At 44.0% G+C, this 230,960-nt stretch overlaps 1 protein-coding gene across 2 annotated transcripts; it reads right to left on the bottom strand.

The window, feature by feature from the left end:
* Positions 1 to 47,705: 47,705 nt before the first annotated feature.
* LOC311525979 (vascular endothelial growth factor receptor kdr-like) lies at positions 47,706 to 229,993 on the bottom strand. Of its 2 annotated transcripts, none has more exons than XM_084638534.1 (30): positions 229,080 to 229,993; positions 172,172 to 172,268; positions 167,695 to 167,918; positions 151,819 to 151,946; positions 146,133 to 146,295; positions 144,273 to 144,409; positions 142,325 to 142,505; positions 141,417 to 141,534; positions 138,463 to 138,638; positions 124,619 to 124,769; positions 118,812 to 118,929; positions 106,983 to 107,091; positions 98,862 to 99,155; positions 95,370 to 95,516; positions 93,183 to 93,308; positions 92,291 to 92,397; positions 90,842 to 90,977; positions 89,207 to 89,311; positions 86,679 to 86,795; positions 82,650 to 82,738; positions 80,496 to 80,661; positions 79,736 to 79,833; positions 78,613 to 78,735; positions 78,392 to 78,503; positions 70,946 to 71,045; positions 70,235 to 70,340; positions 67,992 to 68,116; positions 65,613 to 65,691; positions 62,292 to 62,392; positions 47,706 to 53,309 (listed from the first exon to the last, which is right to left on the bottom strand). In XM_084638534.1, the coding sequence occupies exons 1-30, from the start codon at positions 229,141 to 229,143 to the stop codon at positions 53,105 to 53,107; spliced, it is 4,002 nt and encodes a 1,333-aa protein (XP_084494660.1). In that variant the 5' UTR covers positions 229,144 to 229,993; the 3' UTR covers positions 47,706 to 53,104. The 2 variants fall into 2 exon arrangements, with proteins under 2 accessions (XP_084494660.1, XP_084494661.1); XM_084638535.1 differs by having other exon boundaries at positions 86,679 to 86,792.
* Between the last annotated feature and the right edge of the window lie 967 nt (positions 229,994 to 230,960).

The following is a 230,960-nucleotide window of genomic DNA, read 5'->3' as shown; positions in this document are numbered from 1 at the left end:
ATTTGGTCATCTGGTTTAGCAAGTGTTAGTATAATATCTCCTACTGTCATTACCAGTTTGATCAAGTGAAGATCCAACCACACTTTGAGACCAACTGCTGGTGGTGCCTCTGTGTTTACAATGTAGGATTTTAGACATGTTGCATCCTCGTGCTCGGACATTACAGTGTATCTGTTTCTACATCCAGTGGCTCACTTCTATAACAAAACCTGGGTAGTTGTTGTAAGGGCTTATGTGAGCTTTAACTCTTTATACAATTTAGTGGATACTACATTGACTCGTATGTTTTAGAATGTGCTTACGTCCTGGATTAAGTGTAGTAAACAAATCTGAATAAATAAATATCTTGCAGCAGAGAGTTCTACGGGTTAATTGTAAATTACAGAAAAACAACTGATGGCTTGGTGGCATCATGCAATGGAAAAGCTGTATCCCTTTTGCACTTCCCCTCTGTACACCAACTCCAGCTGAGCTAAGGGACGGACCAATGGTACTTCACTTCTAGTCAAGATGAGGTTCAAACAATGAAAAAGGTTGCTGGTCTGGGTTTTTGAACAGATTCAGCCCTTATACCTAGGTTTTGTAATACAAATAGAAATGGTATCATGAAATTAATAATAATCAGTACAAAGGAGGGTATTTTTTTAAATGCAAACATCCTCCTGCATGCAAAGTTTGCAACCCAAACTCAACAGCATTGTACAAGTACACAGCAACAGACTAGGAACAAAAATGAAACTAGACCAATAAAGTGCTGTACAAAGGAAACAACAGCTGGCTAACAGTAACCAGATTTTTAAAAAATATTTCTTTTTCACTATTCTGAAATAGTACAACCTGTGCAAAGAATATTTTTAAACCATTTTTTCACTTGACAAGTTTCCTTAAAAAAATTAAATATAAATAAGTATGAGCTGCTTTAGGCTGCATGTTTCTTTCTTTCTTCTTTTTTTTTAGGGGTTACAGATGGTGTTTGGGATGTGAGAAGGAGAAAATAAAACCTCATCATGTGACCAGACTATTTTTAACTGTAATACTTTTACCTTGTCTGTTTTTGTTTAGTAAGCACATGTGATGATCAGCAAGGAAGAAGGATTCTCAGTATTCCCTGATGTCTCTGTGGTGAGAGGATTTTAATGGTGGGAATGGGATAGGGTAGAATTTATTTTCTTGCACACTCAATGTATCATGGAAGATATGGGTATTATTTTTACTCCCCTCTGGTGATTGTGGGCACAGCATGAGTAACCTGACTTTCTGGACATAAGAGGGTATTCTCTTGTAGATCACCTGTAGCACCTGTAACATACAGAAAAATTGGCTTCTAGCTGGAGACTAGCTTGGCATAGAGCCCCTACAGATGTTAGTACATAGCAACATACACTATGTAAGTAGGACCATAGAGTGGGATTTCTGCTAAGTTCACTCTTAATGTCTGGACACAACTTGGCAGGCTGAGATAGTCCTTTGTTGGCTTTGTAGGTCATAGAAAGGTTGGTATTTAGGATCAGAGGGATGAAACCAGGGTCCCTGTTGTTGGTTTTGTTTTCCCCAAAGGTTTGGAATGGAACCATTTTCATTTTGTGTAGGGGGTAGGGACAATAAATAGTGTCCAGATCTCCTGATCATTAGGGTGAGATTGGAAGTATTTTCCAGTTGGGATCCAGTGGATGGATCAGCAGAGTGGGTAAGTAGTTAGAGCACAAGTTTGGGAGCCAGGAGACCTCTCTTCTAGTCCTGACTCTGGCACTGGCTCATTCTGCAACCTTACACAAGTCACTTAACCTCTCTGTGCCTTAATTTTTCCATCTATAAAACAGGGATAATCATATTACATTCCTCCAAAAAGTTCTTTGAGCTCTTTGGATGACAAGGGTTATGTAAATGTGAACAATCAGCATTACTGATGTATATAATAAGGAGTAATACAAACTAGAGGAGGCATGGATACTATTACTGTGACATGAAATTTCTGGCGAAGACAGAGGAGTTGCAAAAGAAATCCAGGTTCTTGAAGGTACTGGACAACAAGCGTATCCCTTATAAGCTTCCAAAACAGGATTGCAAGCTCATCTATGTGGTCATGAGCTAGGTACAAAATAATTTCCCTGCCTCAGGCACAACCACTAATAAATAAACCAACATGTCTAAAAGGGCAAAGACAGACTCTGTTTTGCAAACACTTTTCAGCTTGAATGTTTCCAAGGCAGCAGTTTTATAGGTTGTGATTTAAACCTCAGGTCTGCCCTTTTAAAATCATTTAAAAAAACCCAAACTTTGTCTCCCCCAAGCTCACCATGTTGGCTGCTTCAGCCTGAGCCGCTCACTCTCCCTGTCAGCTTTGAGTCACCTCCACATCCACCCCCTCCTATCTCCACAACTAGGTGGCAGATGGTTGTTGCTGGAATTAGCGAGTCACTGGCAGTACCACCTGCTGCAAAGTTTCCTGGCTCTCATTAGCTTTGCAGTCATCCTTTCACAAAGGAGGAGCAGGAGGATGGACTTACAATGTTTCATGGGACTTCCTTTGTGCTCCCTTTCTACTGTGTGACACATATGAGGAATAGTTCCCTTTGCCATGCTCATTGGGCACTGTGGTTCACCCAAAGCAACAATGCTGTCAAGTTTCAGCTACAAGGCAGATCAATTAATGGCAGGGACAATGCATTTGTTCAGAGCAGAAAAGAGAATACAGAGGTGTGTACACGGGTGCCGGAATAATTTGTATAGTGGGGATGTTGAGAGCCACTGAACCAAACTGTACACCCTGTTTATGATGGAAACTACTTCAAGCCAGGAGGTGTGGCAGCATCCCCAGCACCTCTAGTTCCAGCACCTATGTGCTTCTTTAGTCCCACTGGAGTATGCAACCTCCTCTATAGGATGCAATAGTAGCGTTTGGACAGGGCAGATAAAGGCAATCAATGGCTGTAGTCATATTGCAACACAGGGCTTCCTTGCAGTCTCACCCTATGCCCACTTGGGGGGCAGCGGCATGGGACCCCCTTCTTCCCCCAGGAGCATTAGAATCTCCCCTTCTGAACAGCAACAGGGATTCCCTCTGCTCCCCAGAGAGGCAGGTGACCCCCAATAGTTACCCTAGCAGCCGGGTATATTGGCTTGGGTAAGTGGATGGAGTTTTTCTCCTGCTGCCACACACACAATTCTCTGCTGGAGAGGTACAGACAGGGCTCTCCAGAGCAGTGGGTCATGGCATTACCATTCCAGTGGGATGCCAGGGGCAGTTCTCCTCTGTCAGAGTTACTGTTTCAGGCTGTCTGCTGACGTGGGCAGACATCACTCTATCATCATGCTTTGTTCATGTTTTCAAGGTTATTTTTGAAACCACAAGGGGTTAGAAACTTTTCTTTATTAATGAAAAGGGAGATTCTGATGGGCTTATCTGACCTGAAGAGGCGGGCACTAGGCACACACCTCTGTCTTAATCCGGCAAGATATTATAGTAATTTACTACGTTAAACAATTTGCACCCTCCCATGCGAGCTAAGTATTAATCCCATTTCACAGCTAGAGGAAACTGGAGCCCAGAGAGGGTTTGGGCATGTAACCACATAGTGATACAGTTTCAGAACCAGGATCAGAACTTAGGAGTAGAACTATGTGCAGTATTTTTGGTGAACAGTTTGTTTGCCAGAAAACGCAATTCTGGTTGACCGGCAAACATTCACAGATTGGCATCGACTTCAGCAAATATTTTTGACCAAACTGAAAAATCAAAACATTTAAAAAAATGCCTAAAGAAAATGTTGTTCAACTCTTCGATTTGCTGAAAAATTTTGTTTTCAATTTGACCAAAAATGAAACTTTTTTATTTTTTGGAATTGCCAGCAAATCAAAAATCCGTTATTGCCCAGGAATTCCTGACTCCCAGCCCTTTACTGAGATTACAAGATCACCAAATCCCCATTATACAGCTAGGTTGCAATAGTGTTCATGCTCGTTCATCTTTCTTTGAACAGACCCATTTAACATTGCAGTGAGAGTGTGATAGTCTCTTCTCCTGTTTGCACAGTGTTTGTCTTAACTGTAGAAGGTTGCGCTTTGTAACCAGGATGTAGACATATTTCTGAGCAGCTATTATCATTATTCTAAACACGTATTTGCCTTTTTTCAATTGCATTTCATCAAGGAATAATCCATGCACCGTGTGGACAGAGCTCAGAAGAATAAGACAGTTAAAAATCTCTATTATGACCGTCTTTATTCTGTTACAATAACTGGTTAGTTTGAGACACATCCAAAAATATGAAAGTGGTTGCCAGTCATCTGAATCTGTGCAGCATTTTGTTGTTGTCCTGCCTCAGCACAGTGGGCTGGACTTGATCTGTTAAGGTCCCTTCCAGCCCTATATTCCTATGATTCTAAAGTGAAATGTCTTATTCTGGGTTAGGGGTGTTCAGAAAATACCTAGTAACTCCATGACACTGACAGTCTCTGCAGCATGGAGAGTGTCTGCTATAGGTCACAGCTTTCAATATCTTTAACCAATCCTCTTGTGTGCAAGTTGTTTTGTGTGTCTTCTCCTCCCTGGTTTTACCAGACATGACCTACCTTCACTCAGAGCGCTCCGCACTTGTACGTACCCTGCCTTTATATCAATCAACCCTCCCCCAGGAGGTATTTATTATTTGTATTATAGCAGTGCCTAGGGTCAGGGCCCCAGTGTGCTAGGTGCTGTGCACACACAGGAAGGGCCATTGCTCCACAGAGTTTACAGTCTAAGCAGACAAGGCAGGAAAAGGGAGGGAGAGAAAAAAGAATCAGTGGCCAAGCTGGGAATAGGTTATCATCATTGTTGTAGGTAATTATTAATATTCTCATCCCCTTTTTAGAGTCTGTGCTAGGCCTCTTGGAGACAAAGCACACAACTCTCCACTTAGCTGGAGAGAAGCCTTTAGACCACCTTTGTGCCCTCCTGCTTCTGGGCTGCTCTGGGGGTCATGGTGACCCTTGGCGTGACTTTGACAGCCTCGGAGGTGGAGGTGAGGGCAAAAGATCTATCTGGCTTTAAGATTAAACTCGATAAGTTTATGGAGGAGATGGTATGATGGGATAACATGATTTTGGTAATTAATTGATCTTTAAATATTCATGGTAAATAGGCCTAATGGCCTGTGATGGGATGTTAGATAGGGTGGGATCTGAGTTACTACAGAAAATTCTTTCCTGGGTATCTGGCTGGTGAATCTTGCCCATATGCTCAGGGTTTAGCTGATCGCTATATTTGGGGTTGGGAAGGAATTTTCCTCCAGGGCAGGTTGGAAGAGACCCTGGAGGAGGTTTTTCGCCTTCCTCTGTAGCATGGGTCACGGGTCACTTGCTGGAGGATTCTCTGCTCATTGAAGTCTTTAAACCACGATTTGAGGACTTCAATAGCTCAGACATAGGTTTTTCGCAGGAGTGGGTGGGTGAGATTCTGTGGCCTGCGTTGTGCTGGAGGTCGGACTAGATGATCATAATGGTCCCTTCTGACCTTAGTATCTATGAATCTAAGTCTAAGACAGGCTTTGGCATGATGAGATGAATGTTAATCTAAGTGGGGAGCAGTGAGTAATATGCTTTATTCCCACTTGGCAGCTGATCTGGAAGCTTTGTTGAAGTTGCAGTCACCCTCTCCATAGGGGGATGGATGTAGAGATCTCTGGTGCAGATCATGTGAAACCTTCAGGTAAGAGGGCCCATAGGAGAGGAAAACTCAGAGAGGCTCCCCTCACAGAGTTGCTTCTAAATTCTTATATCAGGGGTGGGGTGAAGGGATGGGTCTTGCCTCATACCTAGCTCCCTTGTAGAAGCAACAGGTCCAGCTCCCAGGCTCTACAGATCCCCCAAGTTCAGCATTGATTTCAAGGGATCTGGCAGAGGACCCAGGCATCTGAGTGGTTGCAGGCAAGAAGACAGGCTGTGAGAAATGGGCCTGGGGCTTGATACCTTTTGAGTGGCATTACTGCGGATGCCAAGGGGATGATGCAAGTCACTTACACTGTCCCTCCCCACTCATCCACATGCCTACATGCAGATCTACTCCATCACACAGAGCTCTCCACGAGGACCAGGCTGGGGGAGGGCGGAACAGGGCAATGTAGGCACCTGAGACACACACCTCACCCCCAGCTCCATCCTGCATATGAAAGGATGTATCCATGCAGAGGGCGGGGCATATCTTTGTGTGCAGACCTAGGGGAAATGGTCTGCTCCACAGTGACAGAAGGAAAAGGGTGGGTAGGGATATGGTCAGGGAAAGGATGAGGATCGTGTCACTCTCCCACTATCTTTGCTGCTTTGGGGAAAGGTTTAGCATTGTCACATGCCTGCGGGGCCCCCTCTCTGCACAGAACACTCCAGACCTGTGACCCCTGGACAGAGGGGTGGGGTGGAGGACTTGTCTTTTGTTGAAAGCATGGAATATAAAAGCCTCATGGAAATGCTTGTAAAAATAAAGTCATGGAAGCACCCCGATTGTGTAATGGGTGTTTGGGTGTCAGGGGCTGTAAAGGCCCATGTCACTTGGAGCTCTGCTGGTTAGAGATCAGCTGTGTAATAGCAGTATAACAGCACTCAGGAAAAAACAGTTCCAAGGGTGCTGTGTCTGGAGGGGCTGGGGTTTATATTTTTATAGTTTGACAAGCCCCATGCCTTCTTTTGGAATTCCCCCAGTGAGGAGCCTTCCCTCCCTCTTCCATGGCATCCAAGCCCTGGAAGTGATCTTCCACAGCTATTTGCCACGTTCACAAGAAATTTCATCACAACCCCAAGAAATGGTTTTTAAAGGCGAAAGAGGGGAATTCTTGGCTGCGCCGTGGGAGATGTCATATCTGGGTGGGAAAGCATCTGTAAGGCTCGCACGAGGAATGCTCATGGAGTGGGGGGCACCTGCTACGCACAGCCAGCTCTGTGTCTTCCTACTGCAGGAGGCATGCCAGGGGCACCTCAGGTGCAGAAGAGGGCAAACTTGAGGAGTTCTTACACCTTACTTATTCCCGAGTAGCGCACTGGTCCGCAGGGGTCAGTGCAGTCAGGGAACAAATTAAGGCAGCTCTCAGGGTTGCTCTAACCTGCATTAGGGAATGAAGCAGCCCCAGGCTAGGGAAAGAGGTACCAGCCACCTTCTTGAGGTGCCTGCATTGCTGTCAGCACCACTACAGGGATGATTTTGCTCAGGTCATGAGTTGTTTGTTCTATCTTTCTGTGGATTTTTTCTTCAATTCCATTGCGCCAGAAGTGCACCGGAAGTAGACAGGCTGCCAGCATTTTAACCCCTGTAACATAGATTAACTACGAGCACGGCTAGACAATATGGTGGTTAAAAGGCCAGTTTACAGATTGTATCAGCGCTCCTGATGTTGCTACCCCAGTGGAGCTGCACCAAAGCTAATGCAATGACGTGAAATTTGAAGGAAAATGCTAGCATAGACAGTCTGGTGTGGGTGGGTGTGTTATGCAGAGATGCATCTTCTTTCCCTTCTTAAGATTAACTTTAGCTTCCCCCTCCATATCTCATTTTGACCACTCTTCTCTTTAATTTCACTAATATTAAATGGATCCACCTCAGCTTTTACACGACACATTGTAGCCATGGGTAGATATTTGGGGGTGGGGGAGGGAATTTGGTATAGATAGCACAAGCCAATTTAGAAATATGAGTTGTTCAAATGTTTTTATACATGTGCATGTATATATGAAAAGCATGGTGTACATATATGGAAATACACACACATGCATACAGTATGACCTTCCACCCAGTGCTGCCCAGGGGTAATGCTTGCTACTTCATCTGTCCCAGCATAGTGCATAATGGAAAAAACTTGATTCAGATAGCGAGATATAACTAATTTTGATACCTGTGGAAGGAAAGGAGAATGGATGGTGGATGCCTAGAGGATTGGTCCTCGCTGAGAAGATATACATACACACACACACACACACACAGAGTTTTTGTCAATTCTGCAGAAATTTAGGTCTTGCCCTCAGGAACACTCAGTATGACAGTGCCCTATAGCATTTCTAGTGCAGGTATAGGATGCTGCCTGATCCTTCCAAAGCAGAAGGCAAATGCTAGAGCCTCTGCCAAAGGAATAATTGACTCCCAGTTCCTCCTCCACCTATCTTCCAAGTCCTGGGTTTAGGGTGAAGCAAGAGCAGATGAAATCACCTAGGCCTAAGCCAGAACTTTTTCAGGTACTGCTCATAGAAGGCTGGGTTGTCATTCACTCTGGCTAGGGAAGGAGCCTGAATTCAATGATTACCAAATCCCTCTTCAAGAGAGTTTCTTTTATTGAGCTCTTGATTAATGCGCCCTTTGAATGCTCCACATTCAAAGTCCACATGACACAGTATGTTACTGATCTTGAATGCCGAATGAGCTCTGTGACAGAGAGTCCCTATGGTTGTAAGGAAACTCCAGGCCTGCATGTAACAGTCAGACAGCCAGATTTATCTCGGAGTTTCCTTGTTTTTATTAGTGGGTGGGACAACATTGAAGTTCATTCAAGATGTATTTTGGTTCTTGAACTTCCTCTGTTTTAGCTCATACTTCAGCAGGAAGAAAAAAGTAAATTGTAGATTTCAGAATTACATAATCTTTGTTTTTTCAAATTTTTATGGTTTATCAAATGATTCAACATTTTGGGCACATGACTGCACAGACAGGCAGCATAACACACATCAGACATCCTGGCGGATGAAAATTGTAATCATAGCACACTCACCTTTGGCTGGTTCTCTCCTCCAAAGTACCTTGGCTATTTTACAGATTGAAACAAGTGAGTGGGAAGTCTAATTGTCTAGCCCCTGTTTTGATTTGCTCCTTTATTAATAAATACTGCAGAAATGGTCTGCAGTACTGCAACAACATTATGATGGTTGTAGTATTTTTACAACTGCACTATTAAAAAATTTATTTTGGTACCTTCAATGCCCAATGTAGCTCAGATTTAGGTTCTTATGATGTTCCCCTTCCCACCAGTTATTCCATCAACCATTTAGCACATTTCTATCTCCTACTCCTGCCTTCTTTCATGCTGCTCTTCTACATGAGCTTTCCACGCACATTCCTCCTAAAGACTCACTTTTTCCACATAGTCAATAAACACCTATCTGAGCCAATAAAAACTATGTTCAGCTAGTGTATGGCTAGTAACTGATGGCTCTGTGGGTTGTGGACTGCATCGTTACATGTCTAAAGATGCTTTTTTCAAAGTGTCAAGCAGCAAGATTTTGAAAGACAAGTGAAAATTTCATCTCTACCCCCTGCTGTGTGAGCACAGCCAGGCTTATGCCACATATACTGCCCCCCCCAGGTATGCTTTTGTTGAGAGGACTACAATGGACAAATGTTTCTCAAAAAATGTTTCTTTGGGTAACTGGCAGGTTTTTTTTTTGTTTTTGTTTTGTTTTTTTAAGTCAGGCACTTATCAGTACACCTCTCTCCAGTCTGACTGCACTTGAGGTGTTAGCATTGATCATACTGTGGGTATGGGGGGAGGGATAGCTCAGTGGTTTGAGCCTTGGCCTGCTAAATCCAGGGTTGTGAGTTCAATCCTTGAGGGGGCTATTTAGGGATCTGGGGAAAAAATTGGGGATTGGTCCTGCTTTGAGCAGGGGGTTGGACTAGATGACCTCCTAAGGTCCCTTCCAACCCTGATATTCTATGGTTCTATGGGTAATGGCAGGTCTACCATAGCTGGCTACAGGGACAATGAATCAGCACATTTCAAATTGCTAGCTATAGCAATGGCCAAAAACCAGGACTGACTTGCTCTCCAAGGGGAGATTGGATTACCAGTAAATTGAAATGTATCTCCAGCAGGTAGTTCCAGTCAAACCCCAGTGCCAAGTATTTTTAAAAAGCACCTATTTCCCTTCCAGGAGCTTCCACACATTGGGCCAGCTGCTTGCCTTAATAACACCAGTGCACATGTAGTCCTTTATATTTATCTATGTATCTACCACGGAAGTCTTATATAGATACCTGTATGCATGCATGTTTAAAAATTGTTAAGTTGCCTCGCTTCCCTTTAAATGAGCAGCCTCGGTGGCAGATTGGTGGCTTAAAGCACTGACATTACTCACGTTACAGCTGAATGCGTCCCGTGGAATTGTACTCAGCTTCACAATGGAACGCAAACAGCAAGCACGAAATGTGACAAGGGCAATGCAAAAAGAGTCCAGCCCCCTCTTCTAAAATGGCGACCTAGGCCTAACAGAAAATGGAGTCTGTTGGTTAAATCATTGCGGGCTAGAGGCAAATGCTGCAGCTCACCAATCCCATACTGTGGTTTACCAGCCTCACCCTTTGGACTCTATACTGCAGCTGATAGTGACGGACATAAGTACCATTTACACTGAACTGTTGCCATTTCTTCTGGAACAAAATATCTTCAAGTCCTCTGGAAGCTGGAAATCCCAGGTAGCAGAGGGTGACCTCCGCCCAACACCTGCCTTTGAAGAAACAGTCATTCAGTCTGGCTTACACTTTATTTGGTAATAGACAGACATTTCACAGATAAGTCTCATTTGGCATCCATCTGCCTTCCTGGCTAACGCAGAGCCGTTTGCATGAGGTACTTCTGCTGATTAAATGTTTCACTAAAGCTCCACATACAAATGACCCTGTAACAAAGCCCTGGCTATCTAGCAACGACTCACAGTTGCCACATTGCTGCACAGAGTGGTCACCTGAAACACCACAGAAAGAGCAGGTATGGAATGCAGACCCTTCTGCTCCGAAAGCACAGGCTCCGGACATTGAATTGCAGGAGAATCTTCACGAGCTGTTAGCAGTGTAGGGTTTACAACACTTTGGAGTAGTTCTGACTGTCATGTGGAAGTCCATGGCAACCATACACACTAGTCAGTACTTTACAATAGCAGAAGCAGTCTTAGAGGTGGGCAAACTGGATAAGAAGTTTTGGGGACATTTTTCTCTACAAAATTCAGGCCTTCCCCTCCATTCCTACTGTTAAATATTTAGTCCATAACCACATGTCTCACTTCAATTGCTGCAACCTCCCCCTCTTTCCTATCTCTGATTTGTACATTACAGCCTTCAACACATTGCACTAAAATTTCTCTCATATTAGTGCTCAGACCACATTTCCTCCTCCCCCACACTCCCTGCACTGACTTCCAATCTCCTTCCATATGCAATACAAATTCATCCTCCCCTCGGCCAACATGCCTGCCCCCCCAAAGTTGATTTCAGGCCTGGTCCTGGCTACATCTCATCTCCCACTACTTACTGGTTCATGCCATCTCCCCACCCTGTTTTTTTTTCCCCTTGACTGAATCTGCCAAGAAGTGTGGCTTCTGTGATGTGGAGACAGACTTAGACTCACCAGCTCATTTCACGTAGGACAAACAGCCCTCAGCTGTTAATGACTTTATGTCGCTGCTAACTTGCGATTGAACGTTTATAGTTAAATTGACAGAGCAACGTAGATGCCTGCGCAAGCAAGGACATATACCTTAGAGAGCAAAAAACATTACATGCATTTTTTAGACCTGTTTTTAGTTGTTCAACTTCAAATACAATTGTTCTTGGGCTATTAAATAAAGAACAAAGCTGAAACAAAATCAGTTGTTCTAAAATATAAAGTAAAAGGGGAGGAAGAAGGGTTTTGTGGGCAAAATCCTTATGACTGACCTTCTCAAAACATACACTTTGCATGTAAGTACATCCACATGTGCGACCAAGAGATGTAAACATGCACTAATTATAGGTCTTGAGAAATGCCACGCTGTACTAGTGATGCTGCATGAACACAGGAAGGGACTACAGTGCCTCCCAGGGATAGATCTAAATTGTTATGTCTAATTTTGGCCTTGCTTGGTTTCCTGAGGTTACTGTTAGCAAGAGGCAGCAGAGCTGCGGGTGGAGCAATTCATGGGAGCAGCACTTGCTTCCCTTCTTGGCAGGTCAGCCAGAGAACCCTGCTGGACTGCACGTCATCTAGCCTCTCTCGGGCTGCCGTACAGGTGATCAGGTGTGCCAGCTGGATACTGTTCAAAAGAAAACCCAGTGAAATTTACCAGTGAATCTTTAAATAACTTTCCCTTATCCTGTTTTCTTTCAGTGTTTAGATGATGCAGGGGCAAGCCATGCTTTTCCTGCTAAGTTGTCTTTTGCCTTTCAGAAATGTCACAAAATCTCAGCCCTAAATGACCTTTATCCTGTTCTGTAATGTGTAGCTGAGGGGACTGGAAAAAGGGATATGAAGCTTTACACTCCTAGGTCGCTATTTCAAACCTGGCCCAGGTAGCTAGTAGCCTAAGTGGTTACCACCTACTAGCTGTAGTATGAGTTGGATCTCAATCTACTTGCTAGCGGTTTTGAGCCCACCTAACAAGTTATTTAGCACCCATTTGTTGGTAGATGTCTTAAGAACTGGATGGGGTAGAGAATTATCTCCCTCCTCCGAAGTAGGTAGGTCCCAAAAGGTCAGGTGGAGGTTCTTGGGGCAGCATTGTGTGGGGGAAGCTTGCATTGCTATCAAGCCAGTTAAGCCGATACAAAGAGAACGTCAATTTCACCTTATAAGAAAGCTACATTCACTCTTTAAAATACAAAATCCTGGGTAAGGAGGGCTCTGGCTGTCTGGATGAGCGAGTTACCTCCTTTTTCTGTAGGGGTACCAGGAAATTTTTTTTCTGATCATCAGTTCTAACATTTGTTTTTTAATAAAAGAAAAAAGGACATTTAAAGGACATTCTCTAGTAGTTTTGGCCCAAAATGTAGGATCTTAAAATTCCATGAAATAATTGATTTTTTTTTTTAAATTCTAACCAAAAAAAAATTGTGTTTCAATGCAAACAATGCTAAACATTGAAACACTGGGCTAGGGCAGGACCGCCAGGAAATGAAACAGACTGGAAACTGAGTTGAAACAAGAATGAAGACAAGTTGTCTGCTTTCTTTTTTTTAACCTTTTGAATTATTCTTATCTTGCTCCAGCTGCATACATTGGAAAGACTCAATCAGATTTTTAAAATAGTTTGTTTTAGTAATCTTACCTGTTAGTAACACAGGTAAACACATTTTTTTTGGTTTAACTGACAATGTACTTCACACTGTGAGGTTAAATATACTTAAAAACACAGTTGCCATTACCTGCGTGACTAATAGCACCTGAGATTAGTGAAATAATTGTCTCTTTAAGGTGTTTTAGTTAATTGCATTGCAGTTTGTAAGTGAACACAGTTGTAGTCACCTGTAGCCATTTGTACTGTATGTGTATGTGTAACTACCTCTCCTGTGATAATCACCCAGAGCACCAGCACAGTTACAGCCTGAGAGAGTCCTTACATTCCGAAAAATGCTTGCGTAAAAATGACACCTTTGCAGTCAACAGATCTTCTCCCTGCATATACTCAGATTGGTATAGGTATCTGCTTACTTAACAGAGAGAATGTGCTTTAAATTACTTTTTACTCCAGCTAGCCCTGCAATGTCAGCACTGCTAGGGCAGGGGGAAGGGGATTCATAGTCTGGCTCACACATCAGCAGAATTGTTAATTACATTCCAATTGCAGGGCCAAATGCTGCCCTGAGACCTGTTTCTCCCCCTTGAAAACAATGGGGCTGCCCAATTGTACATGATGACTGAATTTGGCCAGCAGACTCTCTATTACTTGTCGCAGTGTATAAGAATCTCTATTATTGGTCATGAGAATTGACTCAGATCCCAGGCTGAGTTTGAAAGGCTAGTAGTTAAGAACATTAGTTTACTTGTACATGGAGTGAGTGTGATCTTCAGATAGTGAGACTAAATAAACATGAAATCCCACTATGCAGTTTTCAGACTAGAACTGCACTTTACATATGTTTTAAAAATAGTCTTATTTATGAATATAGATTATCAGACAACCTATGTCAGATGAGAGCTACCACCTCTTTACCTAGCTGGAGAGATTGTGCAGGTAAACGAAACGTACAAATTACCCACAAAAGTACACTCTGGAGAACACTTACTGATTGCTTGCAAAATGAAAGAAGTCAGTAGTTCACTGAAAGCTGATATGAAGAAGTAATATGCTTTTACAGTTCCTATGTTTAAAGATTATACTTCTATGAACAGGTTTAAAGTCCCCGCTTCATCATTTTCCTGATTTAATGGTTTGAGTAATCTGTTTCTGCCAATGTTCATATAAACACTGACAAAATTACATTCCTGTTTATTAAGCTATAGAGCGATCATGGAGCTGTCTACATAGATGCTACAAGGTACCTATTTCAGAGACATGGGATGCACCAAATACCATTCAGCTTTAAGGGGATGCAGACATCAAGCCACATTCTGAATTCAGTTACACTAATGTAAAAGCACTCAGTTGACTTCAGTGAGGTAACTCCATATTTACATCTACGTAACTGAAAGCAGAATATGTCCAATTAACCTGTGAGAAGATCTCCATTGGCCTCAGTTGGTTGAGGTAATTATCTGGCAGCTTATAGTTGGGACTCCTGCATATTTCCCAGGTTTTCTGATACAGAACTGTCTTCTTGGATTGTTACAGATTTTTTTATTCTATTAATAATATTTATGTTACAGTAGTGTCCTCAGCCAGGTCAGCTCAAGACCCAGGAAGCTGAACATCTCTGTTTTGCAGCTAAAGGCTGCCCAGGCCTTCTCTGTTCTGACTTCTGCCAATTCCCACCTGGGACTGTGCACTGAAAAAGACTTTTATCCTTCCATCCTACTTCCCTTTGCACTGTCTTGGGTGATTTTTAGGGAAAAGAGTCCCCAAAGTAGAGGGAGAGTAAAGGACTATTTCCAGCTCAAGAACAGCAGGCACCACCAAAGTGCTCAAGGATAATCAAACCCTGATGTGAGATAGTGGGCACATTTGTCATGTTCTTTGCTAGATCAGCTTTGGTAGCATTTGCTGCCATGTAGGAAATCTGAGTATACCCCTGGACCTGGGCTCATTTTGCAATCTGGCAGGGCCTGAAAGCATCCCAGAATTGGCCCAGGCGTGTGGGAATCCATTACTTTGAGAGACCTGGCTACCAGCAGGTAGAGGGAAATTCAGTGACAGAAAAAGCTTGTAACTATAACTATATATATGTAACTATATATCTGGCTATCAGGAGGAGAGGGAGATCACCCCAGGAAAATGTTTCATGGGTAGATAAATGGTTAATATAAAAGATATATAAGAAAAACACATAACCCAGACACAGTGCACTTGCTCATGACAGTCTTGAAATAGCAAGTGACAAGGCAATAGAGCCACTCAGCCACAAGTGGTGAGATCCCTCTTTGCATAAGAGCAAATGTCTTCCTCTTCTCACTGAGTAAGCCTGACCATCAATGTAGTAACACTTCTTGTGCCTGCAATCTCAAACCCAAGCCCAATTAAATTCTGAAGGCTGAAAGTCTCTTCCCCGCACCATTGGAGTTTGCAAAGCACAGAGGAAAGAACTCATCCTACTCACAGCATGGCTCCAACCTTTCAGTGTGTTGCTACAGTGACAGCACTAGAACGTGGGATTGAACTGGGAGGAAGGGGAGAGTAGTGTTTCACTCTTGCAAACTCCACCCACAAAACCAAATTCCATCCCAAAGGATGCTAAAATGAGACGCCGCTCATTGTAGATTATTCAGATGTTCGAAGTTTGATCATGCTCTACTGGGCTCCTTTGGCTTGCCTCCCCTCCTGGCATCGGCTACCCCTTTGGACACTGCTAAGCTCCTCAGTGTTCACTACCCTTTAGCAGGGCTTAGGTGCACCACTGGTTCTTCTGGGTTCTTTGAGTGTGCCCCAGGTGCAGATGCCTGTCTGGGCTCATCAAGCTTGATTGCTCATTAGTGGGGGTTGGAGGCCATTCAAAGTAGACTGCAAAGATCTTCATAACCTGATCAGATTCCTTTCTTGCATGCTTTGATTTGCAGTGAATAGTTATAATTCAAACAGCAAAACCATTAGTTGTTTGATTCCTATATTAACATCACTTTGGGATCAACAGAAGAAGCTCACACTTCTCTGAGCTATTGCTTTGGGCAGTCGGCTGACTGAATTCTCCACAAGTTATTTAAGATTTTCTCGACTGTATTCATTATTTAAAACCATTTCCCAAACAATTTATGCAAATTCTGGTCTATAGACCAGTCATGAACAGTTTGTTGTATTTATTATTCGCCATTTGACAAAGTTACAGGTCTGCATTAGACCATTTCATTTTCAAAGTCTTTTCATACAGTTCCATCAAAATGTTGTCTTCACCCTCTAACAATCAATACCTCTTGTGATCCAAGCCTTTCCCTGTCTATAACACATGGTACCTGATGTCTGCAGTGTCTAGTGGTATTAGGTAAGCACCAGGGACAAGAGAACACATATGTCCCTTTCTCATTACGCTGAGGCTGGAGTGTATTTTGGAGAGTTCAGTATATAGGGTCAAATCCAGCCATTGTGTAAACAGGTGAAACTCTACTGAACTCAGTGGCCCACTTATGTCAGGAAGGGGTTTGTCCTATGATCTCAACACACACTCTTCTCAAGGAGGCTTCAAACAAACCCAGGGGAAATAAGAGAAATTTTTTGTTTTCATCTTGCTTAGCTGTTACCTTTTGTTTTTTTGGTATTATTATGGTAGCAGGTAGAGATCACAACCAAGATCAGGACCCCATTGTGATAGGCACTGTATAGACACATAGGACAGTCCCTGCTCTAAGCTTACAATTGAAAAAGACAGATGAAGGATAAGAGAAAAGAAGTATTATCTCCATTTTACAAAGAGGGAAGTTGAGGCACAGATAGATTAATTGACTTGCGCAAAGACACACAGGAAGACTGTGGCAGAGCTAAGAATTGATTTCCTGCATCCCAGCCTTGTGCCTCAACTACAAGACCATCCTTCCACTCTGGACTCAGCAAAAGGACTGTTCAGTGTCTTATACAGACCAGGCAGCAGCTGGTTTTGCTGAATCCTCGTTGGAAATGAACCAATGAAGGGAGAACCAGTAGCATATTGCTTCTGCTGCTGGGTTTAAAGTATGCACCTTTTCACATTCGTGAATATTTCCTCTTTTAGAAAAGGTTGCCTGGGTGAAAGGCTAGAGTCATTTTCTGTACAAAAGGGGAACAATGGTGGAAGAAACCCTGGGCTAGAGTGAGCACCTTTTCTTCTAAATGCTTTTATCTTCAGAGGCAAATTGCAGGCTTTGGGCTGTTGTGTGGGAACAATACTTAGGAAGATCTTGTTGAACCTTATCTCTTCACCTGAGAGCATTCAGCAGCCACATGGGTGACCTATTTTGATCTCACTGGGGTAGAAAACAACTGAATAATTAGGGCAAGTTTACCTTTAAATAGTAGTTTTCTGGATTAACAACAACATACGCAGCAGTGGATAGAATCAGGAATATATTACACTCATTGTGCCCACCACCAACTGAGGTTTGCTTTCTCTTTGGCAGGGTTTAATTTAACCTCCCTGTGTTCTCAATTTTAAAGTGTAGTTCAGTAGTTTGAAATATAGAAACAATATACATCAGGGGAGTTTAGAGCAATGGCCCATGGAGTTCTATAGCCAGGCCCATGGTTATTCGTCTTTAATAGAGGGACTTCCCATGGGGGCACATGTCCCTGTACACAATCTGTCATCTTGTAATATGAAATACAGTCCTGAATCCTTCCAATTCCACCTGGCCTACAAAGAAAATGTACAGGAACTCAGTACAGTACAACTCAATGACAACAGACATTTCCTTCTGGCAAGACAGGCAGAATGTGAAGGTGCCAGGACCTGCCTTCCCCTGAGGCCAATTCCTACTGGGAAAGCATTACCGCCACAATACACCACCACAGTCGGCATTCATTGGCAGGAGCAGCAGAGGCCCAAAGGACAAAAGAAGCATGGACACCCAGCCTCCCTCTCATCCCTAGACTCGCCCACTGGATGCCCAGCACCACGGCCTATTGGCAGGACAACATGGGGTAGTGGGCACTGCCTATTTTGCACCTATTCTGTGGCAAAAAGAGAATTGACACTCCGGGACTGTTGGTCTGACACCGTCCACCATCTGCAAATAAAAGAAACTGCCTGTGTTTAAAGAGAAAAGTCCCTCAGCCTGGCAGACATACTGAGTGACCCAGTCTTTTCTATCTGATGTACCAGTAAAAAAGATTTGAGAAATATTTTATGTGTTAATGTTCACAGGCTAGTTAGAGTTTTTCAGGACATCAATCCTCAAAATAAGGAAGAAAAAAATACTGCAATGATGCACACCACACTGCCCTCTATTGAATAGAATCCGCATTGCTCAACTCTGTGTCATAGGCCCTATGGCTAGCAGACAAAGTAGATTCTCCTTCATCTTAATTGCTAGGTATCAAGAGCATGTGAAATTCTGGGAGGCCACAGGATGCAGCACAGTGACGAACAATTTCCTGAGTGGGTCTTCCAGAGACAACTGCTTGAGCTAAAAAGCCAAGTTCTCTAGCTGAGAGCTTTAAGAAACTCATCCTTTGTGGATTGGGCACGGAGAATGGCACATAACACACTGACTGGAAGGTTACAGACTTCCCTCTGGAGAGAGGGAAGCTCATTCTGTGCAGCTGAGGCACACAACAGTTTTCCATTGAATGCATCCGATGAAGTGAGCTGTAGCTCACGAAAGCTGATGCTCAAATAAATTTGTTAGTCTCTAAGGTGCCAGAAGTACTCCTTTTGGTGAATACAGACTAATATGGCTGCTACTCTGAAACAACAGTTCAAAGTCCCTCCCGAACTACATGTCAGGGAACTTAATTTCCCAGGAAAAAGGAGGGAAGGAATCTGTTTAAAGTAGTTCTTCCCTTAAGGAAGAGTCCTATCAAATTTTACAGGGATGAAACCAATAAAACTATATTATTGAAATATTTCTTAATATCTGTAGAGCTTCAAAGAAAGATCATTGCTATAGATTTTGTTTAAACCATCCTAAAGATAACAGATGTAGCTTTTCTTTGTCTTACACTTTACAAATTCAGGTGTTGTCTAGGCTGGAAAACTGAGGACTGGAAACACTAGTGAAACAGGTTTCAGAGTAACAGCCGTGTTAGTCTGTATTCGCAAAAAGAAAAGGAGTACTTGTGGCACCTTAGAGACTAACCAATTTATTAGAGCATAAGCTTTCGTGAGCTACAGCTCACTTCCTCAGATGCATATCGTGGAAACTGCAGCAGGCTTTATATATACACAGAGAATATGAAACAATACCTACTCCCACCCCACTGTCCTGCTGGTGATAGCTTATCTAAAGTGATCATCAGGTGGGCCATTTCCAGCACAAATCCAGGTTTTCTCACCCTCCACCCCCCCACACAAATTCACTCTCCTGCTGGTGATAGCCCATCCTGGTGATAGCCCATCCCATCACTTTGGATGGGCTATCACCAGCACGAGAGTGAATTTGTGTGGGGGGGTGGAGGGTGAGAAAACCTGGATTTGTGCTGGAAATGGCCCACCTGATGATCACTTTAGATAAGCTATCACCAGCAGGACAGTGGGGTGGGAGTAGGTATTGTTTCATATTCTCTGTGTATATATAAAGCCTGCTGCAGTTTCCACGATATGCATCTGAGGAAGTGAGCTGTAGCTCACGAAAGCTTATGCTCTAATAAATTGGTTAGTCTCTAAGGTGCCACAAGTACTCCTTTTCTTTTTACTAGTGAAACAGTGACTTCACAAGACACAAAGTAAATGTTGAGCAATAAAGAGGGGAAATGAGTCTTAGTCACAGTGTTTAAAGTTCTTTAATTCTTTGTGTTTAACACCTGTTTAACATTAATGATGAATTAACATTGTAGATAAAGGAGGTGAGTTAAAATTCATCCCTTCAGTTAAGGGATTAGATCTCCTCATGTCTTTGAAGGGGTGTAGATTGTGTTAGCTAGCTCACTAACCAACACCTGCTATAGAGCTGTACTCAAGTCAAAGCAAGTTAGATTTTGCCATGTGTGAAACTTAGATTTTAGCTCTGCCACCTTAGCAGGAGATAAAGAATGACTAGACTTAACTTCCCTAGAGTTTTAGAAGGCTTTAGTTAGATCAAGCAACAGGCTAACATGAGACCTTTAAATCCTAGTTTAGACAAGGCTACAGAGCTCAAAGGCAAAGGAATTGAAGTATCTGATATTTCTAAGGTTAAAAAAATAAAGATGCAGAAAAATAATTTTAAAACTTTCCAGGCCTTCTTCATAAATAAGAAAATATGGTGGACACTCAGTATTTCAAAAATCATCCCTTCAAACAACTTTTCAGAACCCACCCCCTTGGACAAAGCAAGTATGCAGGTATTGCAGACTCCCGTTAAACAAATGAAGCCACAGGACCCAACTTGCAAAATTATTTTTCCTTTGGGAGCTCCAAGAGTTATTTTACTCTATGCCAAGATTTTCAAAAGTGATTATGGAGGGCAGATGTCTCAGTTCTTGGATGCCCAAATTGAGACAACTTAAAAGGGTCTAATTTTTAGAAAGGAACGAGCACTCGCCCTCTGAAAATCAGGACCCTTTGAGATACCTTAATTTTAACTCCCCAAAACACAGGCTCCCTCAATCACTGGTCACTGCTGAAGATCTTGGCTTAAGTCCCTGGGGAACCAGGTACCAGTAAAGAAGAAGCGCTAATGTTTTAAGAACATAGGTGGGGATAAAACTGCATAGCTCCCTCCAGTCTTTTACAGGAAACTATTTCCCTTCCACAGTAAGTAGCACAAGGAGCCCCAAATGCCAACAGGGGTTTTGTGATTTAACTTCTGAGATCTCCTATAAGTTTATGTAGTAAATAGCTGCTCAAAACTAGAAGAAGAGGCTCTAATCTTAGACAGGAAGAGATTGTCTGAATTACCTACATGCTCAGTAAAGCACTTAGCTTTCTTGTGGACTGATGAATAGAGTCAGAGACTCTATTTGCAGGTTCTGTTCTGAGGTAGCCCTAGGCAGCTTCCTCAGCTGATATGCCTTTTAAGGGCAGCCAGATAAAGCACACTCCCTCAGGGCAGTGCCCTGTTGTTGAGTCAGCAGAATATGGGAAAGGGGAGTTTCCTCACATACCCCTTCGTTTGTATTTATTTGCCTGAGAGTTTGGAGGAGAACAGTCAAAATGAGGAACTTTTGAAAGGAGTAAATCCCCATTTTGGAATAGAATGATGTATTTAATCAGTTTGCTTGCCTGTGCTGCAAAGCATTGTGGGAGGGGGAGGTTATAAATCTTCTGCCCCAGGAAGGGGTGGTAACATTATGAGCTGCGGTGTAGGGGAAGAAAGTGCTTAGAAGTTGGGTTGCTGAAAACAGAGACAAGAAAGTCTTATGTTTCCTTTGTGTTTGGTTTTGATTTGGAAATAACCCTGCCAATGATAGTGTAGGGCAAATTAGTACTAGCTGGGGGATGAGGAACCTTCTAGGTCTTTTCTATGATGCCTCTGACATCTTTATTTTTTAGCTAAGGTCTCCATTTTATCAGCAAAGGCCTTCAGTTCCTAGCTCTTGCCTTTGAACTGTTAAACACTCAGCCCTGTTCCAGAACACACTGACCCATGAAGAAAGATTTGACAGTCACCTTTATATAGTTTGGCTAGCTAGTGACCAAGTGAGATAAAGGAGCACTATTAAAGGGGCGTTGAAGCATCATGAAAGGACAATTATTATGTGGGGTAGTCCAAAGGGACTGATATAACTGAAATTAAGCAAAGCAAATATAGACCTAGTATCAGGGAAATGTTGGTGCTGGTGAGGTAGGCTCAGGAAGCTGTGGAAAACTCAAGGGAAATGTTGAATTGTTTTGGACCAGACACAGCATTTGAAAATCTGCCATAAGGAATGCTTCTGCAATGGCTGGGTGGTGGAGTTGTGATCTAATAGGGTTTGTTTCATCTCTAATATCTGTTATTTATATATTCCCTGTTGCCCCTCTCACAGTCTTCAAGGGTCTGTAAAACTCCACATGTTGTCTATGAACAGGGTGGTGAATCCTACAAGAGGGGATCTCCTGTGGTTTGAACTGCAGTCCTCTTTGGCTTTAAGCCATATCCTACCAGGTAAACTGCAGAAGCCCTTGCACCTCACAAGCTTCACCATTAGATGTCTCTGTGACACACTGTTGCTCATCACTTCACTCAGCCCTGCATTTTACATTGCAAGCAGGGCTGGGACAGTTATTGCACTGGTTTGCATTCCTTTTTTAGCAGCATACATGCATACAACCCTGTGCTGACAACCACTTTAGAAATGCTGAGAGGTTAGAAGGAGGCTTTTAGAGTGGATCTTTGAAGTATTCTGCTTCTACATTGCGTGATTCAGGAGACTCTTTTCCAGTCCCAAATGTTCCTGAAATATGATCTTTGGAGATCAAATGCAATTTACCTACATTAATGAGTGAATCTCTTGGTGTAGTGCTTTGAATGCATTAAGTGCTGAGAATGAAGATGACTGTAGCCATTGTCCATCCACCTCTCAAATCTATTTGAGCTAGATTTATTGCATTTAGTGACTGCCTTGAGTATAGGATGATGCTGTCTCCCTGTCCTAAAGGGAGTACAGTGAGGAATTAGTCTCAAAGATACAGTCCATCCCTGGTGGGAAGGAGAGGTGCCGGGTCTGCTATATGGCAGTGGCAGTATGGGAAGTAGGTATAGGGCTTTCCCCATAATCATCTTGAGGAAATTTGCAGCTTCTGTGTGTAAGGGAGCAGTCTCTGTATTCTCATGAGTGCAGGGCCCCTAGGAAAATGCATAGAGTACATGAGTTGGGGAAGTCTAACTTGTGGTGGACCTAGATGGCTGTCAAGTTTACAAGAAACTGTTAACTTACTAAAAATGCAGAAAGTCTTTTAGAAAATGTTTAGTATAATATCTGCTTTAGCCATGACATTGCATAAGGATCCATCTTCCTCACCCGAGATTGCTGCACTTCTATGACTGGTGATTAATCATTATAGTAATATTTATATACATACATCTTCTCTCTAACAATCTCAAAGCAATATTGATGTATGCATTATTTAAGCTCCTTGACAGCCCTATGAGGTAGATTTTTATAATACCCATGTCAGAGTTGGGAACAGAACTCCAAATTTCTGAGTCTCAGTTCCTTACTCTAATCATGTATAACTACTAGATAACAACACAACATGATTCTTGTGGGTGTATTTATATATCTATATATCTATATCTATATATATATCTCAAACTAGTCTGTGAGTGCTGTAGATGAATCCTTCTAGATGAAAAACACTCTACAATATATTATTAATTTACAGTAGTGCCATAGGGTGTACATAGAAGTGAAAGGTGTAATTATTATGTGGTCAATGAAACAAATGTGGTCCCGTAGCTAACACACAAATTATGGATCTATGTTTGTTTCAATAGTGATTTATTAGCTGCAGAACTACATTCACTTCAATGACAACACATTAGATATGGATTTGCATTCATTTGCATGGTGAGACATTAGCTGTAGACTTTGTTCCGTTGCCGTGGGCTAGCTAAAATATAAGTCAGCATGGCTTTTTACAGCAGCTTTTTATTCTATGAAAAATATAGAAACAAATTCCTATTAAGCATTACATATAAATAAAAGAAAATTTAGAGAAATAGTTACAAAAGTCAGCAACATTATAGTTAACATAAGTAGCCTGAATAGATTTTGACCGTACTCTAACCCTACTGTGCACCTCAGTAACTAGGAATATATTTTCTTAACTCTGCAGTTCCTTGCTTTCATGTATTTTTATTAGAGCACTGCTATTTAAATAAGAGGATGTAAGTATGAGTGTATATATAGTCACATGCATATCCAACTCATAAAATATTTGTGAATAAGATTTTCTGGGCATAAGATAAGAGCTCTGTTATTATTTATCTGCTGCAGTAACATGATAGCATGATAATTCAAAGAGAGGCAAATGCATTTTATTCCATATGCCTTTGTGCCATTCACCTTGGAGAAAATAAGATAGAAGACTTTGGTGGTATAAAAATAGCACACGGCTAAGGAGTAGGTGGTTGGAATTTAAACTTGGGACACTGTATTTGATCCTGTTCTTTTTTCTTTTTCTTTTTCTTTTTCCCCCAGTCTTGCTCTGTAAATTGCAGTCCAAGTAGGATCAGAATAGTTGAAATGGTTTGTCAGTGAAGTCACTGCCAGAATGGGCACTCCAAGGAATTTGTTCCTAATGAGATTATTAAGCCTGTGTTTACTCTGTGGACTCTGAATCACCGACGTAAACTAACACATTATTATTTTGCTGCCAAGATTGCATCAGTTCATTTTCTTTTCTGAGAGTTTAAATCCGATGCAGGAGGGTCCCCCCAGGAATGTACAGCCATGGTGTATGGTACAGAATGGTTATAGCTGCAAGAGGCTGTCTTCTTGAGGGGTCTTCGTCTTGCCCTGGGAAAATGGCCTTTACCAAATTGCCAGCCAAGTGAGTGCTTCATAATCATCAGAGGTTGGCTCTAACCAAAACCTTGGACTTTGAAATAACTAAATTTGGAATAACAGCAAACTTAGCAGGTTAGGCCTATGTCTGATAATTAAAATAGTAAATATGTTGCTATTCTTATCCCACAGAAATCTCACATAAGACCACACTGGCTTTGCTGTGTCAGTGCCGTCGGATGCTGCATGACCCAAATATCAAGTAGAAAACCCAGCTGTGGTTTAATACATTTAATTTTTAAATAAAGCTTAAGGAGTTTTAGCTTCACAGCTTCTACCTGAGGGAATAATTTCATCCACCACTGAAGTGGAGGCATCTATAGATGAAACAGCTATGTAGGAGTTGTGTATTATTATTATGGGAAACCACACGATGACACTATGCAGCAATTTAGACTCGGAAGTGAAGAAAGATGCTCTCTCCAATTAAAACCCCAGGGGAAATTTGAGGAAGGAAAATCTAATTACTCAAGCGGGAATTTGGCCAGGACACTGAGTTTAACATCCCTATTCTTCCCAAAATGGCCATGGGATTTTAAATGACAATTGATCACTGCTGGTTTTATGTCTTATCCAAAAGATGGCACAGTACAGTGCTCCTTAACACTATACTGGGACTTTGCTTTAGCATGAAGAGCATAAGAATTGCCATACCAGATCAGACCTATGGTCCACTGCTCCAGTATCCTATCTCTGACAGTGACTGGAAAAAGATTCTTCAGAAAAGCATGCAAGAAACCCCCTGATGAACCAGTATGTAGTCAACTAGAAGAAATTGTTTCATTAATCCCAGGCAGTTAGTACAGGGGTGGGCAAACTACAGCTTGGGCGGCTGCATCCAGCCCTTCAGACATTTTAATCTGGCCCTCGAACTCCCGCCGGGGAGTGGGATTGGGTGCTTGTCTCACTCCAGTGCTCCAGCTGGGAAGTGGGGTCGGTGCCTTGCCCCGCTCCAGCTGAGCAGTAGGGTCGGGGGCGTGCCCTGCTCTGGCACTCAAGCCGGGGAGTGGGATTGGGCTCCACGTGTGCCATGGCTCCGCAGGCTCCTGGATGCAAAAGCATGTCCCCCTTCCGGCTCCTACATGTAGGGGCAGCCAGGGGGTTCTGCATGCTGCCCCTGCCCCAAGCGTGGCCCCCGCAGCTCCCATTGGCTAGGAATCATGGCCAATGGGAGCTGCAGGGGCGGCGCCTGCGGACAGGGCAGCACACAGGAGGAGACATGCCGCTGCTTCCGGGAGCTGCTTGAGATAAGCGCTGCCCGAAGCCTGCACCTCTGACTCCCTCCCGTGCTCCATCCCTCTGCCCCAGCCCTGATCCCCCTCCTGCCCTCCAAACTCCTTGGTCCCAGCCTGGAGCATCCTCCTGCACTCCCAACCCCTCATCCGCAGCCCCACTCCAGAGCCCGCACCCCCAGCCAAAGCCTCCTCCCATGCCCTGAACTCCTCATTTCTGGCCCCAGCCGAGAGCCCGCACCCCTAGCTGGAGCCCTCACCCCCTCCCACAACCCAAACCCCACTTTCGTGAGCATTCATGGCCCGACATACAATTTCCATACCCTGATGTGGCCCTCGAGCCAAAAAGTTTACCCACCCCTGAGTTAGTGGCTGGTTTATGCCCCAAGAGGTTGAGAGGGTTTATATTCCATATACTTTTTGCTTTAATTTTTACTAGTATTACTGTAGATAGTCTCATTATTCATATAAATGTCCCTTTTTTGATCCTGCTAATGTTTGGGCCTCAAGAATATGATGGGACACTGAGTTCTGCAGGTTATTTATGCATTGTGTGAAAACCTATTTCCTTTTACCAGTGTTAAATTTGTTGTGTGCAGTTTCATTGCATTATGAGAAGAGGGAATAGGACTGATGATGTTGGGAATAGTTAAGAAAGGGATAGATAGTAGGACAGAAAATATCATATTGCCTTCATATAAATCCATGGTACGCGTACATCTTGAATACTGCGTGCAGATGTGGTTGCCCCGTCTCAAAAAAGATATATTGGAATTGGAAAAGGTTCAGAAAAGGACAACAAAAATGATTAGGGGTATGGAACAGCTTCCATATGAGGAGCGATTAATAAGACTGGGACTTTTCAGCTTGGAAAAAAGATGACTAAGAGGGGATATGATAGAGGTCTATAAATCATGACTGGTGTGGAGAAAGTAAATAAGGAAGTGTTATTTACTCCTTCTCATAACACAAGAACTAGGGGCCACCAAATGAAATTAATAGGTAGCAGGTTTAAAACAAACAAAAGGAAGTATTTTTTTCACGCAATGCACAGTCAACCTGTGGAACTCCTTGGCAGAGGATGTTGTGAAGGTGAAGACTATAACAAGGTTCAAAAAAGAACTAGATAAATTCATGGAGTATAGGTCCATCAATGGCTATTAACCAGGATGGGCAGGGATGGTGTCCCTAGCCTCTGTTTGCCAGAAGCTAGGAATGGGCGACAGGGGATGGATCACTTGATGATTACCTGTTCTGTTCATTCCTTCTGGGGCACCTGGCGTTGGCCACTGTTGGAAGACAGGATACTGAGCTAGATGGACCTTTGGTCTGACCCAGTGTGGCCATTCTTATTGTCTTATGGGTGCCAATTTTTGCACTATTCATTCTTTTTTATCTCTCTGCCATGTACCCATCTTATTCATCTCCTCTCTAAGCTACATAGTCCTGCCCTAATCATTTTAATAAAGAGTGCTGTTTCTGAGGGAACAGAACTTCTTTCTGAATCACCCATACTACTTTTTGTAGGTTGGTGTTTTCCATGAGAGGTTAGCTTTTATATATATATAATCTCCATAATCCAAAGAATTAAAGAGCAATGTTAGTGTCTGTACAACATATCAGCATTGTTATGTTCTGGGTCATTGCAGATTTATTCAGTCATCCATACAACTGGTTTATGCTTTAACCAGGTTTGATTTGGTCTATTAGGTATTAATTTGTTTTGCATCCTTGGAGGAAGTTTCACTGTCAGTGCAGGATGAATAGAGATTTTGTCTACTAGGAATTCACTCTTTAGGTCAGTTTATTCTTAACTCAATAAATGTTATCTCACAGGAGCTCAAAAATTCCTGTAGCTTTATTAGAGAATCAAATTTACATTAAAACACAGCCACAGGTGATTTCTCTTACTTAATATTTTGTTTACAGACCTGGTTACATGGACATAGCAAAATAAAGGCCCTTGGTATGATGTAGTTGTCAAGTAATAACTCAAGATGAAATCAGCATCTCATCACAGGTAGCAGGCCCATCAATGCTAGTATAACTCCAGGGATTTTAGTATTTAACACCAGGGCTAAGTTTGGCAAATTGCGTTGTAAGGCAGATAGTTTTCTCCACTTGTTATGTGACTGAAAATAATCTCTGTATCATCGGTGTAATTGTCTTCTCTAAGACTGAAGTAGGAAACAATTATTGCGTTTTTGTACCATGGTCCCTAGTGGACATAATGTTTGTTTTTTATGTGCATACAGTTTAATTGTGGTGAGACTAATAGGCAGGAGAAGGAGATATAATAATGGATAACATGTTTTTATAAACTCTTCAGGGAAGCATGATTGAATCTATTAACCACATGGAAGCCATATGAAATGACTGCTCTCAAAATTAGAGGGAAAACAGAACATAGAAACAAAGAAATGTAGGGCTGGATGAGACCATCTACTCCAGCCCCCTGTGCTGAGGCAGGCCCGAGTATACCTAGATCATCCCTAACAGGTGTTTGTCCAACCTGTCTTTAAAAATCTACACAGCCTTACCTGGAAGCCTTTAACTGTCCTTATAGTTAGAAAGGTTTCCTAATGTTTAGGAAAGAAATTAAACCATCTCTTCTTGCCCTTTCTTCAGTGGACATGGAGAACAATTGATCACTGTCCTCTTTATAACAGGCCTTAACATATTTGAAGACAGTTATCAGGTGCCCCCTCAATCTTCTTTTCTCAGACAGGCCCAGTTTTTTTAACCTTTCCTCATAGGTCAGGTTTTCTAAACCTTTTATCATTTTTGTTCCTCTCCACGTTCTGTGGGTCAAGAACAGTTTATGTGTGAGTATAAAAAATTTCAATGGTGTGGCCTCTTAGAATGACTGTAAACAGGTGTCCCATCATTGCGGTGCTGTGCACTGAATTGATGGACAGGAGAACTGGGTTCCATGTATGATTCCTACTTTGCCTGAAGAGACAGTGTGTTCAACCTCCTGTTTCTTGGCAGTGATCACTTCCGCTGATCAAGGACTTTGATGGACTCCAAACAGAGTTCTATTTCATCCTCCTTTGCCAGAAGGAATGGGGTCTACATTGCAAAGACATCTAGGATGGAGAAAGGGTTAAAGTTGGAAGGACAAGAATGCTTGGAATTCTATCAGGAAGCAATCTCTCAGAAATAAACCACCAAAACGTTACAGCATTACACCAAACATCCTTCATCATCATCTGATGCTACTGGCACAGCTCTTCTAGTTGTTAGGAAGAGTGTGGCTGAAGATGTAGTAGTTACAGGGAGCAGGTGGCCCAGTCTGTAGTGTTGCTGGAAGCTCTGTTGCTTCAGAAGGTTCTTGTTTGAGCCAACATCATGTATGTAAAGTCAGCAGGTGTTCTTCAAAAAAAGTATTATTTATTTCCAAGTTCTCTGCTCATGTTTAATCCCTGTTTTTTTGACCTGCCTAGAGTTACATAGGATTGTGTCATTGGATAACATTTTATATTTACAATAGATTTGGTACATCTGACTGGTATTAGAACCCTTTAGGACCTATCCATCTATTTTCTTTTCCCATCCAAACATACACATTGCTATGCTAAAATATGTGATGAAAGCCAGGACACTCTGAATTAAGTCTTGCACATCTAAGTTCCTTCACACAACGTGTGCTTGTATGATTTTTCAGAAAGCAACATCCCGCTCAGAAACACCCCCACCCTGAGGAACACGTAATAAAAATATGTGAGCACAGTGGGTGAGTTAAAAACTGAAGGCCATATTGCCTTCTCACTTACACCAGTAATTAATTTCCTCAGGTAAAATTGACTTAAGGAACTGGCTAAGCAAATAAAAACACAGGATGTGAGTCTCCTCTCATTTACACTGTTACTCCATTGACTTTAGATGAGCTACTCCTGATCCACACTGGTGTAAGTCAGAGGAGAATTGGGTCTTGACCTTTTATTGGTTTAAGCCAAATTCTTAACTCTGTTTTATCTGAATAAATTTCTTCTCTTAAATGGTACTTTAAAGTTAGTTTTTAAAAGAAGAAGAAATAGACCAGGGAAGCAATCTTTGCTGGAGGGGAGATGAGAATTTATGAAAGTTGAATTATTTATCTTACTCTGTATGATATACTAACAGAGCTCCATCTGAAAAGCAGCCACCTTCCCAAATGGAATGGTAAATAAAAATCCTTTTACAAGTCTAGTTTCAGAGTAACAGCCATGTTAGTCTGTATTCATAAAAGAAAAGGAGTACTTGTGGCAACTTAGAGACTAACCGATTTATTTGAGCATAAGCTTTCGTGAACTACAGCTCACTTCATCGGATTCCGATGAAGTGAGCTGTAGCTCACGAAAGCTTATGCTCAAATAAATCGGTTAGTCTCTAAGTTGCCACAAGTACTCCTTTTCTTTTTACAAGTCTAGTGCTTTCCAAACACTAACGTACTGAATCGCAATACATGCCAGTGAGGCGAGGAAGTAGTAATATCCATTTATTAAAAATTGCAGTTATATCCCTATTTTTAAGGTGTGATAAACACAGTAATTAAACCTCACATCAATCCTTTCACATAGATAAGAATTATTACCTTATTTAAATATTTTTATTTTATTTATTTTAAGAATATATTTGAGGCTGAAAAAGGTTAAGGTCAAAAATTTTATATCATCTGCAAATCTTGTCACCTCACTGTTCACACCTTTTTTCCATTTAATATTTGAATACATTGAATAACATAGGTGCCAGCATAGATACATGAGATCTGACCATTTATTCCAACTCTTTGTTTCCTATCTTTTAGCCAGTTACTGATCCATGAGAGGACCTTCCTTCTATCCCATGACTGCTTAGTTTGCTCAGGAGCCTTTTGTGTGGGATCTTGTCAAAGGCTTTCTGAAATCCAAGTACACTGTATCTGCTGTGGTGGGTTTCTTTGGCACTTTTCCCTCTACAAAGATGTTGAATTTAATTGCATTAGGGTTTCTATTACCAAGTATTTCAGCCATATTCACCTCCTGGACCAGATCCTGTGCTTTACTTAGGACCACTTATAAAGAGTACCATATGATCTTTACTTACCATGAGGTCCTTAGTTTTATAATTCTTTCAAATGAGTTGGAACGGTAAAGAAGATTAAAAAAAATATCTGGGGATAGTGGAGATCTTTCTTGCATTACTCACTGTAAATGGAAAAATGCAACATAGTACCTTCTTATGTGGAAGAAAATCCTGTTTATGAGGTGCATTAGAATCAATTGCTGGAATATATCTTTTCCTTGTGAAAATATGTCCCTTACATAATTCCATCAAGCTGTTTGTGTTGTAGTTGTTATATAAATACCATCAAAGTCATTGCTGCTATTGAGTGTTTTGCTGCATGAAGGCCAACCAGAGGGGGAAAAATTCATTTTCATCTGGGACCCCCTAGTTTTTTCCAAATTGATCTTATTTGTAACAACGTTAGAATGGAAATATCATATAATTTGCAGTGTGGTGTCTGGGCCAGCGATGCTTACGGGATTCAGAACTGGAAGGAGATAGGGATAATAAACAGGACATAAGTAGCCTGGCCATTTCCCTAATTGTTCCTTGCCCACTGCAGGGGATTTTGATTTCAACACACCAAGATGATGAGGTTTAGAGCATTTCTGATGATTATCAAATAATTGATGAAGTCATGGCACAAACAGGCGCAGAAGTTTCTGCAGGCAGTGCTCCTGGAACACTGCCAAAGTTTACATGACATTTCAGCAGAGGTAGCAAAATGGCCGCTACCCACTTTGTCCAATAGACTTGCCCCATGATCTACCTCTCATTGCCTTCTTCATTGCCATCTTTGGACTGAACACTCATCTGGCAAGTCTCTCACAAAAAAGCCCATACTCATGTTGAATGTACAAGACAGGCAGTCATGTTAGGCTACATATATATTTTGAAAGCAAATCTGAGCTATACAGCATGGAAAGAAGCTCAGCTAAGAATGAAACGTTATAAATGCACAGTGAAGAAGATGGTGGTTAAATGAGTTGGTGGCCCTGAGTCCTTTCCACAGTGGAGAGATGACCTCATCAATGTTTGTCACTAACTGTCCTTTCTCCTCTTTGTGGTCAGTGTCGGCTGTGATTGCAGAGCCATTGGCCATTATCTTTGAAAACTCGTGGCGAACGGGGGAAGTCCCGGATGACTGGAAAAAGGCTAATGTAGTGCCAATCTTTAAAAAAGGGAAGAAGGAGGATCCTGGGAACTACAGGCCAGTCAGCCTCACCTCAGTCCCCGGAAAAATCATGGAGCAGGTCCTCAAGGAATCAATCCTGAAGCACTTACATGGGAGGAAAGTGATCAGGAACAGCCAGCATGGATTCACCAAGGGAAGGTCATGCCTGACTAATCTAATCGCCTTCTATGATGAGATTACTGGTTCTGTGGATGAAGGGAAAGCAGTGGATGTATTGTTTCTTGACTTTAGCAAAGCTTTTGACACGGTCTCCCACAGTATTCTTGTCAGCAAGTTAAAGAAGTATGGGCTGGATGAATGCACAATAAGGTGGGTAGAAAGTTGGCTAGATTGTCGGGCTCAACAGGTAGTGATCAATGTCTCCATGTCTAGATGGCAGCCGGTGTCAAGTGGAGTGCCCCAGGGGTCGGTCCTGGGGCCGGTTTTGTTCAATATCTTCATAAATGATCTGGAGGATGGTATGGATTGCACTCTCAGCAAATTTGCGGATGATACTAAACTAGGAGGAGTGGTAGATACGCTGGAAGGCAGGGATAGGATACAGAGGGACCTAGACAAATTGGAGGATTGGGCCAAAAGAAATCTGATGAGGTTCAATAAGGATAAGTGCAGGGTCCTGCACTTAGGATGGAAGAACCCAATGCACCGCTACAGACTAGGGACCGAATGGCTAGGCAGCAGTTCTGTGGAAAAGGACCTAGGGGTGACAGTGGACGAGAAGCTGGATATGAGTCAACAGTGTGCCTTGTTGCCAAGAAGGCCAATGGCATTTTGGGATGTATAAGTAGGGGCATAGCGAGCAGATCGAGGGACGTGATCGTCCCCCTCTATTCGACATTGGTGAGGCCTCATTTGGAGTGCTGTGTCCAGTTTTGGGCCCCACACTACAAGAAGGATGTGGAAAAATTGGAGAGAGTCCAGCGAAGGGCAACAAAAATGATTAGGGGTCTGGAACACATGACTTATGAGGAGAGGCTGAGGGAACTGGGATTGTTTAGTCTGCAGAAGAGAAGAATGAGGGGGGATTTGATAGCTGCTTTCAACTACCTGAGAGGTGGTTCCAGAGAGGATGGTTCTAGACTATTCTCAGTGGTAGAAGAGGACAGGACAAGGAGTAATGGTCTCAAGTTGCAGTGGGGGAGGTTTAGGTTGGATATTAGGAAAAATTTTTTCACTAGGAGGGTGGTGAAACACTGGAATGCGTAACCTAGGGAGGTGGTAGAATCTCCTTCCTTAGAAGTTTTTAAGGTCAGGCTTGACAAAGCCCTGGCTGGGATGATTTAATTGGGGATTGGTCCTGCTTTAAGCAGGGGGTTGGACTAGATGACCTCCTGAGGTCCCTTGCAACCCTCATATTCTATGATTCTATGAGTTGCAACAGAAAGTCCTGGCTGGAATGGGCCATAGAGACTCTGCTTTCCCTAGAGTTGGCCCCTCCAGGACAGATTGGATGCATGTTGCCAGAGAGGCATAGCACTTACGATGTTGCTGCCAGTGCTATATTTTTTTCTCTGGGTAGAAAGATGGCTTCAGTTTCAAGGACTGTCAATCAGAGAACTTCAAAGCAGCACTGAATTCACTTGGAAAACAGGAATGCATGTATGTCTGTGTTCTTCCATAGGGAAGGAGAAAAAGACTATGCATGACTGTGATGCAGTTTCCCCCAAGAGAAGAGAAAAAAACTGTAATTAGAGACATGCTCCACCTATGGGGTGATTGACTGATTGCTTCCCTGCTACAGGGGGCAGATCTAGATAATCCTCCATGAGATCCCCAGGCCTTGTGAGGTGCTTGAGGGAGCTCAGTTGGAGCTGGCTATGTGGAGGAGAATGGTTGTGTTGCATTGTGGCTAGAAAGCTGAGGCACAAGAGTGGAGCAAACTCCTGTGGTGGGCTGCTGGCACAAGGGCCCAGGCACCAGGGAGGCAGTCCAGGCTCACTGTTAGATACCAGGGAGCCCCTTGCCTTCTGACATAGGGATGCCCTTAGGGTCACAGCCCAGTTTACCAAGCTATCTAGATCACGCTGTTCTTGTCATTTTTTACCACTCCCCCAATTTTTGTGTCATCTACAAAGTTTATCAGGGATGATGTTGTTTTCTTCCAGGTCATTGATAAAGATATTGAATAGCCTTGGACCAAGAACCGATCAATGGCAGACACTTCTGTCAGTTACCTGTGAGACCATTTGTGAAGATACCAGGAGACAATTCAAAATTTTAGGACCTATGCTGCAAGCAGTCTACCCACCAACCCTTGTCAACACTATCCACCACTAATGTGCCTCATATCTGACCTGAACAGGACTTCATTGGGATAAGAAGACTGTTCAGTCTCCATAGCTCTGTCAGTCCTTGGCTTGTCTACTGAGACTGTCCAGAAGGCTGCCAATTGGACTCCTCTCACATGGCCACTTGTCAACCTTCTTTAAAGTGTCTTCACCTTTGTGAAAGGGTCCTCATTTAATTAAGGGTTAATTCCAGCTCCACTTCCCACTCCGTTTAAACAGAAGCTCAAAGGAACAACTATAAAAGTAGAGCTGGTTGGACAATAGCCTACATTCCGGGGGGGAAAATCTCAAAAATGTGAAGTTGGTTTCTTTTTAAAGTGGTTGAAATGGACTAATTTTTCCCCAAAAAATGTGTATAGATTTTTTTTTCTGTATTGTTTCTGTATGTCTATAGAAAATGTTACTGAAATGGTTATCCAAGTTTTTTGTTACCCAAGTTTTTTTCAACAACTGTACATTTCTCTAGAGGTTTTCATCCTACAGGACCCTACTTTATGAAATTATGTGTGCCAGGATCACTTGCTCAACCTTGGAATGCAGCTACTTCTGGGTTGGAATGTGGCTGCTAGCATCACATGGCAGATATTTAAGGAGACGAGGTGAAGAGAAATGTTTTAATTGAAAGTACAGAGGGAGTTTTGAACAGAATGTAACCCCTCATGCTTCCATCGTGCAATGGGCTCTATGAAGACCTTTGAAGTCAATGGGCTTCCATGCCAGGGTCTGCCCATGTAGAGATAATTGTAGAACTGGGGCCTGAAACTGGAGTTGATCAGGACCCAACTGGATAGCTGTGATCCATAGGCAAAGAAATGTGTAAGGCAACCATCGCCTGGAGAACCTGTCAAAGAAGAGCCACGAGGATGATTAAAGGATTAGAAAACATGCCTTATAGTGATAGACTCAAAGAGCTCAATCTATTTAGCATAACAACGAGAAGCTTAAGGGGTGACTTGATTATAATCTATAGGTGTCTACATGGAGAACAAATATTTAATAATGGGCTCTTCAATGTAGCAGAGAAAGGTATAACACAATCCAGTGGGTAAAGATGAAGCTAGACAAATTCAGACTGGAAATAAGGTGTACATTTTTGACATTAACCATTGGAACAATTTACCAATGTCAATGATTCTCCTTCACTGACAATTTTTAAATCAAGCTTGGATGTTTTTCTACAAGATCTGCTCTAGGAATAATTTTGGGCAAGTTCTTTGGCCTGTGTTATACAGGAGGTCAGACTAGATGATCACAATGGTCTCTTCTGGCTTTGGAATGTATGAATGTCACTCCTGACTTGTGAAGAGGAGTGGGGTGGCAATTGGAGGACAAGCTGTAAATCCTTCCTTCCACCCAGGACCCAGCCAGTGCTAAGTTCACAGCGGCCATACTATCGTCCTGAAAACAGTGCAGATTTTGGTGGGAGCAAATGTCATCCAGCTTGTAGTTTCCTGTTGTGGCTCTGATGGGGGTATAGCTGGGAGGGTTGTTTAGGATTCAATACAGAACTCATTTTCCTTGGCATTTTATGAGCTAATAACCTCAGCACATCTGTAGGAGCTATTTACTGCCAGAGGGAGATAAAATTATAATTTGTAGATTTAATATTTTTTTAAATGCTCTTTTTGTCCCCTCTGCTTTGCTGCCTTTTCATAGCATGTTAGGAATGATTTGGGTTCCCTTCCTTTTTCCATGGTAGTTTATGAACCTGCAGCTAATAAAATTGCAGGAAAATCAAATTCTATTTCAATTCATTCCTTCATTTTTTTTTAAATGGGAATTTTCTTTGCACATCCTTGGTGTAACTTAGTTGACAGTGATGTGAGCTGCTTGTAAGGCTTGCTGCAGAATACATTTCATTTCTCATTCAAAGGACGTGCTGGATTTTAATAATTTCCAAGGGCAGGAGTTGGTACTAAAATAACAGGCTGCTGCTGCTGTTCCTGTCGCCTTCCCAAAGGTTTCCAGGCACCTGGAAACATGATACTAGAAACATGACTGCAAACAAGGGCAGCATGCTTTAGAACCTCCCGAGAGAGGAACGGGAGAAAAACCGAGAAGTCCGCTACCCATCCTTGCTAAATATATAACAGCCTCCTTCAAGTTTATGAATAATGGGGGCATTCCTCCATTGCATGGGGATCCATTATGGAAAAGGGGCAGAAGTGGCTCTCGGGGAGTACCCCCAGAATAAGGAGTTTCTAAGTTGCGTAGGGCTGCAGCATCAGCTCTTCCCAAAGCTGCCACCATAGAGGGTGTGCTGGGGAGGGAGACAGTGTGCATATGGCATACTTTGGTCCAGCTAGTCTGGGCAGCTGGATGGTGCCTAAATGGCCACGGGAGTCAGAGTGTAAGTTAGAGCTCTAATGCTGCTCTAGCTTACCTGGGGGAGAAGGGGAGCAGACAGATCACTAAGTAGCCTGAGAATATGGAGAGTACAAAGTTGGCTCAGTTACTTTTGTCCCCGCTTCATTTCATGGCCTGGTCTGAATTGTTCAGGAACTGACGATGAGTCTGGCGAATGTGTCCCACAGAGGTGAATGTTCTTTGTTCAAGCTTTTCAGAGAATTCTGAGCCTGATAGTTGTTTGGGAAAGCGATGCTTCTGCTATTCAGTATTTGACATAAATGCTGTGTGGCTGGTTCCCTAAGACACACAAATGGATGACTGCATGTTTTAAGGCAGGGTAATAACAAACGATAAGTAATGAACTTTTGCTATGTATTTTCATTCTCACCCTCCCCACCTAAGCACTGTTGTGAGATTAAATTAATGTTTGAAAAGTGCTTTGAGATCCTTGGCTATAAGATGCTATAAAAATGTGAAGTGTTCCGTTTGGGGTTGTTTTTCACCCATTGTTACATTTAAGAGATGCATCTAGCCACTTGTCAGTTTCCTCTTTGCACCCATCTCAGCTCTCCAGATTAGTCTCAATAGCTGGCCAGGCTGATTGCTTATTGCCCTTGTAGCTGAGTCTGAACTTTGAATAAAACATTTCTTTGTTATTGTAGCTGATTGATGGCAGAACTTGGCTGAGGCTGGTGACTGAGAATGTTGATTTTTCCAACAAAAACTGTGTGCTGACATCATCAGTGATTTCTGCAGGGTTGAGCTGGAAAGTTCAGAGAGAATTTTCTTCTTCTGTAACATTGGTGAACTGGGACATGCTGATTCCTTCATTGGAATAGGATGAGTCATTGCTGGTTTTGTCTCTGCCCTTGGAATGAGAAATCAGATCAAGGGCCCTTTCACAAATATCTGTGTAGGTCGGAGTTAAAAGCCTAATGACATTAAAATAAACCATATAAAATATCCCAGTTGTGACCAGGGTCCGAGGGGAGCCACACTGAGGTTACTTAATTAGGGCAAACTGCAAAGAATGTGGCAGACAATCCCCAAAGCTTTTGGTCATTCCAGTAATTAGATCCACCAAGCTAGCTTCAAAACAGCTTCTATAATTTGGATTAAAACATAAAATAAGTTTATTAACTACAAAAGTCTAGATTTTAAGTGATTATAAGTGATAGCAAACAGATCAAAGCAGATTACCTAGTAAATAAACAAAACCGCAAACTGAGTTTAACATACTAGATAGGTAGGATATGAATTAGAAAATTATCACCCTGAGCGATAAAGAGGCTGGCGGATTCTTAAGGCACAAGCTGCCTAGGCTTTTCAGCTTGGGTTTCTCAGGTTTTCATACACAGGCTAGAAATCTCTCTAGCCTGGGACCATCATTTCCCTGCTGTTTGGTCTTTATTTCTCAGGGGTTTCCAGGTGTATTGTTGTAGGGAGTGTGAGGTCCATGTGTTAAACTTGTACACTCGCCAGATTTGACCAGGGCAGGACGGTACCGCTCTGGGATCCTAGGCTGGGAGGCTGGTGGTTAGAGAGCCTGTGTGTAACTGCAACTGGGTGTGTCCTTACCTGTGTGAATGCTGGTGGAAGTGCAAGCTTGGAGGGCTTTGCAACTTGTCACAGCAGCACGTGTGAGAGGGAGCCCAGGCTGGTGGGTCAGAGGGCTCAGTGGTAACCCAGTTCCAGGTGGCATCCTGTGCGGGGAACCCATCACACCAGTAACCTGTTTCACTAAAATCAGTTTTCATGTCCACTCTTGTATGTGAGCTGTGAGTGAGCTGGTAATGGCTGCTGTGCTCGTCTACGTGGCTGCTATATTATTATTTATTGTTTGTGTTGTCCCATTGGTGGACATGATGGTTTACAGATTTGTAAAGGTCTAGTGTCATTCATTGCTTCATAAAGTGCTGTGAGGTACCTGGAGCAGGACTGGAATTCTCTTCTGTGTCTCTTCTCTGCATTCTGATCAGCCGTCTTTCCACTCTCTAGATCACAGACACCCAGAGCAGTCATCTGGTGTATTGATTTTTGGCATGGTGTCAGTGAGTTCCCGCACTGGTTGTACAGTTTTCTCATTGCCTCATCCTTGGCTGTTGTGCTTGATGAACAGATATCCATTCTCTGTAGTTCCTCTGAAAGAGGGATTGAAATGGGACTTAGCGTTTACGAGATCATATGCCAGTGGGGATATTGTAGCATCCTAATGCAGAATCCTTTTCTCAGCTGTCTTTCTCTCTCTGCCTCCTCCCACAACCTGAAGTGGTGAAGTTAGCACCACTGAATGTCAGAAGGCCTTAGCTGCCAGGATCTTTGCACAGTGCAATTTCATTGTTTGAGGCTGTGCGCAGACATTCCAGGGGCCAGTGTCCATTGTTGTCCTGCAGCCTCAAATTGCCCTTTTCTTGTTAGTGTGTCTTCTGGAGGATTTGGTTCAGCTTGTTCTTTCTGGTCTGTTGCACTCTGGGTTGTTACTCACTCTTCCTTGTTGGCTTGGAGATCACAACTCATGGCCTGAGGGTTCCTTTCCTGCAGCTGGTTGAGAGCTCCTTAAAGCCCTAATCAATGAGGCTTATTAGGGTACATCTACACAGGGATAAAAGACTCACGGCATGGCCGTGGCTGGCCCAGGTCAGCTGACTTGGGCTCACGATGCTTGGGCTCTGGGCTGAAAAATTGCTGTGTAGACGGTCGGGCTTGGGCTGGAGCCAGAGCTCTGGGGTCCCTCTACCCTCGCAGGGTCCTAGAACTCATGCTCCAACTGGAGCCCAAGTGTCTATACTTCAGTTTTTCAGCCTGGAGCCCAAGCCTCATGAACCCTAGTCAGCTGACCTGGGCCAGCCATAGGTTTTTTATCCCTGTGTAGATGTACTCTCAGTTATGCCTATATTGCAAAGGTATGCACACAGCACTGACCAAATGTCCAGCATCTTGTCCAAGCATGCACTGGACCAATGTGAAATCTGGGAAGAATTCTCTGTGGAGGGAGTCTCTTCTTTGGCTTTTCTAAAGTCCTGGACAGGACATTACAATTGGCAGGTATATTTTCATGCCTTAGGCAGTGAGAGCGGGGACAGCAGCTATTGCAATGACCTCCAAGTTCCTTTTATTTACTATGTAATGTGGGTTGTTTTGTTTGTTTTTTTAAAATATGTTGAGACCCAGCCTGGGCCAGTATTATCTATGCCTTCCCATTAATATGATGGCCCAGGGATGTGCCTGCATGGTGCATGACAGTGTAGGAGATCTGAGTTTAGCCCTTCACTCCCTGTTGACTGAAGAGTAAACAACATGGAGCCAGCTATGTGTAAGCACATAGTGTGATGATGAAAGTTCTGTGCTTATAATATATTCATCCCATGGTGCACTTGGGCTTATGCATTTGAGGAGTTGTGATGGGTGGTTTTATTTCTTTTGGTAAGAGTTACTTATGCATTGAACAATCTTTATCCACAAGACTGACTGTAAAAGTTAAGGAGTGTTGACTGGCAGGCCAGATTTGTACTGAGGCCTTCTGGTGAACCAAAATCCAAGATGCTATGAGAATGCTATTAAATTGTTGTAGGATATAGAAAATGCCAGATACTTAAAACTTTTACTGGTACTTGTTGTTTGATTTACTAAGCAATTTTTGCAAGGAATGTACTAATCACAAACATAGAAACAGAAATATATCAGTAATGTACTAACAAAATAAGCTTATGAATAACCTTCTACTCTACTCCATGCAGTGAGGGTGAAGTTGCACTAATTCGTTTCTTTCTCTGCTGTCATTGAGAACTGAGGGGTGCTCGTTTCCTGCATTCTGGCAGCAGTGTGGTACTAGCCTGTATGTTTGCATAAATTCTTCTATACCATCCTTTAAGTACATTTCAATACCATGCATACTAAAGCAAAAAACCCTAGGAGGAGGTATCTCAGGATGCTTGCCTTTTGCCTTCACTTGACGTCAAAGGGCTTGTTATAGCAAATTGGGGAAGGAGGGCCCAAACTGGGAAGGAAATATCCAACTAAGCAAATGTGCCCTTGAGACACTTCTGCTTGTTTATTTCAGGTCATACAGCTTCCTTTGATCTGTGTCACTGCTGTTCCATCAGCTTTGGTTGGAGACACACTTGGAGTGTGTGAATTCACCTGAGGTCCAGTTTTGAAACATGCCTTAGAGAAATGCAAGTGGGCTAGTCGCACAATAATGCCAGGCAGCAGTGCCATGAGGAAGAGTGGGTTGTAATCTGTCTGAAGGCAGCAGGATTTAACAGGATACTTGACACAAGCCAACCAACAAAATGTAACAGCTCCACCATCTCTTTTCTCCCAGAACCCCTTCCTATGCTGCCCCATGTGTTCTAAACTACATCTTTCATTTTAGCCCTGCTGTTCTGTTCAGTCAGCATTAGGTAAAACACAGTGTGGTGATTTGAGGCACAGGAGAGAATGTCTCTGGATTAAAGCTGTGCCATACCCTCACTCTCCTTTTGGTCTTTCCCAGATGGTCCTTTGCCCCAGATATCTTCAGTGGGCTTCAGGGGAATTCCCATGGTTACAGATGCTAATACAAAAAGGTGAACAGGGTTTCCCTGCCTCATTGTGTCAGGATGCTTTTCCCTCTGGTAATCACGTGGCAGTAGTTTTTTTAAAAGTTGTGAGGGCTGCTCCTTTGGTATGTCTCATCCATCATTGTCACACTCCACTGCTGAGCACAAAAGGCTTTCTACTCCAAATTGCACTGGCTCTGCCCGCCCCAGTCACTTTGGGGTCTCTGTATCCAAATTTAGTTTCACGGTATCTCTAATGGGACTTACCGTCACCAATTATACGTCACCACTTCACAGTGAATATTCAATAAGACCCAAGTATGTTGCTTGTTTCGCTTCAGCCTGTTTTAGCTTTAGTTACAAAATCAGAAGCCTTGCATCCTATTCTGCTAACTCCCCTAAGACCTCTACCAAGTAACCTCTCCCTTTTTCACTGCCAGCCCTCTGCCCTCTTCTTTGCCCTCTGGCTCTTCTAGGCATTCCCAGCCTTTCTCAACAGTTACCTAGCAATCTGTAATGCTCCCATAACCCAGCAGTTTGCCTCCTGTCTCCTTCCATGTTGACCATCCCTTTGATGTTTACCCAGACCTCTTCCATTCTTTCCCTGCTGATCTCATTTTGCTTCTTGGCTGCTGCTTCTCCATCTACAACTCTCTTTAATCTGCTGCTGGCCCTTTTCTGTGCTACAGAAGATCTGATGCCTCTTCACCACTGTTCTATGCTACTTTAGATCTTTGTTGCCCTCACAGCCTTCATATTCTCCACTGACTCTCAAGGCCCTTCCTAGATCTCTTTGGTGGTCCTTCTGGCATGTATCCACAACCTTATTTTGCTAACCTAAGCCCACTGTTGTCACATTCTTTGCACTCACATTTGGTGGGTGAAGTTCATTTGAAGGTACCTAAAGGTATGTGACATTTCAGGATTAGACTGTGTCCTCTGGGCAGGGGCGTGAGGGGAAACCATGGAAGGCATCAGGAATGCCCCAGTTCCCCAGTGTTGCACGCCCTACTCTGCAGTCTCAGGCAATCAGTTGTGTGAGGTACAGTCACCTAATCTATAATAGATGATCCTCCCTCCATCCTCCTGAGGAAGTCACTAATTAATCCACCCTGTGGCAAATCCCATGCCTGCCTCTGAAGCTGGCGATCAATTTATGCCTATGCACGTGGGCAAGAATCACTAGTGTTAAACAATCAAGCCTGTTCTTATTGCAAGGTACCATGGGAATCTATGTAACTATCCACATTTTTCTTGAATCCTGCTGGGAGGATGGGGTTATAATTTTCAGCCCCTGCAGGTGATGGCAAATGATGACTGCCCTATAGGCCAAAGTGTAATTCTTCTAGCTTGTCTGGCCCCTTCTTTGAGTCCTTACCACTTTGTATGAGGAATATGCAACTCCTGCTACATTAAGCACCATCAGAAATCACCCGGTATTATTCATACTTTGCATCACCAGATGAAGTGATCTTGAAACAGGAGACAGATACAGATAAATGCTCTTAACTCCCTACCAAAATCATTGGTCTCTTGTAATTCCCCAAAGCAATTCTGCTATGCATTCTGTTAGTGGCAAATATGTAAACCTAATGCAAAAAAATCACCCTGCAGGGAGGGTGCAGGACTCTTGAAAAAAGGGCTGGATTAGCCTTGATTGAAATAAAACTTCATGAACTTCAGAGAAAACTGGAGAATTTATGAAAAGGATTACTGTCCAACTGTGCCACCCTTGAAATCAGTGGGATGACGTGAGGAGAAAGGGACTGTTCAACATAAGGGTGGCACAATATGGCCCTTAGTGAACAAAGAGTTTGACATACTTGGGCAGCTATATCTTGCATGAGTCCAGGGGAAACTACTGAGTGTTCTTTACGTAGGGATGATCTGTTCTTGAATGTCTTCTACACCAACAGGCTTTCACGGTAACATCAACCATGGATGTTCTTGTGCCTCCTGGTCATGGTTTCAGAGAAAAAACAGGTATATTGAGGTGGACAACACAAAGTCCACTCCTCTCCCGGTTTGTACTGGTGTTCCCCTGCAAGCTCCTGTTACTGTTATAGGGATCTGATACAGCAGTGTAGGTGCAGGTATCAGAAAGCAGTAACTGCCTTACCCACAGTACAGCAAGCACTAATAATAATGGTTAATAATTGCACTGGACTGAAATCAGTCAGAGCCAGTCATAGTGGCACATGGGAAAAACCCAGAGTTGTCCTCAGGCCCTAGCTGCCCCTGTCTGGGCTGGCAGGAACTAGGTGTCCTGCACAGGCAATGTGTTCTGTTGAGGAAGGGGGCAGTGCGTGTCAGATTGCCATTGTTCCTTGAAATCTTCAGGCCTGTCCTATTCATTACAGACCAAATAAATAATCCCGAATGCACCAAATCGTGGCTCAGCATCATGGCACAACAGCGTCACAACTTCACTTACAACATTATAACTCAGTGACATGCTGTTAGCCCAGGGTGATGCTGTGTCAATAGGTGTCATGACAATCAGAATCAGAGCCAAACAATCCCAGTGTTTGGGCAAGTGGTGGTTTGGGTTTAGCCCACTTTCCTCTCAGCCTGATGTGAGCATAGGTGCTTGAACTAGAGGTGCGGGGGGTGTGCCACACCCCTTGGCTTGAAGCGGTTTCCATTATATCCAGGGTTTACAGTTTGGTTCCATGGCTCTCAGCGCCCCCACTATAAAAATGGTTCCAGCACCGCAGGATGTGAGGCTGCTAAGTCACATTACACTTTATCTCAACCTCACAACATACTGGTGGTTTACTGCTTGCCTCAGTAGCTCTAGGAGAGGTAATTGCAGATGTTCTGTTAGGGACAGGCAGAAAGACTGTTACCTCAGTGCAGCACATCCATGTTTCCCACTCCACACCTGCTCTCTTTGCCTTACCCCTGCTTGTCTTTGTTGGCTTCGCTCGCTGCTATGACAACTTGTGACATTCTTGCTTGGGGCATAAACAGTGGAGGACAGGATTTGAAAAATATACATGAATAAAAGGTCAAATCTCTCCCAGGAAAGAATAAAGTTTTCATTTCTTTCAATGCATAGTTATGAAAAGCAAATTAACCTTTGGATGCTTGAGGAATTCATTTTGACAACAGCACAGCTTAAAAATAAACAGGCGCTACTCCAAGCAGTGTGTCCAAAGATGCCCCAGTTTATTCTTCTACTGATCCAGTCCTTGCCTCTGCAGATCAGAATATATAGTTCTGGCTTATAAAGGTCATGCTGGCATTGCTCATCCAGTACAGCCTAGAGGGGCAGAGGGCACAGCACTGGGTATGGGACCTGCTGGGGCAAAATTCTCCATTTATTTCAATGGGAAAATGGGGGCTGCTTTGTGCTATTAATTTTGTTCATCTTAAATCCGCTGCCAGGTTTGAAAGTCTTCTCCTGCAATATTCCGGGGTGGGGTGGGAACAAAAAAAGAGAAGAAAATCTGTGTGGCAACGCAAAAAGGCAGGTGGTGTACCCATTCCTGGCCTAGCTCAGAGACTGTGCCTAGTTAACAGCTGGGTTGTCCCCACTCTCCATCACTACTGACATGATGAAGTAAGGATCCCAGAGTCTCCTGCAGGGACTGCTTCCATGTTTGACTTTAGACTTAGCACAAAGATTATGGAGGCTGACAACAAAGACTTGGCCTTTGAGGATATTGCAACAGGAAAAGCCATTATGACCAGGTGACCCAGTTAGCAAATGCTGTATCATGTAGGTGATGTAAATGGTGTAAAAAGTGAACACAAAATGATATAATTTATGTGCCAGGAAGGAAGAATGGGTAGTAGCAAGAAAAAAACAGCCAACAGAAGATACTAGCTAAAGCAGTCTCCAAGTCCGCTTAGGGATGAATTTGACTCCTTGAGACCATGACCATGATGGGAGCAGGATCAGCCTAGTGTGCCTGCACGCCCTTCCTCTGCGAAAATGATTGATTCCTGCTTTCTAAAATATCCTCTCCTGCTGTAGGTCCAGTGCTTCCTACTGCCATGTAGGGTGACCAGATGTCCTGATTTTATAGGGACAGTCCTGATTTTTGGGTCTTTTTCTTACAAAGGTGCCTATTACTCCCTACCCCCGTCCCGATTTTTCACACTTGCTATCTGGTCTCCCTGCTGCCATGGCTCCTCTAATCAGACTCCGCCAGCAGATTTTATTCTTGTCCTAGCAGAGCTTCAGCATCTCTCCCTATCCTTCCAGTCACCTTCCTTTGGTTTTGTTTCTCTCTGTTTTGAAACAGCTGTATTTTTCTTTGGACTTTCAACTAAAATCAATCTGGTGAAATCAATAATGGGGGGGGGCAGGGCGGGGGGGGGAAAGGGGGAAGAATAAATAGGGCAGAGTTCCAGCCTAAATTCCAGTGAACTCCTTGAAGAATTGGCTGCCCTGGTTCAAATTCCTCTTGGTTAATAAAGCCAGATACTTCAAATGTGAGGGGTATTTTCTTTCAGTAACCCTCTGAATGACATATTTATTAGGAAGACAAGGTGGCTGGGTAATATCTTTTATATTTATTTATTCATGTTTATTATTATCTAAATTGACCCTACTGGGGCCTTGAACCGCAGACCTCTTTTTCTAAAACCATGAGATGCTAACACTTGAACTAAAGAAGTAAGTCTGCTAGCTGGAAGGAGTAGCAGGCTGATTTTCTCTTGTGGGCCAGCCATTGGAGGAGGCCAAAGAGTCAGGTTCTCCTAGTATGGATGTCGTTTTTTTTTTTTTTTTTTGCAGTGTGCTAGGTGCCTCTCACAACGGATGATCTGATATGATTCTACCCTGAGGCACTTACAAGCTAGTTAGGAACCAACAAAAATAAATGCATCCTTTTGAGTCTATGCGGGCGCTGCCTCCTCTGTGTCATCTTGTGAAGAAAATTCTATGTACCGGGGAGATGTACAGCCTAGTCTGTGGACTAAGGACTTCTCTTTCATTGTATTCTACTACACGGAGGCAGAAGACAGTTTACTGGGAGAACAGTTCAGATCCCTTAACTCCTTGTCTTGTGCTTTACCCACAAGACTATTCTTCCCGAAGGCAAGGCAAAATCAGGCACCTTGCAAAAGTTTAGCTGTAGCCGTGCATAATACCAGGCAATCAATAAATTATGTTATGAGCTAAAAATGAATCAAACCAAGTTAATTTTCTATATTTTCTTTCTGCCGTTTGATACATTAGCTTCATACAGGAGGAGGTGGTTCTATACTGCCTAGCAAAATTATACGAGTGATGCATTATATAAGCCACTAAGACATTTCATAGTTTACAGTGGAAGAGTGTTCCTGCTCATTATGTGAATGAGAGGAGACTGCTGCACTTCGCATGACATGTATCATTTAGACACATTTAGTTCCAGGACTATTTGGAATAAGGGATGGAGAGAAACTTTAAACGGTTCCAAGTGACCGAGTGCTCTGGAGTTTTCCAAACCCAATTGTCTAGTGCAAGACCATGCCAGCTTTTAAAGTGCACAAAGAGAGAAATATCTCTGGAACACTACTGATTTCTAATTAAATCCTTTGTGTGGAAAAAGAAACAGAAATGGATCTTGGCCAGTCTGTCTGAAACTGGCAGATGTTCCTTAGCTGAAAAGCTATCAAATATAGTTCAGCCAATAATAGTTAACCATACCACTGAAAACGGACAGGAGACATTGGAAGCTGTGGTTAGAGGAATTTTACCAAATGTCAAGGCAAAGTACCTCATGTCATTTGAAGCTTTTCATTGAATTAATTTTATATATATAATTTCACATCTTATTTTTCTACATTTTAGAACCTGTCTGTAAGCTAGGTGTTCCAGATTCAGGAAAGAGCTCAGCATTTCAGTGGTCCAACTTTGGTTCAGGGGAGCCAATTTTTGAGGGTCTTTCCTGTTTATTAGAAAATATTTATTTGAATTAGATCTCTTTTGCAAAGCAGCTGTTTAAATGAAAGGGAAAACATCTTTGTGAAATGCTAAGCCAAATCTCAAGAAACCCCAAATGCCACCATGTTCTGCAGTTGACTTGAGCTCTTTGTCACACAGCCCAAGGTAACACATTTGAGTCTTGAAGAGCAGATAGCCATGCAGCCATGTTCAGCAAAACTCGTAAGCCTGTGCTTAACTTTCAGTCCCATTCAAGTCAGTGAGGTTTAAACATGTGCTTAAGTGCTTTGGTGAATTAGGGGTCTTATTGAGGGGCATATCTTCAATCCCACAAAGACTTAACTTTAAGCATTTGAATAGTCCTATTGGTTAGTTTGTAGGACCTTACAAAAAATGGTTTGTAGCCTTCATGTCTAATGAGTTGTAGTTATCAGCTGCCAGTGTCTATACCACACTGTGCTGTGATCATGTCAGATCTGTGGATTTACACCAGTGTAACTAAGATCAGAATCTGGCCAACCATTTTCCCAGCATCATGAGCCTTTTAAGCAAATATGGCCATTAGACATCTTTGAGCTGTTACAATGTGGCAGGTTTATGTCCTAACCTTTGAAAACCATGAAGCAATTAATGCAAATTCCATTCTCTGTAAACCCTCTGAAAACACTGTTTCTTTATTTATTTATATTATGCTTCAAGGACAACTTCACATGAGACAACAGATGACACAAAGGAGTCCTGGGCTGTATAAATATAGAATCATTTTATTTTATTTTATTTTGGTTAATAGATACAATACAATTTTCGACTACGTAAGAAAGCGGAGTTTTCAGTGCATACATTCTTCAGCCAGACAGGGACAGGGCACCCAGACATTCCATAGTGATTTGAATAATACCATGGCACTTGCTTAGTTTATTTCCCTTAACTCCATAGTTATTGGGCTTTCCCAGCTTTCATTAACAGCTTTGACAGCTCAAGGTCTAAGGAAAAATTAATTGAATAATAAGGCTGGGCTGGCTCTTGTGAAACAGGATTATCAGGCAGGCAAAGACACTATTTGGTTCCTGCATTCCATGCTAGTCTTCGTGAGTAACCATATCTTTTAAGGAATCATATTTGGTTGGCATGCCAGTGAGCTCTTGCAGTTCAGCCAGGAACTGGGACTTTTTGTCCTTCTACACAATATGGAAACAACACTTGATACAAACAAACCAGAGCTGAGGTCGAACAAGGGAATTCATACCTCTCCTCCTGTTTTCTCCCTCCAATTAATTTTAAGAAGAAGGCCCTATGTTTGAGCTCAGAATTGCATCATCTCCTACAGATCCAGTGCTTTGTAGCATCGTATCTTGTTATGGACATTTTGCTGATGATATTTCATCAGAAACGTTTTATTCCATGGGATTGCCCAGGTGGGACTTGGGAGCTAGAAACCATTAATCAAGACCACACCCTTGTAATTGTATTAAAAGCAGATAACACTTCCCAGGCGAGATGGGACGTGACAAGACAGTGCCACTGCTGAAGATGAAATGTTATTGAGAAGATTTATGTTTTAAGCTTTTGACTAGCTGGTTACAGAGTAAAGTGCCAGTGAACATTCTCCACAATAAATAGGAGGCAGAGAAGAAGTGATAAAGTGCCATGGCCTTTTGAAGGACTCCAGACAACTGCCCAACAAAGTTGCAAGAAAGAGCAGTGCTCACATTAGAGAGAGATCCAAACTGTGGAGTTTGGAGACATTTAGATTTGGATCTCAATACAGATCCAAATTTAACAGGATTTAATGTCCTTATTTGAGCCTACTACAGAGTAAGGCTTGAGACATGAGATTTTCATTTTGATTGGAGGTACCCTAGCACTCAGGGCAGGGGGAGATGGATCCAGTGTCTGAGTTTGGGCCCCCCATCTAGTTAAGATAAAGTGAAAGAGGCAAAGAGTGATCAAACTGTCTGAAAGAGACAGGGGAAACAGATAGACTTCAGCTATAAATTCACCAAATTTTAGCTTGCTGGAGAAGCTCAGTATTTAAATACCCAGAAGAGAAGAAACATATTTTGTTCAGGGAGATGTTACATGGACAGTTTCTGATAGAGATAAAAAAGTCACAGTCCCTAACTCTAGCCAATGTAGGAAGTCTTAGGATGGGAAAAGGTTAAAGTTAAAGGTGAAAAAAAAAAAGTCCTGTTTAGATGATCTAGTCAATCCCCAGCAAGTACAGGATACCTGGGCAATATCAGACTGAAACCAGTTGCACATTTGATCTTAGCCAAAAGGCAGAGAAGAAGCTACTGGGAGAAGCCAGGAGGGAGGCTAAACATGATCTGAACTTTCCATGGAATTAAGTGTTAAGATAAATGGAGAGTAAGGAAAAAGGGGAACCAGGGAATATAGATGTCAAGAAACACCAAAATAATTAGTTGGGTCTGGACCACAATCAGGTACCTTATCTTTGGCCTCTTATCTGGCCCCAGGGTTCATCGGGGAGATTCTTTCCCCTGAATGCTCAGAGTCCCTTTGCCTGATACTTTGTGGTTGCTAGGGAAAAACAGAAGGGGAAAGCACCATAAAAAGCCCAGCAGGTTTGCACAGGTTAATAACAGTTGTCGTTAAACTGAATCAGATTAGAAAGGCAGGCGGCCAACTGCCCTCTGGAGTCAAACAGGAATCCCTGAGAAGTCTGAAAAATCAAACATTACAGCACTTAGCAATTTGTCCTCCTCTCTTCCTCCTATCAGTAGATCAGCCTCGGAGTTAGACTAGAAGCTGTGAAAATCCCTCCCCTTTACCTTGAGCTGCACAGCTGATACCTGCAGGAGTGTTACAAGCCCACCAGATTCCTCCCAATCCCTGTTTTCTAACTGAAGCTACGTAACAAAGGGAATAAAGGAGAGCCAAAGATGCTAACAGCCAGAAGGAGAGTCACTATAAACTGGAAATGGGAGGGTACTGTTAACCGAGCCTGGCCCGCAAGCATTAGTGAAATGTTTAGTAAAGATACTTAACTCTGTTACATCAGGGGATCTCCGTCTTTCTCTTGATTAAAATGTTACAGACATATCATATGGAGGAATTGCTATATTTGCCTCTACTGGGTAAACTATATACACCAATGTAAGGAAAGAACAATAATTAAATTAAGGGAGGAGAGGAAAGGACAAACAAAATATTAGTAAATAAAATACAAGACACATACGTGAATAATACTTGTCAGGTAATAGTTCAGCTGGTTGCATTTACTGTGAAAAAGAAAAAGAAACTTCCACTCAAATAAAAGTTGGAAACACATTTGTCCAAATCTTGGTCATTTGCAGTTTTGTTCAGGACACTTCTTAAGTGCATTGAGGCTGACATAAAGGAACCAAACCCTCCCACCCACAGACAGGGATTGTTGTCCTGTTTCCGATGAACTGGGCATCAGGCATGGCTAGCTCTAGATGCCTTCTGATCCTTGAATCACAAAGAGGTCCTCAGTTTTTAGAGGCCCATCCATGGAACCAGCGATTAAAATGGGTATAATTTTGCAGATCTCATGGAGAGTGCACAGGCCTGCATTTCTGTGTTCTCATGTGACATAAAAACAACTGTGATGGATGTTGGCTAAAAGCCATAATAAGACTCTAGATGCAGTACCCCCGTAAATAAAAGCACTCCCTTGGTTCCACTTAGAACACAACCCCTGCATCACTTTGGTTTCATAAAAGCCTCTGCAAATTGTGTTCTGAAGAAAGGTGATGTGAAAAGATGCTGAGTTTTCTTGGAAGCAGTTAATTAGCACAGCAGTGTTTCCAATTTTATTTTAGAAATGGAGAGCACATTTATATACTTGCAACTGTTATTTTTTTCCCTAGGCCTCCTTATATTTAGATTTTGCAAGCAAAAGTTTTTTACACACTGTAATTTTCACACGTTTAAGAGCAAGGTACAACAGCAAAAACTGTCTCACATTGACACTGTTAATGCTAGACCCAGCAGAGTTATATACTGGAGACATTTTTTTCCATTTGTCTTGTGAATAAATTATCTGCAAACCAAGTGCTTTATTATTTGACCAGCTCTATAGATGGTCAATTTAATGTTCACTGAACAACTGATCAAAAGAGCTTTTTGTCACTTTTTAGATAAATTATTCCCCCAATCAGTTTCTCTCATTATTTGACCAGCTCTAGTTAACACATAGTTACTACAATACAAAGAAGTGCAAAAATGACAATAAAGCAATTACAGACCACAACTTCCCAGCAGGTCAAATAGGAACAAGGGGCTTACTAGAGACTCATCTTTGTGAATTACTGCAGATCCCTTTTTTCAAATGGGAACCTGCATGCTTTTTTCAGACTAATTCAGGAACTAAAGAGAACTGGGATTACAATCTGAGGATCCCCCCATTTCAAATGTTTTACCATTCACAGTTAAGAGGGTGCTGGGCTTGGGATTTTTTATTTGTTTTCCCCTGTGATAATACCTGAGTCTTCTTTCATGCTTATTTCAATGTCATCAAGTCTACCTAGTAATTTGAAAATGATTCTAATGTTCTGAGAGTGTTTGGTCTGTTTTCATTATGCTGGAGGAGTTAGGGAAAGATGATCACATTGTTTGCCAGGTGCCTTTTCTTCTTTCGGTTTGTGATCATTTAAAAAGATCTGTCCTCTGAAGGAAAGAGGTAATTGCTAGTTCCAGACCTAGGAAGGGACTGGAGGGCTTTCCTAGGCCTTGGAAAAATCCCCAGGGAGAAAATTAATGTAAAGCTCCTTTTCCCAGGTTATAATTTCAGAGGTTACAGGCTTGACTGTCAATGAGCATCTTTCTCAGCCTTGCTTTAGACTTGAGATCCTAGTTGCTTTACTCCTGCCTAAATTTGTAATGTCAGCTGAGATTACTTCACAGTGCATTAAATTACAAGGATTACTTGCTTACTTGTGAGGTTGCTGAAAGGAGGACATGGGTGTGCATGCTGGCAAATCTACAACCCCCCTGCTGCACACAGCATGTGGGGGGTGAGGGGCAGGTCACTTTGAATTTCTCGGCTATGTAGATCCGGGATCCAGCCAGGCCTGGATAAGCAGACTGCGAAAAGTTTTCATTTACCCGCTTAGGGCATTACACACCACACTAGCAAGGTGGTTAGGCTGCATGGGCCCCAGCAGTATGAACCTAAATGTCAGATTGCTCCTGGTGTGGTACAGGTTGGTATTCCAAAAATCAAACTGTGTTTGGCATCAGCAGTGGAATCTAGGGGAAGTGCTTTCTTTAAAGATGTGTCCAGAAGCTAAACAGAAAAATTGTGTTAAAGTGTTTGTGTCCTAGTGGTATATGGCCTGCATTGAGTGCACACAAACATAGGACAATTTATTTATCTAAATTTATAAAGTCCCTATCCAAAGACCTAGGGTGCCGAACAATCATTATAAAATAGTGCACTAAAATAAATTGTTGTTCCCACAAAGGAAAAACCTGGGGAAATAGATGAGCTCTGTAGTGTGCCCAGAATGCAACCAAATCCAGGTTTTCTACGGGTACTCAGAGTGCCCATGCTCTGTGTATGTTGTATGGTTTCAAGGACGGATCCCAGAAGATGTACAAACACCATTAGAATACCAACCATAAGCAAAACAATTTGGATATTTCAAATACATTTTGGGAGGGACAAGGAGATCCCCATGTTTTTAAAATAATGTATGGTTTCAAAATCCACATATCAGTGTTTGGGGCTGCAGTTCTTAACTGCTCCCCTGACAGCATCTGAGCGTATAATCCTTGCAGGGTCTACGTGTGGCCAGCAGAATCAATACTGTTTCCACACCTGACCTGATTTGACCCTCAGTGACTTGTATGGAATGAGCAAAAAGGGATTGACATACCTTGCACGTCTGCAATTGCCACTGAACAGTCCCCGTGTGGGGAGTAAGGAGTGGGGGCACTTTTGGGCTGCAGCTCCTATTTTTGATTCTGGTCTGTTAACTAGATAAGCTGAAATATACCTTTAAGGTAGCTGCTCTTTAAGGGTTTCCATTCATATCAAGGACATTGTCAGTTTCCTTCTCTTTTTACCCTAGTCCTTTTAAAGAGCCTGTACAAATGATGGAGGCATGTGAGAATCCAGCATTGTTGAAAGAGGTGCAAAGATGGAACTGGGCTGATTACACTGGAGGGGCAGAATAGTGGATGACGGAGTTGTAGTCGGGCGGTGGGCTGTGGCATTCCAGGTTTGGATCCATGGGCAGGAGGACTGAGTCTTCCAGTGTGAAGTCTATGGTGTCCTCATCAGTCTGTACTGCTGGCTGGTATTTCACAATCTCATGCTCTGATAACATGGATTCTTTGCTCTTGCTGACAGCTCTCTGCCTGTTTAAAACAAAGACAAACAATTCAGACCCTTTTCTTATAAAGCTTTGCTCTTATCTGTCATTGGCCTAATACCTGTCGTTCCAGGATCTCAAAATGCATTACTGAACTGACCCTCACAGCACCCCTGTCAGACACGTAACTGTTATCCCCATTTTACAGATGGGGGGACTGAGTTTGTGTCTTGCTCAAGGTTGCTCAGAGATTCAATAGCAGAGTCGGGAATAATATCTAGGAGTCCTTATACCCTGTGTCTTTCACTAACCACGAGCCACCCTGCAAGGTACTGTATGTATCTTGGTTATAAATGCTCCTGTCATTGTTCTGACATCAGGTCAGGGAACGTGACATTTTGAAAGCAGAATCATGAGCTATGGTTTTTCTTTAAGTACAGTAAAAACTGGGATTAATGAATAATCTATGACATGCTTTGATTTATAATAATGTGGAGAGCACAAGGGCACTTTACATACTTTGTAACCCTTTAAAACTACAGAACAGTCTTTCAGCTAAGTTGCATGATGCCCAAACTGGTATCCTGCAGTTGGTGCTATTCAAGAGACCCTGTTTTGATTCCCAGCTGCCTTCTTTTACTCTAGAGCAGTGGTTCTCAACCTATTTACCATTGTGGGCCGCATATGGGCTCAAAATGTGTTATGTGGGCGGTATCCAATACTACCTGTATGGCCCTGACGATGTCACCTGGGGTCTGTGCTGATTGGGCTGCAAGTGGCACCCAGGCCACAGGTTGAGAACCACTGCTCTAGGTGATGGTGTGGAGAAATAAACAATTTATGCCGCTAAATAGCAACCCCTATTGGTAGAACTAGAACTCCAAAGGGAGTGTGGACCAGTCTTCATTAGATGCCATCACATGGTGGCTTTGAAGAGAGGTTCACTTGAACCCAAAAAAGGTAATATATGCAACCTCAGAAATAATATTTTGCTCATCTATAGCACCTTCCACCCGAGGAATTCAACGCATGTTTGTGGAGGAGATTTGGATAATTCAGAGATGGTGGTAATAAAGATCCAGATCTGGAAGTGGTTCTCTGAACTTGTCCACTGTTGTTAGGACTCTGTAACTAACTGATCTGAATCTTTTTGCAATAATCCATAATTGCAAACTGACTCTGATCATGGCATTCCTCGTGTCTCACTTCAAAATGACTCCTGAACATGCTAGGGAGAGTTTAAAATGAACCAATTATATAATGCTCAGACAGTAGGAGAACACATATCATGTGTACAGGTAAATAGCCTAATAGTTTCTAATGGCCTTGAAACAGAAACAGTCTTCAGGAGAAATTTGACTATTTATTATTATTTTATATATATTGCAGTAGTGCAGAGTGAGCCCAGTCATATTCCCAGATCCTGTAAGTGCTAGATACTGTACAAACACAAAACAAGAGGAAAGTCCCTGGCCCAAGGATCTTACAATCCAAATATAAGAGATGGGCCAACAGATACATACAACAAACAGAGGGAGCGCAAAGAAACTATGAGATAAAACTGGTCAGTATGAAAAGCTCTAGTCACTGCACACCAGCTGTTTAATCACTGGTGCATGTTTTTGTAGGCATCGTGATAGAGGAAAATACTGACCGCAGCATCATGAGTCAGCCTACCTCACACCCAGCACTCCTTCCCATTTGTAAACAGACTATGGCTGATTGAGGATGGAGGTGTGACCCTGCTTTATAGAATCATAGAAATGTAGGGCTGGAAGGGACGTGAAGAGGTTGAGGCAGGATTAAGTCAACATGGACCATCCCTGACAGGTGTTTGTCCAACCTGTTCTTAAAAACCTCCAATGATGGGGCTTCTACAACCTCCCTTGCAAGCCTAGTTCAGAATTTAACTATTCTAGTTAGAAAGATTTTCCTAATATCTAACCTAAATCTCCCTTGCTGCAGATTAAGCCCATTACTTCTTGACCTACCTTCAGTGAACATGGAGAATAATTGATGACCATCCCCTTTATAACAACCCTTAACATATTTGGAGACTGTTATCAGGTCCCCCTCTGTCTTCTTTTCTTAAGACTAAACATGCCAACTTTTTTAACCTTTCCTCACAGGTCAGGTTTCCTAAGCCTTTTATAATTTTTGTTGCTCTCCTCTGGACGCGTTCCAATTTGTCCACATCTTTCTTAAAGTGTGGCACCCAGAACTGGACAATGTACTCCAGTTGAGGCCTCACCAGTGCCAGGTAGAGTAGAACAATTACTGCCTGTCTCACATGATTTTCCTGTTAGTACACCCCAGAATTATATTAGCCTTTTTCACAATTGCATCACCTTGTTGGCTCACATTCAACCTTTTCTGCAGTTGAGCAGATTTTCCCACTGTTTTCCCTCTTAAGTGTTTATGTTCTGGAACACTTGGTTGAAAAACAAACCAGCAGGAGACTCAGTTGGTCCAATGATTAGGTCACTAGTGAAGGACTTAGGAGACCTGGGTTCAAGTCCCTGTTGTGCCCAACACTTTCGGTGTGACCTCGAGATGGAGATAATTGTACTTCCATGCGTCACAGGCTAAATTCATTAAAACTTGTAAGGTCTGTTCATGTACTATGGTAATGGGGACTATTTAAATATCTAAGATAGCTAGACCCAGCCCAGACTTAACAAGGAGGTTGCTGCTGGGGACAACACACTCATAATATTCCTATTTTTCATTTTCTGTTGTCCTCATTCTTCCTGTCGCCTTCTGTCTCTGGTTTCAGTACAGAGGGGAAAATGTCTTTTTCTCCAGAAAGGGAGCTAATATCTCTCAATAAATTATGATACGATAACCTTAGAAGATCTGGTCTCTTGCCTTGAAATCCTGAGCCTGTCCAGGAACTGAAGTTCGCTGTGAGCTACAAGTGTCACCAGCCTGGCTAGTAGAATCAGTATTGGTGTTTTCATTGTCAATGCTAATTGTTCTGGAGAGGTGCAGGCAGGCACGTCTTGTATATTGTATTGGCTCAGGTAATGTATCGGCTTGTGTGTATGTGCACCAGTCAGTTTATAATGGTCACTTTTGAGTCATTCAGTCCTGTAATTCTCCGTTGTTTGGTGAGTTTGTGTGTGTGTTGGATGATACTTTGAATATGCCAATCTATGAAGGGATTCATTCTAAGCCAGTAGCACTTGAGATGTTGAGTCAAATTCAGCCATCATATGAACAGGTGCAACTTCCTTCGACTTCAATGGGAGATGCGTCATTTTACAGCAGGGTCTATTTTGGTCTGATGTGGTTGTCCTCCCCAAAATGTCAGTACATCCTGCTCAAACTCAAGACAGGAAAATGAACCCACGATTCCTGCATGGTGATGCAGAGATCTAACCACTAGGATGCTTCTTGCATCTCTTCAATAAACTCCAATCCTGAGACTTCCAGGGTACAGAGAAGTAAACTGTGCAGACAAACTCTGCTGTGCTGGCCTCTTAGATCTGGACTAGGAGTTGAACTCAAATTCCTTGCATGGCAATGCAGATCATTACTCACTAGGTTGCCGCTCATGACTGAAATAAGCTATAACCCTGAGAGTTCCAGCAATGTGACAGTCTTTTATTATCAAAATCTAAATTCTCTTCTTTCTCATTGTCCAGAGGAAAACACCAGCGGGAATTTCTTCAAAATGCCATACATTTGCCAGCTTTTCCATCTCCTCTCTTTAGATAGATTCTCCCTCTGGAATAAGCGGCAGAACTGTCTCTCTGCTCTACTGTTTATTTATGTACTTTTCTTTTATTACGTAGCCCTGTTGACTCTTGTCAGCTGACTCCACAGACATTCTGGCTTTTAATTTCCAGGTATTAAAGTTGTCAATGGAGACAAGGAGAAGCACGAAAGTATCTGTTTAACTTGGCCCCCGGCCTGTGTGCCTTGGAGTGCCAGATAAAAGAAATTTTATTAGGGTTTAGTTTGGCCACACAATGAGAAACTTTCAGACCCTTGCTGGCTTCCACCAAGTGTTCTCCTTGTGTTTCTGTCCCATCTACAGCAGGGGACTGCATCTGGGAATAGCTCTGTCTGTCACCTAAATCACACTGATGTCTGAAGAGAGACTTAAACAGTGACATTTAATATTCGCTCCCAAGCCAGAGAAATGATGAGTTTGATCTGAAGTGAGTTCTGTGATTAACCATCTATGGCAAATTGAAATGCAATTAACTTTCAGAAATGTTCCTTTCATGCAAAATGCATGTCCTAAATTAAAACAATCCAGAGGTCTTTACATTTTACCTTTTAATGCTCTAGAATGAAATGTCAGTAAATATAGTCTTTTCTTGCTCAGCAGGAGGGAAATGTACATATGCTTGGAATATATATTGTAGTGGTAGGCTGCAGCTTCCTTGTTCTGACTGTCCTTGAAATCTCATTTGCTACATAGAAACTGCCACATTGGATCAGACAGTTGGTCCATCTAGTCTGGCATCCTGCCTCCAGTAGTGGCCAGTACCCATTGCTTCAGAGGAAAGCAAAACCCCTCTTATAATTATGCTCCGAGTCAATTGTGCAATGTTGCATGGGAGGGAAAAATCCTTCCTGAGCCACACAGGTGAATAGTTTAAGGCCCAAAGCATGATGAGATTTAACTACTCATAGTATTACGTAGCTACAAATGTTAATAATGGTTCATACAATGACCTAATCCTGTTAAAATTCAGCCACAGTATTTACCTCAGTGAATTCCACAGGTTGACCTTTAGGTTGGCTGCCTAAAGAAGTATTTTCCTTTATTGATTCTGCCTTCACTAACCTTTACTTTTAAATGACCTCTTCTCCTATGAAAGGAGAGAGTAGAAAGAAGGGACTGGTTAGTTTTCACTATGCCCTTCATAATGCTGAATATCTCAATCAAGTCCAGTGGGGAGGACTGTGTGGGGAGGGTGAGTTCCACCTAAAATACATTTTGAAATTGGCCCAAGACCGTAACATCTTATACAGGGACCAATACAAAAATTCTTGAATTTGTGCCTGTAGGAATTTGTTACATTTTGAGAAGGGTGGTGGTGGAATCTGAACACTGCCATTTCCACACTCAAAACACGAAAAGTGCCACTTTTCTCAGGTGCAAGTTTGTATTCAGTGCTAGTTGGGGAAACACTTGTTTCACACCCACATGATACACTTGTGAGACTGTGCCTAGCACACATTATACACTCAGTTCTGGGCTCCTCTGCACCAGGAAGATGGCTACAAACTGGAGAGGTTTAAGTGTAGAGCAACAAAAATGATTAAGGCACTGGAGGAACTAACTTATGAAGGAAGATTAGAAGAAAGCAAATATATAGCTTGGCTAACCAGTGACTCATGGGGACATGCTAATCATGCCTTCAGGCTTTCTTTCTACAGTGCCCATACCCTGGTGCCTAAACCCTCTTTGTAAATTGTAAATACCCACAGAGGGAGTTGATAGGTTTATAATTAAGGGCCTGTCTACTCTATTAGTAGAAACTTGTCAAAGGACCATACTACAAAACACTTGTGTCCTGTAATTGTAATGTAAAGGCACAGCCCTCAGTGACAGGAGCTGGATGCTGCATCTCGGAGCCTGCAGCACATCAGCTGAGACCCAGTCAGGTGGGGTCAGGGTGCTCAGCCAAGATTAGCCCGACTAATTTTTTAAGAGCAACCGAGCGTCATTAGATCAGACAATAAAACCCCCAAACAAACCCCATACCCAAGCAAAAGCCAAGCCTGCTATAGATCTTAATAATAACTTGATTAAAGAGTCTCCAGGAGGATTTTAAAGCAGTGCTTGGTGCTGGCATATTAATGTTACAAGATGAAACCTGACACTCTATCCTCATCCTTATGTCCCACACTTCCTCGAATGCTGATTTAGATGTAGTCCCTTTTTTGCTCTCATAAAGCCAACGTAAAATGCTTCTGACTTCAGAAATAGTTATTACTTGTCTAACAGGATTCCCAGGCCCAAGGTATCAGATTCAGCCTCAGTAAACTCTTGACACCAGCAAGTAGTGTTGCCAACTTTTCAACTTGACAGAGCAAGCAAATGCAAGACAAATAAACAGTGAGATTTCGGCAAAAAATAATAAACGCAGCCACCCTGGTTTAGAAAACATGCTAAGCCTTTGAAAGATTTTGGGTAAGAAGAGGATGACTGTTTGAAATGGGTCCAGGGTAAATGTTTTTGATAGAGAGAGATACACAATTAACAAGGGTGACATTATCTCCCCCACTAAACTAACACTCTTCTCTGACCTCTCCAAGCCATTTGGAGAATATTACAAGTGCTTCTCAGGGATGTTTTTCATGTTACGGGCGTGTAGGATCAAGGGATGACTTGTCCTGAAATGAAAGGATGCCAAGACCTTCCATAATTAATATCTAAATGAACATACCACTTGGGCCACAGAGATTCTGCAAGATAGTTTAAAAAAAGAGTCTGGCAAAAGGATCTTCTCAGCTGGGGTGAACTTCGAATGTTGAATGGAAAAACAGGCCAAGGACAAACACTCCTCTGTCCGCCATGAGATTGCCGGAGTCCTGAGAATGAGGTGGGTATGGATGCTGCTTGCTGCAGGCCTTGGCTCTAGATTAGATTAGATTTCTATCCAAATGCCCATGTGTGGACTGGTTGACACAGGAAGTACCTGGTCTACAGTTACAAATGGAATACCAAAAAAGATCTGGATTTAGAAGACCAGATATCCAGCTGGGGATATTTAATTGGAGCATATATTAAATGAAGTCAGTGGAATTAAACCAATTGACACTAACTCAGGATCTGGTCCAGTGTCCAGTTCAGAAGTTTTATTTGAGGCTTGAACCTTTACAGAGCTGGGCTGGAAATCTCACGAGAATAAATTCACTTCTGGGGTTTCTAATGTGTTTGCTTCTGAATGGCAATGCCATTAGAGAGCAGCCTGGCATGTGGGAATTTGGTGCTTCCGATGTCTGCTGAAAACCTGAAGGGGCAGGAAAGAAAAATCCACCAGCTACTCATCTGAACACTTCTGAATCTCAGAAACAAAAAAGTTTCATTCAAACATGATTCTAAAAAAATGGGCAAATATCATCAGGGGAGGGCAGGTTTTATTTGAATCAATGCATCCACCCCTTGTGTGCATGTAGACACAGAACTTTGTGAGGATGCCTGCTGTCCCTTTTTAGGTACAATATTGGGTCCTTAATTCTCCCGCTGTCCTGCAGAATGAATTCTGCTGAACACACTGAGTTCCTTTCCTGCAGGACAAGCGGAATTTGAAAGCTTACATCAGTTCTGCAAGGATAACATGAGCCTGCTCTGTAACTTTTATCACATATCACAGACTGAGTCTACTCCTCCGAACGATAACTGGGACTTCATGGAGCTGAAGTGTGAAAAGCCAAGGCAAGCTTCCGTCATCCCTCCTCTCTGTCTGTCTGTCAGGAGCAAGTCAGTAGTCCCTCTCAAGTACTGACTGTTGCGCTCCGACTGTGCACTCTCTGAAATGAGCCTGCTAACACTATACAGAAGCAGTGCAAGCTTCTCCCGATATACCACACCTCACAAAGAAGGTCAACTGTGTTCTGTGGGGAATTGTAGAAAATACCATTGTAGACAAGCTGTGTTGAATTTAATAGGGAGAAGCCAAGTCAATAGGGTTCTATCTGTCTTAGATACTACAGTATAGGTCTTACAGAAAACTCCAAGCAGTTTGTTTGAAATTCATTGTCAATTCCTAACTAACTGAACAGAGAATGAGATCCTTGCCACAGATTCTTTTGAAGAACTCTGTAGCAGAGATACTATTCTCTATTAGATTCTGTAGGCTGACTCCAAAAACCTATATAAGGGTTAATATTTTCTATAGGACTTTTTTTATAAGAGTGGAGATGGAAAAGACCTGTTCAGTCCCCCAGGCGTGCTCCCCCCCAACAATGCCTGATTGTTCTTTGCAGGGAGATGCAGAGCAAGAAGCCAAAGGCTGTTTGCTTTCTGAAAAATACAATTCTAGTGTGATCGGTTTTAATGGCCTTTGCTATGAGTGGACAAACACCCCTGTTCCACGTTGGCCCAATCCCTATGTGGAACCCAAATCTGCAAAGACTGATCGATAGGCTCCTGATAGTAGCAGACGGGAGAGTGAGAGGGTGTTGGGGACTTAAGTGGGCGACCGTGGGAAGAGGGAAGGACAGGACGAGGGGATTGTCATGGAGAAGGAAGTCTGGAGATCTTGGTTCTGAAACACATACAAGCCTTTTAGTGCTTATCCCAATTTTCTCATTTTTTCATCACTAGTGTTCTGGAAAGATCCATCTCATCCTTTACGTCCACAGTAGGCTGACATAGGTCTGGTAGGCACTGACATATTTATAAGGGCTTTTCCTCTGCTTGTCTCTGGTACTATAAAGTTTGGCTAGTTCTCGAAATTGTCCCACCCGTAAATAGGAACATTAGAAAGAGGCAGGGAAACGTTAACATACTCCTAATATATTCACTATCCTTATACTCCCATATTATGTTTGCCACTTGCACCACATTTGTGGCTCTTAGGGGTTAGACCCTGAAATAAACCAACTTTATTTGAAAGCCTGACCCCTCTTTGAATATGATGATTCAGAAGCATGAGGCAGCTTCTCCTTTGGAAAAAGAGTTAATTTGATTAGTGGCGCATCCTGTGCTGAGGTTGATGAAATTGGTTTTCGAGCTTCATCAGACTAATTAATGTTCACACTGTGAGCAGGGAAACACATGTATGAAAGCCCCGCTAGAGGAACAGCTTTCTTTTCAGAAGTCTGGGACTGTGTTTTATATGCAAACTGGTACCTCTTTTCTCTATGCTGTGACCAAAACTGAACTGCGCCTCTTCAGTTTGAACTGTATTAACCATCCTCTTTCTGTTGTAATCCTGAAGCCCCGAGCTGCTGGCGCTGCAGACTAAGTGTTCCATTTGGAATCAGAAGCTTTTTTTTTTTTTAACAACATTTTCTGGACAGGACACTGACTCCAAAGAAATGTTCCCAAAGTACTCACGCTAGAGCCATAATCCCATAAGGCCAGGAGCGGATTTCCAGCCTCTTCAGGCTTTTCATCTCATCCGATGTCAGCACCATCCCGCTATCCGACTCGCTCTCCTGTAGAGTGAAAGGAACGGGACATCAGTAACATGGTAACTGCAAAGGACAGCACTGCAGCTCTGCCGCATTCACAGCAAGTGATGGAGAGTTTGTACTGGGCAGCAATGAAAGCCACCGGAGAAGGAAGAGCAAAGGGGCCAGTTCAAACACCAAGGTCCAGCTGGAGTCTATCCTTCTCTCACTTACTCTTCTGAAGCATTTTTTTGTGCTGTGATAGGGGCCAGACTCTCAGTCCTGCAGGCTGAATTCCCTCATTTGTCCACAAAGCAGGTGAAGCCCAGGCAGGAGCAGTGCCAGGTTTCCTCATCCCTGGAGAGGCCACCCCTACGTGGGGTTGAGGCTCCAAGGCCAGTTCAGTTACCGGTCCCTCAGGCACTGACTGCCAACAAGGAAGTCATTTGTAGAGGTGATTCTTTTTTTTTCCCTTTAGGTACACATTAGTGTACTAGGAGCTGGAGTGAGACCTACCAACACATTCCACACACAGCACCAAAGAGTCTTCACATGGGCATTTGCCAAGCTGGGTTGGACTCAAATCAACAACCTACAGCACTAACGCTCTGTATTATGGCCCCCAGTCAGCAAAAGCACCGGCACCCGTACTTTAAAAACTCACCTCTATACAGCAAAGCACTTAACAACACACACAACTTTCAGCTCTTCCATAATGCCCATTGATTCTGAAGTTAAGTTCATGTTTGTGTGCTTTGCTAAATTGGGGCCTACATTACCATTCCGCTTAGCCATCTGGGCCCCTTGGTACTTTTTGTTTGGCCTTTGAAAATTTGCCTTGTTTTTATGGAGTTAAAAATGTTATTGATCAGTTTTAAAACGGCCATAAAATGCAATGATATGCCCAGGGCTGAAATAATGTATACAGACGGAAAGACATTAATAGTGAGGGAAGATTGTGTCAAATAAAAAAAGCAAACATAACTGACGATTCTTCTTTCCTATTTTGGCTTTCTGGTATTTTAAAGAGAAATTCTACGTACACATATCACAAGAAGAAGCTTTTTGCCATTTTAAACTTGAAATCTGTTATTAAACATGATGTAGGGGTACCTTCTAGATTGTGGAGCTGAAATCTGAATGAAGGTTTATAAAGTGCACATCCATTTATAGGTCTCCTGAGATAAATGCTATCTTAAATACCTTCTAGAATTGCTCTCCCTATTAGAAACACTTCTTACTGAACTAAAGAAACTGTAAGCGTGGTACCAGATTAGACCACACAAACTCCTTGCAAGGAGTATGACACAGTAAACATATCTTGCAGGGCTCCTTCTTTGTACTCAAGTGGACAAAAAAAATCTTTCATCTGTCCTGCGGAGTTGTGAAGTTTAGGTCTAAAAGATAAAGTGGTGTTAAAATAAAAGGGAGGGGGCTCTGATTCAAAAGCTATGATTGTTAATTATTATTCATTTTTATTGTCTGCACTAAGCTTATGTCTAGAGGCCATGAATAGGGCCAGTTTGCTAGTGCGCTAGGTTCTGCATAAATTAACAGGTAGACATGGTCCCTGTTCCAAATAACTATAAAAATTTTAAAAATTTTAAATGAAAACAGGTGGGTTTTTTGAGGGTGGGGGAGAAATTCTTTACAACTTAAATACTCCCCTTCAGTTCTGAAAAGGGCACCAACAGCAGCTGTGCTGTGTACCTGAACCAAAAAGGGAAACTAACTAGAAATGGGAATGAACCTGTGATCAGTCTGCCGTCTGAGGAAGTGGGAAAGTGAACAAGTGGCATTCAGAGCGAGCAGAAAATCAGACTGTTCTCGGGGGGTAGTAACACAAGTCAGAAAACGTGATTGTTTTTATTTTTTTAAATTTATGGGGTGAAATCCCAGCCCCACTGAAATAAGTGGCAAGGATTTCACGCCAGGTTTATATTTTAACAATAAGTGACCCCATAATTTATTTTTCAACCACATATTTATCTGAATTGCCGCTTTCATAGTACCTTTAAACAACTACAAGAAAACGAATTAAAAAACTACAGGTCACGAGCACTAATGCAGGAAAGATGTGGTTGTGCCCTTTGAACTATTTGAAAGACTGACCTAATCAGTATTAATTCCTTTGGCATTTAATGCACTGGCACTAATCCTTGTGCACTCAGTAGTAAAGCGGATGACACAAGGGCTATACTTATCTAAGATATCCACTGCAATACAACTTTAATTCTGCCATTAATTTTTATGTCACCCTCTTTCCTATATGTAGGAAAAATAGTACCACCAAATATGTACTGATTTTAGACATGCCCCTCATGATGAGGTCTTTGGAAAAGGGCTGCAGATGCAGGCAGTTGGCCACCTATTTGTGAGAGCTGTCTGTCCAGTGAAAGTACTTGTGTGATCCAGAGAGACAGATCTGTAGAGGGAGCAGATAGCAGCTCACAGGAATTCTTACCCTACAGATCCCTAAGACTGTGGAATAGGGATGGAGGTCTAGAAACTGAATATGGCAAAGGAAGAGGAAATAACAGGTAACAGTTCTGCACTGGCAAGAGGGTGGACTAGAGATCTGCTTTCTAGGATCAACTGTAGATGGACACCTCACCCTTCCCAGGAGAGTATATATTCATCAGTTGGAGAAGAAACTCCCTGCACAGGGGACCATGCAGGCTGGGGAGAGCAAGCGAGCGTGAGAGCACTCCCTGCCTGGGAGAGCATATGGGCCATAGGAAGAGACAAAAATGTGTGCATCCTCCCTGACCTTTACTTGCTCCACAGCCTGTGGGTGCTCACCCTCTCCCTCAGCCAGATGTTCACCTGAAGGCTTATTGCTGTTGAGTTTTTGAGCAGACAGGGGTTGCCCTATGGTGCCAGTGGCTCTGACTCTAAGGCAGGAAGCATGGGGAGAGATTATACTGAAGTTCACAGGGAGCTGAACTACAAAAGAAGCTCTTGAGTTATTTTATATGGATGGAGAAGAGAGACAACTAGGTGCTTTGTGACCCCAGAAGAGGCCACGTGAAGTTCCTGGCACTGAGCAGAGCTGGAGTAATCATGCTTTTAGCCTCCATGTGAATTGCTCCATGAAACAAAGTGCAGGATCCCCTTTGCCCTCCTGGATCCAGGGCCAAATCCCCATTGGGGTTTCTGTCCCCTCTCCCAGAATGAAGCACACACATGCTCCAGAAACTCTTTCAGTCCCTGATGACAGCAGGCCTGCAAACCTGCTGGAAGGGGATGTGTTCACCTCGCTTACCTCATTCATTACTTTCTGCTTCTCCACTGGCACCTCATCAAATGTCTTCACACTCAGCGGTCTCTTCTTACTGTTATTACTGAAAAGGAGAAGGGTGAGAGATCAGCACACAATCATCAGCCTTGGCTGGGATGATTTAGTTGGTGTTGGTCCTGCTTTGAGCAGGGGGTTGGACTAGATGACCTCCTGAGGTCCTTCCAACCCTGATATTCTATGGTTCTATGAACCATTCATGATGACCCTGTAACTTTCCTTCTTTCCCAAGTGGCTGCTGACCTGGCTCTGTAGCTCAAACAATATCCCTGACCCGAGTGAGGTTCCTTCTTTAGATTTTCTTCTACATCTTGTAACCAGTTAGTAGGGCTCCGACAAGCAGTATCCATATATGAGTTATAAAATGAGACCCCCCACCCAGGAGCTGCTGACAAAATCCACACTATCAGGACTTCAGATAAAAAGGGACAGTGACATGGACAACCCATAGTATTTTAAATTATAGGATAAGGGCTAGGTTCTGGATTCTCTTGGCCTACCAGGGGAAAGTCATATGGCCACACACCACCATCATTAGCAGACATCACAAAGGACAGGACAGGGATATATATATGTCCCCTCCGTTTCCTGATCCTTCCCTTTCTATACGGATGGCAGACCATGGTCAATGCTGGTGGGAGCGCGAGCTGCAACACCTTAAGTGCAATAGCAGTTGCGGAGTACACTTCCACTGCGCCCAGCAAGGCATGCCAGCTGCCTGCCTCCTCCACACACAGAATGCAGCGCCCGTCCGAGCCAGTCTGCGTCCCACAGGACAGTGGCTTCTAAAGCCGCTAGCCAATCCCAAGAGTTTATTAAATACAAAACACTGAAAACCAGTTAAAGAGCCAATCAGACCTAATATTTATTAAAGCAAAATGAGAGCAGGGCCAGAACTGGAAGCTTTGCAAAGTGTTATTATAACGCCCCAAAACCTTGGTGGTTCAGATAAAAGAGAGGCTGGATCCAACTATCCCTAGCTTTGTTTCTGAAAAACCCAATGTCCAGCTTCCTTGGTCCATCTTTAGACAGGACCAAAGTTTAAGGCACAGAGGGAAACTCAGTGACACTCAAAGCAAACCCCTCTTCCCCAGAAAAGTGTTCAAAGCCAACTGATACAAGCATGTGGGGGACTGAAACTGAAATCACAGGAGTGGGAGCTTCAGGAGAGGATGGTCCATCTAAAACACATGGGATTGAAAGCCTGCCCTAAAGGCAGCCAATGTGGCAAATCACTTTGGGGAAGGGGCAGGGGTCGGCAACATGTCTTTAGACGGACACAAGTGTCCATCCATGGTAAAATTTTTGAGGTCCGAGGGGGGTGCTCACCTCAGGCGGCTCCCCATCCCTGCTGTTGCTGGTGGAGGTGCGGCCAGGTGGCTCTACACGCTGCCACTTCCCCTCCTCCCCCACGAGCGCTGACTCTGCGGCTCCCAGCCCATTGGCCAGAAACCACGGCCAATGGGAGCTGTGGGGCCGGTGCCTGCAGACAGGGCAGCGTGCAGAGCTTCCTGGCCATGCCTCTGTATGAGCCTGAGGGGGGTCATGCCGCTCCTTCCGGGAGCTGCTTGAGGTAAGTGCCACCTGGAGCCTGTACCCCTGAGCCCCCCTCCCGGGCCCCAACACTCTGCCCCAGCCCTGATCCCCTTCCTGCCCTCTGAACCCCTCGATCCCAGCCCACAGCACCCTCCTGCATCCCAAAACCCTCATCCCCAGCCCCACCCCAAAGCCTGCACTCCCAGCTAGAGCCCTCACCCCCTCCACACCCCAACCCTCTGCCCCAGCCCAGAGCCCCCTCCCACACTCTGAACCCTCATCCCCGGCCCCACACCAGAGCCTGCACCCCCAGCCTGAACTCTCACCCCCTTGCATCCCACCCCCCTGCTCCAGCCTGGAGCCCCCTCCTGCACCCTGAACCCCTCATTTCTGGCCCTACCCCAGAACCTGCACCCTCAGCCCAGAACCTGTACCTCCTCCCACACCCCAACCCCCTGTCTCAGCCCAGAGCCCTCTCCTATCCCCCGCCAATGTCCGTCACTAGTCCAGTAATTTTGTCAAGTGTCTGTTGTGCAGCATGGTGGTGCTGACCCCTGGGAAAGGGTTTCAAAAGCAAGAGCCCTCAACCAGGGAAGGCCCTGCCCCTAGCCTAGTGCTGACTGAACCCAGGAACCATAAGCAAACCTGTTCCACTCCACCATAAATGCTGGTAGGCAGAGAAGACAATACATATGCCAAACTGTGGTGATCCATGCACTTACCTGCAGGCTTAAACTACTTTCCAGCTTTGACTTTCTTAATTGTCTAGAGTCTTAACTTGAAACCAAAGTAAGAAAGCAGTGTCCGTACCCTATTCCCAATGCACTCCAGCGATTAATGCAATTGCTCAAGTTTTCTTCCACTGGGCAGGTCTTTGGGTTAGATTCTCCATCAGGGCATAATGTGATGTTCAGTGGAATATAGTCTTTACCATCCTAAATAATTAACAGAAGAAAGAGAAAACCAGTCAGGAAGTCAGTTATTCTTCCTGATGTCCCGGACATTATTGGCTATCAAGCTCTACTGGAACTATTTTCTGAGCAGGGCTCTGCACTACGAAAGCCATGTGGCTATTTGTTTTATTTTTGATTATTTCTTTAACGCAGTCACGAAGTTCTTTGCAATACACTAAATCCAGTGTTAAGGGCTTTGCTCAACATTCACTATCCTGTTGTCTTTCCACAAGGCAAATCTTTCATTTTGGAGAGATCCACTATGAAGAATGAATGAAAATTCCAGTGCTGGTTGCTCTTTGTGTAGATCCTCCCTTGGAGGCATCTGAGCACTAGCATTGCTTCATCAATCATGACAGCAAAGTGCAAGACCTCCAGGTGCCCTCGCATTCTAGGTCATCTTTTTCAAGCTTCTTCCCTCATAGCAACAACAGCTCTGCCGATGGTGCTAATGCGTCTGCTTGGAAAACTAAACTTTTTGAGCATGCAGCAACATTGAGTGATCTCTGGCTTGGGGGACACCAAGATGTTCACATCCATTAGAAAGCAGCTGGCTTTACAGGGATCCCCTGTTGCATCCTGGACAAACCTTCAGCCGATTATTTCCTACGAGTATTATTTATTATTATGCCCCAATCAGCCTCAGTTAAGTTGGGCACTCAAAAAAGAACTAGATAAGTTCATAGAGGAGAGGTCCATCAATGGCTATTAGCCAGGATGGGCAGGGATGGTGTCCCTAGACTCTGTTTGCCAGAAGCTGGGAATGGGTGACAGGGGATGGATCACTTGATGATTACCTGTTCTGTTCATTCCCTCTGGGGCACCTGGCATTGGCCACTGTCGGAAGACAGGATACTGAGCCAGATGGACCTTTGGGCTGACCCAGTATGGCCATTCTTATAGGGTCTCTCAGTTAGGCACGCAACTACATTTTCAATGTCTTGGCATCTTTGGTGATTTCCATGGGCTCAGTGTAATGGGACTCAAAACACCCAAATCCATGTTAAAGCCCCATGTTTATGTATGGGAAAGGAGAGACCCAGACCCAGACCCAGACCGCATGTGTGGCTATCGCAGAGCTGGGAATTTGAAATGAGTAATGCCTATTTATAGCCTATGAGCTTCTGTTCAAATTGAGCAGTTGCAGCTAATGACAGCCATTCCTTATTATTGCAGCCTTAAACCACTTTATTTCCTGTGCTTTCATTACAGCAGTTGCCACTGCATCCTTAATATAATTCAGCACCTACCTAAGTAAGCTATGAATTCTCAGCAGCAAGTGCTAATTATTACAATTATCTGTAGAAGTGGCTCCTTGTCTTCTTAAATCCATTTATCAAAATTCCCTTCCCTTGATTTTAATTCTGAGGCGTAATTAACTGCCTTGTCCCTTATCATGATTCCTGAGTTCCCTTTAATTTCCTTTGCTTGCAGCATAAGGCTCACAAACTCTTCCCAGCTTTTGCACATTGCAAAACAAGTGTCTTTCAATGTAGCTTCCCTGATTTATGAGTTTCCAAAAGGGAAGGGGCCAGCAGAGAGAGCTTGATTTCTTCTTATAATGGAATTGACAGTTACATAATGGAGGTGTTGGGGTTTTTTTAAATGGAGAGAAAAAAGTTGATCTAACTATTATGAAATTGACAATTATGTAATTGACTCTTTGAGCCTTAAATGGCTTCATTTTGAAGTTCCTAAAAGTAACAATGAGCTTAAATACAGAGAAAAATGGGGCCGGGGGGTGGGGTGAGAGAGAGAGAGTTCAGACCAATTGTAGGAAGAGAACTATGCTACTGGCAGTTTGCAGTGTTGAAAACTAATTAAAATGTTTTGTGAGATAAAGAGCTATTGTTCCTCTAGGGGCAACTAAGCCTTTTTAAAATCAATGTACTGTAAGTTTCTGCTAGTTGTGGATGGATAAACGTCTCATTTTCTAACCCAAATCTCCTTTGAATATGTAGCATTTTCCACTCCTACCCTCACACCAATAGCCGTTTTCACTGTGTTCTTTGTGGTGATGTGAAGTCTTGTCTTGTATTGGTGCTTAACCCTGGGATATCATCTCTGCACACATGTGACAAACCAGTCGCACAGCTGTACCTGTTGCACGTTTGCCTGGAGGAGGTCTCCTAAGCGTTCAACCAGCTCTGTGAAGGTGGGCCGCTCTGTGGCAACTCCATGCCAACAATCCAGCATAGTCTGGTAGCTACGGGAAAACACATGGATTTAAAGAGAAACTCAGTCTGTGTTTCCAAACCATTTCTTTGTGCTGCGGCTTGTCTCCATCCTCATCTAGATGACTTCCCACCTGATACCTCCAATGGAGGTGACAAATCAGATCCCTGTGTTCAGAAGCATTGCATTACACTCCCAGTCATGTCTTTTCACTCCATACTTGTGTTTCAATCAATTCTCTAAGTTGTTTACACTGAGCTAGTTTAACTTTGGTCGCAGGCCCTGCTGATGTGGCTGAAAGCAGGTTACAATTACAGCTACATAGACACTCCCACAAAACTGGAAATCAAACAAATATGATAGTTCCTTGAACTGAGATTTCATACACAACTAGCCTGAAATGATCTGTTAACCCCTTTGCCCTATCGACGGCTTGGCCCTACAGTTGACTTGATGGTTTGTTGTTATTGGTCTATGGTGTCAGGGAGCCTGGGGTAGGCACAACCCCAAAATTTAATAAATGGGGTACAAGAAAGATAATCTGACAAACCCTCCCCCTACCTCAACACACAAATCAAAGTCCCTGTTACGATGGTTAAATTGTCTGTTGTCCATGGCCGGGAGTAGAACTCTTACATTTCTGGAGTGGAATATTCTGGCGATCTCATCCGTGTTCCTTCTTTGAGGCGGCGGCAAAAGTCCTCATCAATTTGCACTCCTGGGTATGGTGAGGCACCTGCAGGCACAGACAGAGAGGGTGACCTCAGCTGGCTTGGTCACTGTCCATCTGAATTCAAAACAGCAATGGTGATTGCTGAGCATTCCAGCCTAGCTGGAAATTTGGGGCCTGATCCTAAAAGGTGCTGATGCAATGGAAGTTGCAGGTGCTCAGCATCTCTCGAGATAAGGCCCTTTGACTGTAGAAATAACATTGTGGGCCAGATTTACAAAAGAGATTTGAATTGCTTAAAATGCTTATGTGTCTAAGTCCCACTGAAAGTCATCTTTAGGCTCTTCACAAAAAATACATGAATTCTAGGTCCAAAGCCAATTGCATCCATCTGCTAAATATCAGCCCTTCATGATAATAACTTCAACTAAAGCACTACATTTTCTGGCACATTCTGATGCTCCTAAAGGATCACAATACACATATATTTTCAGGGATGAGTGATGAAACCTAAATGGGTGTGGAGGTTCATCTCAGTTCACAGTAGCACCCAATAGGACTTTGTTCTAGAAATGTCATTAGAACAGGAACTCCCTCTAGCTTCAGGCTTCTGGTCAAGTTGAGCAATACATTCATACTAAAACCAGGGTCAGAATCACCCAGAAATGAAACATAGCAGAACAAAAGCAAAATGCATGTCAGTTTCATGCCTTAAATAATCTCCTGGGTTAAGAAGAAAGGTTCCTTCTAGTTTACCTAGATACATTCTGGTTTCAAAGTAATGCCCCATTCAGTCCCTGTGACATCCATGGAACTAGCTGCTCAGGTGAATAAGGCTGGGGGGTGCTGTAGGCTTTTAGCCATGTGACACAAAGGCCATGGGAACCATAGGTCAGCTAAATCCCCCCCGCCCAGACATGCAACTGAACTCTTCTTCCTCTTGTTCAAGCCAAGTTAGTGTTGCACATGTTGGGCCGAATCCTGAAGTCCTTAGACAAAACTTCCACCGAGTAATGACCAAGAACCCTCAGAGTTTGGCCCATTATAAATACAGAAGGGGAAAAATTGAAGGTTAGGGTCCCCCTGGGAACTGGTGGAAAGAAAATAGTTTACTCTTCCCCCAAGAAGCTCAAGTACTTCAGCTTCTGCCTCTTGAGATCCCTGCATCAGACCTAAGTGGATTAACCTTTCTGGAGCCAGAGGGCCGGGAATACATCCCTGTGGGGTCTATCAACAGCCCTACTGGTGAGGTGGAGGAATTGGTAGAGGTGCAAGGCTCTCACTCCCCACTTGATGATCTCATGCCACTCGCTCAGGACCAAAACCCCAAGCAAGGTTGCTGGGCAAGGCCCAAACCCTTGTTACGTTAAGTTCCGATTGGTTAGCAGATGAACCAAACACACTGTAGGTAAAATGCATGGAAACATGTCTGTGTCAACTCACCACATTCCCCTTGTTCTCATTAGAAGCCTGTGAGGCCATGCCTCCAATAATGACATCTGTACTAATGTGACCAGGAAACCAAGGCACACAAATAAATCATGCTCCTTAATGCAACTGTCAGGGCAAGGAGAGTATATAAGTGAGCTGAGCTGCCCTGTTTTAGCCCTTGTTTTCCCTGTAGAAGTTAATTCGATGTCAGAACAGCAAGCACAGCAGAGACACGCTCCTGCTGTGAGAAATGTTCATTTTCTTCCAATAGCACCTAGGTTTTCACCCCTGTTTTCTGTTTCAGTGTGAATGTAATACTAGTTCAATTTGCTGGTCTGACAGCCTGGAGACGGAAGGCCTTTGTTTATCCACAGAACAGGGAAATCACAGCCCGCAGCAGGGCAAACTCCCCATTCCACCTCCTTGCTGTTCCCTGTTTAATGTGCCTCAAACATAACCCGGAAGAACCACTTCTAGGGGAATTCTGTCTCCAGGCCCATCCAATCCTTAACCTCCAGCCAGGGGAGGGAGGCACTTGGTGCCAATTGTGACTGCATTTTTGGACGTAAACGCACTAGGAACTGGATTGACGCCACCAGCTTATTTCACATGGGTCGCCCAGCAGCCATCCGACAGAAAGAGTAATCCTCATTTTGTCCTGTTTTACATAATTCAAATCATCTTCAGTGCTGTTCTATGACATGCACAGACATAGGGATGGAGACTCTCTCTATATATGGTGGGACGCATCCTATTCCCTCACTGAATTGGAGAGTGGGAATTTTCAGCCAGCTACAGCCTGTTGGGTGGCATTTGTGATTGAAATTACAGCCAAAGACCACATACACAGATTGCAAAGGGACTCAGAGACCTTTCTGGGCTGAAGAGGACTATAAATTAGTGGGTATCCCTCCCACTGGAGTCAATCTGAGTTGCGCGTGCTTACACCAGAGTTTAAATTGGGCCTAGAGCTCTGAAAAGGTCCCTAGTTCATTATTAAGGATCCAGGCCAACTGGGTGAAATTCAGTGCTGGAACAAAGTCAAGGGAACTATGATAGTGGAGTAGAAGCAAAGGTCCAGAAATCAGTGGGAGTTAGGCACCTAAATATCTCTGAGTATCTGGGCCTATGAGCCTTTTTGGACATCATAGATTCTACAGCCAAGGCCCTGTAGGGTTCTCTAAGGTTTTCATCCATCTGGGGGGAAAGAAAAGGGGTGTGAGAAAGAGGCTGAGTTTACCTTTAAAAAAACATTCCCATCCCTTCCCTGAAAAAGAATATGAAATTCGCCTTCTCCTCCTAGCACCTCTGAATTCCCTCCTCCCCAGCAGAGGCTGTAATCTGTAACACAGCCATTTCTTTTCATAGTCTGGCATCCCTGAGGCTGGCCTGAAGAGTTTGGAAGAACATTTAATCAGTTTTGAACAGCAGGGATTTAATGGAATCTGAATCTGGGTCCAGCTCTTGAGGAATCTGTATGTGGTTTACTTCCTATAACATTCCTGCCTGATCTCCTGTTTTCTTCAACCTTGGGAATGCCATCATTTAGTGCATGCTTGTGGGCGGGAACAAGCCATGCAGAAATATTAGAAATTGAGAGAGTACCAAAAAGTGACTATTCCCCAAATAATTTAACTGCATGGGCCTTGCCACTTGAACCCTGATAGCATGCACTGCAGGGCTGGCACTGTGGAAGTAGCAAAGAGCTCACTGAATCGGCTTGGAAGGCAGTCTATGGCAGCTTAGAGTCACTTGGCCACAGTTATCTGAAGTCCTTTGGTCTGTGAATGGGGACAGAAATCCCATCAGCAATGTCACAAAACAATCTGTTCTTGGGTTTCCCTGGTTTTAGTTGAGTTGGAAATATTGTGAGACTCGTTTCTGTTGTGCATCTATAGTTCCCTTCCCAGTTTTGTCTGACATCAGGAATAATAAAAGTCATAATCAGAATGATAATGTTTAGCTTGTATGGCAATGTAATGCTGACAGACCCGGGTCGGTGGGATCAAACCTGGGACCTCTGGAGCTTAGTGCATGAGCCTCTACCAGATGATCTAAAAGCCAACTGGCTGTTAGCTAAGCTATAGAGCAGACTCATTAATTGCACTCTAAGTGGTCTCGGTGCCACTAGATGGGCCAGAACACCACACCCAGGAGGTGTGTGGGTTACAGCAGCACCTTTCATCCACGGACCTCAGAATGCTTTTGAAGTCTTTAGAGTATGAATTAACTCGCTTACCTGAAATAGGTAAGAATGAATATACCTAGACTGAGACATACATTGGTATGCAAGTTTTCTGAACTTCGACCCTCCGAGCTGTCATGCTAGCTGAACTGTCCATCTTCACACAGTCCATCTTATACTTCATACAGGGCAGCTCTGAGGACTACTAATGCTGGTCTTCAGTATCTCTTAGACTGTGGAGTAGTTTCCCAGGAGAAGTGGGTAGAATCCCATTGCCTGGGAGATTTAGCCCTAGCGTGGACAATACACAGGAGAGCATGCTGCAGGCAACAAACCTGCATTTGTGAAAAGAGGGACTACATGACCTAGAAGTCCTTTTCCAACTCTGATTTCTGTGATTTGACACTATTGTAAGCAGAGACCTGTCCAGCAGATTTTCACATGGAGGAGCCGCATATGGCTGAGATAGTGATGAGTCATCCCAGCTGTTTTACGCTGCAAGTTTAGTACATTCCAGCATGCAAAAGAGCAATCCAAACAGACCGAAAGTCAGCTCTCCTTTGCTAAACTGCACTGGCTACCTTATGCTAATTGTCTCTGCAGCAGAGTTTATCATAAGGAACAAGGCCTTGGTGAAGTGCTGGATCATGAAGGGAAAGATGAAAGCCATAGCCTGGTAAGTAAGCGCTGTGGACACTGTTAGCCTAAACAATTTTGGAATATTTGGGGTCATTTCCCTGTTTTTATTTACATACATTGTTTGGGGCTTGTAGGAGGTGGGGAGTTTCACTTGGTCTGGAAATCTCAGCTACTCCACCTGGTTATAATGTGCAAAGTGAACCCTCAGCATCTGAAAGCTTGCCATTCTTGGGCACCCACTGTAGGACAGTGGTGAGAGAGTGGCAGGAAGGCAGGGAGGAGTGATTCTTGATATGCAACCTTTTGGCCAAGGTTGACCTCCTACCAAGTGGGGCCAGCTCAGAGCTCAAATGTATGGAGCAAAACACTCCTGCACATCATTATGGTGCATCTGGACTCTGGTATTGGTGTAATAATTTGGATTGTGTCTGCTAGGAAAGGCTGGGAAAAATGTGGGTTCGGATGACATGACATTTCCCTTGGGGGAATTCTTCTTCAAAACATTCAAAGATGTGGCTTGCATTGGATATTAAATAACCCTCTTTTTGAGCTCACTTTTATTTTAGTGGGCTAATAAGATGCTGATGTTACATTACCAAATGCTGGTTGTTTACATAATTACCTTTGATTGCTTTTTGAAACCCCGCAAATTTAAATTCCAGGCGAGACTGACATTCTGTAATGTGCCATGTAATTGATTTCAAAATACATTATCTGCCACCAACTGTGCTGACCCCATTTAAATAATTAGTAGCAAAACCAGCTACAATATCAAGATAAGCAATTCTTCCTCTGCAGGTTCACCTGTGCATCAACAGAACTAATGCAGTCTGCCTAGCCTTTCAGAGGAATTTTGTAGGGCTTTATTTCCCGATTCAACTTTTGGCCCTGACAGGACCTATGTCCAAACCAAACTGCATTTTTTTCTAGTCAAAATCTTTCTTTTTAAAAGGTACGGAATCTGTGGTACCCAGTAAAAGCAGTGACTGTGGATGGGAGCCAAAACATTCCCTGCAGCAAAGACAAATAACGTTCTGTTCTCTGGACCTCAATGATCTGTAAAACTTTTATATAAGAGGATTCAATCAGTGACAGAAACCCTTAATTAAAATTTATCATGTGAGCTGCAGATGTGACTAGTGCCAAACCATGGACATGCCTGGATGATCCTTTTGAAAACCCCTCTTAGGGAAAACAACCGGCTTTTGAATCAGTGCCATGGAAAGAGGAAAGTGGTTTGTGATCTACATCATAACAGGATTATAGGAAGTCCTAAGGATGGACAAATCGTGGTGTAATTTAGTGGATTCCTCTGGCTTCAGAAAGGACAGTCTAAATTTATGTTACTTTCAGACTGTTTGTTTTAAGTGGCCCCAATTAAGCAACTTAATTGAGAAAAGGGGCTACTTAAACCAAGCAGTCTGAAAGTAACTTAAATTTATTTTTAAAAGCATTGTAAATAAAAACAGAAGAATAAAAATCTACTCATTGAATTTTGTTATTATTACTCTTGACTTTCATTTGACACTTTCTGTATTAAAAGGCCAGTGAACAGAATTTCACGCCTGTTTCAACACCACTCTTGGGAGTGGTTGGATGTGTTTCCAGACCAGCGTCATTGGGGCTTCCTGAAGCATTTGTTGCCATTCACCAACAGCCAGTTCACTTGGGTCTTTGCAGATACCCCCATAGCGTGACTGTCCCCATTAATTGTGTCTCTACATGCTAATATACTTCCCTCGGTCTGCTGGCTGGCTGCCACAGCTGGGTCATGTAGAGTTCAAGGATCTGAGTTCTAGCCTTCCTCTCACTGTGACGTTCCCAAGGGTATGTAGCAGAATGACCCTTGTGAAGCCCCTAGGCAGCCATGGATGTGTTACACTACAGCACCATAATTCTAAGTCGATACAAGGGCAGAGACATATCCAGACTCTGGAGAAAGCAATAACTCCTGGTCCTGACTTTAAACAGTGAAGTGTCTCTTTTGCATGTTAATATAAACTACAGATGAACCCAAACCAAAGCCAGAGTTCCAAAACACTCCTGAGCTTCAAGGAAGTTCAAAACAGGTTCTGAGCACTGCAGCCAGCGCTCAGTCTCCATAATGAGCTAAACCAAAACCCTGAATTTGAATAGTCCCAAACTTTGGGGAATTCTGCATCCAGCTCTGAATTTGGCATCTTGGACTCAACGTTAATCCCAGCCAATCTATAACTTGGAGTCATTGGAGGGTCACCCAGGACTGTTTAGAACTAAGGAGCTTAACTATATGGGGTTACTGATTTCATTTGTTTGGAAATGCTTATTAGGAAGCCACTGGACAACACTGAGGAAAGAGAAGATGCCCCACTGTGCGAGGTGGATTTGGGAACAGAGGGATCCCACTGGCTGTAAGCGACATTGTGTGGTTCAGTTTTAGCAGCCTTACCTGTTGGGTAAGGACCAGATTCCAGACTGAGCTTTCTAAGAAGTCTTGTCTAATGGCAGGATGAAGCACACAGAGCACTGATGTCCTCATTCCAAACATTCTGTGCCTTCTCAAGCGGTGTACACACACAAATACACATTCCTACCTGTTTGCTGCCAAAATGACTAATGGAGGCTGGCACGGGTTCTCATGTCAAGATCATGATGGCTGCAGCCAATGTTTGATTTTACTCATCAGCATTTTGAGGGGAAGCAGAATCAAGCCTGGGGCAAGAGCTGCCATTGTAGCTGTTAGCTCATGCACAAAAATTCCCTTGTGGTTCACTGTCTACACTAGCAATGTCAGACCCTTATGTCAACAATAGCGTAATTCTCTGCAACCTATAGGCTGTGTGGTTTCTGATCTGAAGCCAGGCTTCTCATGGGAAAATATAGTTTGACAGGGAAACTTTCACCACTTTAAAAAAAAATGTTTCAATCCAGAGCAGCACTGCTTTGTGTTTGCCACACACTCTCCTAGTATCGATTGTTACAAATTTAAAATCTGGGATTTTTTTTTAACATGCATTAGGAGCCAAATGTTGTCAGTCTAGACTCTAGAGTAACTGCTATTTTACATTGAATTGCTGTTAATTTACACCAGACCAGCTGAGATCAGTATCCTTTGCTCTTTTGTTAAAGCCCTTTGCACAATAATATCATATTAAAAAAAAGTGTAAAATGATCTTACCCAGAGAAAATATTTCCCATAGTAACACACCAAAAGACCACACGTCACTCTGCGTAGTATAAATTTTATCAAAAATAGCCTCTGGAGCCATCCATTTAAGTGGAAGTCTTGCCTAAGAATGAAAAAGATGTGGCCCATGGCCAGTTATTGTGGTTGTTAATCTGCCCATTCCCTAGGGGGAGTAATATTGAAGATTGGCAGGTCAGGTCCTTTTCACTTACATCTCCTTTCCGTACATAGTCAGGATCTTTGTAAATATCCCTAGCCAGTCCAAAGTCACAGATCTTAACCACGTTGTTTTCCGACAGAAGGATGTTCCTTGCTGCCAAATCCCGATGAATACACTGCGAGGAAATGCGGACAAGTGAAATCAGAGGTTTTGCCTGAACATCAGGCTGCTAATGGAGTAAAAAGCCTGGAGACTCTTTGAAAAGTGAAAGAAAAACGAGCTCTTGTTGGACCTGGGTGGAGTGGGAAAATGTGTGTGGGAGCCTGCCAAAAATATACTGTCATATGATAGAAAGAAAATAACTCAGCACAAGAAGTAGATTGAGAAACATGGTGGCTGGTCATTTTTCAGACTCTTTTCATGTTAAATAAATCCTGCTCGACCAGCTAAGATCAGAATGGATTTGCAAACACCACAGTTAAATATTAAACTCTATGGGCCAAATTTTGAAAGGAGAAGGCCCAGGGGCCAATACACCAACATTTGCATATGCAATTACCATAAGTGAGTGATTGCACATATGCAAAACTGTGCACACAATCTGATTTCTGGGTACTATCATGGTAATCATCTGACAGATCCACAATTATGAACATATTTTTGCACATGGCTTAGACTCAGACTTCTTCAAAAACCTATAGACTATGGACTGAAATGACAGTGAGGCATTCAGTTACCAACAATTACCGGCAAGCTAAACGATTAGAACTACATTCCTCCGAAGTTATCAGAGAGTTTTTTCTCCATTGTGGAAGGATATTTCCTTCCTGGAGGCAGGAGGGATTTCTTCTATATCCGTCATGGAATTCAGATGACATTGCCTGATTTTTCTTCATGCCGTCCAGCTATGGTCCCATATCATAGTTGCTGTGCTTCCAGCCAATGACTGGTGGAGACTCCCTTTGGAGGTCTATCAATGGCACTCCTTACTTGACCAGAAGATTCAGTGGAGTTACAATAGTGTGAAATAAGCACAAGTGACAGGAGAATCAGGCCCAATAATATACTTAGTCTTTATCTCTAATAGCTATGGCTCTATGAAAGAAGCTCATCTCTTGTGGTTTATTGAATGACAAAGACATAAGAAGGAGGAGTGGCGCAGAAATAGAACTCACTTTTCTGGAGGCCAGGAACTCCATGCCTTTTGCCACCTGGAAGCTATAGCAAATCAGATCCTCCAAGGTCAGTGGTCGCTTTTGCAGATCCTCACCATCTACAAGAGACCACAGAAACATGAGAACCTAGAGGGAGAAGGCTAGACAGCTGAAAGACCTCTAGCATTAACCGTACCTCTCAAATCCTGGAGAGCACATAAAGAGGGATATTTGGGGAGGAAAAAAGGGACATTCCTTTTAACTCCATTAGATGAAGAGTTTTCTGGAAGAGCAGATTGGCAACACAAACATTCTGCTAAAATTTTGCTACCGTCCCTCTTCCATAGAAGAAGCAGCTGGTGTGGGTATGTGTGTTATTGCAGACCTTCTGTAGTGAGCATGAGGGGGAATGCATAAGGTCTACACTAGCTGTGCTTTGCCAGGATAGCTAGTGAAAGTGTGCCTCTTGTGCATTCAGCTTCTATTGGCCCCAACCGCCACAAGCAAAACAAGTTATTCCAGCAAAAGTGCAGTGTTGGTGGCATAACTGTGCCTACATTAGTGGTTATTGCTGGCCCAGATATGTAAGTCACAAATTACCCCTCATCCTACCCCCACCTGACATAGCTATGACAGTAAACATTTGTAGTGTAGACCTAGTTGGAGTCTGCCATGACCTTCAAGACTTGTCAACAAGTGAAGAGACTTTGTAAAGCAAGTGATCCTTGGGGCAGGGCTTAGTCAGAAACAATGGACTCAGGAGTAGATAGGTTTCTTTTACCTTCTTCTTCCTCTTCGGAGTCACTGTAACTCTTATCTTCAATGAATCCTGAACTGGCTGAGCTTCCCGTGCTGGCCACACTCTCAAGGCGCCTCTTGATCAGCTCTGTTAAATCACTGTTGGACTCATCCAGACTTTTCTCTGCTTGGTCAGAGTTCTCCTGGGACTAAAAATCCAATAGAAATGATTTACCTTGGTGAAGTGGGATGCCCAGGCAGTTCAGGGTATTTAATGGAACAACATGGCAGAGGCTGGGACAGGATCTTATGGCGACGTCCCTATAAGTGTTTTGTAAAAGCACTTTTCAAATAATACACAGGGAACTGCACTGGGTAGGGAACCAAAACTGATCACTATAGCACACAAACAATAATGGTGAGAGGAGGAATTGTGTCATCAGGGAAAATTCCCTTCTCTTACATGAGGTATGTAGCCATTTATTTTATTTAAGTGAATTTAGTGACGTGCTATTACACCGCCATGGGTTTGGCTCCGGTTGCTGCAATTTCAAGCTCAACAAAGTGAAATTGCCTCTGGTGCTTTTCTCAAATTGGGAGGCTCTAGGAACATACAAAGTCCAAGGGTAATGACCACAGACACAAACATAAGTACAAAGTTTTATCTGTACTATAAGTTTTATTAAAGTGACAAGCAAGGTGATGATTACCCCTGCACATAGAAATCCTAAGAAAACCTATGCAATAATTATAACCGTAGTCATCCTCAGAGATATTCTAGTGTCCGATGGACCTCTCAAAAGATCATCGCTAGAGGGACAGTTCCTGCTGGGTTGTCTCTTGGGTTTTCCCACTTTTATCCAACCAGGGAACCCTCTTTTATATTGTAATTTTGACTACACTTAACACTCTATGTATGTGCATGAAGGTGTCAACCCTCTTTTTCCTTATATATATTTCCACACCCCATGAATATTGGGGTGCCCTATTTTCCATAGGTTGGTTGTAGTTCCTCTTATTCTCATTAGCATCTACACACAATATGTACGCTGTGGTCAGGACATATGTTGTAAAAGATGTTGCAATAAGGTATCTTGTGATCTTGTGGTTGATTTTCCGCCACATTACCTATTGGCACATCTTTCCAGTAGTCTTGTGATCTTACTGGCAAAGAGTCATTCTCTGGTCACTTAAATTGGTCAAGCATTCTTAAGTCTATGGCTTGGTATAGCTAAGCTGAAGTCTTACAGGCCTTACTTGTAGGCCTTGTGTTTAAGCCCTGCTTTACTTAGATACACATTAAATACTTATCACTCGTAAATACTTAATAATCTTATACTTCTCTGATCCTACAACCTAAATCTATTTGACATACATGAATAATATGTAACATAGCATATGAGTTAATCATAACATCACACAGCACAACAATAAATGGATAATAAAATGAACTAATTGGCTACAGTTACCATATGTGCTTTAGGGTCCATGAAGAGCCAGATGTGACCACAAATATTAGAGACATCTGGAAAACCCACACACAATAACCTGCGTCGTACCTGGGAAGGATCAAAGGCTGCACTGATCCTGCTAGGATTTGAATCAGTGGTCCCTATTTTTAGACAGACTGAGATTTGAAACAACCAGGCTCTCAAAGCTGCTATCCGAGTGTCGTATTTAGTCTTCTCGTGGAAAGAGGGGACTGACCTCACCTCTCCCATAACAGTTCTGGTGGCTAATCTGTGTAGCCCTCTGTGGGACAACAAGACTAGTGAGCTGCTGAGGAGGGAGATGGGATTGGGGAACCAGTGTTTTCATACCTAATGTAGAGAGACCATCCACTGCTCTTTCAAGCAGCTAGTGGCTGGTGGTGAGGAAGTGGAATCAGAGCAGTTTTTTTCTCCTCCAAGTCACATAATGGTGAATGTGCTGTTTCCATGAGCGTTTGCAATTGATTATGCAGTATGGGCTGGAGGTGAGGGAGAGGCAGGGACTGAAACCCTACAGAGGAAGGAGTCCATTCTTCCTTCTCCTCTTACAAGTTGGAATTTGGTGGGCTGATGAAGCGCCAGCCTTCAGATATAACTGAGGCCCATCTAAGGCAAGTAGAGAACAAATCCTAATAGTAAGCAGCTAGCCTCAATGATCATGAATTGCCCATCTTGCAACTGCATAAAAAGCCAGTTGTTTATTTTACCTTATATGCAACAAAGTCCCCTCGTTTTCCTCTCAGGTAATTAGACAGATTTCCATATTTGCAATATTCTACGATAACCATTAAAGGACCTGCAAAGAGAACAAAAGCAAAGTGACCTTCACAGATGTAAAAGTGGAACATATGCATAGTGCATTTCTGCACTCCTGCCATGCAAAGGGTCTAGAGAAGGACAAAGTGTTTAACGTTAATTCAGCCCCATGATTTCCCTTGTGAAGTAGGTAAATATTATAAGCCCCATCATACAGATGAGGAAACTGGGTAATAAAGAAGTGAAGTGATTTTCCAGGCTCACACTATGAGGCAGTGGCAGAGGTGGGAAACTGAGAATAGAACCCAGGAGTCCTAGCTACTACCTCCCTCTTTACCTGTCAGACACCAATATTAAGAAATTGTTTCTCGTTTCTAGAAAAAGGAACATTAAACATACAACCCCCATATTACTAAATTCTTTTTTTTTTCTGTTGGGATCCATTTCGTGGAACAGCCCTCTGGGTTTTCTGATCTCTGTGTAAATCTTTTTGTATTGTACAGAACTTCATGCCAGGGGAGGCAATACAAACACATATTTAGATTTGTTTGTGACACCAGATGAATTAAAAGTTTGCAAAGATATTTGATCTAAAGGCTTTGGAAGCACAAAGGGGCATGTCAATTTCTTCCTTTCTTATTCCTGGGCAAAGTATTTTTTAGTTTGATGTATTTGTTGATTTTATACAACTATGGATGTTTTTAGACATCTTTGCAAGTGCTTTTGCATTTCAGCCCAAGCCATGAGAGAATAAAATCTGCATTTCTGTGCAATTAGCCTCCACTGCATGGTTGCTGGGTTTTAGAAACCAGCACACAAAATGCCTCAAATGTAGGGGAAGGTGAAGTCATGGGATTAGAATGCATGTAAACACCTATTATTATCCATCCTAAGTGGTCAGCCTTTCATCTCTGTAAACCTTGTTCCATCTGGAAACTTCAGATTCAGACTCTTGAGTTCAGACTTCAAAGGAAAAATGCCAAGGGCTGCATCAGGCCATTCAGTGAACATGCAAACCCTAAGCAATAAGCTCTTATCTGCATGTGTCAGAAATACACACACACAGTCTTGTGCCATGGTGTACCTGTTTGGCTCAGTTTGACATAAATAAGTCTGAGAACATGGGATTGAAAACAGAGCAGTGGGGAAGAGTTGATGGGGAGCAAACAGGGAAGAGAGACATTTTATTTGAAATCTCTCTACTGGCTCAAAATGAGGAAGAACCGGGTTGCAAACAGCACCGGGGAATGGGTAACCCAGATAAAGGGGAGAAGATGAGGCTTTTTACTTAACTATAATATCATTGTATTGTATTTCAATAGGGCCTTTCAGTTGTAAGGATCCTAAAGTGCTACCACGGAGGCACTGTACGCCGTGGGCCTGCTCAGTACATGCCACTCCCATTGACTTCAGTTACAGCTGTGGGTGCTCAGCACCTTTGAAAATCAAGCCCAAGGTTCATATAGTACTATATATACACAGTACCACTCTTTGCATAAATGCAGTCACCTCTGTGGTGTCAGCTGATCTAATGTGGATATCAATGTCACCACCACAGCCTGTCTAAAGAGGGCATGGGCTGGAAGGCTATGACTGAGGAGCAGTCAGAACAGGAACTGATACACTGCAGCAAGCAGTCAGCTGCTCTGAAGTCTGCAAGCTGGGGGAGATCCAGGTGACTATAGCTCTGCAACTCATCTTTGATCCTGCCACTGGTCTTTACTGTCTCTTCTGTATCACTATGGTGCCTCTGCCACCGCTGCCCCACAGCGTTAGGTTACTCCCCCAAACCAGTGCTGGCTTCTTACAGTGCAAAGAAAAGATCAGACGGAACATTGTCTCAGGAAACTAAAGTCAAATCTGGCTAGTGGATTCTCGGAAGAAATGCAGATTCCGGCATGACTTTAAAGTGCCACCAAGTGCTTTATTCATGCCTCTGAAATGTTTCCTAGATGCAGCATCTTCATATTTTAATTCCTTATTATAAAGCATATTAGAGCATGCATTAGTGCTAAGTGCTTAACATCAGATGCTCTGACAAGGTGTTTCAAAGTGACGTTGCAAGGGGCAGATATTGTTAAAATAATGTATTGTGCACGTTTAATGGGAGCAATTATCAAGAGTACTATTACAAGCTATATAAAACTTAACAAAGAATGAGAAAGCCCTGTGCTTAGAAATGGTATTTTAATGGAAACTCTTATCCCAATGTCTATCTTGTGAGCTCTAGGCTATTTTTCTTCAGTTTCCACCGGCATCGTTCAAAAGCAAACAAACTAGAGCTTGCTTGTAGGCTACGCAGTTAGTGCTCTGTAATGCCATATGGGAAACCTGCCTTCCACATCCAGTCTCTTTCTTCTCCAGGTTTTAGCAGTGACTTCTTTGAGCAACTAGTGAGGTAGCACTAAAAGGGCCTATTCAGCCAGAAGGATGCAGGGTAGGGAAAGAGGCTACTGAATGCTCCAAGTGGGATACTGAGGACCACCTGGGGACAAGTACACTCAAGCAATGGATAGTCACAATAGGCAAAGGATCACGTTCACTTACATGGACCTTGCTATGATTAGAACTCAATAAGGTGCAAACATTAGGGTCATATTAGTGTTCAGGTTAATGGCTAGTGGCTACAGTTGCATGAGACTGTTCTGGGCGTCTGGTTATGTCAAGCCATCACACTGATATTTTACTAAGTATTATCTCCCAGTTTTCTTGGCTTGATTTGGTAGGAGGCACTGCCACCATGGCTCACAACTTCCCTCCCCCCTTAATCACAGGTCAGCAGCCCAGCGTCAGGGATAGCTTGCCTGTTCCTCTGAAATCCTCAAAACATTTCAGACCAATGTGACTCTCCAGTCAGTTGTGGTTTGCAAAGCTAGTGGTCTCTTGCCTCAGCGCTCCTGCGGATTCCAAATCCATGGCTTCCAGATTAGGGCAGGGTCTGCCACTTGCTGTCTCCTGCCTGTTCTACTGTGAACTGTGAATGTCTGGTTTGCGGGATAATTTATCTCCTGTCATCCTGCCAATTATCTTAGTAACATTGCTTTTTTTCCCTTTGGCTTGGCAACTAGATGTCCCTTGGGAAAATGATATCTTTAATTCCTCAGACAGTTACCAATGTGGGCACCATCTCTCTGTCTCCATTTATTTTACCCTGGTTTCTTTGTCCTCAACCCTTCTCCCACATTGTTTGGAGATTGTTTTCAAGGTTCATCATAAACACTGAAGATACATCGATGGTAGATGTTACCCTGTAATTAAAAGCATAAAGCAAAGAGAGCCAGCACTGTTTTAAAGGGCAGGCTAAGAAGGGGAAGGATTCTCCACTGCTTAGGCAGTAGGCTAGGACCCTGGAGACCTGGGGTCAAGTCCCTGCTCTGTCAGAGACTCTTTGTGTGACCTTGGACAAGCCACTTAGACTTTCTGTGCCTCATATTCCTTTCTGTAAAATGGAGATATTAGTACTTGCCAACCTCACAGGGGTGTTGTGAGGCTAGATACATAAAAGGTTGTGAGGTGCTCATATACTGGGCCACATAAGTAACTTAGATAGATAGAAAAGTAGAGAAAATGAAGGGAACGTATGTGTTAGGAAGGAATTCAAAAGCCATCAATTACACATTGCCAAATTCTCCCCCCACACAACTTCAGTGGCAGCTGCCAGGTTATACTGTATTGTACTGGGCACCAGCTCATGTGTGTACACTGCTAGCACTCTATTGGTTGGAAAGTTAGACATGCATGTGTGTGCTGTAATAACACCCAGTAATGGAGACCCTCCCACGGGACATGACCCCTAATAGCTAACGAAGATTCTCCTTTTTGCCTGAAGAGTAAGGGCCTATGTTTCTGAAGCAGAATATCCTTTGTTCTGTCCCTGCTGATGACCATGAAGATGACATGGCTGCAGAATTGCTCTTGCAACCGAGCACAATTACTGAGCATGGATTTGCTGAATGCTTTGTGGGAGGATGGTTTCTTACCTCCTGCTTTGGTGCAGGCTCCCAGCAGGTTGACCACGTTCAGATGGTGTCCTATGTGGATGAGGATCTTCAGCTCGGACATTAAAGCCTTGCACTCATTTGTAGTTGCGCATTCTGCTTAAGATAAACAGGACAAAGCCATCTTTACACAACAGGATATTTGTAACAGGACACAGAAAATCCTGTTTATACTTGAAAACAAAACCCACCGAGGTTACTTGTGCTATCTCTGCCTCTCAGACTCCTAAATAGATAAGAACTCATCCGCCTGCTGTGACCTTTCTGCAATGGAATAACACTTTGCCCTCTGGGTGTCTCTTGTCTTCTCTACAGTGGGTCACCATGGATTATTATCCTGCAGTAGAACCTCTCTAATGCTACCTAGATACTGGGAGAACCTTTGCAAAGAACTAAATTTTGCAAATTTAGCAAGTGAACAAACACATCCAAAAAAGCAAGGAGATAATGCAAGAGAAAATGTTTTTTTTCAGTGCTTGTTGGTGATTGCAGTTTAGTAGCAACTCTCTGCAATAATACTTCACAGGATCTACTTTTCAGAGGTGCTCAGCTCTCACCACTCCAAGTAATGGGAGCACATCTGAAAGTCAGGCCCCATAGTGTGCTACTCAGTGTACCCCAGAACTTTTTGTAAAATAACCAAGTCTCAGTCATATGAGACCTCACTACAGTGCTGTCGCTGGTATTAAATCATCCTTAACAAGTGGGCAGAGTGGCCATGTCTGTGTGTGAGTTGTAAAGTATGTGAAACACAGACTAACAAGATTCTGTTGTATTTCACAAAGTCAGGAGAGGGACCATAGCTCCTGAGTACTAGGCCTTGTCTGAGTTACATGGACATTTCCTCAGTATTGATCCTGCTTCTGACACCATATATTTTCCATATGGTTGGCACTGTAACTAGTGATTGTCTACTATCATCTTTGTATCATTTTCATGATTAAAACAAACAAAACAAAAAGGGGTGGATAATGCTGGGTTGTTGCGTGTTTCCTACCACTGCTCGCAGTCTGCGTGTCTGACGGTTGGGGGTTAGCTTTAGAGCTCAGTGAATAACTTATAACAAATCATTTATTTTGACAAACTTAGCCTCTTTTTCTGGTTGCAGAATTGTCTATGAACAGATTTCCCAGCATCTTTGCATTTCTTATGCCTCATAAAGAGTTTTAACTCCATTGACTTCAGTGGAGTTCAACCTGATTTACATGGCTTTGAGATGGGAACCAGGCCCAATAACATTTAAATTGAACATCATCTGAAATTCTTTATGACAATCTATTACATTTACATTCTGCCTTCTATTTTGAAGGAGATACCAACAAGCTTCATGGAATTTACATTCATGGAATCACTGTAATGCTGCCACCTCTAGGGCCTTCTCCTTTCTGAATGAATAGATTCTCACCAGAGGTTCTAGTTTATTGATGGCTGCATTCATGGTGGGGATGGCATTTTGGGTGGTGATGGGGGGCCATGGATGAAGCAAGAAGGATGCAGCAGCAGCCAGGAGGAAGGTGTAAGGCACTGCCAGAAGACTTCTTGGGCAGGGTTAGCTGGGAGGCAGCCTGCGGAAAACTGTGTGGGGTGGAGGAGCCAGGGGAGAGTTGGGTCAATCAAGGGCCTTTGGGAACTTCAGCTCACGTCTTGAAGAGGGGTGTAGAGTGGGACAAACAACAGCAGAGAGAGGGGGATCTGAAGACCTCATTGGCCCAGTGCAGGTCCAGAGAAGGTACAGAAAGCTGGTACTGGCAAGTAGCGGAAATCTGGCACTGAGGGGAGCGGTGGGTAGTGGAGGAGCAGGAGAGGCAGCTGGCAACAAAAGCCACATTGTAAAGCTGAAGGTGTTAACACTATTACACAGCAACACTATACGGCAGTTTGGGCTAGCGAGTGTAGCCCCACCCAAAGAAAATCACTTGTATATTTGAAAAGAAACCAAGTGACCAGTTAAAACCCACAAACCCATGCACCCAACATGCCAGATGATGTATTTATTCACAAACTGTCTGCAGAGGCTTTGTATGTAAATGTCATTTGGAAACAACATATGCTCCAAGTTCACCGGCCCCCTCCCTGCCTGGCTGGATGGTAAAAGCATTCCTTCATTTTAATAACTGCAAGAAAGTTGTCCCTAATTCACTCCCTTGGCAGCGCTCCTTTTCAACCCCTTGAACTGTTCCACATCTGGAAGGGCTGGGATCGATGGTTTCGACACAATTTCAGACTAATGCAATTACAGTCTGTAATCTGTTTCCCTCCTAACCCCACAGACATGGAGGATGCTGTTTTCCTCCTCTAGGAATATAAGGCTACATCAGGGGCATAGCGTGGAGCCCACTTGTCATTTCCCACACGTTGACATCCCCTGTATGATGACTAATTGTCCCATGTGGCAAATCCATTCCCTTCCAAACCCAATGTCCTCAGGACTGGTTTAGAGCTGAGCACTGGAAACCTTGTTACCCACGTGTGTCCAGAGGAACTGTCTGAAAGCTCTCAGAGAAATGTACCTTTAAGCATTTTAACGGCAACTGTTTTGCAGGTTGAAGATTTATCGATACCAAAAGCAGATGCCTCCACGACCTTCCCGAAAGCACCGTGACCCAGTGTTTTACCTAGAGAAGAAAGAGTCAAGAATGAGCCGTAGGGGGCTGAGGACAGTCTGCATCAGCTAAGAGAGAAACATGCATTAATCTTAGCTTTGCAAAAAATATAGGACACCAGAGCCCAGGCACAGCATAGATGAAGAGTCAATAATAGATGTATGTACACGTGATCTGCCCACAATACAGTATGTAATATACTTCCCAGCTAAAAATGGCTTTAAACTGGAGTTGAGGCTGACATAAGAGAAAGGTAAAAACATTACGTGCAATTATCCCCAAATCAACCCTTCCCAACCCAGAGTTCAGGTTGAAAGAGAAATCCAAAGATATTAAGGACGGAAATGCACAGCGAGGGCACCTAAAGAATGTCCACTCTCCCACTCTGCAGTTATTGACATGTACTCAACTTTAACTTCACGGCAATGTAGCTTTTATCTGGAAGCTGCTTGTTTTGAATTATTAAAAATGTCAGATATGAACACTATACAAGAAACACAAAGAGAATGGTCCCATTTGGGTTTTCCCCCTAGCCACTAGAACAGGGGTTCTCAAACTAGGGGTCAGGATGCAAGGTTATTACATGGGGGGTCGCGAGCTGTTAGCCTTCACCCCAAAACTCGCTTTGCCTCCAGCATTTATAATGGTGTTAAATATATTAAAAATTCTTTTTCATTTATAAGGGGGGTCACACTCAGAGGCTTGGTATGTGAAAGGGGTCAGCAGTAGAAAAGTTTAAGAACCACTGGACTAGAAGATATATAGTGTGCATCTTTAAATCTTTATTTGATTTGAACAGTTAGGGTCATTTTTACCAGGACACTCTGACTGCTTCCCCTGCTCTGGAGCTGCACTAAGCAGGCAGAGCAAACTGGCCAGTTTCCCCCAGCTCCTGCCACCCACATTCCTCTGAAATCCCGTGCCTACCCCTACACTTCCCTGAACACACACCATTTCCTCCTCCCTCTGCTGCTACATGCCCCCCCCCAGACCAGTTTTCCCCTCCCTCCTAGTCTCTAAATTCCCCTGCTGGCCCCCAGGATTCCCCCCTCCCCCCGAGTAGATTTTGTTCAATGGGTAGGTTCTGAAAAGAATTTTAAACATTAATCATAATTTTTTGGTCAGTTTCTCTTAATGGAAAGTTGTTTTCCGTCAACAAGGTGAATAACGTTCTTCTACAAACTATTTCATGAAGACCCGCCTTCTTTCAAAATATCTGCCTTCTTCCCTGGGGGAAGAGGGTGGCTGCCAATCCTGCCAAGGGACACTGCCTTCCTTGAGGACATCTTGGTTTCACTTCCACTGAGAACAACGGCAAATGATAGCCATTTTGTAAGATGCCATCTGTATTTTCGAAGGAGACCTTTAGCACCACTCCCATGGAGAACAATCCTTGACTCTGGAACCACTGTCAATTCTCCTCCAAGGATGGAAGAGCACTGGCCATGGGGGCTAGGGTAGCCTCTGTCATCTGCTATGGTCCAACATTCAAGGCCATAGGATATCACCATCCTTGACATTAATAATGTCTGTACTGCTTACCAAGCCGCAGCCTGTCTCTTGGAAACTCCCATTTACTGCTGTCATATGGCAGACGGTCACACTGCTCGTCAAGGGGCATTTCCTCTGGGTCCATTATGATTGACAGGTATCCTGTTTTAATATCTGTGGCATCCGGCTAAAAACAGGAAAATAACCAATTCACAGGCTGTAACTTGAGAGAAAGGTGTGATCTAGTGGAATTTGCGTAGGCTTGGGTACCAGGCCTCTCTGAGTTCTAGTCCTGGTTCTGACACTAACACCCATCTGTGGCTTTTGAACATATCTTGGCAACACCATGCCTCAATTTATTCATCAGTAAAATGGGGAAAATAACACTTATCTATGCTGGCCTTACGTGTGTGTTGATTGGATTAACTAATTAATGCTTGTAAAATTCCTTGAAGATGTAAAGTCCCTTAATATCATTAGTCTCTACATACATTAGAGAAACCCAACACTGCTACTACTTGTGGGAAATCCTTGAGATTAAAGCAACATTTTTGAGTGCCTTGTTGGACAGCTCTCCAATTCCTTAACAACTCAAGGCATCGTGCTTTAGAAACAGGCTTACGTGTCAACATGGGTGCCACTGAGGGGAAAAGTCTGATTTGGGCTCCCCTTATGGCCACTTTATGCAGGTGTAAATGATGACACAAGATCTATTGGGTCTAGCACCTCTGCTGTCCTGGAGAGAGACAGAGTAAACTTGAACTTGAATGATTCTTCCCAGTTCTGTTGTAAATGTGGTGAACACTCATACAAATTACAGAAGATCAACATTAAGACTGTGGTTTGGGCTGCATCCAAACAAGAGAACTAGCATCTTGTACCATATTTTTTGTTTATGTAAGCAAGAAAGAACAACCCTAAATATGATTTACTTTATCAAATACTCCTTGGACCTAATTTAGGGCCCACTTCTTTGGAGTCTCAGGAGAGAGGCCAAGGAGTAAATGAGCCATCGAAACATAATGAACTTTTGTGGTTTGAGCCCAGCTTGAGAGCAAACAACAGACTGTAACATCCTACAACAATACTTAAACCAGCGCTCCCTTCACTAACTACATTTTAGGGAAAACCTTATTTGAGATGGGCTGAAACCAGAACTGTAAGGGGTTTAGGATTTGAATGCCTGTCTCCAAACATTCTTGGATGCTTCTGAATCCATGTTAGATCCACAAGAGAAAGGGGCCTGTTTTCCTGATCTGATTGGATGCTGACCAAGATGGCAGAAATCTCATAAGTACAGCTGATCTCACAAGATGTCAAGTAATTAATCAAGAGGAATGTTGGCCTGAAATTTCACGAGAACAGCTCATACAGTTTTGTCACCATCTGTCCCAGGTCGACCTCAATCCTGAACTCTGAAGCTTAGTCTTAACTGGATCCAAGCCCAGAGCTCAGCTCTAGTCCATTTCAATTCCATGTACAATATGGAAGCTCTCTTACTTTTCTCATTTTCCGAATGAAAAGGGTCAGAAGAAGCCAAAAAAGGGTAGCTGCTAGACCAGTGCAGACCAAAATGATAACTTCAATATTGGACTTTTCTTCAGAGCCTGTAAATTAAATGCATCGGATTTAAATTCAGTGCGAAAATTAAATTATAAATAAATAATAAAACGTGTAATTCCATCAACCATGCTTCCTTTCAGAAAAATGGTAGCCATGAAATGCCATGACATGTGGTGGGAGCCTTTTCATTCACTTGCTGTAGGCAAGGATATAGGAAACCATCTCTAACCAAGAGACACAGAGACAATGGTTTGGCAGAGGTGGGCAGGATATCCACTGAGTGCCATTACTTTATATTATCAATGCCAAGTGTTCAAAGTATGATACTATGGTTCTCAACCTATGGATCATGAACAGGTGTCATGGGTTGCAATCACGCTGTTCTTTTCCTATGGCTAATTGGAAGGTGGTCCCAGCTAACTCTTGGCTAAATCGGAGGGAACCTTAAGGAGATTCCAGTGTGAAAAGGCTGGGAACTCTGTATTATATGATTCCCCATGAAACATTCAAGTTATATTGACCATATCTCACTTTGTGTAGCATATGTTGTGTCTGTGATAGAGTTGTTATCAGGGTGTTCCAGACATGAAGACATATTGACCTGCTTCAGGTCCTATGTCTTTATGTGACCATGTAAACTTCCTGGAACCTCAAAGGGGATTCACTTTGAGTTTTGAGCAAGGGATTAAGTCAGTTCCTACTTTATCCAAGCCTGCCCTGTATCTGTGTGTGGAGTGGGGGTGGGGGTTGAGGGCGTGGGGGCTGTATAATGTCTTTTCCCCAAATTAAGCCTGTTTCACCAAGCTTGTGCATGAGCTTGTGAACTCACCTTGTATTTTAATAAATGCTGAAGTGCTGTCATTGCCCATTTCATTGGAAGCCCTACACTCATAGAGGCCTTCATCATCTTTTTTCACTCGTTCGATGACCAGGGTGTTATTTTCCATGGAAATTCCTGTGTTAGAGGGATACAGTTTCATTTGATTGCAGAATATATTTGTCAAGAAAGAATGTCCAACAGGAGCTGTGTTGAAAATGGCCTCAATGGCCACTGCAGCCCTGCTCTGGTACCTCCAGTAGCAGCCACAAGAGATCTTCTAGTGCTGGTATGTTATATTCACCTTTGTTTGCGGTACCATGCTGCAAACCCCTCCCTGGCCACCTGCTCTCAATGCACTTGTCATGTTAACTCCACAGTGACAACTTTGCAGCCTGTGCAGAACAGGTGTATTTTATTCATGCAGCCTGATACTGCTCCCATGGAAGGCAATGGGGGCATGACTGGGCCCAGAATGAGCTCACTGGGACAAATGCTGCTCTCCGTTGCACCTGCAAAACTCCCAGCAGGATTTGCCTCTCCCCTTCCCAGCCCAAGAGTTGCACTGCATTTGAGGAGATGTCATTAGAACATATTAAATACAACTCTCTTATTAACCCAATATGCTTTTCAGGCCAGGCCGGAGGGGCACAGAGGGGCTGCACCTCACTGGGTGAGGAGTTCAAACTGAGTCCCCACCCACACACCTGGAGCTTATGAGCGACTGTATTGCCTGCTAAGGCACAATGCCTCTCCAAGAAGTGACCCCTCTCCTCCTCTGTGGAGGACTGTACCTACCTGGCACAATGTAGTGCTCAGTAGGAAAAGGAATTATGTAGATTGATCCAAGGTGGCCTGGCCAGGGCATAACGGGATACAATGAAGGAAAGGAAAACTGAGGCTAAATGTCAGTGAGACAGCAATGTCTAAGACTACAGCACTGCCTCCCAAGGGAAACGATGAGCACCCTGTCTCTTGAGACATTTAAAATGGGGACAAAGCCCTGAAGAACCCACTATTTGGCTCAATCTTGCATTCATGAGGGAGGAGATGGCCTACATGTGGCCTAACTCAGCCTTCGCTAGCTTCAATTTCTCTGATTCGGTGACACACGATTCCAAGCTCATTTGGTTTACTAAGAAGATGCCATTAACAGAACAGGGGAAATACATTGGGCCTTGAGTCCAAAGGTTTTAAGTTTGCAGTGTGTTCTGCCCATGAATTCTGTTGTTAACAAGAGCTGTGCACATAACTCACCATGCACAGCACTGAAATATTTACCCTGAGGTGGTTTTTTCAGATATATTTTTTATGTGTTCATCAGTTGGATGAGTTACATGCTTGCCTCTCGAATTATTTATAAAACTTCACTAGCTGTTAAGAGCTTCTGCTCAGAACGGTCTGATCTGAGTTATGGAGGATTCTAGATTTCCTAACCCGAGAAGCAAAATTAAAGTGAGAGGAACCAGTTACTAACATTGGTTTCTCCATGACATAAAGGGTATTTCAGGATAGAGGGGCCAGGAAAGAATTCCAAGCTCAGGCAAACATTCCAAGCCTGGGGCAGCACTGCCCGTGTGTGTGTTGGCTGAGCTGACAGCTGTTTCTCATCATTGTTTTATGCTGAGGGAAATAAAGACACAGTATATTATGCCCTGCAGCCGGCTAAGTGATCCTTAGTGGAGACACTACCATTGACTTCAACAAGCTCCAGATCAGGCCTTAAGAACATCCAGCAGTTCAGGCTCACATTTTTAGATACTGCTTAGCAAGCGGTGAAGCGCCCTGCTTTTTGTACGCATAAAGAACCATCTTGGACATGCCTGATGGGCAGCTGGGTGCTCAGCACCTTGATTTCCCTTGCCAGTGTCAGTTCTGCACATATATGGTCAATTCTGCAGGCACAAGCAGTGGCATGTGCAAAACTGGGCACGTATAATCAAGCACTGGTTTGAAGCTAGTTGGTTATTTTGGCCTCTGTAATCCCATTTGCAAATCACATCAGCAGCCAGGTCTAGATAATGTGGTCTGAGTCATTTACAGCGTCCTGGGTTGATAGCATTTGGCACTCATCACGCACTGCTGTTAACAACTCCACCAAATGCCAGGCAGGGGAGAATCCGGGACCAACACGGCTTGCAAATCTGTGAACACGTTACCATTGTTTCCCTTTCGGCACCTGTTGTGGTCCACACTCACCTGAAGCAGGTGAAATGGGGTAGCCATTTTTCCACCACGCAATATGAGGCGTTGGGGTTCCATTTACTCTGCACTCCAGCATGATCTTGCCACTGATGTTAACCTCCCGGTCTGCGAGGTTCTGCATAATATGTGGCACTGCCTTTGCTGCATTCACAAAGGAAAACAACACACCATCAGTCTGAGGGCAGGTCTATACTTAAAATGCGACAGCAGCGCAACTGCCCTGGAGGCGCTTCAGTGAAGAAGCTACGGGAGAACCTCTGCCATGGGCACAGTTAATCCACCTCCCAGAGAGGTGGTAGCTATGTTGATGGGAGAAGCCCTCCTGTCAGCATAGCCCTGTCTACACTGGGGCTTTGGTCGGTATAAGAGCATCACTCAGGGGAGTGGGTTTTTCACACCCCTGAGCGATGTAATTATACCAATGTAAAGCTATAGTGTAGACCTGGCCTTAAGGAGGCATCTTCTAAAGACTTACATTTTCATCGGCACATAAAGGCCTTGCCCTAATGTGTTGGCTGCAGAAAGGTTTATTAATGAAAAAGGTGTGTGGTGAGCAAAACCAACAAACAGAGCATGTCTTTCATTAGGAATGGGCAAATTCATTTTGCTGAATTTCAAACCCACTAAGGGTATGTCTACACTACCTGCTGGATCGGCCGGCAGTGATTGATCCAGTGGGGATCGATTTATCGATTTTGTCTCATCTAGACGTGATAAATTGACTCCTGTACTCCAGCTCTGCGAGAGGCGCAGGCAGAGTCAATGGGGGAGTGGCAGCAGTCGACTCACCGCGGTGAAGACACCACGGTAAGTCGATCTAAGTACGTCGACTTCAGCTATGTTATTCACGTAGCTGAAGTTGCGTAACTTAGATCAATCCCTTCCCCTTCCGCCCCCCCCTGTGTAGACCAGGACTAAGTTTCACTCAGAGTTGAATGTTACTTAGTCCCTGTGAACAAACAAAGGATCAGGTTGGGGGCAGAGCAAAAACACACAAAGGGAGCGTAAAGAAAGGAGCAAAGAAAAGAGAGGAAAATGCTAGGAGTCTCTGTTGCCCAGTACCTTGTGTGCAGTCATTTACACCACTGCAAAGTTCAGCACGGAAGCGCTTTACCCACACTTCGTATTCATTTTACACTGCTGTCAATGACTGCAAAAGGTGCAGGACCCCAGAGAACAAAGCCCAGAGTACACTGTAAAAAACAGCCTGAAACATGGAGAATAGCCAGTGCGCATAGGATAAAGAGGAAGATCCAATACACGCAGAATCGGAAAGGGACATTGAAAGGCTTCATGGCTGGTTTTCTATAGTGGGAGGAGAAGTGTTTTGGGGAAAGTGTGCTCATGTAGCATGCTCTCAGGATGAATTGCCTCCCAGCCACCACAGACAAATAAGAAGCAACTGGTAACTCACAGAAAGACATGTTCAATATCCCAGCTCTTCTGTATGTGTACTAATAGCCTAGCTGTTGTTCCCCCCACCCCCCTGCCACTGTGTGTAGGTGTCTGTGTAGGTGGAAATCTGACTAAGTGAACAAAAATATCTGCAAGGGGAAAAGAAAGTGAATTGCTTGAATGCAATGTGCAGAAAAGGACTTGGTGCCTGCACATCTGGTTGTTGTGAAGGGTGGTAAGGACACTAGTTACGGGGGAAAGGCCAGTACAGGAAATGACAGAAGGAGTCATAGTCTCTTTCCCCCCTTGGGCCATTGGAAAGAGAAGAGCGATGCATTGATTTATTGTTTTAATAAGTCACCCAGGCACTGCCCACGCAGGCATCAGAACAGCGCTAGCTATAGTGTGGGTGAGAATTTTTTCCGTCTCTCTCTCTCTGTGTCTGCATGCGTGTTTGTAGATCTCATGATAATGTCTCTGTCTGCACTCATGAAGGACACTGCATTGAAACTGCTAGTAACAGCTTTACTTGACCGTGACATGTGGAGCTAGCACAACATGGGCTGGCCCTTACCAGGCAGGGGCTTACTGCAGCATGTCTGTCCCTGCCTGTCTCTCTAGTGCCTACTCGCAATCGTCTAAGTGCAGAACCTAACTTCGGGATCACACTCAAACGCCCTGTGAATAACTGTGCTCTCCACTACCTGGGTAGGCACAGTTTGCTTAGGGTCTCCCCCATGCTCCACTTCTGTTCCACGCTTTTTGTTCTCTGCTAGAAGACAGATGAGAAGACCTGGGGCCTCACAACCCTTCTGCTGGTACCGCCTCCTTCTTAGAAGTCTGAGGCCTGATTGCCCGTACTCACACGAGTATAAATCAGGAGAAACTCCACTGAAATTAGTGGGCTTACGCTGGTGTAAAAGTGGGACAAGATTCCAGCCTGTCGTCTTTAGATAGCCACAGATAGCAAGGACACTGAGCTCTGTAATATTTATTGTTGACACTAAATTTAAAGAGATGGGTTCTTGGAGTCAAGATACAGAAAAGAAAAACCTGCTATTGCTTTAAATGTAAAGAGTGAATACCCTTCGATACCATGCTCCTGGCCAATGTCCTTTGCAATTACATTTGACGGGCCTAAATCTTATTCATGGTTTCAGAGTAGCAGCCGTGTTAGTCTGTATCCGCAAAAAGAAAAGGAGGACTTGTGGCACCTTAGAGACTAACACATTTATTTGAGCATGAGCTTTCGTGAGCTACAGCTCACTTCATCGGATGCTTATGCTCAAATAAACTGTTAGTCTCTAAGGTGCCACTAGGACTCCTAATCTTATTCATGTTACATATAACCATGGTAATCATCATGGGATGTAATCTCATTGGATGTTTTACCAAAGCATGACAGACCTTGGGTGGGCCACCCAAGAGACATGCTGGTGGGGTTGGCAAGATGGTAGGTGGTGCTCGTTCTTCTGAGTCTGCACTAAATCAACACCCCAGCGTGGAGTTAGGAGGACATGATGCTGCTGTAGTTGCTGCATGTGGTGACTGAAGATTCCACAGCACTTTGCATAGGAACGGGGCTGGTGCTCTGGTCAGGTGCCACGTTCAGTACTGCAAACGCCAGGCTCAACCGGTTCTCCCTTGTCGTCTCAAGTGGCCAACCTATCCTAAGCTATGGTGCTTAGGCACTGCTGTGCACTGTCAAATAGCTGCAGCATGTCAGGGGCGTGGCGCAGATGGGCTAAATAATTCCTGCGTGTACAGGGCCATGTCTCAATTGATGGAAATCAGTGTAGCTCGATCAAATTCAATGGAGCTATGATGATTTGCACCAGCTCAGGATTTGGCCCACGGTTTGTAAATCAGGTCTTAGAGATCTGTAAAGCCATTTGGGATCCTTTCCGATGAAAGGTGCTACATGTGTAGAGGTCATTGTAGTCAACTGTTAACACAACAGAAAAATACATCCAGGCAATACCTGACTGATCCTGAGCACCTGCCATTCCCAAGGACATCGGTGGGCATGGCAGATGCTCAGCACCCTGCTCATAGTACCTTTAGTTGTTGTTTTCAGACAACAAGGCCTACCTTTAACGTTGAGCTGGGTGTGCTGTTCTTGCACTTCCGTGCTGTTGTGTCGATTCTGAGCGCTGCACTTGTACCATCCAGCGTGTTCCTTGGTGACGTTACTAATGGCCAGTGTCAAGGAAATGGAGTATCTGTCAATTTGCTCCTGCGTGAAGCTGGCAGGCACGACCTGTGCGGAGGGGTAGTACCATGCCAGGTGATTGTAAATGTATCTGGAGGCTCTGCAGGTCAGCTGAACATCACTCCCAACAATGGTGGTGATCGGTCGGTCTGTCTGCAGACCCGATTTTACATCTAGGGGAAAGAGAAAACACACCTGGAATGAAAGCACAACTGAGAGGATTTTTGGCTGCTTGTTTTCACCTTGAGGGCCAAATTTCAAAGACCAACACAATGGGATGAGCCAGAAAAATGAAACCCCAAAAGCCTGCAATTGCACATGCAAACAAGCATTTGTGCTTGCAAATTGGGTAAATATGTGTCCACTGCCTGGTCCATGAGCCTTTCATAGTTTGGCCCTGAGTGTACTAAGAACTACACAATCAGTAATTAACTAAAATGATGTGTAGAATTAGTTAATGCGCTGAGGCTAATCAAGCTAACTTGTAATCAAACGAGACGGCTCTCCATGGAGACTGATATGCACGCTTGAGATGCTTTCCCTCTGTCTACAATCAAAGCCACAAGATATTGTTTTATCAGAGTAAAAAAACCCACTCATATTATTGTTCTTCACAGGTAACATTGGCTTTCTCTACAATTCCACAATCTCCCCAACCCTAGAAACCTCCTTTATTTCTACTATACCAATATTTGTCTTTGTCACATCTGCCTCAAGGGGTATTTATTTGGTCACTGAACAGATGATTTAAAAATCCTTGCAGCTTTAACTTTTAATAGACTCAAATAAAGAAATATCAGGAGGTATGAAGCCAGTTCATCTGTGACAGAATCCTTGGGTCCTTACCTTTTTTGTGTTTTACTCCAGACAAAACTTCCACTGGCTAAGTGCCAATGTGAATCCCACTGAAGACAAAAGAAGTTGTTTCTGAGTAAAGACTCAGCGGTTTAACCCCAAGACATTATCCTCACCCTCTGTGTGAGCCACCAGAGAACTGGAGTGTGGGAAACATGGTCTCCTCGCCTCCCTTTTATTCTATTTCCAATGACCTGTCCATCCCAGAGCCTTACTTTCACAATTGGGGCCCATTAATAATAAACTCAGTTGGCTCTGGAATGATCTCCTTCTATCTGGCAGATCAGGATTTTGGAGCAAATGAAGTGGAGATCTCTGAAGACTCCCTTCCAGATTTTCCTTAAGACCCAGCATCTGCTGGGACAGGACAATTAGGGATTGTCCATTCTATATAGTCCTCCAGCAAGGATGAATGTTTGCAATAAAGCTGCTTGTTCTTTGCTTTAATGCTGCTCTGTAACTATTCATTAAAGGCCTCCTAATAATTAGGATGTAACAGACAGCACTTTGGCAATGACAGAACTTAGTGTAGGAGGAGCAACTACTGCACTTAACAGCATGACACGCTCCACAGTTGAGAAATACCCAATCTGCCACATATATATAATTCTAATTTTTTAATTAACATGGCCCACATTAAATGGATTAAAAGCTGGCTGATTGGTCTCAAAATGTAACTGTCAAGAGGAAATCATTGTCACAAGTGGTCAGGATGCCAGCTTTACATCTCAGCACTTAGGTCTTTTGCATTTGTGAAATGAAGAAAATGGCCATTGATTGTGGAGAGACTTTGCAGTATTAGAGCCTTAAAGTTCTACTTTTTCCACAGGGTGAATTCCACTGAGTGACTGGGGGCGGGGGGAATCTCTTCCTCCATGGTGGCTGGAATTAGAAGGTTTTGGGTATGCACTGTCTAGGGCGGGGAGTGCTAGCTGGAAACCCGCACAGAGGTTTGAGGCATTTCCTGGGTGAGCCTTGAGTTCTTCTTAAGCTGTGCCTTTTTCTGAGCTAAAATCATTTTCAGTTTTCTAGCCTCCCAAATGAACTTTTCACATGCATGTTTTTCTACTAACTTAACATTCTGGGAGCACAGCGTTGGGTTGTTTTACTTTCCGTTTCTTCTGCTGACATTTTTTTAGTTAGCATTTTGAATATTTTTAGCTGGGACTTCTGTTATTTTCTTCCATCTCATTAGCCTTTCAAGAAGCTCTATCTGCTCTGATAGAATATTTATTGATTTTTAGGTACAGTGGAAAGAAAAAAAGTTTCTCTCTTTCTCTCTCTCCCCTTTCTCCTCCCTTGTCTAGGGAGGAATTTAAGTTTTGAAAGAATGTTACAGTTTAGTCCATCTCTAGACTACTAAGCGTTCACAATCCTGAACCTAAGATGTAATTAATGTCTTCTCTCTGAACAGACACTATTTTATAAGACACCTAATAAGTCTCCTGTAAGAACCAACCACGTGGCCTTTTCTCTTTTATCAGCGGTCTCTGCACATTTGTCTTCTGTATTGTATTACGGGCTAGTAGTAGCGATATTCACTCCAGTTGTGCGGGATTCCCTAACACAATTGGGAATGCACCATTGGGGGAAGGTAAAATGTCAGCATAAATCAAAAGGGAAGTCTGGTACCATTTGTATTTACAAGGAATTAATTGGTTTTAATTTCCTGTGCTTTGCACAATAATGTATATAATTTAAAACTTCTGCTGTTTCCCAAATTCCATGTCTGAGCCTGTCAGGATAGCGGAGACGCCTCCTGTCAGCCATAGAGAGTGCAGAAAGAGCAAGAGAGGGGGTGAGCCTGACAATCTGAAGCAACACAGATCTTTTCATGTGGCCTGTAAACATGTCAGGAATGAGCAAATTGATAGTGGCAAACATTTGTAGAATTGTCCAATTCCTAAAGCATTACAGTATTTGACAGCAGATTCTTATCTGATGTCTGACATAGAATATTTTCTTTCGAGTAGAGATCGTTCACTCCATTTTTCTGCATTCTTGTTACAGCCAGATAAGGGTGGAGGAGGAGCTGTTGTTATTGTTTATTTATTATTAATTATTATTAATATTGAATGCAGTAGCACACAGAGATGTCAGCCAGGTTGAAGTCCCATTTTGCTGGATGCTATACAAACACATAGGGCTCGATTGTAAGTTCTCAATGCATATGGGGTGGTATGTGGTTGACGTGCCCAAGTTGCAGACCAGAGACTAAAGGCAAGAGACTTCTCAGAACAGGAATTTCTGATATTTGCTCCTCTCGTGTTACAACAGATTCCAAAGTAGTTACTTCCAGTGGGTGTCCCTGACCAGTGGTGAGGCAGTCCTAAAAGTTTGATATATTGACCATATAGCATCTTCCCAATGCAAAATATTACTATGGGGCAACTAGGTGTCAAAACTGGGGTAGACAGTATAAACTGAAGACAAATCTGATATCTTATTGAAACTGTATGGGGGATTTAACTAAGTAGAATGTAAAAACTGGAGTAAGAGTTAGGACAGGACATTCCTAATTATCACAAAGTACTGTGAGTGCTTTACTTGGGCAAAGCAGCCAGGACACCTGCAGGAAGAGCCTAAAGAAGGTATAGCTCTGCCATCTACTGATATCATTTTCCCTTTAAAGATGGCCCCCTTATATGGTTTGGTTTTAGAGTAATGCCCAACCCCCCTGCAATGAAATGTATTCTGCTGGCCATGAAACATATTAAAAGTAGCTTTCAGTGCTATTTCCAGTGTCTCTGTGAGTTCTGTAGGCACCTGCCCGTAGAAGGACAAATGAATTAATCTGATATTGCAATAGGTCAAAGGGCGAGTTTTCTTTCCTTTCTGAAATGAATTTAATGTTGGTGAAAGTGCCAGGTTGGCGGCCCTGGAGTCTGAAGTATTATATTTTCACCCAGAACAGGTGCAGTCTGGACAACGATGTGCAGGTTTCCCCATTATTCCCCATTACACTGCATGGCCAAAACACTTCAACCCTGACCTGAAAGGACTATCTCTAGAGCAAGAGGGGAGTTCGGTCTCCATGGCTCATTCTGTACTTGGTTCCTTGGCAAGGACTCTCAACAAGGAACCCAACTGGCCCCAGTTTGGAGGAGGTTTTGGGGATTTGGTTACTTGTTCATTTGAAAGTGGCTTGAGACTCATCAAGTCATTTCACATAGGACAATAAGAGATAATGAGAGTTCAAGATTTTTGTGCTCACTAGTGGTTGGATTAACCACCGAGCTCTACAAATGGAAGCTGAGCAGGCGCTGGACTTTGGGTGGCTGGGATCAATTCTGTTAAATCTTCTGCTCTCTTCACAAAGGCCCATCCATCATCCCGGTGTACTTTCAAACCCTGATTCCAGCCAGTGTCATCAAGCCTCAGATTCTGGCTGCATCACACTCAGCAGCCTGACTGCTAAAAATTGGATGTTGTCTTTTGCCCTACGTCTCGTTCTGCAGGGTGCTGTAACATGTCGGAAAGACTAAAACCTTACAGTGTGCAGCAGATCATGACCTGTTTTCATAGGATGTAATATTGACCTAGCATTTAGACATAGCTCCGTCTGATGCACAAGATACTCTCCTTCTCCACCTGCAGTCAAGTTTCCATAATCAGGACCAGCCTTATATGCAAACAACTGCTGTGGTCCCTGTGATTACGGATACCCCAGGCATATCTCACAAACCATCTCAGTCTCTCCCTCCAGCTGTGGGACTAGATGGCGAGGCAACTCTCCATGTGATTTCTCCAGCGTCTTAGGAGTCTGTGAATCCAAAACCCAGACATGTCTATTCCACAAAAGATGGGAAAAATTGTACATTTCCTTCTTTGTCAGCCTTGCACAGTATGGAAGGTGGGCAGAGTTTTTCTATATGTGAATCAGGCCCAGAGTTGTTGCTCTTCTGACATCTGCAAGGGGACTGGCCTCTTTGATGGAGTCACATGCACCTCTCAGCAAAGGATCATCCCACCAAGAGACAAAGCTGCAGGTCAGACTTGGTAATATTTTACCAATGGAATCTAAACAATTCCACTTTAGGGACTGTGCTGTCTGCATTTAGCAAGATTCAGTTTACTTGTGATCCATAAATGTCATCATTCTTCCTTAAACATCTGATTTATGTGAGTCGGTTGCTATCTTTTAATGTCTCTCCTTCTTCCAGGATGGCATGGAACTCATATGCTTCCCTTTAGGGGTGAGAATGTCTCTCCTAGCCCTGTTCATGATCTGGTATATTTCAGATGGAAAGAAGACAATTTTGTGATGGGAATAACCCTACATGGTTTGATGTAAGCAGCACATGGATAACGAGGGCTCATGTCACATTGTCTCTGGAATGTTAATATAAAATGCCTTCTGGGCTGTTCTCTCTCTCTTTCCATTTTTCTTTAGAGAAATTTGTGACCAAGTCAAAACTCCTTTCAATGTAGAAGTCAAAGTTCAGCTTTCTTAGGTTTTAAGGCTAGACAGGACCATTGTGATCATATAGTCTCACCTCCTGCATAACACAAGCCATCGGACTTCCTTGAATTAATTCCTGCTTCACATCCCATAACAGTGGTTGAACTACCGCATATCTTTTAGAGGAAAAAACCCCACACACTCTTCATTCAATTTCCAGTGATGGAGAATCCACCGCAACCCTTGGTAAGTTATTCCTGACTGTTAAAAATGGGTGCCTTAAACGTTTGCTCCCTGTATGGAAAAATATTGGCCTCAAACAAAATTAAAAGAAGGTTTGAAATATAAAACTTCCAACTGCTCCAGAGAAAACTAACCTTTCTGCCAAGTTGTCTAACAAATGTCTCTGTGGACAAAACAGCTTCATTAGTGGGGTGAAAGGTTTTTACCACTAACAGGCCCATGGGTGGCTGCCACCCTTTGAACCTCATCTTGTTCCACTTGTATTTCCCACATTGAGCAGCCACAAAATTGGTTTTAGTAGAGGATGGAGAGTATTAAAAAGCATTGTGGGTGGAATAGCAATGGGAACAGACTGATTTGATCATTGAGAAACCCATCCAAACATAATATCTGGCACTGCTCAGAGCAGAATGAAGCCTACATGAAGGTTCATATATGGCAGTGGTAAGTGTATAATTAATAACTGATCTCCAGCCCGACAGGGCTGTTTCTGGGACTTCTGAGATCTGTGCTGTCTCTCTCAGAAGAGCATCCTAGGAGGAGGGAGCGTCTTTTCCCTAGACCAGAAATTATTGGAACACAGAGCACTCTGAGCCAGTGTTCCCTCTAATTTTTCCCATCCATGTGCAGAATGGAGTTTGTTATGTGCACCAATATGGAGGTGATATGTGAGGTGTTATGTACACATATTGGTGTACATAACAAAATTCATGTGGCGGGGTGGGGCTGAGGAGTTTGGAGTATGGGAGGGGGCTCAGGGCTGGGGCAGATGGTTGTGGGGGAGGGAGGCTGAGGGCTCCGGCTGGGGGTGAGGGCTCTGGGGTGGGGCCGGGGATGAGGGGCTCAGGGCTGGGGCAGAGGGTTGGGCTGAGGGGGGCTGAGGGCTCTGGGGTGGGGCTGGGGATGAGGGGTTCAGGGTGCAGTGGGGCTCCCCGGGGCTATGGTGGGGAGAGAGGATTCCTCCCCCCTCTCTCTCACAACAGCAGCACCAGGGCTGGTGGGGGAGAGGCGCCTCTCCTGCAGCTGCGGCAAGTCCAGGCCAGGTTGGGTTGGGCCTGGAGGAGAGGTGCCTGTCCCCTGGCCGCGACAGGTTCAGGGCTGGGCTGGGTCAGGACTGTGGGAGGGGTGCCACGGGAGGTCCAGAGCTTGGGGAAAAGCATCTCTCCCCGCCGCAGCCCTGAGTTTCTGCGCGGTGCTTAATAATCAGCTGCGTGGCCATGCAGCTTAGAGGGAACTTAGACTCTGATCGCCTCTAACCTATTCCCACCCCTGACAACCCCCAGTGCCGGGGGCCTGTGCAGAAGGGTCTTGTAGGGCTGCATATATTGGCCTTATGTTGCTCCTGCATTGGAGAAATACGCCGGGGGGACATAGCCGTCCTGTTATGGCCCCTGCATGCCACCAGGTAACAGGATTGGCAGTGAGGTTTGATGCACACATTCCTTCTTACCCTTATTTAAAAAATTACTGATATACTTTACAGGCATGGTCCTAAACGACACAGTGTACAAGAGTCCCTGCAGTGTGTAGGGCTATTACTGCAGTGTAGCTGGAACTGCGTGACGGATTCATGCTGGATAGTTTCTTCAGTGAGTTTTGCCTTTTCTTGTGATCCTGGGCAGACTGCGATGCTTTCAGGGACATCTGTTGTTTGGAATTATTCCTGGATGAGTTCCATGAATGACTACTGCGGCTGTAGCTCCTTCCCGAGCAATATGCTGTTTGTATTCAACACTCAGCAACTGAGTTGTTTTGCATGAACAAGTCACACTGTGTGTCTGCATTCCCTGACAGGAGAGCTTCACTCTTTGTATCCATTTCCCGGTGCAAATATGAACGGTTGAGAATTTGACATTTGCTTTATATGAAGCGTCTGCAATATTTGTTTAAAATTTGCCATTTCCGTGTAAATTCCTGCTGGTAGAGTGTGTCCAGAAAGGGAACTCAGAAGGGAGGATGCACAGTTAAGATTCATTTGTTTAAACATTTGGACAAATATGCCTGGACATTTGGACAAATATGCCAGGGTGTAAAACCTTCTGATTTCACTGCTAAGGGATTCTACACTAACAGATTAAACGGATATGGGTTTGGAGTTGTGTTATTTGGAGAAATAATATAGAATCATAGAAATCTAGGGCTGGAAGAGCCCTCAAGAAGTCATCCAGTTCAGTCCCCTTAATTAGACATTAGACGTTAAGAAAAACTTTCTAACTACAACTGTGGGATTGGGTCAGGTCCAGATATGGCCCTTGCTTATCTTTGCAAACCTCATTGACTCCAGTGGGATTGCACCATTGTAGGAAAGGGCTAATTTGACACCTAGGTGCCGGAGACCCCATGAAGTCCACGAGGGACTTTGCTATTGCCATTGATACTACATGGAAATTGCTTGGATTCGGTGGTGATGGGCAATGGTATGAAATCCTGAGATAGATAAAACAGTGCAACCAAGCTTTTATAAAGCAAGCACCCATCATCTGTGCAGCCTGTTATTTACCTGAGACATAGAACTTGATGCTTCTCTCCTCTTTACCAATCTTGTTCGAAGCCACACAGTAATAGATCCCTGATGCATTGCTATGTTCTGTAGTCAACTTGCTTATGATCTGCCAAGCAAAGGGAGAAAAAGAAAGGGGTTTGTTTTTAGTGGATCCATAATGGGGCAGTGGGAAAGGGCGATGAATGCTGTAGATGAAAGTGTTATATTTTATGGTAGAAAAACTACAATTAGCAAAGGAATCACTATTAATGAATGAAACCCAGCACCGGGCAAATGTTTTTCTCCATCTCCGTTTATTTCAGTCAGTGCACTTCCCTTTCCCAACCCCAGCAACTCCTCCCCTTTACTTCCTCCCCCTACAGACAGGGCTTCTCTTTGCAACACACCTGTGGGACATAGACACAAAAGAAAAATTCATGCAAGAACCTGAAAATACAGGGCTTCTCGTTTATTCAGTGCCAATAACTTTTCCAACAACCTCACATTCATGATTCTTTATTTCTGCTGTAAATAATTTTCAACAATGAGAGGATGCCAAACTTTGTGTGGACATTAGGTAACTCTGAACCTAAAAATGGGTGATGTCCCTTGAAATGAGGTCAGTTGAGAGGTATGTTCCCCTGGGGCAGGAAAGTACTTGGCCCTGTCTTTGATGAGGTTTAGTTTGTTCTTGTAGGGATTCCTTGGGTCAGAGGCTGCCTCAACACAACAGGTCTCTCCTCTGACCCCGAGGAAAATATCAGAATTTGTGAAATGTAGAAGACACTAGCAGAAAACCCAGAAGACATTGCTAGGACAGCAAGCTGGATTTCAAATGGAGGGGACTCTTTCAGCATTGGTGGGGAAGAACTTCTTTCAATGGTTCAGTCGGAGATGTGGGCCAAGTTCAAGTCCATTCTTATTATCTTGTGTTTCTGGAGATCTCTCTATGCTGCTCCGCTTTGATACATGCCCTTCTGAACAAACGGATTGTCTCATGGCTCTGGGTCATCATGATGCAACATCACACTATCATTAGGAAAAGTCAGCTGGTCTCATCTTATTTCTGGATATTTCATTGGTACTGCTAGCAAGGTGCTGAACCCCTTACAACTGAGATGCTCCTGCAAGATTACTTTGCATTTCTCTGGAGTTTTTCACCTGAGGATCTCAAAACACACATTTGGAACAAATATCACTTTCCTTGAAGTCCCTTTTAACGAGTTTGAGAGCCAGAACTTATAGCACTCCCCCTGGCCTTTTGGCCTTATCTCGGAGTGCTTTGATGTGTAGAAAAGCATCTCAGGATTTTCTTTTTAATATCCTAAACTAAATACACACAAGACATTCCTTTTCTCCTCATAAAATTTCACCTTGCCTGTGGTTGGAGCAGGGTGGGATGTATTTTCAGTGAGTTGCTTAAGATTTTCTGAGCTTTGTTGCTTTAAATCCTGTAGGGAAATGAGATTCAAAGGTTTGATCCCATGTGAATTTTACAGTTCACCTCTGCATAAGAACAAGTAAATGAAAAAGTGTCTTTGTTTCTCATGGGGACATACTGTGCTGTAGTTAAGCAAAACCAGGGGAAAAATCCAGTTCCCCTGGCCTCCAACACAGGAACAGTAGTGAGCCCCCAAATGCTGCCACTGCACTTCATTTCTGATGTGTCAACAGCCATTTCATGGGAATGAAATTGCACCAAAGAGGGAACATTTTTTGTACATTTTTTCTACCAGTCCTCCCTCTCCCCCCACTATAACACTTAATAATGGCCCTGATTCTGCAAAGTACTTGAACACTTTGATTTAACATTAAGCACTTGCTGAACTGGACCAATATCATCTGTATTATTATCAGAGCTTATATTTATATAGGTTTTTTTAATCTCCCAAACGATTTGTGCAGGAATTGCTGCAATCAGGACTGCGAGTCAGCAACCTCTGAGATGAAATTGGACAGCTGTTTGACAGCTCACAGCCTCACTGCATGTCAGTTCTGCACTGGAAGTCAAGGAGAATACTAGGTAGCCAGTTAAAATGGCAGGGGAGAGGTTGCAGGTAGGCAGAATGTAATTATCCCTAGAGGAATTTGGCAAGAGCACCAAGAGAAACAACCCTATGCTTCTGAAAACTGCCATGAGATCTTACTGTCCACTTGCTGGTCAAGAATACAGGATTTAAAAAATTTAGTCTATATCCCAAGGAAAACCCTGATAGCAGGGAAAGGAGAAGAGAAGATAACTAGAAGCCTTGCTATGCAGATGTCATTTATCAAGGAAGTACTTAGATGTGAAGGTGATTGGAGGGGTGGGGAAACATTCCCCATTCTTCCAATTTGGGGGAATTTCTTGGGGAAATCTTACTGAAGGAAGGAGAGAGAGAGAGTAATAGATTTCCTTGTTTGCATATAATGCCCTCAGTCAGGTACCATGGTGATAAGTGCAGTATACTCATCTAGATATGGCAGATAAGCCCTCAGTTTAGTGTCTTGTCTTAGAAAGAGCACCTCAAGAAGCCCTCCAAAAAGTGGCTTTCACAACAGCAGCATTCAGCAGAGAAATGCATAGGATTTCAGTGGGGGAAATGAAGACTTCAAAGTGATTTTATTTAATAAGATGAATCCCTTGAAACCATTATGCATCAGCTTTTCACTCTGGCTTTATGCTTCTGGGTAAATCTCTGAGATCAGGAGTCCAATTATCTTTGCAGCATCTTAAATAAAGTTCTCAGTTGCCAGACTGCCCTAATCTTGTTTCAGTTTCCAATAAAACGATGCTCTGGAACACACAAATATTCCACAAGGGGTGTTAACCAGTTTGCACAAATCCCTCAGCCCCTCCCGTAGTAAAATCAGACAGGTTTGTCTTTCACTCAGCAACATATACCTGGCTGAACCTGAATAGAGTGGTTAGGAAGCCAGTACTGGGATCTGCTTTTGAAGTAGCCATGGACAAACTCGGCAAACAGGTTCCGTGGACAAGTAACCCCTATTAACCCCGAGGGTTAAAAAAAATCCTTTCATACACAATGCAGATGTTTCCACAGATGTTCATCAGCTGTTATTCTAGATAGTTAAAAAAAAAAACAAACCAACAGGCTGAACAAACATCACCACCATTAAATATGTCTGTGCTTGGCCTTGAACCACAGGTGGAGATTAGGGGACTGTTGCCATCCCTTTTGAATTTAAAATAATTGTAATGCACAAGAAAAATGTGCAAAAGGAGGGTGAGTGTGGGGAGTGGGATGAAACTGAGCAAATGAAAACATAAGGCTAACATAGGGGAACAGAGGCCTAACAGTGAAGCGTAGTAGATTGGAGTCATATCTCAAGTGAGGTGGAGAAGACCTATCAGTTGGGACATTTAAAACAGAACTGGGGACAAAGCACTGAAGGATATTCTGATGGAATGATCCTACATTGCTTGCAGGGAAGAGCTAAATGATCCAGTGAGTCCTCTCCATCTCATAATTTCTATGCTTAAGGTATTCAACAGGCATGGACAGACCTAGAAAATTGTACCAGGAGTAGAAGTATCCTGACCATGTTGTCATCTGCAGGATCCAAACTTTTACCCTATTTTTCTCTGAACAGATCTTTTCAGCTAGAATACCGTGCTCTCTGCTGAGTTATAGGGACTGCTCTGAAGTCAAATCTGCAATTACTTTGAAACGACCCATGTTTGTAGTGCCGTTATCATTGACGAAAGGTGGCAAATTGATACTTGAGAGACTGTAGTCTTCTGTTTTCCCTCTGTAGCAGCCCACACACAAGTGCAGTTCAAGCTTCCACAACACACTGCCCCTTGCCAGCGTGACTAGCAATTCAGCGGTGTGTCTAACGAATCCTCTGCTCCTCTGCCGAGACTGTGCATAAGCTGATTAATGACAAGGTATTGCAACGGATATACTTTGGATATACGTTGTACTTTGGATACTTTTCTTGAGGGAGTTGGATTGAACCCCCATTAATCACTGCAGAGAGGCCACCAAATGCCCTGCAGGGCTGAACAATTTCTGACCGGTGGGGCTGGCTTTGAACTCTCAATATAGAAGGCTTCATTGGCCCTTACATAATCCCTGGGCCACCCAGTCACTCTAGTCCAAGTGCCACAAGATTAACTAATAAATAGTTATAATAAAAGCAAGTTAACTAATTAAGTTTAAAACCTGTCCACAAAAGAGATGACTGCAATCTCTAAGGCAAGTAACGAGAAGACACTGCTAAAAAAAAAAAAAACGGACGGGAATAGTCCAATACATTCCATATGTTTAACTGTGTAATGTTCCTGCACTGATAAAAAAAAAGAAGAACCTATTTTAGAGGCAGCCAAGATGCATTCCACAGTCACACAACATGAGTGTTCTAAGACAGGCACAGGGTAGCTCGGCTTTTCCTTTAAGCTAGAGTAAGCTGGAGCCAGGAAAAATAAATAATTTTTTCTACCCTTTGTTTTCAGTTCCTTGGTCTCATCCCTCCCTCTTCTGGCTCTAGTTAACAATTCGTCTCTCTTTCACTCCTTAGCTACATGTGGGCGAGGATGAGGAGGAGAGAAAGGGGGTAGAAAAGTGATCAGCTGTCTAACGGTGGCAGCGTGGGGAAGGAGATGGCTAGAGGAAGATGAAATTAACAGGAATTTCACTAGAAATCCTGCAAAGAATATATCAATTAGCTCCTTATTCAGTCACTCGGAGGGCAATGGTATCATACTTGTATTTCATTGTTAAAGTTGCTGTCTTAACTATCCCAGTCAGATCTTAGCATGTTCATTTAAAAGCTGATAAAGGAAGGTGTGAGGACTAACAATTAGATAAGGGGCCAGGGAGCGGACTGAGGACTTCTGGGCTCTTCTCTCAGCTCTATGAATGATTAGCTCTGTGTCCTTGGGCAAGTCATTTAATCTTTGCGTGACTCAGTTTCCCTGTCAAATGAAGACAATATTTACCTACCTCACAGGCGAATTGGTTGGCTTACTAATTGTAAAGTGCTATGAGATCCTCAGGTGAAAGGTGCTGAATAAGCACAAAGTATTATTATCACGTATATAAACATGGAATGAAAAAAACCCTCACTGGTGAGTTATGCATCATGTGGTTGTTTTGCTTACATTTGAGGGCCCTTTCATATAAAATACTTTGTGCCAAATTGTACTGATGGCCACTCCCACCAGGGTCCGACAGTCATGCTTTGTTTGGAAAATGACTGAATGGTGCATCATTGCTTGAAAGGGCTGGCAGGCTATTGGCTCGTGGTGGTTCTGGGAAACCCACCAACTTAATTAGCAGCTGCCATTTGGAGCAAGGGAGCCAGTACTGCTTGCTCTAGACATGAACAATCACTGCAGGCACGATCATTGCATCTTTAGACCCACCTCTGCTGTGAGTAACCTAGACTGGGCCTGGCCCTAGTGCTGATGGGCAGGGGGCTGACTGTGCCTGGAGCATTCCTGTACCCCGGAGTACCCCAAGCAAACTAGCAGGTCCTGTGCTCTGCAGGAGTGGTGAGGCTGCTTTTGCCTCTCACCCTGGGATTCACAAACAAACAAACCCAAAGTGGGCAGGGCAGCCCTTGGCATGGCTCCTTGGAGCTCACCAGGCACTCTGGGAAGAAGGCTAAGCCCTTGAAAGGGATGGTGCAGCCCACCTATTGCCCTGTACACTGGAGAGCTCAGGGAGGAGTTGTGCCACTGTGTCCTGCCCTCTGCATAAGCCAGAGCCTACATGGCACAATCTGCTTTCTGGAATTTGGATGCCTTAACAAATCTGGGGTGTGACTGCTCACCTGGCCCTGTTAAACAGACAAACATGCTGCTGTTTTTGGAAGCTCATTTGAAATGTGCACACGTGTGGGGTGATATTTTTAAAATATCTTGTTAGCTGTTCACATATCTCCAGCTGACAAACTCTTCTGCAGCTCAATCCCTGTATTGTGCACCCCCAGGCACTATACTTCATTCCTCCAGGGCAGTTTAACTCTGATGTTTTCAGCTGGAGCTGCTTAACTTCCCCCTAGGTCCTCCTGAAATTCACCAGCCAGATAAAATCATAAGGCTCCCCACAAAAAACACCTCCAATCAGCCGCATGAACAGGGCAAACTGACTCATCAGATTCTGAATCACATATACACGTGTGGCAGAGAAAAGACCCACAGAAACAAGGATTGCATTATCTATGGACCCTGCTATTTTTTTTTTTTTTTACTATGACCTATTCGCCCAACTTCAGATCAATACAATCAGTTTTATAATGGGAAAGAGAATAAAGGAATATTATCCCAGCATCTTTCAACCTGAAGGGAAAATCTCAAAGCAATTTATGTCCTGTGAGATGCTTCACCTGGCACTAAAATGAAGCCACTTCTGGCAGCGGCTTAACAGTTGAAGACAGGAAGTGAAGACTCCAGTGTCCAACCAAAACTGCAGGGAGAAATTAGTTGGCAGAACATAAATTGGCCAAATAGGAATTTGGCCAGGAAGTCTGAATTAATGCCCTGGTTATTGTGCATGCCGTGGTGTCCAGAATACCCTTAAGGCTGAAACTCACTCATGAGTCATCAGTCTTTGGGCAGGGAACTTCACAGAGGGAGAGCGATGAAATTCCCCTCCCGATCTGTGAAAAGGAATAATAACAACAGCCCTACATCCCACAAGGATAATGTAAGACTTCATTGATTTTTGTGTGCAAGGCACTCAGAGATCCTAGCAAGGCATTATTATGAGATGGTTGGACATCTCAACTGAAAAATGTCCCCTCCAGCAGCACAGATCCCCTAGCACCTTGCTGGGTCATTGGATCGCTACTGATGCAGGGAAAACTCAGGGCTAAAAGAAAATGCAGTAGAGCCTCAACCAAAGTTCAAAACTCAGTGCACTTGATAGAGAGCAAAATTCTGGTTTTAGGGCAGCAGCCCCAGGAATTTTTGGGGGGTGGTTTCTGCATTTTCAGAAGGCAGGGCCCTAAAGTATTAGTGTCACTTTACAAACATGCATCTCTGCAGTCCTTTGAGACCCTGAAATTGAAGGAGTCTGAGACAGAGTGTAGTGAAGAGCTGGAGACGAGGGAAAATTCACCCTCCCCTTTGCAGGACTTCATCTATGGCAGGACAGGCTCAAGTCACACAGGAAAAATAACCAATTTCAGCTAATCCCATATTCATAACACAGTCAATAAAAGCCAGGTTAACCCAGTCTCCAACATCTTTATTATTTCATCTGGCTAGTCAAATGCAGATGAATTACTTGCTAGGACATGGTGGGAATGGATTGGTACATTTCCTGTCTGTTTCATTTCTGGTGGGAATAACCACTGATAAAAACAAGGAAAAGTCTGAAGGCTACAAGATTTCATCAGTGTCTTTTAAAAATTATCTTCTATTATCCAAAGGCTCCACTTAACTCAACACAGATAGCCTTGGTCTTCAGAAAGGGGGTGGGTTGGATTGTCCACAATGTAAGCTGGCAGACAAGAGGGGTGAAATCTGAGATTCACATAACCTAACTTTATTAATAGGAATAAATCTTAATCAAGACACAGTTATTAGGAAAGACTAAAGAATGCCTTTATAAGCAGCGGGCCAGGGGGAGATGAAAACGAATGAACGAATCATAAATTGTAAAATTATATAATTTATAAATGTATCTTTTAATTAAAGTTTAATAATCAAATATTTAAATGTGTACGTACAAAGGGTATGTACTGAGAGTTTGGGAAAGCACAAAAACATAAATACTTCAGCAAGACTGCAATCTAGAAAAAGCAACAAAGGCCAGAAAAGGCTACTGCAAACGGGGATCAAACAACAGCTGCAAAGTTATTTTAAAAATCCCAAAGGAACAAAACAGTTTTGTTGCAGAGAGATTGCTTACAGGGAGAACGAGTCATATTTAGAAAAATAAACTTGGGTGGAGGAGCATGGATCTATGTATCCTTGGCTATGTCTACACTACTGCGGTAAGTCGGCCTACGCGACGCAACTCCAGCTACGTGAATAACGTAGCTGGAGTCAACGCACCTTAGGTTGAGTTACCGCAGGGTCTACACCCTGGGGGGTTGACGGGACAAAATCTCCCATCGACTTACCTTACTCTTCTCGTCGGGGGTAGAGTACAGAGCAATCTGCAGTCGATTTGGCAGGTCTTTACTAGACCAGCTAAATAGATTGCCAGTGGATCGATCTTGGAGCGTCAATCCCTTCCGTAGCATAGACCTGCCTCTTGTCTTCACTACCGTGCTAAATCAGCGCCGCTGTGATTGATGTAGCGATGTCGATTTAGTGCATCGGGTGAAGATGTACTACATTGACAGGTGTAGACACCGCGTTAAGTCGATGTAAGTTACATCGCTCAGAGGGCTGTTTTTTTCACATCCCTGAGCAATGTAACTTACATCGACTTAAGCCGTAGTGTAGACAAGGCCTTATTAAGGTACTTACATGATAGTACCTGAGCACCGCACAATCTACATGTATTTATCTTCGCAGCAGGAGGAAACTGCTATTATCCCAGTTTTACCGATGTGGAACTGATGCACAGAGACAATAAGTGATTTGCCCAAGTTTAGTTCCTTAACCACTGGCCCGTCCTGCTTCTGACTGTTTCAGGAGAAGAGATGGGGCCAAAGAGCCTTCTGCTTCTAGTTCACTGTTCTGAATTCTACTTAATGATGAGCCATGATTGATCAGAAGCTTACGGGAATTAAGGCAGTGGTCTCAGCCCATGGCTCCTGGGCGGATGTCATCATTAAGGAAGGCACCTTTGTCAATGGACTCAGGAAGGCAAGGACTGAATGAGTCACAGAAACCATATTAGACATGGTCTGTTCTGGCCAGGGCTGGGAGAAGAAATTTGCCCTGTGCTGTCCCTGCTATTCCTGTTCTGAGGAAGGCTTTGTGAGCTGCTTTGAGTTGGGCTTGTGGTACTCTTCTCCCCTGTCTGGTAGACTAATGTCCACTAAAGCTCTGCAAAATGATCAACTTTCACTTCATCCGTTGTCATCAGGAGGATTATTTTTTGTGATTTTGTTCACAAGACTTTGCAGTTTTGGGGAAGGGTAATTGTTGCAGGTTTGGGCAGAGAAGGCAGCCTGAGGCTGAAATTCCAGAAACAATTGGTCAGATATTTGCCCTTGGCCAAAACTTGCCAGGTTTGCACCTGAAAGTCTTTTTGGGGAGGGAGAATGGGAGGTGGGGTGAGGTTGGGTATTTGCCTTTTGTGTGGAAAACAAAACAAAATAAGAGTCATGTTTATGTTTTGTTGCAGTGTTTCAGGAATCCCAGCCCGATGCACAAAGCAGCAGCTGCTGCTGAAAGACTGGTGGAGGGGGGAATTTAAAACTGTTGCAGCAATTGCAAGACACCTTATTTGCGCCGTGGCTTTTAAAACTGATTTTCAAACACCCAGAAGGGTCTGTTTCATGATCACGCATGTGGGGAGTCTGATTCTCCTCTCACATCGGTTTCCCAGCGCCATTTGCTTCAATGGAGTTATTCCTGCATTACACTGCCATGAAGGGAGACGGAGATTGAGGCCCTTGTCTACACTGCCATTTACTTTGGTATAACTTACGTCACTCAGGTGTGCGAATAAGCTGCCCTCCTGAGCGACGTACGTTACACAGACCTAAGTGCCATGAGAGCTTCTCCTGCCGACATAGCTACTGCCACTCACAGAGGGGGTTTTATTATGCTGAGGGGAGAGAGCTCTCTTGCCGGCATAGAGTGTCTTCAGCAGGCTCATTACAGTGGTGCACATGCAGTGCTTCTAGTGTAGACTAGCCCTGAGTTTATTAGCAAGAGCTCAGCAGACCTGACAAGGGTGGTGGCCTTGAGAACCACAAAAGCCAGGGACCTGAATGCTTTACAAGGAAGAACCTTTGTGGGGACAAGCTGCTGTTATCTAAAGCAGTGGTTCTCAAAGCCGGTCCGCCGCTTGTTCAGGGACAGCCCCTGGTGGGCCGGACTGGTTTGTTCACCTGCCGCATCCGCAGGTTCGGCTGATCGCAGCTCCCACTGGCCATGGTTTGCTGCTCCAGGCCAATGGGGGCTGCGGGAAGGGCGGCCAGCACATCCCTTGGCCCGCGCTGCTTCCCGCAGCCCCCATTGGCCTGGAGCGGCGAACCGCAGCCAGTGGGAGCTGCGATTGGCCGAATCTGCGGACGTGGCAGGTAAACAAACCGGTCCAGCCCATCAGGGGCTTTCCCTGAACAAGTGGCGGGCCGGCTTTGAGAACCACTGATCTAAAGAGAAAGAGACTGTTGTCAGTTGCCAGAAGAGGATCTGAATTAAATAGCTTTTATTCTTCCCAAGAGGGGGTTTCCATGGTCTAATTTTCTATAAAATACAGCAGGCCAGGTTTGGAATGAGATCTCTGCCCTACTCATATGCCTCTTCCAGCAGCTGCTGAGATTCTTTACAAACAGCTGGGACTTTCTAGGTGGTTGCTTCTTCTCTACAGTTCTGAGACTAGAGGAGCAGCAAAAGACAGAGCCTATGTTAGGGTCCTGTGTTATCTAGACACATACAATCCTAAAGGCGAGGAAGCCACAGCAAGGAGACAGCTCCGGAATGAAATTGGAATTGTGCTTTTCTTCCCCTCACCCATATTTTCAGAGTTCTGCTTTAAATTACATTCAGCATTGAAAGTCTCCATGAGACAGACCAGATGGGAGAGGACTTGATTCTCCAGGGTGCTGATCTCTCTGGACCCAGTCCAGGGAAGCACTGAAGCACATGCTTATCTGTAAGCATGTGAGTAGTCACATAAAGTTAACCATGTGTTTAAGTGCTTTGCTGGGTCAGCATCAGAAAACAAAGCCTCTTGCAGGATCGAGTCCCAACACACCTGGTGCATCTCCACACCTACCGCTGAACAAACAGAACTGTGACACTGCCTGGAGACCCATAAATATCCATATATATATCATAACTAAGGGTAAAACTTGTCAGAGCCACACCACAGCCTCTTCTCCAGCGCAGTCAGCAGTCTACAGCTGTGGCGCGGAACATCTGAGGCAATCACCCTGGACTGGGATGTTCACGCATAAAAGGTGCCACCTTGTTTTTTGAAATGTTCCAGTTTGCGGTATTTAGACCCAAACCCAGGTGGAGCTTTGGGAAGTATCCTGTCTTCTGGAGCTCCCAAGCACACACAGGGAACATGCCCGCTGTGCCACCTCTGAAGGTGTGCAGCATGCAGGTCCTGGGCAGCCAGCTTTGCTGGCCAGTGCAGACAGACAGGTGTTTATGGTCTTACCTCCTTCCACCTGTTGTGGAGTCACTGATGCCCCAAAGGGTTAGCAAACAACCACAACTCCAGTAGGAGCTGCAGGTGCTCAGAATCTCTGAAAACCTGACCCAAGTTATCTTGAAGTGGGCACCCTCAAAATGGGTGCTTCGAAACTTAGAGGGCACTCAGGAAAATGTAGATGTCGAGGTTATTGTTATGGGGATATTAATGCTTCCATCCTTCACAGGTGTACTGTGAGCATGTTGGTGAAGCGCATTCCAGACCCAACGTGCTTTGTAAGTGAGAAGTATTTTGAGGCGCTTAGAGCTGAGTGCTATTCACAGGCCCCCTCTTGGGCAGAGCAGTCCGTACACTTTCTCAAGAGTGAGTGAGACTGGAAGGTTTTTGACCCACATGTCTTTGGAGAGTTTTAACCAGGACAAGTGACATCACTGCCAGAGACCAACATTCCTAAACAGCAGAGATTTGAAAATAATCTAATGGCTGTGGAATTTAAAGCATGTTAGCAGTTAGCGGGAAAGCAGTGCTTGAGAAACTCAGGGAGAGATATTCTGTGTGAGTGCAGCAGCTCCTCCAAGAAACCCAGGATTATTCCAGGACATACCTTTTTTTTATCTCCATGCATTATGTATTTCTCCTCAATGCTCTCGATTTTGTTGCCTGTCCACATGTCTGCCTCACTGATGTTTTTCTGAACAATTCTTTTTCCACGGTGTCTGCAGCTGGAGGTGGAAAAGGGAGGATGCAATTGAAAAATACACCCATACTGTACATGGTCTATGTAGGAAGCATTCGAACAGAGGTGGTCTCTATCTGTACAGTGCCCCTGGACTTCTTGAAAGCTACTGATGATAACAAACTGATGGAGTTTTCTGTCTCCTTGTGGAAATGACCATCACTACATCTCAAACTCATTTTGGGGGCATGTTGAAATTTGGTTTAAACTTTGATCCAGTTAAATCATTTTCTGATGTGGCTTAAACCAGCCAGAACATGTGTCTAAACTATGAACTCTAGATTAGAATACAGGAAGAACAATGTGTTTGTAACAAACAACATTCATAGGTTAGAACATGGGCTGGTCCCATTCACAATGACTGGTCAAACTGTGTTAGAGACCAGGTTAGTGTCAACATGGTTTTTAAACTGCATCTAAAGACTAGGGCAGGAGTGTTTATAGTGAGATATTCCACAGTTAAGAGGCACAAATATCAGCATTCTGCCACCATTGAAAATCCCCCAATTCTTTAAGAACTGCAAGTGATGTTTCTGCAAACTGAGGCCTTCAGACTACTGGACACTCCAGAACTCATGTGTGAGAATCTATCTAGGGTATTTATACAGCCCTGTTTATCACTACAACAATGCTGTGATATAGGGCATTTCTACAATCCTCCTTTTATAGATAGGGAACAGAGGCACCAAGAAGCTAAGTGACCAGCCTAAGGTCATATAAGAAGTCTGTGGTGGAGCAGGGAACTAAACCAACGTGTCCCCGGCTAGTGCAGCCTCCATAAGAAACTCCACTACACTCCCCAGGAAACAGCTAAAGACAGAAATATGGGGTAATTAAATCAAATCACTAAATTGTGATTTGCAAAACAGGAAATACACCTGCAGATCATTATAGTCATAGCTCATTAAAGATATCAGACACTTCCTGTATATTCTGAAATTCAGAACCCCACTCATTCAAACAGTGGGAAGTGAATGATGGCTTTTAATGTCCCTGCTTAGAGAAGCCAAGTAGGACAAATGCAGGGAAAGGGATTGGAATGGGTGCGTACTAAGACAACAGAGGAAAAAGAAGTAGAGGTTCCATTCATAATAATAATGCATATTGAAAATTAATTCAATGTTTGCATACATTCAAAAAGGGCTCATGTCATTCTGGGGTGTATAAACAGGAATGTTGTATGTAACACACTGGAGGTATTTGTCCCGTGCTCCTCGACACTGGTGAGGCCTCAGCTGGAGTGTTGTAACCAATTCTGGATGACATGCTTTTGGAAAGATTTGGACAAATTGGAAAGAGTCCAGAGAAGAGCAACAAAAGTGATAAAAGCTTTGGAAAACCTGCCGTAGGAGGAAAGGTTAAAATACCTGGGCATGTTTAGACCTGAGAAAAGCACATTAAAGGTGACCTGATAACAGACTTCAGATATGTTAAGGGATGTTATAAAGAAGACAGTGAATCAATTGTCTCTATGTCCACTGAAGGTAGGAAAAGAAATAATGGTCTTAATCTGTAGCAAGGAAGATTTAGATGAGATGTTAGGAAAATCTTTCTAACGAGGGTAGTTAAGACCTGGAATAGGCTTCCAAAGGAGGCTGTGGAAGCCACATCTTTGCAGGTTTTTAAGAACAGGTTGGACAAACACCTGTCAGGGATGGCTTAGGTTTATTTGGTTCTGCCTCACTGCAGGGGGCTGGACTAGACAACCTCTCGAGGTCTCTTCCGGCTCTACATTGCTATGATTGAAATATATTAGACAAATACAGAGTAGGACGTGCTTCTTATTAATTCTGAAGTTTCATCACAGATGGCACTCTTCAGAGGGCTTCCTGGCTCAGGGGACTAGAATCTGTGCTGGGCTAGGGATCTTTTCATTTCATGGTTGCCAGTTGAAATTCAGCCTAGGATGGGAGTGAATGGAATTGTTACCATGTGATTGATGGCTGGGCAGTGAATTCAGTTCAGATCCTAAAAGACAGGTGTTTACATCACAAAGTCAACATACATGACAGAAGTCTGCCCCCTTGTTAGCAGTTTCAGCAGAGATGCCAAGGTTTGGATGACCAGGGAGTCTGAACTTCTCCCCTCAGTCTTAGAGGCCATTGCACCAGAACAGGCTTATAGAAGGTAAAACTTGTGCAAAATAAATGTGACCTGATTTTCAGAGGTGCAGCACACCCATAAACCCTATTGATTTGCTTAGGAGTTGTGGGTGCTGCAGTTGTGACAATCAGGCTCCCAATACAGAAGACCTCCTCTGTAAGGTGCACATTGGAGCAGGAGTGTTTTTGCCAGGAGATCACAAGACGCACTTTGGATCAATAAATCTGTACTAATGTTGGTGTCTCCATCCAGCACAGTCTGATATGAAGGTGCCTTGTGTGGCTTCCTACAAGTAACAGTTCCCTCATAAGTCTGCATAAGGCAGGAACTCAAAGGAAACAAGTCAAATCACAGCTAGACTTGGAGTGAACAATGACCACTCATTGGGACTCCAGCTACAGCAGTGAGAGAGAGAAGGAGAGGAAATGAGACAACAGCAGGAAATGAGGGAGGGTGGGGTGTGTGTCATTTCCCACAGGAATCCTCCTACAGTTTCTGCTGAGGAGAGATAAGATTGCCTCCGAGGCCAGCAGAGGTAGACGCCACTCTGCAATTGTATTTAACTTGATAACATCAGGGACTGAATAGCTCGGGGAGTTGGGACTGGGGTTATGCCTGGCCTTTTGCTTCCAGGTTACTGGTTCTAATTTGGACCAGGTTGGCAGCAGTGCCCCACAGTGACTCGCACACAGTGCCTGCTGTTGGTGGTGTGTCAGCAAACTCAAATGCAGGGAAATGTTGTGCTTTGAGTGTGGAGTCTCGCAATCCCATCCGAGATGCAGGGCTTGGAGGAGATCGCAGGTGAGCTAGTGACACTTCCATCAGGGTGTGTGATACATTACCCTGTGGTATTCCCTCTCTAGTCTCACCGAAACCCTTGTTAAACACCTTCAGTGGTGGTGCCTTCAATACCCTCCACGCAAGCCAAGTGCAATATCTATCTGCTCTTACAAAGGTCTGCCAATTCCCAGCTGTTGTTTTATTCCTGGACGGACAGTATATTTGCTGGCCGAAAGCTAAACCAATTACCAGGCTACCCTTCACGTTCTTACGTGGGTGAACACAGGACTGCTGCTGATGCTTGAATCGTAGGATCCTGGTGGCTGCTGTCCCAAGTAACCCCACAGGTAATTTCCCTTTGGTAGCAGCTGCACTAAAGTGGCCTTGTCTGGGAGATGCTCCTTGCGACCTGTCCACGTCCAGTGGCCTGTCACCAGACATGTCCTTGAAAAAGAGCTGAAACTGCAGCCAGCGTTACAAACATTTTCCACTGCTGCTTTTCAGACGACAGCAGAAAAAAAGGAGCTACACAGCACATTTCGCTCCTTATTCCCACATCTGCCTTTATCACTGAGGTGGAAAACCTGACTCCAGGCTTCTCACTGCAGAAAAGGGTTAAAGTGCAACTGGAGTTGTTACGTTTGGCTCCTGTATTTCCCTTTGGTGCTCACCAGGGGAAGCACTCGCCATTCAGATCTGAGCCCAGGGGTCTCCCCATGGGCTACTTAGCTAATATCTCAACAGGAACAAAGGAAACGTCTATTTGTCTAAAGAATCCTCCTGAAGCATCTTGTGTTTAACTCGCTTAGTTCCTGTTTGCTGGATTCTGACCTGCCGGCTTTCTCCTGCTTCTGCAGACTCTCGGGCTGCCTCCAGTCCTTTATCAAACAGATGTTCACAGTAAGGCCCTCCGCCATTTGCTGCACCTTGCAGTAGCGTGACATATACAGGTTGATGTGGGTGGATGACGACGCAAAGTGCACTGAAGAAGATGGCTCCCGAGGTTCAGGTTAGACACAATTAACTCCTCTGTGAAACTGAACCTAAATCTTTGAAACATTTGTCCATCAATGATCCCTGAAGGGATAGAAAGTGGGGTCTTTTCTCTGTGATTGCTGGATTTCTACACTTAAAAAGAATACACTTTTCCTTCAGATCTGCCCTTGCTGGTTGCTCACACAAATCTGCCATTCCCCTCTCAACCAACCATATATTTGGCATCCAAGGATTCACAGGAAAAAACTCCAGCTAAGTCAAAGGGGCATTGTCAGGTTAAAGAGAATCTGGTCCAATTCTGTTACACTAAGGTGACCTATCACCATTCTGACAGTAAAAGAGGCCATAAAATGGGTGTAATTTACAGCCCGAGCAGTGTAAAATGGCCTTACTGTAACTGAGACCAAAACATCTATTAAACAAGCACAATGGAGATCAGACCCAATGATCATAATGATCCCTTTTGGCCCTAAAATCTACAAATCTTGTGCTTTCGGGCTTCACACTCTGCAGGGGAATGGTTATTTGTTTTAAAAGCAGCTGTTTCCACTGGAATTTAAAGACTTGTCAACTTCTCCATTGGTCATAGAATCATAGAATCATAGAATATCAGGATTGGAAGGGACCTCAGGAGGTCATCTAGTCTAACCCCCTGCTCAAAGCAGGACCAATCCCCAACTAAATCAGCCCAGCCAGGGCTTTGTCAAGCCTGACCTTAAAAATATCTAAGGAAGGAGATTCCACCACCTCCCTAGGTAACGCATTCCAGTGTTTCACCACCCTCCTAGTGAAAAAGTTTTTCCTAATATCCAACCTAAACCTCCCCCACTGCAATTTGAGACCATGACTCCTTGTTCTGTCATCTGCTACCACTGAGAACAGTCTAGATCCATCCTCTTTGATACCCCCTTTCAGGTAGTTGAAAGCAGCTATCAAATCCCCCCTCATTCTTCTCTTCTGCAGACTAAACAATCCCAGTTCCCTCAGCCTCTTCTCATAAGTCATGTGTTCTAGTCCCCTAATCATTTTTGTTGCCCTCCGCTGGATGCTTTCCAATTTTTCCACATCCTTCTTGTAGTGTGTGGTCATAGGTATTTGTAGAAGTTTTTTTGTACAAAACATAAATTTGGAGTAAAATGTGAATTGTGAGTGACCTTTCAAGGCAACTAGTCATGTCTGCCTTAATTAAAGAAAACAAGATGCATGATTCTTGCCCCGCATTGTAATATTCTCTCTCATGGAAGTGGTAAGGGGGTTATATGGCCGTCCCCTTCCAGATCATTAATGTGAATCCAGTTTGGTTTCATAGTAACCATCTGCTCTTTGGTGATCTGTGTGAAATGAGTTGTTTGGTCTCAGAACAGTTCATAGTGGACACAGAGCCCAGCTTGGCCCTGTTGCCAGTTGAGTGAATGTCTAAACTCCCATTTGCTTTAATAGTTCAAGATCAGGCATTTTGGCCACCCCTCTCAGCTGAGGGGCTAAGGATTGAATAGACCTAATGAAGTGGATGTCTCCAGGGCAGCGTTCAGAAAAATGAGCAGGGCTATAGGGGGGAGCCTGCACTGTGGTTGTCCATGCTGTGGACAGATGACTTCAAGCTCCAAGAGCTTTCTGTTGGCCTGGACTTGCCCTTTGAAAAGTATAAAGAAGGGGCACTGGTCCTATACCCAGACATTAAAGTCTTCCATGTCACAGATGCCCAAGCATATTGGCAAGAGGATTTCTCAGAAAAAGAAACAAATGATATGTAACCAGCTCACCCTGAGAAGAGAGCCCCAGGAGTATGCACTTACAGCGTGTCTGCAGGGGCGCATGGCTCCCATTCCCACATGATCTTGGGGTCTGGAGTTCCGCTCGCAGTGCACTGAAGGGTTTGTGTGCTTCCAAGATTCACTTGTGCGACCTTGTCAAAGTCTGTCTCCTTTTCATAGATTTTGGGCCTCTCTAAAAAAAACAAAACCAAAACCCCATAAAGTGAGGTGACAAATATTGCCCATCCATAAAGCTGGAGCAGTGTCGTTCCCTGGGCGGGCCTGGTTTTCAGAGGAGTGTATGTGGCTGTAGCCAGTGAGGAATGGTAAAGAAACGAGCTAGGTGCATGGTGACCAATGATACCAAAAAGGTTCCCACATAAAAGGTGTACAGTCACTAGCCTGAATGTTTTGTGAGGTTTTACAAAACATATAAACTCCACCACATGAATCCTAGCCGCCTTCAAATGCCATGAACGTTAGACGTCTCCTGGATAAAGCTACACAATGAAATTCCCATTGACTTCAATAGGCACGGGATTAAGATGTTACAGGGTGGTTCCTTACCCTTTAGGCAACATCTGATGTTCTCTCCTAGTTCTTATACCCTGCTGCCCAGACTTCCAGTGTTAGTGGCTTAAGAGAATCTTATCAAACAGCTGGTGGTTTGGAACAGGGTTATCATTGTTCATGAACTCCCCAGAGTAGGGGTGGGCAAACTTTTTGGCTTGAGGGCCACATTGGGGAATAGAAATTGTATGGAGGGCCATGAATGCTCACAAAATTGGGGTTGGGGTGTGGGAGGTGGTGTGGGCTCTGGGGTGGGGCTGGGGATGAGGAGTTTGGGGGGTAGGAGGGTGCTCTGGGCTGGGACCGAGGGGTTTGGAGGGCGGGAGGGGGATCAGGGCTGGGACAGGGGTGCGGGAAGAGGTTCAGGTTCTGGCTGGGGGTGCGGGTTCTGGGGTGGGGCTGGGGATGAGAGTTTTGGTGTGCAGGAGGGTGCTCTGGGCTGGGATCAAGGGGTTTAGAGAGCGGGGGGGATCAGGGCTGGGGCAGGGGGCTGGGATGTTGGGAGAGGCTTGGGGGTGCAGCCCCGACCCTGCGCCCTGGCTGGATGCAGCCCATGGGCTGTAGTTTGCCCACCCCTGCCCCAGAGTCTTTGTAACAAAGTCTTTTTGATTTGGACACCTTGACTTCCTCCTTCATTACCTTGTACCACGCACAGGATACAAGGGAGAGGGAAGAATAGTAGGGATTGCAAAGTGCATGGTGCTCAGGGGGCAGAAGGCAGCTATAAAGGGGTGTGAAAAAATTCTCCCCACTAGCAAAACCATTAAATGAAGCCATTTGGGTTTGGAAAAATAGAAAAATATTTCTTAGTTGCTTTTCAAATGTTTTTAAAGAAAAAATGGATTCTTTTGTAGGCAGAAAATTGTCATTTTGCTACTGTGTTCCCTCAGAATATGATAAATTCCTATTTGGAGCCAAGTTGAGAACAAATCCTGATGTTGAGATTTTGGTGTAGTGTTGAGACTCCTGGAATTCTCAGAAACATCTCTCAATCCACATACAGGGTCTCAACAATTTAAGCAGCAGTAAGAGCAAAAAAATTGATCATTCCAATATGCAAGACATTTCCACCACAATCTTGGAAACAAGACTTTGGGTTATACTTAGTGCGGAGTGAACACTAAAATACTTGGATAAGCATCCAAAATTTTGGCAGCTTATTTGAACTTTAATAAAGACTCTTGCATCTGCAACACTGAGATCCTCTTTTGCAAACTTGACGTGAATAATCTGTAGTCAAGTGAACTGCCCCATTGAAATCAATGGATGACAGGTGCTTATACTGCACTCATCACTGTAGTATGTGAAGAATGAGCAAGACATTGTCACACGAAATCAACAGGACTGCTGGCATGACTAAGTATTATTTGTGTGTGTAAAGGGTGCAAAATCAGAACTTTAGGCTGGAAATCTCATAAGATCAGGCTCGGTGAGACACTTCTAGTACCTATGGTTGCCAATGGGGAAGGGATACTTTGTGTCTTCTATTTCTGGCTCCCGCAGAAACATGCTAAATGAAAAATGGTGGCATAACCCCCCCCAAAAGTGAACTGACCTTTTTCTAACCTCAGAAAGGTTTGGGGTAAAAATGTGGCCTCTTTCTTTATGCAGACTGCTCTGCCCATCCCTAGTCATATCTCTTTGTCCGCTTCTCATAACAGGAAATCATACAGATTTATTCGTCTGGGTCCTTCTTTGGAACCCCTCTGAGTAGCTGACTGTGGCTGCTTTAAACTGAGGGCTTTTGACAAGTTGGGAAGTGTACAATAGATTAGATTTCTGTTTTTTTGGGTTGACTTCTTTTTTCTCCTCCCAAGGAGGCCCAAGATATGCAAATATGAGCTATTGCCTAACTCATCGGTCTTGGACCCCTGCCCTCTGTTTTTGTCTCTCAGCCCTCTTCTCTGACTAGGGACTGACCAGCTTTGCTTTTCAGCTCTGATCCCATGTCTCTGTGGGATCCTCATTTTCCATTTCTCATGGCTGCCAGGTCAGACTAGGAAAGGTCTTCTGACCCCATCCCTGCCTGCAATTCTATCAGCCTTCCCCCTTAACAAGTTTTGAGGGAGAGTTGTTGACTGTAGAGGGCTCAACAACATCCCAGCTTCCATGCCATAATGAGACATTAGTTGGAATAAATAACCTTAATTAGTGTTTCACTTTAGAAATGATTAACCTTCTGGTATTAAGATATCTATCGCATAAGTTTCAGTTTTTTCTCTTTCTCCCCTTAAGTGGCCCTAATACTAGTAGCACACACCACGCCACAAATCCACTTTCCACCCCTTCTTTCTCCCAGTAGAATGATGAAGTCGGGGTTATCTTGTGGTTAAGGCACATGACTGGGAGTCAGCAGGCCTTGGTCTTACTCCTGACTGTGCCACCAACCCACTGGGTGATGCTGGATAAGCTACTTCAGTTCTCTGTGCCTCAGTTTCCCCATCTGTAAAATGGAGGGAATAAAACCTACTATTATAAAGATTAACTTGTTAATGTTAGTAACCTGCTTTGAGATTCTTGGATGTAAGATGTTATTCCTAAGGGAAGAGTGTTACTGATCTGTGTTCTGCAGAGAAAGGCTACTTTTAATTGGTTTCAGAGTAACAGCCATGTTAGTCTGTATTCGCAAAAAGAAAAGGAGTACTTGTGGCACCTTAGAGACTAACCAATTTATTTGAGCATGAGCTTTCGTGAGCTACAGCTCACTTCATCGGATGCATGCCGTGGAAACTGTAGCAGACTTTATATATACACAGACAATATGAAAAAATACCTCCTCCCACCCCACTGTCCAGCTGGTAATAGCTTATCTAAAGTGATCATCAGGTGGGCCATTTCCAGCACAAATCCAGGTTTTCTCACCCTCCACCCCCCCACACAAATTCACTCTCCTGCTGGTGATAGCCCATCCAAAGTGACAACTCTTTACACAATGTGCATGATAATAAAGTTGGGCCATTTCCTGCACAAATCCAGGTTCTCTCACCCCCTCACCCCCCTCCCAAAAACCACACACACAAACTCACTATCCTGCTGGTAATAGCTCATTTAATTGGTGTCTCTTTTCCCACCACTGAATCATTCCCAATCATAAACACCATCAAAAACCCCTTTTATCTGGTGCAATGGACAAGAGTCCATTTTCTATGCTCTCAGAATATTTTTCTGTTGGTTCTCAAATCTTTCATTCCACTCGTCTGCAAAGAACTTGTACATGTGTTTTTTACCAAAGAAAGAGCATTAAGGTTAATATGGAAGAGTGCAAAAATATTGTGTTTTCTTGGGTGTGAGCTCTGAGTTTTGCACACGGACTATATGTATATGTGTGTGTGTGAGAGAGAGAGAGAGTGTGTGTGCATGCATGTGAGAGGGACAGAGAGAAAGTATTCTTGCGTGTGTAGGGGGTTGGGTAATACCCTTCAATATTAACAGAATTGTCTGTACTCTTGGTGAAATGATGAACATATTGGATGTCATTTAAATTATCTTTCCCAACAAGAAATGGCAATTTTTGTACTTGATCTAATTAAAATAATGATTTACCGGAGCGTCAAATTAATTCCTAATCCCACAATTACTTTACTGCATGGTGCTATTAAATATTACTTGAAACCTAAAATGAGTTGAAATGATTCATCAAATGCCATAATTATTTATGAGACTTAAGCAATTATTACTTAAAACTAAAGGGGTTTGCTGAAAAAACCTCCGGTCATTTTTCCCCCTCACAGTGCCACATAACTCAATTATAGCAGAGCTCGTGATTAATTATGGGAATGGCAATTTAAAAATGAAAAGTTTTTAAAAAAGCCTGGTTTTTTGTTTTGTTTTTCACAGTGAGCTGAACATTCTTTCTTCAAATGAGAGGTTGTGGTTTGTGGTTCTAGTAGGAGAATGGGAGTCAGAACTTCTGGCTTCTAGTCCTTAGCTCCACTACTAGGTGACTTTGGACTAGTCACGTCACCTCTCCGAGTCAGAGGTATCCATGCCTGAAGATGAATCTGATTCCCATTGAAATCAGTGGGAGTCAAACACTTCCGAATATTGCTAGACTGCCCGGTGGGCTGCACTGGTTCTTGGAATTTCCACAGCATTATGTGCTACAGGCCTGACCTCAGCCCCAGCCCCAGCATGCTCCCTACACCAAGGTTCGGAGGAGTTCCTCGGAGGACAGTCTCCAGCTGTCTACATCTGCTGGAGGAATTTTCCTCTGGCTGGATCTGGAGCATCTTTGTGCTGCTCCAGCCCTTTTATCCAGTGCAAAGGAGCCAGAATGGGAGCGTGAATCTCACCCACTCTGTTCATGGACCTAATATAATGCCCATTGAAATCAACAGGAGTGTTTCCATTCACTTTTAGGGCACAGGGTCAGATCCTCTTTGCAGAAATTCCCCCATCAGGGAATTGCTAAAATCTCCATCAGTGGCAGCAATCCTGGGAGGCCTAGTGTTGATAAGGCTTCTGCAGCCACTGGAGTTTGTCATCTAGTCCTGCTTGGAACAGGGTTAGATAAATGAGCATTAAAAACATTGGTGGGTGCAAGAGCCTTAACTGCCCTAGGACTCCTAATGTTAGCAATGGTGGGGATTTTTTTTTTTACCAACCCTCCTCGTGTAGACACAGCCAATGTGTTTCTCTGATAACTCCTGCCCCCCCAACACACTTCCAGAATGGGAGCTCCTTGTACCTTTGTTCATTTGTATGCGTGAAGCACATGTGGGAATCCATTTTTAACAACTGCCAGAATCCAAATATATTTCTGGTCACACTTTAAATTACACATCTCAAATACAGATTTAATAAGACAGGTCTGTGCGTGTTTTTTTTTTTTTTTAAATATTAAACAAAATCTGGTGTGAATTTAGAGCATATGAAAGTGATAGACCAGCAACACTGAAGAGCTCATCAGGTCTGCAAGCTTCCTCTGCATGGAGCTTGGCAATGCACCTCAGCCTAGATCTGCAACAGCCCTCCACTATTGTAGATCTGAATCCTGTCCATTCATCCTACAACTGTGCCAAAAGCACCTTGTTTCTGACCCACAGCAGCCTCTGCTATGCCAGTTCTGGGCTCTCCCAAACAGTTCAACCAATGCACCTTGATCCTGACCACCAGCAGCCTCCACTGTACCAGTCCTGGGCATCCTCAAACAACTCTGCCAATGCACCTCAGTCTTGATGTGCAGCAGTCGCTCCTACACCAGTCCTGAACCCTTGGGGGTGATATTTCTAAGTACACCTCCTGCAGCACCTCCTGCTGTCCTACACCTTGACCCTACAGCTCCACAGAGATCTGTCACTGCACCTCGGTCCTCTCGATCTGCTCTGTTGGCCACCCTTCCTCCTGAGCTGAGTTTTCTCAATTTAATCAGAAATCAAACCTTAAATGTTTCCTGTTGTGTGGCCACATTTCAAACGCACAATGTTCCAGTAGATTTATAATTCATTGAGGTGGGTTTTTCTCTTCTCTAGTTTAAACTGTATTTCTAGCTCCTCTTTGCTGAGGGTGTAATTGGTGGTGTGGGAGCTGACCTGAATAACTAAAGACTTCCCTGCTGCTGCACTGTGAAGAGCAATCAAAAGCAGTTGCACTTACTGTAAATTTCAAATTGATCTGAGTGATGTAAATTTCACCTTCCTTTCCAGTGCTGCATTTAGGCTGTAAGCAATAGAGAGGTCAATAATTTGTAGACAGGTTGGGCCACTGACCCCAATCATTCCCCACTCAGTGAAAGAGACTGTATCTTTATTTTATGCCAGGAGTCATTGTATGGACTAAGAGTGTTGCTGTGGGGTCACAAGCTCCTCCTGCCACCTGAGAAACCCGCACATGCTGCCTGCTAAGTTTGAGGAGGCGGTAATGGAGAGTTTCCCTTGTAGAGCAGAATGTTCCAGTGACCTCTGCTTTGCTCTAGTTTCAAGGACCTGTGACTGAAATGATCCTCAAACCCTTGCCCCACCTGTGACTGAACTGAGATCTAAACTCCGTACACACTAGGCACTGTTGTTGATTGATTTTACTCATTAATCACGTAGGACTGATTCAACAAAGCACTTAGGCACATGCTTGAGTCTAGGTTTGAACAGGTGATCTAGATATATATTCATTATATATTTATCCTTATTTTCTTTCCAAAGAAGAAACTTGCACAAGCGCACAGAGAGAGAGGGAGAGAGGAAAAATCAAAAACATTTTGGGCCGCATTCCATTCAAGGTTTTCAAAACACTTTCTGAACATGGAGGCCCTGCAAGCCACCTCTGAAGTAGATAAATATTATTATCCCCAGTCTACATCTGGGGAAACAGAGCTGGAGAGACTTGCCCAAAGTCACACAAAAAACACATGACAGTTACTCAGCCATGAATAGAACCCAGGAGCGCTGATTATCAGGCTCCCACCCTGATGTCTAGAGCACACTCCCTCGTGTTTCTCTGGAACATGTTGGTTTGGAAAGGCAGGGCTGGTAACTGGAATATAAATTCATCAATTTTCTTATACTGTATAGCCAAAGATTTAAAAAGTTGTAGGGAGTTTTAACCCTCCAAGGACCATCCTGTGCTAAAATCACAAACAACTTTTTGGCTTTTTTTTGTCTTTTAAGACAACTTTTGGACTAATTTTCTCTCTCTTAATTCTCTAATAAGGAGAATGACTCTCTCTCTCCCCAGCTCCACCCCATAACAGCTCTGCTTTCCGCCTTTGATTGACTCAGCCAAATTTCTGGAAATTGAGTTTTTTCTTGTTTCCTTTTTTTTGCTAAGCAGAGTTCAAAAGCAATGTGCTCAACACTGATCCGCTTAATTGTTCCCAGAACGTGCAATTTTAGCTCTCTAGTTTTTTCAAGGATTGGCACTGCCTGTTAGCCTGCTTTTCTAAAGGAAAAGGCACAAGTTAATCTACCTGCAGTGTTGGCTAGGGGCATGGGGGGCAACATGTAAACAACATGCTGCTGCCCCCACCTCCCTGCTGTTAGACTTGGAGAGACACTGCTTCAATAAAAAGCCGGGAGGAATGCTTAGGATATTTTGGCAAAACTCAACCAGTCCCCAGTTCCCTCTTCCTAAAATTGCTTTGGCTACTTCCAATGAAATGTGCTCCCAGGAGAGCACAGAGGACTAAGTGGAAGGCTAGAGCAGGAAGCTGGCAGTTTGTGGGGATCACATAATATTAGTGAGAAAATTACTCATAATTTGCTAATAATGAGTGGAAGTTTGCCTATCGTCTTTTTTTTTTTGCTCCTTTTTTGATTCTCTTTCTCACATTGCAATAAATAAGTCAGTAGGTGTCCAGCCCCTCCCCCCCCCCACATTCCCCATGTCTGGCAGTAGAAATTCCCCATTTGAGGGAAAAGATGGGCAGACTTCTAATGTGCCAATTATTTTACTTACGTTACTATTCTAAAGCAAGCATCCCTTCTACCATGGCCCACACCCAATTAAGCAATACAGAGAATACGGAGGAGGAAAGGGATGCAACCCAATCCACATGCTCTGGGCTTGGACAGGATTTCATCAGAAACAATGGGGCCCCTCTATTTTTGTAGTTTGTGTTTCTAGTTTGCTTAGCTGGCCCAGATGATGGAAAACAATCATTTCTGTTTCAGCTTTGCCTGGACAGCTGCTCCTCCAAAGTGATAGCAAAGAGATGGCTTTTTTGGCAATCCAGATGCTAAGGTGAGGGATGTATTAGTCACACAGATGAAGAGATGGATGGATGGATAGATATTGTTTCATTTTAGAGGCTCCTGCTTTCACATGTTTGTCTTGGTTCTCCTAATTCAGGCTTCACTTGGGATGTAGTAATAATATCAAGGAAGTGTGTGTTTTCCAGGGGCCCCTTACAGCAGTACTACAATGTCAAAACTTAGAGTGACTTCAGTGGGAGATCCACACCCACGCACCTATGACCTGATTCAGAGCTAACTAAAGTCAGTGGGAGTCTTTCCATTGACTAAATGGAGCTTTGGATGAGGCCTATCACACTGGACTTCTCTTCCCCCCGTGGTCTGATACAACTTGAGTTGGCTGATCTTCATGGCCTGATGAAGACTCGTCTCTTTCCCTAGGCTTTTGCCTACGGGGCTTGTGGTTAGGATGGGGTCCTGTCTTTTTACTTGGAGGAATGTCATTTATTTTATGCAAATACCTGGCCTGGGAGGATATTATACACCGTGGTCCAGCCCAGCCTGAGTTCATTGGCCTTTATGCAGGTGCTTAAGTTTATAAGTATAAGGCATAGAAGTGATGAGTGGAACAGGGAACCAATTCATGCATGAATGAGAATGCTAGGCACCATTGCCACGCTGCACCTGCCTAGTGCCGGGAGCAAAGTCTAACACAGCAGTGCATAGCTGAACACTTCATTAGCACAACAAGGATCACATGTAAGCCAATGTCTGTGCAGGTGTGCACTCTTCACCCTCCCATCCCGGCCTCATTTAACCCTGGGGAGTGGGTGTGTAAGGAGCCTGAGAATTACTACTACTGAGTGTTGAGGGGCTATTTCAAGTGCCTCATCTTGCTCTCTGACACAGCCTCTAATCTGCCTTCCCTGCTAGGCACCGCACCAAGGCTGGCGGGATCAAGGACTGTACAATAAAGCTAATTCCAAGTGAACAGCGCCACACTGAGCGGATGCAATATCTGCTAGGAAACACTAGAGGGAGTTTAGGAAAGGAGACAGATGAGAGTGGGATAGGGGAGAGGCAAGATAATGGAAGTTATTTCTCCCATTTTGTGAGTTAACCTAATGTTTCCAGTACAATTTGCCCTCAAAATATGATGGTAAGAGGCTTCTGCATGTGGCATAAAGGGCTCAGCAAGAAGCCTGATAAATCCAGATTATTTGTGCGAGCGTGAGAATGAAATGCAGCCGGCTTGACCATAAATCGATCTCCCCTCCCCCCACTTTGCTTTGTAGTCTAGCCTAGAATACCTTTCCCCCTCTTTCCCCCCCCCCCATTTTTCATTCTTGGCTGGCTCGGACTTGCAGCCGCCAGCTGTTTGCTAGGATCACCCTTTTCCCTTGCTCCCTCCCCTCCAAATTCTTCGGGACATTATTCTCTTGAAGCTTTGGCTCGCAATAAGAATTTAATCAAACAAAACAAAATCACAGCAACCCGCCGCTTCTTGGACAGTATTTGATGTGTAAATATGTAAAGAAGGAACACTCTGGAAATGTGATCAGCTACCTCCTGGAGACTCAAGAGTCCTACCCTGAACCAATGAGACCCGGCAAGGGGTGTGTGTGCTCCTGGGAGATTAAATTCCATCTGCCTCCAGGGGTGGTGGGAAAATGGGTGGCTAGTGGCATAGGCTAAGGAGGGAGTCACTTCTTAAAGGGGCATTTCTTGAGTGGTAGTGGGATCCTATTGGTCATTCATCAACAGGCCAGTCAACAATTGCTTGTTTTCGGGTGTGGAGTTTTTGCATTCAGTCAGCCTGGTTCCCATCAACGTCTGTCATGGGTAGTTAGACGTAGTGGGAATTACGATGCACAATCTGCTTTTGCCAGCTTGTGGTGGGCTGATGCCTGACCTGTAGCTCTGCTTCTCTCTTGCCAGTTGTGGATTCTATGGCCACGTCAGACTCGGGGGGAAATGGCTGGTGATGTTGTACTTGATATGGTTGTGCTTCTCTCTCTGTGTGCACATTATGCCCTAGCTATTCTGATTGCTGCAGTATAAGCGTATAGACCACACCTCCAAAGACAGCCTGCAGGAAAAGGTAGGCATTCTTCCCACTGAGATGGTACAAAATCAGCACCCCAGCATGATGCTGCATTGCTGAAGATGCCATCTCTCAGAGGGAATGTAAAACTGAGGCCCTGATCATTGTGTTCACTACAGATCCAGAGAGATTTCTGATGAAGAGTGTGTTAATCCCTGTGTTCAAATTCCAGCTCCAGTAATGACATTCTGCCTGCAGTTCCAATTGGAGAAGTAAATCTCTGTTCCCTAAACATTGATATTTCCAGCTCAGAGGCAGCTGTGAGTCCATCCTGGGCCAGGGGATCCATTTCCTGTATAAAGTGCCATAGAGTTTTTTGGCATCCTACTGGGTGGAAGGCCCAACATATAAATATCTACTGAAACTCTCAGCAATTTATCCTATTTGGAAGGTAGTGAACTTATAATTTGATGCTGATGCTAATGATTAGCACTAAGGAGTCAGGTGATTTATTTAGGAGTTTAAAATACTGCTCAGTAAAGATTCTAGCTAACAAAACCCCTGTGTTTAATTTTTTTGGCGAATGAGTTGCAAATGCCCAGGTCTGACAATGGAATGGACCCTACATTCTAACTGAAAATGAGAGTCAGGTCAGTTAATTCAAGATCAAAATGTTCTTTTTTGATCTACATGTACCCATGTAAGGTTGGCCAAAATAATCTGCCCCCTTAATTCAATACTTTAGTTAAAGTGTGCTGTGTAAGTGCATGAGGCCACGAATCCTAGACCGTGGGGACCGGCAAGGAATGATTTGATGGGAGTTTTGTGTAAGTCATATCCATAGCAAGGCTAGTTTCCTCACTACTTGCAGCTGCCGTATTAAAAACAATTGTGCTCTTTGCCAGATACTTTTCTGTGAACATTCTTCATCTGTGGGATGATCTTTTGTTACCAAAAAAGAAACACCTGCTGTTTTCCCTCCTTGCTTGTACATGAAACATCAGTCTGCACTTTACCAATCCGCAATATTCCTGGAGCTTTTGGACTTGCTGTATCATGATTAATGGCATTTTTGCACTGCAATAATTATTCCTGATTAATGCCTTCTGTTGTGTTGATCTCTGACAAAGGCTAAAAATGCACATAAGGCTCTGTGTGTGTGTATACAGTGTACTTGTGCATAACACACAAAGATGAAAATATGTGTAAAACAGCTAATAGCCATAGATGGCTGTATCCTGCAATAACATCTTTTGCTGGCTACCCATGAGCAGTTGTGCACACAGACTTTTGTTTGTATAAATGTTGGGGGAATGACTGTTCTTCATCTGAACACCCTTTTCCGCATGCAAGCAAGGAGACAGGCAGCGACAACAGTATTCATTGTTCTTGATGCAATCTTTTCCAGTTTAAAATGTATCATCCAGCCAGACAGGAGAAACCATACCATGTGACCAAGATGACCAGTCAGACATGAAGAGTAACCAACATAGCACACACTCAGAATGAATACTGCAAGAATAACCGCTAAGCTGAAAATTATCCAGTCACACTACTCTACCAACAAACAGCAACTGGGATCAACTCACGAATGATGTGCTCCAAATAACCGTTCAGTAGAGGAAGAATAAAAATCACAGAAATCAGACTGGAAAAGACCTACCAAGACATCTACTTCATCCCTTTGCTAGTGCAGGATTGTTCTCTATCATATATATTTTAGTGAAGGATTGGAATAGAGTAGGCTACATATTTTTGGGGACCAAGACTTATGGTGAAATTGTGGCCCCACTGAATACAATGGGAGTTTTGCCATTGATATCAATGGGGGTCAGGATTTTATCCTTAGTGTCTCTTTATTCCTTTCCCTACTTATCAGGCAATACTCCTGTGTGAAAGGTGAAATAAGAAATGCACAATGACTGGAAGTTGTGGGGCGTAGCAGCGCACATGCCACACAATAGTGGAATATTTTTTGGCGTAGAGAGAATAAAGCGAAGGGGGAAAAGCATTCACTATTGAAAAGAAAATAAACCAGCCTCAGTAACTTTTTCTTTGTTACAGCCTGACTGAAACTCAGGAAGCACAAAAGAAAGCCGAGCTAACTTTCACTAAACTCCTATTCTCCTTCGTGATTCAGTCTCTCTCTTCCACCAAGCTAAATGGCATAGAAATGAGGTGGCAAGGCAGTGGATGCACAGTGGGATAACATGGCCCCTTTTTTCCACCTCCCAAGAGATGGAGATTAATAAATGTGATTCATGTATCTCTCTCTTCATCTGTCTCAAAACCCCCGTCAATGCAAATAGCTTGCTTCCGCTTTCCCGGGACTCTCTTGAAAATGAATCTGTCTCTCAAATGTTCCTGCTAGATAAAGGACAATAAAGAAAATGCAGACTTGTGAAGTATTTCTAGAGAAGGATGATTAATAGACATCTGAGACAGAGGAGCTCAGCTAGTTCCTCTGCTCCTACCAATGTGGGCCTTTTCTGCTCCTTACAGGCTGTTCTCCACTGCTTTGTCCAGGCTAGTCTGCAATATCCCAAGGGATGGAGCTTCTGGTACTTCTCTTGGGAAACTAGTCCCCAGGCTAACAGAGTTCACTTTTTAGGAATTTCCTTCCCCCCAATATTAAGCCTACATTTTCCTTTGTTCACTTTCAAACTATTGCTTTTCTCTACACAGTGCCACAGTAGTGATCACAGAGAGAGGGAAAAGATCCTGCACTCTCTGTGCCTTAGATGTAATGGTTCATTGGCAACTAATCGGCTTTATGTGACCCAGGCTTAACTTGACACATCTTACTTGTCACCTCGCTATTCTGGCATGTGTGTTAATTGCATTAAGCATAGATAGCCATGGAGTGTCATGGAGCATGTCTTGAGTGTGTCCAGTACAGGGTGACCATCTATGGCCAGACACTCTGCAATGTGAATTCTCTGTAGGGTGAAGATCCACAACCAAAGACCGTGATATATGGTGACCATCCATTATCTGACATTCTGTAATGTGTGTTACATAGCAGCCTGTGATGGTGATGCAAGATACATTTTAATACAAGATGACCAGGCACTGTGTATTATTTGTTACATATACATTTTTCTAGAGCGACCAGAGCAATCTGGAATGTCAGACCCTGTTCTAAAAGTGCACCCCACTGTCTTAGGGCAGTGTGGACTGGAACCTATTGGCATTCCCTTTTAGATTGAATTGGTTCTTGAATGAACTGCCGCTGTCCATGCATGCACTGATCAGTACCTCATAAAACTACAGAGTTTATGTGGCATGTGTTCTCCACTCCCACATACTTCAAGGTAATCCCTGGGAAAACCCTTCAGGAGCACAAAATCATCTTTAGAGGGGACTCACAGGCCTGGAATTCATTGTTGCTTTTGCAACAGGGCAACCCTCAACTTCCCACTTCTGAGGAAGTCTCATCAGCCCTTATCCAGCGGTACTTTGCCCCAGTCTGAACTCTGAAAACCCTGGGCAGCCTATGTTGGTGCTCTCTGAATCTGACATCATATCAATTAAACAGAGAAATGTCAAAGGCTGCTCAATGTTCCCACTTGGCCTGGCGAGCAAAATGGCATCGTGAGTGAAATGAGAGAGAGCAACAGAATTATTTGGAAACATCAGGTGCTTACCTGTCACTACCAGCTGGATGGTGAGGTTCTCATGTAGGCCATGTTTAGTGTTGCTCAGGACTATGGTGTAGTTCCCAGCATGCTCTGGTCTCAAATCCCTTATGCCCAGCTTGTACTTCATTGGATCTGGTACATAGCAAGTGTGGTTCTCCTTGATTGGCTTGCCATCTTTATACCTGTTTTGAAGAGTGAGGGAAGTTCAAACGAAGACTGTCAGCACTGCATGCAGGCAAGCCCTAGTACAGAGCAGAGGGGCTGGCCATTATCCAAATTCAGATTTAACTAGGTACATTGTTATTGCTGTCCTATGGGAATATCTGTAGGGAATCCCACTGGCCCATCAGTGCTTGCACTGAAAAAAAACAACAACCGTACATGCACTCCCCTTACCCATCCTCGCCAAATTGATGGGAATACATTGGCTTCTTTGTTTTCCATATTTTAGCCAGCAACAGTGAAAGGAGATGATCAGAAGGCTGCCCATTCAAGGACTCTCTGTGATGAAAGTAACTGGCCTCTGTATTGAGAGCACCACTTGAACACACAAATCCTGGGCCACATACTCAAAAGTGTGTGTCCAACATTGCACAAGCAAGTTTCTAGGTGCTTTAAACTGAGATGGACACATGCCAACAACATCTGCATGTGGAAATTGGGTAGACAACTAACCCTCTGATGAGCATAACAAATATGCAGTGCAAGTGTTGCAATATGCACAGCAAATTGTGGATTTGCAAAAGCTTGGGCCACCAGTTTTGGAGCAAGCGAATTAAGGGAACAGATTATAATTAATTGTTGTTATTATTATTACTCATTATTGCAATGAGTGTGCATGGCCCTTTACAGCACTGGAAACATCCAAAGTCTGTGCCACAGGAGCTTACAATCAATTTAAAAGTGACTGAGGCCACTTTGAAAATTTGGCTGTGTACATGCAGGGGACGTGTTTTTATTCTGTTTGGACAAATATTCTGAACATCTCTGTTTCCTCCCAGGGAGCATTTGTTATCTTGAACCTTCATCAACAAAGAGTGGGGTAGAAGAATCTGAATAAGGTTCCTCTAGTTCATAGATAAAACCACCTGCAAGTAGCAGGTGATGTTGTTTGGATGCTTTTGGACTTCAAATATTTGATGGGCAAGACACTACAACCCACAGGTCAGGCTGATGAACTTCTCAGGGACTCCAGCTGGAGAAATGTGACTGTGTTCAGTCTGAGAGTTTTGAAAGTCTCCTGGACAGTAATTTAAACAACTGCACTAAAGAGGACTCCAACATCAACATCTCACTGCTGCAGCATAGAACACACAGGGCAGACAATGTTGGTGGTCTCAGACTACTCCCAAATATGGCAATTTCCTTTCTCAACCTCTGCATGAAGTATGATCATTGCTGTAGAAAGAAAAGGGGAAAGTCCCCACTTCATCCCATAAAATATCCCCAGCTCTTTAAAAAACACCCCCAGCAACAGCTGGCTAATTTCTCTTATGATTTGAATTGAACCTAATGGAATTTCATACAACTTTACTATTTAAAAACAAAACCAAATCCCAAACAGTACCTACTCCCCCTTCTGTCTGCCAATCCTGCCACTGAGTCATTTGGACTCAGCACTTCTTGTTGGCCAACGAAAAATGCATTGTGGAGGTGCCAACTCACCACAGCATCATGGCAAGGTACGCTGAGTGTGGCAGAAGGCTTTCACAGATCTGAGCATGCTTTTGAGCAGCTGTCTGGTTTCTAGGCAATGGAATAGGGGATAGAATGCTGGTGGTCTTGGCCAACATTTCCCCTCGCCATAAGAAGAGGCAGAGAGGAAGGGGAGAGAGAGGGGAGAAAGAAGTCAAAGGGGAGATGGTGGAAGTTAGTGCCTCCTATGGTTGTTGAAGTGCTGCATCTTGTATTAAATAGTGATGTGTTAGTGCCTTTGATTGGCCCATAGGATTTGGCATGATTCCCCTTTGTTTGCTCTGTGTGTGTGTGTGTGTGTGTGTGTGTAGGGTTGTGATGGATACCACACTCTTGGCATTGGTGGATTGAGGAGAGACATGGTGGAGTTCTGTGGATCCATCAGATGATATTGCTTGAGTCACTTAACTGAATACATAGGGGGAACAAAGGCCATAATTAAGTTCATCTATTGCATCACTGGCCATAAAGGACTTTTCTTCATTGACAGAGGAAGGTCTAATAGGTCTTTTGCCCTTCCAGCATCTATGATTTCATGAAGCAGTCTAGAAACATTTGAGCTCTATTCTATTTTGGGATGATTCTGTGGATAGATCAGTATTTCCTGCATGCCCCTTGCTTCATTATTTATTTATTTATTACTGCCTAAAAAACAGGATCCTCAGAGATCATCTGGTCCTGACTCCCCACCTGCAGCCAAAGTCCTAACCCTCTGCAGCTCGCAGCTGCAGAAAGTATTCCCACATGGATTAGGACTTCAGATGGGGAAGCAGTGGCAGGAGCAGATAGATCCACTTTCAGGAGAATGTCCTGAGTCATAAATGAGCTGAAGAGGCAGACGTTGTCATGCAGAGAATGTTTCTCACAGCTTTCTGGGAGGCACTGGCTCCTTTTAAGATCAGCTCTGCTAATGGTAACACTGACAACGCTCTCTTGTACTTTTCCCTTTGCACATGACTGAGCAGATCCTCGCATTTCTGCTATGGGGTAGGGATGTATCGTTATCCCCAGGCTGTCAGTGGAGAAACTGAGGGGTGAAGTGACTTGCCCAAGATCATATCACACAATGAGTCTGTGGCAGTGCTGACAACAGAACCCAGATTTCATTGTTTCCTAGACCAGCAATTTAGTCACAAGGCCACCCCTCTACCATGTCTGCCATGTCTTGTCTGCCATGTCTGAAGAAAGTGGCAGGTATATCTTTTCTTATCCCTTTCAGAAGATCACATTTTCCTGATCCTGCACAAGAGGCAGATGATGCTCACCAGGTAACAGTGGGGCGGGGAAAGGCATCCACCTTCACAGCTAGTTTCAGTAACTTGTGTCCTGCTATCCCCTCATAGTAGGGTCCTTTCTTATAGGAAACTCTCAGGAAAGCTTTGTCTGAAACAAATATTTTAAAAAAAGTCACACAAAGGAAGAGTCTTGTCAGGCTATAAATACCCACAGCCCTAAATACAATATGCTCTGGAATGGGTTTCAGCATGATAGATCAGGAGAAGCTACAGACAATCGAATGGAATGACAAGCTGCCAGTAAGCTTCAGCCGTAGCTGTATCTGTTCTGTACCAGAACTAGAGACAGGCTCTCGCTGCACATTTTGGTTCTAGTGGCAGTGGTGGCCATTTAAAAATCAACCACTGCCAACAGCTACTACACAGTGGCATCTGATGATAACCCACGTTATCCATGGAACAGGAAATATTTGCAGTAACTGGGGTGTCCCTTGGCAAAAGTTGATGTTTTCACCTCAAAGGGCCAGATTTTCAAGGGCAGAGCACCCACAATGGGGGCCAGACTTTGAGAGGTGCTCAGCATTTCAGATGTGCTCATTTGAGCATTTCAGAGGTGCTCATTTGCACGGCTGCTTCCCATAGCTCCTAGTGGCCGGGAACAGTGAACCGCGGCCACTGGGAGTTGTGGGCAGCCGTGCAAATGTAAACAAACTGTCTGGTGGCCTGCCAGCGGATTTCTCTGGTGGGCAACGTGCGGAACCCCGGGCTGCAGGTTGCCCACCACTGGTTTATGTCCTAAAGCATGAGGATTGATAGGCCACTCTTGTGACTGTATCCTAGCTGGTGTCATTGCTAATGAACACCTACATAATAAATATGTCCATCTCCTTAACAGTCCTGCTTCCCAGACACTATTCTGATTTAGATACAGAACTTACTGTATACTGTGATTGTAACATTGGCCTTCAGTCCCATTACATTGGTCTCCAGTCCTGTTACGTTGACCACTCTGCATACGTACAAGCCACTGTCTTCCATGGTAATGTTCTGGATGGTCAGATTACTGAAGCCTTTATACACTGACTGACTTTTGTTCAAAATTGGTATAGGCTTATGATCCTGGATGACAGAAGAAAGAAAAAAAGAAAAGGGTCAACTTTTTGCTTATTCTGTTTCAAATACCCTTCAGTTAAGAGAGATATACTCCAAAGACCTAGGCTGAAACATTTACACTTTCCCCCCAGAGAGTAGATTACTAATAATACACAAGAAGTCACAGCAGACAGACCTTTTCAGGGATCTTTTAATGTCCATAGACCTACAAACTAATGAAATCAAGTAACTCTTCACTAGTACCATGCAAGTGGGTAAATTAGTGGACGTACCACAAGAACAGAACCAATCAGGGGCTAATATCCTGACCCTGTTGAAATCAATGGCAAAACTCCCATTGACTTCTGTGGGGCCAGGATTTCATCTGTGTTATTTTGGGACTCCCAGCTGTAGTGTACATTTAATTCTTGGTCAGTATCAGTCTGTCTGGGGAAGAAAAAATAATACCTTAAATAGTAAAAGATCTATTTAGTAACCACATCCCAATGGAAAAGCCCTTTAGAACATGATACAGAACTGTAAATTTCAATAGAAATTTTGACCCTATAATATTTAATAGGGATCTGTACACCTCCTACATAGAACTCGAGCAGATGGTTCAAAGAAAGACAATAGAAAGAAGATCAACTTCTACTTCATTCTACAGATTTCAAAGAGAAAATTCTGTAGAACCACACTGGTTTCATCCTGATAAAATTCTACAGGTATTTCCCACCCAGGCTGTAGTTTTTGTTATTTTTCTTTTCTTGTCTTTTTTTTAAAAAAATTCTTTCATGAGTTTTGCCAAGAACCTTTTGAGGGGTCCCAAGTCATTAGATAACATGGAACATTCTTGTTTGCTGTGCAAGCCTGCAGAAGCCCAGAAATCATCAAATTTAGGGATTTACACAGGACAGAAATGGAATATTTTTTAAATTGTATTGAATTGGGATACTGATCTGGGGCTCTTTCTCCACAAGGAGAACTTTTAGAATTGCTGCTTCTTAGAAATATGTATTTACCCTAATTTTAAGAGCTGTTAGTTTTAGGGCTCAATCCACATGCTGCTGCCAGTGACTTTAATGAGAATGCAGGGGGCTCAGCAGCTAACAAGAGGAGAGGTTTAATTAGGGATGAATGAACCAACCCTGAACAAGACTTTATATTATGTGGGCTCCACCCCTGTGATTCCCAAGAGGGTGTTGAAGGGGCTTAGCACCTTGCAGGAAGTGCTCAGCATGCTGTGAGGGGTCAAACCCAAAAGACCCCCCTGCCCTACACTCCATTAGCAGAGCCTGAATCCTCACTTAGAACTTGAACCAAATTTTAGTGAGGCTTGAGAAAGGCCGTTTTGTTTTTGATGAATTTTTACACAGTGAACAAATGTCTAGATTTATGGATAGCTGGATGGTCAGACAGACAGTCTGCCAAATCTGCGGCTGCTCGATTCCCCATTGTCAGCGAGGATCATACGGTGGGATGAAGTGATGTGGGAAAGGCTATTCTTTCCCTGCAGAACGAAAAATGCCTGGTGATGCTGCAAAAATCCAGTTAGGAGATTTGCAGCCCAATTTTGCCAGAGCAAGAGGCTCAGAGAGTTCCCATAAGCAACCTGAGTTTTCAGCTCATCCAAACTGAAAAGACAGTCATGTGGGCCTCTCCCATTGCTTGTCTTAAGAACGACAAATGAAAGCAAAATTAGGACTTACTAAACCATAAGAACAGAACTTTCATTTCCATACAGTCGACTACCCTGATGCAACCAGAGACAGCCTTAAATTGTCAGCTACTCACTCTCCCCCCAGGGCACTGCCATTCAAATTCAATCCGTCCATTGAAAAAGGTCTCTGCGCTGCATTCCAGGCTGAGGGTATCTCCAACCAGCAGCTTTCTGGGGTTTGCTTTCAGAGCCAGGTTCTGTATTCTGCCCTCTGAAATGAAAGGAACAAAGGTAAGACTTCCCCCCAATCTACTTCAGCTGAATTTAAGAGGAGACCCAAATTTCAAATCCTTCCTCAAGATCTTGCTCCTCCTCTGAGGAGGGCAGGACATTAGCCTGCTAATGACCTCCGTGGGAGCTGCTGGGCACTCAGGCACTTTTGAAAATGAGATCACTGATGTAGGGACGTTAATCTCATTGGTCTATTGTCTGGGTTATGCAGGAGGCCGGATAGGATGATCGGAGTATGTGCCCTTCTGGACGTAAAATCTTCTTTACTCCTGCATTCAGGCTCCAGCCCTCGATCACTGGCCACATAATCACACTGATATCGTCCTCGTCTGTCCTTTCTTAGTCCCTGTCTAGGGTGCAATTTTCAAAAATGACTAGTACTGTTGAGCGCCTCAGTTTGGGGATACTAGAAAGGGGCCTGATTTTCACAAAGTGCTGAGCACCCGCCCTCTGAAAACCAGCTGCCCTCCACACCGGGCACTCCTAAGCCCCTACTCAATTGTTAAAATCTTGGTCTGATGTTAGCTTGTTAAACACCTTGGGGTAGGGATCAGGTCCTTTTATTGACGGTGTGAAGTATCTAGCACACTCTTGAGATCAGTAAGATAGTAAGGCTACTACCTAGTTCTTACATGGCACTTTGCAAAGGCAGTCAGTACCATTATCATCCCCATTTTATAGTTGGGGAAACTGAGGTACAGAGATGGCAAGTGACTTGCGCACGGTCACATAGCAGGCCACTGGAAGAGCAGGGAATAGAACTCCTGAGTCCAGTCTAGTGCACCATCCACTAGGTCAGGGTGCTTCCCTATTATAGGGAATAGGGGTGGATCCTATATTGGCCCTTAAGAGGTGGGACCGATGACCTTCTTTGATTTTGTGTCATTTGTAGGAAATAATTACTCTAAGCACTGTAAAAAGAGCTATCCAGAACCTCCATCTGGCTGCCATACAAATTTCCTTGCCTGTTATTTTAAATGCTAGTTGTTGAGAAGGGTACCATGACCTAGTGGAAATGAAGTCACAGCGAACCCTGCCTAGTAAAATTTAAAATTTATGAGGAGGTGAAGAAAATATACACAAAACAAGGAGCACATTATTCAAAATGGGCTAAAACAAAGCCTCAGTCCCAAACACCTCAGTGTTCAAAATCCAGAGTTGATTTCTGCAGCTGGAGCCCATCTCGAAACACAATGGAGACGTTGTGGTAAAGAGCCAAGAGAAACCAAACAAAAACCGTGAGGTTTGCAAATGAGCATTTACATGAGATTTTATATCATGATCTTGTAAGTTCCACAAATACCAGAAATGGGCAGACAAGGCCACTGCTTGGATTTGCAAATCCCAAAGCAGTGGTTATTTGAATGTAGGTTCCACTTTATCCAAACCAACAAAGCTTTGGTGGGATTTGAGGAAAATATTTCAGTTCTGTCCCATCTCTAAACTGGGCAATTTTTCAAAACCAGGGGTGGATCAGATCCAAGTTCTATTTGATCTGAACCACCAAAGCTCAAAGGGGAAGGTGGGTGTGCATAAAATGTTCCAGTTTTGACTCATCTCTAATACATACTAGCTATAAACCCCAAGAGTTATCTTGGAACTAGGCTAACCAAGGAATAATAACCACAAGGCTTAGCTAAGCACTAGAATTGTTTCTGTTCCATTGAGTAGCAGTTACTGCTCAGCACACAGGGGTCACTCACCCACTTTCTGTGGCATGTAGTAGGATGAGGACTCAATTCCGTTTACTTTGGCTGTACACTTGAGTATGCCTTTGAAGAAGTGGAAAGGAGGAGAGGGGATGACAAATCCTCTCTTGGGGTCCCACACCATCCTCCAGTAGCTGAACTCTGAAGAAGAAGGAAGCTGAAAAAGAAGAGGCAGATAGAGACTGCTGAGATTTTCCCCTTGCTCACACAGCAGAGAGAGAAGTAGCCATACCTCCTCTTCTTTGGAGACAAGATACATACTTAATCCATTCAGAATCAATGGTGCAATCTCAAGAGGTACAAACAAGTAAGCCCCTAAGGCAGGAATGATAGCCTTGTGTTTAAGGAACAGAGCTGGGTTATATTCTGGGCTCCTACAGACTTTGTGTGATCTTGGGCAAATAACAGGTTAATCTGTTAGAGCCTCACTTTCCCCATCTGTATAATGAGGATAATAATACCAACCTTGTAGGGAGACTTGGGGTTACATTTTCTAAAGTGACTCAGGCACTTTGGAGCTAACCATAAAAACCTGATGGGAAGTAGGCAGTTTTAGAGATGAGTATACTAGAGCCTAACTGGACCTATACCAACCATTGGAGGTTGAATGTTATCAAAGATTTTGTTCCACTTAAATGAGACTGAGGACTGAGGGGATGAGATTGCCTACAATGGCATGTGGCCCACCTGTGCCTGCTAATAGCAAAAATATGCAACAGCTGGAGATGGGGCACTAGATGGGGAGGGCTCTGTATTACTACAGAGAATTCTTTTCCAGGTGTCTGGCTGGTGGGTCTTGCCCACATGCTCAGCATTCAACTGATCGCCATATTTAGGGTTGGGAAGGATTTTCCCCCAGGTCAGATTGGCAGAGACCTAAGGGTTTTCACCTTCTTCTGCAGCATGGGACACAGGGCACTTGCTGGTTTAAACTAGAGTAAATGGTGGATTCTCTGTAAGTTGAAGTCTTCAGATCATGATTTGAGGACTTCAATAACTCAGCCAGAGGTTAGGGGTCTGTGACAGGAGTGGGTGATTGAGGTTCTGTGGCTTGCAAGGTGCAGGAGGTCAGACCAGATGATCATGATGGTTCCTTCTGGCCTTAGAATTTAAGAAAATATTAATTAAAAATAAAGAAAATCTAATGAATACTGTACACAAATACAGTATATGTACTAAAAAAGAAAAGGAGTACTTGTGCATCCGATGAAGTGAGCTGTAGCTCATGAAAGCTTATGCTCAAATAAATTTGTTAGTCTCTAAGGTGCCACAAGTCCTCCTTTTCTTTTTGCGAATACAGACTAACACGGCTGCTACTCGGAAACCTGAGTATATGTACTATATATGTAGATTTTGTATGCTGTACAGCATCCATTTGAGCCAGACTAGCCATTTTTAGGTGGGGGATGATTGGTATTTTATGGATAACATGCAGTACAGACTCCCCATTAACTAAAAAACCTTGTGATTTTTTTAAAAATCGACCTTGAAAAATTCTGGATTTAAATTGTAGAAAAAAATTAGGTATGGAAAATCAAACACTAATAGTGAGGTGGGTGGGTGGGTGGGTGGGTGGAATGACTGCCACTCACTGAGGTTCACCCATCCCTGCCCATTTTATAGCTGGCAAATGGAGGCACAGAATGGCTAAAGGAGTTATTCAATATCGCACAGTGAGTCTCTGACAGAATCGGGAACAGATACCAGGAGTCCAGACCCTTAATCTCCAGCTCTAGCCACTGGACCACATATCAAATGCTAAATCCATCTCCACCTCTGAGAGCAGAGACTGTTCAGAAGTGGTGGCTGGAAAGAAAGTAACTCTAGATGACAATATAACACAGGCTTGGGATGACCACAGAGCACCTGCAGTTGCCACATAATAACTAACAATGTGCCTACCCCCCAGAGAAAAGAAAGGTGCTAGTGTTTATAATGTGCCTTTCAAAACTAAATCAAGAGGAGAGTTTCACCAAGGAAGTTTTGGATTTTCATGAGCCAGCACAACAAGTGGGAACATCACTTGTGACATAACTAGTCCTGCTATTGTTCTCATGACTGTGCTGCACTCTTCTGTACCCAACAAGGAATGATTTGGGGTGGTGTGAATGACAGGTGCAATTTAAACAGTGTTTGGGAGAAATGATTCTGCGTGGAATGAATTCCAGCTCCCAACTTTGGGAGCTGTTGCTTGTAATATTGGAGGTGAAATTATGACACTGATTGGCCTGACATCACGTTAGTTCACTTACTTTTCATATTCACCATGGAGCGGAACAAAGTCAAATGTGTTGTTACTACACAGTAGCAATTAGGAGGTGGAGGTGGGATAAGACAGGTCATCCCTTGTAGAACAATAGAGCACTAGGAATTATGGATTTCAGATCTGGATCTGAACTTCCTTAAAGTGGTTTAAGATTTGCTGTATGGATTCAGGACTTTTATAGGGCTAGAACTAAGACCTGAAGTTTGGATTAGATCTTGACTTCCACAGAAGTCAGGGGTTCAGATCCAGTCTAGATATATAGAGATGGTTCGTTGCGCAGTGGCCTTCTCGGTATGCAGGTGCCCATCTAGCAAATAGCACTCTCAAAACTAGCACTTAATCGATACCTTTCTTGGCAGTTACAACAAAGAGGCCAATGACAGGGGTGGGCTATGGAGGCTGGAATTGCCCTCTGAGGGTTTCCTCCAAGTTCGTAATGAGACACATGGGCAGAGCAGTATGTGGCAAAATAAAAAAGCCACTGCTTTTGCGGTACCCGTTCAGTGGATAAATAGATCGTTCAGAGCTGTCAACTCTGTCATGCAGCATTAAATACATGTTAGAAGCTTAAATTGCAAGTCCAGCCCTAGGATTCTCGTGACTCAGATGAGATGTGGTTAGCTAGGATCTGTTTAGTATTAGCAAACTGCACCCTTTCTCATAAATATTTAAAGGAGAGAGTGCAATCATTTTAAAGTATAATGGTAATTTAAGGAACTTAATTTATGATGGAAAAAGTACATTTGCTACAAGAATAATAAAGTGTAAGAAAGCTGAATTTCATGGTTTCAGGGTATGTATGCTTGATGGCTAGAAGAAAAGAAGAAAAAATAGCCCCACTGAAGAGACGCCTTACAGCAGTGCACACATATTACATTTCTTCATAAAATATATATTTATCCAAAAAAGAAAAGAAAAAAAGGAGCTGACCCCATGTTAAGGTTCCATTCAGTATTTTTCCTCTGTATTGCCTATTGGAGATTAATTCTGGGAAAGGATGTTCTAAATTTGTCTGGTCACTTTATTCCCCCTGCCCTCCAAGCTTCCTCTTTACACAGGAAGCAGCCACTGTGGCTCCACATAGCAGCAGGAATTTCCCAGGCAAGGGAAAACAACGAGTGGGGTTTCCATATAAGGAAGTTTGGGATGGCATGAGAGGCTCTCTAGGTGTAAACACACCTATACAAGTGGGTGCATCCTCTCTGACGGCGATGTCTCCCTCACCCACAGCCACCTTCCTTTTGGGCTATAAATTCCACTCCCACGCCCATCCGCCTGTTAAAGCAGAAAATCCTTGGATCAGATTCCTTTACAGTTCACAGGGGAAATGTGCTGAGATTTCATTCATCTCCATTGCCAAATGGGTATCATCAGCTTGTAGGGAAATGAAGGACATTTGCTTGTGTACCGAGAAATGGCTGGTGGAGAGACTGACTCAACACCAGGTGGAGAAAGGATAATGCCTTGTAAACAGGGGGATAACCCTTCAAACCCAAGGACTTCAGGGCTTGGTCCAAGCTTATAGAGCTATGTTCATCCTTGGGGTAAGTCCAGTGAAGTCAGCAGAGATACTCCAGGGATAAATTTGGCCCTCTAATGCTTTAATAAGAGGGGACTTTCTCAATGAGCCCACTAAGGATGAGGGGAAGGTATGGGCGCGCACTGCTTATTCCAGTCAGGGGAAGGAACGGGATTCTGAAAGTGGAGGAGGAGGAGATGCACTCAACCCCGTTTCTCCTCACTTTATCCCCTGCCCATTGTACATAAACAGCGACGTCAGTTGGAGTTTGGCCACTGGCTTCAATGGAAGCAGGGGCGGCATCTCAGGCAATCATTTCAGGTGCTGGTTGCTTCCTGGGAGGGGGAGACATAGAATCTTATCATAGAATCTCAGGGTTGGAAGGGACCTCCGGAGGTCATCTAGTCCAACCCCCTGCTCAAAGCAGGACCAATCCCCAATACTGCAGTCAAGAGGAGGGGAGAGTGTTCAGCACCTCCCAGGAGGGGCTCACTGTGTCACAGGATTAGGCCCTACATTTATATGTTTGGCTTGTAAAAAAAAATGCAGTTAATGCAGCAAAAAGATTTTAGCTGCACTTTCCCTGGAGATCGGGCATTTGCACCACCAAACCCACCAGCCCAGTTGGTAGCTACTGGCCCCCTTGTCAGCACTGCCAGTAGAGAGGCAGAAGATTGCATTGGCAGGGAGAATTAGCTCCTTTCCTATGCCAAGAGGAGGACTCTCCAGAACAGGCTGAGGCAAATTGGCAAGGGCAGAGTGAAGGAAATGGCATTGCCACTTCTCATGCTGTGTCTCTTCCAGGGGTGGTAGGACAGTTTCCATCTTCAGTCCAACATGCAAATAGAAAGAAGCATGATCTAATATTTAGAGCACAAGGTAGGGAGCCAGGAGACCGGAGCTCTATTCCTGGCTCTGCCTCTCCATGGGCTTCAGCTATCTCTTACTGAAGTCAATGAAGACACCTTGATTGAGTTCAGTGGGCGAGAATCAGGCTCTATGGCTTTAATCCTTTCATCGCCCTCTCTAATAGGCAAAACTGGCTCTGGACTCCTTGGACCAAATGCAGTCCTGGCATAAGCAGGTACAAACTCTAGTGAGGGCAGGGGAAGCTGCACCAATTTACACCGGAGTTTGGCACTTTGCTGCAAAATGTGAAATAGAACAGACAGGTGTAAGAGTGCTGAGCAGGTACCAGGCTACAAAACTGGCTAGCTTTCCGTCTGAAAGACAGAGCCAAATTCTTCACAGAATATTTTATTTTCCAAAATAATTAGCATCTTGTCCTCTGTCTTTGCCAACATATTTAGAAACATCAAGAAATAAATTGGGGGAAATAATTTGCATAAACTCAGTCTAACACTAACAAAGGCCACATGTGGGGGTCAGTAATAAAGCACTGTGAAGAAGGATTAAGGTAGATTTTGGAGGCTTTTTCCATTCTTCTAGTCCAGGTGGGCAAACTTTTTGGCCTGAGGGCCACATCTGGGTGTGGAAAATGTATGGTGGGCCATGAATGCTCACGGTTCCTGGCCAATGGGAGCTGCAGGGGTGGCGCTTGGAGCAATGGCAGTGTGTGGAGCCCCCTGGCTGCTCCTACACATAGGAGCCATAGGGGGACATGCTGCTGCTTTGGGGAGCCACACGGAACCACAGCACATGCAGAGCGGGGCAAGCCCCTGACCCCGCTCCCTGTTGGGAGCTCGAGCGCCAGATTAAAACGTCTGAAGGGCCAGATGCGGCCCCCAGACCGTAGTTTGCCCATCCCTGTTCTAGTCCCACTTTCCTTTGCTCTAAAGCTCACCCACCTTCACAAGCTCTTTTTTATAGTTGTTTACCTGGCTTTGACTCTCCAGATCTCTAAGGGGTTGGGTTAATCTGAAATTTCCACTTACCTGTCGAAGCTTGGGTTTGATATCTGGTGAGGTGACGCGGCAGGGTATGACAACCACTTCAGTAGTATTCAATACATATATCACTTTGGGATATTCAGGGTGAATCTGAACAAATGGATTCTGGTTGTCTGCAAGAGACAGAACAGAACGGTATTGGTTTGCAAAATTGTCCCTTGGGTATGATTGGCATTGCAACCTTGTCATAGTAATCTTCTGTTTAGGTAGGATCTTATAATGCACCCACACCGCCCTCCTTAGGAACATGAGGAGTTACACCTGTTACGGTATTACTTATTCATGGAAAGCAGTGTAGTCTAGAGGTTACAGCCAAAGACTAAAAATCAGTGCTCCTTGCTTCTAATTCTGTCTCTTACAGACTTGATATGTGACCTTGAACATGTCACTGTCCCTCAGTTTTCCAGATCTGCAAAATGAGGGCAAAAATACTGACCTAACTCACAGGAATACTGAGACACTTAATGAAAAGTGCTTTGAGATCCTTGGATGGAAGGTGTTATCCTAGTCCAAACTTCAAAGCTGTTTATATTATTATCATCATAAACAGAAAGCTTTGCTGAGGATTGCACTCCTGTATTGACCTAACCATTTATTTGTATCACACTGCTTTTCAAATTCACTTTGTGAATGGAAAAGCCCTATCAGCTACAGCTCTGGAAGACTGTGGAATACTCCCCATAGGGAAGTGGTGGAAGCCCTGATGCCAGAGACATCTAAAACCAGACTAGAAGAATCTGTTTTGCACTGGGAAGGGGATAAGTTAGTTGACCTTGCAGATCTGTAGGGCTTCCTTTATGTTTGCTATAATGTATCAGATTGGAGCTGACTGAATAGTAAAAATAAAAATGAAATTTGTGACTGTTTTAGCAAATAAAATTGCTGAGTTTGGTGTGCTGTGTTTCATGGGGATTTACTATTCATTATTTGTGAGTATTCAGATAAGCATCAGGGAGTCATGAAAATGTTTGTGAATCCCTAAAATTTCCTGAATTTTATTACAAACGGTGATTCATCGAAAAATTTGTATTGAAATTAGGATATTGCTTATCCACTGTCTATTATTGTCCTGTTAAAAAGTTTCAGGAACCAATCAGGTAGGAGAAACTAAATCATCTGACTTATTTGCCAACCGCACTTTACATGAATTGTAAGCTGTTTGGGGCAGAGGACTTTTTGTTATGTGTATGTACATTGCGTAGCAACATGAGGCCCTATCCTTGGTTGGCACCTCTAAGTGCTACTTTCGCACAAAATAATAACTATCATGTACAATGAATAGTGAATAACTCAAGTGAAGGGTTTGAACAACCCACAGCCTGAAAAGTTATTCTGCCATTGCATTCTGTGAACATTTATGGATAATGAATTTGCCCAGAGGAAATTAGGATCTGTATTCAAATGAATGCTTAACTACCCTAAAATGGGGCTATGTTTGGGATGAATATTATCTGTAAGGACTATCTCACAGGTCACTTTAGTCTGGTGTCCTGCCTTTAGCAGTGGCCAAATACCTGATGACAATAAAAATACCCATAGTGCACCTGGCCAGTTGGCCAATGAACTATACCAAGGGAAAATATTCCTTCCTGAGCCACTCAGGTGATTGGTTTCTGTCCTGAACCATGGAATTTGTTTACCTTTATATCCTAGGGTTCTGTTTTCTTCTCCTTATGCACAAAAGACATGAAATGCTTTTATGGAGAGGTAAAAGAGACCACTAATTAGTTTGCAGAAATACAAATGCTATTTGTCTACAACTTGTCCCAGTGCCCCATGGTCCTGTGCCAATACATTAAATAGTCTTGGGCATAATTACCAAATCAAGATGGCAACATTATTTATAAAAGTTTGGTGCCTCTTCCCACCCTCCAGCAGAAAGAGGTTTTCCAAAGAACAGGGAAGAGATAGTAGAGTCCTTGGTGTGGTTGTTATTTGACTTTGTATCCACCTGCCACATTCAGTGCTGAGGTTGTAGTATTTTTTCAGGAGGTGTTTTGCTGGACAGTTCCCCGATGTGGACCTGAGCCAGCTGCGGCCATGCTGTGGGTCTTTTATTCTGGTGTAGACGTTCCCTGAATGTCGATCATTTCACTGCTGTGAATCTGGTCAGCATATTAGTCATATTTATCAGAACCAGAAGCTCAGTTCTGCTGGTGCTTGGTGGTGGTCATTAATGACCATCAGAGTATACAGGAAATGAGATTTGGGTTGCCCTTTCCTTCCAAAAACACAATACAGGTGACAAAAGAAAACACAGAACTGACTTGTATTTTCTCACCTGGGTTGGGTTTTCTACCCCATGACTGCGAATTCATTTGGGAATATCACTGTTCACTCCTTGGCTCAAGTGATTGCTCTTTGCTTAAAGAATGTCACTGAAAAACACAAATGCTACCACTGATCTATGGAACTAATCTTCAAATAATAACCAGCTCTCCTCTGCAGCCAGGATTCCTTCCATCTATCAGAGAAAATTCAGCTCTTAAAAATACAAGTGTGTGTGTGTGCGCGTGAGAGAGAGGAGCATTATATAGGAAAGTGGATTTTTGGGGGTTTTTTGATAGCTTACTTAGTTCAAGTTTTTTACTTGCTGGACTAGCAGTAGCAAGCCTAGTGATTCAGGAGTACTGTCCAACTTGGTTACCTAGACGCAGAACCAGAGAATGTGCCGATGTGACTACTTTTGTGTGTACCCGAAAAGGTCAAATGTATATGGACAATGCTTTACAAAAGGCACTTGGGTCACTGTGCAAAGACCAATAACACAGGATTAATGTCCAGGGAGCTACTACAAACAGCTGATCACAAGCTCTTCAAAGCCCTGTCTGTACACTTCCTGAGCAACAGTGAATTTAATGTGAGGGATCAAAATAGGAGGCAAAGAATTCAAGCCAGAATGACATCTCTCATTTCAAACTATGTCCTTTCATTTCAGCTTCCGTTCTCTGGCAATGATGGAACTGATTGCTCCCTGCTTTGTGTTGGTCTATAAGGAAATACATGCTTTGGAGCAGGGGAGGGCCGAAGGAAATATTATGGACGGGATGTTAATTAGAACCAAAATCCTGGATAAAGGAAGTTTTAGGCACACATCTGAATTTTCTGTCTGGCCCTTATCGCTACACTGGGTTGAACCAAACCATTAGCAGAAATTGGGGAAATTTGAAGCCAGATCAGAACTCCATGGCTAGGGCCTAACTCTAGTATTCATATTAATGGGAGTGTCATCTCCCATGGAATGGCACAGCAATAGGTTGTAGCAATGAATTTTAAAGGCACATGTCCCATTTTGTCCAGTGCTGTTTGCAAAGTGGATCTGCTACATTCACATATTTAGTCATGTTATGGGGCATGTGTCCATGCTTAATATCTGCAGTGAGTTTTCATCCTACTTTGTACCTCTGCAATGTCACTCTCTGGCTAATCGGTACTAGCGAGCATCCTGCTTTAAAAGCAGGGACACCCTGAGCAAGTTGTGAAAGTCTTTTCCACCTGCAGGCATGACCTGTCCTTGTATTTAGTTATGGTAAAAACAAAAGTCACTGAGTTCATATATGTTTGCACCAACAGTAAAACTTCATCTGATTTCTAATTGCTTTTTAATGGCAGCCTGACCTGAATTGCCATTTTATGTACATGTCTAGCCAGTGGCTAGGATTAAACTATCCCAGAGCATGAGCTGCAGCCTCACTTGGAAGCCAAATTATATTAATCCATTCTCTGCAATGACAACCTGAAATCTGGATGGTGTTTAAAAATGTCTATGGAGTTGAGTAATAGATAAGTTGGCAAAGGCGCTTTTTGGGTTATTAGTGACTTGGCTGGGAGAGGAGTTGATGACCTGAGATGGGATAGGCTGTTAATCCCAGTGTGCACTTAATCAGGATCATTATTCTTACTATATTTAGAAATGGGGAAAAAATCAGGGTGTTGATATTTTTATGGGTGATTGTTTTTCACATGGGACATAGAGTTTTTCTGGAGAATTACTGCCCTGTGCATTAGGCAGATTACTGGAATTCCTATCACAGTGCTTCATTCAATTTATAAAGTCTAAGCAGGAGCCACTCTTCATCACAGCTCTGCTCCTCTCACGCTGCAGTACAGTCATAAGGCCCAATCCTGGAATCTTTACTTATGCTGAAGTCAGTGGACTGCTCCTGGGTCGAAGATGCTAGTATGGATTATGTTGGCAGGATCTGGCCCCGAATACTGAATTTATGGCATAAGATTTATGGCAAGAGACCATAAACACAGGGTCGTGATTTAAGTCTGGCTTTCAGTGGAAAGTGCATCTGGGAGTGAGGAGGAAAGGCATTACAGCCATAAATTCAGGAACTGATAGCAGAAGGTAGGATGAGTGAAGCTAGGGAGACAATGCTTTGTGCATGAAAGGTCCTCAGTGTACATCTATGAAAATCTCTCTTTAGTGTATGGGGGTGGGAAATCAGATCATGAAGACCTGAAGAATAACTGCATGGTTAGCAACAGAGCAAATCTTCATTCTGTTTGGTTCCCATTTGTCTTCTCCTGTGCTGAGTTCTGAGCACAGGCACCGACTTTTCGATATGCTGGGAGGTGCCTGACCACTGGTTCTGTCCCAGGCCCCGCCCCCACTCCACCCCTTCCCTAAGGCCCTACCCTTACTCTTCCTGCCCCCGTTCCACCCCTGCCCCGCCTCTTCCCGTCCCATTCCACCCACTCTCCTGAGCGCACCACACCCTCTCTCCTCCCTGCCAGTGCCTCCTGCACGCCATGAAACAGCTGCTCGCGGTGGGCGGGAGGCTTGGGGGGGAGGCGAGGTGGGGAGCTGATGGCGGGGGAAATGGAGAACCATTTTTTCCTCGCGGGTGCTCCAGCCCCGGAGCACCCATGGAGTCAGCGCCTATGGGTCTGAGCCTTTACTACTGCTCCTCTGAGGAAAAGCTCTATGAAGAAACGCAACCCTGAGGCAAGCAGACTGGAGGGGAGACACCCCCCCACCTGGCATAGAGCTGGAAACTGGACACTTCACTTTACAGATAAACTAAGCTGGGACATTTTAGCTTTGTCTACATTGGACTCTTTTACCCAGAGCTAACTGATTGCCAATTACCCTAAGGTGGTTAACATGTTTGTAAAGACTGGTGTGGACACTGTCTTTACAAACATGTTAACCATCTAAGGGTACGTCTTCACTAGCAATGTTAGAGCACTGCTGCAGCAGCTGTTTAACACGGCTGTGTAGTCGTGGCACGGCGCTGGGAGAGAGCTGGTGCACTGTCTAAGCTGCCATGTTACAGCACTGAAACTTGCAGTGGGGGCGGGGGGCACACCCCTGAGCGAGAAAGTTGCAGCTCTGTAAAGTGGCACAGTGTAGACAAGGCCTCAGTTAACTGGCAATCAATGAACTCCAAGTAGAAAACAAACAAGTTGAATGTAGACATGCCCTTCCTTAAGTAAAGGATGAGTGGCTACTTGCCTTCACTCTGTCCTCAGAGAGGATCTATAGTCCAAGCCTATGAGCCAGCTGGTATAAATCAGTGTAGCCCCACTGACACCGTTTGAGGATCTGGGGCATGTGTACTGTGGGTATCTTCACAGAACAATAACAGAGATGCACACACTTTCTCACCCACCCACATCTTGTGAGCAGCTGCATGTCAGAAATCGATGGGAGTGGAATGAACTCAGCACCTTCCAAGACTGAACTGATACAGAAAAAATATTGGAGAATAAATGTGCCGTCTTTTATGTCAAAGGGGTGACATTTTCCCCTGCAGTCAGGCATGGCAATTTCTCCTGAGTTAGGAAGGTGATTTGCTCCCTGGATTCTATCTTACAGAAACACCGTTCCATCCTATAGGATTGTAGCAGGGTGACTACCCCGCTCTTGCCCTGCAGGGGTTAAAGCAGCCCTGGAGAGGGCTGTGAATGGGAAAAGCAGGCTGATTGGGAAAGCAGCCACAGCTGTGGCCAGCTTAATCAGGATCCAGCAGGCCTTTATAAGAGGGCTGTGGGCCAGAAGTGAACACAGACTCTCTTTCTAGCTTCCTAGAGAGAGAAGGACCTGGCTGCCTGGGAAGCGAAGAAGGGTACCTAGAGTGGAGCAGGGCTGCGGAAGGGCAGAGGGAGCTGAGCAGCTCCAGTTGAGCAAACCCCCAGGCTGCAGGCCTAGTGAAAGGCCTATGAAGGGTCCTTGGGCTGCAGAGGGGCAGCCTAGAGATAGGCAAAGGCAGCTGGTCCAAACTTGCCTTGCCGATGATGAGTGGTTCATAGACTGCAGTCTGCCCGAGGGAGCGGGAGCTAGATGGTGACTGGCAGTGGCCAATGAGGCAAGGTGCGGGTAGAGGGTTGGGGGAATCCCCTGGGTGGGGAGACTCGGATTGTGGGTTACTGCTGGGGCGGAACCCTGACAAGGAGGGCACTGGGGTCTGGGAGGGACACGTGGGCCAGTGGCAGGCGAGACACCGGCCTGCAGAGGGCGCTCCTGGCTAGAAGAGCTAATTCCCAGAATGACTGACAGGAGGCGCCGCATCGGTGAGTCGTCGCCCCGTGACAAGGATCTTAAAACAAAAAGAATTTACTGTGGGCTGTAAAACTCGTTACACATGCAGAAAGACAAGAGCTGAAGAATGTTAGTGACTTATCAGCTGTTGCTGTAGCCCCAAGGCGAGGGAAAGGCCCCTTCTCTTGGGTCCCGCAGACTGGCTGTCTAGCTCTACAGGTCAGTGGAAGTTTGCAGGAAGCTGCCGTCAGGGCAGGGTGTTACTGTTTACCCAACGCAGCTCAAGCTCCAAGCAGGAACATACTGCTTCCCCAGCTCTTCTATTTGTGTAACAGGCAGGATAGCTCAGGGGAAGAGGGCCCGGTGTCTAGCTGCAGTCACAGAGCCAGGCATAGGCGTCAAGTATGTTGCAGACAAAAGAAATTCAAAGATCAAGTGCCTACTAGACCCTTGTTTAACTTAAGACAGAAAAGCCCCTAATGTTTAAACTTTTATTATGTCCAGTAAAAGATTAATTGTTATTTGGGATGATCTTAGGGAGGGTCCCTTTTGACTCAGCTGTAGAATAGCAACTGCCAAGCCAGGGACCAAAATGTTCCCATCCCAGTTCAAGCCTTTACTCTGACAGCACGCACAGTGCGAACACAGCAAGGCCCAGCCCAGATGTGGCGCTCGTCTGGCCATTGATTACATCTGTTCTATTGTCTGGTTCAGTGTTGTTGTAGCTGTTTTGGTCCCAGGATATGAGGGACAAGATGGGTGAGGGAATATCTGTTATGGGACCAACTTCTGTTGGTTGAAGGGACAAGATTTTGAGCTTCATGGAGCTCTTCCTCTGGGGAAGGTAACCCAGGAGCTCAAGGTAAATACAAGATGGGACAGACTGTTAAGCATAAGAGACTCACATGTTGTAGGAGAGGACTTAAAATGAAGTGGGTAGTACGCAGCAGGATGTGTTACAAATTGTTGTAATGATCAATAAAACTAGTGTCTCTATTAAGTCCATGGCTTTTAGTGTCCAGCAGAGTTATCAGTTTAAGTTCCCAGGCCTGTCTTCTGAAGGTGTTGTGCTGGCTTCCTTCAAGGACTGAGAGATGAGATATGGAGTGATCGCTTTGGGGAAAGTGCTCACTCGTGGGTGAGAGGGTGTTTTTATCTTATTTCTGTGTGAAATTTGAGAGTGTGGTGATTGTCTGGTTTCATCCACATAGTTGATGTCGGGGCATTTGACGCACTGTTGAGGTGCACCATATGTTATAATATGCATGTGTAGGACCCATGGATCTTGAAGGTATGTTGCAGGGGGTGTTGATCATCATAGCAGTGGAGACATGTCTGCAAGTTTTGCATCTGTTCTGGCAGGGTCTGGTGACACTTTGAGTTGGTGTGTCCTGGTCTGTGGGGAGCTTGCTTCTGATGATGAGCTTGGTGAGGCTGGGCATTGAAGGCCAGAAGAGGGAGTTCAGGAAAGATTTCTTTCAGGAGGTGGTCCCCATCAAGTGTGGGTTGTAATTGTTTGATGTCACATGTGGATGCCAGTGTGGGATGGTAGGTGAGAGCTAGGGGTATGTGGTCAGTGGGATTTTTTTTCCAGATTGAAGTAGGTTCTCTCTGCATTTTATGGCTCATTGCAACAACATGTAACACACTCTGCAGCCTCCTACCCTCTTTTATCCTATGACGGCAGAGGAGTTAATTGCCCACTTCAGTTTAAGTGGCTTCCAACAACATGTGTCAACTCCTTATGTTTAACAATCTGTCCCCCTTCTGTTTAGCTTGGGCACTCTGGTTACCTTCCCCAGACCTGAGGAAGAGCTCTGTGAAACTCGAAATCCTGTCCCTTCCAATACAAAATATTACCTCCTCACTCACCGTGTCTCTAGTTGGGTGGCACCTGCAGCCTGGGTTAATGTCTTCTGTGGACTAGGCTATAGTAAACTTATTTTCACTGGATACCTAAACCAGAATTTGAAACCCTTTTTCCCCAAAAGGCTCAGAGTCCATTCCTGGCAAGCTGCTGAACCCAGTGGGACTTGAAAGCAGGCAGCATCACACAGCAAGAGCTCAGCGTCTGGCAAAATCAGATCCCTTGCGAAGCAGTATCTCACACAGTTCTCAGGAGTCAAGAACTGAAGGCCCTGTGGTTTCAGAACTTCCTCAGAGGGGCACACAAAGGGTTTCTTGTAAGATTTTCAGTATTTTGTTTCTGGTCTGGTTGCGTGTACCATGAGAACAGTTTGTTTTGTGATATCTGTATCATTTTTAAGGCAAGGGGATAACACCACCTCTGAGGTAGGTCAATGTAGTTAGGTTGACATAGTGGCCATGTCGACACTGTGTTGCTTACATCGATTGTTGCTGCCTTTCAGAAGCTGTCCCACAATGCCTCACACTGACCTTTAAATTGGTGCAAGGACGGACACAGTAAACACAAGGAGTGTAGTGTGGACATGCAAAAGTGATTTAATTACCGTGGTGACTGTACGTTGACGTAACTCAGGTCGACATACTTTGTAGTGTAGACTGACCCTTAAATTTGTAGTTCTTATGAAACGTGTGAAAGCTCCCTCTAATATAGAAGGGTGTTTTTACAGTACCACTTGGCCTGGAACATCATCAGCCAGAATTTGTCTCCCAAGTTGACAGCAGCCTGAGTAATTGCTAATTATGGCATAGCTAGATGTGTCTGGTTTTGGGTGTCACTTAGATATTTCAGAGTAACAGCCGTGTTAGTCTGTATTCGCAAAAAGAAAAGGAGTACTTGTGGCACCTTAGAGACTAACCAATTTATTTGAGCATGAGCTTTCGTGAGCTACAGCTCACTTCATTAGATCTTTGTTATCACTGAGGAGGACAGGATCACATCCTCCTGCAGTTCAGTCAACTGCAGTCACTTAGTGGCAGTAACTCATGCTGTACTGTCTTGTCCTAGCTTACACACTAACTCAACCTGAGAGTGCCTCTTAGGATCTGAGAGACTGTTCAGAAATGAAGGTACTCTCCTCCTTCCTGGATCAGGACAGTAATGATCCCATGCCCGGAAAGATTATATTGGCGGCCTGCAGCAAAATCTAAGCTACATTCCCATTCTGCGCAAGTCTAATTCTCACTAGAACATGCCTGCCAAACCCTTCCGTCACTGTGTGAGAACCAGCTACTTATCTGCTTGGCTCAGGGCTGAGTGAACAGGGAGCACTAGCCTACCTCAGCTGGCTGAGTGTCTGGCAGAAAAGTGCAGCTGTCTCCACAAAAACAACAAAACCAAAGAAACCCAACCCGCCGGCCTCCAGCCGCTGTTCTCATTGGTAGTCTCCATTGCAAAGCAAGCCAAAGTCAGTCCTGTCACCCTCGCCCTGTGTGTCTGCATCTCACATTCAGATTATCGCTGCAAGCTGTCAAGAGAATTAGGGAGGCAGAAATCAGCTTCAAAGAATGTCAGAACCAAAGATGAGCTAATGTGAGCGGTGCTTTCATGCTCTCCCATCCTCTCCAGCCATCTTTCAGTGAGGAAGAATTGAGGGAGGGGGTTTCCTGTACCAGAACTGAAAGCATGTTACATTTGGCATATAAAGAAGAGACAAGGGTGGATTTGATCTGTTGCTTGGTCCAGTGTTTATACCCACCCCCTCCTCCCACGGTTTGCCTCAGTGGGGAATTGCTCTTGTGACTGACTGGGCATTTCTTGCTGTTCCAGCTCAGCAGCAGCGAGATGTGTGCTTTGGCAGTCGGCAGTCCTGGCTGGGTGTTTCCCTTCTAGCTGGCTCAGGGGGAAGGAGAGGAAAAGGGAAACTTTAGATGTTCTCTAGGAGGTTTTTTGCAAAAAGGACTGAGCTGTTCCGTGTGAAGCCAGGGTGATGGTGGTGGTGTGAAGGGTCCGGTGAGGTTGGAGCCTCGAGGCAAGCTGGATAGCTGGGATGCTGGGCTTTCTAAAATACCTGACCGAGTTTGCGAGAAGGAAGCCACTTAGAACTCAGCTGGTGCCTCGTGAAACGATCTGGAAGAGCACTAGAGGCACCACATGTGCTAAAGTGGGAGTGCAGACAGAAAAAGGAGATGGTAAAAAGGGCACGACAAGGCCACATACAGATTCTCTCCATCGCTTCCCCATCCTTTTTGATCAGTTTAAAAAATCAAAGGCTGACTGCTCTACCTGCCAGCCCTACAAAGCTTGTGCTGATACCTGGAAGCCTTGCTGGGCTCATTGTGGCTCGTGGGTTATCAGTGCAGCTGATCAAATGACGTTCTGTGAATTATATTGGCTGTGCTTTTCCTCTCTGTCCCGCTCCCAAGTTCCCTTTCCCTGTGAGGGTCTTAATTATTCATATGAATTTACTGAGTAGTTGGAATGAACCATTTTCTGTCAGTGGGTTGTTTGCAAATGGGTTTGCGGCAGTGAGTTGCTGCTCACAATGAGTCACTGGTTTCCTAGACACATGATATTGATTTTGGTCCCTGATTGGATGCCTGAAACTTTTTTAATAGGAAAATAATGAATAATGAAAGCTGTTGTTCAGCACAATTGCCCTAGTTCCCACAAGAAGACTGGTGTAGTCACATATAGAGCTGTCATGGTCTAAAACAGGGGTCTCAAACTCAAATGACCATGAGGGCCACATGAGGACTAGTACACTAGTCTGAGGGCTGCAACACTGATCCCTGCACCCCCCCCCCAGGGAGCACAGGGTGCGGCAGGGGATTGGGGTGCAGCAGGGGGCTCAGGGCAGGGGGTTGGGGTGCAGGAGGGGTGCAGCGGGGGACTCAGGGCAGGGGGTTGGGCTTCAGGAGGGGTGTGGGGTGCTGCAGGAGGGATTTGGGGGGCGGGCTCTGGCCTGGTGTGCACCGGGGGCAGGGCAGGCTCTCTGCTTGCCCTGCCCCTGCACCGCTCTGCTCCGGGAAGCGGCCGGGACCTGGGGAGAGAGGGGGCACAGGGGTCTGTGTGTTGCCCTGGCCGCGCCTCCAGGCACCACCCCCCACAGCTCCCATTGGCTGGGAACGAGGAACCATGCCCCTGAATGGTCACAAAGAGCCACGAAGAGATGCTATCCTAGACTAGACTGTTCTACTTAGTTCCCTACATGGCACTCATCCCTGTTGTGTCTAAGCTCTGATCTACACACCGCTTTTGTCCTGATTTAACTATTTCAGGTAGGGGGTGTGATTTCCCCCCCAAAAAATAATTAAATCAGTACTGTGCACACAGTTATCCTAGAATAGCATTTATTTGAATAAGCTATACTAGTATAAGGATCTTTATACTGAATCCACACTAGGTGGGTTGTACTGCTTTAACCACTGTATTAGCCTAGTTAAAAGCAATGTGATTTTGTGTGTGTGTGGACAAGACTCAAACAGCAATTTAGAGTTTGAATGAACGTTCCCAAACAGATGGGCAACAGACTATATTCAGGCTGATTTCAAAGGGTGTCCTTAAGTTTGGGATAAACACCTAAATTTCTCATTGGGGGCAGCATGACTTAGTGGAATAAGGATGGGGCTCCTGGATTCTATTCTAGGCTCTGATAGTGTGACCTTGGGTACCTTCCGTGACCTCTCTGCATCTCAATGCTTGTCTGCATCTGCAGTGCTGCTGAATCATGTTGAAACAGTTGCTATATTCCATGCCAGAGGCTGCCCCTTTACAAATGTTACACAACCTAGAGGCAAAGTGCTTAGAGACCCTGTCAGGATGCAAGACCCAATATTATTACTGTCATAGGGATGTCACAAAGCCCAGAATATTTACATTCTAACCCTTCGCTAACTTTTAGTTCCAGCAGAAGTTGTGGCATGTGACAGGACAAATAACAAAAGAAAACACCTGTTAATTTGCAGCTGCAGCTCGAAGCACAAAAGGCGTCAAGCAATCGTCCAGAATCAAGTTTCCAAGCCACCCCATCCAGCTGACAGTCGATGCCACTTTGAGAGACCAGGCACTAAGCTTGATCCCACCGCCACTGGGTCCTGTACAATCTGACTGATGTGCAAAGGTCAAGCCTCAGTTGCAATGGGAGGTGGGAGGGCTGCTAAATGCCAGATTCTCACAGCGATGTGAAACTCCACCAGGGAGGCTGTAAAAACAGATGCAAGCACAGGAAATAATAGCCAATAAGCAGGACTTCCGAGACAATCATGTTCTCATTTTGGTATCAAGCAGCAAGCCAGGAATGAGGGGAAAAATCCCATTCCCCTTCCTCTTTGGTGGTAATGGCTTTGTAATCTCAGCAGAACCTCCAGCCTCTGGGGTTTGTCTGACAGTTCTCACCCTACCTGGCTCAGTCTCACAAACATCCATGCTGCACACTACCCAGAGCTGATCCTTGTGAACTCAGTATGCCCCATCTGTGTGGCAGTAACAGGAAGCTTCATTCCTTTACTTTGAGGTAAGTGATGTTCTTCTAAATGTACATAATGGTGCCCAGATACCACAGGGACGATTGCCTAAGAAATGTATGTTATACTAAAGATGAGGATGATGATGATCCATGTGATGGGTGTCTGAACTATATAACATAGAGGGCCTCACTGACCATCCGCTTTCTTGGCCCAACAGCTATCCTGCCAGGGCAGGGCAAGACAGATAGATACTTCAGGAAGAAACGAAGTGTGCGTCTTCAGGTGGCACATATGCAGAGGTATGTAAAACAGCTAGTTTGCTGGGGGCTTGACCCCACACTCAGCCTGTCAGGCCATGCCCTAGAGGGAACCAGTGGTTGTTAGCTGAGCTACTTTTCAAGAGTTCTCTTCTGCACTAGATGGGAATCCCACTCCGCACTGATACCGTAGGGCCTGGAGAAGACTCTCTCAACACCCTTTCCTTGCCTCACTAGTGCATCTATGTAACATAGGGCATGAATTGTTCCATTCGCTCTATACTTTTACTTCACTTCACTTCCTTTTCATAGCACGGGTGGATTTCAGATGAGAATGGAGAGGAACCATGACCCAGGTGAACTAAATCTGACAGCGAGAAGATGTTTTTCAGTGATTTGGATATAACTGTCAACTAGCATTGATTTTATAGGGGTGCCAGGACAGCCAGTTTCAGCAGAGCGAGAGGCCAACCTGTAGTGTTTATAAATTAGCTGTGTGCTGATTGCTTCCATTGTAGGCAGGGCTTTAGAGCCTTAAATCTTTTCTTAAGGAAAGAGCTCAGGAGGTCCCACAAGATTTTCTGCTTGTGCTTCTGTCAAAGCAGTTCACATTAAATGTGGTCCCTGTAAGCCAGTGAGGGTACCGAGTCAGGACAGGGCATCGAGTTTCCAATAAAGTGCTTCCTGCACTTCAGCTATTGGGTTGGGTCAATACAGGCGCAGGCATCTGAGTAACGTGTAATCAGAAAAGGAAACAGGTCAGCACATGAATCAGTGCAGATAAAGTTCAGGGCATAGGCTAGCAAGGAAATAGAATTCCTGACTGAGCGGGAAGGGAAATACAAAGGGAAAAAGAAAATGGATACAGGAACTAACAAGTAACACTAGAAGCTAAATTCCAAGAGAAGGAGGGACTTACTGGGAAGGAAGAATAAAGATGGAAGATATCTATTTTAGTACAGAGAAGAGGGGAAAGAATTATCCAAATGAATCAAGCAGTTATATACCAAATGGTTGAGCAATTGGGTTTTGATGTCTCTGCATATTGTAACCTCTTTTGGACTGGAAATCATGCATTTTGGGACTTCTGGGTTTCATGAGAGTTAGAAACAATGCGAGATATAATCAGTCTTCTGCATGAATCTTTGTGGGAACTAAATGATAAATTAGTCTGTGCAAGTATCTGCATAAGTTCTCACTGATGTAAGGTACAAAAACAATACCATATAACTTATCTGACTAATCACAGCTTAGCAACTCTATTTGAATTTGGAATATCTAAGATCTGTAGACTAAAAAGTGAAGAATGGAATACGTTTGAGGAACTCATGATCTTCTTGTGGATATTCCACAAGCAGAAAAAGGCTAAATTAAATGAACACGGTATTCATTTTGAATTATTCACTTCACCATAGAGAAGAACATTGTTTTCTGTTGCACAGTCAGCATGCAGTTGCAGCTGAATCCACAAAGATACTGACCAACTTGAGCGAGTTCAGAGAAGAGCAAAGTTGAGCAGTGGGCTGAAAGGAATGACTTTTGAGAATTGGGGTGGGAGGCATAAGCTCTGTAAGAAACACACTGGAGTTTACAGCCAAGACATCCTGGCTGCAATCAAGGAATACCCTGCTGCAGCCTTGGGGCTGTGCTAGATAAACAGGAGAAAGAAGCTGAAGGAAAGAGGGAAGGGGAGGGTATTAGAGGCTTTGCTACGGGTTGCAGGCCCTAGCACACTCACCTGACCTCGGCCCTAGAGACTTTTGATTTTTAGATTGTGAATAGGTTTCTGTGAGACCTTATGACCCTTCCTGGATGCCTAAGGGGAAAGGGAGCCAGCCTACCTACCTCCTAGAATAATAACAGAACTAGGAACCCTGTTGTCTGGGTTTGTTTTGGAGGCCCTCTTAAATGGGACACTTTTAGTTGGTTGGTTTTGGCCTTCTACTTCTTAAATCCCATACTGAGAGATTTTCATAGCTACACTGGTATAACCTTGCTTAGCATATGTCTACACTGGAGGTAAGAGTCAGACTCCTAGCATGGGTAGATAGACTTGTACTAGTGGGGCTTGAGCTAGCATGCTCAAAATAGCAATGTAGATGCTGCTGTACCGGTGGAGACTGAGGCTAGCCACCCAAACTCGGACCCAGGGAGTCAGGTGTGTCTGTCTATTGGGGCATGGAGGCTCACTCCTAGCTGCAGTGTAGACATACCCAAGTGACGCCTAATTGGGGTGGAGGGCAAAGTTGTCTACAGATATCTCTTGGGGGTAAATAACTAGGAGGGAGAGGAATTATTTCAGGTGGCATAAGGGGGTTTCAGTGGAAGCAGCAGGATGAAATTAAGAAAGGAAACATTTTGGTTGAGTGTTAGGAAAAACTTCCTGCCTGTGAGCTGCACAGGGTGTGAAATAGTCTCTCAAAGGGAGCAGTGAAATGAGGGGTGAAAAAGAATTAGTACATCAGCTGGGACACATAAAACTAGACTGGACAATGCACTAATCCAGTCTAGGGATTGGACTAGATAGGTCTCTTCCATCTCTAACTTCTGATCCTGTGAAACCAGGAGGAATGAAAGTAAAAACAAAAAGTCAATAAAACCTCTTTAGAATATTCTGTTTCTATTTGCTCTGATGGTGGGTGGAAGGGTCAGGAGAGCTGTTAATGCATCTGAATTGGTTTGCCTGCCCATAATTAGCAGGGGTGTGTCCAACAATGGAATATTACTGACACCGCCAATGTGGTAACGTGGAGAGAAGATCTAGAAGGATAAAACTCTTACCTGTAACGAACACATACGTCTTGGCCATGAAGTCTTTGTTAGAAAGGAGGTGATTATAAACACAGGTGAAGTAACCGGTGTCGCTGGCTATGGCTTTGTTGATTGTGAGCCTGCTGCAGATCTGCTGTACGTTGTCTGAACACTGGTGCTCAGATATGTGCCACCTGTGTGGCACGTCTTTGTGTGGTTCATTTCCCCATAGCCAGGTCAAGGAGGCTGCTCCCCTGTCAACACAACACAAAATACAGATTCTGTCACGGCCTCTGGCATAATGAGTGGAATAATCTACATTTCTTAGGCCAGGTTCTCTGTGGCCAATGTCTGTGATTCCAGTTTTCATAAATGTGCCATGTGGTGAGGAATGATAACACTGTTTGTGATGTATTTTATGAGCTGTTAGCTTTTCCAGCACCTTGAGGGAGCTAAGGCTTACGATGCAGTTACCCTGCCCCCCTCCCTGTGGCACGGGACATTTCCTGAGAGAAGCAATAGCAAATGCAAGACCATTTCCTGCAGGCTGGAGGGACAATGTACTTTTCATTTTGAAGAAACAATGTGAACATGAGCTCATTTGAAGTGGCTACATTTATTGCTCTGAAAACTTTAGAAGGCATCAGATACATCTGTAAACTTCTCCTGAGTTAGGCTCTCTGCACATTTTACCAGTTAAGTTAAAATCTCTTTTTTTTCCTAACACTGGGGTTAAGGAAGGGAGAGAAGACCATTCATGTAACTCCACACCCCACGTTTTCTTTAATTAGCAGTGACTGCATCTTGATTTTTGTGGAGTGTCTGGAAGTAGTTGGATTTCAGATCTTGTAATATATGCTTGCGTAAGATACAGTATTTCTATTTGGCCCTTCACTGATCTCGGAACACAGGAGTTACCACAGCCTGGCAGATATACTATCTCTTCCATCTAATGTAGTGTCCTGTCTCTGATGTCTGATACATCCCACATTCTGCACTTAAATATCTAGGGCTATTAGGGCCGGATTCAATGAGTGTTTCCATTGACTTCAATTAGCTTTGGATCAGGTCTGTAATACAGTCCTGTCGCATAGGATGTGTAGAAGCGCACAGTTGCAGGGATAGATCCTGGAGGCATTGTGTCTCAAGGAGGCATTCCAGGAGCTGTGGAGGAGCAAAGGCCAGAGTGGCCCCTGCTACAGGATTCATGAGAGCAGTTCTGTTTGATCAGCATGGAGAGGGAGGAGTCATGGATCAAACCTTCTCCAGACTCCTGTGGAGAAGCTAGGGTCAGTGTTTAGTGCTAGTTTGAAGCATTTCTCTTTCTCCATGGGTGCAAGGACAGGATGGGGAGCTCTTTGTGCCTTTCCCCTCTCCTGGATGACTGCACCAGGCAAGACACAGTCTGGCCTTTAATTTTAAAAGGACACTGTTCACACTATCCTTACTCAGTGGACTGCCATTGACTTCAGGGGGACTGAGTAATGACCTCTGGCTTTTCACTACTGTGAGTAGTAATAGAGGGAGAACTCCAGGCAGGGCATATCCGTTCAGTGCAAAGGCACATGTGCTCCACAAGTATTGTTACTATATCCTGCTGTGAGTTCGTGTTAGCGAGCTGCTCTACAATCTTCCTCTGCGGGTCTGGGTCAGTTGCCTCGTATATGTGTAATGGGTGCCACAAGGGAGTGTGTGTCTGCCAGCAAGGTCCTGTTGCTCCTTAATACAAACATCCTCTTGGTTCTCAACTCTGTCCTTTGTTGCTTTCCTGAAGATGATGATGGAGTTGGGCTGAAATCTGGAGGCTATTCCCAGCATGTGGGTAAAGGAGAGTGCTGGGTAAACATGAAGCTATCCTCTCTGAGGGCAGCCTCACCCCCATCACTGGATGTACTGCACTGCACCACAGAGATGCTGAAACCCCAGCCTCATCCATCACACCAGCTTCCTGTATTTAAATGCCGAGAGGAAAGAGGCAAGGCAGACTTATTGTCCAGCCTTTTAGGGGGTGGTTCAAACTAAGAGCTCTTTTTCTGTGGAGGAATTCTCCATCCCCACCCCTTCTTCCCAGGCTCATGTCAGAACGACCACCCTTAGCAAAGGAGGGCCTCCCAGCAATGTCTGTCATTGCTCTGCCTCAAGGGGAACTGCAGAGCAACATGTGGTGCTCTGTCCCCTCATCTGCACTCACTACATTACACGGTCACTGGGGCACCTTTCCATTCCAATGGCAGAAGAGTAGAGTAATGCGTCCAAGGCTTAGAGGCAGCCTGGTTTAATGGTTGGAGCATGGGCCTAGGAGTCAGGAGACTTGTGTTCTAATCTTGGTTTAATGCTGATAATGGGGGGCAGTGAAAGGACCCACATAGAACAGAGGGAATTTCACTCTACTCTCAGTTCTGACAGCTATTGTGCAAATCATGCTTCTCTCTTTTGCCGCAATCCAAACCGTCCCAGCTCCCTTTAACGATAGGAATAAGTTCAGATGACATGTTTTAGACCAGTTCTTTAAACAGGGTTTTGTGTGTGTGCAAGACATGGCACTAGGCTAATTTACACCTGAGGACGTGATGAAAGTGTTCCAATGTTTAAGGCACATGAATCATGGGCAGAAGTTCCAGCGTTTGTACCTAGCTGTGGCAGAGACTGGTTGCTTTACCGTAGACAAGTAACTTAACTTCTCTGTGCCTTGGTTTTCCCCACGTGGATAGGGAGAATTACACTTTTCTACACCCAGGCGTGCCATGAGGACTTATGACTTAGTGGCTCTAAGGTAGTTTGAGCTTGCGGAGGCACTACAGAAGTGTAAAGCATGTTATTTATTTAGTCTTTCATCTGACAATACATGGATGAGGTGATAAATAAATTTAAAGAGCAACCAATTTAAAAAACAAAACTGAGAACCCACCTCTTTAATTAGCACCCGGGCACCTTGTAGAATTCACATCCACATAACACCGTGAAAAGAAATAATGCAGCTGGATATGAAAGGACAGTTTAAACTTTACAGTCATCACCAGTGTCCACAGCTTGCCAAGCTATAAATACTATCTTAAGGTTCTTTTGACCTCACAAGCCAGTACCAGCTGCAGGTATCAGGAAAGAATCTCCTTCAACTGTATAACAATTGAACAAATTAGTGAGTATTTGATGGGGGGGCGGGGGTGAGTGGATTTGCCGGAAGAAAGGGCAACACTGTTTTAAATGGACTGATTGGGACAAAATCAGAGGTGACACAAATATCAGTGTAAACTACAAGTTAGTAAATCAACGAAGTGGTAGAATGAATCTAAGCTAGTGTCATTCACATGCTGAAGGAGTGAGTTTGGGTTGGTGGCTGGCAAAACAACCAACAGGATGTGTCAGGTATAAAATAATGTATGTGTGTGTGTGTGTGTGAATGACTGTAAGCAGGGGTGTCTTTTTGTTGTGTGTTTGTACAGCACTTAGCACAATGGTCTATGATTGGGCTCCTAGGTGCTACAGCAATACAAATAATAAATAATTGTGTATGACTTGCTTTAATGTCAACCTTCTCACATGCTTATGCCAGGCTTTTAAATCTTCTCACACCCTTCTGCTGGGTGGTTATTTTTGCTACAAGCCTGTCCTCCTGTTGTGTAAATCACAATTACTTACCCTGATTTATACCACCCCCTCTGGGGCCTATCGTCTGATCCAGCGGGGCTAACCTTATGTTTTCACAAAGCTGAAAATTCCCCAACTCACTGTGTATTTACTACTCCGGTCATCTGCCAGTCAACTGCAAGAGAACACTTTACAACCCAGATTTGCCAAGGCTTATCTTCCTATGAATGCAAGTCTTGATCCCAAATTTGGCCCCTTCCCTGCAGGTTTTGCACACTGTGTCAGTGGGTGAAAAGTCTCCATAATTTATGACCAACAGTCTGCGTTTTATGAGGCCTGGCTATCTTTGATTTAAAGGATATGATCTATTCAAACACGAGGGGTCTTTAAATGTACATATGCTGGTTGCTGTTTATTTAATTGTCATCTTATAGGCTAGACAGCATTTGGGGTCAGCTTGTGTACACAGAGGGCTGATTACCAATTGTGGTCAACAAGTCTGTCACTTATTTACACACACGGAGTGAAATAGAGAATTTACACACAGCAGAACTGAACCTTAGCTAGGCAAATCCTTATCCTAATCCAAATCCAGTATCCGAAAATGAGTTTGTTTTTTTTGGTCTCCTGATATGATCCATCACTCACAAGACCATGGAAGTCTTTCCATGGACTTCAGTGGGAGTTCAACTGTGCCCATTTGCAACATAGAGGGTCCTATTGATCTGAAGAAGTTCTCTCCCCTCCATTCTATTAGACTAAATAAGATCCTACTCCACATGAAAATGCATGTCAGGGAAAAATATAGCAAAAGCTCCCCAGCTGCAGTTGAGGAGTACCCTTTTGATCCTGGGGTGGTTTTGTGCCCAGGCAGCCAATACATATCGGGGAAATCGGACACTGCTGGGGCAAACCTCACCTGCATGTTATGGCGAAGAAATCTCCTGCATTGATTACAATTTGATCTTCTGTAATGCTTAACTCTGGTTTCAGTAGCACTTCTTCCAGAGCAAGACCTGAGCCAAAATAAGGGAGAAAATACACAGTTAGGAATGTTTTCCAGGGGATACATTTATTAGAACAGACAATCGAATATGAGGGAGGCTTTCTGTAGTTCATATCTTTGGGGCCAAATTCTTCTTTCACTAAACTCATGTAACTCCACTGTAGCCAGGGGCTACATGAGGTTAAGAGAGAATGGAATTTGGCCCTTTTCCTTTCCAATGTTTATAATGTCTTCTCTAATGTCTGAAAATAACATTTCTTTCCCCACTTCTGTTTCATCTAGAGGTGGATCCACTCCATGTTACTCCCATTTTAGGCTAGACTAAGTCTATTCATTTCCATTACACTGACATAAAAGTGGAGTGCATGAGGCCCTCAGTGAATAATTCAAGTTGTTGCAGGAGACCATACATTTTAAGTGTATGGTTTCCTTTAATGAACGACATACGTGGGGAAAATTTCTGGGGAGCAACTGCCTTCCCTTTATAAGTCTGCAATATCCAGCATATTGAAAAACAACAATGACAAAACCTGCAGTATTCCTGAGTAATAGCCACAAATACGGCAGTGACACTTGCTTTGTTTGGGGACATTATTGTTGCAGAGTATAGCGCTGTTTCATAAGGCAAATTTACAGCCGTGTTTGTGGTCCTAACACCAATGTCAGTCTGTCACATGGCTGGTGTGGAAAACTCTCTCCATAGGGCAGTCATCAGCTTTTACTGCATGCTATCCTGACCTTCAAATTCCCTAGGGCTCTCTAATAACCGGCAGTGAGGATGCTAAGAGTATGTTTTATTTTGCCCCCTGTGACGAAGTTCCTCCTCTACCTTGGTGGGTCTTGCGCTTGTTGGCCGATTTGCTCGCCTCGGAGATTCATGGCAGCCCTCAGTTTGGCTGTTTTCGTGAACCCACAGTCCAGGTCAACTCCTCCTGTGTCTGACCAGGAGCTGGGAGGTTTGGGGGGAACCTAGGCCCGCCCTCTACTCCAGGTTCCAGCCCAGGACCCTGTGGAATGCAGCTGTCTAGAGTGCCTCCTGGAACAGCTATGCGACAGCTACAACTCCCTGGGCTACTTCCCCATGGCCTCCTCCCAACACCTTCTTTATCCTCACCATAGGACCTTCCTCCTGGTGTCTGATAATGCTTGTACTGCTCAGTCCTCCAACAGTCCGCGTTCTCACTCTCAGCTCCTCACACACGCACCACAAACTGAAGTGAGGTCCTTTTTAAACTCAGGTGCCCTGATTAGCCTGCCTTAATTGATTCTAGCAGCTTCTTGATCAGCTGCAGGTGTTCTAATCAGGCTGTCTGTCTTAATTGTTTCCAGAAGGTTCCTGATTGTTCTGAAACCTTCCCTGTTACCTTACCCAGGGAAAAGGGACCTACTTAACCTGGGGCTAATACATCTGCCTTCTATCACTCTCCTGTAGCCATCTGGCCCGACCCTGTCACACCCCACATTATTAGTAAATCATACTTAGCATTTTCCAAAGGTAGATCTCAAAGCAGTTCACACAGATTGGTTAACATGTTATCCTGGTTTTACAGATGGGGAAATGGAGGCACAGAAAGGTGAAGTGACTTTGCCATGGTCACACAGTGAGTCACTGGCAGAGCACAGAGAAAAACCCATGTTTGCTGATGCCCACAATGGTGCCCTCTGTCCATTATGCACTGCTGCTCCTCTCTTTGGCAGAATTTGCCATTCGACTGAACTCTTAAAGTGGTCCTGTCAACTGATTTCAAGGTCCAAAGGTTAGATTTTGTTTTAAAAGGGTTTTATGAGACATAGCCTAGATTGAAATGTATGTATTCATGGTAGAGTTCAATAAATGTAAACATCACCCTCCTCTGCTATGAAGCCAAACACAGCTGCAGAAAGTGAAACTGACAAGAAACAAAAGTGAAACTGGCCAGAGCAGTTGTCTTGCTCACACTGAGGGAAGAGTAATCAGTACAACCACAAATATGCTTCGATTTGTTTCTCATTTTCCAGAGCTATGACATTAAAGTCTTATGTTTTCTTTCCCTGTATGCACTTCAAATCTTCATCTTCTCCCTCACATTGAACTTGTTAAGCCAGAAATCCTTAGCTTGACTTATAACAAAGGCATTTTACTCAGCAGTGTAGCGATGTTAACATATTGAACAAAGAGAAACAGAGCTTTCAGATGGATGAAAAAGTGCTTTCCCTCCTGCCACTCCCAAATTTCTCTTTTAAAAAATTCATGTGAAATGGTCTCGGCCCTGCACGTTCCTTCCGCGAAAAGTGACTCACTCCCATGTACAGCAGACTGGCTTCTTTCGTGAGCTATTCAAATTCCCGTCAGAAACTCAGCAGAGGCTAGCTAATACCTGAGAGCTCCAGCCTTCTAAAAACGTTGCTTTCTAAAGACGGCGCCACTCAAAAACATTTTGCGAGAAACCCTCAGCAGGTGATACCAACTCTCTTCCTGAACTGCAAGCTCCCTCTCAGATGAGACATTAAACCAAGGTCTTGACCACTTGTTGTCATTAGAGATCCCATGGCACTTGTTGTATGACGACTGATATTATATAAGCTCCAGGGTCCTGGCCAAATTCCAGATTTTGCATTCTACCCTGTAGTTTCAATTTCACTTATTCTTCACTTCTTTATTTGAAAATTGTTACAGCAGGTGATGTCATGGGTGCACAGTAACTGCTGGGTTTCTAACATGTCCTTTGCATAACCACACCCACCTATGTAACTTGACACCTATTGTTACAAATCTACTTTTCAGCTACTTCAGTTCCTCTAAGACAACACATTTATCTTTTCAATAACAACTGGTTCCTGTAACAACCTGTCAGTGGCCAGTAGATTTGGAAATATTTTTCAGTTTGTCATTTAATTAGCCAACTGAGCTTTATTTGAGTCCTGTGTGTATCTAGCTGGTTTTCTCAGGATATAGCCGCTAATGTGACTTGGGCTAGCTACATGGTGCTACTTGGCAATACTGGGTATGTAACCAGCCGACTGCGACCCGACATCGTCGTGACCGACACGGAAAAGAAGAAGATCCTCATGGTGGATGTCAGGGTGCCATTCGAAAACAGGTCACTGGCTTTCCACAACGCCCGAGCTCGTAAGGTGTTGAAATACACCCCACTGGTCGACTCCCTGAGAGCCCAGGGCTCCGAGGTCCAGATCCACACCCTGATCATGGGAGCCCTGGGCGCCTGGGACCCTCACAATGGGCCGGTGCTGAGAGTGTGCGGAGTCGGTCAATGCTACGCCCGGCTCATGCGATAGCTCATGGTGTCTGACCCCATCAGGTGGTCAAGAGACATAGACCCGGAACACATCATGGGACACCGTCAATACCAGATCAAGTAATCGAGACCGCTGGTCAAGGAAATAACCCACTTCCTTCCTTCCCTGACAAACCAATGGACGCACCCCACCCATGTCCTTATTCACTACACCAATACTGACTTGGACTCTTAATACATTCTATGGGTGGTGTACCTGAGATCACTTATCCACTGATGTTTTAAAAACTCCCGCACGCCAATCTGGGTCTATGCTAGATATGTACTATGTATGTATCTTGTGAACCTTGTAACCGATACTTGTAATCCCTCATAACCCAAGCCTGACCCCAGATGTACAATACCTTCCCTCTTAACTTCTGTAAATTTGACTTTAAACATTAACTTTAAGAAAATTTTTAATTCTTCACTTGGTCCCTCTGGTTCCTGCAGGGCTAACGTGGATCTTAAGTGGTGTATTATGCTGGCTTTGTGCACAAGACTGAATTTCATCTTTAATGAGTGAATGCAGCATTGTTGCACTGGCTCTGTAGTGCCATACCATCAGCACGTTCTTGGCTGGCACTCGCTGATTAGATCTGAGCTGCTGTTGTTACTGGTGAGCAAGGCAGTTGTGAGGTTTTCATAATACTTGAAAATGTTTTTGCAAAAGACAAACGTGTTTTTCAATTACAGTGTTTATGTGGCTGAGCTACCTCTTTCACAGCGTTTGTTTTGGCTTCAGGAAGCCAAAGAACAGAATAAACAAAATGTAATTTCAATGCTTTTCTCCCCCATGCAGAGGGGGAAAATCCTTACCACACATACACTTCATGACTGCAGCCAGGGAACAGGACGGGTATTATAAACACAGCGTGTGCCTTCTCCTACTTGCCAAAGCCATATTAGAGAGTGGACAGAAAAAAAAATCAAAGGTGAAATGAAGAGGGTGGACCAGTGGGAAAACTGAAGCCGCATTGAATTAGAATCACTAGATGCTGAAACTAGCAAGGTGACCCCCTCATGAAATTTACGTCCCTCCTACAGTCCCACCAGGGCCTGACTTTTCTTCCACTTTCCAGATCATTGCCCTGTTGGCCAAGAGATCATTTTTCTTGGAGGCTGGGGGCTGCCACAGGGCCTGGTGGGAAACAAGAATGGGAGTCGCCCTATTTTAATATTTGATTTATTTATTTGGAGAGGCTCAGGGGGTTGAGAAGCCAGTGGAATTATGAAAGTAACTTCCAGCAGAGAGTGGCAGGGCAAATAAGCTAAGTCATACTTAACAAAACATACCTGAACCTTCCTCCCCAAATACTGCATCCTAATATGTATTTAGTTAGGGCTGGATTCTGGCACCTGTATTCACACTGAACAATACCATCAATAGGATAGCTTGTGGCAAGAAGGTACTGCTCAGCTCGAGGACAGGTGGCAGAACTGAACCCTTAGGGGTGAGACATGCAGCTCTTACTCTCCCCTGGTGAGCACTTACTCACAGGAGCAGGGCCACTGATGTCAGGGTTGAGAAATCTAGCCTCAAAAGTCCTGTCAGGTCAAAGTTAAAGTCAATGTTTGCTTTCATATGAAGAAGCTTTTAAAAGTCCTTGGAAGCTTGTCCAGTGCACTGCTTATTTATTTATACTGCAACATGGTGAATTCTATTGCTGCCCTGCTCAGTGTATTCAGGTGAGCTATTTAGATTTTATGGCTCTATCAATAAATCTCTCAGCATTTACCAAAAAGATTTTTTTAATCCCGTGCACATTCAATCAAAATGTCAACCAGACACTTACAGAATCTCCCTTAAAAGGCTCCATTGTAACTCCCACAGGCCTCAATTCTACAACCCAATCTGATAGGGCAGATTGTCCCTGGACCTGGACAGGGTCCTGCTGAAGTCAGTGGCCCCTGCCCACCCAGCTCAGATTGCAGAATCCAGGCCTAGATTAACTTTCTCCTTTTCCCCAGTAAATAATTCTTGTCCTTCTCTTAGTAGTACAAGGGTCATGACATTCATAACAAGTGTTCTTGCCAACTACCTCATTACCAGAGCAAACCTACAATGAAGAGGAGGCAGGAAACGCGTCTCCACTTTGCAGTACAATACATAAAAGCAACAGGAAACTCATATCAGACCGGTGACTGCTCCTGCCATCTTCTTCTCCCTGAGTTATTGGTGGGTACACAGTACAGAGGGGAACTGCAGTGAAGTCAGTACAGCCTGTATTCATTGCTCTGCAGGGTTTGGTTGGGGAAGTGGGTGGCTGGCCTGGTCCCCTCTTACTCCCACCCCTTGCACAGATCCCTGGGGTCTGGGATGGGAGGGAGGAGCCAATACTGCGGACTGGCCCCCATCCCCTTCTGCACAGTGAGGGCCACATCTGTGTACAGCATACCCTCTGCATGCAGATCTGAGGGGAGGTGATTGGGACCCTGGGTAATTTAGTCCAGGCTCAGCACTTAAAAGAAAAAGGGTTTACCATCTTAGCATGATAATGATTTATTTGTATTACTGTAGCATGTGGGTGTGGTCAGGTCCATTATGTTAGGTGTTGTACAGGCGTAGAGTAACAGACAGCCCCAGCCCCGAACAGCTTACAGTCCAAGGCATCATCACCAACTCTCATGATTTATCACAAGTCTCAGGATATATGGTATTTTTTCCTAAAGCCCCACTCCCTGGAGTCAGGTGATGTGGTAAACATCTCATTAAAAAAGTCACTTTCTTGATCTCATGGTTGAAAAGAGAGTGAAAATGTGAACCCTGAGGGCTCCAACACTGGAAGATAAATAAAAAGAACTCAACATTTATCATTATTTTTTAAATCTCATGGGTTTTGATCACTTGGGATTGGCAAAACAGACACATGGTGGGGAGGGGAGATACAGGCACAAATAGAGGATGTGACTGTGCCTAAAATCTTACAGCTGGTCGACAGTAGAGCCAGGAACAGAACCCAGCTTTCTCCTGGCTCCCAGCCAGTACCCTCGCCACTGCATCATGCTGTTTCTAAGAACTGTTTCCAGGGAGTTTTTTAAAACATTTCTCTGCGATGTTGAAAACACAACCACAACCACGTTGTGCAAGTGCCTGGAAACCAAGCTGAGTCAAATGCAAAAGGTAATCCAGTAACTGTAAAGGGAAGAAAATTATGTCCAAAATTCTTTCACTTGTAATAATCCAAGGTATCATTTGTTGTACAGGTCAAGTCAATTTTTAATTTATGATTTTAAGCATCATCTGTGCAGTGTAACTGCACAACTCCCTAGGTAGCAGTCTTGAAAGGAATACTGCAAGTGTTTGGAGAGATTGAATATGTACATGTATAGGGACAAATAATGTCAGTATGAAATCTGATGAAAAGATCCATATGTCCATTCTGGTGGTGAGATATAATAGATGTGTAGGCTGCTGTTTGACTTCCAGTCCAAGCTGTTGTACTATTGGTTGAAACTATAGTAAAGAACAAAATTGTCAGATACACAGATGAACATAATTTGTTGGGGACAAGTCAACATGGTTTTTGTAAAGGGAAATCATGGCTCACCAATCTACTAGAATTCTTTGAGGGGATCAACAAGCATGTGGACAAGGGAGATCCAGTGGATTTCCAGAAAGCCTTTGATGAGGTCCCTCACCAAGGGCCCATAAGCAAAGTAAGCTGTCATGGGATAAGAGGGCAAGTCGTCTTATGGATTGGTAACTTGTTAAAAGATAGGAAACAAAGGGTAGGAATAAATGGTTGTTTTTCAGAATGGAGAGAGGTAAGTAGTGGTGTCCTCCAGGGGTCTGTACTGGGATCAGTCCTATTCAAAATATTCATAAATGATCTGGAAAAAGGGGTAAACAGTGAGATGGCAAAATCTGCAGATGATACACAACTACTCAAGATAGTTAAGTTCCAAGCAGACTGCAAAGAGCTACAAAAGGATCTCTCCCAACTGGGTGACTGGGCAACAAAATGGCAGATGAAATTCCATGTTGATAAATGCAAAGTAATGCACATTGAAAAACATAATCCCAACTATACATATAAAATGATGGGGTCTAAATTTGCTGTTACCACTCAAGAGAGATCTTGGAGTCATTGTGGATAGTTCTCTGAAAACATCCACTCAATATGCGGCGGCAGTCAAAAAAGCGAACAGAATGTTGGGAATCATTAAGAAAGGGATTGACAATAAGACAGAAAATATCACATTGCCTCTATATAAATCCATGGTATGCCCACATCTTGAATACTGGATGCAGATCTGGTCACCCCATCTCAAAAAAAAATATTGGAATTGGAAAAGGTTCAAAATAGGAAAGGGCAAAAAAAAAATGATTAGGGGTATGGAACGGCTTCCATGTGAGGAGAGATGAATAAGACTGAGACTTTTCAGCTTGGAAAAGAGATGACTAAAGGGGGATATGATAGATGCTTATAAAATCATGACTGGTGTGGAGAAAGTAAATAAGGAAGTGTTATTTACTCCTTTTCATAACACAAGAACTAGAGCCACCAAATTAAATTAATAGGGAGCAGGTTTAAAACAAAAGGAAGTACTTTTTCACACAACGCTCCGTCAACCTGTAGAACTCTTTGCCAGAGGATGTTGTGAAGGCCAAGACTATGACAGTGTTCAAAAACATAGCTAGGTAAGTTCATGGAGGATAGGTCCATCAATGGCTATTAACCAGGATGGGCAGGGATGGTGTCCCTAGCCTCTGTTTCCCAGAAGCTGGGAATGGGTGACAGGGGATGGATCACTTGATGATTTTCTGTTCATTCCCTCTGGGGCACCTGGCATTGGCCACTGTCGGATGACAGGATACTCGGCTAGATGGACCTTTGGTCTGATCCATTATACCTGTTCTTATGTTCTTATCTCCCTTTTATGTAATTCAGCACAAGGAAGAAAGGAAATGTGAGCCATGACATAAAAGATGGTCTAACACCTGCATCAGATGACAAAGAATAATTAATAATCAGACAGGAGGCTGCTATCTTGACAGCTACATAAAGCATTTTAGGACTAAGACCCTGAATCTGCAAAGACTCATGCACACAAATAGCTTTATGCACATGTTTGACCTCAATAGTCCATCCATGTGTAAAATTGCACTCATATATATGTCTTTGTAGAATTAAGCCCCAGGAAATATAAGGTCCCACTAGAAATCACTGAAAATCAGATAGTTTTAAAGTTGATTTAGGGGGAAAATATATATGCTTAATGTTTTCTTTTAATTTAATTATTGATAAGAGTTTGGGTTTTTATTTTTTAACACTAAGACATTTTATCCTAAAGTGACTTGATCCTTTTATCCAAATTAGAAAGTTTGTCTCAAAGTTGAAGTGTAGACTAGAAATGTGGCTGGACTCTGAAAAGTGACTGTGAAAACACAATCGTGGGGCTGTAAAAATAACACCCTGGGTTGTGGCTTGAGTGTCATCACCGGTAGATAAAGATCCTGCAGCTCGCGCATGGTGGGGCATAGAATGGCAGCAGTTCTACTGGCGATGCAAGAGACAGAACAGACGGCAGCTCAGTCTCCTATTGCTGTTTTGCCTCGGCAAGGCTAACTGGAGTAAAAAGCAATATTCCGTACTTTTGATGGCAAAGTCAGCAAATCTGATTCTGAGAAAGCTCCTCTGATGGGTCATAAGGTGTTATTTTTACAGGGGTATTTTAATGATCATAATCACACCAAAGGAGACCCTACTCTCACTTGAGGGAGGAAGTGCTGCTATTCAGTGAATAGTTGTGTGCATGAAGACCGAACATCCATAATCGTTTGTGGATTTAGGTTCAAGGTCACCATTCATAGGAGGGCAAGAAACAGCTGTGCGACCAGCTCTCGTGATTTTATCATGAGTCTCACAATATTTGCTATGTTTTATTAAATCCCCAGCTCCTGAAGCCATGTGATCATGAAGGAATCTCAGCTTTTTTCTTTCTTTCTTTTTTTTTTAAAGTAACTTTCTCTAGCCCTTGTGGTAATGGGGAAAGCTAGAAAAATACCAGAAGGTAAATAAAGACCGCTTATCCCAATTTTTAAAATCTTATTATTTATGCCAATCTCATGATTCTGGGGGGGATGATTTTTGAATGTTTGGGATTGGCAATACTAGAATCAGATACTAACATATAATAGGGTGAGATGCCTCATCTTCTCCATTCAGAACACATAGCTTCCACAACTAAATGGCACTGTTGCTACTGCTTTGGCCTCATCTGCAAGAGAGGAGGGATGTTGTGGTTAAGGACCTGGGCTGTAACTCAAGAGATGAGAACATAAGAACGGCCCTACTGGGTCAGACCAATGGTCCACCTAGCCCAGTCTCCTATCTCTGACAGTGGTCAGAGCCAGAGCTTCAGAGGGAGTGCACTGAACAGGGCAAATCTGGAGATTTCGGTTTAATTCTTGACTCTGGTATAGACTTCCTAGGTGACCTTGGGCAAGTCACTTCATCTCTCTGTGCTTCAATCCTGCATCTGTATACTGGGGACAATCGTACTCAGTTTGCCTGCCTGTTTAGCTTTCAAGCTGTCTTTTTCTATGTGTTTGCAGAGTGCTCAGTGCAATGGGGCTCTTTAGGTGCTGCTGTAATACAAATAACAGAAGCGGTATTAGTCTGTGTGCACATTGCCCTGCTGAACAACTCTGTCCAAGATTTCTCAGCATAGCATTCAAAGCTTAGGATAAAGACAGTATTATAGTGGGAATGTCATAGGAGTTAGAGGAGGTATGGTTTAGACGGTGACTTACCTCAGATCTTCACCAGTATAATAAATGCCCTGCATGCCTGGTGCTGACATCCACACCCTTCTGCATGCTGCCTAAACCATGCTTATCATCAATCACCTGATTCTTCAATGCTGGGAAAAACACTCAAAGGTGATGTGAAAATAAAATACAGGCCCGGAAAACAAAACTCCTTCAAGAAGTGAGAGCCGGTCAATAGCAACCTGCCAAACCATCAGAGCAGGCAGGAGAAGTTTCAAATGCATGTGTTTCTCAGGTATGTGGAACAGTCACATTTTTAAACAGAAGCCCAGTACCAAGCATACAGAGGCAAGGCAGCTACTTAATAGCCTCCAAATATAGGGCTTGGCTGTAAAAGAAAACTCCTAAGGAAGATCGCTGATAAGCCTTTCTCTGTAAATGCCATGAAGGTCGTGGAGATGGGCCTGAGAACCAGAGCAACGGATGTCACCCGTGTCAACCTGTACGCCCTCACAGCCATCTGGCTCGTCAGCACCACCAACGCTGCTCTCAAAACCATCTGACCATTGATCCACCTGCCCTCTTTCTTGCTCCCTGGGAAAATCAGGACTGATGTAGTGTCCTGAAGCTGGGTGCTGACAAGTAGGTAGGTTTCTGTGCCTCTTTCTGGGAGAAGCCCCCTGTGAACTCGGTTTGACAGTAGAAGGGAATGTCATTGTGGCCACATTAGAAAAGGCCCGTGATTAAAGCTTTCTACACACCATAGATTAAATGACAGGCTGCTGCTGAATGTTTCAGGTATGGAGAGAGACAGCAGACCGGCAGATGAATTTTATGTTTCAGGTACCTAATATCCTGTTGATTTCAGGGCTATGATTTCAGGGATGAGGGCTGCTCGCCAAGTTCAGCTAGAGACTAGCTACAAAGAGATAAAGTACCTGGCAGATTGTGTAAGGTGTGACAAGCAGGCAAACCATCAGCAGTGGGTAGTTTCTGTTTTGTAACATAAAATATGAAGCCACATTTCCAGTGAGTTCACACTACACTCACTAGAAAGAAGATTTTGCAAACACAGGCCTATCATGGCCACACCTGATCTATGTGGTGAATTTTCACAGGTGCTGAGTACCTACAGCTCAATGAGCATCAGTTGGATGCTACACAGTTTATAGAGCACTTTGAAACTTTTTTTGAGTTGAAAGGCATTGTACAAATAGAAGCAATGTGCCTTTCCCTAAGAAGTCGTGTTGATATGATTATTTATATAACAGGAATGCCCATAGACCCCAGCCAACATCTGTGCCCCATTGAGCTAGATTCTGTATGTACACAAAACAAACAGCCCTTGCCCTGGACAGCTTACAATTTAAATAGACAAGAGGTGGGGAAAATGGATACAGCATACAGGCAGCCGATTAGCAACTGAGGGATTAATTGATTGAACTGTTCCAGGTCAAGCTGGGAGACTCTGGCAGAGCCAGGACTCAGATCCAGGTTTCCTGAGCCCAATTACTTGTCCGTGAGACCATTCTTCCCTGCACTGAAGCTACACAACTTGGCAGGAAAATTGGTCAACATTTAAAATTTTTAAACCTTTAGGTTTTGTGGGGGTTTTTCAGGGGAAATGTATAAGACAGAACACAGAGAGCCACACATTCATGGACACTTCTGTGAGTGTAGACGAGTGTGTGTGAGCAGAGCACTGGCAAACCTGCCCGAAGTTACAGCTCCAGGTCCGAGAAAAGGTTAACGCAGTCATTCCAAGCGGAGTAAAACAACCTATAGATCTGCTTTACCGACCGTTAAAAAGCTGCCAATAAAGACTTTAATCCCAGAGATGTGTCAATGGGCAAAGCAATGGGTTTCATACTTTTGCTGACTTTCCAAGCCATGGGAGTTAATATGAGTGTAGCTGATTCGTGAGCCGTGTAGTCCACACCTGTTCTTGTTTTCAGTGCTGCACAAACAGACCGCCTGGTACGGCTCAGCTAAAGGCAGTAGCTTGGGTCTGAATGTTTCCAGCATCAACAAAAATAACATCATCCATCCCCAGTGGATGGGAGATCTCCTGTATCGCAGTAAAAACAACTGCTTAGCAGAGTCAGTGTTAAAAGATAAGAAACGTTCTCATGGGCTTTGCTGAGTTCCTGCAACACTGTCTTACCCAGAGACACATCAGCATTTCCTGACAAACTGCCACAGGGTCACTCACACTGGTTTCCTCCTCTAATCAACAGCAGCCCTTTGGAGGGGTCACTCAATTGCCTTGCGTGTTGACGTTTGGAAACCCTGTGTTAATTACCAGGGCCTTTCACCCTTTGTTTCTCTGCTTTAGAAATGCAGCCGTCACATTCTGACCACACCTGCTTGGAGGAAACTCCTCGAGTGGCCAACACCATACGCTTTCCTGATTCTTACCAACCACTGTATCAGTTACAGATTTATGGAAAGGGGCCACAGAAAGCGGTGGCAGGTCAAGACTGCTTGGTCTTGAACTGCATCAACTCATTAATCAGAGTCATTGTCTCCTCCTTGACACCGTGGTGCACAGAGAGCTTAATAATGACAGAGACATTGCCACTCTGTGTCCAGTTTGAGTTATGGAGGGGCCATAGGCATGTCCTTTCTTCATAGTTTTATGACAGATCCAGAATTTAGAACTTCAGGCATAAGATAAACATGAGAGCTGGGAAAGGGGGTAGCACCATCTGCAATCAGCTGCAAAGTGATATTCACTCAAGCGTGGTTTGAAGTATTTGGGAAATGCAGTAATCTCATAGCTATGGAAAAAAGGCAGGGAATGTTATTTCATGGTCAAAATGATGGCAATTCCTTTGGGAAAGAGAAGACCTGGCACAGCTCCAGGATTTAGAAATATGCAGAACCAGTGGGAGGGAGAAAGGAGTCCATGCTGATTTGTTGCACGAGGGACTCTTTAGAAAAACCAAAAAAGGAAAGGGGCTGCATTAGCCTTCCCCTATCTAGTCCTCCCAAAAGAAGCTTTTAGGGTTACATATGCAAGTGTTTCACATCTTGTTTCCCAGACACTATTACTAAATGTGAGCTGCAGACATGTCCTTCAGTTCTTCATCCCACGGGACTGACTGTAAGGAAAAGAGGTGTCTCTTCTCAGGACAGGACTTTAGTGCGGGTGAAGTTACTTATTGACAGGCCTGGAGAACGAGGGCCCCTGTTCAACTCTAGCATGGGCATAGCATGGGCAGCAGCAATGTATGATCTCACTGCCCTACCAATGGGTTTGACCCAATCAATGCTCATTGACATCAATGGGAAACTTTCCCTTAATTTCAATGGGGTTTGATTCAAGCCTAATATGTCTTACCAATAGTGTGGAGGAAATATCACTAAGGGTGAGACAGCAGATCACGCTCCATCTGCCCAGCCACAACCTCTCTCCAGCTGCCATTTGGACAGCAGGAGGCATTTAACAAATCTCCTCAATGATTTTGTTGCCACCTCAGCTTCACCCTACTGGAAATGCTAGAACTGGAAGTCTCTTCTAGAGTCTTGTGTAGAGACAAAAGTGGATCTCTGCCAGGTTTTTTTCCTCCTTCCCTGGAAGCACCAGGTATTAGCCACTAACAAAGGCAGGATAGCGGACCGGATAGCTCCGTCTCTAGTCTGATCTCATGTGGCCAATCCTATGTCCCTGTGTTCGCTCAGAATTCTCATAAGGGATGAGTTTTGGAGCGGGTGTTTTTGCACTGATTTATCATCGCTTCTCTTGTGTGTCAGCCTGACACCTCTTTGTAGATGCAGACATACTTAAACATGGGCTGCACGTTAGGGTTTCTAGTTTTCCAGAAATGCTTTGTTCACTTCCCATTAATCTAATCAAGATTGCTCTATGCGGGATCATCTGTATGTTGCGCATAGTCACTTAGACAGTTTTGGATGCTAAAGAAGGAATGTTTTAAAACCCCTTTAATTAAATTACTTTATTATTTTGAGCACTTATCAGCAGATTAGCTCATTTATCAAAGGTGACATGTAAGGCAGGAAAGTCAACAGCAGTAAGTCGCGAACTTCATGTATGTCCTTGCTGCGGCAGTAAACATTGTGTTCGCTCACACATCACTGGGATTATATTTGGCACCTCTATATTTCTTTCAAACTTATTTGTTTTGTACAGCTGCAAATAATGAAAGCAATCGTTGCGCTGACTCCACTCCAAGAATTATTCCCCAACTTCTGAGTACGTACAGAAAGAATCACTCCTTATTGAAATATATTCTGATGTGAGCCAGGACCTCTGGTAAAAAAAACAAGTGGTAAATTTGTATCTGCCCAAGCAATAATTTCTCTCCTGTTCCTACTTTGCTTTAATATTTATATTTAGGCTTGGCAGAATTTGATTTTTTTTATAGTTTCAGTTGATAATATCAATGTTTATTTTTAAGAGCTTTTACAGAATTTTTTCTGTTTAAGTTTTCACACGCGTAAAAGTACGTTTTTAAAGCATTTTTTCTATTTTTATTGATTTAAATTGTCCCAGTTGTGGGAGATTATGTGGGGTGTCAAAGAATAGTTGCTCCAACCCCTCAGACAGAGACAAACACCTGCAAGATCTCTATCAAGCATTCTTACAACTACAATACCCACCTGCTGAAGTGAAGAAACAGACTGACAGAGCCAGAAGAGTACCCAGAAGTTACCTACTACAGGACAGGCCCAACAAAGTAAATAACAGAACGCCACTAGCAATCACCTTCAGCCCCCAACTAAAACCTCTCCAACGCATCATCAAGGATCAACAACCTGTCCTGAAGGATGACCCATCACTCTCACAGATCTTGGGAGACAGGCCAGTCCTTGCTTACAGACAGCCCCCCAACCTGAAGCAAATACTCATCAGCAGCCACACACCACACAACAAAAACACTAACCCAGGAACCTATCCTTGCAACAAAGCCCGTTGCCAACTGTGTCCACATATCTATTCAGGGGACACCATCATAGGACCTATCACATCAGCCACACTATCAGAGGCTCGTTCACCTGCACATCTACCAATGTGATATATGCCATCATGTGCCAGCAATGCCCCTCTGCCATGTACATAGTCCAAACTGGACAGTGTCTACACAAAAGAATAAATGGACACAGATCGGATGTCAAGAATTGTAACATTCAAAAACCAGTCGGAGAACACTTCAATCTCTCTGGTCACTCAATTACAGACCTATAAGTGGCAATTCTTCAACAAAAAAACTTCAAAAACAGACTCCAACGAGAGACTCCTGAATTGGAATTAATTTGCAAACTGGATACAATTAACTTAGGCTTGAATAGAGACTGGGAGTGGATGGGCCATTACACAAAGTAAAACTATTTCCCCTTGTTTATTTCCCCTCCTACTGTTCTTGTCAACTGCTGGAAATGGCCCACCTTGATTATCACTGCAAAAGGTTTCCCCCCGCCACCCCACTCTCCTGCCGGTAATAGCTCACCTTTCCTGGTCACTCTTGTTACAGTCAGTATAGTAACACCCATTGTTTCATGTTCTCTGTGTATATAAAATCTCCGCACTGTATTTTCCACTGAATGCATCCGATGAAGTGAGCTGTAGCTCACGAAAGCTTATGCTCAAATAAATTTGTTAATCTCTAAGGTGCCACAAGTCCTCCTGTTCTTTTTACGATACAGACTAACACAGCTGCTACTCTGAAAAGAATAGTTATTTACTGACACTAGTTAGTCACTGAAATTCAAAAATACTAAAGTTTTATGATCATTAAAACACAACTTGTCAACATCGCAGGTCAAAATATACAAACTCGAATAAGTTCTCAAGCAGCATTTTTCTTATTTTGCCTCTCTGTACATTTCAGTTATTATTGATGGGACTATTTCTCTCCTCAGTTTGGATGTGTACAGTGAAATCGATGTAGATCAACATTTACAGACAAAAATATAATCTTCCCAACCCTATTTATGTTTGACTTTTAGCCTGAAATTCAGAAGGGGCTTCAGAACTATTTAATCAAAGAGAATGGCCGTTGTTACAAAGAGGAGCTTTCTGAGATCAGTGTTCTGCCTCAATTGCCCATAGGAGAGGTTACATCTTTCTAACTCTAACATAACAAAAATCACCACAACAACCATTTCCTCTTCTGTGTAGATACCCTTATTATTTCAGACATTTTAAAAAAGCTAGATCATTGTTAACTTTTATGTTTCAATCTTAATACCTATTACACACTTGTCAACAAGCATAGAAATATACAAACGGGTTGCCATTACATACAATTAATCCATCGTTTCCCAGAGGGTGATGTGCAACCCACAGTGGGCACTAAGGGGGCACAGCACAAGTTACCTCCAGGCTGCCCTGCTAACAAGGCAGGGTGAAAATGGGTATGTGATTGATTTAATTTTTCTGAATGGGGAATCAGCTTTTAAAAATTTGAGATGGTACAATAGGCCTTAAAGGGACCATTTAATAATTCACCTCTACTGTCAGTACAGGTCAGACTTTATACTGTCAACATAAATACTAGGGAAAGTTTTCTCTTAGCTAACCAGGAAGGATGTTAACAGGATAGCTGGTGTAAATTGATATAACTGTATTAAAGTGATGCTGATTTACACCAAGTAAGAATCTGGCCTTCTATCTTCAAATCCCGTAGACAAAAATAAAAGAGAGAGAAAGAGAGAGAGAAGTATGTTATATACGTAAACCTATCATTATTACCTAACATCTTTGAACCATAAGTACAATTATGGAACCATCTTCAATTATACAATAACAAGAAAACATGATCTATTTGGTTGGGCATGTCTTTAAAGAGAGCTGGGATTTTATTTGGTCCAGATTGAAAAAAATCAAGGGAATTACACAGGCAAAAATGGTTAAGATTGAAAATGTAAAGGCACAAAACTCCGACGGCTGGTAAATGTGGGGTATGTCTGCGCTGGAGCAAGGGGCGTGATTCCCAGTCACACAGACATATTGGCACTAGCTCTCATGGACTGAGCACACTGAAAAAAGTAGTGTCACCATGGTAGCCCTGGCAGTGGCTAGCCGCCCTGAGTACAACCAGCCTGACCTCCGTGAGTACATAATCAGGACGGCTGGCCCATGCTGCACCTCGCTGCAGCTACCCTACTGTTTTTAGTGCACCAGCTTGATGAGCACTAGCACCAGGATGTCTCAATGAGCTGGGAATCACACCCCCCCAGTTCTAAGTGTAGACGTAGCCTTAGGTAAGTTTCGTTGGCCGCATTGCATAGATTAAAGCACTGGGAAATATTTAATTCAAAAGCTGTATGTTTAAGGGGGTCAGGTTGTCACTGTTGAGGGACATATAGCTCTGTGAGTTTAAATTCTCAGCCATCATGCTGCATTTGCACAGATACTTGGCAAGTAATAGTCATACACAACACAGCATTTCAGCAGACTGAAGAAACCGAAATACTGACCTGTATGTTAACATACCCATTTCACAATAAAATACGACACTATTCAGTACTCTCCAGCTGTGAAAGGGTTTGGAAATACCCACAATTGAGACGCTAGAGTGAATTTAGAATAAATGGGGGAAAAATTAAGAGCCCAGGTCCTGCTGTCTTTACTCCGACAAACATGCATCGTGTTCATGGCAGTGAAAGAACTTTCACTATGTTCAGCCCCTGCATTGGGTGCACAAAAGGGGAGGGGGGCTCCTGGCTCACACTCAGTCCCCAAACACCTATGAACTAGATAAAACTGAGCCCTCAGTGGGAATTTCATATAATGGCCATTTTAAGACCTGAAAGAGACATCATCAGCCTGGTCCATGGACAATGGACTAACCAAAACCATGCAACGTGGATCCCTTCTAGGTCATATTTTTCCTTCCTGGAAATCTTCATACGCTGCAATGATTTGTTTGCAGCAGAGATGAGTCAGGGGGGCCAGATGAGGAATAAGGAGGACTCTGGCTTACACAGCCCTTCCTTTGTTAAGCATTTGTTAAAAACTGCATCTTGACAAGGCCACCAAGGTCTTAAACTTGATAGCACCAGATTTCAGAGAGTGGAGGTTTCAGTTCAAGTGATTTGCGAGCCAGGGAGTAAGACAACCAGCCCCACATCACTACTTATGGTTCAAACCTGCCAAAGGATTAAGAGCTTCCAATGCTATTACATTTTCTTCAAAACGGAAACTCCAAGTTTCCTTGCTTGTTGCCAACTATTATTTCAAAGTATCTCTATTCCTCTGTATTCTGGGATCTTCGGACAAGTATTGAGAGCCTGAAGCTAAGGAAGGAAAACTTTTAGGATAGATAGTAAAGATAGGCTCCGGATGCAAAATCTAAAACCACATTTCTAACACCTCAAGCTTCAGGGATGTTTGCCTGTAAGGTTTTGGATTCAGCCCACTGTGATTGTTTTGTCAGTTTCCCAAGTGTTAAGCAAATCTAACAACAGTTTTGTCCCCAATCCCCTCTTCTGCTCTTCTGTTTATTCTGCTGTCGCTGCCATTTTGTCTAAATTTTAAACTGTGAGCTCTCCGGACTGTCTTTGAGTTATTTGTTGTACTGTCTTTGAGGATGATGGGATCCTTACGTGCTACCATAACAACGATAATGTTCTGAATGTGGATTTTGTCATCTTTCGGCCTGTAAAGTAGAATCAGAATTCTGGAGATCTGATCATGAAAGCGATTGTTCATCTGCTCCCATTGTTGCAAGATGTATGATTTTGCAGAGCTGAAGTATATCTTCTTCAGGCTGAACTATAGCAGACCATGGAATTTGTCTCCTCAATGAAGTGGGGCCAGACCTAGCATCTGGGATATTTAAAATAAGACTGGCCAAAGCACTAAAAGGCATCCTGTTAGGAACATTCCTCCATTGAAACTAGATGAACTACAAGTAATAATCCAGACCCTCAAGTGCCCATTTAGGGCAGCTTTATAGTCTTTTTGTGGTCCAACAGGGCCATAGTTCTGGGCAGTACTTGCCCTATTGGGTCTTTTCCATTGATGACTTCTCTGATGTCATCATCTTGGTGATGATGATGCCTTAACCACCACCAAGATTCAAAAATAGAAGACCAACACAAAGATTTCATCTCTATACTGAAGGCTTAAGTGGGACTTAAGCAATACATAGTTCTTGTGCTGCCCCCTCTACACAGGGCTGATTTCCCCACTCTCTGATCTTCCCTGCAGTTATTGAAAGTTATTGTGACCCTACAAGCCCCACAATGCCAATTGGGAAAGCGTTCTCTGTTCTGTAACAGCAACTCCTACCAGGCCTGGCAAACTCACTGCACCTAGTACACTGCTTTCACAGCATTTATCCAACAAAAGGTTGCGTGAAGTGTCTATAAAAAGCTTATGTCATGCTGATCCGCATAAATGTTGCAAGATGTACATAGGGATGATATTTAAGGAATTGTGTGTATGTACTGAAATTGTATTTTAGAGTCTGTGTCCCAGGCATGGTTGACAAACAGGTTTTGCTGGACAAAGGGACAGATATTCACCTGCCTGCCTAGGTTCAGATGGAGATCAAACATTGTAAGCCAACACAATGGAAACTTGTTTGGCATATGGAGTTAACATAGGCACATGAAGACAACTTGGAGCTGGCACACCAGGGAAGGAACCATGGTGGGGTCATCGTGACTCTGGGGCCAAAACTTTGGGGAAATACAAAGCGAAACAAAAGGACATTTTGGTATCCAACACGGAGGAAGCAAAAGGATGGCACTTTTTGCATTCATGACAGGTGGATCCCAGCCATGTTGATTGATTGTTTTAGGTGCGAAACGACTTGAGACTAGGATTTGAGTCTGTTAAAGTTACGTGCAGACTCTTAGAAGCATGTTACACTTTTTGTTTTATATGTAACCATTTCTGTTTCCATTATCCTTACTCAGTGTCTCTTAAATCTTTATCTTTGATAACTAACTTAGGATTGTTTTTGCTATCACTATATCTTGGGGCTGGGAAGCTGCCAAAGTTCTCAGTCGATATGGCTTCAGTAGAGAACATCTCCTTGAAAAGAACCTCCCCGCGCGCTCATCTTACTCATTGGCCCAGAAAAGCAGCAGACAGGGGGAGTGAACTAAATGGATGTGGCGATGAAATTCTGAAGAGGGACGTGCAGGCACCGCTGAAGTAGAATGCAAATGCACCCACAATTAGCTTTCAGCCACTGTTGCTGTTATCATTCCACAAGTTATAAAAACAGAAGCAAATGAGCCAAGCCCTCCTGACATCAGCACTATTAATTCTCCATACTACACTTTGATGTATTTGATCGAAATGCCTGGATCGTTTCTGCTGGGAACGGGAAAATGCTAAGTGGTGGGTAAAACTTGACCTCGTGGGTAATTCTTTTCTTTCTTTTTTTAATACACCCATTAAGAAGAAAAGGCTTTAAAAATATCCCTTTTGACCTGACACCAAAATCTGTTTTCAATCTAAACTCTTCCGTTTGTGTTTGTCTCGTCTGTGTCCCTCTTTCAAGGGAAGTTTTTTGGGTTTTTTTGCTATTTTGGAAAGACAAAATAAGTTGTTTGTCTGAACTGGGGAGGGAGGAAAAGAACCCAACGATATTCTTAAACAGTTTCAGTTGTAGTTCCTGAGCTGCTGCAGGCTAGGTGTATTATCCACTGTTTGAAACCTCCTTGTGCAGATTGGGCTAACGAGACCTGGAAAGTGGTTTCTTTGCTGGTTTACATTAAACTGGAAAACACCAATCAGATACTGGAGATGGGCACAAATCATTTCTGATGTCCTTAGTGACACACTCCGTCATGCTTCAACCATTTCTGGGCTGGCTCAGCCACGCCGTTACCCTTACGTGACCCCACCGTCTCCCCTGTTGGTTAGGCTTTGCGGCAGCTGTGACATAATGTTTTTGATGGCAGGGTCTGGAGGAATTCTGCTTGTGGCAAGGCATAAATCTGCTTTGCATTAGCACTCCACATATTTATCAAGTCTTTATACCACATGGCTGCCTGTTGACAAACGTCCCCCTCTTCTCCAAACTGGCTAGTCTGGCTAAAGACCAGGGAAATACTCAGAGGAGAGGCAGTGTCCGATCAAAGCCTAGAAACGGGGCTTCAGGTAGATGACAGGATGCCTGTGATGGCTAAATCGAAGTCCACTTCCTTTGTGCTAAAGCCTGACCCATGTGTGTAATCCTAAAGGGTTTGTGGGAGGCCAGTCAGCAAAGAAACTAGTGTTCTCACCGTACATCCTCAGACCCGCTCTAGCTCCCAGAGCACTGTGGGAGCTAGAGCAGGTCTGGGGTTGTGCCCTGCTGTAAGGGATGGCCTGGCTGTGGAGTCCATCCAGTTGGCCATCTCCTCCTCTGAAACAGCCCAGGCAGAGAGGATGAAGTTCCTGGGGAGTATGAATACACAATGGACAGGGGAGAAGTGCTGGCCCCATCTAGGCTCTCCACATCTCATTTGCACTAGTTCTGCCATAGTCAGTGACGTCCATAGCCTCAAAGAGTGGGGAGAATTGGCCCAGTAGGATCCTGCTTTTTAAATGTGTTTTATTGTAATAACTTCCTTGAAACAGAAAATATTTCCAGGTGCCCTTAGCTCACCACTGCTCCTGTTCATGTCACTGAGTCCTTTTTACCATTAAACAGGCCCTTTGCAATGTTGCTTTCCCAACAGTTTCCTGTCCTCAGCTCCGGAGTTCACTGTAATTCCCATAAATAGACAGATCCTGTGGGTCAGTATGGATCAGCCAGCCACACTGTGGATTCAGGACCCACACCACAAGCCAAATTCATTCCCACCTTGGTTTGCTCATAGAGTCAGCAAATTCAATGTTAAGAACAGCTAAGTGGAGGAAGCAGCTTCTACTTTTCAGAGTCCTTTTCTGTCTATAGCCACCCTTTGAGGTGTGACCGAAGAACTAGTGAGAGGTACGATGTATGTTGCATGGCTAAAAGAAAAGGAATTACAAACATCAAATGAGAAAAAGAGCAATACAGTTTTGGGCCCCACACTACAAGAAGGATGTGGAAAAATTGGAAAGCATCCAGCGGAGGGCAACAAAAATGATTAGGGGACTGGAACACATGACTTATGAGGAGAGGCTGAGGGAACTGGGATTGTTTAGTCTGCAGAAGAGAAGAATGAGGGGGGATTTGATAGCTGCTTTCAACTACCTGAAAGGGGGTTCCAAAGAGGATGGATCTAGACTGTTCTCAGTGGTAGCTGATGACAGAACAAGGAGTCATGGTCTCAAGTTGCAGTGGGGGAGGTTTAGGTTGGATATTAGGAAAAACTTTTTCACTAGGAGGGGGAAACACTGGAATGCGTTACCTAGGGAGGTGGTGGAATCTCCTTCCTTAGAAGTTTTTAAGGTCAGGCTTGACAAAGCCCTGGCTGGGCTGATTTAGTTGGGGATTGGTCCTGCTTTGAGCAGGGGGTTAGACTAGATGACCTCCTGAGGTCCCTTCCAATATTCTATGATATTCTATGATTCTAATACCAAGACAAGCTACTGAAAGAGAAGTACCAAGAACATGTACCAAAACAAGAGCCAAAATGGCAGATCAAAGAGTGATGCAAATGTACAACGATAATTAATAAGGATTCCCGACCCTCCAAAATCACACACATCCATGATTTGCATCACTAAGAATTTTGAAGAACTAACCATTATAACAGAAAACAGATCGGAAACATACTGTGGAGTAAACAAAAAACTCAGCAAGCCAGAGCAAGCATTAGTTGGGGTCCTTTATCTGATCTTCTCAAAGGTCTGTTTACTCTTAGTCTTGATTAGTCAATAAAATTTTTAATTCAGCAAATGAGTGTTGGCCTGGCACAAGTTGCCTGGGTTATTCAAGGATTTCGGAATATGCTGAGGAAAAACAAACAGGTTCCTTGTTGTCTCATACTGGATATGGTTATATATGTATGGGATATATAAAATGAGAGGGGAAAAAAGCTGTGTCCATGGGAAAGAAAAATATACATTGGAGGAGCAAATATACCACACTCCAAGCAAGACTGTTTTTTCCTCTGCTCTGGATTTACTAGGTGTCCAAGCAGAAGATTAGATTCTCATGACCACGCCAAGCTGTGGTTGGCCACCATCCCACTCTTCTGACCAATGATCTGCAACATTTTGATTTAAAGAGGCATGCTTGTCTTCCAAATGGAGGAGTTTGATGATTTTCTTGCACTCTTTGGAAAAGGTTATATCAACTTAGAGCAGATTATTGGTTAGGGTGGGAGGAAAGTTGGGTTTTCAGGCTGAGGCCTTGAATGCCAAGTTGTAACCCCTGATTAAAGGATTGTACAGTAGAAACAACTGCATGGCATTAACTACATAGCAGTGGCTCATACAGGAGCAACAATAATAAAGGAAGGATTTATGGAGATGTTGGGGTGTTTCATTTTGGTTTTACTGTGAGGCAACAGGATGAGAAAATCCTCGAGGAGTCCCCAAAAGCTCCCTCTGAAACAGAAGTGAGTTGTAAATCAAGGATCTGATCCTGCAAAAGTAGTAGCGGTGACTTGAACAGGAGTTCAGTGGAAGAAAGGCACGCAGGGTCAGGCCCCAGAGAACTGAAAACAAAGCATCAACTCAGCAGGAGTGAATTGTGTTTAGTATAGTTGGTTCTGCCGAAGAGCTGATGCCATTCCGTGTGTGACGGTGCCCCTCATAAGGCTGTATGGAAATATGCTTATGAATGTATATATGACATAACTAGAATATGTTTTATGCTACATATGCCGTGTAACATTTCTTTGTAAAGGTTATGATCTACTGAATATATTAATCCTATTTGTATGCATGTATCATTTTTGTATTCAAAGTTATGAATATTGGCTGTGTACTTGCTTGATATTTAAGTAGCCTTTGTAAAGCATTTGGTCAGCTTCTTGAGAAAGGAATGTACAAATTAAGTGCCCAGTCAAGAAGCACTTAAGAGACAATGGATCTTGGAAGGCTCCAATCCACATAAGAAGTCTACATGAGGACGTTCAAAGTATCATGTGAGCAATGGCTGCTGCCTGTAAAAACTGAATCATGCATGGACATATGACTTGCCCAGGTGACTCTAAAACTCCATCTTGGAGCTGGACTTTGCATAGGAGAGAGGAGGGGGTCTCCACCCACAAGAGAAAGTCTATTTAAGCCTGAGGGAAACCCCTCTATTTGGTCTTCAGCTGGCTCAAGAAACTGGAACAAAGGACAGTAACTGTAGGGGGTCTGAGTGATTGCTGGACTCAGACTAAAAGGAGACTAGTCTGTAAAAGGAAGCTTACTGGAGTACCACTGAGGGTGAGATTTTGTCTGTATTCAGTTTTCTTAGACATAGACTTGTGTGTTCTATTTTATTTTGCTTGGTAATTCACTTTGTTCTGTCTGTATAAACTTTAAACAGGGTAAAACAGATTTATTTGGGGTTTGGACCCCATTGGGAGTTGGGCAACTGAGTGTCAAAGACAGGAACACTTCTTAAGCTGCTTTCAGTTAAGTCTGCAGCTTTGGGGCATGTGGTTCAGACCCTGGGTCTGTGTTGGAGCAGACTGGCATGTCTGGCTCAACAAGACTGGGTGCTGGAGTCCCAAGCTGTCAGGGAAAGCAGGGGCAGAAGTCGTCTTGGCACATCAGTTGACAGCCCCAAGGGGGTTTCTGTGATCTAATCCGTCACAGCATGGTCCAAGATAAAGGGGATGATGACTGGTTGGAATGAGGCTCAGAATAAATGCAGGGTCCACTCATTTAGATCCAATTGCAATACCTGGCCCTAAAATGATAAAGCACTTTCTATTTTAAGTCCAATTTTGACTTCTCTTCCAGGCATTCATGCACTCATATAATGCAAGAGGAATGGGGGGCATATTTGTTTTTTCTTTTGTAGAATTTGTGGTTAATCAGAGTTGCTATTTTCAAATTATGGGTCTTGGAAAAAGTACTGGGTTTAGGGTTTTTAAATCATTATAAGTTGCTGTTCTTTTGACTACTCAAATGCATCTCATCTTAAAGCCTTCAAAAGAGTTTTACAAGGATCTATCTATCTAAAACACCTCTAGCAAAAGCCAGCTATTGAGCTAAAGAAAATGGGATCTGATTCATGTGTGTGCGGTGGCATTTTATTGATGCTACAACTACCATAAAAAGCTAAACAAGCAGACATGCTGATGGTTAACTCCAGCTTATGGGCCTGATTCTGATCTCATGTCTGTTTCATTGCTATCAGTGGACTTCCTCCTGATTTACAATGGTGTAAGCAAGAGGCGAATCAAGCCTTCCATGTCTAGCTTGCCTACAAAATCACAACAGTAAGCCTGACCTGCATATAATTTCAGATTTTGTATGTATTAGTAATGCTCTGTATGACTCATTTAAACTCTCTCTTTGCAGCTCCTCAGGGCGCAACATGCTGCATACCTTGAACGTGTAATATTTCTAGTCTTGCTTCATTATAGCCGTGTACAAAATGGCCTTATTTTTCTCTGCTTTACTGAAAAATATCTGAAACTGAATGCTGGGAAGGAGAAGAGGAAGAAAAATCTTATGTTTTCCTTTTTTGGAAATTCTGGAGATATTTTGCAATTTTCACACAGACCTTAATCATTTTAAATATCCTCTGGCAGGGTCTGTAAAGGCTGCAACTCCAACACGGCATTTACAATTCAGGTACCAATGCTACCTCTCTGGCCTTTTCTGAGCATCTCACCTCAATGGTTGAGGCACAGTCTCCCAAAGCTGTTCCAACCTGGTTGTAGTATCAGTAACCCACAACTACTAACAGCACCTACACCAGATCAAAGTGTGATGTGTCACCCTGTACCACCCAACATCATGTACCTCCCGTCTTTCTCACCTGCCATCTCCCTGTATTTGTTGCAGAAGGGTAGTCTGTGTGTGTGTGTGTGTAGGGGGGGGAAGGTTATATTAATATACAGTACAAGACCAGAGTGTTGTAATTCATATATCCAATAGCAAAGCAGGGGAAGGCAGAGTTAAAGCTGATGTAGGCGCCATAAGTATACATTTTCCCATTAAGGTGCACCAAATGAAGATATCATTTCTGAAAACCTGGATTCTGGAGCTTGCGGGAAGATTAGTGATGTGCAAGCCTCTTTTTCACTCCTCCCTGACCCCTACTCTAGCTGCACAGTTTGGGGTCTGCCGTGTTTGCTGACCCTCCAGAAAGGCAGCCGGAAGGGAGGATTGGAAACTGCTCTGTACATGGATACAAATATAAATTAGGCTTTATATTCATATCTCCCTACATTCAGGATCATTCCCAGTCCCTCCACACCAAAACTGGGGGGAGGGCACTTTTGTGTGTTTGTAACACACCAGTTACCCCTCAAAATATAATCAAAGGGATGCACAGTTAAGAGTTTTTTTCTAGTGAAAATGCTGACTTTCCATCGCTCATTTTGAAGATGCATTTGGCTTCTCTGACTTCCACCATGTGCCTTCACATCTTCTCTTCCCTTTTTTCAGAAACTAGCTACCACCCTGCCCTGCTTTGCACAACAACCTTCGGTCTATTTACCGGTTCGAAAGGAAATCCCATGTCACAACCCTTAGGAGCACAAGGAATAATGTCCGGAATTCCTTTATCTATGACTAGGGTTGGCTCACAAGCCCTTTCCCGTCTCTTAAGTATACACAAATGTATTCTTTTCCTTTTGTTAAAGCAACAGTCTCCGCTTTTAATTATGCTTTTTTTTTAAAAAGAAGTCCTGCCTTGGCAGGATTCAAGAACAAATGTTTTCTGCTCTTCAGGCCCCTTTGTTGTTCAAGGTGAAGAGTAACAATGAAGAACAAGGAAAAATGAATCACTGGTCTTTGCCCTTCATAGTAAATTTGACCTCCACTGTTTTTAAAAGTACCTAAAATTGGTTTTCTAAACTAATCAAGGAAACACACTGATGAGTCTCGCGTGCTGATTGCTCTTCATAATGATTTTGGTTGAAGTGATCAACCTCAGAAATGTGTATTTGGGTATTGATTTCTTTTTTTTACTCTAAACCTCTAGGCTTCTGCAGATGCTTTCACTTCAATTTTTTGCCTCATGAAGAGCCATACTTGTCATTTGCCAGGGACTGCACATAATTTGTGCCATGATTGCATGTGAGCTGGGTGCAATGGCTCTTGTTTTCAACAGAGGTTTACCGCTCTACAAGGACCAGCAGCATTCCCTTTTGAGGCAAGTGTTTGATGGTAAGGGTGAGATGCTGCAAATAGGGTAAGTGGGCACTGTGCAAGCGTATCCCACCCCACATACACACATGGAGCATGCTGTCAATGCCCTACAATCCTGGCCTGCAAGAACCTGGCTATCTAAGTCCCAGCACTTTCCTGAAGTGACACTGCTGATCTTTTCCAATAGTGTAGTGGTTAGGGGTCTTCTGATCAGCATTGTCCTGTAGGACACCTAGCTTCCTAGGTTGGCTGCAGCTTCTTGTTTCCTAAGCTGGCTGAGGTGTGGGGTGCTATAACATATTCAGAACCTGAAGGGGAAGAGAAAGCAGGAGGACAATCATCACTCAACATCAGCCTTTCCTGAGATTAGGGAGAGAAAAATGGCCGCCTCTCCTTCCAGGCTAGAAAGACCATCCCTTTGATTATATTTATATTTTATTTTATATAATCCCTTTGATTATATTTTGAGCAGGTAACTGATGTGTTGCAAACACACAGAAGTGTCACTTCCCTCCGAGTTTTGGCTGCAATCTGGGATATAAAATGGGGGAATCTAAATTAGGAAAATATGGGGAGCAAGCAAGTTGCAACAGCAGTGCTGGCATGAAACCCTGTGAGTGAGGGGTGGGAGAAAGAACCTGTCTAATAAAAGAAACGACGTACCACATACTTCCAAAAATAAATGATCCGAATGTTATCGAAATGTTCTAAACGTTGGCAGCACTGGCAGACGCTGCGGCTGACCTGTTGCTCTGTTCACTAGAAACAGCCCTTTTTTTGCAGTTCATTTTAAAGAAAGTGTTTAAGATTCTTCACTTTTCAAGCATTTATGTGCAAAAATACAGGTTTGCCAGCACACACATCCTAGGGGAATCCCCTTTTCTCGCCATATGTTGCACCTTTGGCTCTTCTCCTTGACTAGTGATGACACAAGTATAAGAGCCTTGCTGCAGTAGGAATAGCTCAGCAGCTGAAAATTTACTGGCCCTTTTATTTATCCTCTGGCTGCTCACAGGCAGAGCCAGATATGCTGTCCCTGAGTCATGCACATCACTGCTGATGTCCCTCATCAGGCTCAACCCTGTGCTGAATCCAGAAATCAAGCAGTTTTTAGGAGCAGAAACACAGAACTAAATAGCTAGGCAAGTCTGAGTTGCCCAAGGGCTCCTCCCCCGCCTCTGCTCCCTTCAAACCAAAATACGGGAAACACTCAGAATGCACTCACACCAAAGTCCTGCTTACACTCGGGACATTGGGTGTGCTCATTAGGGTGACCAGATATCCCGATTTTATAGGGACAGTCCCGATATTTGGGGTTTTGTCTTTATAGGTGCTTATTATCCCCCACCCCCATCCCAGTTTTTCACACTTGCTGTCTGGTCACTCTAGTGCTCACTGCACATGGAGCCCAGACACAGCCATTTAAAAAGCCTCCAAGTCAGAGAATTCTACTGCAAGAAATTACATATTAGTCACTGGGGCCAAAGCAGTGACATGGAGTTGCATGGGTCAGCCCTGGTACTGGACTGTGGCACCAAATTATTCCACTGGTCCATTTTTCATTCTGTCTGTTCAATGCATGAAAGAGGCCTGTCTGGATAGCAGAGGGGTGCACAGCTACCACAGACCCTGAGAGCTGAGGGATTAGTTCCATGGCCTGCCTCACCTCCTGTTAGACAGTCTAGAGAGACACCAATTCACCTTAGCCACCGTTTCCCCCCAGTCCTCAGTTGTTGTGCCCATAAATCATGTATAAAGCAAATGTTTGAGTCTCGCCATCAATGGTGTGGGGGCTCGGGGGGGGGGGAGGGAGAGAAGGAAGCATGTGCATGTTTCATTCCACCCCCACATAAAGCTCAATGAGACTCTCCATTCACAGAGCTAGTTCTTCCATATCATCCGTGTGAATAATTCTAGCACGCTCTTATCAGCATTTCCCCTAGGGTCTGGAAAATGGCATTTCTCTGTCTTGCTGGGACCCTCCACACACAGATATTTGCCACACTGTGGTATGCCTGCACCAAGGAACCTTTGTTAGTCATGTTGCCGTGACCACCACAAGCCCAGCCCCCTGTCAGAGCAGGATAACAATTAAAACATTATTCTGAAAGAATGAACTGGAATTGCTTGAACCACAAAGGAAGTTCAGGCTGAGTTTAGGCTCAAGTGATAGGGAAGAACTGGGTGGTTCTTATTTTAGCCTAGCCATTTCTCTCACCCCGAGTCAATACATCTTAATGCAGCTCATATGCCATTTATGGTACACGTACTGTACCACTTACAACTGGAAAATGCAACGGCTTCATTGAAAGCTTTGCACACCATCAGGTGGGTTTCAGAGAGATGAGTTGGAGCTGCCATTTTTTGACCCTGATGTCAGACTCCCCCACCCTCCTCCAAGTGCAGAGATTTTCAGGTTTGGGAATTTGGTTTGGCCCTGAGCAGTCCATTCACAAAGTTAAAAACCAGACCAGAACTCCCTCAGAGTGCTGGCGTGTTCATTATTGAGATTTTGCCTTTTACATTATGGAAAAGGCACAAGCCATGACATTCAAACGCTGTTCAGCTTCTGAAGTGTGTGGGTGTGAAGGGCTGGGATTTTGTTTAGGGCTGAAACTTTACTCCCAGAAGTTGTTTATTTGAAGAGAACATGCCTGGGCTCAGACACATCTGTGTGCGATGTGGACACCTAATTAGAGCTTGCAGTTACAGTGAATGCATGTGTACATGACCCGTTCGACATTTAACTGGTCATGTACACACACAGTTACCAAGACTGTGCACACAACTGTGGACATGGTGTACACATATTTTGCAGGCACAATTCTGAAAACTTGGGGGTCATAGCGCATGGGGAGAATTGGCCTGCTAGTAGAGCTCCCTCCACCACTACTGGTTTGCTGACATCCAGGATCACCACTGTTCCTAAACACAGGAAAACCAACACTAGCAAAGGCCAAAGCCCCCTCTCCCTTACACAAATGTAGCTCCACTGATTTCAGTGGAGTTACTCCTAACCGACACCAGCGTGAGATCAGAATTAGGCCCAGTGTAGATTCAATTCAGATTTACGATAGATAGATACAGGCTTCCATTAACTCTAAGGAATCCCATATGCTCCTGCCCCCTATGCAAGATATACCCAACTCTTTGTACTGTATGAGAGTTGCAACAGTTTGGAAGCATGGTTCTGAGAGGAGAAAGGCCCATTGCAAAATGGGATCCCCAATGGGTACTTTTACAGGTGCTGTAAAGAAATACATGCCTGAGAATATTGCAAAGAGATGACTCTGCTGTGCTACTAGACCTAGAAAAGAGTTCTTCCAGGAAAAGCATCACCATTTGAGCAGATCAACATTTCTGGTGTGCAAGATCATTACAGCAAACTCTGATTTCTGAGGCTGCTACTAAAGAGAGTTTAAAACCTAGCAATGCTCATATGATTTCAAAAGGTTGGCAAGTACCAGAAATACCTATCACAAAGTAACCAAAGCCCTGGCCGGGTGTGTGTGTGTGTGTGTGTGTTTCAGAAATACCTTCCATTTTTTTGTTATCCTGCCATTCTCCGATGTTGAAAGGGGTCACAGCAGGTTGTTATTCCCAGCAGAAGTGTTGCTGTGTTGAAAAGTGGAATTTTTCAGGAATTTTTCATTAACGTTGGCTCCGGCAGATAAAATAGTGAATGTGCCAAAGACAACAAGCTTGGGAATATGTTACTCCTGAGCACAAAGATACTGAACCCATAGCGTGGTCCAAATGGATCGCTGTGTCTGACAAGCAGAATGATAGCCCTGAAAAGTGATAATGCCCCGCTAATTTTTAAATATGTAGCTGCTGTCCTCTTAATTAAATGCCAGGAGAGACTGTTCCAGGGAAAACTCATTTATGTTAGCTCCCTTTCAAGTGAGTGAAACTGCTCAGTAAGGGATTAAGCAAATGAAATTCTTAGTCTGGCTGCAAAGATCAACTTTCGACACCTCCAAATAATTTGATTGGTTTTTTTAGTTTGTAAAAGGTGCCAGATTATCAGCCCTGGAAAGCAAAGCCAAATTTGTCCAAAAACCTGGCATAGTACAGAGTTCACTGTGCCAAACTTTCTCCTACCTCCGACCTGCTCTAAGGGTGAGAGAGGAATTCAACATCCAGAATCCAGTCAGTCCTCAGCCTCTCAGCTGAGACTTCATTGAGCGGGCCATACAAGGTAGTAATTCTGTGATGTGGACAACTGTCATCTGGGGATGAGGCACACCAGCATATCTGCTGTGTTACGTAACCCTTTGGAGATGAACAGAAATGTACATCCTCATAAGCATTTGTCTGACTAGGCCCAGCATTTCAAACACAAATAATCCTTCACATAGACAGAAGCGTCACAAATTGGCTAGTCCTATGTCTACCCAATGCAGCTGTCCCTCGGTAAGTTCTCCAGTGTAGCCGTCCTATGCCGAAGGGAGAGAGCTCTCCCCATGGCATTATTAAACCATCCCCCAAATGAGTGGCGATAGCTATGATGGTGGGAGAGCATCCCACCGACATAGCACTGTCCGCACCGGCGTGTCTGTTGGTGCAATTTACATCAGTTGGGGGGTGAGGGTTCATACTCCTGAGTGACATATGTTTTACTGACAAAAGTGCTAGCATCGACATAGTAAAAGCCAGAGATGTTTGACCCCCAGTACATGCATGGATTTTATTTTTTTGGTTTGTATATCTCTGTGTGCTATGCATCTATTCCTGTGTTGAAGTATCTATGTACATATGCTGAGTTCACAATGTGAATGGTGCTCTAGTATCCTGTGTTCTCAAAGTCAGAGGGTCTTTTGTGGAAACGGACACCTAAAATTATATGTCAACTCTCAATTTATTTTTGGGCAGGTGCTGCTGTCAGATGAGAATGCATGAAATTGAGAAAACATAACTCTAATATGACAATAATAATTCTTGGCACTTCTTCCATCTGAGGATCTGCTGCAAAGTGCTTTACAGACATCAAGGGATTTAACCTCATAAGATGCTTGTGACGTTGCTAAGTAATCTCTGTTATACACAGTAGGAAACTGAGGCACAGATAAGGAAGTACAGGAAGGTCATACATGAAGTCTGCAATAGAGCCAGGAATTAGGCCCCAGGTAACTTAGCTCCCAAACTTATATCTTAACCACAAGATCCTCCTTGGAAAGACTGCCTCCAATTACAGTGGGAGTCAGACTGAGCTCACTCTATGCCCCTACACAAGGTAAGGCATGTTCCTAGTTTGTAGCCTCAAACTGTGCAATTACACAGAGCAAGGGAGAGGTTAACAAATGAAGACAAATGGAGATCAATGTTTCTTAGCTGTCTTATAGAGTGATGTTCCAATTGCAATTCATCCCTCCCAAAAACGCAGGAGGACGCAGAGAGTGTTCCTCAATAAACAAGCCCCAGATGAGTTGGATTTCTCTCTTTGCTTCCTCAGCTGTGGTGAATAAAATATTTCTTTGTAAACTTGTTGCACAGGCTGATAGCAATAAGGTTATTTATGCTAGGACTAATGGGTAAGAAAGCATGCAGGCTGTGGAGAGACCAGGCCATCATCTGAGTTCAGCGTAGGAACTTGATTTCAGTGACAGCAAGAACAAGTTGATTTCACTTCAGCATCCTATGACAGCTCTTTAAGAAGCATCTCAGATGCTGGCGTACCTGGGGGATGATTAGAACAGCTAACAAACTGGAGTCCTTTAGCTGCAGCAGATTCTGAAGAAACCCATTAGAGGGAGCAGGAAATTAGCTCTGAGAACTTCCCTGTGTTTGCAGACACACTTGACATAAAACTAAGACAAGTTCACAATTGAAGTGACACCTTTTATTTATTTATTTGTTTGTTTGTCCTGTTGCCCTGTTGAATGCACAATGATCATTGTCCCCCCCCAGGGAAATTAGCAAACGGCATTGGAGAACCATGGACGGGGTTATGTGTGAAAAATAGATGCAAGTAAATCTTCTGGGAATGTGACCAGGGTGTTGATAGCGTGAACCTTGACCATATACACAGCAGGCGATGCACATGGCATGCCCAGCGGCTTACCAGCCAGTGGGTGATGGGAGTGGTGGATGGACTACAGGGTGTTTTATAAGATGGTGTCATGTGTTTTATAATCTGCAGAGAGCTGTTTACAGAAAATAGGATAACAATGACAGATCTATTCTTTTCTAAATCTTTTTCATCTGCTTGGCTTCATTTCTATTCAAAGTCTCCTGTGGCACAACATACTAGGTGCAAAAGAGCAATGGTCAAAACCAAGGCATGTTCCAGCCTATTCAGAGGACTGAAGAGATGCTGATTTCTTACACATCAGGATAAACTTAATAACTTAATGACTTTTTTTTAAGCTGGTGATGGAAGTGAGGAACTAGTTAAGGTCCTGTGATTTCCCCAGTCCCCGTAAGATCAGAGCACTTCACAATCTTTAATGTATATCCTTTAATGTATATAACTTTAATGTAGATCACACAGGGAGTCTGCAGCAGAGCAGGGAATGGAAGCCAGGTTTCTCAAGACTTTGGCTAATGCCCTAACCACTGGACTGTCCTTCCCCTCTACCGGCGCTAGCTCTGGCCAGGCACTGTGCTAACTTCCCTCATATAGTTTCACCAGTGCACTTCAATCCTGATATGCAGCAGCCTCTGCTCTTCTGCTCCTGACCCTTCCACTCACACCATGATGTTCTGCAATGCACCTCCATCCTGGCCAACCTCTTCTATTGTGGGCCTCTCTTGAACAGAGGCTCCTTGTCAAGCAATATGTCCAGCAAGGGGCTAGTCTGAGCACATCAAACTCACTTCAGCTGCGAAGGACCAAGCCAGATTTTGACCCATGTTCCCAAAGGTGTAAAGCTAATGCCTCAAGCAACTGCACCATCCAATTCCAGAACATCAGTGACTAATTAGTTTGTATATAATAAAATTAGTCGAAGGAGTGCTCGGTTTCCTCTTGGGATGATTAATAGTGAGTAGGCTCACAGGAGAATGCTGTGGCTTTAGCGTTAGCTCTCTTCCTACTATTTAAATTAGAACAATACTGACCAAAAAGAAAAAGGAGCCTTTCAAAACCCAGCATTACCACCTACTCTCAAGGACATCTGTTCAACCCCGGTTACCTGACCTCAGCTGACACACCAAGAACTCTTCACTAAATTGCCTGTCAATTCTCTTGTCATATACTTCGCAGATAGAAGCATTCCACTCAATAGCCTCTACTACACCCCAGCACAGCACGATCAAGGTGAGTCCTGGTCCCCAGCAGAACCCGAGGTTAGTGCTAAGATAGGAAGGAAGGTCCTTAGGGAGGTAAGAGGATGGTCCTTAGGGAGGCAAGAATTTCTGCATTCTACTACCTCTTCTGTGACTTCCCTTCTAGCCGCAGGCAAGTCTGTTGCTTAGGACAATGTTTTTGAAAGTGGCTAGTGATTTAGGATGTCTCAAACAGGGCACCCAAGACTTGAGTCACCACAAAAAATGTAAAACAAAAATAACAGGCCACTTTTGGGCCTTCACTTCTGTGCCTCCATTTCCTCATCTGTAAAATGGACCTAGTGCTGTAAACGCAGCAGCTCTTTCATGGCTTCTCAGTCTATGCGCGAATTTAAGGACTCCCTATGTGGTGACACTAGGCAGCACTGACTATGTTAAAGAACCAGAGAGAGCCACAAAGTTTGCCTGTGTCCAGAAACCTCAATAAAGATCCCTCTTTATATTCATTGCAGCCTAGTCCTGTCTCTCCTCTGCCATGAGAGACACTGAACCTATCCCACGGGAAAATTGTTAGGTTTAATCCACAACATGCAAAGCAGTATTGTTGTTATGCTTTGGAGTGGGCAGGCATGCAGCATCCTAGCACACATAAGGGACCAGTTACATTCAGCACATTCTTTCCCGAGAATGCTATTCCCCCGTGGCTTGCAATCCAGCAGTCAAGATCTTCTTGTTTTCCAAAGCTTCTTCAGACTATGCAGGTTTTTTAAAAAAAATCATAAAATCTATTTTTGTCACTTTAAAAAATACTCCGTGACACTGAACCTACAATTTACATCTGTTAGCCTAGCTGTTCAATGTCGATAAATGCAAAGTAATGCTCACTGGAAAACACAATCCCAACAACACATACAAAACGATGGGGTCTCAATTACCTGTTGCCACTCAAGAAAGAGATCTTGGAGTCATTGTGAATAGTTCTCTGGAAACATCCACTCAATGTGCAGCAGCAGTCAAAAAAGCCAACAGAATATTAGGAACCATTAGGAAAGGGACAGATAAAAAGACAGGAACTATCATAATGCCACTGTATAAAGCCATGGTACGCCCACACCTTGAATACTGCGTGCAGCTCTGGTCACCCCATTGCAAAAAGATGTATTAGAATTGGAAAAGGTGCAGAGAAGGGCCACAACAATGATCAGGGGGATGGACCAGCTTCTGTATGAGAAGAGATGAAAAAGACTGGGACTGTTCAGGTTGGAAAAGAGACGAATAAAGGGGGACAGGATCGAGGTCTATGAAATCATGACTGGCGCGGAGAAAGTGAATAAAGACGTGTTATTGACCCCATTCAAATAATACACAACCCAGGGGTCACGCAGTGAAATTAAGAGGCAGCAGGTTTAAAACAAACATAAGGAAGTACTTTTTCACACAACACACAGTCAACCTGTGGAACTTGTTGCCAGGGAATTTTTTTGAAGGTCAAAACTATAACTGGGTTCAAAAAAGAATGAGATAAGTTCATGGAGGATAGATCCATCAATGGCTACCAGTCAAGATGGTCAGGGATGCAACCCCACACTTTGGGTTTTACTAAGCCTCTGAAGGCCAGATGGTTGACAGGAGATGGATCCATCAATAAGTACCCTGTTCTGTTCCTTCCCTTTGAAGCACCTGGCATTGGCCACTGTCGGAAGACAGGATACTGGGATAGATGGACCGTTGGTCTGGCCCAGTATGGCCATTCTTAGCCTATCTGATCTCTTTTGAAAGTTTTATTTATTTTTATTCATATTTAATTAACATTAATATTTGTATTAATATTTCAACTTGCCTTTCCCATTTCACTGAGAACTACAAATAATTTCCATTTGCACTCAAGGAATCACGTATAACCAGTGTAAACAAGAGACATTTTAGACTGTACTGATGTTCACTGTTTGCTGCTTCTTGTAAATGTACACAGATATATAGTAAATCTAGAAAGCACAGGGGTTGTTTTCAATTTACTCACAATGATCAGCAGTCTGATTTTTTTTTCTGGAAAAATGCTACCTTGTGTTGCAAAATCTCAGCTTACATTTAAAATAAAAAGTCTCCAGGGTTTATTATTGCAAAGAAAACTAATAGCATGGTGCCTACCCAAGCTTGCAGGTGTTACATGGTGCCCTTTGTTGGGTCGTCAGCTTCCGAGACTGAACCTTGGACTTCTGGATCTAAACACATAAGGCTCTACTGCCTGACCTAAAAGGCAAAGCTGTAAACCATGTTGTACCAGGCTCACCAACCTCTACCTGTGGCCAGTCACCACTGGTTGGGGACAAATCCATACTGAGTGGGTGTGGCTTACACAGGAAGCCTGAAACAACAGCTCTGGAAAGCAATAACTGCTTTAGTTATCACAATAAACCCTAATGCTGATGCTTTTAATGATGACATTGTCAACTATTTCACTGCAGATCATAGCATGCAAGAAAGGAGAGGAACAATCATATTATGAAGATCTGCACACGCCACAGTGAGTTATCTCATTTTGGCATTTCAGGTGGGTGGGCTTGGTTTATGAGCAAGGTTTGCTTTATAGGTGGGAATGGAAGATTACCAGTACCACTCTCCCCTCTCTGATTCTATCTCTATTTCTATATCACTGACATGGAGATCATTACTAGCACGTTAGGTACAGCACAGCCAGGAGTGGATTGGCCAGTTCCACCACATGGAATTGTGTGTGTGTCACATCTCGAGTATCTGGGGAGGAGTATGCCCACTAATCTCCTTTCACCAAGAGCATGTGTAAGCGGCAGCTCCAGAGACTCCCTAAGCCTGTAGTAGGAGCCACATGCCCCTACCTTTGATCCCTCTGGATTTTCCTAGTGCAGAGCATCGCTCACTGGACTATGGACTGAGGACCATATCTGGCCCTTTACTCAGGACAAAGGCTGGCACTCTGTTCTGATAGGGTCCATGCTGTGCACTGTATGGGACTGGCTCCATGGCTCATGACACTTGGTAGAGAGAGGGGTTGACCAATGCTTTGTCCCCTATCAGCTAGCCTAGGAGATGCAGAGATGACAGTGGCCTTTCCATCTACATATATGTTCCTCTCTCCACTCTCCCTCAGAGCTGTGTATCTGGGCAGCAGAAATACTTCTTTACAAAGCAGAATAGCACCTGGTGGATGCTTTGCAGAATTGCAGTGGCATAGTTACTAGTTACTACAGCACATCTCCATGACGTGTCTTTCAGATTATTGAACTTCTCCACTAGACAGTTCTATTAATGGATAGATTTGATCTACATTGATAAGAGTTTCATGCTCTTAACTGTATGCCTCATTTTTCTGACTTGTTTAGGTAATTCTAGTCAATCATTTCTCCAACAATGATCGGTCCTCATTGTACATCATTTCCCAAGCAGTAGGCCACCTGCTGCTGAAAGAAAGATTTAAAACTGGTTTCTAGATTCTCTTGGGGTAGAAGCAGCTGTAAACCTGACCCATAGGGGGTGCTATAATCTAGTCTCAGGCAAACAGTAAAACAATAAGAAATAACCTGTGGGCTTCCATGCCAGTTAAATGGCAGTTTATCAGTTTAAACTGCCTTGAGATGAATATCTTTGGACCAGAATTCCCAATTCAAGTGGGTAGCTCAGACACCAACATGATAGATAGGTATAATCTCTCCCATCAGTGTCAAACCTGTGTTGCTTAACAAAGAGACAGCAAATCAATGTCTAATGTCAAAAAGAAGGGGATTTTTTAAAGCATGTTGAAAGTGTGATGCAGTGGAGAGGAATGTGCAGAGCAATGCCCTGCACTGAAAATGCACCTGGATTTGGGCTGGCACTATGCAAACATTTCCACATACAAATCCAAACCAGCTCATTTTGAGTTTTTCCACCAGACCCAATCAGAGCGTGACATTTCCAGCCTTTTGCCCCAAGTTTTCTCAGTAGCACAGAACCATTATTGCAACTGAAAACTCTGGATTATAGCCAGGCCCACTGACCAGGGTTGGGGTGGGGGGAAAGGGGCAATTGCCCAGGGGCCCTAGGCATGAGTGAGGTGGTACCAGCCATGGTGAAGGTAGCCAGGCGGGCATATGGAAGCCCTGGCCATGCTGGAAGAGCGCCCAGTGACTGTTCTGCCCTGAGGCCCGGAATTGCTGTCAGCAGGCCTGATTATAGCCAGACAAAAGACCCTCTTTTCTCTTGCTGCATTCTCCCAGCAGAAACTCTCCAAGAGTTCCGAGCCTTCTGGACTCAGGCATGAGGGATGTTTAAAGCAACAACAACAACAAGATGGCACACTTTCTTGGGCCTATAAAGGGAGATTCTCTCTCCAAAGGGTATTACCCTGCACTGAAAGGCTAGTTGGGATATCCCAGCCCCTCTTTCTGTCTGGCTGTGTTGCATTAGCCCTGGTCTACACTACAAGTTTAGATCAAATTTAGCACCGTTAGATCGATTTAACCCTGCACCCGTCCACATGACAAAGCCATTTTTGTCGACTTAAAGGGCTCTTAAAATCAATTTCTCTACTCCTCCCCGATGAGGGGATTAGTGCTGAAATCAACATTGCCAGGTCGAATTTGGGGTAGGGCAGACGCAATTCAACGGTATTGGCCTCCGGGAGCTATCCCAGAGTGCTCCATTGTGGCCGCTCTGGACAGCACTTTCAACTCAGATGCACTAGAGAGGTACACGGGAAAAGCCTCAGAAACTTTTGAATTTCATTTCCTGTTTGGTCAGAGTGGCAAGCTCATCAGCACAGGTGACCATGCAGTCCCAGAATTGCAAAAGAGCTCCAGCATGGACCAAACAGGAGGTACGGGATCTGATTGCTGTATGGGGAGATGAATCCGTGCTATCAGAACTCCGTTCCAAAAGACAAAATGCAAATATATTTGCCAAAATTTCCAAGGGCGTGATGGACAGAGGCTACAACAGGGACCCGCAGCAGTGCTGCATGAAAATTAAGGAACTCAGGCAAGCCTACCAAAAAACCAAAGAGGCAAATGGCCACTCCAGGTCAGAGCCCCAGACATGCCGCTTCTGTGATGAGCTGCATGCAATTCTAGGGAGCGCCCCCTACTACGCCCCCCACCCCTGTCAGTGGACACGTGCAAGGGAGGAGTCTCATGCAACAGGAATGAAGATTTTGGGGATGAGGAAATTGAGGAGGAGGATGATAGCACACAGCAGGCAAGTGGAGAAACCATTGTCCCTGACAGCCAGGAACCGTTTATCACCCAGGAGCCAATACCCTTCCAACCCTCCCAAGGTGGGCTCCCGGACCATGAAGCCAGAGAAGGCACCTCTGGTGAGTGTACCTTTGTAAATATAATACATGGTTTAAAAGCAAGCGTGTTTAATGATTAATTTGCTCTGAAGACTTGGGATGCATTCGCGGCCAGTACAGTCCCTCCTTTTAAATGGCCAACCCAGAGGGTGCTTGGTATGGGAAAGGAGGGCGTTGCTGTTTGAAACCATTCCCACATGTTATGAAGGTTGAAGAAGCCAAAAGACTGTGGCTTACCATGGCTGCCTGCAAGCCGAATTCTGTTGCCCTCCCCTGCATGTGTGATCTCTCACACCAACCCGGTAGGCCCTCAATATAAGAGGCAAAATGCAAGCTTGTACCGAAAGCACATGTGCTATGTAATGTTAACAGCTTGGTTCACCATGAAAGAGTCTACCCATTGTTCTCTAAAATGTGTCTTTTTAATTACTACTCTCCCTTTTTTCCCTCCCACAGCTGCAAATGTTTCAACACTCCCCCCTATCATCTCCATCACAGAGGTTAGCACAGATAAGAAGGTGAAAAAACCACACTCGCTATGAAATGTACTCTGAGCTCATGCAGTACTCCCGCACTGAAAGAGCTCAGCAGAATGCATGGAGGTAAACAATGTCAGAGTCCAAGAAAGCAGAAAAGAATGTGAGGACAGGAAGGAAGAGCAAGATGAGAGGTGGCAGCAGCGTGATGAGAGGAAGCAGGGTTCAATGCTGAGGCTACTGGGGGATCAAACTGATACGCTCCGGTGTCTGGTGGAGCTGCAGGAAAGGCAGCAGGACCACAGAACGCCATTACAGCCCCTGTGTAACCACCCTCCCTCCTCCCCAAGTTCCATAGCCTCCTCACCCAGATGCCCAAGAAAGCGGGGGGAGGGGTGCTCTGGGCACCCAACCACTCCACCCCAGAGGACTGCCCAAGCAACAGAAAGCTGGCCTTCAATAAGTTTTGAAGTGCAGTGTGGCCTTGTCCTTCCTTCCTCCCCTCATCCACCATCCCACCCGGTGCTTCCCTCCTCCCCCACCCCTCCTGGGCTACCTTGGCAGTTATACCCCTATTTGTGTGATGAATTAATAAATAATGCCTAATTTTGAACAACAATGACTTTATTGCCTCCGCAAGTGGTAATCGAAGCGGGGAGGGTGGTTGGCTTACAGGGAAGTAAAGTCAACCAAGGGGGCGGGTTTTCATCAAGGAGAAACAAACAGAACTGTCACACCATAGCCTGGACAGTCATGAAACTGGTTTTCAAAGCTTCTCTGACGTGCAGCTCACTCTGCTGTGCTCTTCTAATCACTCTGGTGTCTGGCTGCGTGTAATCAGTGGCCAGGCAATTTGTCTCAACCTCCCACCCCACCATAAATGTCTCCCTCTTACTCTCACAGATATTGTGGAGAACACAGCAAGCAGCAATAACAATCATAATATTGGTTTCGCTGAGGTCTAACCGAGTCAGTAAACTGCGCCAGCGCGCTTTTAAATGTCCAAATGCACATTCTACCACCATTCTGCACTTGCTCAGCCTATACTTGAACAGCTCCTTACTACTGTCCAGGGTGCCTGTGTATGGCTTCATGAGCCATGGCATTAAGGGGTAGGCTGGGTCCCCAAGGATAACTATAGGCATTTCAACATCCCCAACAGTTATTTTCTGGTCTGGGAAGTAAGACCCTTTCTGCAGCTGTTCAAACAGACCAGGGTTCTTGAAGATGCGAGCGTCATGTACCTTTCCTGGCCATCCCACATTGATGTCGGTGAAATGTCCCTTGTGATCCACCAGTACTTGCAGCACCATTGAAAAGTACCGCTTGTGGTTTATGTACTGGCTGCCAAGGTAGTCCAGTCCCAAGGTAGGGATATGCGTTCCATCTATCGTCCCACCACAGTTAGGGAATCCCATTGCAGTAAAGCCATCTACTATGACCTGCACATTTCCCAGAGTCACTACCCTTGATAGCAGCAGCTAAGTGATTGTGTTGGCTACTTGGATCACAGCAGCCCCCACATTAGATTTGCCCACTCCAAATTGATTCCCAACTGACCCGTAGCTGTCTGACGTTGCAAGCTTCCAGAGGGCTATCGCCACTCGCTTGTGAACTGTGAGGGCTGCTCTCATCTTGGTATTCTTCCACTTCAGGGCAGGGGAAAGCAAGTCACAAAGTTCCATGAAAGTGCTCTTACACATGTGAAAGTTTCGCAGCCACTGGGAATCATCCCAGACCTGCAACGCTATACAGTCCCACCAGTCTGTGCTTGTTTCCTGGGCCCAGAATCGGCATTCCACGGCATGAGCCTGCCCCATTGCCACCAGGATGTCCAAATTGCCAGGGCCCGTGCTTTGAGAGAAGTCTGTGTCCATGTCCTCATCACTCTTGTCACCACGCTGCCGTCACCTCCTCACCTGCTTTTGCAGGTTCTGGTTCTGCACATACTGCAGGATAATGCGCAAGGTGTTTACAATGCTCATAACTGCCACGGTGATCTGAGCAGGCTCCATGCTTGCTGTGGTATGGCATCTGCAGGAGAGCAGAGTTGAAGCGGTGGCTAAAGACGGATACCATGAGAATAGATATTTATAGAGAACGATGAGACAATCTGTGAGGTGGATTCATGAGAGCAGGAGAGCAGAGTTGCAGCGGAAGCGGTGGAGGATGACGGTTAGCACTGCACACATTTCCCGAGGAAGAACACACGTACCCAGGAGCCCATGACAGAAAACATGGAGAAATTCGCTATTGAGACAATAGCGGCAGAGCAGAGTTGCAGCGGAAGCGATGGATGATGATGGTTAGCAGACATACTGCACCGTCTGCTGCCAGCAGCACCCAGGACACAACAGCGGTGGTGTCGGTGAGCTGAGCGGGCTGCAAGCCGTGGTATGGTGTCTGTGTGGAAAAAGGGCACGAAACGATTGTCTGCCATTGCTTTCATGGAGGGAGGGGGCGACTGATGACATATACCCCAAACCACCCACAACAATGTTTTTGTGCCATCGGGCATTGGGAGCTTAACCCAGAATTCCAGTTAGTGGCGGAGACTGCGGGAACTGTGGGATAGCTACCCACAGTGCACTGCTCTGTAAGTCGATGCTAGCTACAGTAGTGAGGACGCACTCCGCCGACTTAATGCGCTTAGTGTGGACATACGCAATCGACTGTATAAAATGGATTTCTAAAAATCGACTACTATAATATCGACCTAATTTTGTAGTGTAGACATACCCTAAGACAAGTTTAGGTTTAGCCTGCTGGCTGGTGTTGGTGACCTGTGATATATAGGAGGCCACACTAGTTGATCTAGTGGTCACTTCTTGCTTTAACCTCTATGACTGTAAGTCTAGCTGGGGCAATGGCTTCTTCTGACATGTTGGAGAGTACAACTGGGAAGAGAAAGGCCAGTACTTATGGCTAATAGTAATAATAAATACTTTGCACAAACAACTCCAATAAGAATTAACGACAGCCCCCAGCAGGAGACAAAGTACGATCCATCCTCTTCATCTCATTTATTAAACATAGGTACCTGACCGTGGAGTAAAAATAGTTCAAGCAGCTACATTTCAAGATCCATGGTATTAAAATCACACTTTATTATTACTGCTTGAAAACACACTGTTTTGTTTGATCAAAGGCTTCCTAACAGAATCTTACTTGGCTCACGTCAAAGGACATGAGTCACTAAGTAAGCTATCCTATTCCTCTAGGTCGCCCTAACTAAAGGAATGTGTGGAACAGAGTGGATCAGTAGATAATCTAATGCTCCCATAGAGTAAGGAGAAAGAGGAGTGAGATGGCTTTGAACACATCCTCCGTCTCTCTCTTCTAATGATAGTGACTGGTGATGAGAACATCGGTTTACAACACTGTCTGGATCCAAAAGGGGTGCAAAAAAAAAAAAGACTTGATAGATTCTTGTGAGCTCCCTCTTCTCTCCACACTTTGGTTCCTGCATGCTTCTTGCTGGGGACTCTCCCCTTCCTGAGAATGAGTCCATCCCTTTGACCTCTACTTCTCTTTCATTACACACAAAGTTGTTTTGGAGGGGTAAGCTACATTTTATGTGTGTATGAAACTTACAAAACCACAATGGGCTAGAGTGTGGTGCTGACTGTATTAATTTGCCTTGGTGTGAAAACAGTCAGAAAACAGCCTGCATATCAGTGCAGCCCAGAATGCCAAGAGAAATTCCAAAAACATAAACAAATAAACCCTAAGGTCCAGTTTGTCTCTTCAGTAGACAAAATCAGAGTCTGCAATAGCAGTGGATCAAGCAATTAAACTGTAAATGTAGTCATTAGCAACTTCTTGGTAATTAGCCTCTCAGTTCCCAGAGACCTGTGGTATCATTACATGTTGGAAAGTTGTCATTAGGCTGCGATGATGAAGTGTGATGAAAATGTGGCACTCTTTCCAAGCAGAATGGGCTAATCAATTTGAGATAGCCAAAGGAGACACTACCCCTAGGAATCTCTATACCAAGCCCCAGTGCATGCTGAAGTAGGACTCTGGGAGTTTAGTGAATCTCTCTGGACATTATTACAGGGCCAAATCCCAAAGACCTGCCTTAGCTGTTACTCAGCCCCTACTCAATGGGAAGTTTGCCTGAGTAAGGACTGCGTAAAACCTGGGCGTGGGATCTTCAGCACCAAAACAGATGTGAGTTAAAGAAGCAACTCCATTAACTAGTAACAGTAGCAGGCTGTTATCCTCTATGTGGACTAGTCACATGAGGAGGACATGACACACTTTACAAGTATGTTACATAAGCAACACAGGATTTGCCAACATGATAAAAAAAAACCCATAGTTTAGAGCCCTACTAAGAAGCGTCAGTGCTTTGACTGAAGAAGTTCTCCCATCTTACCTATATTATTCCTGGAAACATCAAATAAATTGTAATTTTTAAAAAAACCAACAACCCTGCTTTTGTTACATTAGAGCAAATCCAGAGTCACTCCATGGTGTTCAGCCAAGCTACTGTGGTTTTACACCACTGTATATCTGAGAGCAGAATTTAGCCCAATGTATGACAATGAAATAAAAACAACATCGATGCCATCCATTTGTAAAGGAAAAATGTGGAGTGGTGGGAAGGTAGATGGCTCTCTCTGCCTCTCACTGTGTAATAGCTTAACCTGTGGTTGAAAGGGTCTCTGGGTGACATCATTGGTTACAGTCACTTGAATCATCTTTTCATTGTAATAGCAGAAGAATCTTCTAGCCTGGCCAAATTTGCTGTTTTGTTCTCTCCTGCGGCCTTGTGCAGCTGAAGCCATTTTTAACTTCCTTGCTCTGTGTACATCTATAGCTAGCTCTCGATAAAGTGTCGTGTCCTCACCCCACGTTATATTATTATTTCATCTGATTATTCATGACAGGCATTGGAAAAAAGCGCTCCCTATACTCCCTCCAAGATATGGCAATGGGGCTTAAAGATGGACCAATCTCGTCTCCACCTGCACAAAAGTGCAATTACACGATAGAGTGAGTTGCTTCTTTGGAAATCTCAGTCGTTCAACACAGGCAGCCCAAGAAACTGAATCAAATGAAAATCTCAGTCTTTGGAAAGCGCAGGGAGCAATTTTTCAAATCATGTTCCTTCCCCATATGTTAGAATGAGCAGCTGAGCACAAGGTTCAGAAGTTCGGTATGGAGGCTTTATCCTCCTTGTTCTAGCTGGCAGGCCAGCTCAGGCTGTCTCTCAGGGAAACTTCAGGTACTGGCTTCAGCAGGCCCAGAAGTACCTCGATGAAATCGCTTGTGCTGCTTTGGACCTTCCAGTTATGGCTGAAAAAAGGCAGTTCGGGCATTTCATGATGTTTTAAGGTAGTTAACTGACTTCAGCGCTTCTTTGCACTACAGTAATGCAAATAATAACTAAGAATCAGTTCATTAGAATTTGGAGCTAACAACCATCTCAGCTGTTATTAAACCCAAACTAAATTTGCCCATCCTGAGTCAGAAAGGTTTGTTCAAACTGTTAGACTCCTCCTGCAACCTTTACTTAGGTGATTCATCTTTGCTCACCTAAGTAGTCCCATTGGTTTCAGAGGGAGAACTCGTGTCAAGACAGCTGGACTGGGCCGGTGGTTTTCAGTCTACACACTCAACAGTATTTATTACCAGCTTCTTTTATTTTTATCTAATGCTTTGGTGGAGAGAGATACTATTGTCAGTAGCGTTTGTTAGGCGCTTCAGAAAACAACCAGAAAGATACAAGGCCAAGTTCAGTGGTGCTGCATTTATGTCAGTGATGAATTTGGCTAACTGTCCCTGCTGCACGAATATTGTAATCGAACCAGACACATAGTACAATGCAGCAATGCAGAGGTCGATTCTCCTCTCACCTGGAGTACTGTCACTGAAAGCAAAGGCCTGGATTTATGTCTTGGTGATGGAGAGCAGAATCTGTCCCACTGGAATTACACGAGTGCAAGGGAGAAGGGACTCTGGCCCACAGCACTCGGGGTGATCTGAAAACTTGTGTATCACAAAGTGGTGCAGGATTTTTGGTTCAGATGACTATATGCCGTCTGCACCCTTCTTCGTAAGGTGGATTCATGGAGAGAGAGCCTTCATGGGTGACATGCAATTCCAAGAGAGCTGTGACAGTGGAGAGAGTGGGTTACTGCCACACAAGGCAGGGTGGGCTAGTGACATGGGCCTAGAGATTGCAGAATATTGTGCATATGGGGGATTTATTTTTCTGTAAGGAAAGACAGAGACCTTGTGGTTTGCTAGTTACCATCCACAAGGCTTTATTTTCCTCTCTGTAAACACAGGCACACACTACTGTCTTGCAACAAGCATTTCCTCTATGAAGAAGCACTGTAATTAGGACTGCAGCTAGAAAGCATTCCAAATACTACAGCCTGGGCATATATTACCGGCCCATCAGGAGGCAGTTTCAAGCAGGCAGAGCACCGTGTGATGAAGCATGGAAAAAAGATCTTTTTATAGCCACTGGAGAATAAACACGGTACATTTCTGTATATTGGAGATGGGCCTGGATCACCGCCCCAGATCCCACCACTTCCAAATGTCTGGGAAGTTCAGATTCAGACGTATCACCACAGATGACTCCTCTGTCTATAAAGGGCCAAAACTAAATCTCAGTTTCTAAAGACTGAGGGAATTTGGGATCTGGATCAGAACTTTGCAGTGGCAAGCCTGTTTCTGCTGTATAGCCACAATTACTGATTGTGTCCTTCTGCGGATGGGGGATAAATCTGGTTGTTGCAACACTAGTTTTGATAAGTTAGACTAGGGCCCTGCAATGTGGTAAAAGCTAGAAAATCTGGTTTCCATTTATTGTCAGCATTTTCCAGTTGTGCGCCCAGCATTAGTTGCCATCAGTGGGAACTGAGGGTGCTAAACCACCATATAGGGTTGGCCCCTTAAACAGCAACTGTCTTCTTTTGGGAGACCTCTGTGAGAAATATGTGCTGCCAAATTCTGCTTACAATTAGACTGGTGTAAATCCAAAGAAACTCCATTGGAGACAGGGCTCCTATGCAAAATTTACACCAGTGTAACCATGAGGCAGAATTTGACCCACTGGGTGAAATTTCCTAACCTCCAACCCCAAGGAAGCTAACATTTTGACTGAGGTGTTTTGGATTCATGAAGGTTAAAAAAATGAACAGATAATAACAGGATCAAGCTTCCTTGACCCTCAAATGAAGAACAATTCCAGACAGCCTGCAAGCTCCCTTCTGCACTTCCTTGGCAATCTCTTTCCCACAGTTAAGAAAAACACAGGAAGATCTAAGGAAACCTATGTGGAAATGCAAAAGACGAAGGCATGTGATCTGAAAATAGAAGGAAAGTCCATACATTTCCTTTACATACTGGTCTGAGTCCAGTTTTTGGCTAAATTTTGAAATCTTTGGGACCATATGCTTTTGCCATTCCCTCTAGGGCATAATGGGAAACTGACTTGTTTGGCCCTTTATCACTTAACAGATTAGACAATGTGGTTTTCTTCTTGCCCAGTAACTTCAAGAATTCTTTCACAGTGCTAAAAACTACTACTTTAGAACCACAACAAAGGCCCTCTGCATCGGCTCAGAGCACACCGTTGGCCAGTTGTGAATCCCTTTGTGATTACACATATTAGGGAAGCTTGCAGAAGTCACATCTCATAAAGTTCAGCACGGTATGAAGACTTACTGCATCCGACTGCAGAAAGCTAAAGAGATTAAACTGCAAACCACAGGCAATCCCACATTGGCTTGCCAAATCTCTGCACTAGTCCCAACTTAAAAGGGAAGAAGCAAACTTAATTTGGGCACAAGGAAGAGAAATTGTGCAGACCTCCACTCGCAGCAGGGCTCAGAAATTCCTCTACGACTTTCAAAATGTAACAATTTTCGGAATCCTGAGACCTGAGAGTAGATTGGGTGATGCTTTGGCAGAGGGAACGGAGAACAGGACGTAGTGAGAGCAACAAAGTAGGTACTTAAAGGGCAGACTAATCAAAGGACTTGAAGGTGAGGGCACTTCAGTGCCTCTCAAAACTGTTTCTATTCACTGCCCCCTAAACACTCAATCAGAGTGTGTAGCTTTGAGTTATCCTGTTAAAAAAATGGCAACATTCTCACGGAGCAATAGGTCAACCTGCTTAGATCAGTGGATTAGTTAGTAAAAATTTGCATAGTGCTTTGAAAATACAGGGCTTGATTCAGTTCTTTCTCACAGTGGTTTTATATCAGTGTAACTCCAGTGACTTCACCAGCCCACTAAGTTTACTAATTCCTTCACAGCGCTGGAAGCTTTCATGGTATAGAACCACAAGGGCTTTGGTGTCTGTTTGGAGAATCAGACTCATGAAGAGTACATATGAATGCAAAGCATCATCACTATCAAATAGAAGTTTGTTTCAATGCTGATAAAGCAGATTGGATCAGGTCATATGATGAGCCCAATGATAATCATTTGCACAATTCAGTTCTGCTTTTATTCTCTTTGATGGTTCTAAGTGAGCTGTATCCCCAGCACAGAGATGTTAGATCAGCCTCACCCAGTCAGAGGCAGTCAGGTGTGCTCTTTGCACTACCATGGGGTCAAGTTGAAAACTTAATTAAAAATCTGCATAATATTAAAACAAGATGCCACCAGCTACCTACCCATGTGCAAAGCCCGTGGGCTGGCATGTGCCAAGCTAAGCAGCAACACCCCTCTCCCCCAGCTCTTGCTCAGCTACCTGGACCTTGGATCTCGTCTGGTGCAGAGGGCAGCCCTAGATTAAACCCCCACCAACACAGAGAAGTTGCAGAGGGGTGGGTTGAGGGTGAAGCCTGGATCTGGTCCCACCCCCACCTCACTGGCCAGGTGCAAGAGGAAAATTAAATGCTGCTCTTTGCAGAAGCCAGAGCAAGACAGCAACAGGGGAAGAATTGTGACACCCTAAGGGGTTTCCCAGACCACTCCTGGCATAGTGCAGCTGCGCACTGCCTTTTACTCAGGGCTGAGCCTGAAGGTTAAGTCTAGCCTTATAGACCTAGCCACATTTTGGCTCACTTCTACTGTGAGCCCAACACTAATTATTCCCAGTACAATTAATGGGCCCAATCCTGGCCCTAGCTGCGTCTGTGGCATGGAGCCCCCAAAAGCTCCATGACATGGCCAGTTTCTGCAGCTGTGGGTGCTTTGGCAGATGTAGAAGAGGAAGTTCCCCTCCAGTGTAATCATGGCCACTCAACCCCCTTTGCTGCCCTGGGGCAGAATCTGTGACTCCACCCATCTTGAGTGTCCTTCCAGCTCAGGCCAAACCCCCACGCTGCTTTTTCCTGAAGGTCACTGGCTCTTTACCTGCCACATCCATCTACTGAAAGGTGGGATGTTATTTTTGCATATGCTCCACCATGCTTGGGCAATGACCATTGTGTACCTTCAACGTACAGACGGTTTACATTTCACCTCAGATGTTCTCCTCCTAGCCTCTATCCTACCAGCCTTCCTCCTTTTCCTCATTTGAGGAACAATGGGCCTGGATGCATTTTTAAGAGTCCATCTGTCATACAAAAAACATCTCCATGTGGTTTGCTCTAATATTGCCTTGCAGTCCTAAGCTTTCTCCTGGTGCAGCATTGCTCCCATGGTAAACGTCAACCCTCTATTTATATTAAATGACATTTCCAGATAATAATCTGCACTGGTTGATTTTGGCAGGTTCTGCTGTTTTCTGTGTTGCCGTACAAAAAATAAAATAAAAAATAAGCGTCTAGCCCAGTCAGATGAGAGACCATTTATTCCAGTGACCTGTATAAACTTTTACACCAGGATCTCCACTTATTTAAACAACCTATCTTGCTGGCCAGAGTGGCTGAATACAGAGCTAGGCTCTCTGCCCTATTTCTTTCCCATGTCATGAGGTACATCAGAGCAAGAATGCCTTATCAGCTTTAGAAAGGCTTAATATTCTGTCAGGCACCTGAGAAGAGCTGTGAAGGAAAATGTTAGGGGGCTGTGATCTATTTTGCTCCCCGGGCTGCTGGGATAACCAAAATGTCCTTTAATTACTGCCATTTGCAAGTCCCATTTCAGTCTCAATAATGGGGAAGTCTAGCCAGTGCAGAGGAGGAAAAAAAGGTGGAGCACCCCAGGAAAAGGTAGAAAATATTAAATGAATTATGCAACTACACGGGGGTTAGCCTCAATGTCCTGGCCAAACTCTCGTCTGGACAGTTAGAATCTACCTATCTGAAATTCCCCCTGGAGTTTTACAAGGTGAGCTGAAAACAGCTTCCCCATTCCACCTGCATTTCAGTGGTGGAGAAAGTGACCCCTGTTGTATACAGTTTATGAAGTATTTTGAATGAAAATGCAACAGAAGCATAAGACATTCTATTTCAATTCAATGTGTGCATACAGCATAAGAACATAAGAACGTAAGTGCAGTGCGCAGTGGCAGTCAAAGAAGTGAACAGGATGTTAGGAATCATTAAAAAAGGGATAGAGAATAAGACGGAGAATAATCTTATTGCCCTTATATAAATCCATGGCACGCCCACATCTTGAATACTGTGTACAAATGTGGTCTCCTCATCTCAAAAAAGATATGCTGGTGTTAGAAAAGGTTCAGAAAAGGGCAACTAAAATGATTAGGGGTTTGGAATGGGTCCCATATGAGGAGAGATTAAAGAGGCTAGGACTTTTCAGCTTGGAAAAGAGGAGATTAAGGGGGAATATGATAGAGGTATATAAAGTCATGAGTGGTGTGGAGAAAGTGAATAAGGAAAAGTTATTTACTTGTTCCCATAATATAAGAACTAGGGGCCACCAAATGAAATTAATGGGCAGCAGGTTTAAAACAAATAAAAGGAAGTTCTTCTTCACTCAGCGCACAGTCAACCTGTGGAACTCCTTGCCTGAGGAGGTTGTGAAGGCTAGGACTGTAACAGGGTTTAAAAGAGAACTAGATAAATTCATGGAGATTAAGTTCATTAATGGCTATTAGCCAGGATGGGTAAGGAATGGTGTCCCTAGCCTCTGTTTGTCAGAGTGTGTAGATGGATGGCAGGAGAGAAATCACTCGATCTTTACCTGTTAGGTTCACTCCCTCTGGGGCACCTGGTATTGGCCACTGTCGGCAGACAGAATACTGGGCTGGATGGACCTTTGGTCTGACCCAGTATGGCCAGTCTTATGTTCTTATGTTAATTAGTGTAAAATTTTTTCTGCTTAGTTTTGAATCTGGCAGTTTTAGACAGGAAAATTAGTATAACACTAGTTTTTAAAAAGAGTTCTGTACAGTTTATAACATTTTTCCACAGTGCAGCAGATATTTAGAAAATCACATTAGCAGTGGGACATAAGACTTGCTTTTATAAAAAGTGAGCAATGGTCTATTTAGTCCAGTATCCTGTCCCCAACAGAGACCAATGATGGATTCTTCTTAGAAAGGCAAAAACATGACCACAATATTGCAATATTTTCCCATGGGGCTAACTTTCTTCCTGACCCCAGCCAGTGATCATTTATGCTCTGAAGCATGATGATTGGGATGGTTTCCTAGTACTGAGGTGTGTTGTCTTAGAAATGTACAGGAGACGAATGACAAACCATCAATAGTAGTAATATACTATTTGTAGGTCTGGCTGAAAAATCAAAACCTATTTTCACAAAAATATTTGAAATATTAAAGGTGTTTTTATGTCAAAAAGTTCAAAATAGATCCACTTTTCATTTTTTTTGAAAGTTTTCATGATTTTATTTTAGTATGGTTCTCAAAACCACTGGAAAATGTTATTGAAAAAGGTTACTGGGATTTTTGGCTTACTGAAAACCATTTTTGATAAAAAATATCAGGATTAAAAAAACAAAAAAAGCATTAAGTTTTTCATGCAAAATGACAAATTTGTCAATGTCAGCTATTTCTTGGGAAAAAAAAAGTTTTTGAAAACAAACAAACCAACCAAAACCACTTTTTGACCAGGAACAACAGCAACAACAAACACCACACACCCAAACAAATCGCTTTTCAACCAGGAAAAAAACCCCACCTTTTTTGCCAAAAATTTCCACCAGCCCTTCTATTTAGAGAATAAAGACTGTAAATGCAGTAAGAGTCAAACAGAACCATTTCAACCTTGTGCTAAGAGGAATCAGAACTAAAATATGCAACAATGTCAAAGAAGGAGGAAATGCCATGACAAGCATGGCACTATTCTAGATGATTTCAGTACATCTACATATTTCGGAGCTAAGCTTTTTGGAATGGGGCTGGTGATTGCTGGGATGAGCAATGGTCTGCCTATTACCTCTTCTGATTTGAAATCAAATCTCAGCTTTGCTATGGTCAGGGTGCAGGACCTGTTGCTGATCCATGGGTATGATTAGGTTTCAGATTTCCTTAAGGGAAAATACAACCTATCAATGGTCTAATAAGATATAACTTTTGTCCTCAACCATCAATACAGTGACTCCTAAATGTTCTTGGATTCCCTGTGTGCCATCTACACAGGTCATGTCACTCCAGACCTGTGACATGAGGCTGATTGGCAGAGCGATGGTGGCAGTCATCTCAAACCAATACTAATTAGCTGCAACAGAGTACTTGAAGTCCTCTACTGTGGCTGGGGTATTAGCTAAGAAAATATCCTTTCCCTTGGTGTCTGTCCCAAACAGAGGAGGAGGCTAACTGGTTTGGCAGCAACACTGCTGAGAAGGATCTGGGAGTTATGGTGGATCACAGCCTCAACATGAATCAACAATGCAGTACTGCTGGAAAAAAAGCAAATGCAATTTAGAGTTGCATTATCAGAGGCATATCATGCAAGTCATGGGAGGTGTTAGTACCACTCTCCTCAGTGCTGGTTAGCCCTCAGCTGGAGTACTGTGTCCAGTTTTGGTCACCGCTGTATAGAAAGGATGTAGAGAAACTGGAAAGGACCGAGAGGCGAGCAACAAAGATGATCATAGGGATGGAATGCAGGCCATATGAGCAAAGGCTGAAGGAACTGGGTATGTTTAGTTTGGAAAAGAGATTAAGGGGAGGACATGATGGCAGTCTTCAAATACTTGAACAGCTGCCATAAAAAAGATGGAGAAAAGTTGTTCTGTCTTGCCACAAAGGGCAGGACAAGAGGCAATGGGTTCAAACTACAGCATAGCAGATTTAGATTAAAGCTCAGGCAAACCTTCCAAACTGTAAGAACAGTAAAACAATGGAACAAACTGCTGTGGGAAGTCATGGAAGCTCCTTCACTGGAGATTTTCAAAAGGAGGCTGGATAGCCATTTGTCCTGGATGGTTTAGACACAACAACTCCTGCATCTTGGCAGGGGATTAGACTAGATGAACTTTACGGTCCCTTCTAACCCTATGATTCTATGACACACAGCTCTGCCCCTGTTTATTGTCAGATATAGATAACGCATTCTCTCTTTCTCCCTTCTCTGTGCCTGGCTCTGAAGGGGCATGGATGAAAGTGATCTGGATGAAGCTCTTGCTAAATACAGTAGGGGTAAGACTACCAGATAAGGAGTCTATGAGAGGGTGCACTGGGTGATAGCTGTCCCTGGCCCATTTCTGTGGGAGTACACCCACCCTTTTCGGTAACAGTTGCAATATGAGTGTGCTCCTGGATTCCCAGCAAAAACTGGTGGCCAGAAATGCGTTTTCCCACCTGTGCTTGGCCAGGTACTTGTTACCAATTCTCTCTGATACAGAAATTGCCATGGTAATACTTGCCTTTGTAACCTTCAGGCTGCACTGCTGTCTTATGCCCTATATGGACAAGCTCTGAAGACCATTCAAAAGTCACTGTTAGTGGAGAATACAGCTGGCTGTGTACTTGCAGTGTCAGCCAGAGGGAGTGCATTACAGCAATTCTCTGAGGACTGCACAAACTTCCTATTTGCTTCCAGGTGCAATTCAAAATGTTGCTACTGATGTATAAAGGCCAATCAGTTATGGAATCACCTATTTCCCCACATGCTCTAACAATAACTGAGGTCAGCTAGGGAACTTCTACTACCGGTGGCTGGTGGCAGGGTATTCATGACTCTTGCCTATGGAATCCAGTTCCTCTGCTGGTCAGAAGAGCTCAAACTGGCCCTTTAAGGCAAGATGTAAAGCTCATGTTTACTCCAGGTATATTTGTGAGGAATATATGGAGCTCGTTTCTGAGTTTCTGGGCTGACCCTTGCTAGCAAGTGTTTAAAATGTTGGTACATACTCCCAGAGGCACTGTGAGGGAGTGTTTTATAAGTCTCTGAATAAACCAAACCAAATATGTGGATTCTAGTAATGAAGCTCTGGTAGTTTACGGTGCTACGGTGCCTCAGCAGATCTGTCTTCCTGATAAGGCTGGTTATTGATTATTGTTGGTGGAAATTAACCGTACCCCAAGAGCCTAGAGACACACTTGATACTGACCATAAGGAGACTAAAGAACCAATAGTCTGGTGTTTTGAAATATACCCATGGGTCAAGGAACACTATGGAACACTACTGGCAGGAGAAATTCCACATCTCCTGTATACCATCTGAGGTGCCATGAATAAGTAGCATGGTAATCCAGTGAAATCCTCATGATTAATGAAATAATGGAAGACCACATGGCACATGGAAAAGCTCTTCTAAATCTCATTAGCCCAATTATTCTCTTGCACTAGCATAAATCAGGAGTAACTCCAGACACACATTTAGAAGGAGAACACAGCATTGATGCACAACCAGGTGTAGAGGAAGGGGTGATACAATCTAGAGTGAAGAAGATTGCTCACGCAACTTCTTTACGTATGGACCTTAAGAATTGCACCCCTGAATTATTCTGTTCCCCATGAAGGAAGTGATTTCATGGATTCAACTTGCCCCATGCACAACAGAGGGCTCAAATATATGCTATAGCCTCAGCTTTTGAAGCCTCATCTTCTTCAGGGGGTTTCAGATGATCAAATACAACTTGAAATGTTCCCTTAGAGGAGAAAGATACTAAGCCCCACAAATTGCTATTTTAACTAATTGTTGAAGCCTCAAGGCCAGGGGATCAGAAGTGTTAGCTGGGGGGGGGGGGGGAGGAATTGGGGGGAGGGAGTCCTTCAAATGCAGCAGACTTCAAGGACATTTTCCTGAAGATACATCTTTCTCTATTTCCAAATATTTTAATGAAGCACTGACCCCTTTGAAGTATTCAAACCTGAGCTCCCATTGCTGTTGGTAAGAGAGCTGATATCTAGTGAGGGAGCCCTTGTAAACTTATTACAGGAAATTCCAGAGCCAATTCCTCACTGGCCCATTGGCCGCTGAATTAATTAGGCATTACTGTGTGGGATTTCATTGGATGTATCACATCTGCAATGTGGGTGGGGGTCTTCCAGAAGAAAGCCCAGGGCAAGGACAGGGAGGTGATTAAGAGCAAAGCTTGTTAGTTGCTCAAAGTAAAGTACTAAGAATTCAGGGCCTCTCTGAGAAAGTTCAGCTACGGCTAAAAAGAAGGTTCTTCTGGTGGGCGCCTGGGAACAGTTAGTGCTGAGTAAGTGCCAAACTGGAGAAGAATGTGAGTCATGGACAGAGAATGGAGCCTTCACTTCCCCACAGGAATCTGAGGGTCAAAGCCCTGGGATGGGTGGGGGAGAGCAAGTGGATCATCTGCTAGGGAACCAGGAACAGGTAGACTTTAGAGCAGTGCACGCTTTCCAAGCTTGCTTTCCTTCTCTAAAATACAAAGGAAGAGCTTGTCTGCTCCCCAGGTGAGTTCTCCCATAGCACTCACGCTGCTCTCCTGAAAACCCACCTCAAAGCCATTCTTCCTCTCAACTTCAACCAGGGAAGTCCCCACCGAGGCCAGGGATTCCGACTGGCAGCGGCAAGCGCCATCTAGCGGCAGCTCCCCAGATCTGCGCCCTCAAGGCACTTGACTCCTTGCGATGTCCAAGCCCCGAGAAAGTAACTGAACGCATATCCAGGAGAGAAAATCCCAGGCAATTAAAACAACTACATAGTTGACAGAGTTGCATCCATAAAGGAAACCAAATTGAACTCTGTGACAATTCAGGCTCCCCCACCCCCGCCCCAAGGACCGAGCCGGACTGCAAATTTCCCCTCTCACAGGTCCCCAGAGCTTAAACAGAGTTTGCTTGCTTTGTTGCTTCATGTCGGGTGATTCCAGATGCCCCCACGTAACGCGCAGGAGCCCATGGCGCTAGGAGGTTAGTGTACTCAGGTGCATGCCTGCGTATAGCAGGAGAAAAAAATAAATACGCGGAAAGTTCAGCCAGCCCAAGTGTTGCCTTTGGCCCCCTGTGGGCAAGGTGCTGGGCCAGGCAAGAAAACCCGGAGCTAGAACCATATTGGACAGGGGCACCAGCCAAGACCCACACCCACGGCGGAAGTCGTTCCTCTCCATCCCACCCAGGGGTTTATCATTATTCTTTCTTTAAATCAGCTCGCCGCATCCAGGAGTGGCTTGTTTGGAACTGGTCCCTGTAATATGACCCGCTTTGGCAAACAAGGTGGCTTGCTGGGAAGGGGGGAGGGAGAGAATCAGTTCCAACCTGGATACCACACCCGAGCGAGCCAAGCCAGGAGAGAAAGTGGTCGGAGCAAAAACGCACTGTGAAATCAAAGGAGAGTGAGTGACAGAAGAGAGATTGAAAAAAAAAACCACGTGTAAACTTCTCTTACCTTGTAGCCAAAGCAGTCCGTGAAGCATAGAAACAGCCAGGGCGGTGCAGGGCTTTGGAGTCATGTCTGGTGCAGATGTGAATTAGGATTGTAGCCTTTATAAACGTGCAAGGAGGGAGATCTGTCAATAGGGTCAATTTCTTTCCAGCACCAAGTTTCAAAGCCTCCAGGCTGGGTAAGGGCGGGGAGGGGGAAAGAACAAGGCGTCCAGCCGTTCTCACTTGTTGATGCCAGTGAAACTGCGCTTTCCATTCACGGCTTCCCCCCTTTGCTACAGATTTTGTTTGCCTCGCTCTCTTCTTGACGGCCAAATGTTTTTTTTTTCCTCAGAATAACTTTATTCCTTGGTTCCCCCCCCCCCAACTCATAGGATGATCTGGGTTTTTTTTTTTTGTTTGTTTGTTTTGGGGTTTTTTCTTTTTCTTTTTTCTAAATCGGATGAAAAGTAGAGAGATCAGTGAGAAGAGCAGATGTTCTACAACTGACCAAAGGGGTTAACAAAGCAAAGTAGCAGCAACAAAAAGTTTGGGTACAAAGTTTCTTCTGCGGCTTCTGAGTTTTCTCTCCTCCCTTGGGCTGGGTTCTGTTTAAGGTGTCTTGTCACCCAGAGCCTCCGCTGAGGGCTGTTTATCCAGGGGGGTGCAGGTGCTGCAGGGATCTGGAGGAAGAAGCCTTTAAACTTTCTCAGGCTTGCGAGACTGGGGGGGTGGGGAATAACAAAACAAAAACGCCTGCGTCCCAGCAGCTGTTGCAGCGGACACGAGCCCACGGGATCTCTGCTACATGCTGCTGGGGGAATCACAAGCCCAGGAGCAGGCGAGCGGTTCGGCTTCTTGCGAGGAGTGGGGTTTGTGCCGGGGCAGATCACAGTTTAGGTATTTCTCTCTCTCTCTCCCCCACCCCTCCCAGTCTGATCTGCTTTTGCTGGGATGTTTGATGTGAGCCTGGGATTTTTTATAGGGAAAGAAGAAGAGGAAGGAGAGACGTCAGCAGCGCAGCCGGGGGGTGTTTCGCTCGCTCGCTGTCACTTTTCCAGTGCTAAGGCTCCCAGGGCTGCTGCTGCCTGAGATAAGGCAAAATCAGCTGGGATTTCAAACCCCCACCCTCACCCCCCACCCGTGCCACCCCTTGCGCTGGTTCTCGCCTATCTCGCTCACAGGTGGGCAGGGCAGGCAGGTGGCAGCAAGCTCAGGCTCCAGTCGAACGAGGGGAGTGGGGGGCAGAGGCTGGTCGAGGCAGCTCCTCCATGTGCCCCTGGACTCCTTTCCACTGCATGGGTCTGGGCCTGGGCTTGGGGGCTCTGTACCCCAAGAGGTGCAGTTGTTGCTGAGCTCCCTGGTGAGCGCCAGAGACGCTGACAAGCAAAATGAAACACACAAGAGAGTGGGCGAGGAAAGAAACCTTGCCCCAGTTTTCTGCCTGTGAAGGTGTTGGAACAACCTGGGAAGTAAGGCAGGTGCTCAGGATATCGGCTTTTGGTGTTTCTTTCCCTCCTATCCGCCAAGCGACCTGAGCAGAATACACGGATTTAACAGAAGTTGGTTTCCTGATGTCAGTTTGATCAAGTCCTTTTGGAATGTAAGTGGTATTTTACCAGAGTGCAGCTTTAAAATCACTTAAAATTCACATTTTTGATATTGAGGGATGCAGGCCATTTACTGGTGTGTGTGTGTAAAGGCTCGTGTCTATGTGTGTACACACAAACACACACACACAAGCCTGTGGGATGGTTTGAGCAAAGAGTGGCAAGAATAAAGAGTTGATGCAAACAGAGCACTGGAAAAAGAGCAGGGTTTGCTTTAACTTACAAGTTTTGGCACCCCTATCGTATCAGAAATCATTGGGATGCTGGTGCAGCAAGGCAGATTGCCCCTCAGTTTG

This window comes from Lepidochelys olivacea, assembly GCF_965140295.1.
Source record: "Lepidochelys olivacea isolate rLepOli2 genome assembly, chromosome: 9".
NCBI classification, from domain to species: domain Eukaryota; kingdom Metazoa; phylum Chordata; order Testudines; family Cheloniidae; genus Lepidochelys; species Lepidochelys olivacea.
This window is presented reverse-complemented; position numbering and strand designations above follow the sequence as displayed.

Coding starts and splice junctions, on each gene's coding strand:
- LOC311525979 (XM_084638534.1), bottom strand. CDS start 229,143: ATGACTCCAAAGCCCTGCACCGCCCTGGCTGTTTCTATGCTTCACGGA. Junction 172,269..229,079: donor CGGACTGCTTTGGCTACAAG/GTAAGAGAAGTT, acceptor ATTTTGGCTCAG/GTCTTGCTCTGGAAGAAGTG. Junction 70,341..70,945: donor GAATATTCCACTCCAGAAAT/GTAAGAGTTCTA, acceptor GTTTTCCCGTAG/CTACCAGACTATGCTGGATT.